Source organism: Salmo salar, chromosome ssa16 (genome assembly GCF_905237065.1).
Source record: "Salmo salar chromosome ssa16, Ssal_v3.1, whole genome shotgun sequence".
Classification (NCBI taxonomy): domain Eukaryota; kingdom Metazoa; phylum Chordata; class Actinopteri; order Salmoniformes; family Salmonidae; genus Salmo; species Salmo salar.
In genome coordinates, this window is record NC_059457.1 from 12239186 (window position 1) to 12485177 (window position 245992).

The 245992-nt window shown below is 42.4% G+C and overlaps 3 protein-coding genes and 1 pseudogene across 18 annotated transcripts in view; 3 read left to right on the forward strand and 1 right to left on the reverse strand.

Annotated features, from left to right (window-relative positions):
• The first annotated feature begins 14886 nt into the window (after positions 1–14886).
• On the forward strand, positions 14887–64752 carry LOC106573278 (synaptotagmin-9). Its single transcript, XM_014148186.2, has 7 exons — positions 14887–15390; positions 45591–45954; positions 46054–46594; positions 56626–56746; positions 58714–58885; positions 62595–62724; positions 64251–64752. The coding sequence occupies exons 1-7, from the start codon at positions 15243–15245 to the stop codon at positions 64323–64325; spliced, it is 1551 nt and encodes a 516-aa protein (XP_014003661.1). The 5' UTR covers positions 14887–15242; the 3' UTR covers positions 64326–64752.
• A 39814-nt stretch (positions 64753–104566) lies between these two features.
• LOC106573224 (liprin-beta-2) lies at positions 104567–233277 on the forward strand. Of its 16 annotated transcripts, XR_006759670.1 has the most exons (30): positions 104568–104744; positions 143729–143830; positions 151980–152203; positions 179115–179201; positions 182395–182508; positions 193780–193920; positions 205837–206034; positions 206920–207012; positions 214289–214400; positions 215921–215982; positions 216065–216140; positions 216357–216463; positions 216712–216779; positions 217108–217191; positions 217533–217593; positions 219853–219891; positions 220262–220400; positions 221493–221628; positions 221805–221933; positions 222079–222229; positions 222805–222916; positions 223033–223121; positions 223519–223641; positions 223734–223859; positions 226384–226572; positions 227107–227304; positions 229494–229611; positions 230387–230452; positions 232758–232817; positions 233033–233277. XR_006759670.1 is itself a non-coding variant. In XM_045696948.1 (29 exons), exons 2-29 carry the CDS (start codon positions 143767–143769, stop codon positions 231048–231050), a joined length of 3087 nt encoding a protein of 1028 aa, XP_045552904.1. In that variant the 5' UTR covers positions 104567–104744; positions 143729–143766; the 3' UTR covers positions 231051–231519. The 16 variants fall into 16 exon arrangements, 15 of the variants coding, with proteins under 15 accessions (XP_045552904.1, XP_045552902.1, XP_045552901.1 ...); XM_045696948.1 differs by lacking the exons at positions 229494–229611; positions 232758–232817; positions 233033–233277 and adding exons at positions 230608–230702; positions 231041–231519 and having other exon boundaries at positions 104567–104744; positions 226384–226566; XM_045696946.1 differs by lacking the exons at positions 232758–232817; positions 233033–233277 and adding an exon at positions 231041–231519.
• On the forward strand, positions 233072–234457 carry LOC123727788 (rab15 effector protein-like; annotated as a pseudogene).
• Positions 234458–242763: 8306 nt separating this feature from the next.
• The window catches only part of cyb5r2 (cytochrome b5 reductase 2), a 6984-nt gene continuing 3755 nt past the window's right edge, over positions 242764–245992 (reverse strand). The window contains exon 9 of the mRNA XM_014148058.2: positions 242764–243177. Coding sequence (XP_014003533.1) covers positions 243005–243177 — 173 coding nt within the window. The 3' untranslated portion in view covers positions 242764–243004. The remainder of the gene's footprint in view (positions 243178–245992) is intronic.

The following is a 245992-nucleotide window of genomic DNA, read 5'->3' on the forward strand; positions in this document are numbered from 1 at the left end:
AACAAGGACTTGAAAATTAGATTGTGATCTCGGCAAACAGCGTTTCCAGTCCGAGAATGAGAATGGTAAATGACTGTAATTAATACATTCGTTCCATACATTGGAATACAAAATAAACTATTATGAGTCGGAGCTGAGAGGATCACCAAAACTAAAGGTATTTTGGTTTCAGTGCATTTTCAAAAAATATATATATATTTTACGTATCAATGTGTATACTGTGTAATAAAATCGATAATTGTGTACTAAAAACGTGAATGTGTTTTTGCAGACTATACAACCATGCCAACAACCAGCCGTGGAGATTAGTGGACAAAGGGCTGGACAACGGACCGCACCTAAAAAACGCATGTTTCCACAGAATACCAACTGGAATGGATCCCGAGGCAAATGTGGCTTCTTCATCAACATCTTTATGCTTTCATTAATAAAATAATGATACAAATACTCTCGCCAGCTTTGATCCATGCTTGGCCCTGCAGGATGCAAAATTCTTTGTTTGTGAGACAAATCATTGGGTCGAAACTACAGAACAGTACAAAACAAGAGAACACATATGGTTAATGTTCATATTGGTCATGGCTCCCAAGTGGCACAGCGGTCTAAGGCAATGCATCTCAGTGCAAGAGGCATTACTACAGTCCCTGGTTTGAATCTAGGCGGTTTCACATCCAGCCTTGATTGGGAGTCCTATAAACCGGTGCACAATTGGCCCAGCATCATCTGGGTTTTGCCAGGGTCATTGTAAATAAGAATTTGTTCTTAACTGACTTGCCTAGTTAAGTAAAGGTTAAATCGTTTCTTTAGTTTCAATTTTGTAATGTGTTTTATTTGGTAAATTGTTTTTTAAATATTAATTCACATTTGTGGTGGAACTAAATAAACAATTAAAAAATACACTTATTTTTTTGTTTCTACTTGATCAGAACAAGCTGTAACTAACTAGCACATGACTTACTAAAACTGTTGTTATACTAAGGTTTTGATTCTGTAGAAACGAAAATGACCTAGATGCCATGTACAGTATTATAGTCTCTAAAAGGAAAAATATTACCCCCGTCTGTCGTGCATGTCATTTTCCTTTCATAATGCATCCTTATTTACAAAGCGATTATTATTATTATTATTAGATATTCTCACAGCGCATATTTGTAAATCCAAAACTCTAAAAGTAATTGGAAAGGTAGATACAAATTATTTGTGACATTGTGGTTACAATAAAGAATGTAAACTAGATGTAAACAAGAGGCAGTTTTTTTATTTAAGGTAGTGATGGACAGCTGAAAGCATTTTGATAACAGGTTTTCACAAGTGTACTGCACTGTAGCAGGTGTAGCCCATCATGCAAACAATGTTTTCTATTGGCAGGACAATAGACTCTTCATAGCCCGGCTACAGTAGGTGTGAAAATCTCCCAATTTGCAATATATCCGATGCTTAAGTACTCTAAAGTGTTACATTTCTAACTCAAGACCTCATGCAACCGCAAAATGTCAGAGAGCCATATAGATTGAAAAATATTTGGGAAGAGATTCCATGGCACATTGTTTTTGAATTGACACGCACCTCTTCATTGCCCAGCTGCTGTAGGTGTGAAAATCCCCCAATTTGGCCCTAACAGTTCTTCATCAAAATATTTATGCTTTCATTAATAAAATAATGAGAAAAAATAAATAAAAAATGCAGATGTTAATTTAAACTACATTTTAGTTGCACTTTCCCCCAACTCCACGGCCACGGGTAAAACCTTGCTGAGATGATCAATGTATTTGTTGCAATGTTGTATCATCAATTTCTCAAGCCAAAACATCTTGTTTTCCTTTACCAGTTCATTTTTGCTTGCAGGCTTGGCAGAGTTACGGACTAATGTTTTCAGTTGATGCCTAACAAGTTCGATTGGGTTTAAATCAGGAGACCTATACATGTAGAGATAAAAAAATGTAGATATACTGTAGGTCTACCGTAGGTGTTGTAGGTCTTTTATTTATTGATATTTATTTTACCACATAAAGGTCTACTTACTCTGCTGGTGTGTTGTCATTTGCAATGCAACCCGGGCAGCAGTGTGTTTTGGGTCATTGTCTGCATTTGGAGAAGAAGAAAAAAACATTTAGCCTAACAGCCAACATTAGGTACAACATTAGAAATATACTAGAAATGTAAATAGATAGGCCTAAACAAAACAAAATATTGCTATAATCCTACCTTGAAAGAAACAATGTAGTCCCAGAAACACCTCTCTGACATAGGGTCCAGCAAATCTCTTGATGATTGTTTCCTCAAAGACATCTCGAGCCATGATACCTGAAAAAGGAGGCAACAGTGAATTATTGTGGAACACATAGCAGGCCGTGAGGTGTAGGCTACAATATTGTATGTACCTTTTGCTTTGTAAAGCAAATAGCTAAATTTAGCATCAAAAATCAAATATGGGCCTGGTCCCTGGCGAGAAATTACCCCCCACACATTGAGTTTGAGGGGATGCTTGGGACTCGGCTTGCTTGATCTTCTTCCTTTTTTTCTGTAGCAAAAAGGTTTTAATTTCTCTAGTACAGCCAATATTGAAGACTATCAAATGCTTCTCAAAGATGCCCTCTGGTGGTCAAACTAGCACTAACTAGCATTAATGGCAACAATGGCTGACAATTAAATAACGTGCCACAGAATTTTGCGGCAGCCCGCAAGGTGTCCGGGAGTATGCTGCAACTTTTACGGGGAGAACCACTGAAGAGTAGCTTGGTGATAGCTGCAGCTGGTTATCCTATCTAGCTGATATTTCTTATGGCAAGATAGAAAGTTTTATAAGACACTTGTTCTACAACACTTCGCCTCGAAAGTAGCTTGCAACTTAGTTTCAATGTTTCATCATGTCATGTAAATACATACTAACTGCGAGTTGAATGCCTGGTCTTGAGTCAGCTCAGGGGTCCTACAACACAATATTCTATAACTGGCTAGTTTTGTCTCATCTTATCTCTCCTTATGTCCAAAGCAGAGCTTTCACAATGGACAAATCCCAGAACTACTAATATTCATACTGGTGGACATTGATCCATTTATCACAAAAAACATTTTTTATCAGTGTGTTTGTGTTATAAAGACCAAAAAATGTTATGCTAGAAAATATCATATTAATGTGCTTATAAAGACAGTATGCCTACACTTACCTAGGAAATAAAAAATAAGTTGTGTGAAGAGTACAACTTCAGCTGTCCAAACAGAACTAGAATGGCGTTCTATTTGTCTGTTTGGCCAAATCTAAGGATGTGGCTGTCTAACCACACACGGGACATACACAGCTCTCTGGGTGAGGTTATGTCTTCAAGTCTCCAACGAGTGATGAAGTCCCTTCCATCTATGTAATGCATTACAGGTTATGCAAAGGTGCAGTTATGTTGCAGGAAGGATGAAGTGCATACCGGACAAAACAGAGACGCTAGTCCTAGGTCCCAAGAAACAAAGGCATCTGCTGTTGGATCTGACAATGAATCTCGATGGTTGTACAGTCAGTCATCTCAAATAAAACTGTGAAGGACCCTGATCTCTCTTTTGACAAATATATCAAAAATATTTCAAGAGCAGCATTTTTCCATCTTCGTAACGTTTCAAAATTCTGAAACTTTTTGTACAACAATTATGCAGAATAACTAATCCATGCTTTTGTCACTTCATGATTAGACTACTGCAATGCTCTACTCTCTGGCTACCAGGATAAGGCACTAAATAAACTTCAGCTAGTGGTAAATACAGCTGCTAGAATCTTGAATTGAACCAAAAAATGTTGACCATATTACTCCCGTGCTAGCCATTCTATTTGATTTCAAGGTTTTACTGCTAACCTGCAAAGCATTATGTGGACTTGCTCCTACCTATCTCTCCGATTTTGTCCTGTCGTACATACCTTAACGTACAGTACACTACAGTCATAAGATGCAGGTCTCCTTATTGTTCATAGAATTTCTAAGCAAACAGCTGGAGGCAGGGCTTTCTCCTATAGAGCTATGTTTTTATGGAATGGTCTGCCGATCCATGTGAGAGAAATAGACTTGGTTTTAACCTCTGCATAGTAAGTCTTTACTGAAGAATCATCTCTTCAGTAGGTCCTATGATTGAGTGTAGTCTGGCCCAGGGGTGTGAAGGTGAGCGGCAAGGCACTGGAATGACGAACCACCCTTGCTGTCTCTGCCTGGCCGGCTACTCTCTCTACTGGGATTCTCTGCCTCTCATCCTATTACGGGGAGTCACTGGCTTGCTCACAGTCTCCCATCCTTCCTGTCCTTGGGCTCGTGTTGTGGGGGAGATCTTCGTGAGGTATACTCAGCCTTATCTCAGCGTATTAATTTAGTGGTCTGTTGATATCCATTTGGTGGTGTGGGGGCTGTGTTTTGGCAAAATGGGTGGGGTTATATCCTGCCTGGTTGGCCCTGTCTGGGGGTAATTTTTGACAATGTCCCTCCAGTATCTATGCTGCAATAGTCTGTGTGCCAGGGGTCAAGGGTCAGTCTGTCATATCTGGTGTAATTCTCCTGTATTGTCTGGTGTCCTCTGTGACCTTAGATATGCTCCCTCTAATTCTCTAATCTCTCCCCCCAATTGCGCATCTACTTGTCCAGTCTGTGTTTCTTTTACAACTGCTACAGAAGAGAGAAGAATGTGGGATCTTAAGTTGATATAGAGAAAGGAAAGGAAAAGGGGATACTAGTCAGTTGAGAGCAGTGGTTGCTTCACAAGGTATCTCTCCCTGAATATACATGATCTAAGTGATTGATAGGTGGTATTCAGCAGTCATAAAGGTATGCCTTATTTACTTTGATTTTGTCAGACAGCATAGGCAGCAGCTCTATAGAGATGATGACTTGGAATAAATAATAAAGTCATCAAATAAAACAAATGTAATATACACAAAAACTGAAATATTTTTTCAAAGTAAAGTAATGTGAATGAATGATGGTTAATAAGTGATAAGCAGTACTGGGCAGTCACTACCATCATGGGACTTTTATTAATGGTTTTATTCTGTGTTGTTAAAGCATTCAACCCACATAATGCATAGTGCATTTAATGTCAAACAACATCCGTGCCAGTATATCCTCCAAACACCGGCTTCTCAGGCATTATCACTTAATTACAGTCCCTCTATTAGCATATAAATTACTTCCAAAATAGAAAAACTTATTTTTCTCGCTATATGTTATTGAGTGATGATATTTTATTTCATTCAAATGTTATGTACAAAACCTGGTGGATTTGTTGTCCATAGTGCTGATTCAAAAATGATTGACATATTTTCATTAACATACTGGCTGGCAACGTTATTATCCCTTGCTTGGTAGCTAGCCAACTACTACTAACCCACAGTCACGTCAAAAAGTGCAGCCAGAATAACAGAGAAGTAGCTGCATTTGCATTTTTAAGCTGTTTTCTAGCTACATTTATTTGGATACACTCATAACAATGAGCTAATGAGGCATGATTTTGCCTGGCATAGAAAATGTGCTTCCTCATCAGGACACTGTTGTTCAGAGGAGCTAGTCAACAACACAGCCAACACAAGCACTTCAAACTGAAGTTGGAAAGACTGCAAACTAGCTGCACTTCATTTCGTTTGACTTTTTTTCAATTGACATTTCTTGTATATATATTCATAAAAATGATGCCAGCTGATTCATGATTTCAACAGGTTGAGAAATGCTGCCTGTCTGTCTATCTAGTCCCGACTCATGACACGTTCATTACTATGGGGCAGCTGGAGATTGACTTTGAATATTTAAACAATGTTGCAAATGTCGGAGAGACAGACGCAATGTTTATACAAATCTTAGTCTAAAAGAAATGTGAGATAATGTCTAGTTGCTTTTTATAGTGGAGATGAAGTTTATAAATTGCTTGGCTGGGCTGATGAAACAGTGGATTGTGCAGTCAGATGGAACAGAGTTAATAGGCATTTTAACATCATAGATTTAGCCGGTGGAACTTGCGGAATAGACACCGGCTGGATTGCGCTTTTAACCAATCAGCATTCAGGATTAGACCCACCCGTTGTATAACTACAGAATAGATTCAGGCCGATGATGGTGACACCGTTACTATGCAACCAGCTGTGAACGTTGCTGAGTGCTTGCTGATACGTTTTGCTATTTGCTGCCAGAGCCATAGCTATATTTGTAGTAGACAAGTACAATTTATTTTTGCCCTAGAAAATAAACGAGCCACCTAACTTACAAATCCGGGTTATTCATCATATCTTTGTCCGAGCCGAGTTGAAATGAGTTGGCTAGCTAGCTAACGTTAGCTAACCAGTTTGAGTTGAAAAATTATTGAAAGCAAGCTGGCTACATCCTAACAAGCTAGTATCCAAGTACCTGCCCTCTATTGACTCTAAATGCCAAAGATCTAGTCACAACTGAATGCATTCAACCAAGATGTGTCTTCCACATTTGACCCAACCCCTTTGAATCAGAGAGGTGTGGGGTGCTGCCTTAATTGACATCAGGGGAGGAGTTGTTGTAGGGGGTTAACTGCCTTCCTCAAGGGCAGAATGGCTAAATTTTCCACCTTTCCGGCTCATGGATTTGAACCAGCAACCTTTTGGTTACTGGCCCAATGCTCTTAACCACTAGGCTAACTACTGCCCACATTTAGCTGTTGTTAGCAAGGTAGCTAGCTAACGTGAGCTATGCACATCTTCCTCTGACATGCTACATCACATTACACATCAGATTGATGTATTTAGCTAGCTACAGTATCGTTCCCCTTTCTTATGTGGTATCATCGTTAAATTGTCTCACTAGAATTATCAAATAATGTTTTATAACCAAAAGTAGCTACTAGCTAGCTAGTACCCGCTATCTACTTAGCTAACGTACTCTCCAACACTAGGGGTTTGACGGTTGACAGGCAGCAGAAGTGACTTTGTCGGATGTAATCCATTCCTGGCCTTCTGGAAATATTGTTGAAATGCATTGGTACCAACTTTATGAAAGTCCATTTTCATTCCTATTTGCCGAGCGAAATGTGTATGCGTTGCACCCATATGCAGACAAATATCAACAAATATCCACATGGCAGATGGGGGCGGACCACAACGTGTTTTCTCTGGGCAATTGGGCATCATTGGCGAAAGTGAGTATGTAAGTAATCCATAACCAACCCTCCAGTAAATTTCGACAAACTCACTTTATGACCAAATTTATGATAAAAAGGATCCTATCTACAGTCAGTTTGACACTAGAATGAGTGTTTCTGACTCATATTGATGCCACATAGGCCGTTTAAAACCATAGAAGTTGGTTCTAAAGGGTAGGTGACCTTTAATTGAAGGCCTTGTCAAGGGGCTTCAAACACAGCTCAAATTACCAACATATTTTGCATACGACATACTGGGGTCAAAAGAAGAAACTATTGAAAAAAGCAACAATCATAGAAAAATATAAACTTAGTCAGTAGCTTGAGGGTTAAAGAAAATATAATAATTATTTATACTCCAAGCTAGCACATTTGGTTCCTTGGAAGTTGTTTTTGGTTTCACATTGTTTGTGGGAACGAAGCCATATGTTTCCTTAACGGTAAAACGGAACGTTTTTTAAACATTCTGAGAACAGACACTGGGCGAAAAGGGTCAATATCAGGGGATATCTTTAACTATATATTTCCTGATATCTGATATTTTATTGGATATAAAGAGTAGACATGCTCCAGATATACATGTCCTTAATCTCATATACGAGCTAGGATATTCTCTGTAATGGAAGAGTTTCTACATGCATCTAATCCGGACCTCAGAAATCTCCCTGCTACCATATGAGTCCAGTGAAATATCTGTGGTGAGACACGTTCAACAACAAAAGCACCTGATGCACCTGCACCCGTTTACATATTTCTAGAATATTAACCCCAGAAAGGTTGTGTCAACATGCTGACATATATAAGCCTTTAAACGAATCCACATATTTTCAGAAATGTATGATAGTCATTACCTGCCTGTATTTTTTTTAAATGCATAATTTTAATAGATATCCTTGATATGTAATAGTCATCCTCATATGTCTCATCTAAAACAAGCTAAATCTGACTCATGAAATGTCCAGCGCCCCAAATTATTTAAGTGTTCAGGCACCGAAAATGATTGTGCTCCTTCACATATCTGAGCACACATTTGCACCATATACTTAGTAGTAGGCTATACAAGGAACGGAAAGGCAAACATTGTCATATTTAATCCCAGTTGCTATTTCCAAAAGCACATCTATTTATTTTTAAAGAATGCAGCATAGCAAATCCAGAGTGCCAATCACAACACGTTTGCTGTAAAGATGCAAACGTAGGCCAAAAAATGTATTTTATTTATTTAACAGAAAATAAAAATTGCCCACCCTCAATACCCCTGCCTGCCCTGTTTGTTATGAATGCCATGGGTGCAGATTGGGTCATCAGCGGTCGTCCCTCATAGTCCAGACCAAAGGTGGTGGTAGTGTTGGTCTGTGGTCCACTCCAAACTGTCAATGTTTAAATCATGAATCAAAATTGTGTTGACATTTCAAGAAAATATTGTTATTTCACATAGCCATACCACAAGGTAGCTACTCTATCTACTTCATTCATGATGAGAAAGCTAACTGGAACAAGCTATCTAGCTAGCCAACTTGCTAGTAAGCTAGCTGGCTAAGTTAGTTAGCTAGCTAGATTATATTAACCAGTATTACAAAATACACCTAAACATTTTAAAAAGTTAGCTGTCACCTTGAGTCTTGACAGGGGTAAAAAGGCAATTTCGTTATTTGTTAGCTAGTTAGGCTACCAGTTAGCTTTTACTGCCCTATCAAGTCTAGCTAGCTAGCCTTACTGGCTGCTGACTAAACTAGCTAAAACATCACACTTCTTTGTTTCTCCAGTTGTCAGTTCGACCACACACAGTTAACACACTTATTTGTGGTGCCCAAATTCTAAAAGGACAGTTGGAATCCCACAGCAGAAAATATGTCACGTCCTGACCAGCAGAGGGTGTAGTTGTGTAGTATTTTGGTCAGGACGTGGCAGAAGATGTTGGTGTATGTTTGTTCTTGGTGTTGTGTTTCTATGTTGGTCTGTGTGGCTCCCGATCAGGGACAGCTGGTTATTGTTGTTCCTGATTGGGAGTCATATATACTGCTCAAAAAAATTAAGGGAACACTTAAACAACACATCCTAGATCTGAATGAAAGAAATAATCTTATTAAATACTTTTTTCTTTACATAGTGGAATGTGCTGACAACAAAATCACACAAAAAGAATCAATGGAAATCCAATTTATCAACCCATGGAGGTCTGGATTTGGAGTCACACTCAAAATTAAAGTGGAAAACCACACTACAGGCTGATCCAACTTTGATGTAATGTCCTTAAAACAAGTCAAAATGAGGCTCAGTAGTGTGTGTGGCCTCCACGTGCCTGTATGACCTCCCTACAACGCCTGGGCATGCTCCTGATGAGGTGGCGGATGGTCTCCTGAGGGATCCCCTCCCAGACCTGGACTAAAGCATCTGCCAACTCCTGGACAGTCTGTGGTGCAACGTGGCATTGGTGGATGGAGCGAGACATGATGTCCCAGATGTGCTCAATTGGATTCAGGTCTGGGGAACGGGCGGGCCAGTCCATAGCATCAATGCCTTCCTCTTGCAGGAACTGCTGACACACTCCAGCCACATGAGGTCTAGCATTGTCTTGCATTAGGAGGAACCCAGGGCCAACCGCACCAGCATATGGTCTCACAAGGGGTCTGAGGATCTCATCTCGGTACCTAATGGCAGTCAGGCTACCTCTGGCGAGCACATGGAGGGCTGTGTGGCCCCCCAAAGAAATGCCACCCCACACCATGACTGACCCACCGCCAAACCGGTCATGCTGGAGGATGTTGCAGGCAGCAGAACGTTCTCCACGGCGTCTCCAGGCTCTGTCACGTCTGTCACATGCTCAGTGTGAACCTGCTTTCATCTGTGAAGAGCACAGGGCGCCAGTGGCGAATTTGCCAATCTTGGTGTTCTCTGGCAAATGCCAAACGTCCTGCACGGTGTTGGGCTGTAAGCACAACCCCCACCTGTGGACGTCGGGCCCTCATACCACCCTCATGGAGTCTGTTTCTGACCGTTTGAGCAGACACATGCACATTTGTGGCCTGCTGGAGGTCATTTTGCAGGGCTCTGGCAGTGCTCCTCCTGCTCCTCCTTAAACAAAGGCGGAGGTAGCGGTCCTGCTGCTGGGTTGTTGCCCTCCTACGGCCTCCTCCACATCTCCTGATGTACTGGCCTGTCTCCTGGTAGCGCCTCCATGCTCTGGACACTACGCTGACAAACACAGCAAACCTTCTTGCCACAGCTCGCATTGATGTGCCATCCTGGATGAGCTGCACTACCTGAGTCACTTGTGTGGGTTGTAGACTCCGTCTCATGCTACCACTAGAGTGAAAGCACCGCCAGCATTCAAAAGTGACCAAAATATCAGCCAGGAAGCATAGGAACTGAGAAGTGGTCTGTGGTCCCCACCTGCAGAACCACTCCTTTATTGGGGGTGTCTTGCTAATTGCCTATAATTTCCACCTGTTGTCTATTCCATTTGCACAACAGCATGTGGAATTTATTGTCAATCAGTGTTGCTTCCTAAGTGGAAAGTTTGATTTCACAGAAGTGTGATTGACTTGGAGTTACATTGTGTTGTTTAAGTGTTCCCTTTATTTTTTGAGCAGTGTATTTAGGAGTATGTTTGTCACTTTGGTTTGTGGGTGGTTGTGTTAACACTGCTATGATTTTGTAAGTAGCCTGTTAGCCTGTCTGGAGTCGTTCGTGGTTATTGTTTTCTATGTATACTTTGCTCTAAAATATTAAAAAGATGAGTATCCACATTCCTGCTGCGTTTTGGTCAATTCAACACGGCAACAATTATGACAGAACCACCCACCTAAACAAGACCAAGCAGCGGAAAAAGGAGAGTAACACTGAGTATATGGACTATGGTGAAGAATGGACTTGGGAAGAGATTCTGGATGGGGCTGGACCTTGGCACCAGGCTGGGGAATACCATCGCCCACGGGAGGAGTTGGAAGAAGCCAAGGCAGAGAGGCGGTGATATGAGGCCAGGAACGCGCTGGCGAAGAAGCCGGAGAGGCACCCCCAAGACATTTTTTGGGGGGGGCATACGGGTAGTTTGGCTAGGCCTAAGAAGAGCCATAAGCCAGCTACCCATGAGTATATGGAGGAGCGTATGAGGTGGAGGGCGCCGTGTTTCGCTGAGGTGCGCACTATCTCGCCCATACGCACGCACAGTCCGGTGCGCGCCATTCCAGCCCCTCGCAGATGCTGTGCTATAGTGGGCATCCAGCCTGGTAGGAGGATGCCTGCGCAGCGCGTCTGGTCACCGGTACGCCTCCTAGGACCAGGCTTCCCTACTCCCGCTCTATGCACGGCAACCATCAGGCCCCTGCACAGCCCAGTTCGCCCTGTACCAGCACCCCGCTCGTACAGGGCTGCTAGTTCCATCCAGCCAGGACGGGTTGTGCAGGCGGTGCGGTAAAGGCCACCTGTACCTCCTGGGCCATGGAGGCCACCTGTGCCTCCTGGGCCATGGAGGCCACCTGTGCCTCCATGGCCCAGTTTTTCCGGTTCCCGCCTCTCGTGCTAACCCAGAAGTGAGGACCTCCAGTCTGGCATGACCAGTACCAGCAACCCGGACCAAGCTTCCCATTAGTCAGCCTAGTCCTATTCAGCCTGTTCCCGCTCCTCGCACTAGTCCTGGGGTGCATGTATCCAGCCTGGTACCTCCTCTACCAGCCCCACGCATCAGGCATTCAGTGCGTCAGCCCAGCCTCAAGAGCTCGGCACCAGTGTGCAGTCCAGAGTATCCGGCACCAGTGTGCAGTCCAGAGTATCCGGCACCAGTGTGCAGTCCAGAGTATCCGGCACCAGTGTCTAGTCCGGTACCGAGGGAGTCTGCCTGCGACCCGGTACCGAGGGAGTCTGCCTGCGACCCGGTACCGAGGGAGTCTGCCTGCGACCCGGAACCAAGGGAGTCTGCCTGCGACCCGGTACCAAGTGAGTCTGTCTATGACCCGGAACTGAATAAGTGGATAATTAACTATGAATTAACTGAGTCTGCCTACAGTATGGAACTGAAGGAATCTGCCCACGATCCACAACGGAGTGAGTCGGTCTATGACCCGGACCCCAATGAGTCTGCATACAACCTGGAGGGCAGGAGGCCGGAACCAGAGCCACCTCCAGGATAGGTGGGTTGGGGGGGGGTGTAGCACAGTGCCGTCGTTGACGGCAGCCACCCTCCCTTCCCTCCCTTATTGTTTAGGGGGTATTTGATTTTGTTTTGTTGTGGTTTTTGGGGATTTTTGTGGTTTCTTTTTTAGGTGCTTCGGGGTATGCCCCTTTAGGGGGGGGTACTGTCACGTCCTGACCAGCAGAGGGTGTAGTTGTGTAGTATTTTGGTCAGGACGTGGCAGAAGATGTTGGTGTATGTTTGTTCTGGGTGTTGTGTTTCTATGTTGGTCTGTGTGGCTCCCGATCAGGGACAGCTGGTTATCGTTGTTCCTGATTGGGAGTCATATATTTAGGAGTATGTTTGTCACTTGGGTTTGTGGGTGGTTGTGTTAACACTGCTATGATGTTGTAAGTAGCCTGTCTGGAGTCGTTCGTGGTTATTGTTTACTATGTATACTTTGCTCTAAAATATTAAAAAGATGAGTATCCACATTCCTGCTGCGTTTTGGTCAATTCAACACGGCAACAATTATGTGATTGAGTGCTTTTAGCTTGCGGTTTGCAAGCCTTTATCCAGAGCGAATACCAAAATTATAGCTAGTGTCTGATTGAATTAAATGGATTTCATATTTGCCAAATTATTGAGCATGTCCTCAACTCAAATAAGCATTAGAAATTGTCCTTACTTATCATATAAAAATGCATATCAAGATCCTGATACGGACCTCAGTCAAGAGCATATGCATTGTATGTGCTGAGAAAATATACTATGTAGGTCTACTGTCAGTTTTTGTCACCATATAGAGAAAATAAGATCTCCACATAGGCCTGTCTTAGGATATCTAAGGAGTCAATACCAAGTGTGATATCCAAAAAATGATTTCTTCATTGATGAAAAATATGTATTTCATATTTGTCAAATTATTAAGCTTGTAAACTCAGAAAACATCTTTATTTTCAGCATATCAAGATTCATATATGGACCTCAGCCAAGAGAAGCATGAATCAATATAGCTTCATATCTTGAATGTGCTGAGAAAACACAGATACTGTATGTGATGTATACAGTCAGTATTTGTCAACATGAAGAGAGAAAATAGGGTGTCACATACATTTTCTCAGGATATTGAATGAGTCCATATCCAGCCATAGGAAATGTCCATGTAGATTTTTTGAGTAATCCCAATAGCATATATGTCTAAAAGAGACATGAATTCAGAATTTGTCATGATATGGTGCATATTCAAAAGTCAAAATATACATTGGAAATGGTCTGTGTTCTGTAGAATATCAAAAACATGTCATGTAAAGATATCCCCTTATATGAACCATTTTCGTCCAGTGAGAAGTTAACGTTTTGCTTGTTCTGGGAATGTTTATTTTTAGGTTGCAGGGAGGTTCTGGGAACGTTTTACTCTGGTTCCTTGAAAGTCTTCCTGGGAGGTTTTAGTAACGCTATGAGAACAGAAATTATAGGTTATTTTGAAGTTTTGAGTAACTTCCTTAAAAATGTCACTTAATGTTTCAGTAAACCTTGTAAGCACTGCTATCTTATTTGGGATTAGCATTTTTTAACTCCAAGCACAGATAGAACACACAATGCAGTTCCTTAGGCATTAATCATGCAAACACACTTATTTTTTTATTCTGCGAAGGAATCAGTGAGATTTGAACCTATTATCTCTTGTTCAACCAGGATGGAGCTAGCATGCCATATCTATTTTACACATACAAAGCTGTTCATTTTAGTCTATTCAACCCCCCCCCTTTTTTTAAGTATACAAGCACTCATTAAGATCAGGTGTGGCCAATTATTGTGCACAGCCAACACACCTGAACACACTGAACAATTTTGAGGATAGAGAGTGTTTTGTTGATGCTGAGAATGGAATGTATATGTTTTTAAATAACATTCTTAGAACGTGCTCTGAAAGTTACTAAAGTCTTCCTGTCATTTTTATTGAACGTTTTTATAATGTTCTCAGAACAATTTGAGAACATGACTTTAAATAGAACTTTGAGGAAAACTGTAGGAAATGTTATATTGAAGTACTGAAACTCCCACAGAAGAACGTTGTTTCTCTAACGTTCTCTGAACTATTTGAGAACATTCTCAATGTCAAACCAGTTGGAGAACGTTCCTAGAACATTACCACATTTCTTATTAAATGCAACCATGTTTAAATGTTTAGGAAACATGCTGTTAAAGTAATGAAATATCAAGAAAAGTATGTTTTTCATCATGTGCTGAGAATGTTCCACCCAAGCAACTATCCTACATCATTCCCAGAAAGTTGTGGGAAGGTTGTATGCAAAACAACCATAGGACAACCATGCTCTCACTAAGCTCTAAGAAACATATGGTTCCCAGAACGGTACGTGTCAGGTTGATCAAAGGTCTAGTCAATTGTTAAATATGGAAAGTAGCCTTCTGTCACAATAAAAATCCACAATTCATCAATTAATAACAAACCTTGAAAGATTGATTCACCACAATGTCTGTGTTTTTATTGCCCGTCCCATCCCTGGCTCTGCTGGGAACGATAGTGCAGGGTATGGTGGGTAGGCAGAACGGAGATTCCTGTGAGTGCATTGTAAAATAATTGCACGCAGTCAAAGCCATTCATTCAAGACCTTGAGGAGCACAGCTCAGTAATTCAGCACCACAGTCTAGTGGACACCGCACAACACACAACGCAACGGAGGACAGCAAATTCCAGTGGATGGATTCAACCAGTGGTACAATTCTAATACTTAAAATATATTCAAGATAGAATATAAAGTTTTGACATAGGCTTAACTAAAGTCATCTTTCAGAGGAAAACTTCGTTGGATAAAGAGTTTAGCCACTCTTCGCTTGCGTAATGCTGGTGTAGGCAAAAGTGCTATTTGGGATGACTGAATGCGCCCGGCGCCTGGAATCGGGGTCTAGATACTGTAGGCGTTAGGAGTGTTGTGGAGCTGCCGGAGAGCCCCTTCATTATTAAGAAGGATGCTGGTGGGAAATGCCTGGAGACAGAGAGGACGAGATTTTTCGAAAGGCTCTGGAACTGCTGTCGGATCTCTGTTCTAGGGGCGAAGTGCAAAACGACAACTGTGTGGATTTTATATACTATTTTCGAGATCTTGCCAGACCAAGATACTCAGACTCAGGTATGTTGTGGAATGCTGTAACTAATATAAAAATCATGAGATGCATTTAAATAGATTTTCTTTTGCATTGTGAGATTTGAAACTTATACCAACTCAATTTCAGAAGTTAATGTAAACTATATCTTGGAAAATAGACAGAAAATTGCAACGATTTCAGTGTTTTTTAAAACTGTTTTTAAGACACTTTTCCATTGATTAGGAGCTTTAGGAACTTGTTGCATATGCTTTATATCAATTAAAACGGGATAACAGTGCATTGTGTATTTCAATTTAAACGACCTACATGAGCTTGCTTGTGGAGGGGATATGAGCCCCACCCATTCTCCATAGCCCAGATAACATAATGCTTTGAAGATTGCATGACACAATATTCCAGTGGCAGTATCATTCTAAATTATTCTAAATGTTTTGTATTCTAAATGTTCATTTGGCTGTTTATTTATGATTTATATTGCTGTATATTGACTTTGATAACAAAACTACCTTTAAAGAGCAACTGCCCCTAAGAACTAACTAATCCCTTTGAAAAGGGCCTATGTGGTATTAACCTGGATTCAGGGGTAGATGTAACATATATACATAAATCCGGAACACACCAATTAGTTTGATATGTTATATGTTTATTTATGTATTCATTTATATTAACATTCACCTAATACCTTTTTTGCACAATTGGTTAGAGCCTTTAAGTAAGCATTTCACTCTAAGGTCTACACAGGTTGTATTTTTATTTTATTTTATTTATTTCACCTTTATTTAACCAGGTAGGCAAGTTGAGAACAAGTTCTCATTTACAATTGCGACCTGGCCAAGATAAAGCAAAGCAGTTCGACAACATACAAAAACACAGAGTTACACATGGAGTAAAACAACATACAATCAATGATGCAGTAGAAAAAAAAAAAAGAAAAAAAAATATTATATACAATGTGAGCAAATTATGTGAGATAAGGGAGGTAAAGGCAAAAAAATGCCATGGTGGCAAAGTAAATAAAGTATAGCAAGAAAAACACTGGAATGGTAGATTTGTAGTTTGAAGAAAGTTCAGAGATAAAATATAAATAATATGGTGCAAAGGAGCAAAATAAATAAAATAAATAAATACAGTAGGGGAAGAGGTAGTAGTTTGGGCTAAATTATAGATGGGCTATGTACAGGTGCAGTGATCTGTGAGCTGCTCTGACAGCTGGTGCTTAAAGCTAGTGAGGGAGATAAGTGTTTCCAGTTTCAGAGATTTTTGTAGTTCGTTCCAGTCATTGGCAGCAGAGAACTGGAAGGAGAGACGACCAAAGGAGGAGTTGGCTTTAGGGGTGACCAGAGAGATATACCTGCTGGAGCGCGTGCTACAGGTGGGTGCTGCTATGGTGACCAGTGAGCGGAGATAAGGGGGGACTTTACCTAGCAGGGTCTTGTAGATGACCTGGAGCCAATGTGTTTGGCGACGATTATGAAGCGAAGGCCAGCCAACGAGAGCGTACAGGTCGCAGTGGTGGGTAGTATATGGGGCTTTGGTGACAAAACGGATGGCACTGTGATAGACTGCATCCAGCTTGTTGAGTAGGGTATTGGAAGCTATTTTGTAAATGACATCGCCGAAGTCGAGGATTGGTAGGATGGTCAGTTTTACGAGGGTATGTTTGGCAGCATGAGTGAAGGATGCTTTGTTGCGAAATAGGAAGCCAGTTCGAGATTTCACTTTGGATTGGAGATGATTGATGTGAGTCTGGAAGGAGAGTTTACAGTCTAACCAGACACCTAGGTATTTGTAGTTGTCCACAAATTGTAAGTTAGAACCGTCCAGAGAAGTGATGCTGGACAGGCGGGCAGGTGCAGGCAGCGATCGGTTGAAGAGCATGCATTTAGTTTTACTTGTGTTTAGGAGCAGTTGGAGACCACGGAAGGAGAGTTGATGGCATTGAAGCTCGTCTGGAGGGTTGTTAACACAGTGTCCAAAGAAGGGCCAGAATTGTACAGAATGGTGTCGTCTGCGTAGAGGTGGATCAGAGATTCACCAGCAGCAAGAGCGACATCATTTATGTATACAGAGAAAAGAGTTGGCCCAAGAATTGAACCCTGTGGTACCCCCATAGAGACTGCCAGAGGTCCAGACAGTAGGCCCTCCGATTTGACACACTGAACTCTGTCAGAGAAGTAGTTGGTGAACCAGGCGACGCAATCGTTTGAGAAACCAAGGCTACTGAGTCTGCCGATGAGGATGTGGTGATTAACAGAGTCAAAAGCTTTGGCCAGGTCAATGAATACGGCAGCACAGTATTGTTTCTTATCGATGGCGGTTACGATGTCGTTTAGGACCTTGAGCGTGGCTGAGGTGCACCCATGACCAGCTCTGAAACCAGATTGCATAGCGGAGAGGGTGCGGTGGGATTCGAAAATGGTCGGTAATCTGTTTGTTAACTTGGCTTTCGAAGACCTTAGAAAGGCAGGGTAGGATGGATATAGGTCTGTAGCAATTTGGGTCAAGAGTGTCACCTCCTTTGAAGAGGGGGATGACAGCAGCTGCTTTCCAATCTATGGGAATCTCAGACGACACAAAAGAGAGGTTGAACAGGCTAGTAATAGGGGTTGCAATAATTTCGGCAGATAATTTTAGAAAGAAAGGGTCCAGATTGTCAAGCCCAGCTGATTTGTAGGGGTCCAGATTTTGCAGCTCTTTCAGAACATCAGCTGAATGGATTTGGGAGAAGGAGAAATGGGGGAGGCTTGGGCGAGTAGCTGTGGGGGGTGCAGTGCTGTTGAATGCAGTAGGGGTAGTTAGGTGGAAAGCATGGCCAGCCGTAGAAAAATGCTTGTTGAAATTCTCAATTATAGTGGGCTTATCGGTGGTGACAGAGTTTCCTATCCTCAGTGCAGTGGGCAGTTGGGAGGAGGTGTTCTTATTCTCCATGGACTTTACAATGTCCCAGAACTTTTTAGAGTTGGAGTTGCACGAAGCGAATTTCTGTTTGAAAAAGCTAGCCTTGGCGTTTCTAACTGCCTGTGTGTATTGGTTTCTAACTTCCCTAAAAAGTTGCATATCGCGGGGGCAGTTCGATGCTAATGCAGAACGCCACAGGATATTTTTGTGTTGGTTAAGGGCAGTCAGGTCTGGGGAGAACCAAGGGCTATATCTGTTCCTGGTTCTAAATTTCTTGAAAGGGGCATGCTTATTTAAGATGGAGAGGAAGGCATTTTTTAAAAATAACCAGGCATCCTCTACTGACGGGATGAGGTCAATATCCTTCCAGGATACCAGGGCCAGGTCGATTAGAAAGGCTTGCTCGTTGAAATGTTTCAGGGAGCGTTTGACAGTGATGAGTGGAGGTCGTTTGACCGCTGACCCATTACGGGTGCAGGCAATGAGGCAGTGATCGCTGAGATCTTGGTTGAAAACAGCAGAGGTGTATTTAGAGGGCACGTTGGTTAGGATGATATCTATGAGGGTGCCAGTGTTTGCGGCTTTGGGGTTGTACCTGGTGGGTTCATTAATAATTTGTGTGAGATTGAGGGCATCAAGCTTGGATTGTAGGATGGCTGGGGTGTTAAGCATGTCCCAGTTTAGGTCACCTAGTAGCACGAGCTCTGAAGATAGATGGGGGGCAATCAGTTCACATATGGTGTCCAGAGCACAACTAGGGGCCGAGGGGGGTCTATAGCAGGCGGCAACGGTGAGAGACTTGTTTTTGGAGAGGTGGATTTTTAAAAGTAGAAGTTCAAATTGTTTGGGTACAGACCTGGATAGCAGGACAGAACTCTGCAGGCTATCTCTGCAGTAGATTGCAACACCGCCCCCTTTGGTCGTTCTATCTTGTCTGAAAACGTTGTAGTTAGGGATGAAGATTTCAGAGTTTTTGGTGGACTTTACTAAGCCAAGATTCAGACACAGCTAGGACATCCGGGTTGGCAGAGTGTGCTAAAGCAGTGAATAAAACAAACTTAGGGAGGAGGCTTCTAATGTTAACATGCATGAAACCAAGGTTATTACGGTTACAGAAGTCATCAAAAGAGAGCGCCTGGGGAGTAGGAATGGAGCCAGGCACTGCAGGGCCTGGATTCACCTCTACATCCCCAGAGGAGCAGAGAAGAATAAGTATGAGGGTACGGCTAAAAGCTATAAGAATTGGTCGTCTGTGACGTCCAGAATAGAGAGAAAAAGGAGCAGGTTTCTGGGGGCGATAAAATAGCTTCAAGGTATAATGTACAGACAAAGGTATGGAGGGATGTGAGTACAGAGGAGGTAAACCTAGGCATTTAGTGATTATGAGAGAGATATTGTCTCTAGAACCATCATTGAAACCAGAAGATGTCATAGCATGTGTGTGTGGAGGAACTGAGAGGTTGAATAAGGTATAATGAGTAGGGCTAGAGGCTCTACAGTGAAATAAGCCAATAAACACTAACCAGAACAGCAATGGAGAAGGCATATTGACATTAAGGAGAGGCATGCTTAGCCGAGTGATCAAAGGGTCCAGTGAGATTCAGACAGCTAGCCGGGCCATAGGTAGCAAGCTGGTGGAAGATGGGAGGGAGGTCTGTTTTTAGCCACCTCGTGCGTTTCCGTCTGTGGGTTAGTGGGGTTCCGTGTGGAAGGGGGGACCAGTCCAAGTTGGCAAAATAGTTAGTTATAGTGGCCCAAGAAAAGTGTCCGATAGACCTATTCAGATCGCAGCCGAAAAGACAGCTAACGATTAGCGGGCCGCAGATGGGCGATCAGGTTACGTCGCGACGGAGGGGCCAGTTGGATAACTCCCTCGGGCAGATAACGTCGGTGGTCCAGTCGTGAAGACCCGATGGGGCTCCGCATCGGCAGTAAAACGGGTCAGGATAGGTGAGTTGTAGCCCAGGAGACACTTCAGCTGGCTAGCTCAGGAATAGCCCAGGAGTGGCTGACGGAACTCTTCAGCTGGCTAGCTCCGTAATAATGTGTGTTAATTCCGTGACCGACGTTGCCAATAGTCACTCAGGTAGCAGCTAGTTAGCTGCAAGATCCAGGTGTAAATGTATTCGGCGCACGTGACAAATAACTTTGATTTGATTTGAATTTGTGGATGTCCATCATCCATTTTGTATGATATGTTATGAATTACAAGTTATGTTACACATTTCAATTGGTACAGCATGCTACGAATTGCAATTCATACAATATGTTATGAATTTGCAAAATGTATGATATGTTACGAATTCTAATTCCTAGCTAGGTGGCTAGGTAGCTAACGTTAGCTAGGCTAAGGGTTAGGTGTTAAGGTTAGGGTTAGGAGTTAGCTGACATGCTAAGTAGGCTAGTTGCAAAGTAACAACAACAAAAAAATAAGCAGTTGCAAAGTTGCTAATTATCTAAAATGCTAAAGTTGTCCGTGATAAGATTCGAAACACCCGTGCTAGACGTTTGCATTATACGCCGACCCATCCACCCAGACCAACCACCCTACTTTCGTTTTTGGCTTAAGTAACTTTCTGTCTTACAGTGCATTCAGAAACTATTCACACCACTTTACTTTTTCCACATTTTGCTTTGTTGCAGCCTGAATGTAAAATGTATTCAAATTAGATTTGTTTGTCACTGGCCTAAACACAATACCCCATAACGTCAAAGTGGAATTACATTTTTATTAATGTATTAAAAATAAAAAAAAACTGAAATGTCTTGAGTCAATAAGCATTCAACCCATTTGTTATGGCAAGTCTAAATAAGTAAAATATTTGCTTAACAAGTCCTATAAGTTGCATGGACTAGTGTGCATTAATAGTGTTTAACATTATTTTTGAATGACTACTTAATTTCTGTACACCACACATACAGATTCAACCACAAAGACCAGGGAGGTTTTCCAATGCCTCGCAAAGAAGGGCACCTATTGATAGATGTGTTAAAAAAAAGAAAAAAAAGCTGACATTGAATATCCCTTTGAGCATGGTAAAGTTATTAATTACACTTTGGATGGTGTTACACTTTGGATCAATACACCCAGTCACTACAAAGATACAGGCGTCCTTCCTAACTTGCAGGAGAGGAAGGAAACCAGTCAGGGATTTCACCATGAGGCCACTGGTGACTTTAAAACAGTTTATTGTCTGTGGTAGGAGAAAACTGAGGATGGATCAACAACATTGTAGTTACTCCACAATACTAACCTAGTTGACAGGGTGAAAAGAAGGAAGCCTGTACAGAATCAAAATATTCCATAATATGCATCCTGTTTGCAACATGCACTAGAGTAATACTGCAAAAAAATTGGCAAAGCAACTTTTCGTCCTGAATACAAAGTGTTATGTTTGGGGCAAATCCAATAGAACACTTTACTGAGTACCACTCTCCATATTTTGAAGCATAGTTGTGGCTGCCTCATGTTATGGGTATGATTTTAATCGTTAAGGACTGGGAAGTTTTTCAGGATAAAAAATAAGTGGAATGTAGCTAAGCACAGGCAAAATCCTAGAGGAAAACCTGATTCAGTCTGCTTTCCACCAGACACTGGGTGAAAAATTCACCTTCAAGCAGGACAATAACCTAAAACACAAGGCCAAATCTACACTGGAGTTTCTTACCAAGAAGACAGTGAATGTGCCTGAGTGGCCCAGTTACAGTTTTGACTTAAATCTGCTTGAAAATCTATGGCAAGATTTGAAAATGGTTGTCTAGCAATGATCAGTAATCAATTGGACAGAGCTTGAAGAATTTTTAAAAGAATAATGGGCAAATATTGTACAATCCATGTCTGAAAGCTCTTAGAGACATACCCAGAAAGACTGTAATCGCTGCCAAAGGTGATTCTAACATGTATTGGGATGTGAATACTTATGTAAATTAGATATTTCTGCATTTAATTTTCATTAAATTGGCTAACATTTCGAAAAACATGTTTTCACTTAGTCATTATCGTGTTTTGTTCGTAACCTTTTGTCATGATTGTGATGTTGCCAGATTGTCTTTAGATACAGGATAACTTTAGCCATCTAACTAAGATTGAGGGGACCACTATATTTTAGCTAGCTAACATTAGCATTGCAAGATATTTTTGACGAACTTGGCTAGTAACAATATTGGCAACATTGCCATCTCTCTAAAGTAAATTTGACAACATCATAATATGGAAGAGTTGTTTCCTACTAATTATTTGCCTGCTTAAATTAACATCATCGTATTTCCATGCCACTCTTAGTATAATTTAGACGAAACAGTCACATTAGCCTCCGAGGTGCAACCCATGTCTAGGGCACGAATATATAATGGTTGCAGTTATGGTGGTAATGGAAAACTCATGTCTGACTATAACAGTATACTAACTAGCAGGAACAAACTCAAAATAACCCAGGGCCATAGCAAAACATGTCACAGTTGGTTGCATACTGTAACGGTGTCACCGCTCTTTAGACATTTTTTCCTATATCTGTTACCCGTCGCAATGATTATTTTTGCCGCATTGCTATTTTCGAAAATACCTGGGTCTATAGCAATCTGCCAAATGACAAACTCATTCTAATTAGATCAGATAGGTGTGTTGTAACTGTTGCCTTATAATGACATTAACATACAGTACCAGTCAAAAGTTTGGACACACCTACTCATTCAAGGGCTTTTCATTATCTTTACTATTTTCTACATTGTAAAAACTATGAAATAACACATATGGAATCATCTAGTAAGAAAATGTTAAACAAATCAAAATATATTTTTGATTTTAGATTCTTCAAAGTAGCCACCGTTTGCCTTGACAGCTTTATACCTTCTTGGCATTCTCTCAATCAACTTCATGAGGAATGCTTTTCCAACGATCTTGAAGGAGTTCCCAAATATTCTGAGCACTTGTTGGATGCTTTTCCTTCACTCTGCGGTCCAACTCATCCCAAACCATCTCAATTGGGTTGAGGTCGGGTAATTGTGGAGGCCAGGTCATCTGATGCAGCACTCCATCACTCTCCTCGGTCAAATATTCCTTACACAGCCTGGAGGTGTGTTTTGGGTCATTGTCCTGTTGAAAAACAAATGATAGTCCCACTAAGCGCGAACCAGATGGGGTGGATAATCACTGCAGAATGCTGTGGTAGCCATGCTGGTTAAGTGTGCCTTTGAATTCTAAATAAATCACCAACAGTGTCACCAGCAAAGCACCCCCACACCTCCTCCTCCATGCTTCACGGAGGGAACCACACATGCGGAGATCATCCATTCACTTACTCTGCGTCTCACAAAGACACAGCGGTTGGAACCAAAAATCTCAAATTTGGACTCATCAGACCAAAGGACAGATTTCCAACGGTCTAATGTAACTTTTTTGTGTTTCTTGGCCCAAGCAAGTCTCTTCTTATTATTGGTGTCCTTTAATAGTAATGGTTTCTTTGCAGCAATTCGATTCTGAAGGCCTGATTCATGCAGTCTCCTCTGTGAGTTGATGTTGAGATGTGTCTTTGACTTGAACTCTGTGAAGCATTTATTTGGGCTGCAATTTCTGAGGCTGGTAACTCTAAAGAACTCTAATTATCCTCTTCAGTAGAGGTAACTCTGGGTCTTCCTTTCCTGTGGCAGTCCTCATGAAAGCTAGTTTCATCATAGCACTTGATGGTTTTTGCAACTGCACTTGAATACATTTTAAAAGTTCTAGACATTTTCCTGATTGACCGACCTTCATGTCTTAAAGTAATGATGGACTGTCGTTTCTCATTGCTTATTTGAGATGTTCTTGCCATAATATGGACTTGGTCTTTTATCAAATAGGGCTATCTTCTGTATACCCCCCTACCTTGTCACAACACAACTGATTGGCTCAAACGCATTAAGAAGGAAAGAAATTCCACAAATTAACTTTTATCAAGGCCCACCTGTTAATTGAAATGCATTCCAGGTGATTACATCGTGAAGCTGGTTGAGAGAATGCCAAGAGTGTGCAAAGCTGTCATCAAGGCAAATGGTGGCTTCTTTGAAGAATCTGAAATATAAAATATATTTTGATTTGTTTAAAACTTTTTTGGTTACTACATGATAGTTTTGATGTCTTCACTACTTTTCTAAAATGTAAAATCTTTAAAAAAAATAAAGAAAAACCCTTGAATGAGTAGGTGTTTCCAAACCTTTGACTGGTACTGTATATTGCTAAGAATTTGAGAGGGTGACCAGCACCAATGTCAAACACCATAACCACTGTCCCAATAAGGGATTTCTCTAGGGCATACGCTTATTGGGCCAGTATAGTTAGGCCCTGTCCTGAAGAAACCCTAATCCCTATATAAGTGCCAAGAACAAGGTACTTATTTAACTAGAAAGTCAGTTTAGAAGAAATTTGTATTTACTATGACAGAGTACACCAGCCAAATCTGGACGATGCTGGGCCAATTGTGCACCACCCTATGGGACTCCCAATCACAGACAGTTATGATACAGCCTGGAATCAAACCAGGGTGGCTGTAGTGACATTGAGATGCAGTGCCTTAGACCACTGCACCACTCAGGAGCCCAAATCACAGAGAGATTTTACATTTTCACATTTACATTTTAGTCATTTAGCATACGCTCTTATCCAGAGCGACTTACAGTAGTGAGTGCATACATTTCATTTCATGCATTTTTTAAATTTATTTATTTATTTTTTATTTTATTTTATTTTAGTTCATTTCTTTGGGAGCTAAAGCACAGAGAGATCCTGGCCGCACATTTTAATTCATGGCAATAAAAATTAAACACCAGGTAAAAAACGTAGGTGTTATTTAAGATTCTGAACTCAATTTCTAATCAGTCATTAGGAATGTGACAAAAATAGCTTTTTACCAACTGAAGAACATTGCCAAGGTGAGGCTGTTTCTCTCTCAGGCTGATGCAGAGAGACTCATCCATGTTTTTATAACAAGCAGGCTTGACTACTTTAATACTCTCCTGTCTGGTCTACCCAAGAAAGCCATTGGTCAACTGCAAAACATACAGAATGCTACAGCAAGGGTACTTAGCAAGACCAGACAGAGAGCACACATTACACCAATTTCAAGGTCTCTGCACTGGCTGCCTGTGAGTTTTAGAAATCATTTTAAGATTATTCTGTTGGCTTTTAAATCAATCCATGATTGTGCACCCAAATGCATGTCAGACATGCTTTTGAGTTATGTACCCAGTAGGTCTCTCAGGTCCTCTGGCACTAGCCTTTTAACTATCCCATAGCCTAGGACCAAGAGGCATGGAGAGGCAGCCTTTAGTCATTATTCCCCCAGCCTCTGGAATAGCCTGCCAGAAAAACCTGAGGTTGGCCGAAACTGTAGACATTTAAAAGAGATCTTAAAACACACCTTTTTAGATTTGCTTTTCCTTAGGTGGCTTTTTAGTCATTCAGATTTTGTTATTCTTTTGTTTTTTTATCCTGTTATGTTTGTTGTGTAGTAAATATTTCAGTTTTAATTTGAATTGTTTTTAGTTTTTTTGTGAAGCACATTCCATGTCTGAAATGTAATGTACTGAACAAAAATATAAACGCAATACGTAACAATTTAAAAGACTTTTCTGAGTTACAGTTCATAGAAGGAAATCAGTCAATTGAAATACATTCATTAGGCCCTAATCTATGGATTTCACGACTGGGCAGGGGCGCACCGATGGGTGGGCATAAGCCCACCCACTTGGGAGCCAGATAGTCACCTGGAATGTATTTCAATTAACAGGTGTGCCATCAGTTAATTTGTGGAATGTCTTTCCTTCTTAAAGCGTTTGAACCAATCAGTTGTGTTGTGACAAGGTAGGGGTGGTATACAGAAGATAGCCCTATTTGGTAAAAGACCAAGTCCATATTATGGCAATAACATCTCAAATAAGAAAAGAGAAATGACAATCCATCATTACTTAAAAACCTCTCAGGCTAGTGGGGCGCCTAGTGGACACCTTGTGGAAGCCATAGGAATTGCAATCTGGGAGCTGCCCCTATGCTTTTCATTGTAAGAGCATGGGCTCTCTTTTTTCCTACCATATCTATTGTGTTATAGTCTCATACATTATTTTAACATTTCTACAAACGTCAAAGTGTTTTCTATCCAATGGTACCAATTATATGCATATCCTGGCTTCTGGGCCTGAGTAACAACATTACTTTGGGCATGTCAGTCAGGCGGAAATTCAGAAAAAAGGACCCTAGCCTGAAGAAGTTTAGATATGAAGTTCAGTCAATACGGAACATTTCAAGAACTTTTAAAGTTTCTTCAAGTGCAGTCGCAAAAACTGTCAAGCGCTATGATGGAACTGGCTCTCATGATGACCGCTACAGGAATGGAAAATCTAGAGTTACCTCTGCTGCAGAAGATACGTTCATTACGGGTACATACAAGTGTCTTAGTACATACAACGGGTACCTACAAGTGGGGTAGCAGGTAGCCTAGTGGTTAGAGCATTGGATTTGGAACTGGAAGGTTGCAAGATCAAATTCCTGAGCTGACAAGGTAAAAATCTGTTGTTCTGCCCCAAGACAGTTAACCCACAGTCATTGAAAATAAGAAAGTGTTCTTAACTGACTTGCCTAGTTAAATACAGATAAAATAAATTGCAGCCATAAATGCTTCATGGACTACAAATTCTTAATTACAATGAAGTGTGTGTGTGTGATGACAAGAGAGACCTAAGGCAACAACATGGTAGCGGTACAAACATTATTGGGCAAGAAGGTAGAGACAACAATACATCATGCAAAGTAGCCACAATTGACAGTAAGAGTGTCCATCATTGAATGAAGAGATTGAGATAAAACTGTCCAGTTTGACTGTTTGTTGCTGCAGTGAACTGAAAAGACGAGCGACCCAGGGATCTATGTGCTTTGGGGACCTTTAGCAGAATGGGTGGTGCATGAGGGCTGCAGTAGATATCTCAGATAGGGGGGAGTGAGGTTTAAGAGGGTTTTATAAATAAGCATCAACCAGTGGGTCTTGTGATGGTTATACAGAGATGTCCAGTTTACAGAGGAGTGCAGTGATGTGTCCTATAAGGAGTAGTGGTGGCAAATCTGAATGGTAAAGAACACCTAGCCGCTCGAGAGCACCGTTACCTGCCGATCTATAAATGACATCTCCGTAATCTAGCATGGGTAGGATGGTCATCTGAATCAGGGTTAGTTTGGCAGCAGCGGTGAAAGAGGAGTGATTACGATAGAGGAAACCAAGTCTAGATTTAACTTTAGCCTGTAGCTTTGATATGTGCTGAGAGAAGGACAGTCTCGCCATACTCCCAAGTACTTGTATGAGGTGACTACCTCAAGTTCTAAACCCTCAAAGGTAGTAATAACACCTGTGGGGAGAGGAGCATTCTTCTTACCAAACCACATGACCTTTGTTTTGGAGGTGTTCAGAACAAGGTTAAGGGTAGAGAAAGCTTGTTGGACACTAAGAAAGCTTTGTTGTAGAGCGTTTAACACAAAATCCGGGGAGGGGCCAGCTGAGTGTAAGACTGTATCATCTGCATATAAATGGACGAGAGAGCTTCCTACTTCCTGTGCTATGTTGTTGATGTGAATTGAGAAGAGCGTGGGGACGAATTGCTGCAAAGAAACCACCACTAAAGGACATCAATAATAAGAAGAGACTTGCTTGGGCCAAGAAACATAAGCAATGGACATTAGACCTGTGGAAATTTGTCCTTTGGTCTGATGAGTCCAAATTGAAGACTTTTGGTTCCTACCGCCATGTCTTTGTGAGACGCGGTGTAGGTGAACGGATGATCTCCGCATGTGTATTTCCCATCGTAAAGCATGGAAGAGGAGGTGCTATGGTGTGGGGGTGCTTTGCTGGTGACACTGTCAGCCTACATGCAATATGCTTTGTGGACTTTACCACATCGGAGGCTGCTGAGGGGAGGATGGTTGATAATAATGGCTGGACCGGAGTAAATGGAATGGCATCAAACACATGGAAACCATGTGTTTGATATATTTGATACCATTCGACAGATTCCGCACCAGCCATTACCATGAGCCTGTCCTCCCCAATTAAGGTGCCACCAGCCTCCTTCACCGGACAGATGTTACTCTCCGGTTTTTGATGAAACACCGGTGTGGTTGAATTTATTCTGCCACTGTGTCGTCTTATTTTCTCTGCCTTTGGCCTATATACATCCCAGTGGCAAGGCATTTGAACAAGCAGGTTATAGAGCAAACAACGCAATCATCACAACACATAGGTTGTAATATGGCAAGTTTTTCCTGGCTCGGCTTCCCCGGTGATTTTACCCACACACAGCTACTGTCCAAATCCCAGGTTAGGACATGTTGAATAATAATTACAGTACAGCTGAACATGCACAATGTAGTCATCTATGTTAAAGTGTGTCAAATATTTAAGTATGTATGTTAAAAGCATTATCTGTGTGTACGTCATATCCCTAACATTGCCAACAGACAAAGAGCTATGAATGGGTCAGTGGTTCACAGTTCACCAATCAAGGTGTGATGTGTAATGTAACTTTCTTTTGGAGAACGTTTCTTTGGGACCATCAGGCGACATTCTGACAACTGATACACAGAAATGTTCCTGCAACGTTACCATGAAACGTGTCTACAACAATTGTATCTTATATTCTGAGAGCATGGCAACCCTGTTCTGTGTATGTTTCGTGGGACGTTGATGGAATATTCTCCTAACCCTCAGAAACCTGGGCACATGAATGTTCTTGCAACGTTCCCATGAGATGTGTCTAGAACATTAATATCTTAAATTCTGAGAACATCGTAACCACGTTCTGGGTAAGGTCTATTTCACATTAAGGGAATGGTCTTTGGAAACATTCCTTGCACATCACGGGAACATTCCTATGAAAACTTTATTTAATGACCTAATGAGACTCTTAAGGGAACGTTCTCTAAAGTTGTGGGAACATTTGTTGTTAGCTGGGTAGTTGCTACATACATTTTTTTGAGTGGTTAAAACTATCATTTTGATATAATGGATGGCCAGTCCTTGCATCCATAGCTCTGTCTATGGATTTGAGAGTGGTTACATTTCTCTAGTCCCAGCTTTTTACCTAAACAGAAATGGGGTGTCCGCTTTGTAATTGTTTCAGTTAAGGATACTAGCTGTAAGTGACAAATAGTGATTATTGAGCAAATGGAAATTGAGCTGGTACCCCAGTCTAACCACCATATACTATCAAGTCACAGACCAGAGTCGTTTGAGTCATTTTGTTACAGTAGGCTCGATATTAGATGCTGGGCTTGACTGATGCGTTTAAACATGTTACAAATTCCATTAAACATGCATGATCCTACGGAACTTCTGCTAACAGATATTTTCCTGAAAGACTCTGTGAACTATTTATTGCACATTGCTCCACATAAGCAAGGTTCTATAGATGCAAAATGATAAGAACACCACGGGAAGTGTGGAAACTATTTTTGACCCTCCCATACTGCCATCCATGTCTGAATAATAGAGGACCACAATGAAACTTGATGCCTTGGTTTTGGTCATGCCCACTCTGGTCTGGACAGTCACAAATGGAATTTCTAGTAGGAAACTAACTGGCCATAAAGCTACATAAACTGCTGGCATTAAATGCCAAAGGGCAATGGGCTTACTTACAAGAATATACAAACAGCAGTTGTAATAATTGGACAGTTGAGAAAAGTCTATATCATGTCCTCTGATTATGCAATAAAGGTTGCTTGGCAAAGTAGCTAGAATCAAACGACAGAGATTGTCGCTTTCCAGATGAAGAGGTTAAGAAAACCTTTTTGTCCGTGTTGTTCACACAATTTTCTCTTGCTAAACAAAGCCTCTGGGCCAGTTGGTCCACTGCAACAGCATCCAGTGGAGCAAGTATTGTCAGTTACAAGTAGTTTTCTTCGTGGATCAAAAAGTCTGTTATCATAGCCCTTCTAGGGGAGCAATACATCTATTCTAAAGATCCATCAGAGGTGCCTGGGTGTTAACTCCAGTCTCTCAATCCCCCATATTAAAATGACCTCTCACCTTTGCAATTGTCCCTTATTGACATATTGTTGGCTGTGCTGCTGTTTGTCACAACCTGGCTTGCCCTCTCTATGGATGAGTAGCAGACCAATATAAACAACACAATGGGTATAATGGAAGGGCCTATATGACTCAGGCTTGTATATTAGGAGTCTTCTGTAATTCGCCAAATAATTTCACCTTCATGAAAATATAAACTTTTGTAGATCTAAACCTACTGAGGGTTGTGGATGTGTATGGATCTGTGAAGACGATTAATATATGATCAAACATTATAGAACTATGGGGATTTCCCTCATCTCATCAGAATGAGGCACTTGAAGGAGCTTCTTTCTCCCAAATCAAGGTCACCCCCAGCAGGCAGAGTGTAGCCCCTGGTGGATAGGCCAGGAGCCAGCAGCCCAGTGTAGGAGAAAACACAGGTCAGACCGGAGGGGCTCCTTGAGAAATTATAACATATTCATTGCTTTCCACTCAAGCTGGGAAAAATGTGGCCGGTCGAACTGTGCTGTTGCCCTCTGGTTCGATGAGTTCTTCCCTTTGTTAATCTACTAACCTTCTAGTGCTCTTATATTCCCTGTGGTTGATATCGCTCTTTTCAGCATTCAAATAATCAATTCAAATCACATTTTATTTGTCACATGCTTCGTAAACAACAGCTGTAGACTAACAGTGAAATGCTTACGGGCCCTTCCCAACAATGCAGAGAGAAAACATTTGAAAAATAGAAAAATAACAACACAAAGAGTAAATGCACAATGTGTATCAATAACTTGGCTATATACACGGGATACTGGTAGAGTCGATGTGCAGGGGTACGAGGTAATTGAGGTAGATATGTACATATACTGTAGGTAGGGGTAAAGTGACTTGGCAACAGGATAGATAATAAACAGTAACAGCAGTATACTGTAGGTAGGGGTAAAGTGACTAGACAACAAGATAGATAGACAGTAACAGCAGCATACGTGATAAAAATAATTGTTAGTGCAAAAAGGGTCAATGCAGATAGTCCGGGTAGCTATTGGTGAACTATTTAGCCATCTTATGGCTTGGGGGTAAAAGCTGTTCAGGGTCCTGTTGGTTCCAGACTTGGTGCATCGGTACCGCTTGCCGTGCGGTAGCAGAGAGAACAGTCTGTGACTTGGGTGGCTGGAGTCTTTGACCATTTTTGGGGCCTGAATGGCAGGGAGCTCGGCCACAGTGATGTACTGAACCTTACGCACTACCCTCTGCAGTGCCTTGCGGTCAGATGCCAAACAGTTACCATACCAAGCGGTGATGCAGCCAGTGAAGATGCTCTCAATGGTGCAGCTGTATAACGTTTTGAGGATCTGAGGGCCCATGCCGAATCCTTTAAGACTCATGATGGGGGAGAGGCATTGTCGCGCCTTCTTCACAGCTGTGTTGGTGTACGTGGACCATGATAATTCTTTAGTGATGTGGACACCGAGGAACTTGAATCTCTCAACCCGCTCCACTACTGCCCTGTCGATGTGTTGTATGTGGAGGATGAGTGTTGCAGTAGGTAGCTCAGATAGGGGGGAGTGAGGCCTAAGAGGGTTTTTTAAATAAGCATCAACCAGTGGGTCTTGCGCTGGGTATACAGAGATGGCCAGTTTACAGAGGAGTATAGAGTGCAGGGATGTGTCCTATAAGGAGCATTGGTGGAAAATCTGATGGTCAAATGGTAAAGAACGTCTAGCCACTCGAGAGCACCCTTTTCCTGCCGATCTATAAATTACATCTCTGTAGGATTACATCTCTGGGTAGGATGGTCATCTGAATCAGGGTTAGTTTGGCAGCTGGGGTGAAAGTGGAGCGATTACAATTGAGGAAATCACGTCTAGATTTAACCTTAGCCTGCAGCTTGGATACTGTATGTGCTGAAAGAAGGACAGTGTACTCTCTAGCCATACTCCCAAGTACCTCAAGCTCCACATCCTCAGAGGTTGTAATAACACTGGTGAGTTCAAAAGAAGGTTAAGGGCATAGAAACCTTATTGCACACTAAGAAAGCGTTGTTGTAGAGCATTTAACACAACATCCGGGGAGGGGGAGCTGAGTATAAAACGGTATAATCTGCATATAAATGGATGAGAGAGCTTCCTACTGCCTGAGCTATGTTATTGATGTGAATTGAGAAGAGCTTGGGGCCTATGATTGAGCCTTGGGTACTCCCTTGGTAGCTGAGACATCATATGTTCTGACTTTACACATTCAAGTCTACCGTATCAAAGCTTTGGCTTTAAAAAGTAAATAAAAATAGCAAAACAACATTGCTTAGAATCAAGGGCAGTGGTGACATAATTTAGAACATGTAAGGTTACAGTATTTTTACTGTCGCTGTAAAAATAAAATAAACTCAAACTCAAGTTACACATCTGTAACCTGAGTGGAATTCAGATTGCATTCCAGTGAGAATACTATAGACATCAAGTCAGCCAGTGTCACGTCCTGACCAGTAATAGGGGTTATTTGTTATTGTAGTTTGGTCAGGACGTGGCAGAGGGTATTTGTTTTATGTGGTTCGGGGTGGTGGTTTGTTTAGAAGGGTGTTTGATTTATTATTTCCGGGTTTTGGGTTATGTTCTATGTTTTTGTATTTCTATGTTCTTTTTAGTTTAGTATTTCTATGTTTAGGTATTGGGTGTTGGACTCTCAATTGGAGGCAGGTGTTTTCTAGTTGCCTCTGATTGAGAGTCCTATAATTAGGTATGTGTTTGTGTTTGGAGTTTGTGGGAGATTGTTCTGTGTATAGCCTTGTGCCTTACCAGACTGTTATTCGGCATTGTGTTTTGTGTACGTGTTTATTTTGGTTTCCCTTCTTTTCCGTAATAAAGAAGATGAGTACATACGATCTCGCTGCGTATTGGTCCGACAATGATTTCTCTTTATCTTCTGACGAAGAAGAATGTGACAGCCAGTCAGTTGAATATTGGCAAGTTTTTCCAACACTTTTGATAAATAGGGCAAGACTTTGGCCTATAACAATTAGGATCAGCTTGATCTCCCATTTAAATAAAGGACTTAGCGTGGCTTCCTTCCAATCAATGGGAACCTCCCCAGAGAGGAGAGACAGGCTAACAAGGTGAGTGATGATGATAGGGGTGATAGGGGCTGCTCAGTGATGATAGGGGCTGCAACCTTAAAAGAAGAAAGGATCTAAACCATCTCACCCAGATGTTTTTTTGGGGGTCAAGTTTAAGGAGCTCCTTTAGCACCTCAGACTCAGTGACCGCTGCCTGCAGGGAGAAGCTGTGTAGCAGGGCAGTGAAAAAAGAGGGAGGAGCATTATAAAGGCTGGGAGATGAGGAAGTGTTGGACAGGCAAGGAGTGATGGCTGAGTCAGATAGGAATCCTGACTTAATGAAGTGGTGATTAAAGAGCTCAGCCATACGCTCCTTGTTAGTAACAACCACATCATCAACCTTAAGGGACATGGGCAGCTGTGAACAGGGTTTATTCTCCAGGTCTATCATCGTTTTCCAGAACTTCTTGGTGTTAGACCCACAGAGAGAGAACTGCTCCTGAAAGTAACTAATGCTGGCCTTCGGGATAGCCTGAGTGCACTTACTTCTCATTTGTCTGAACGACAGCCAGTCAGCCTGAGTATTTTGTGCCGAGCATTTTGCCAAATGGTGTTATTGAGGTGGAGTAACTCCACCAGATCACCGTCAAATCAGGTACTGAAACTATTTTTAATTTACATTTTCTTTATGAGAGCGTGCTTGTTAACAATACCACTGAAAATATTTTAAAAAGAAGCCCCAAGCATCTTCAACAGAGGGGATCAAACTGAATCTATCCCAATTTACAGAGGCCAGGTGATGAAGGAAGGCTTGCTCATTAAAGTTTTTCAGCAAAGCGCTTTATGACAAATCAGGACAGGTCGTTTCACTGAGCAGCCATTACGAACACAGGACGTAAAACATTGATCACTAAGAGCATTACAGAAAACACCAGACTGATACCTTTCAGGATTATTTGTGAGGATAACATCAAGGAGAGTAGCCTTTCCTGGGTATTTGCAGTCATATCTTGTGGAATTGATAATAATCTGAGAGAGATTTAGGAAGTCCCATTGTTTTAAGACTTGGTCGGGTGGTTTAAACATGTCACAGTTTAGTTCACATAGCAGGATAAATTCAGATTTAGTATAAGGGGAGAGAGCTTAGGACTGGTAGGGTACAGGCCAGTGCTGATGGAGTTTGATAACACCCAGCAACAGTCAACAAAGAGCTATTTGAAAGCTTAATGCTTAAAACCAGCAAATCAAATAGTTTTGGGACAGACTTGATGGAGACAACCGAGCACTGAAGGTGTTCATTGGTAAAGATTGCCACTCCACCACCTTAGGAAGATCTGTCTTGCAGTCAAAGGTTATAACCAGAAAGGTTAACATCAGTGTTCAGAACAGTCTTTCTTAACCATGTCTCAGTAATGACAAAACACATCTGGATTGGAGCTGTGAACCCACACTTTCAATTGCTACATTTTAGATAATAATCTTCTAGTGTTAACGGCTTTTACGAGAGAAGAAATCAGTGAAGCAGAAATCATCCGAGCGCAAGACAGAATTGGGGCTTGCAACAGTAGACGGGCCAAGGTGTACATTTCCAGATATCATCAGCAGTAATACAATCAGGGCACGGCAGAGGACAAGGAGAGCTTTGCGATGTTGATTATTTATGACATTAGAATGTGCATCAGATGGCAACAAGATCAAATTGTACAGCACTTTCATCAGTTAACATGAATGCAAATCCAGCTAGAGGGGGTTAAAATAGTATGGGTGGTCAAGAGACCGTGTAACAGATAGATAGTCTGAGTCGCAAGTGTGGGAACAAACATTGTCTGTCCCACGGTTGGGTAAACGAGAAAGTTTATAGTCACCAAAGCGTGCAGGAGTCATGGAGCAAATAGCACAAAGCACAAGAAAAAAAACAACTTGGGGCTAGGCATTGTAAGTTCAAAGAGTCACTCGCCCCACAACATAAGAGAGTAGCTCTCAATGAGTCCAGTAGACTATAAAAGTCTGAGATAAAATAAACAAATACTAGGTCTATGCTAGTTAATTAAAGTGTTTCTGAGTGAGCTCACATATTAAGCTTCACAAGTTAATTAGCCTACATAAAATTCAGATCAGTGCAAAGTCTGCGGTGTGTGAATGTATGTGCGTGTGTGCTGGAGGCGAGCAAAGGCTAGGGAGAGAGGGGAGTGTGCCGGAGGTACCTGCACCAGACGTGGGGAGCAGATCGCTGTGTGGGACTTATTTTTTACTTGTTCAATAGCTAAAAATACTTGGCCAAAACTGAAAATTCTGTTGTAGGAAAAAAAATATTATTGACAGATGCGATTTGATCATTATTGTTATTTTAATAACAGTGGACATTTTCTGACACTCCAACAATATGGAAACTATAACAAACTGAATCTGCATACAATAAAGTGCATCAGTTAATCAGTGAATTAATTTACATTTTCCCTTGAGGGGTAGAATTGATTAATTACCATATATGACAACCTATGGCAGGCTAATTAAAGCTGCTTGATGTCTGTTAACCTCACAATAGCAACATACATAGATAAAGAGATGCATCTATAAAACGCAGAGATCAAAATGTCACAGAACACAATGACTCACACAATGAAGTTCAAGTCCACATGTTGATGAATAACACACAAATACCCACCAAGTAAAATTGTATTAAATATACTTTACTCGTGAATTATGTATGACTATACAGTATGTACTGTATGTACAGTACTTATAAGACTTACTAAGGAAGTCAGACATGGTATATACCTACTTACTGCTTTAAATGAGGATCACTTTCCTGTATATCATCCTAGCAGGCAGGCAGACATAGACGGAGTTACATAGACACGTGTGGGTGTGTGTGATCAGTCCTCCTCCAGCTCATCTCCTTCTTCACTCTCCTCTAACTCGTCTCCCCTCCTTCGCTGTTGTCTGGACAACCAGGGGTTGAACCCTGGTCTATGTTTTCTCAGACTTGAAGACCACCATCTTTGGGAAGCTGTAAAATCTTCCATAGGAGGACCCTCCACCACAGGAACATGAGCCTTTGCAGTTGTGGGGAATTCAGACTGGATGGCTAATCTGTTTTGATCCTCTTCATTGTTGAGAAACCACGTTCACACTGTCGTGACTTTACTTTAATTAATTTGATGACTGTTATTTATATAATCCACTAACTATGTTTAATTGTTACTCGATTAAATTAATCATGTCAGAATTAACTCATTAGGATTAGGGGCACCATGAAATAAGTTCTTTAACGAGTTACCATCTCCCAAATTAAACTCTGGAAGATATACACTACTGTTCAAAAGTTTGGGGTCACTAAGAAATGTCCTTGTTTTTGAAAGAAAAGCAATTTTTTTGTCCATTAAAATAACATCAAATTGATCAGAAATACAGTGTAGACATTGATAATGTTGAAAATTACTATTGTAACATGAAACGTCATATTTTTTTATGCAATATCTACATAGGCGTAAAGAGGCCCATTATCAGCAACCATCAGCCATGTGTTCCAATGGCACGTTGTGTTAGCTAATCCAAGTTTAGCATTTTAAAGGCAAATTTATCATTAGAAAACCGTTTTGCAATTATGTTAGCACAGCTGAAAACTGTTGTTCTGATTAAAGAAGCAATACAACTGGCCTTCTTTAGACTAGTTGAGTATCTGGAGCATTAGCATTTGTGAGTTCTAGCCATTTTAAGCCTGTAATCGAACCCACAAATGCTGATGCTCCAGATACTCAACTAGTCTAAAGAATGTTATTGCTCCTTTAATCAGGACAACAGTTTTTAGCTGTGCTAACATACCTTAATTGCAAAAGGGTTTTTGTAATGATCAATTAGCCTTTTAAACTTGGAATAGCTAACACAACGTGCCATTGGAAAACAGGAGTGATGGTTGCTGATAATAGGCCTCTGTACGCCTATGTAGATATTCCATAAAAAATCTGCCGTTTCCAGCTACAATAGTCATTTACAACATTAACAATGTCTACACTGTATTTCTGATCAATTTGACGTTACTTTAATGGACAAAAAATGTGCTTTTCTTTCAAAAACAAGGAAATGTCTAAGTGACCCCAAACTTTTGAACGGTACTGTATAAGTTATTTATCAACTAACAGTAACTTATTAATCATTACTCCATATCAGTCTCATAACTTAACGGTCGCAACCTTCTTGGATCTGCAAAAACCACAGCCTTGAGCATTATTCAGTACTACACAAATTGGTTTAATTATTTATTTACTAGCTAACTAAATAATAACACAGAATACACATACACACTTACATGAGACAAAGGTCCCTAGTGGACTGACAAGATATGACGGCTTGTTACACAGGGATAGAGAAGCGGGTGGGGAAAAGAGTCCTTAAAACTTGTTTTTCAACAACTCCACAAATTTCTTGTTAACAAACTATTGTTTTGGCAAGTCGGTTAGGACATTACTTTGTGCATGACACAAGTCATTTTTCCAACATTTGTTTACAGACAGATTATTTCACTTATAATTCACTGTATCACAATTCCAATGAGTCAGAAGCTTACATACACTAAGTTGACTGTTCCTTTAAACAGCTTGGAAAATTCCAGAAAATGATGTCATGGCTTTAGAAGCTTCTGACAGGCTAATTGACATCATTTGAGGTAATTGGATGTGTACCTGTGGATGTATTTCAAGGCCTACCTTCAAACTCAGTACCTCTTTCTTGACATCTTGGGAAAATCAAAAGAAATCAGCCAAGACCTCAGAAGAAAAATGGTGGGCTTCCACAAGTCTGGTTCATCCTTGGGAGCAATTTCCAAATGCCTGAAGGTACCACGTTCATCTGTACAAACAATAGTACGCAAGTATAAACACCATGGGACCACGCTGCCGTCATACCGCTCAGGAAGGAGAAGCGTTCTGTCTCCTAGAGATGACCGTACTTTGGTGCGAAAAGTGCAAATTAATCCCAGAACAACAGCAAAAGTATCTATATCCACAGTAAAACGCGTCCTATATCGACATAACCTGAAAGGCCGCTTGGCAAGGAAGAAGCCACTGCTCCAAAGCCGCCATAAAAAAGCCAGACTATGGTTTGCAACTGCACATGGTTGATGAAACAAAAATATAACTGGCCATAATGACCATCGTTATGTTTGGAGGAAAAAGGGGGAGGCTTGCAAGCCAAAGAACACCATCCCAACCGTGAAGCACGGGGGTGGCAGCATCATGTTATGGGGGTGCTTTGCTGCAGGAGGGACTGGTGCACTTCACAAAATAGATGGCATCATGAGGGGGAAAATTATGTGGATATATTGAAGCAACATCTCAAGACATCAGTCAGGAAGTTAAAGCTTGGTCGCAAATGGGTCTTCCAAATGGACAATGACCCCAAGCATACTTCCAAAGTTGTGGCAAAATGTCTTAAAGACAACAAAGTCAAGATATTGGAGTGGCCGTCACAAAGCCCTGACCTCAGTCCTGTCGACAATTTGTGGGCAGAACTGAAAAAGTGTGTGCGAGCAAGGAGGCCTACAAACCTGACTCAGTTACACCAGCTCTGTCAGGAGGAATGGGCAAAAATTCACCCAACTTATTGTGAGAAGCTTGTGGAAGACCCACTGGGAATGTAATGAAAGAAATAGAAGCTGAAATAAATCATTCTCTCCACTATTATTCTGACATTTCACAGTCTTAAAATAAAGTGGTGATCCTAACTGACCTAAGACAGGGAGTTTTTACTTTGATTAAATGTCAGTAATTGTGAAAAACTGAGTTTAAATGTGTTTGGATAAGGTGTATGTAAACTTCCGACTTCAACTGTATATATACAGTGTATCGGTCATGGCTCCCGAGTCGTTCTGCGGTCTAAGGCACTGCATCTCGGTGCAAGCAGCTTCACTACAGTCCCTGGTTTGAATTCAGGCTGTTTCACATCCGACCGTGATTGGGAGTGCCATAGGGCGGCACACAATTGGCCCAGCATCATCCGGGTTTGGCCGGGGTAGGCCGTCGTTGTAAATAAGAATTTGTTAAACAAATTTGTTATGCAAGTGTTGCACACCAACAGATGGAGAAAACCTACACCAGTCGAGCAATTCATTTCAACAGTAATCTTAATTTTAATTTGACTTTACAAACAACAGGAGGTCTTTATTGGAGTCTATTTCTTCGAAGCCTAAACCTATAAAAAATAATTTAACTGGCTGAGGTAGGATATGAGGCTTAACAGCCTAATAGAAGTAGGATTTTCTTTATTAGGCCTACTTACAATTGCAACTGGTCAAAAATGTAACATCCTACATAAAACAATCATTTAAAGAAAAAAAGTCTGCACGTTAAACCTAAAACAATGTAGCTAATAATGAAAAGCGCACATTTGTAAATCCCAAACTCTTAAAGTAATTGGAAAGGTAGATACAAATTATGTGTGACATTGTGATTACAAGAAAGAATGTAAAAAAGATGTTCTGTAAGCAAGATGCTGTGTCTTCACAACTGTAGCAGGTGTAGCCCATCATGCAAAAGTGTCCTATTAGCAGGACAATAGACTTTTTATAGCCCGGCTACTGTCGTGAAAATCCCTCAACTTGCAATGTATTCGATGCTTAAATACTTTATTATCCAAATGTAAAAGTATATACTGTACAGTACTGTATTTCTTCATCAGCCTCTTTATTCTTTCCTTAATTAAATAATAATAAAGAAAACTCTTTCAAAATGCAGATGTTGATTTAGTTATGGATCCATAACGAATTACTATGGGAATAAATATCACTGATTTACAGACATTTTGGTGAAGATTGGAGGATTCTAAATTGTTTGCCTTCATTAGACAACATTGTTCCAAAATTTCTGTAAATATTTTTCTGTTCCAATATTTCTGTAGCCTACGTCACATTGTACAGCGACATATTTTCCATTCCATCCTAACAGAAACCCTTCTGTTTCGTTCTTCGTTTTTCTCGGAATAGAAACACCATAATATTAATCAAATTCATTAAGACAAATTTCTTAAAATCAATCCCATATACTATGTTATTACAAAAAAGGTTTTAAATTCTCTGGTAATGACAATACGGAAGACTTTCAAATGCTTCTCAAAGATGCCCTCTGGTGGTCAAACTAGCAATAACTTGCATTAACAGAAAAAATAAATAACGTGCCACAGAATGCTGCAGCAGCCCGCAAGGTGTGCCGCAGTATGACACAACTTTTAAAGGAGGAACCACTGTACCTGTAGTGTAAATACATTTCAAGTTACAGTATTCCCTTTATAACCTTACTAATGACATTACAAAATGAAAACAATATGACATGATTATTCTTTAGGTCCCAACTGACCATTTCCCACATTCTGATGTTAGGAATATTGTTCCAGTGTTCACTTTTTGGACGTTAGATTCTTTGGGCGGCAAAAGTCTTCTGGAGACTAAGACATTCCTTTGGTTGATACAGAGAGTTCTCTGCTGCATAAAAAACGTACGACCGGGTGTGAGGTGTCAAAAAGCATCCTTAGGACACTTTGATCCAATGGATCGGATTAATTGTTAGGAAGTAATATTTTTGGGTCATTTTTTTTGTTGCTTGTCCAATCAGACAAGCTTAGTCTATATTATCCTTTTGTCCAACAATTTATTTTCCTTGTCCTGGGAAAAGCGCTAATGTGGGCGGTTTATTTTGTCGCTGACGTAGTCTCGTCAGGGAGTTTACAAATCTTCATCCATATCGAGGTTCATGATCGCTGTTCTGGTGTCATAGGAAATGTTGGCAAAAATATGGTGTACAAAAAAAGTTAAATCCCACAAAAAAACTAAAAAAAACACAAAATAGAAGAGTTGCTCAGGAGCCCGTAAAACGGCAGCTATCCACTGCAACGCCATCGTCTACGCCACAAAACAGAACATCACAATACAGTGTACACAAAATACATAAGAGCACATCTGCTTTAGTACTGTATGTCCCACGTGAACCTGCACATTGGTTTTCACTCTACTTCATGTCCATAGCGTCTATCCAACATATCCTTAACAAAATTTCAAGATTAAATCAGAGGTTTGCCAGCTTGATTGCTCCTTTGGTAACCACTGAATACAATAGGTGAATGGGTTTGATTCAGCATGCATGTGAAGGGGCAAACACCAAATCATTTTGCAATCAGCAGCAGCACGTATGCTACAGGTCACAATTATGTGTATTCCCCACACTGAGTGGTGTCCTGCTGTGGAGACACGTCTGAGATCCATTTGGTTTCGCAGGAGGCCACCTCAACACACAGACACACACACACACACACACCGTCAATAAGTCGTCATACATCATGCATGCATTTGGAACACGGTTGTGTTCGTGCCTGACAGGAGAAATCATTATGAAAGAAAGGATGAAGATGACACCTGTTTGATATGTCAGTACTGTATGTGACTGTATTATCATGCGTATCACATCTTTAGATTTAAAGATGGAATCCGCAGTACTAGCCGCCCCACCACCTTTGTTATTGTTTTTGCCGCCGAGCTGATCAGAGGAGCGTCGCACAGCATGGTAAAAAAAAAATGCAGTAGCTATTGTGCTCTTCTACCGCGTGTGCAACTGCACATAGCTTTTAAGTGAGCTAGACAGCTCTTCCGATGCCTTTTCATCTTTAATCCATCCTTCATCTTTTTGCTCTCTTTTTGAAGATCAACACCAATCGTTCCTGTGAAATATTTGTTTGATCTAGGGATGTGACAAATGTAAAAATGTTCTAAACGTTTAAACAGCAATTTTTTGTCGTTTAAACTATAAGAAAAAAATCATAAAATGACATGGGAATTCACAATGCACATATGGTCCTGCATATGACCGCTAGGGGGTGATGCAGTTCAATCTACCGCAGTCCTGGCTACCATACCGCGCTCACCTTACTGCTGTCCCCCACCCACTCAGCAATGATGGTAGTTAATGCCATTTTTAGGTTCTCTGCTGTGTGCCTCTCCTCCATGTTCTCAGTTGTCAGTACATGGGACTTCATGTCCCACTTCTCGTCAATGTGATGGCTCGTTGCAGTGATGTATGACAGCGTGTTCATAGACGTCAAACAATCTGTTGTTAACTTCACGTATGGGGTGTTTGAGAGCTCGTGCTTTGTACTTGCAGAGCAATCATTGTACAATTTTTCCATTCGGCCATATCAGTTTTTAGACCTGGCATCTTGTAGTCTGGTTCTAGATATGCCATTAAGGCATTGAAGCCAACATCCTTTACCATTGACAATGGCTGCATATCAACTGCAATAACTTCTGTAATCAGTGCTTTGATTTTCTCACTCCCTTATCGCACTTCTTTCGTGTGAACTACAGTATCTGCATTGACCCTTTTTGCACAAACTATTTTGACTGATCACTTACACTCCTGCTACTGTTTATTATCTATCCTGTTGCCTAGTCACTATACCCCTAACTATATGTACATACAGTATCTACCTCAATTACCTCGTACCCCTGCACATTGACTCGGTACTGGTACCCCGTGTATATAGCCAAGTTATCGTTGCTCATTGTGTTATTATTTTTCTATTATTTTATTTTGTTTCTCTGCATTGTTGGGAAGGGCCCGTAAGCATTGCACTGTTAGTCTACACCTGTTGTTTAGGAAGCATGTGGCATATACATTTTATTTGAAGAGCCTGTCTAATATCTGTTGTTGGGGGCCTGTGCTGCTGCCAGCAACGGGTTTGGGTCTCATGGTGCCGCCCTTTCAGATTGTTAAGCATTGCACCTGTACTGTCATTTGAGCTCAATTCGACCTCGCAAAGTTTGCATTTCACTACCTACTCATTTAATTTCTCAAAGTTTTGCCATACAAGACTTCGCTGCTCTCGCTTCCCTGTCTCACTCTCTGCCATTTTTCCAACTGTTAACGACAATGATGTGCAGAGCATTTTATATCCGTGGCAAATAATTTGAAAGATACATACAGTATCTCCACCTACTTACGTTACATCACTGTTGCATTAGGTTAAATACATTTTTTCCCTTGATGATGATGATGATGATGATGATGATGATCCGGACCTGTTGGTGGGAGTTGTGTGATAACTGCACTGTGATTTAAATGTTGTATGGGGAAAACAAACAGAACAATTTTTGGGAGGTTAGAGGTTTTTTCTAAACGTTAACGATCCCAATTTAATTAAATGTTTAAGCTTTCAGACCCCTAGCTTGATCATCAGACAACTTTGACCAACAGCAACCTTCATTTGTCATGTTTCGTACAATTGATTCATTAAAGAGAGAGTTAGGCACAGTCAAATTAAATTGAGCAGTTTGGTTCACTTCAAAAGTGACATAACATCCTTGCTAAGAGATCTATTTAAACATTTGCATTGTTAAAAAAACATATGCTATGCTGCTGTTATTTCCCAAGACAGTTGGCGCCTTTACATTTGACTGTGTTTTCTGCACACATAATTTATAAAATATTGTATTGTATTGGAACATGTGTGATTCCATAAAAAGTCTAAAACTATTTAGATAGTTTAGCAGCTACAGTACAACAAATTTATTTTTCATGCATGCTTGGACAGCCTTTTTTGTTTTGTGACCTACCAACTTGAGGTGTGTTTTGAGTCGCGACCCAACATAACGGTTAAAAAAACATACACATACCAAAGAATAACAAAAAAATATATATGTTTTTAAAGGTGGGGACCTGTGTGATTGAAATAAATATCACCCCATTTCCAAACTCTGTTGCCTTTCAAAAATCCAAGAATCCTTGGTAGATTCAGTACTTAACTTAGATCCTTTTCAACTATACACCAGTTTGGTTCCAGACCAGGTCATAACACCATCTCTGCTACCTCTTTGGTTTTAATGATCTTCTTAATTTTTTGAATAAGAAGAAACACTGTGCGGCCCTTTTTATTGACCTGTCTAAAGCCTTCGATAATGTGGATCATTCATTACTTATTCAGAGGCTTGCATCAATTGGCCTGGACCAGGCTGTGTGTAGCTAGTTTGAAAATGATGCCAATGTCATCCTTGCGACCTACCTGGATCCCTGCCAAGACCCACAAGTGGGTCCCGACCCACAATTGATGGGTCAGACAGTGTGGCTTTGAGAAAGTTGAAACTTTAGACATCTGTCCTGTTAGTAATTGATTGAGCTGCAGAATCAATTAAAGTGAGTGGTGTTTAGAGCTCATTGTGTTGATGGCACTTTGTCAGTTTTAGGATAGGAAGTGCAGTTGTCCCAGCAGGGCTGGGAGTTTGGTGGGACAACACACATAGTCACAATGTTTATCATTCCATGCATTCAATGAACATGGGCAAGAGATATTCTGCTTCCAAACTCATATAGTGTCTTTGATATTTTATCTTGAATTTATTTTTGCTTTTTAGAACAGCCACATTGAGAAGTACCAACGGTTGTCAAAATAGCAGATAACTAGATGAGTGAATCCTCAAAAAATGTGTCACCACTAAAATGAAGTGCCACAATGTCTGGGCATGCCATTTATCTCTGTGGCTTAATGCAAAAGACCCAGCTGGTTTCCAGTGCAGTATGTGGGCCAGCCCAATGAGCCTGTGGATCCCACATCTTCTCATGGGTAAAGCCCAACCAGGATGGATTGGTGGGAGGAATAACTCAACATCACATGAGGCTCCATTTCCCTCCACTGGTCTAGATAATGACAGGGAAGTACGGTCGAGAGGACACATGGTCCAGGTACAGAAAATGTAGACAGTAGATCTGATGGGAAGCTAGTGGCAGGACACTCTGACAAGGGCTTATTCACTGTGGACTAAAAGCCCTCTCTGTGTCTGCATGGCCTGATTCGTAATGACTGGGGATTGGAGAGGAGACATGGAGACAGAGCGAGCTCATTCATCAGATAGTGAGATGCTCTTTCTGAGAAACATAACATATTCCGGTGGAACACACCAGGCTATTCCAGACACCAACCACTTCCCTTTTACTATCTGTGAGTGGATATTTGAGATGAGAGCACTTACTGATGAGTTCATGTTGATTGAACTGAACAACGCTACCTATCTGATGAGTTTCTCTTCCTTTGCTAATGGAAACAATTGTCACGTCTGTCATACTAGTACTAATGTTTGTACAATATCAATTTCAGCAGCACATTGGGAGAGATTGAAAGAAAAGTTGATAGCATATTATATTATCTTGCTATCAATACAAAATATATCGTCCCACAGTTCCCTGCTAACTTGTTTCTCTCCCTGGGTCTGTCTATGCAGATGTGTCGGTGAGCCTGCTGTCTCTGGTGGTGACCACCTGTGGCCTAGCCCTTTTCGGGGTCTCACTTTTCGTCTCGTGGAAGCTGTGCTGGGTGCCATGGCGCGACCGTGGCCTCCCCGACAGCCTGAAGGATGGCCAGGGGGACCAGCAGCCAGTCATGATGGAGGTGGATGGGGTGGAGAATGAGTACAGTGAAGACTGTGTCAAGGAGCCTTCAGGCCTGTTAGTCCCCGAGGCAATCATGAAGATCAGCCACACATCCCCAGACATCCCCCTGGAGGCCCAATCCAAGCTCAAGGAGAACCATGTCCGCCACATCACCCGCGTGCAGCGCCAGATCACTGAGCCCACCTCCTCTGTCCGGTCAGTCCCACAACACAGAAAAAATTAACAAGTCAATTCAACTAACCATGTTGCATTGTGTCTATAGCTAATGATAACTGGTTTCTCTACCCTCTGTAGGCACAACTCCATCCGCCGCCAAATGAACCTATCCAACCCAGACTTCAACATTGGCCAGTTCCAGAGACAGGAGTCCCTGGCCACTCTGGGCCGGATCAAACCCGAGCTCTATAAGCAACGCTCTGTGGACACGGACGACGGCAGGAAGACGGACAGCTGCGGCCGCATACATTTCATCCTCAAGTTCGACTGTGACCTGGAGCAGCTCATCATCAAGATCCACAAGGCCCAGGATTTACCGGCCAAGGATTTCTCAGGAACCTCTGACCCTTACGTCAAAATCTACCTGCTCCCCGACCGTAAGACCAAGCACCAGACCAAGGTGCACCGCAAGACCCTCAACCCCGTGTTCGATGAGGTCTTCCTGTTCCCTGTGGCCTACACTGACCTGCCCACACGTAAACTGCACTTCAGCGTCTACGACTTTGACCGCTTCTCCCGCCACGACATCATTGGCCAGGTGCAGGTGGATAACTTCCTGGACCTTGCAGACTTCCCCAGAGAGACTAAACTCTGTAGGGACATCCAGTACGTCACCTCGGTGAGCTAACCTCTATATCAGTCTTATTACAGTATCATAATATCTGCTTGGGTATGTGGACATGCAACAATAAATGCAACATTGTGACTTCAAATGAGGTAGTGAATAAGGGTACATTATCTGAGAGAGTCACTTCAGTTCTGGTCCCTGATCATTCAACTATGTCAGTTTAGGAGTGGGACTGGAAAGAGTTCAACACTTAGAAGCATATCGGAACCAGCTCTGCCCTCCACTCAGGGCTACCAAAAACTGTCCAAACAATAAAAAAAATGTGTAAAGGCCATGTAACAGCAAGGCAGGGAGGAAAATACCAAAGTTTAAGTATGTCTGTCCCCACAGAACCCCCCCACCCTGGTTTAATAAAAAAAGAAGACTAACATAAAATGATACTTAGATGGAATGAATAATACATGACCACACCAGGAAACACATGGGGTGGAGATGTACATCTGAGTTGGCAGCAGTGGCTGCTTTGACATGAGGATACAAAGTTAGAGCTCCTCTCTCCATTATTCACATGGATCCCATTAATCACTGTGAGGTATGACATACTGAAGGTTTCACCTGTCTGATTGAATCTCACTGGACTCTCACTGGTGTCAGAAAGGCTCTGAAGTCTCAATTGGTCAAAGTGCGGTCTCAATAGAAGTCAGTCTCATTGGAGTCTCACTGTGGAAATAAGGACTTATGGTGTCATTGAAGGAGTGTAGGTTGTCTGCAGTCTGAAGGGAGGACTGTAGTCTGAGTGATGTCTCAGTGATATATCTCTATACTGTCTCTCTTGAGGGCCACTCCTTTTTTAGACGGGTTCATTTTCACTTCCCGTCAACATGTAGGGTTTGAGTTCATCAAACGTGTGTGATTAGCCTAGTGGTTAGCGCGTCGGGCCAGTAACTCAAAGGTTGCTGGATCAAATCCTCGAGATGACAAGGTAAAAATATGTTGTTCTGCCCCTGAGCAAGGCAGTTAACCCACTGTTCCCCAGGTGCCAAAGACATGGATGTTTTTTTAAGGCAGCCCCCGCACCTCTCTGATTCAGTGAGGTTGGGTTAAATGTGGAAGACACATTTCAGTTGAAGGTATTCAGTTGTACAACTGACTAGCTATCCCCCCTTTCCCTGATTATGTCATGCCTGCTCCCCCTGAGGGTGCCATGCTCCTGTCATCATACGCACCTGTTACCATCATTATGCGCAGCTGCGCTCATTGGACTCACCTGGACTCCCTCACTTTGTTGATTGCCCCTGCATATATGTCTGCTCCGCTATGTTGTTCCCTGTAGTAGCATTGTTTGTCGTGTTTATGTCCAGACGCTGTTCTTGTTCCGTTACATGTCCGTCTATATTAAATGGTTCACTCCCTGTACCTGCTTCTCATCTCTTGTGTTGGGCATTACAGATTAGGCTCAGACAATGAATAGGTCTGAAGCTAGTATTTTGTATCAAGGCTGTCAAACTTGACGACTTCATAGGTCAGGCTTTCCAAACTCGGTCCTGGGGCCCACCCAGGTACGAGTTTTAGTTTTTGCCCTAGCACTCCACGGCTGAAACAAATAATCAAAGCTTGATGATGAGTTGGTTGTTTGAATCAGCTGTGTAGTGTTAGGGCAAAAACTTGCGCCCAAGGGGGAGGGGCTTGGACAGAGTCCTAGATCTACCTGTGTGACATGGGTGAGCTAACTGGGAAGCTTCAAAGTATCTGGGGATGCAACCCAGAGCATCTAGGAAACACAAGCATCACATGCACACACAGACACACTCACACATAGCCACACACACACACACACGCCACACTCCATCCCAGAACTGGGCCAGCCCTTCTGGGACACAGAGCATGTGACATCACAAGTCCAACCACTAGTCCATGCATAAATCATACCTCAGCGCTAAGTTGGGTTTCAAACATCCCATATGTAACATACAAACTGTAAACCGGCATCAAGTCTGACATTGAAGTGCTACATCTCCATAACTGAACTGTAGGACCATATGAACGGGCTCAAGAATAACCCACCATCTACTTCTTAGATAACATCAATTACAAGTCATGTAGCGTGTTTATTACATGTTGTTATCATATCTCTAAAATACCGGACACCTTCCAGGGACAGAGAGGTATACAAATACCCATACAAGTGACCAGCTCTAAATCTTTTACATGATCTATGTAAGCTTCTACAAGCAGGTCTCAAATCCACCTCTATGAGGGTTGAATAAAACTGTTAGACAACAGAATCACTGGTGGTTTTGGCCAGCGGCATACCACCCTGCATCCCACTGCTGGCTTGCCATTGAAGCTACACAGGGTTGGCCCTGGTTGGTCTCTGGCTGGAAGACCAGATCCTGCTGGAAGTGGAGTTGGAGGGCCAGTAGGAAGCATTCTTTCGTCTTGTCTAAAAAAAAGATCCCAATGCCCCAGGGCAGTGATTGGGATCATTACCCTGTGTCATTAAACAGGTGTCCTGACTCTCTGTGGTCACAAAAAATACTATGGCACTTATCGTAAGAGTAGGGTGTTAACCCCAGTGTCCTGGCTAAATTCCCAATCTGGCCCTCATACCATCATGGCCACCTAGTCATCCTCAGCTTCCAATTGGCTCATTCCTCTCCCCGGTAACTACTCCCCAGGCCATTGCTGTAAATGAGTCAACTTACCTGGTAAAATAAGGGTTCTGTCACGACTTCAGCCGAAGTCGGTTCCTCTCCTTGTTCGGGCGGCGCTCGGCGGCTGGCGTCGCCGGTCTACTAGCCATCGCCGATCCACTTTTCATTTTCCATTTGTTTTGTCTTTGTTTCTACACACCTGTTTTTCATTCCCCTAATTATTGTTCAGGTATTTAACCCTCTGCTTCCCCCATGGAGTTGTGCGGGATTGTTTTGTGTCATGTTCGGTAATGTTGGTGACTGGTTATTTCGACGGGTGATGTTTTTTGCCCATGCGTAAAAGTTGATGTTCGTGTGTTTGTGTTTGGACAAGTGTAGTGTTTTACCTTGCACCTTTAATTTACGAAGTAAAGTTACGTTGCTCCCAATTCTCTGCTCTCCTGCGCCTGTCTGCATACACCAGCTACACCCACCATTATGACAGATTCAATCAAATATCCTGTCAGGGAGATAAAGGACCTGTATGGATGGATTACCTGTTCCTGTGGTATACTTTCTTTAATTAGACACAGCTTAAGTTATCTATTCTAGAACTCAATAGAAGACCAATAGCCTCTTCAGGTTCACATTAATTGTCAGGCTGTTAAAACAAAGATTTCAAGAGCACTGTAATCTGTGTCCCTGCAACGGCAGTTGATAGTATTAATGTGAGCCAACTTGGGCGACAGGTAGCCTAGCGGTTAAAAACATTGGGCCAGTAACTGAAAAGTGCTGGTTTGAATCCCTGAGCTGACTAGGTGTATAATCTGTTGATGTGCCCTTGAGCAAGGCACTTAGCCATAATTGCTTGTGTAAGGAGCTCTGGATAAGAGCTCCTGCTAAATGACTAAAAAGTACATGTAAAAAAAAGAATTAGGTCTTTGATTAATGGGATGAGTGTGTGGCTTGATCCAATGCAGCAGGTTTACTACCTAGCTCCACAACAACCACCACTGCAGCATCATTTCATTTATTTAACCTTTATTTAACTAGGCAAGTCAGTTAAGAACAAATTGTTATTTACAATGATGGCCAAACCCTCCCCTAACCTGGACGACACTGGGCCAATTGTGCGTCGCCCTATGGGACTCCTGATCACGGCCGGTTGGGATACAGCCCGGGATCGCACCAGGGTCTGTAGTGATGCCTCTAGCACTGTGATGCAGTGCCTTAGACCACTGCACCACTCGGGAGCCTCCAGTGGTGCAGCGGTCTAAGTGATGAGCACATCACATCTCCTTACGTTATGTCTTATTGATCTGCATTGTGGAAACAGACATGGGCTGAAAATAAAACTTGAGGAATGACTGATGAAGAAGGGAGGAAAGTTAAAATGGGTTTACAACAATATGCCTTAACAACGGGCCAACTGCTGAGAGGGGAGCTATCAAGTTTTGGTTGAAATGTCCATTGAGTCTTAAGAATATTTTATTTTTCAAGATGACAACAGAATCATTCCACAGTCCATTATTATTACATGAGTACTACATTTATGAGTGATTGAAATGTGTTAGTTTACCCTGATTGTGTCTGTGTTCATTTAGAAGCCCAGTGAAACACATCTAAAGTGCTGAAACATGTCGTTCCACAGCTGCTGACTTACTGTCTGCTGACGTAATAGGATGACATGCCAAGACATGGTCTTACACGTGCTGGCTATTGCAAAACCATTTTCACCTCCCTCTCTATCTCCCTCCCTCTTTGTCTCCCTCTGTTTCTCTCTACAAACATGGTAGTAACACACCCTGTATGTTAAGAGGCCCTTAAAAGAGAGAGCGATCCTAGGGGGGAATGTGCAAGATGGATAATTACACAAGATAGACTGTCAGCCTTCTCTCTCAGCCATATTGGGGGCCTTTAGAGCTCCAGTTTAATTTCATTGAAAGAGCACAAGTGACGATAATTCCACCACTGACTTGATTTAAGTACTTCAATGAATGGAGGAGACTGTTATCCTATAGTCTGCAAATGGAAGTGGGTAATTGGATTATTTAGCCTGAGAGGGATGGGCTGCATGGTCCACCCCTAATCTCTTTGTGAGTATGTGTGGGGAGGTTACGTGTGTGTGTACGCACATGCTCGTGTGTGTGCGTGTGTGTGTGTGTGTCTGTGTGCATGCGTGCGTGATTTGTACCACTTTACGACGGAGACCTCCTGCCGCGCCTTCTGAGTGACCAGGTCAGTGTAGCAAAGTGCGGACCGATGATGATGTACTGTAGGTTAGAGGTCACTGTGGTGTCTTGCCCTATGTTGACAGCCTTGATAAATCAACTCCTTTGTTTGATTACATTTACAGTGATTTTGGACACAGGCCAGAGAGCAGTGATAGATCGCATTAGATCTGTCATTTCAATCATCCACATAGAGGACTTATTGATGCTTGAATGGATGTGCTAATTCTACATTTTCCACTATTACACTCCCAATCAATGTCGTTGTCTAAAAAACAAATATCCAACATTCCTTGCAGGACATGACATGAATTATAATGCACAAAGAATAGCAGAACAAGTAGCACCCATTATTCAAGTCTTTAGCAACCATGTCCACTGATCTCTGTTGGATATGATGTGAAGTGTTTTACACAGACGCTTTTAAATGGAATATCAATGTAATTAGCTAACTGTGTGAATTGAGCCATTTATAGTAACCAGCATTTTCATGTACAAAACATCAGAACAATGACAGCATGTGTTGTTATTCTTAAACGTTGGTATTAACTTTGGAGTCTATTTGGGCTCTAGTCATACAGAAAAAACATTTTCCAATTCAGGTTCATGGTCGTTGAGAGTGAGCAGTGAGCACAAATGTAGCTGTGATTGCATTTCAATATACACTGCCTTCGGAAAGTATTCAGACCCCTTGACTTTATCCACATTTTGTTAGGTTATAGCCTTATTCTAAAATGGATTTAAAAAAATTATCTCATCAATCTATACACGATACACCATCATGTCAAAGCGAAAACAGGTTTAGAAATATTTGCAAATGTCTGAAGAAAAACCCCCAGTAATATCACATTTACATAAGCATTCAGACCCTTTTTTCAGTACTTTGGTGAAGTACCTTTGCCAGCAATTACAGCCTCGAGTCTTCTTGGGTATGATGCTACAAGCTAGGCAGATATTTATTTGGGGAGTTTCTCCCATTCTTCTCTGCAGATCCTCTCAAGCTCTGTCAGGTTGGATGGGGACTGATGCTGCACAGCTATTTTCAGGTCTCTCCAGAGATGTTCGGTCGGGTCCAAGTCCGGGCTCTGGTTCGGCCACTTAACCTCTATGGGCTAGGTGGGACGTGACTGTCCCACTCTATTCAACAGCCAGTGGAACAGCGTGGCGCGAAATACAAAAACCTCAAAAATGCAATCATTAAAATTTTTCAAACATACGACTATTTTACACCATTTTAAAGATAAGACTCTCGTTAATCTAACCACATTGTCCGATTTCAAAAAGGCTTTACAGCGAAAGCAAAACATTAGATTATGTTAGGAGAGTACATAGCCAAAAATAATCACACAGCCATTTTCCAAGCAAACATATATGTCACAAAAACCCAAAACACAGCTAAATGAAGCACTAACCTTTGATGATCTTCATCAGATGACACTCCTAGGACATTATGTTATACAATACATGCATGTTTTGTTCAATCAAGTTCATATTTATATCAAAAAACAGCTTTTTACATTGGCGTGTCATGTTCAGAAAATGTATTCCCACCGAAAACTGCCAGTGAATTTACTAAATTACTCATCATAAACGTTGACAAAATACATAACAATTATTTTAAGAATTATAGATACAGAACTCCTTTATGCAATCGCTATGTCAGATTTTAAAATAGCTTTTCGGCGAAAGCACATTTTGCAATATTCTGAGTACACAGCTCAGCCATCACGGTGAGCTATTCAGACACCCGCCAAGTTCGTGGCACACTAAACTCAGAATTAGTATTAGAAAAATTGTATTACCTTTGCTGATCTTCGTCAGAATGCACTCCCAGGACTGCTACTTCCACAATAAATTTTGTTTTTGTTCGAAATAATCCATAGTTATGTCCAAATACCTCCGTTTTGTTAGTGCGTTCAGGTCACTATCCAAAGGGTAATGCGGGAGCGCATTTCGAGACAAAAAAATTCAAAATGTTCCATTACCATACTTGGAAGCATGTCAAACGCTGTTTAAAATCAATTTTTATGGTATTTTTCTTGTACAAAATAGCGATAATATTCCAACCGGACAATAGTGTATTCATTCAAAGAGGAAAAGAAAAAACTGTGTGGTCGTGTGAATGCGCATATCCAATCTCTTTGTCACCAGGCAGACCACTGAGAAACTGAGCTACTATACTCTGTCCAGAGACAGGAGACGCCTCAATCCGCTTTCTGAAGGCTTTAGAGAGCCAATGGAAGTCTTAGAAAGTGCTACGTAACCCCACAGATACTGTAGTTTCGATAGAGAATCAAAAGAAGAACTACAAATTCTCAGACAGGCCACTTCCTGCTTGGAATTTTCTCAGGTTTTTGCCTGCCATATGAGTTCTGTTATACTCACAGACACCATTCAAACAGTTTTAGAAACTTCAGAGTGTTTTCTATCCAAATCTACTATAATATGCATATTCTCGTTTCTGGGCAAGAGTAGTAACCAGTTTAAATCGGGTAAATGTTTTATCCGGCCGTGAAAATACTGCCCCCTAGCCCAGACAGGTTAAAGACATTCAGAGAATTGTCCCGAAGCCACTCCTGCATTGTCTTGGCTGTGTGCTTAGGGTCGTTGTCCTGTTGGAAGGAAAACGTTTGCCCCAGTCTGAGGTCCTGAGCGCTCTGGAGTAGGTTTTCATCAAGGATCTCTCTGCCATTAAAAAACACCCTCAACAACATGTTGCTGCCACCACCATACTTAACTGAATGGATGGTGACAGGTTTCTTCCAGATGTGAGGCTTGGCATTCAGGTCAAATAGTTGCATCTTGGTTTCACCAGACCTGAGAATCTTGTTTCTCACGGTCTGAGAGTCTTTAGGTGCCTTTTGGCAAACTCCAAACGGGCTGTCGTGTCTTTTAGTGAGGAGTGGATTCTGTCTGGCCACTCTACCATAAAGGCCTGATTGGTGGAGTGCTGCCAAGTTTGTTGCCCTTCTGGAAGGTTCTCCCATCTCCACAGAGAAACTCTAGAGCTCTGTCAGTGTGACCATCGGGTTCTTGGTCACCTCCCTGACCAAGGCCCTTTTCCCCTGATTGCTCAGTTTAGCCGCGCGGCCAGCTCTAGGAAGAGTCTTAGTGCTTCCAAACTTCTTCCATTTAAGAATGATGGAGGCCACTGTGTTCTTGTGGACCTTCAATGCTGCAGCAATTTGTTGGTACCCTTCCCGAGTTCTGAGCCTCGACACAATCCTGTCTCGGAGCTCCACGGAAAATTCCTTCGACCTCATGGCTTGGTTTTGCTCTGACATGCACTGTCAACTGTGGGACCTTATATAAACAGGTGTGTGCTTTTCCAAATCATGTCCAATCAATTGAATTTACCTCAGGTGGACTCCAATCAAGTTGTAGAATGGAAACAGGATGCACCTGAGCACCCATTTTATACATTTGCAAACATTTCTCAAAACCTGTTTTCGCTTTGTCATTATGGGGTATTGTGTGTAGATTGGTGAGGATTTGTATTTATTTAATCAATTTAGAATAAGGCTGTAACGAAGCAAAATGTGAATAAAGTCAAGGGATCTGAATACTTTACGAAGGCACTGTATTCAATCTTCATTAATAACTTCATCATTGAACATATCCCCCTAGTAAAACCCAACCCACAGAGAGCACAGTCACTGTGGGGCCCCCAACCCAGGATATGAACACGTCATAAGCTGGGGGGGGACAACTCTGGTACACCTCTGCTATTTGGAGAACTAAAACCTGTTGCCACTATTGACAATGGGCTTGTCAAACCCATGGCAGCTAGGCAGAACCTGATAGCCCTGGCAAACAAGCTTCAGCAGGGTGTGAGCTAGATAGCTTTTCGGGGAGGCTGTGTCTGTGTGAGACTGGGACTGACCACTGACCAGGCTGGTGACCAAGCCAGACCTGATAATGAGTGATTCTCTGTGGAGAGCTGGACTGACCTTTCCTGCTGATGCAGAATACTGGGGCTTCCCACTGAGCCCAGGGGCCTGCCAATGGGAACTTTCACACAGGGAGAATGATCTGTTATAACAGGCCCGTACAGCTCAGGGCTGAGGATCACACACACGGGCATGCACACGCACACAAAGACTAATTCAGATGTCAGGCTAGTGTCAGCCAAGCCTGGAGATGCTGCTTATTTACAGTAGGCTCCCTGTTTCTAAAACCAGGGGCTCTGACCAAGTTTATGGTCCAGTAGTCTGCATCTTAACTATGTTGGGTGTTTCCCGCTCCTACCTCAAGCTGAGAGAAACTTACAGGGGTAACAGGTTTGTCAGGGTTACATTACAACGTGAGATGCATGCCTCAACTGGAGGTGAGACTCGTGGCCTTCATAGTCCATGCCGGTAACTAACCTTGTGAGTGATGCTTGTGTCTAACGAACACCACTCTCTCACAGACATGCTATTTTCAGAGGTGATAATTGGAGCGCTTCTCTTCCTGTTCACTTACATACGCAGGGCTGTAGCCAGCAAAAACCAGCGACAATTACCCCAGTGATTATCACATTGGTTGCTGTAACTTCAATTTCCTCAGTCGATCTACAAACACACAGCCTATTAAAGTAGTTATATAATTAGCCGCTACACATTTACTCACATAAACTTAGCATCGGGATTAAAAACTATAATTTAATAAGTACAGAGGGATCTGTTAGCAGAAAAAAATATTTTTATTAACAAAAGGTAAACAAATCTGTTGGCTTTACAGAACTGTTATTTTTGTTGTTGCAATTTTACAGCTAATTCCCTGAAATTCTACACATTTTGCCATGTCTTATGCCATGTTAATATGATATCTGAATGAGAGAAACTAATAAAATCAATCGGGGCCCCTTGGAGGTCAGGGCCTCTGGTCACGTGCGCTGCGTGCCCGGTCAGTAATTCAGCAAGTTCAGATAGCTGGCTAGTCTAAGTACACTAAGCAGTCCCAATACATTTTTTTTTTTTTTACTGACATGGGTAAATTGAGTGATTGTCAATGAGTGACATATAACAAGATGAAAACTGCTGATGCACAACCAACCTTAGAAATTGCACGTTGTGCATTCTATTATTCTACCTCTCAACAGTAAGTTGAGACCCCGACTGTTCACATAGTCCACTGTAAACCAGCGGAATCTCTAACAGCGAAGCCAGAGCAACAAGGTGACATCATGAGACATTCAGTTACAAAACATTTCACTGATGTTTTCGTTGCTTTGTAGGACAATGTGGACTTGGGGGATCTCATGTTCTCCCTGTGTTACCTACCAACGGCTGGAAGGCTGACCATCACAATGATCAAGGCTAGGAACCTCAAAGCCATGGACATCACTGGAGCCTCAGGTAGGGGGTCCTTCCTGTGGGGACTGGGATACAAATGTGATGTGGATTCTGCTTAGTCATCACTGGATGGATAAATTATATGAAAGACTAGTATATCGAATGGAATGGTCATTTCTGTCTCCCAGTCTTTTAATAATATGGCCCAGTGAGTAGAAGCCATGACGAAACATATCAATGGAGCATAACTATTGAGGAGGCCATGTGTGCATCCGAAATGGCACCCTATTCCCTATACAGTTGAAGTCGGAAGTTTATATACACTTAGGTTGGAGTCATGAAAACTCATTTTTCAACCACTCCACAATTTTCTTGTTAACATACTATAGTTTTGGCATGTCGGTTAGGACATCTACTTTGTGCATGACACGAGTACATTTTCCAACAATTGTTAACAAACAGATTATTTCACTTATTATTTCACTGTATCACAATTCCAGTGGGTCAGAAGTTTACAAACACTAACTTGATTGTGCCTTTAAACAGCTTGGAAAATTCCAGAAAATGATGTCATGGCTTTAGAAACTTCTGATAGGGTAATTGACATCATTTGAGTCAAGTGAAGGTGTAACTGTGGATGTATTTCAAGGCCTACCTACACATTCAGTGCCTCTTTGCTTGACATCATGGGAAAATCAAAAGAAATCAGCCAAGACCTCAGAAAAATTATTGTAGACCTCCACAAGTCTGGTTCATCCTTGGGAGCAATTTCCAAACGACTGAAGATACCACGTTCATGTGTACAAACAATAGTACGCAAGTATAAACACCATGGGACCACACAGCCGTCATACCGCTCAGGAAGGAGACTCGTTCTGTCTCCTAGAGATGAACGTACTTTGGTGCGAAAAGTGCAAATCAATCCCAGAACAACAGCAAATGACCTTGTGAAGATGCTGGAGGAAACAGGTACAAAAGCATCTATATCCACAGTAAAACGAGTCCTATATCGACATAACTTGAAAGGCTGCTCAGCAAGGAAGAAGCCACTGCTCCAAAACCACCATAAAAAAGCCAGACTACGGTTTGCAACTGCACATGGGGACAAAGATCGTACTTTTTGGAGAAATGTCCTCTGGTCTGATGAAACAAAAATAGAACTGTTTGGCCATAATGACCATCGTTATGTTTGGAGGAAAAAGGGGGAGGCTTGCAAGCCGAAGAACACCATCCCAACCGTGAAGCACGGGGGTGGCAGCATCATGTTGTGAGGGTGCTTTCCTGCAGGAGGGACTGGTGCACTTCACAAAATAGATGGCATCACGAGGATGGAAAAATATGTGGATATATTGAAGCAACATCTCAAGACATCAGTCAGGAAGTTGAAGCTTGGTTGCAAATGGTTCTTCCAAATGGACAATGACCCCAAGCATACTTCCAAAGTTGTGTTAAAATGGCTTAAGGACAACAAAGTCAAGGTGTCGGAGTCGCCATCACAAAGCCCTGACCTCAATCCCATAGAACATTTGTGGGCAGAACTGAAGAAGCGTGTGCGAGCAATGAGGCCTTCAAACCTGACCCAGTTACACTATCTCTAGCAGGAGGAATGGGCCGCAATTCACCCATCTTATTGTGGGAACCTTGTGGAAGGCTACCCGAAACGTTTGACCCAAGTTAAACAATTTAAAGGCAATGCTACCAAATACTAATTGAGTGTATGTAATCTTCTGACCCACTGAGAATGTGATGAAAGAAATAAAAGCTGAAATAAATAATTCTCTCTACAATTATTCTGACATTTCACATTCTCAAAATAGTGGTGATCCTAACTGACCTAAGACAGGGAATTTTTACTAGGATTAAATGTCAGGAATTGTGAAAAACTGAGTTTAAATGTATTTGGCTAAGGTGCGTCTAAACTTCCGACTTCAACTGTATACTGCTCTACTTTTGACCAGAGGCCTGTGTGGATGCATCCCATGTGTTACTCCGTGGGTTTACCCTTTCCACTGTGTCCCAACTCTCTCTAGATCCCTATGTGAAGGTGTCTTTGATGTGTGAGGGACGGAGATTGAAGAAGAGGAAAACATCCACCAAGCGAAACACTCTGAATCCAGTCTACAACGAAGCCATAGTATTTGATGTCCCTCCTGAGAACATTGATCAGATCAGTCTCCTAATAGCAGTGATGGACTACGATCGGTAAATACATTTTGTTTTGCAACGCTTTTTATGAACTGAACTTCCTATCATTATGACAGCAGTTTAGGTTTTTTATTCTGCAAATAGCCTGCAAGGTTGTGGTGACTATGATGCACTGAAAAGGACTCCGAAACTACGCTTTTGAGTGGACAGTATCTTTGCTGTATACAAATCAAATAACATATTATTTGTCACATACGCGTGTTTAGCAGATGTTATTGCGGGTGTAGCGAAATGCTTGTGTTTCCAGCTCTAACAGTGCAGTAATATCTAACAGTGCAGTAGTATCTAACAATTTCACAACAATACACACAAATCTAAAGTAAAGGAATGGAATTAAGAATAAATATTTGGGCAAGCGATGTCAGAGTGGCATAGACTAGATACAGTAAAATAGGATAGAATACAGTATATACATATGAGATGAGTAATGCAAAATATGTAAACATTATTAAAGTGAATAGTGTTCCACTATTAAAGTGGCCAGTGATTCCAAGTCTATAGGGCAGGAGCCTCTAATGTGCAAGGATGGCTATTTAACAGAATTTAACAGTATGATGGCCTTCAGATTTTACATTTTAGTCATTTAGCAGACGCTCTCATCCAGAACGATTTACAGCAGTGAATGCATATATTTCATACATTTTTTTCCCGTACTGGTCCCCCGTGGGAATCGAACCCACAACCCTGCCGTTGCAAACACCACACTCTACCAACTGAGCCACACGGGACCAGAAGCTTTTTTTCAGTCTCTCGGTCCCAGCTTTGATGCACCTGTACTGACCTCGCCTTATGGATGATAGCAGGGTGAACAGGCAGTGGCTCGGGTGGTTGTTGTCCTTGATAATATTTTTGGCATTCCTGTGACATTCGGTGCTGTAGGTGTCCTGGAGGGCAGGTAGTTTGCCCCCGGTGATGTGTTGGGCAGACCCTCTGGAGAGACCTGCGTTTGCAGGAGGTGCAGTTGCCGTATTAGGCAGTGATACAGCCCGACAGGATGCTCTCAATTGTGCATCTGTAAAAGTTTGTGAGGGATTTAGGTGCCAAGACAAATTTCTTCAGCCTCCTGAGGTTGAAGATGCGCTGTTGCACCTTCTTCACAACACTGTCTGTGTGGGTGGACCATTTCAGTTTGTAAGTGATATGTACGCCAAGGAACTTGAAGCTTTCCACCTTCGTCCCATCGATGTGGATAGGGGGATGCTCCCTCTGCTGTTTCCTGAAGTCCACAATTAGCTCCTTTGTTTTGTTGACATTGGTTGAGAGGTTATTTTCCTTGCACCACACTCCCAGGGCCCTCACCTCCTCCTTGTCTCATCATTGTTGATAATCAGGCCTACTAGTGTTGTGTCGTCTGCGAACTTGATGATTGAGTTGGAGGCATGCGTGGCCATTCAGTCATGGGTGAACAGGGAGTACAGGAGGGGGCTGAGCACGCATCCTTGTGGGGCCCCAGTGTTGAGTATCAGCGAAGTGGAGGTGTTTTTTCCTACCTTCACCACCTGTGGGTGGCCCGTCAGAAAGTCCAGGACCCAGTTGCAAAGGGTGGGGTTCAGACCGAGCCTCAAGATAATGATGAGCTTGGAGGGTACTATGGTGTTGAATGCTGAGCTGTGGTCAATGAACAGCATTCTTACATAGGTATTCCTCTTGTCCAGATGGGATAGGGCAGTGTGCAGTGCGATGGCATTTGCATCATCTGTGGATCTATTGGGGCGGTAAGCAAATTGAAGTGTGTCTAGGGTGTCAGGTAAGATAGAGATGATATGATCCTTGACTAGTCTCTCAAAGCACTTCATGATGACAGAAGTGAGTGCTATGGGGCGATAGTCATTTAGTTCAGTTACCTTTGCTTTCTTGGGTACATGAACAATGGTGGACATCTTGAAGCATGTGGGGACAGTAGACTGGGATAGGAAGAGATTGAATATGTCCGTAAACACTCCAGCCAGCTGGTCTGCGCATGCTCTGAGGACGCGGCTAGGGATGCCATCTGGCCGGCAGCCTTGCGAGGGTTAACATGCTTAAACGTCTTACTCACATCGGCCACAGAGAAGGTGAGCTCCCAGTCCTTGGTAGCAGGCCGCTTTGGTGGCACTGTGTTATCCTCAAAGCGGGCGAAGAAGGTATTTAGCTTGTCTGGAAGAAACACGTCGGTGTCCGCGACTTGGCAGGTTTTCCCTTTGTAGTCCGTGATTGTCTGTAGACCCTGCCACATAGGTCTCGTGTCTGAGCTGTTGAATTGCGACTCCACCTTTTCTCTATGCTGACGTTTTGCCTGTTTGATTGCCTTATGGAGGGAATAACTACACTGTTTGTATTCGGCTGTATTCCCAGTCACCTTGCTATGGTTAAATGCGATGGTTCCCGCTTTCAGTTTTGCGTGAATGCTGCTATCTATCCACGGTTTCTGGTTAGGGTAGGTTTTAATAGTCACAGTGGGTACAACATCTCCTATACACTTCCTGATAAACTCAGTCACCGTATCAGTGTATACGTCGATGATATTCTCGGAGGCTACCCGGAACATATCCCAGTCCGCGTGATCAAAACAATCTTGAAGTGTGGATTCCGATTGGTCAGACCAGCTTTGAATAGTCCTTAGCACAGGTACTTCCTGTTTGAGTTTCTGCCTTTAGGAAGGAAGGAGCAAAATGGAGTCATGATCAGATCTGCTGAAAGGAGGGCGGGGGAGGGCCTTGTAGGCATCCAGGAAGTAGGAGTAGCAGTGGTCGAGTGTTTTAGCAACGTGAGTATTACAGTCAATGTGTTGATAGAACTTCGGCAGCCTTTTCCTCAAATTTGCTTTCCTAAAATCCTCAGCTACAATAAATGTGGCCTCAGGATATGTGGTTTCCAGTTTGCATAAAGTCCAGTTAAGTTCTTTGAGGGCCATCGTGGTATCGGCTTGAGGGGGGATATACACGGCTGTGACTATAACCGAAGAGCATTCTCTTGGGAGATAATACGGTCGGCATTTGATTGTGAGGTATTCTAGGTCGGCTGAACAAAAAGACTTGAGTTCCTGTATGTTATCACAATCACACCAACAGTCGTTAATGATGAAACATACACCACCACCCTTCTTCCCGGAGAGATATTTATTCCTTTCTGTGCGATGAACTGAGAACACAACTGGCTGGATGGATTCAAACAGTATATCCCGAGAGAGCCATGTTTCCGTGAAACAGAGTATGTTACAATTCCTGATGTCTCTCTGGAAATAAATCCTTGCCCTGAGCTCGTCACCTTTATTATCCTGTTTCCTCCCCTATACAAGCACATAGCTGAGACTCCCTAAGTGTAACATGTTTTAGTTGATCATTGGCCTGGAAAGCAGCTGGCATTCAAGAGAGGAGGAAACAACATTACAAAACAAAAATACTGACGAACAAGCACAGAGTACAGAGTACAGACTCTTTTCCTCCTTATGCTGTTCAGAGTAAATATTTGAGGAGTTAAATATTGTCTGCCGAACATCAGTATCATAATTACACGAAGGAACACGATGTTGGACAGAAAATACACTAGGATATGCACAACTACAGGGCTTCTAAATCTATCTGTAAGACAAATGGACTACCTATTAAATGAAAACGTGTAGAGGTGCACAAATCAACATGGTTTTAAATCAAAAACATGACTGGGAGTGCATTTATGGCAACAAAAGCTTTTAAAATGACGATATGTTTGTTCCCCCCTCTCACAGTGTAGGTCACAATGAGGTCATTGGAGTGTGTAGGGTGGGCAATGAGGCGGAGAGCCTGGGCCGAGACCACTGGAACGAGATGCTGTCATACCCCCGCAAGCCCATTGCCCACTGGCACCCCCTGGTAGAGGTATGTGTGTGTGTGTGTATGTGTGTGTGTGTGCCGTCCATCCATCCATTCATCCATCCGTCTGTGTGTCCCTCCCTCCCTCCGTCTTTCTATGTGAGTCAACACATAAAGTGATGGAAGAAGAAAGACTGTCAAAGGTTTATCCTTGACGTTATGACCACACATCTCAAGTGTAAGTAGACAGCAAGGTGTAAGTAGACAGCAAGCGGTAGAGCGCCACTTCTCTAGCTTGAATAGGGACAATAAAACATCATCAGAACAATCCATTCCTGCAGTGGGAGAGGAGGGGAGAAGGCGGCTTCATTGCTATTTAAAAACACTACTCCTCGACCGTCATTAATGGACCCCAGAAATAGATCAACATTTATTTGGAGTTGTTGACACAAAATCCTTTCATATTCATCTGAGAGGTTAAAAGCAGAAATTGGAACAGTAATGTTGCCTACACAATGACATAACTGAAGTGCTTGTCATTGGATATCATTGTAGCTGCACAGTCATGAGCCCTGGGGTGTATTCACTTGGAACCAAACAGAGCCAAACAAAAGCAAACAGAATCAAACAAAATGATATGGGGAGGGACCTTCCTGAATTTGTCCAATATAAACTTTTTGGGAGTAAACGGTTGCCATTGCAAAATGTTTTGCAACTGTTTGCCACGGTCTTCGTCTAATGAATACTACCCTGTTCCTCCTATTAAGCTGAAGAAGACATAGGAGAGGACTCCAACTCGGGATTATAGCTTATTTGTGTTCAAGAATGGAAAGATGCTCTTTGAATATAAGGCTTAATAACCCATAAACCACACACACACACACACACACACATACACACACTCGGACAAAAATAAGCACCCACCTAATTATTATAATTACACACACACACTTGACTTTTCATTATTTTCGCTCGCATCTTTTCATGGATTGGTGTTTTGAAATCTTAGTGCAAGACTCGCTGACCCTCAAGGCCACAGACAGTTCTCATCAATAATTCACATCCCAGGCCACTTGAGCCAAGGTTGTGCTCCCTCTACACAGAGCTGCTAAAACAGCCATTTAAACTGTGCTTACATCTCTCTTTCGCTCTCTCTCTTCCCCTGGGCTGCTTTTTTGGGCTGTTAAATTCCATCTAGGAGGAAAAGAAAAAAGGGCAAAAAATAAAAATGTTTGCTATTTGCTACTGATTTTGTGTTTCTTGAAAGTAAGACAATTTATTTAGAGTATGTTTCCAATTAAACGGAGAAGGAATTTCAGAGACACAGTTCGGTGACAATTGATTTTCAGACAGAGGCACGACAGAACCCACAGGGGGTCTACACACACCGAGGCCATTTTTTTTGTAAAATGAATTAAAACTACAGAGTGCATTGTGACTTCAGCCTCACAGTCTCTATTTACCGAAATTAGATTTCACCTCCGACTCTTTCCCTCTTTGTGCAATTCAGCTGTCAAATTGTATTCCCTTTCCTGATATAACCTGGTTATGCTCATCTCTCTGACTGTGTTTCCTCTCGGTGTGTTCTCTAGTGGATGGGTCAGGGGACTGCAGGTGAAAGCCAGGGCGGTTCCACCAACTCTCTGAAGACTCCTCCCTCACCATAAGGAGAACACAGGGTGGTGAAGGAGAGGAACAGCAGAGACCCCAAGCATCAAGAGAGGAGGAGATCAGTATGCTAGTAATGGTAGATGTTACACTTGGTTTCCCCGACATAGATTAAGCTTAGTGCTGAACTAAAAAGCATGCTCAATAGAATCTCAATTTGAAAGTGCTTACTGATCCAGGACAGGCTTAAAACTTCTTCAGGATTGGTGGGTCCCCTGCGGGACAGTTGCACTAACGTAGGCTAATGTGATTAGCATGAGGTTGTAAGTAACAAGAACATTTCCCAGGACATAGACATATCTGATATTGGCAGAAAGCTTAAATTCTTGTTAATCTAACTGCACTGTCCAATTTACAGTAGCTATTACAGTGAAAGAATACCATGCTATTGTTTGAGGAGAGTGCACAGTTTTGAACATGAAAAGTTATTAATAAACAATTAGGCACATTTGGGCAGTCTGGTACAACATTTTGAACAGAAATGCAATGGTTCATTGGATCAGTCTGAAACTTTGCACATACACTGCTGCCATCTAGTGGCCAAAATTGAAATTGCACCTGGGCTGGAATAATACATTATGGCCTTTCTCTTGCATTTCAAAGATGATAGTACAAAACAATTCTAAAAAACATTAGTTTTTTTCTTTGTATTATGTTTTACCAGATCTAATGTGTTATATTCTCCTACATTCCTTTCACATTTCCACAAAAAGTGTTTCCTTTCAAATGGTACCAAGAATATATGTTTAGTCAACTGCATGTCCAGTGGCCATTCATTAGTACTATTTGTTTAAAAAACTACAGAAATCTAAAAAGTGTTAAAGTTTCAGTTGGGAGGTAATAGTATAGTCTTGTTTATGTCTTGTTTACTAACACATTGTTACAATTAATTGATCTTTGATATTTGGGTACAGTGCATGGTTCTTTGTGCGTAATATTGCTCTTTGGTTGATTACTTTGTGAGATACTAACATACTGTAAACATAAAATGTACCATGAAACTAAGACCTAGTATGTAAATTGTCCATTCAGATGTTACTAAATAAATATTTATATTATACATTTACCACACAAAGACAGATGGGTGATTTTATGATCTCAAGAGTGAATTTCTGTGTCAGGAAGAAGAGACAGGCCTTAGAGCCTGTCTTCGACACCTTTCTCCACAAAGACGCTCTCTTCACACCTGCAGTGACAAGTCCCCAACAGGCCACAGACCCACGACAGATGCCGAGCCCTGCGCCAAACCAGTTGACGGCCAAACAAACAGCAACGAGGTTGCATCAGGGTGATAAAATATCAAAACTTATGAGATGTGATTGACAGACAGTGGGGAGTGCTCCAGTCAGAGTGCGTCTGAGCTGCACACAGGGCTGCTGATGGTAACACAACACAGGAACAGAGACAGATCCATCTGCAGTGTTGGAGCCAAGTTTAGAATCAGTCCCCTCCCACAGTGAAATCACACCCAGCACTGTGCAGTCTGCAGGTAGTCAACAGGTGACTTCCGATGACGAAGATGGGGCCCCACCAGCAGCCACATGGAGATCTCAATTAATGACATTAATGACAAGACCACAAGACCACTGATTACTACTACGCAGGGTCAGATAAAAAAAAGTAAAAAAATACCTCAAACACACATCTCAACATCAATCACAGAATTAAACACACGTCAATATTAATGTTGACATGAAATCCAAACGGCGTCAATAGAGGCAAATGGCAATATATTTCTGTACTTAAACATACGACGGAAGGCACTTGTTTTTTTCTGTCTGTCTTTGTTTTATACATAACTGGAATTGCTTTTCGCGATGAAGACCAACAGTTAGACAGCAGAAAACATGAGGTAGTCAGAATGCAGCTTAGACAACTGATTTTGTGAGCATTCTCGACTCATTGCAAAGGGCCCCATTTGGGACATTTTCCACTGACACTTCTGGCATGTTCTTCCGGTAAATAGAGTCAGTGAACAAGCATGTTATGACGGTAGTAGTAATACTACTACAGGAGAGGGAGGCCCAGGAGCATCTGGTTGAGGTGCTGTGTACTACTGTAATCAGGACAAAGGGATGGGATAGATGGTAGGGCCGACGGGGGTTGGGTTCCGTGGTGCGCATGCGCTCTCACTAATCACGTATTTCAGCATCCAAGCCCCTCTGTTCCAGTAATTACTGTTTGGAAAATAAATAATTTAACAGCAGGATCTCTCTGAAGTGCAAAGCAGTGCCAAACTGGGTGTTCTCTTCATGACTACTTCTTAACAACACAGCCACCATTAGAGAGCAGAGGTGACCGACCCACTCTTTGAAAAGGAACTTGGGGGTAAAGCGGGAATATGGACAAAGTAATTTATCCTTGTTTGAATTCATATCTTCATTCCACTCTTTACCCTTCAGTCTAATCTTACTTTAATGAAACCTCTTGTTTAATGAAAATTTAATTGAATCTATCCGCTGGTCTTCAGTCGTGGTTTGCCTAATGGTGTGTGTCAGAGGAACAGAGAGAGTGTGAATAAGAATCCCCCGGCAGACAGGCAGAGCCATGTGATATGTTGGGAGACCTGAGATGCTCCCAGGCTGCAGTTTGCTCAAAGTCAGGTGCTAATTGAAAACATGTGGCCTGTCAGGGGACAAAATGCCCCAAGTAGATCTCCCAGGAAAACAATTGATGAACAAGATAGGAAGATCACATAAGGTTCCTACGACAAACAAGCATGTATAAAAAGCCATCCATAATGAGGATTTGACAGATGAGACCTTACTGCAATAACACAATGAGTAGAAAATGTTGGTTTTCAGTTTCAACAGAACAGAAGCTCACACTCAACAGACACACTAGAGTATTACCACCAGTATTACCATACAGCCCAGTCCATGTCCAAGGCAAATTACTCTTTACAGCTGAAAACTGAAAATCTGGTATCCTTAGTGACAGTGTGTGGGAGTCTATTCAACATTTTCCTCCTCCTACACACCTATATAAGTACAATATAAAAATACAATTGACCTTAACAAATTCTGCGCTTTTTATTCTGTGCTCAAAGACAGCATCTGCAAGACATCTGACTTGTGTGTTACCTTTTGAACACCCGTAAATTGTATCGTGCTCACGACTAATGTGACCTCTTACTTCACCCTTGACATTCTAACCCAGCCTCTTCACACACAGTCAGGTCCAACATTTTTGGCACCCGTGATAAAGATGAGCAGAAAACACTGTATAAAATGTATAACACAAATACTGACATATATTGTATGCAAAAAAGGGAAAGTTATATTTGTTTATACGAATGCAGTTGCTCAGAGAACAAGTAAAACAAAAAATCTTTCAAAAAGATAGGGGTCAAAATGATTGGCACCCCTGTATCTATATTGTTCAATACCTTGCGAGGATAACGGCACTGAGCCTTTTTCTAACTGTTTTATGAGGAGAACACATTGGGAGGGATGTTAGACCATTCCTCCATGCAGAATCCTTCCAGATCCTTGATATTCTTCGTTTGCTCTTATGGACTGCCCTCTTCAATTCAAACCACAGGTTTTCAATGGGGTTCAAGTCCTGGAGACTGATTTTGTGGTCAATGAACCATCTCTTTGTTGATTTTGATGTGTGCTTGGCGTTATTGTCTTGCTGGTAGATCCACTTGCGGCCCAGTTTCAGCCTCCTGGAAGAAGCATCCAGGTTTTTGGCTAAAATGGCCCAGTACAGGGTAAAGTTCATGATACCGTTGTCCTTAACAAGGGCCCCAGGACCAGTGTAAGCAAAATAGCCCCATAACATCAAAGACCAACCAAATAGCTCTATTTTAATGTAATCCAACAAATGTAAATACCTGGAGTTTGCTAAACAGCATTGTCACTTGGATTGAAACCGGTGCAATGGTCAGATGACATGAAAATAGAGTTCTTTGTCCACGCACACCAGTGGTAGGTTTTGCATCAAAAAGAACCCCATATTAATTGTTAAATAAAATCTCTTTGTCTGAGCAATTGTATTAATATAAAATAATATACTTTTGCAAACAATATATCTCAGTATTTGTAGTATTTATTTTATATTGTCTATATCAAGGGAGCCCTTAATTATGGACCTGGCCAAAATCAAGGAAACACCAACGTAAAGTGTCTTAGTAGGGCGTTGGGCCACCACGAGCCACCAGAACACCTTCAATGCACCTTGGCATGGATTCTTCAGGTGTCTGGAACTCTATTGGAGGGATGCGACACCATTCATCCATGAGAAATTCCATCATTTGGTGTTTTGTTGATGGTGGTGGAAAACGCTGTCTCAGGCGCCGCTCCAGAATCTCCCATAAGTGTTCAATTGGGTTGAGATATGTTGACTGAAACAGCCTTGGCATATGGTTTATATAGTTTTCATGCTAATCAAACCATTCAGTGACCACTCATGCTCTGTGGATGGGGGCATTATCATCCTATGGGGCCATAGTCGTGGTAGCCAAAATAATGGCCTACCCAGCATTTATATACACTACCATGAGCATGAAGGGATGTTAATTGCTTAACGAACCACACCTGTGTGAGAACCACCTGCTTTCAATAAACATTGTATCCCTCATTTACTCAAGTGTTTCCATTATTTTGGCAGTTACCCGTATACGCACACACACACACACACACACAAGTACGCACACAGAGCCACACCTAAGCATGCACACACACATTCACACACACATGAATGCATCTCACACATTGCACAGGTGAGCTGCTGCCCACCGTACTGTATGTTCAGATGTGGTCATCTGATGTGCGTCACATACGCCATCCCCTTGGTAGAGCCTGACCTAAATGACTACTTCCATTTCCGACACCGCTAAATCTATAGTCTATTTCAAAACATTCCCCATGCATATCTGTGCACGTGCTTCTTAGCTGGGTCCTTTCAAACAGGAGGCTGCACCTAGTTGACCTCCACTACTTTTCCTCTGCGTATGTCAGTGGTACTTCAACTACTAACACACTACACGTGTGTCTCTTTACAGAGAAACTGTTACCTATTGGTAGAGAAACTGTTGCAATTGATAGCTACTTGGCTACAAAGGTTCAATTTCAAAAGAACGATGGACTCAATTATCAAACTCAAGCCCCTTCCTTGGACTAAAATGTAATTATCTAGGGTCCCCAGACGTGCAGACTCATAATGTTCCGGTAGACTAGTCTAGACTCCCAGGGTGTTCTCGTTAATTACTTCCATTTTTCTCCCCTTCTGCCCTCAAATTAAATGAAACCCTGACACGATAGGGCTGTTTAACAAGGGCCTTTTCCTTTTAGAGACTCAGGAATCACACTGTTTTCTGTGATTTCTCTCACTTCATTCAATTTGTAAGATAACCATAACAACTGGCTCCACACACCAGGACTGTGGGGGAAACCCATTTCAGATTGGAAAGGATGAATTGTGTTACAGACTCTTTCATGAAATACACTATATATACTAAAGTATGTGGACACCCCTTCAAATTTGTGGATTCGGCTATTTCAGCCACACCCATTGCTGACAGGTATATAAAATCGAGCGCACAGCCATGCAATCTCCATAGACAAGCAATGGCAGTAGAATGGGCTTACTGAAGAGCTCAGTGACTTTCAACGTGGTACTGTCATGGGATGCCACCTTTCCAACAAGTCAGCCACGAAGTGAAGACAGAACGGGACCACCGACTGCCGAATCACGTAGCACGTAAAAATCGTCTGTCCTTGGTTGCAAAACTCACTACCAAGTTCCAAACTGTCTCTGGAAGCAACATCAGCACAATAAGTGTTCATCGGGAGCTTCATGAAATGGGTTTCCATGGTTGAGCAGACGCACACAAGTCTAAGATCACCATGCGCAATGCCAAGCGCCGGCTGGAATGGTGTAAAGCTCGCCGCCATTGGACTCCAGAGCAGTGGAAACGCATTCTCGGGAGTGATGAATCACGCTTCACCATCTGGCAGTCGGACGGACGAATCTGGCTTTGGCGGATGCCAGGAGAACGATACCTTCCCAAATGCATAGTGCCAACTGTAAAGTTTTGGTGGAGGAGGAATAATGGTCTGGGGCTGTTTTTCATTGGTCGGGCTAGGCCCCTTACTTCCAGTGAAGGGAAATCTTAACACTACCGAATACAATTACATTCTAGACGATTCTGTGCTTCCAACTTTGTGGCAACATTTTGGGGAAAGCCCTTTCCTGTTTCAGCATGACAATGCCCCCGTGCACAAAGCGAGGTCCATACAGAAATGGTTTGTCGAGATTGGTGTGGAAGAACTTGACTGGCCTGCACAGAGCCCTGACCTCAACCCCATCGAACAGCTTTGGGATGAATTAGAACGATGACTGCGAGCAAGGCCTAATCACCTAACATCAGTGCCCGACCTCACTAATGCTCTTGTGCTGAATAGAAGTAAGTCCCCGCAGCAATGTTCCAACATCTAGTGGAAAGCCTTCCCAGAAGAGTGGAGGCTGTTATAGCAGCAAAGGGGGGACCAACTCCATATTAATGCCCATGATTTTTTAATGTTCGACAAGCAGGTGTCTACATACTTTTGGACATGTAGTGCAAGTTGGCCACTATTTGCTTGAATAACTTATAACTTCAGAATATTACATAAAGTAAATTTAGATAAACTGATTATTGAAATAATAAATAAATTACTTAAATTGCAGACAGCGCTTTCACCTCTATACACAAACGCATGCATGCACGCATGCACGCATGCACGTACACATTGCATTCTCCAGTAGTAAACATGCCCATTAGGCTTGCTTTACTCAATGGCATGCTCTGATCATAATGGTTCCTCATCAGCCAGTTTGACTCTCAGCTCATTACGGCAGGAAGGAAAGTGTGGCCCACTTTCATGCTCTCATCTAAATGGACGGCAATCAGAGGAGTGGCCGTATGAAGCTCCTGCTATCTACAGCACTGTAAATTACAGCCAGCCTGGATCAGGGGTAGAATTTAGATTATTCCACCAGCGAGCAGCACTTAATTGAAAGAGCAGCAAAGAGGTCACTTAGCCTGCAAACACTACGATATCATCAAGAGATTGCACACATTGACTATTAGCAGATAATTGTCCTGCCTATTTCACAGCACAAGAATGGCTTGCTATCGTCTGACCCGTTGCTCATAGAATTATAGGTGATCTACTGGGGTTGAGAACGAAAACAAAAACATTGATAGGTTGAGATAGATTGCCCACCAAGAAATTTGAATGAGGCAAAGAGGTTGATCACGCTAAAGAGCAAAAAGGAGTGTATTTTTCTGATAAATGTCATAATAGGTGTTCAAATGGGGCGTCCACTAAAATGTGTTAGGTAAATGAGTCGAGGTGAAGTAGTTGCATTATTCATATTATTCAGGGATCAGAGCGCTGGATCCTCAGTGAGGCACTTGGAGGGCCTCAGAGCTACTCCGGAGTCCAGGGACTGACAGAGAGCTCGGTGCAGTGGGCGAGGACAGCTACAGAAACACTGGCCTTCCCCTGGGACCCCTGTTCACTACACCATGAATACCACTCTGGGATGCATAGGGCACACTGGTACCACTGTGGTACTCAGCTAACATTCAGGGAGATGAGGCTGGTTGAAGCTGGTTCTTAGCATTGCTGATAAAAACAATGTTTTTCTAAATGCCAATAGAAATGAATTTATCCTTCATTCATGTCGAGAAGCTGCAACATGGCTATTGTTCTTCTTGGTGACAGAAACTCTTTCATCAATTTATCAAACAGTGCTTAAAAACTTTTGATCTTAGAGTAGGTTCTCTATTGGTAAATAGAACCAGCTACACATGCTGTGAGTATGGTCTCCTCTACAGGCGTCAGTCTATAAGAGTCAAGAGTTAATTCTGAAACTGGTCTTGATGCATCATCGACATACAGCCCAGATCTTGACCAGACAGACTATGGAATCAGATACAAACAGGATTATCCAGCCATGTGCTTTGACCAAGACGACTGTGGGGGCTGACAAACAGGGAACAGACAGCAGCATCCCAATAAGAAACGGATAGCACTTTAAAGTCAGTCTGCCAGTGTTTACCCCATCCATCTCTATTAAAGGGACACACCCACGCTAAGCTCAGCTCACAGGATGGCTCTCTTCTCTTTATTTTGGATCACAAAACGACTTATCACTCCCTGCAGTTAATCTCTCCTTTTTTAGTCACTAGATATCAAACAGAAGAAATGTGATTCGAAAAAAACAAAACAATATGAACAAATAGAGACATCTCATTTAAGTATAATCATAATACTTTTTCCAGCAAAGAGATACCATAGCCTTTCAAGGCAATTTCCCCACATAAAAGCAACCTGGTCTCAGAAACATTTTGTTTTATTATGTACGTAATTCCCTAACACTACATTTAGTGTGATATGTTACGTTTCGTATGGTATGTATTAATTTGTGGATGTCCATCACCCTTTCGTATGATATGTTACGAATTACTATTCTTTGGATCACTAGATGTTCGGGTTATATGCCCACCCAATCACCCTACGTTCATTTTTGCCCTAAGTAAACATCTGTCTTATGTACCATATGAAACATAGCATATCAAACTAAATGGAGTATTTCGGATTTATGTATATTATTGAGGAGGTCCAATTGACCTGTTTCAATCTCTTGATCCCCTGAAGGTGTCCCTCTGAAAGACAAAAATGCACTGCTATGAGTCCTTTTCCTGGCCCAATGTGCTCAATAACAAGAAGAGAGCCTTTTATCAACCTGGTCTCAGAGCATTTCAGATGTTTATGTACGTAAACCAAAATTCAAAAGCCAATCGCACATCTGAGCTATCTTTTTTGCAGGTGCATGGTAACAGTTGAACAAGATGAATGAAAAAGGAAACCGCACACTGCTCTTGATAGTATCACTGATCTTTAATAAGCTCAGGCCTTCATCAGGCCTGAGCTTATTAGGCCGATACGTAACCCAAGGAGGATTATATTTATTTGTATTTACTTAAATCATACTTCATTAATATATTTGTATATATTTAAGTATATCTGTGATAAACACACTTAAATATTATATGCATTTAATATCAATTCTATTTATATTTTATTAACATTTAAGCATAATAAATACATTTAAAGAGATCTAAATTTGTACTTTTTTTGTACTTAAGTATATTCTTTGTATGTTAGATAAAGAGCAAAACAAATATACTTTGAATTCACTTTAAGTATATTTTATATATATTTATCATAAATTAGAAATATACTCAAATGGAATTTGAATGAGAATTCCTGTATTTTCTTTACAATAAAGTGTATTTATAATGTGTTTCAACTATACTTTTACAAATACACTCTACTCATTAATGACATTAGCTGTTGTAATTAGCCATGTAAGGGTTACCTTGATTGATCAAGGCATCTTCTCAGCCAATGTTAGTTACAGTAACATGATATTTACAAAGCAGTTGTGGCTGGACCAGCAATTTATAAGTAATGCTTTTGATAACTGTGCACCAGTGGCATTTCACACTTTAGTTGTTCACATTACAGGGATAAATGAACATTTAAATAAAATGTGTAATATGTAATGTGTAATTAAAAGTACAACATTATTAAGTTTGAAAATGAACATCAAAACATTTGAATAAGCTAAATATGAGGAACAATATCTAATTATAAATCAAAAAGGATGATAGATAATATACAAAAATGATTTTGTGGACATTTAAGTTAAATATACGTTTTTGAAAGTATACTTAAGCATATTTTCTTGATATAAGAAAAAGTATACTCTAAGGAAGCATGTTCATCGGCTGTGCATGTTTCCTTATGTGGAATAAACAATCATTATCATTGTCAACCTTCTCTGCACTCTTCTGAACAGGAATTCAGAAAGTACTTAAAAATGAATTATTGGCACTTAAACTATTTGCCTTGCAAATGTGTTCATACCCCTTGGATTTCTACACATTTTATTGTTACAAAGTGGGATTAAAATGGATTAAAAAATAAATAAATGTCAACAAAAGTATGTGTAGATTATAATGTCAAAGTGCAAGAAAATTATATATTTTTACGATTGATAGAAATGAAATAACTAAAATATAGTTATCGCATAAGTATTCAGTTCTCTGAGTCAATACATGTTAGAAACACCTTTTGCAGCGATTACGGCGGTGAGTTTTCTTGGGTAAGTCTCTCAGATCTTTACACACCTGGATTGTGCAATATTAGCCCTTTATTATTTTTATAATTCTTCAAGAGCTGTCAAGAAGTTGGAGATCATGGCTTGACAGCAATTTTCAAGTCTTGCCATAGCTTTTCACGCAGATTTAAGTCAAAACTGTAACTTCGCCACTCAGGAACATTCACTGTCTTCTTGGTAAGCAACTCCAGCATAGATTTGGCCTTGTGTTGTAGGTTATTGTCCTGCTGAAAGGTGAATTCCTCTCCCAGTGTCTGTTGTAAAGCAGACTGAAGCAGGTTATCCTCTAGGATTTTGACTGTGCTTAGCTCCATCCTGTTTCTTTTTATCCTGAAAATCTCTCCATTATTTGTCGATTTTGATTCGTTTAACACTTTTTTGGTTACTACATGATTCCATATGTGTTATTTCATAGTTTTGATGTCTTCACTATTATTCTACAATGTAGAAAATAGTCAAAATAAAGAAAAACCCTGGAATAAGTAGGTGTTCTAAAACTTTTGACCGGTAGCGTATATTTTTTTCATTTTGCTTGGTAAGCGCAGAAAAGCGCACATGACAGTAGGCTACGCGCAAATCTTCCAGAATGCAATTAGTAGGAACACAGTTCTAAAAAGGGCACAGCACATGCAAGTGGTTTTATGTGACAGAAATGAAAATATCCTTAGAAATTTAGAAGGGAGTTCTAAAGATGCAACAACTAGCATGGGTTGCTCATATGACTAGGACTGTGTCTTTGGCTACTGGACAATGACAGAAAGTTAATTTAAAAAACAACAGAACATTAGAGAAATGCTGGTTTTAAAACGCATAGGAAGTGTTTATAAAATAATTAAATCAACATTTCTATGGGCTGATTTTGGCTAGGCTACTTTGAAACAAGGTAAGACATGGATCAGAAAATGACATAAAACCTCCAGGTTTAAAAAATTAAGTTTATGGTTAAATAGTTAAAAAATGCTGACTGCCTCCACTCAGAATGAAAGGTGGGTGATATCCAGTGGGCAATAGGCACTGGCCTTTCTCTCTGCTCTTGTGACCATTTGATCTGAACAAACCCTACCTGTCACACCCTGATCTGTTTCACCTGTCCTTGTGCTTGTCTCCACCCCCTCCAGGTGTCACCCATCTTCCCCATTATCCCGTGGGTATTTAAACCTGCGTTTTCTGTCTGTCTGTGTTAGTTCGTCCTGTATGTTCCAAGTCAACCAGCATGGTTTTCCCGTGCGCCTGCCTTTTCTATTCTTGTTTGCTAGTCCTCCCGGTTTTGACCCTTGCCTGTTTTCTGGACTCTGTACCCACCTACCTGACCATTCTACCTGCCCTGACCTCAAGCCTGCCTGCCACACAGTACCTCCTGGGCTCTGAACTGGTTTTGACCTTTAGCCTGTCCACGACCATTCTCTTGCCTACCCCTTTTGGATTATTAATAATTATCAAAGACTCAATCCATCTGCCTCCCGTGTCTGCATCTGGGTCTCGCCTTGTGCCTTTATAGTACCTTGAGTATGACAACAGAATCAAGCCTTTAGATTTTAATGTTAATTATCATACATTATATTTGTCAAACATGACGGGCGTTTGTTCTATATTCATGTAATTGAAGTTTTATTAAAGTGTGTCTACATTTTCTTGCACATTCCTCATTTCAGAATCGGTATAGACATACTGTATTACCTTGGCTACACTTTGAGATGTGCTAATTATTTATGTACAAGTAACTGCCAAAATACTGGAAACACCAACATAAAGTGTATTAATAGGGCATTGGGCCGACAGAACAGCTTCAATGCGCCTAGGCATAGATTCTGCAAGTGTCCAGAACTCTATTGGAGGGATGTGATACCATTCTTACTTAAGAAATTACATAATTTGGTGTTTTGTTGATGGTGGTGGAAAATGTCTCAGGCGCCACTCCACAATCTCCCATACTGAGACTCCAGAAAGTATTCATACCACTTGACTTATTCCACATTTTGTTGTGTTACAGTCTGAATTCAAAATGGATTAAATATTAATCTACACACAATACCCCATAATGACAAAGTGAAAACATGTTTTTATAAATGTTTGCTGATTTATTGAAAATTAAATACAGATAATATCTAATGTATATAAGCATTCACACCCCTGAGTCAATACTTTGTAGAAGCACCTTTGGCGGGCAATTACAGCTGTGAGTCTTTTTGGGTAAGTCTCTAAGAGCATTGCACACCTGGATTGTACAATATTTGTCCATTATTCTTTTTTAAATTCTTCAAGCTATGTCAAGTTGATTGTTGATCATTGCTAGAGAGACTTTTTCAAATCATACCATAGATTTTTCCTCTAGGATTTTGCCTGTGCTTATACCGTAGCTCTATTCCGTTTCTTTTTATACCCCCAAAAAAGCATATCCATAACATGATACAGCCACCACCATGCTTGAAAATATGAAGAGTGGTACTCAGTGATGTGCTGTATTAGATTGGCCCCAAACATGTAAAATCAAATCAAATTTTATTTGTCACATGCGCCGAATACAACAGGTGTAGACTTTAGTGAAATGCTTACTACAAGCCCTTAACCAACAATGCTTTAAGAAGTTTCAAGAAAAATTTGTGTTAAGTAAAAAATAGAAAATAAAAGCAGCAGTAAAATGACAATAGCGAGGCTATATACAGAGGGCACCAGTACAGAGTCAATGTGCGGGGGCCCCGGTTAGTCGATGTAATTCATGTATTCAGGACAGATTCTTTGTTGTTGTAGTATTACTTCAGTGCCTTGTTGCAAACAGGATGTATGTTTTGGAATATATATACATTTTTTCTTCTTTTCACTCTGTCATTTAGGCTAGTATTGTTGTGTAACTACAATGTTGTTTATCCATCCTCAGTTTTCTTCCTTGACAGCCAATAAACTCTGTAACTGTTTTAAAATCACCATTGGCCTCATGGTGAAATGCCTGAGCAGTTTCCTTCCTCTCTGGCAACTGATTTAGTAAGGACGACTGTATCTTTGTAGTGACTGAGTGTATTGATACACCATCCAAAGCCTAATTAATAACTTCACCATGCTCAAAGGGATATTCAGTGTCTACTTTTTAAAATGTTTTACACATCTATCAATTGCTGCTCTTCTTTGCAAGGCATTGAAAAACCTCCCTGGTCTTTGTAGTTGAATCTGTGCTTGAAATTCAGTACTCGATTGAGGGGCATTACAGATAATTGAATGTGTGGGGTACAGAGGGGGGTAGTCATTGAAAAATAATGCTAACTACTATTATTAAGCACATTTTTACTCCTGGACTTATTTAGAATTTCAATAACCAAGGGGTTGAATACTTATTGAACTCAAGACAGTTCAGATTTTAATTGAATTTAATAATATCTACAAACATAATTCCACTTTGACATTATTCTATTGGGTTGAGATCTGATGACTGAGACACACACGCACGCACGCACACCCCCACACACACACAAACCCTTTAAACCCCCTATGCTCCTTTGAGACCCCTCTTTCAAAGACACTGAGATCTCTTCTTCTAGCCATGGTAGCCAAAATAATGTGCAACTGGGAATTTTTATACATGCATTATGGGATGTTAATTGCTTAATTAACTCAGGAACCATATCTGTGCAGAAGCACCTGCTTTCAATAAACGTTGTATCCCTCATTTACTCAAGTGTTTAATTTATTTTGTCAGCTACCTGTACATTTATGTAAAATAGATTTTAACATTATTCCAATGTTGGCCTTTTTAGAGGCACATTTTTGGCTCAGTTGACAGCCCCACTTATCTATTTCAGTAATAGGCCTAGTCTTATTATTTATTTTATTTTAACTAGGCAAGTCAGTTGAGAACAAATTCTTATTTACAATGACGGCCTACACTGACCACCCTATGGGACTCCCAATCACGGCCAGTTGTGATACAGCCTGGATTTGAACCAGGGTGTCTGTAGTGATGCCTCTTGCACTGAGATGCAGTACCTTAGACTGCTGTGCCACTTGGGAGCCCCAAGTAGCCTTTTAAATCACAGTGAATGACCTAGGTCCTAAAGTAGACCCATGTTGGCAAAACATAAAAATAAACACATTATTTTAATTAGGGACAATTGAAATTGCACTTCGGGACGATAGTCTCAAGCCCTGGGTAGCTATGTTCACGAGCGGTGCAATGTATAAATGTTCTGAAAGTTTAAAATGAGTAAAAGTTCATGAACATTTCACTACTGTAATCTTATGTTGTTGTGTAACTAGCGAACTATTAGTGATGAGATAATATTGTGTAAAAATTGTTCTATACAGAGTGATGCAATGCTAGGTTGGCTATTTTAGCTAGGCTAATGTTAGCTAGCTAGATAGCTAGCTAAGCTAGCACCAAAACTAGCACAATATCTGGATCTTCCCCTTTTCCAACTGCAGTTTCAGATGAGCAGCACACAGTGAGTCAGTGTTCACCCTAGTGAAAAGTAGCAAGTGCCCTAATGGTGCGAATGCCAAAGAGGAGAAGAGTGCAGTACATGAGATTTTGGGGGGGGGAGTACAGAGGGCTGTAAGTAAATGAATAAATGGATACTTAGCCAGCAAGCTAAGTACACTGTACCATTCATAATAGACTGGTACTATCTATTCAGCTAGCTAGCAATACCTATTGCCAGACAGTAAATAAATAATTTATCTAATAAAAAGCAGAATCTAATTCATGTTAATAAGCTAACCCCATCATTGTTAAGGCCAGCCATTTTTGTCATATGTTAATGCTATTTGGTCATATGATTTTGCCAGGGTTCAAAGATGGGCAATAGAGAGAGAGAGAGAGAGAACACGGCCCATGTTGAGACAGCGAGAGGAAGAACAGGTCATCAGATGAGAATTTGAGTTATAAGGCAATATCAGTTAAACTCCTCATCTTTGCTGACTGTAGCCCAAGTGCTATAACAATATAGTTGTTCCCATACAAAAAAAGATTGCAGTCAGAGTGCAGTTTAACTGCAGTAAAATGCAGTATAACTGCAGTTAAAGTGCAGTCTATCTGCAGTATGCTGCAAATACTGCATACAAAATAACACTGTTTTTTTTCCTACAGTAATTTTGCAGTGTAACTACAGTTACAGTGTAATATAACTGCAGTTCAACTGCAGTACACTGCAGTTATTCTGCAATTACTGCATCCAAAATTCCACAGTCGACTGCAGTTACTGCACCTTCACTGCAGTTTCAAAACTGCCATCTTTTTTTGTAAGAGATTGCCTGTATTCTGATTTAATTTGGCTGTCATGGCAGGGGTCAGAGACAGTCAGTAGAGACAAGAAGAGCGCCGCCCATGTAGAGGCACAGGGACAGATCACCAGGTGAGAATTTCAAATTTGAGTCATAAAGTAGTCTAGTAAAGCCCGTTGCACAGCAATTTACATCGCACACCGATTGGAACAATAAGTTAAACTCCTCCTCTTTGCTGACTGTCGCCCAAGTCATATAATAAATGTTGATCCCTGCATTCTGATTTAATTCTGTTGTCATGGAGGTTGAAGACAAATCAAATCAAAATGTATTTGTCACATGCTTCGTAAACAACAGGTGAAGACCTGGCTGCGTTCAACAATGACACAAAGCAGATTGAACCATGTTGCCGTCTGTCATATCCACCAGGAAAAGCTGTACACAATAGATTGGAAAACAATATGCCTGAACATTATTTCTGACAGTGATGGGCGTAAATATGATTTTGGTGCATCTAAGTGAATTGAGAATGAATATCTGACCCCTCTCTGTACCACTATATGCCTACCTTTATATAAGGTTGCAGCCGGTTATTGACTGCTATTGAATGTGTACCTTTTTTATTTGATGGTGAATGACACTAAGTTGTTGCTATGTATTTTTGAAGTCTATTGCTTGAGCATGACATCATACTGATTGGTTTATTTTGTAGTCTATTGCTTGATCCATATTGTAGAGTTCTATTTTGACTGTCACTTCATCATTTTATGAATTAATACCGCAATTAAATTGTGTAACTAAGTAAGACGTTTCTGGACTCAGATCGCCTCGACTACTTTCAAGTTAATTGGGTATAAGAAATTAGATAATCAAGCCCATGTACTAGCCAAGCGTGGTGAAGGGGTACACATATAGAATAATGTTTTTTGACATTTACAGTGCATTCAGAAAGTATTCAGACCTCTTGACTTTGTTCACATTTTGTTACGTTACAGCCTTATTCTAAAATGGATTCAATTGTTGTTTTTTCCCCTCATCAATCTACACACGATACTCCATAACGACAAAGCAAAAACAGGTATTTATTAATGTTGGCAAATGCATAAATTATAAAAAACTGAAATATGACATTTACATAAACGTTCTAACCCTTTACTCAGTACTTTGTTGAAGCACCTTTGGCAGCAATTACAGCCTTGATTCTTCTTGGGTATTACACTACAAGCTTGGCACACCCGTATTTGGGGAGTTTCTCTCATTCTTCTCTACAGATCCCCTCAAGCTCTGTCAGGTTGGATGGGGAGTGTCGCTGTACAGCTATTTTCAGGTCTCTCCAGAGATGTTCGATCGGGTTCAAGCCTGGGCTCTGGCTGGCCCACTCAAGGACATTCAGAGATTTGTCTTGAAGCCCCTTCTGCGTTATCTTGACTGTGTGCTTAGGATTGTTGTCCTGTTGGAAGGTGAACCTTCGCCCCAGTCTGAGGTTCTGAGCACTCTGGAGCAGGTTTTTATCAAGGATCTTTTTTACTTTGCTCAATTCATCTTTCCCTCAACCCTGACTAGTCTCCCAGTCCCTGCCGCTTAAAATCACCCCACAACATGATGCTACCACCACCATGCTTCAACATAGGGATGGTGCCAGGTTTTCTCCAGACGTGACACTTGGCATTTAATAATAATAATATGATTCCAAGATGGCGTAGCAGTTCAGACGTCCTTTACCCTCCTCTTGTCGTGTCCCGTGTATATATATATTTACATATTTTTCTTCGCATTATCTTTTTACATTTTTTCTTCTAAAACTCAACCTCAAAGCACTCTCCTGCAACCCGCCTCACCAATTTAAAAAATAAAGTATTATTTACCTCAAATCCGAAATCCACAACAGAAGCTAGCCAGAGGTTAGCCATTTTCACTGGCTAACGTTGGAGTTCAGCTAGCCACGGTTAGCTGTCCTCAGCTATCCGTTAGCTCGAAAAGCTATCGCCAGTTTTTGTACAGCGCGACTCAGACCAGAGCACACCGGACCTATTCTCTCTCCTTTCCACGATTTCTACCGCAGGCTCTGGACATTTACACCTGGATCTTGCAGCTAACGAGCTGCTACCTGAGTGACTAGCTGCTACCGTCGGTCCCGGAATTAACACACATTATTCCGGAGCTAGCCGGCTGAAGAGTTCCATCAGCCACTCGTGGGCTTTTCCTGAGCTAGCCAGCTGAAGTGTCTCCTGGGCTACAATCACCTATCCTGACCCGTTTTACTGCCGATGCGGAGCCCCATCAGGCCTTCACGACTGGACCACCGACGTTATCTGCCCGAAGGAGTTATCCAACTGGCCCCTCCATCGCGACGTAACCTGATCGCCCATCTGCGGCCCACTAATCGTTAATCGTTAGCTGTCTTATCGGCTGCGATCTGAATAGGTCTATCGGACACTTTTCTTGGGCCACTATAACCAACTATTTTGCCAACTTGGACTTGTCCCCCCTTCCACACGGAACCCCACTAACCCACAGACGGAAACGCACGAGGTGGCTAAAAACAGACCTCCCTCCATCTTCCACCAGCTTGCTACCTATGGCCCGGCTAGCTGTCTGAATCTCACTGGACCCTTTGATGACTCGGCTAAGCATGCCTCTCCTCAATGTCAATATGCAATGTCCATTGCTGTTCTGGTTAGTGTTTATTGGCTTATTTCACTGTAGAGCCTCTAGCCCTGCTCATTCTATCTTATCCAACCTCTCAGTTCCTCCACCCACACATGCTATGACATCTTCTGGTTTCAATGATGTTTCTAGAGACAATATCTCTCTCATCATCACTAAATGCCTAGGTTTACCTCCTCTGTATTCACATCCCACCATACCTTTGTCTGTACATTATACCTTGAAGCTATTTTATCGCCCCCAGAAACCTGCTCCTTTTTCTCTCTATTCTGGACGTCACAGACGACCAATTCTTATAGCTTTTAGCCGTACCCTCATACTCATTCTTCTCTGCTCCTCTGGGGATGTAGAGGTGAATCCTGGCCCTGCAGTGCCTGGCTCCACTCCTACTCCCCAGGCGCTCTCTTTTGATGACTTCTGTAACCGTAATAACCTTGGTTTCATGCATGTTAACATTAGAAGCCTCCTCCCTAAGTTTGTTTTATTCACTGCTTTAGCACACTCTGCCAACCCGGATGTCCTAGCTGTGTCTGAATCTTGGCTTAGGAAGTCCACCAAAAACTCTGAAATCTTCATCCCTAACTACAACGTTTTCAGACAAGATAGAACGACCAAAGGGGGCGGTGTTGCAATCTACTGCAGAGATAGCCTGCAGAGCTCTGTCCTGCTATCCAGGTCTGTACCCAAACAATTTGAACTTCTACTTTTAAAAATCCACCTCTCCAAAAACAAGTCACCGTCACCACCTGCTATAGACACCCCTCGGCCCCTAGCTGTGCTCTGGACACCATATGTGAACTGATTGCCCCCCATCTATCTTCAGAGCTAGTGCTACTAGGTGACCTAAACTGGGACATGCTTAACACCCCAGCCATCCTACAATCTAAGCTTGATGCCCTCAATCTCACACAAATTATTAATGAACCCACCAGGTACAACCCCAAAGCCGCAAACACTGGCACCCTCATAGATATCATCCTAACCAACGTGCCCTCTAAATACACCTCTGCTGTTTTCAACCAAGATCTCAGCGATCACTGCCTCATTGCCTGCACCCGTAATGGTTCAGCGGTCAAACGACCTCCACTCATTACTGTCAAACGCTCCCTGAAACATTTCAACGAGCAAGCCTTTCTAATCGACCTGGCCCTGGTATCCTGGAAGGATATTGACCTCATCCCGTCAGTAGAGGATGCCTGGTTATTTTTTTAAATGCCTTCCTCACCATCTTAAATAAGCATGCCCCTTTCAAGAAATGTAGAACCAGGAACAGATATAGCCCTTGGTTCTCCCCAGACCTGACTGCCCTTAACCAACACAAAAATATCCTGTGGCGTTCTGCATTAGCATCGAACTGCCCCCGCGATATGCAACTTTTCAGAGAAGTTAGAAACCAATACATACAGGCAATTAGAAACGCCAAGGCTAGCTTTTTCAAACAGAAATTTGCTTCCTGCAACTCAAACTCTAAAAAGTTTTGGGACACTGTAAAGTCCATGGAGAATAAGAACACCTCCTCCCAACTGCCCACTGCACTGAGGATAGGAAACTCTGTCACCACCGATAAGCCCACTATAATTGAGAATTTCAATAAGCATTTTTCTACGGCTGGCCATGCTTTCCACCTAACTACCCTACTGCATTCAACAGCACTGCACCCCCCACAGCTACTCGCCCAAGCCTCCCCCATTTCTCCTTCTCCCAAATCCATTCAGCTGATGTTCTGAAAGAGCTGCAAAATCTGGACCCCTACAAATCAGCTGGGCTTGACAATCTGGACCCTTTCTTTCTAAAATGATCTGCCGAAATTATTGCAACCCCTATTACTAGCCTGTTCAACCTCTCTTTCGTGTCATCTGAGATTCCCATAGATTGGAAAGCAGCTGCTGTCATCCCCCTCTTCAAAGGAGGTGACACTCTTGACCCAAATTGCTACAGACCTATATCCATCCTACCCTGCCTTTCTAAGGTCTTCGAAAGCCAAGTCAACAAACAGATTACCTACCATTTCGAATCCCACCGCACCCTCTCCGCTATGCAATCTGGTTTCAGAGCTGGTCATGGGTGCACCTCAGCCACGCTCAAGGTCCTAAACGACATCGTAACCGCCATCGATAAGAAACAATACTGTGCTGCCGTATTCATTGACCTGGCCAAAGCTTTTGACTCTGTTAATCACCACATCCTCATCGGCAGACTCAGTAGCCTTGGTTTCTCAAACGATTGCGTCGCCTGGTTCACCAACTACTTCTCTGATAGAGTTCAGTGTGTCAAATCAGAGGGCCTGCTGTCCGGACCTCTGGCAGTCTCTATGGGGGTACCACGGGGTTCAATTCTTGGGCCAACTCTTTTCTCTGTATACATCAATGATGTCGCTCTTGCTGCTGGTGAATCTCTGATCCACCTCTACGCAGACGACACCATTCTGTATACTTCTGGCCCTTCTTTGGACACTGTGTTAACAACCCTCCAGACGAGCTTCAATGCCATACAACTCTCCTTCCGTGGTCTCCAACTGCTCCTAAATACAAGTAAAACTAAATGCATGCTCTTCAACCGATCGCTGCCTGCACCTGCCCGCCTGTCCAGCATCACTTCTCTGGACGGTTCTGACTTAGAATTTGTGGACAACTACAAATACCTAGGTGTCTGGTTAGACTGTAAACTCTCCTTCCAGACTCACATCAATCATCTCCAATCCAAAGTTAAATCTAGAATTGGCTTCCTATTTCGCAACAAAGCATCCTTCACTCATGCTGCCAAACATACCCTCGTAAAACTGATCATCCTACCGATCCTCGACTTCGGCGATGTCATTTACAAAATAGCCTCCAATACCCTACTCAACAAGCTGGATGCAGTCTATCACAGTGCCATCCGTTTTGTCACCAAAGCCCCATATACTACCCACCACTGCGACCTGTACGCTCTCGTTGGCTGGCCTTCGCTTCATAATCGTCGCCAAACACATTGGCTCCAGGTCATCTACAAGACCCTGCTAGGTAAAGTCCCCCCTTATCTCCGCTCACTGGTCAGCATAGCAGCACCCACCTGTAGCACGTGCTCCAGCAGGTATATCTCTCTGGTCACCCCTAAAGCCAACTCCTCCTTTGGTCGTCTCTCCTTCCAGTTCTCTGCTGCCAATGACTGGAACGAACTACAAAAATCCCTGAAACTGGAAACACTTATCTCCCTCACTAGCTTTAAGCACCAGCTATCAGAGCAGCTCCCAGATCACTGCACCTGTACATAGCCCATCTATAATTTAGCCCAAACTACTACCCCTACTGTATTTATTTATTTTATTTATTATTTTGCTCCTTTGCACCATATTATTTATATTTTAACATTGAATTTTCTTCAAATTATAAATCTACCATTCCTGTGTTTTACATGCTATACTTTATTTACTTTGCCACCATGGCCTTTTTTGCCTTTACCTCCCTTATCTCACATCATTTGCTCACATTGTATATAGTCTTATTTTTGTCTACTGTATCATTGATTGTATGTTGTTTTACTCCATGTGTAACTCTGTGTTTTTGTATGTTGTCGAACTGCTTTGCTTTATCTTGGCCAGGTCGCAATTGTAAATGAGAACTTGTTCTCAACTTGCCTACCTGGTTAAATAAAGGTGAAATAAAAAATAAATAAAATAAAATATTTAGGCCAAACAGTTCTTGGTTTCATCAGAATAGAGAAACGTGTCATGTGCCTTTTACTGAGGAGTGGAACTATAAGGAGTGGCTTCTGTCTGGCCACTCTACAATAAAGGCCTGATTGGTGGAGTGCTGCAGAGATGGGTGTCCTTCTGGAAGGTTCTCCCATCTCGACAGAGGAACTCTGGAGCTCTGTCAGAGTGATCGGGTTCAATGGTCACCTCCCGGACCAAGGCCCTTCTCCCCCGATTGCTCAGTTTAGCCGGGCGGTCAGCTCTAGGAAGAGTCTTGGTAGTTCCAAACTTCTATTTAAGAATGATGGAGGCCACTGTGTTCTTGGGGACCTTTAATGCTGCAGATATTTTATGGGTAACCTTCCCCAGATGTGAGCCTCGACACAATCCTGTATCGGAGCTCTTCCTTCGACCGCATGGCTTGGATTTTGCTCTGACATGCACGGTCAACTGTGGGACCTTATATAGACAGGTGTATGCCTTTCCAAATCATTTCCAATCAATTGAATTTACCACAGGTGGATTCCAATCAAGTTGTAGAAACAGCTCAAGGATGATCAATAGAAAGAAGATGCACCTGAGCTCAATTTCGAGAGTCATAGCAAAGGGTCTGAATACTTGTGTAAATAAGGTATTTCTGTTTTTTATTTTTAATGCATGTGCAAAAACCTGTTTTGGCTTTGTCATTATGGGGTATTGTGTGTAGATTGATGAGGAACAAATCTGATTTAATCTACTTTAGAATAAGGCTATAACGTAATAAAATGTCGAAAAACTCATAAGGTCTGACTACTTTCCGAATGCACTGTATTTACACCTGTTGTGACATATATTGTGTTATTTTATGGCTTGTTATGACACCTACAGTACATAAGTGTCAAACCCCACATTTATTCAAATTCTTTTTTTCCCAGCCAAGAAGTTTCCTTTTGTTTGAAGGTTTTTTTCTGAAATCCTTGGTTGTTGTTGTAATTCATTCTTTACAGTTATGTTTTTTTCATCAAATTTTAAATAACTTGTAGAAAATACAATTTATGACACTGTCATGAAGCATTATGACCCTCCTGTGTCACTTTACTTGGACTATGAAAATACAATTTGACACTGTCAAGAAGAATTATGACCATCCTGTGTCACTTTACTTGGACTAAGAAAATACACATTATGACACTGTCAAGAAGCGTTATGACCTTTATAATCATATAAGCCAGATAGACCTATTACGTGTATGCCCTTATGTCAGCCATCAGTCATAAAGAGGGTATCCTGTCCTGCTCCTGAAATCTGCTCCTGCATTCATCAGCAACAGAGCATTGGGGTAGGAGCTGATTTTCTTTTTGGAGGGGGGGGCTGTGCTACAGACGGTTATATCGGTCTGCTAATACAGGACTAGTAAAGGCCCAGTGTACTACTTTTGTGAATATATTTTTGTATTCATATATTTTTTTATGATTTTTCAGGGGGTGCTGCAGCACCCTCAGCACCACTACTTCCCACAGCTATGTACAGTATAAGCCCAGACATTTCTATATGCAATCTCATGTGAAAGCAGTTGATGGTTGCCACTAAAAAGAGGAGTATCCCAGCTGCTTCTATATTTACTTCTCAGCTGCTAATATTAAGCAAATGCTCCGCCATAAAACCGGAGAAATTAAGCAACATGTTTGAAAATCTAACTGAGGGAAAGCGGCCTCCGTTTGCTATTCGAATGCATACGGAGGACATGTATTTTTCCCCTGCCCCTGTTCCTGCCCATTTGATAATGGGCCATTCTAAATCTAAATTAATTTTACATAATAGCAAAAACTAAATTAAGTTGAGTATGATCACTTGATGAGAGAAGAGTGTGTGTGTCACATCCTGACCATAGAAAGCTGTTATTTTCTATGGTAGAGTAGGTCAGGGCATGACAGGGTGGTTTTCTAGTCTAGTTTTTCTATGTTGTTATGTTCTAGTTTTGTATTTCTATGTTGGGTTTTGTTTGGGATGATCTCCAATTAGAGACAGCTGGTCATCGTTGTCTCTAATTGGAGATCATACTTAAGTAGGTGTTTTTCCCACCTGGGTTTGTGGGAGACTGTTTTTGAGTTAGTGTATGTTTCACCGCTGCGTCACGGTTTGTTGTTTTTGTGCTTTCGTTTATTTGTATGTATTGCATAGTTTCACAGTTTAATAATAAAATATGTGGAACGATAATCACGCTGCACTTTGGTCCGCTTCATCCTATGACAACCGTGACAGTGTGCAGCCTGAGGCAAGGAACAGAGCGGAAGCTTTTTTGCAACTTTTTCAAATAGTCAATGGCCTATAGTCACATCATGCTAAGACATTCTAAGGTTTGTATCATTCACAACAAAATTTGCCAAATAACTCTAAATCTAGCGCATAGGGCCAGTTTCAAATGATCACTTTTAGATTCAACATAGCCACTCCATATGCGCACTTGTCATTTCTATTTTATTCAGTTAAGTTTAATTATATATCATTTTATAGTAAGATGAATAATCTAAAATATTGGCACAGGACTATTAAGCATATATTGTCTGCGAAATGAACAAGCCTACAGCCTATGGCATGGTTCATAGCCAGATAACATACAGTAGGCCGACTCATATTTGGTTATTCCGAAATACATTTTCTTTATATCATAATGTTTCTTTAAACCTGCTTGTAAAAAAAAACATGATTTATTGCGATGCTGTATGTTAAATAGATTTAGACTTTTTAAAATGTAGGGGCCTAGATGTTTCAAAGGCGTGCACCAGCGGCTTGTAGCGTGGAGGCCTGGAGATGCAAAACATGTTTATGTTAATTTGTGGTAAATTACCATGAGACCAGCAATCATTTGCAAGACATTAACAGGCACAATGGGGTCAGCCTGTTCAGGGGTATGTAGAGGACATGTTGAGTACATGTAGAGTATAGGGTGGCAGGTAGGCTAGTGGTTAGTGTTGGACTAGTAACCAAAAGGATGCAAGATCGAATCCCTGAGCTCACAAAGTAAAAAGGCTTTCATTGAAAATAAGAATTTGTTCTTAACTGACTTGCCTAGTTAAATAAAGAAAATAAAACAGGTAGCCTACATAATTTAGGACTGCAGAAATACATCAGATAACACTGCATCAAATTAACTAATCACATTTTTCAGAGTTCTAATTGAGTTGCCATGTTCTATTGTAGATTGTGTATATAGACAAATGGGAGAATATAGGCTGCATATGCAGGTGTATTTCTTTAGGCACAAGCACTGTCCATGACAAACTATTCACACCCCTCTTGTTGGTGGAGAGAAAATTCTATAGTTTTAAAACGTATTTCCTGCAATACACAGGAAATATATATATATATACACACACACACACACACTGTGTCCTCTCACTATCCACGCTGTTACATGCCCGACTCTCCCACTCAAAGTTTGTCTAACAAAGTACTGAGCAAAGGGGCATCTCTCCATAGGGAATTTGGGATAATGTCCTTTAAAGTTCCAGAAAATGTCATAATTTTGTATTTCAATCCACACTGATGGGAGATAGTGGTGGAAGTGTGAAAAACAAAGATGTGAGGGAATTATGGAAATGGAGAGAGGGTTGTGCTGGTTCAGAGGACTTAGTGGGGAATTGCTAGTGCCTTCACTTGGTAGCGGAAGGACACCTTGCTCGCTCGCCGTCACTGTTGCAGCCAATTTCACAACACTTGAGGGCGATTTGTCCCTCTGCTGTTTAACTACCTACACGATCACATGATCAACAGTGTAACAGCAAAAGAGTCACTAGAGTATATCTATAAATAACAATGGAACAGACAGGTCAATGCAATCTATAGTTGGATACATCATGGTCAATTAGGTAACAACAAGCTTTGAAAAGGACCCGGTAAGACTTCTAATATCTAAGCCTACAGTAAATCCAATGTGGGAAAGCTGAACATGACTTCTTGAGAAATGACATGTCAGTACAAGGCTAAACATTACCAAGCAGCACTGTCTTTGATTAAGGTTTAATATTATGTATTGACTGTAACCTTTACCAATGGTGGAAAAAGTACCCGATTGTCATACTTGAGTAAATGTAAAGATACCTGAATAGAAAATGACTCAAGTAAAAGTCACTCAGTAAAATAATCAATTTATAACATTTTTGACATGCGTTTTTCTGGATTTTTTTGTTGTTATTCTGTCTCTCACTGTTCAAATAAACCTACCATTAAAATTATAGACTGATCATTTCTTTGTCAGTGGGCAAACGTACAAAATCAGCAGGGGATCAAATACTTTTCCCCCTCACTGTATTACCTGTTAGATACTGCTCTACTGTCAGATCTAGAAGCATTTCCCTACACTCGGGTGTTGTTAGGCCCGAGACAAAGTTGAGTGCTGCCAAACCGTGGCAATAAATCATCCAAACTCCAGCTTCGAGGGCATTATCACTTTTATACAATGGGTTATCAACATATTCCTATAATGATTTACATATTTTCATTAAACTTTATTTTTATGAATTTATTCATCCTATTTCATCCTTCCACAAGATATTGTCCCGACACAAATCTAGGATTGCTACACAAGCCCGCTGATCATTCATTCTATAGGTTCGGTTGCCAAAGACGCGACCCGGTTGTTCAGTCTTTTTTTTCTGTATCTATGGACGCGACTCAGTCGTTCAGTCTAAATGTTCCATTGCCATACTTGCTGGCAACGTTCTTATCCCTTGCTTGTTAGTTAGCCAACTCCGGCTAACTTAGTCACATCAAAAAGTGCAGCCAGAATAACAGCGAAGTAGCTGCATTAGCATTTGTTTAAGCTGTTTTCTAATGACATTTATTTGTATGCATCCTTAGCGATTTAACCTGGCATAGAAAATGTGCTCTCTCGTCAGGACACTGTTGTTCAGAGGAGTTAGCCATCAACACAGCTAACACAATCACTTCAAACGGAAGCTGTAAAGACTGCAAATTAGCTGCACTTTACATTAATTTGTTTAAATTCATAAAAATGATGCCAGCTGATTCATGATTTCGACTGGCTGAGAAACGCATCCTGTCTGTCTGTCTCGTCCCGACACGTTCATTACTATGGAGCAGCTGGAGATCGACTTTTAATATTGAAACAATGTTGCAAGTGTCATAGAGACAGACTGCAAGGTTTATACAAATCTCCATTGTTGAAAACAAAATGTTAGTCTGAAAGAAATGTGAGATAATGTCTAGATGCTTTTTGTAGTGGAGATCAAGTTTATAAAGTGGCTGGCTGGGCTGATGAGACAGTGGATTGTGCAGACAGATGGAACAGAGTAAATAGGCATTTATGTCATAGATTTAGCCGGTGGTAAATGATGGAATAGACACGGGCTGGAACGCGGTTTTAACCAATCAGCATTCAGGATTAGACCTACCAGTTGTATAACACCTCACAAAACAAGTCCTATGCAATTCAGCTTTTGAGGGGTTGTTTACCATATCACACACAGACAAACAGATGATACCGTTTCTCATTCACAACAGACAGACAGGCACAGGGGCAAACACACATTCAAACAGATGCAACCTGATCTCCACTCCAGACATAAAGTGCTTCCGCCTTACATGGAGGTTAATGTAGAAACCATGTCTAGTTATTACTATTCACGTTAAAACCCACATCTGACCAATTACATTATACAACAGCATACATAATTGATCATTAGGATTTGAAATGCAATTATGCCTTTTGCATTCATAATGCACACTGTATCACTACATTAACTGATAAGTGGGACTGATCAGCGGTGCGATGAAAAATGTACCAGGATGAAGATTTTGCTAACAATTGTAGCCTATATCAAATTCTCAATAACAAACTATTAAAGTGGCAAAAAAAATGGCAATGATACATATCATATTACAGGAAGTGGTGATTGCAGAAAGTACACAAACTCTATCGATCTAACAAAATCACATGGATTTACTGGACTGGATACAGCTAGAATGCAGGTCCTCAGGAGGAAATGTAAACATCAGTCTTCTCCGGATAATGTGGCACCACCTGCTGGTAGGAACAAGGTCACTATCTGTTGGAATCACTGAAGTCAACCCTATTGGAAGAGGTCTAGCTTCATGGGGCCAAAAGGGATATTCTAAAACTATAAATAAAGATGAAGAAATCTATTCCGAGCCTGTGCCTTTTCATCAGTTACCTGACTAACGCTTCAAGATCTATAACAATGAAATAACAGCCAAAACCTACATTAATGTCACAACTTCCGCCGAAGTTGGTGCCTCTCCTTGTTTGGGCGGCGTTCGGCGGTCGACGTCACCGGCTTTCTAGCCGCTACCAATCTACATTTCTTTGTCCATTTATTTTGTCTTGATTGTACACACCTGGTTTCCATTACGTTATAATTTATTCCCTATTTAACCCTCTGGTTCCCACATGGTTTTGTGTGTGTTTGTTCTTTGTTAAGTGGTTGCTCTTTTGTGCTGGATTGTTTTCCCTGTATGGAATTAGTTTGTGATTTATTCGAGTAAAGTACGTTTTTACTCAGTTCTGGGTCCTGCGCCTGACTCCGTCCTACCCGGCACACTGACACTTGACAATTATTTAATGAATACATTATATTATTACAATATCCAAAATAGACAGCAGGCCTTTACATTTTGGGAAATCTTTATATCATGGGAAAAAAACTATACTACAGAATATAATAGATCAATGCCTGCATGAGTGCACTATAAAACTCATTAGACTTTTTGATCATGCATAGGTGTATCTTTTTTGCAGGACTGGGGATGTGTCAAAGGCCCATCTGTATAATACTAGAACTAAAGTCACAGCAGCCTGAGCGAAACTCTCTCTCAGAAGAAGGACCCAGAGCCTATTTCATCCAGAACCTCCTAGAACCATCTCTTACAGAACAACAAACACACAGCCAGATGCCTCTGGAACTCAAGTTCCACTCACAATCAATCAGGGAGAATTAAGTTAATCATTAGAACCTTCGTAGGAGCAGTGGTGGAAAAAGTACTCAACAGTCATACTTGAGTAAAAGTAAAGATACCTTTATAGAAAATGACTCAAGTAAAGGTGAAAGTCATCCAGTAAAATACTTAAAGTCTAAAAGTATTTGGTTTTAAATGTACTTAAGTACAGTGGTGGAAAAAGTACTCAATTGTTATACTTGAGTAAAAGTAAATGCTATACATCAAATTCCTTATGTATTTTTTCCCCCGACCGACAGGGGCACATTCCAATACATTCCAACACAAATGCAGTATTTGTGTTTAGTGAGTTTGCCAGATCATAGGCAGTAGGGATGACAACTTGTTATATTGATAGATGTGTGAATTGGACCATATTGCTGTCTTGCCGGAGCATTCGAAATGTAATAAGTACTTTTGGGTGCCAGGGAAAATGTATGGGAATAAAAAAATCTATATTTTCTTAGGGAATCCAGTGGCGTAAAAGCAAAAGTTGTCCAAAATATAAATAATAAAGTAAAGTATAGATACCCCAAAAGACTAGTTTCAGTCGTACTTCATAAACACTACATAAATGTGCCACAAATCATCTAGAACTATGTCATGCTCCGTAAAGGGTTGATAAATGTTGCATAACTGTGTGACATAACCACCACTATTAAATATGACATAACCCACTATGTCAAATATGACATAAACCTGTGCATAATAAAGGGTGGCATGAGCACTGCTTAATAAAGGCTTTATAAATCATATTAAATTGAGGCTTCACAAAGCATTTAGAACCTTGTCATGCATCTAGGTAGAGCATTGCAATGCCAGGATAGTGGGTTCTATTGCCGGGACTACCCATACGTAAAATGTAAATGGATGAAAGTGTCTGCTAAATTGTATATATTGTATTATATTACTATAAAACATTTCTAGGATTGCCCAACCTCTTTCCCTATTGGGTGCATAGCCAATATTGGACCGAACCTTAACTTTCCCCAAAATGCTGTGCTGCAGGATGACACACACTCAATTATTTTTATCTGGTTCCTTTTTGCCAGGTTTTTTATTTTTTATTTCTTCTGTATTTTCTGTGTTCACAACAATGCTTAAACCACATCAGGGGATGACTTTTGAGCTCTGGGAAAATAAACTTCGATTTTTGAGTGTAATTGCCCTTTAATTCTGTGTGCATGCACTGCACTGTTGTTTGGATAGTGATGTTTCTGTAGTCCAATAAGTGCATATGTGATGAGTTCGCAGATCAAATGCTCTCTTGTGGTGCCGGTGGACAGCAAAAAAACAGTAAGTTAACCTTCATTTATTGTAATTTAAATTACATTTGTAGTAGTTAAGTGTTGAGTTATATCACATAGCTACCTCAATCGTTATTTCAAATAAGTTTGGTGACTTCACAGCAATTGCTAGCTAGCTAATGAAATGTAGCTAGCTAACAGGGTCAGCTAAATAATAATCCCCCTAGATACAGCCATGTTTCATAGTCACGTCATGAGATTTGTAAACGAAAGAGGAATAGAATAATATGAATAGAATTCCTCATCTCCCCATTTAGAGTATTTCTGGCACAGCACAGAAATTCCCTTTTCCAGAGGGTGTAAAAATTGCATTTTCTAACTGACCAGCTAACTTTCTTTGCTGTTACTTTTAAGGTTGGAACCAGCATGCAGTACCACCTGCAGGCAGAGAGGCAAGAACCATTCGTCTGCCAGCTCAAGGACAAGCTACACTATTCACAGCCCTGTGTAATGTTCAATGTAATTAATTGCATGGTAAGTATGGTAAGTACAGCGTCATACAGTGCATTCGGAAAGTATTCAGACCATTTGACTTTTTCCAGATTTTGTTACATTACAGTCTTATTCTAAAATGGATTAAATTGTTTGTTTTTTCCTCATCAATCTACACACAATACCCCATAATGACAATGCAAAACAGGTTTTTTAATATTTTAGAAAATTTCTTAAAAATACAAAACTGATCTATCACACTTAGATAATTATTCAGACCCTTTACTCAGTACTTTGTTGAACCACCTTTGACAGCAATTACAGCCTCAAGTCTTGCGTATGACGCTACAAGCTTGGCACACCTGTATTTTGGGAGTTTCTCCCATTCTTCTCTGCAGATCCTCTCAAGCTCTGTCAGGTTGGATGGGGAGTGTCGCTGCACAGCTATTTTCAGGTCTCTCCAGAGATGTTCGATCAGGTCCAGGCTCTGGCTGGGCCACTCAAGGACATTCAGAGACTTGTCCTGAAGCCACTCCTGCATTGTCTTGGCTGTGTGTTTAGGGTCGTTGTCCTGTTGGAAGGTGAACCTTCGCCCAAGTCTGACGTCCAGAGTGCTCTGGAGCAGATTTTCATCAAGGATCGATAAAGGCCTGATTGGGGGAGTGCTGCAGAGATGGTTGCCCTTCTGGAAGGTTCTCCCATCTCCACAGAGGAACTCTGGTGTTCTGTCAGAGTGACCATCAGGTTCTTGGACACCTCCCTGACCAAGACCCTTCTCCCCAGATTGCTCAATTTGGCTGGGCAGCCAGCACTAGGAAGAGTCCTGGTGGATCCAAACTTCTTCCATTTAAGAATGATGGAGTCCACTGTGTTCTTGGGGACCTTCAATGCTGTAGAAATGTTTTGGTATCCTTCCCCAGATCTGTGCTTCGACACAATCCTGTCTCGGGGCGCTACGGACAATTCCTTCGACCTCATGGCTTGGTTTCTGCTCTGACATGCACTGTCAACTGTGGGACCTTATATAGACACGTGTGTGCCTTTCCAAATCAATTGAATTTACCACAGGTGGTTTAAAAAAAAATGGTCAGTCATAGAACCACAGGTCTATTCAATTAAAAAGATAACAACTTATAAATGTGCATAATCTGTTATCATAATAAAAAAGTATAGCCAACAATATATCCATTTAAATTGAGGTAACACTTAAAGTTTGCTGCAGGCACATATGTGTGACTTTCTGTAAGATTATCATAAACTGCAATTTAAAAAGTTGTCTTTCTGAGAGCAATGTAGTCAGATGCTTCCTGGAGGTACTGGAAAAACCTTTTGCCAACATGGCACTGTAAGTTGGACTGAACGAGGTGAGAGGGTGGCACACACTCTCTTTCAAAACAGTAGCTTTTAGCATAGCAATGAACATGTTTATGGAACAACCTTTATGATGACCCTAATGAAAAACATACATCAGAGCTCTGTAAAGATAAAATGTGCCTGTAAACTAATGGCAAACTAAATCTGATATTTCTACAAGCGTATGGCACTTTAGTTTATAAACAGACAAACCTTATATAGTCCTATTCATGTTCCTATAATAATGTTCATTTGAGAAAATATGAGCTTCTGGTTTTGTGGTAACTTTTCATTTTTTTACCTTTATTGAACGAGGCAAGTAAGTTAAGAACAAATTCTTATTTACAATGACTGCCTACCCCAGCCAAACGGTGCCGGGCCAATTGCGTGTCGCCCTATGGGACTCCCAATTACAGCCTAATGTGATTCAGCCTGGATTCAAACCAGGGACTGTAGTGTCACGTCTTGCAGTGAGATGCAGTGCCTTAGACTGCGCCACTCAGGAGCCCTTTGATAGGCAGCACGTGACATGTTATTATATATGATAGCTAGTAACCTCCTCACCAGGCTAATTGCGCATGGGCAGAAGTGTCGGTGAAAGGGATTAGGAAGACACTAGCCCTTAATGTAACCCAATATACACTGCTCAAAAAAATAAAGGGAACACTTAAACAACACATTATAGATCTGAATGAAAGAAATAATCTTATTAAATACTTTTTTCTTTACATAGTTGAATGTGCTGACAACAAAATCACACAAAAATAATCAATGGAAATCCAATTTATCAACCCATGGAGGTCTGGATTTGGAGTCACACTCAAAATTAAAGTGGAAAACCACACTACAGGCTGATCCAACTTTCATGTAATGTCATTAAAACAAGTCAAAATGAGGCTCAGTAGTGTGTGTGGCCTTCACGTGCCTGTATGACCTCCCTACAACACCTGGGCATGCTCCTGATGAGGTGGCGGATGGTCTCCTGAGGGATCTCCTCCCAGACCTGGACTAAAGCATCCGCCAACTGCTAGACAGTCTGTGGTGCAACGTGGCATTGGTGGATGGAGCGAGACATGATGTCCCAGATGTGCTCAATTGGATTCAGGTCTGGGGAACGGGTGGGCCAGTCCATAGCATCAATGCCTTCCTCTTGCAGGAACTGCTGACACACTCCAGCCACATGAGGTCTAGCATTGTCTTGCATTAGGAGGAACCCAGGGCCAACCGCACCAGCATATGGTCTCACAAGGGGTCTGAGGATCTCATCTCGGTACCTAATGGCAGTCAGGCTACCTCTGGCGAGCACATAGAGGGCTGTGCGGCCCCCCAAAGAAATGCCACCCCACACCATGACTGACCCACCGCCAAACCGGTCATGCTGGAGGATGTTGCAGGCAGCAGAACGTTCTCCACGGCGTCTCCAGACTCTGTCACGTGCTCAGTGTGAACCTGCTTTCATCTGTGAAGAGCACAGGGCGCCAGTGGCGAATTTGCCAATCTTGGTGTTCTCTGGCAAATGCCAAATGTCCTGCACGGTGTTGGGCTGTAAGCACAACCCCCACCTGTGGACATCGGGCCCTCATACCACCCTCATGGAGTCTGTTTCTGACCGTTTGAGCAGACACATGCACATTTGTGGCCTGCTGGAGGTCATTTTGCAGGGCTCTGGCAGTGTTCCTCCTGCTCCTCCTTGCACAAAGGCGGAGGTAGCCGTCCTGCTCCTGGGTTGTTGCCCTCCTACGGCCTCCTCCACGTCTCCTGATGTACTGGCCTGTCTCCTGGTAGCGCCTCCATGCTCTGGACACTACGCTGACAGACACAGCAAACCTTCTTGCCCCAGCTCGCATTGATGTGCCATCCTGGATGAGCTGCCCTACCTGAGCCACTTGTGTGGGTTGGAGACTCCGTCTCATGCTACCACTAGAGTGAAAGCACCGCCAGCATTCAAAAGTTACCAAAACATCAGCCAGGAAGCATAGGTACTGAGAAGTGGTCTGTGGTCTCCACCTGCAGAACCACTCCTTTATTGGAGGTGTCTTGCTTATTGCCTATAATTTCCACCTGTTGTCTATTCCATTTGCACAACAGCATGTGAAATTTATTGTCAATCAGTGTTGCTTCCTAAGTGGACAGTTTGATTTCACAGAAGTGTGATTGACTTGGAGTTACATTGTGTTGTTTAAGTGTTCCCTTTATTTTTTTGAGCAGTATATTTTTGATGAGTTTCTGATGTAACTATGCTTGTCTCACTAATAACCACCAGATGACACTGTTGTCAAGAACTTCAGCGGATAGAGCCTGCTGCTGGCTTTTCACTCCGCCCCCTCCATAGCCCCTGGTTTAATACACTGTGATAAGACTGTACATGGGATACATATTGACTTGTACAAACAGAACTTTTCTACCTGTCTCAGCTAAAGTGTGGTGGAAAATAATCATTAGAGTCTCCACTTACCAAATATGGTTAGTTTTGGAGGGGTCTGTGTTGTACATACCCAGCAGGACTTTGTTCTTTGTTATCCACCCCCTCCAAAGCCTCCAATGCAATACATTGTAACAGACCGTACGTGGGTAGCATACTGGCTTGTAGAGAGAAAACTGTTCTACTTCTCAGCTAAAGTGGGATGGTAAATACTCAGTAGGGTCTCTACCAACCAAATATGTTTCGTTTTGAAGGGGCACTGTGTTATAGACATATGCATTTAGTCCTGCGTGTTATATTAATTCCAAAACAATAAATGCATGTACTGTTGTGTTAAATATTAGTTGTAAAGACCAAACACTTTAACACTTTCTTACCCTGTTTGCTTCCAGTGTGAAATAAAATGTAAATAAAGACAAACACACAATGTAAACAATGATTGACTGACATACCTGTTAACAACCTAGATTTACCTAATGATGATGGTAATGGCTGCACCTTTACACATTTAATTCAGCTCAAAAATACTTGGTCTGACAAATAAAATATTTTTGAGGTAGTATCCTAGTAAAATCATGTTGCTATAGGTTTATGTCACCCCAACGATTGTCTTAAACCCACATTGGATTTTATGGATCATAGCCCAGCTGTCTAAATTGTAATTTGTGAGAAAATGCAAGTGATTATTACTTGGCCTTTGTCTTATTAGAAACATCAATGTTTAGCATTCCACTTCCAAACATAAAAGGTGTGCTTGACATTCTTTTCAAGCTAATATTTACAAAGGGAGAAGCAACGCGCACATGCATTAAATGTGCAGCAGTACTCACTAGAGAAACAATTTGGAAACGCACTCATGATATTCTTGTACTTTATGTTTTTTGTCTAAGGTCAAAAGTCACCACTGTAATGTGAAACCCTGTATCCCCATCTCACTTTATTGATCTTCCATCAGTTGGCAATGGGAGGTTGACCTACATGTTGAGCTCATTAATCTGTCATTCAGGGAAAAATGCCAAATAGGGCTCTACTGGGCAAAGTTTATATTTGACTCGTTTCAATATTAAGATGTTCTGTATAGAGATTACTTAAAGCAAACAGAATGAGTCCAAATCAACAATTCAGCAAAGTCATTTCACGGTTGGATGGAGTGAAAACAGGATAGACTACATAACCATTGCTTCAACAGAGGCTACAAAACAGCGATATGTGTGACATTATAGAATCTTTTGTGTAGGAAATGCTACCTGCACATTTCTTAGCCAATGATCTCCTCCACATTCACAGTTGATGCTCTCAAAATTGCAGTCAGTGCAAAAGCCATGTGTAGCCAGGATTAAAAAAAAGAAAAGCTGAAGCAAGTCATATTTCAGAAAGAGGCATTTAAGAATTCCTGTCACTTCAAGCATCCCAAGAAAACAAGATCTGATAAAACGTGTAATACTGCTAACAACTTTCAGCGGTCAAACTTTAAAGTAATCTATGCTCCAAAGACATTACTAATGAAGGTAGAAAGGCCAGAAAAGAGCTGGTTACCCAAGAGCTTGAATATATCCTGCATATTCAACAGTATAACATACACCTCTTTGAATTATCTATTATTTACCCATTTGTGAAATCGTACACACTCCATGGCAAGCTCTGGTATATTGACTGCACTTAAGTATCAAAATCAAGTGCGGTCTTTACCTTAGAACAGGTACAAGAATTCATGAAGCAAGCTGTGTTCTATCTGGTATCATACAAAAAGAAGCACACAACGTTTTCTTCAGAAATACAAAAGTCATCTGTGCTCTGACAAATGCACAAAGAATGACTCGTCTGTGTCTAAACATCTAATTCCAAAGACAACCAAAACTCTTCCATCTCCAGTTACTGAAGATGATTATAAAATATTAAGCAATGACAAGTGGTTCAATTACCAAATAATTGACGGGTACAATTGTCTTTTGAAGTCACATCTGAAGGAATTACAGAGTGTTTTGTGACAGCAAAGAGGTTTTGTCAAATGTGCCTGGAACGGTGCACAACTGGTGGCGTTTTGAGCATGTCATTGTGCCTGTGAACTTAAAGTCACATTGGACAGTTATAGCCATATATACGCAACATATATACTGAACAAAAATATAAACGTAACATGCAACAATTTCAAAGATTTTACTGAGTTACAGTTCATGTAAGGAAATCAGTCAATTTAAATAAACTCATTAGGCCCTAATCTATGGATTTCACACAGCCTGGGCTGGGCAGGGGCGCAGCCATGGCCATGGGTGGGCCTAGGAGGGCATAGAGGCCCACCCACTGGGAAGCTAGGCCCAGCCAGCCGGAATGGGTTTTTCCCCACAAAAGGGCTTTATTACAGACAGAAATACTCCTCAGCACCCCCCCCCCCCCTCCCCCTCTTCAGATGATCCTGCAGGTGAAGAAGCCAGATGTGGAGGTCCTGGCTGGCATGGTTACACGTGGTCTGCGGTTGTAAAGGCTGGTTGGATGTACGGCCAAAATCTCTAAAACGACATTGGAGGTCGACTTATGGTAGAGGAAAGAACATTCAAGTCTCTGGCAACAGCTCTGTTGGACATTCCTACAGTCAGCATGTTAATTGCACGCTCCCTAAAAACTTGAGACATCTGTGGCATTGTGTTGTGTGACAAAACTGCACATTTTAGAGTGGCCTTTTATTGTCCACAGCACAAGGTGCACCTATGTAATGATCATGCTGTTTAATCAATTGAAACAATGTTGCAAATGTTGTAGAGACAGACACCAAAGTTTATGCAAATCTCCGCTTTTGAAAATGAAACGTTAGTCCAAAAGAGTGAGATAATGTCTAGATGCTTTTTATAGGGGAGATCAAGTTCATAAATTGCTTGGCTGGACCGATAACACAGTGGATTGCGCAGTCAGATGGAACAGAGTAAATAGGCATTTTAACGTACTAGATTTAGCCTGTGGTAATTTGTAGAACAGACACCGGATGGAATGTGGTTTTAACCAAACAACATTCAGGATTAGACCCACCTGTTGTATAATTAAGCAATAAGGCCAGAGGAGGTGTGGTATATTGGCTAATATACCACAGCCAAGGGCTGTTCTTAGCACGATGCAACGCGGAGTGCCTGGACACAGCCCTTAGCCGTGGTATATTGGCCATATACCACAAACCCCCGAGGTGCCTTATTTCTATTATTAACTGGTTATCAACAAAATTAAATCAGTAAAAATAAATGTTTTGTCATACCCATGGTATACGGTCTGTCAGCCAATCAGCATTCAGGGCTCGAACCACCCAGTTCATAATACATTTTAAACTCTACAGAAAATGCCTTTCATTATAATCAACATGTGTCTGTATTATGTATTACTTTTTAATCTCGTCTCTGTTATTGGTTTTGAAAACGGATTAAAAGGACTTTACAGCATACTGCTAACCTTGGAAGATAAGAAGAGGCCTATAACTTGTAAATAATGTTCTCCATTGTTGTTCTGAAAGCTTGATTACACTGTGTACTGCTAGCCTTGTAGCCTCGTTGTCTCTTGTAATACATCTTAAACTCTACAAAAAGTGCCTTTGCTGACCTTGATCGATAATCATGACAATATAGCTTGTAAATAATCTTGTCTCTGTTATTATATATTTTTTTAAACTAGGTAATGGGCCTTTACTGGGCCTTTTACTGCCTTTTACTGCAAACCTTTGTAGATAAGAAGCACATATCGTCCTACAACATCAAAATCATTTCCTCTGTTGCTGTTCAGAAAGTGTGATTAAACTGTGTCCTTATAGCCTGGTTAATATTCCTTACATTTATCTTGTAAATAAATTTGATTTCTTTTTGATAAAAAAAAAGCTTTTGTGTTTATTTTTTGTTGTTGTTAAGTGTGTATTGATTTCAGGGTCGTGGATAGTTCCGGGCCATTTAAAGTTTTGTTGCTGGATATGTACAACACAGTCCCCCACCAAAACTACACATATTTGGTTAGTAGAGAACCTACTGAGTATTTTTCCACCCCCTTTTAGTGGAGACAGGTAGAACATTTTTTTCTCTACAAGTCAATATGTATCCCATGTACAGTCTATTACAGTGTATTGCATTGGGCGTTATAGAGGGGGCGGAGTAAGAAGCCAGCAGCAGGCCGTGCAACACAGTTCCCCTCCAAAACGAACCATATTTGGTTAGTAGACATGTAGAAAAGTTCTCTCTACAATCCCAAAATTGTGTGTGAAATGCTTGATAGTGTATGTGATGTAAACAGAGAGGTCTACTTTCTTGGGGACCAGAACATTGACTGGTTTTCATCAAGCTGTCCGCTTAAGAGAAAGCTCTTCACTGTAACCATTGCCTGTATTCTGGTTCAGGTTATTAATCAACCTATGAGGGTGCTTAAAAACACTACAGGAACAAGATTATCCACATATATTGATCAAATTTTTACTAATACTGTAGAACTTTGTTCTAAAGCTGTATCCATACCCATAGGATGCCATGATCACAATATAGTAGCTATATCCAGGAAAGCCAAAGTTCCAAAATCTGGGCCTAAAATAATGTAAAAGAGATCATACAAAAGATTTAGCTGTGACTTCTGTGGCTGATGTTAAAAATATTTGTTTGTCTGATGTGATTAATAAGGATCATCCAGACACTGCACTTGATGACTTTATGAAATTGCTTCTTACAAATATTTATGAACATGTACCTTTTAAGAAACGGACTGTTAAGGCTCCTTGGATTGATGAGGAATTGGAAAACTGTATGGTTGAAAAAAGATGGTGCAAAAGGAGTGGCTAATAAGTCTGGCTGCACATCTGACTGGCTTACTTACTGCAAATTGAGAAAGTATGTGACTAAACTCATCAAAAAGAAGAAGAAACTGTATTATACATCCACTTTAAATGGAGTACTTTAAACAGAATTAAGGGCAGAAAGACAAATTCAACTCAATCTTTCATCGAATCAGATGGCTTATACATCACAAAACCATTTCATGTTGCCAATTATTTTAATGATTACTTAATTGACAAAGTGGGCAAATTTAGGCAAACTTAGGCCAACAACAAACAGTGAGCCATCGTATTCATGCATATTAAAAACAAATAATGATAGAAAAGCACTGTAAGTTTGAATTTTGTCAAGTTAGTGTGGTAGAGGTGGAAAAATGATTGTTATCGATCAGTAAGGACAAACCTTGCATTGACAACTTAAATGGAAAGCTACTGAGGATGGTAGCTGACTCTCTGTCAATGAGTATCCCATATACTGTGTATTGCACTGCAGTGAATGGAGTGGGTGGAGTAAGGAATCACCAATATTCTGTATTAAACCCACTGCCCAGCGCAAGAGACCCATTTAAGTTTTGCAGACTCTATTGAGTAATTCCAAACACATATTTGTATTTTTTCAAATATAGTCTACCTAAACCATAGCTTTCAACATACCAGTATTTGTGTAAACTTTCAAACGAAATGCTGGTATAAATTATACAATATAAAAAATAAAATAGGTCATATTATCGATATATTTTTCCAAATGTGGTTGCAATACTGTGAAAAACTGTTTTACTGCACTGGAGTGCAAAAATAATCGATATTCACAAAGTTTAACATGTCTTTGCAGTGGGACTCTTATTTTATTTAAATTATCGCGATTGTGCTACCTATTCTGCTACTAGGAGAACGGAAATCCTGAAGCCACAGCACTTCTCGCAGGCTCTATGTATGTGGGAGCGTTGCGAACCGATGGTCTGGATTTCTGACCTGGTTACATGCACATTGGACAACGCAGCAGCTTTTCGGCATGATTTGTTATTTCTGTAAAACAACAAAATCGGCAACGAAGTTGGCTCTTACAATTGGTTGCAATATGAACGAATGTTGATCCCCCCCCCCCAATTTTAGTGTATGGTCAAGGGTATTTCCTTATTATTACATGATAATCGACTCGGAGTAAACCTTAGGCTAGAGCACGTGGACTGTGTGGTTTGACGGGATGGCACGCCCCTGGAATACCATGACAGATGATTGGTGGAGCGGCTTTACGATGAACGCACTAATGGCACCCGGAGCGCTCCGTCGGGCAAGGCGCGGAGCATCCTATCCGAAAGGATACCACTGTCCGTGTCAAGGACATTTTTAATCCAAAGTGGTTCAAATAGTATTTTCAAAGGGTGCAGGGGAAGAATTCGCGTTGGAGAGCAAGTCTCCGAAGTCCAGCATATAGTAAGTAATGCCAGAGAAACACTTGTTTTCATATCGTTTAAAATGTCTGTCCCATTCGCAGGTAGTCATAAACAGAAGTAGATCGATTCAAAGTCTACATATTGCCTAATGTACGTCGACTTTGCCAATAAACCCTATTTTGCCAGTTCTATACAGATTTTTTTCAGTATATGTTCAATATACCGATTTACATACGGAACATACCTGTGGATGTCCACCTGTGGATGAGCGCTGGGAAGGTCACACAGACTAGAGAATAAAACCTGTCTGAACATGACAAGTACTGTCCTGTAGGTTTCACCACTATTTCTCAGCATTCCATAGGCTACTGTAGCATCGAATAGCACTTTCATGTACTGTAGCGTTATTCAAATAAATAAGTAGTTATATTTTCCTCACTTTGTTTAAAATGGTAATCTGCTGTTGCTACATATATTGTTGGACTTATACATTAATGATATGTACCCAATGATTATTTAAGAATATAACTTAGAAATGCCCCATGAGCTTAGTTCAACTGTTATACCCTATCAGAACCCAAAATATAAGCTTGTTTTACTCCAATGTTTGTAAACAAAGTAAATGTAACAAGCACTATATAGCCTCAAAACATGCTTAAAACTATAACGTTAATATCATGGAGGGTCAGTCCTTGCATCCATAGCTCTGTCTCTGCATTTGAGAGTGGTTACATGTCTTCAACCCCATTGCTCAGCGTTTTACCAGAACAGAAGCAGGGAGCACACTTTGTTATTGTTTCAACCCGTGATTTCCACTTTAAGTTGCTGTTGCTTTTTAATGTTTAAGGTGTAAGAATTATGAGGAGCAAATACGTTTGATCCACACAAAAGCAATTCCTCCATTTACATTGGTTTGTTTGGTGTGGCTTCTGTTGATGAAATGCAATTTTGTTGTTTTCAGTATGCTATAGAAGCCTATGTTGTGTTAAATGATATTGCAGCCCCACTCACCAGAGTTTAAATGCAGACTATCCATGATGGACTACATGACAAGCAGCTAAATATTTCTTGCTGTGAATGATATGGTCATTTCTGAATATCAAGGCTGCATTACACCCAGCTGTGTGTGTTTGTCATCAAACAACAAAGATGATTCATAGACCAGAAAATACTTGATTGTCTTGAATATGGACAAAGAGTTGGAGGGGTCTTGCACCCAGGATACAATGTATTTTGTTGCCATGCTCATCTGAAGTGGCACAGGTCGCATGAATTTGACTAGAATTCCCCAAAACACCAGTGGTCCTTTGGCCTCCAAAATAATTCACAATGCTGTTGTTATCACAGAGATTGCCTGTTACATTCTGTTGAAGATACCCTTGATTGATCAAGAACTAATTTGATGCATGGTGAAACCATGGTCTGTCTCGGATTGTATTATCAATTTGGAATGAAATTTCAAATGAAGAAAAACAAATTCTTCCCTCATACGAACAGTGTGCAAAAGAGAGTTCGCATGTGCAGTATAAGCTTATGTCCTGCACTAAGTCATAGAATGAGGAAGATGATACCTAAGGGAAATTCCATGGTGAACAGAGTGACACTGAGACAGTTTAAAATGTATGTCAAACAAAAAACAATGATTGCAAAGTTAAACAAATGATACAACTCTATGCACAAGACTTCTTTTAATCATTTACACTGAAAACCTTTTAAAAAAAAACATGTTTGCTTGAAGAATAGTGCAGATGCAAAGCTTAGTAACAAAATGATGCTGTTTGTGCCGTCATTCTCTTACCAAACTTTGCATCTGCACTGTTCTTCAAATAAATGTGTTTTTTGTTCAGTTATTGTGGAATTGCCCATAACCATAGCAGCAGATCAGGGCATTATATTCTGATGATCAAAGAGTGTTTAATACGAATGGGAGTAGTCCTCCTTCCAACCTTAGGTTTGGATAATTATTATGTCAACTCACACAGCTATGGCTATGTCAGTCGTCTATAGGAGATAATCTTCAGTCAGATACTGGATGTCAGAGAGAGGAGAGAGCTTACTACTCCAGGAGGACTTGACAAATCCGAGGGAATGACATTTCTTTACTTCTTTCGTGTTGATTTAGCACCACATAATCAAGTTATTATATATTATTTTCATACTTCTAGCAGAGAAAAGCGGTTATTGCTGCTCTGTTTATGTCTCCTTTAAAGGTTCAACCAAGACTTTTTTTCAAATGTCAATATCAAATTATTTCTGTTTAACGATTAAGTACCTTACAGCGATTGTTGTCAATTAAAGAAACAAAAATAGGTTCTTAGCAAAGGGACATTTCTCAGGCATGAATTCTGCTAGGACTGTCTGGGAGTGGTCTGAGTGGGGAGGGGAAAACTGAAAATTAGCCATTATTGGCAGAGCGGTTTGTAAGTATTTTTTATTATTGAATATTTAAAACATACAATATACTTGCAGTGAAGCCACTCAACAACTACATCACATTAGTCATCTAACCGACTCCCATCCGGAGTGACACACAGAAGGAACCAGGGTCAACGCCCTGCTCAAGGGCACGTCGACAGATCTCTCACAAGGTCAAAAAAACGGGGACCCGAACCAGCGATCCATCATCCACCGGCTCAAGCTCCCAACCGCCAGGCCACTAGCCCTCCAAGATCCCCCCCCCCCCACAGTTCCCCAAGAGCTGCCCTTCAACCATCTAAGACCCCCCCACCCCTAAGACCCCCCTCAAGCCCCCGTCCCCAATGCACCAACAACCAACAAAATGAACAAAGAGAAAAAAAATAGAAGGACAAAGTAAAAACAGAAAACAACAATGCAAAAAAAACACAAGACATCAAGGACAACAAAAATCATAACAGCAAGGCCAACTGAAAATGTTTGAGTGCATGTATGGCACTATTTACATGTGTGTGTGTGTGTCCATGTACAGTATCTGCACATGTGTGCATTTGAATGAGAGTGTGTGTATATGCATGTGTACAAACACCTGCACGACATCAACCTCAGGCAAACAGGCATTAGCTGTAACTTTTTGTTATGTTTTATATTGACTTTATTTTTGTAATTTTTTAAAACTTTTATCTTTGACCGTCATTCTATCCCCCGCCCAGCAACTCCACTCCCGCTTGTCTCCAATTCCACATTCCAACTCTCAGCTTCCCTCAGCCCATACCACCTATCTCTGCTCTCCACCCTCTTCGGATTTCTACGCACCATCTATCTTTCAACTGTGCCGTGATGTTTAACATACAATTTGAATCTATCTAATCGAATAGAATCCACAGATTGCGAGTTGAAGATAAATACTTTTACTAAGAGTATTAGTGTACTGGTAATTGACTTATCCGGTCTCTCCAGATCTCCCAACAGTACTATTTCTAGGGTACATTTTAGATCAATGTTATGCATTTTCAGCCATTCCTGAACCTGAGACCAGAAACAGGCTACCTGAGGGCAATACCAAAATAAATGGTCAATTGCTTCTGCATCGACACAACAAAATCTGCAGAGCTGCGATGATTGTATGCCCCAAATATTCCACATTTTGTTGGTGGCAAGAATTCTATATAATAATTTTAGCTGAAAAGCACAAAGTCTTGAATCTTGCGTTGTTTTATATATCAACTCATACACCCTGTACCAACTATTTTGCAATCTGTATGGCACAGCTGTCAACATCCTGGTCCTCAAATGAAACTGGTATACTTTATTTACTGGTACACCTATTTATGCTATTTTTATTCCTCTGACAGTTTTGATCCTTTATATTGGGCAGACAGACCTGCCTCCTCCATGTTTGGGGTAATGCTGTAATCAATTGGTTGTAATCATGGATTGAGCAGACCTTCCCATACAATTCTGATAACTTCATGAAAGACATAACTCTACCATTCCAATTTACAATATCATTTAAAAACAAAATACCCTTTTCAAACATCTTTCCCTTAAATACAGGTCTTTTATCAACCAGCACATTTGAGTTCAGCCATAATATTTGTTCTATCTTTTCAGGGGGGTGAAATTGAAAAGAAAAGCCTGTGATGGGGATCTGCTGTGTTATTACATATAAATAAAACTCACTTATCTCATCTAAACTCATATATCTGGAAAAAGTCAAGACAACACATTAGTGATCCCACAGCTCCAGGGTGTAAATTTCCCTCGGTAATGAGTGTGTTGGGCGGCAGACAGCGGGGTTGTGCTCCGAGGATCATGTGCTCTGACAAAATGGATACAGCACATTATTTGTCCTCAGCTCTGCTTTGTCCCGCTCCCCAGCCCATAGGAAACAGTATGCGATTGTATGCCTTTGAGATGACATTCTATCCCAGGACGCAGGCCAAATGCAACAGATATTGCGATTGTTTAGCAACTTCCCCCACAGGATGACTGGATTATTATTATTATTTTTTTTAAATAAGCAGGATTTTATGTTTGCATGGTATTTGGACTGCTATACCTGTATATGTTCTGTATAGGAAACAATTGAACATCCATGCTTTGTTGAAATGACTCATTTTGTAAATTAAAAAAACATATTACTTAAGTTATTGATCCTGGGTTCCACCAGTGACATTCTTCAACCTGTGTGCTACCCCTTTAACTGTAATGATAATTCAGGAGACATAGGTGAGCCACCTCCACCAGGCCATTAACTCTTTACCTGCTTGACAAAAGGTTTATAGCTCCATGGGTCATTTTCATGTAACAGGATGCCTAGCTACCCATCCACATCGCTCTGGCAAAACTGACGTTTCTTCTCCATGATGAGTCTACGATTTCTAGAATGCCAACATTGATTGGTTAGACTTGTTAGAGATGATCCAATCGCTGATTAGGAGGCAGATTAAGACTGAATGTATATACCGATCGAGAGAGCAGAGAGTTTCTATTGGTGTTGCATACTCTTTGAAAAATATACAAAACTATGGAAAGTAAAATGGGTCATTTCCATCTAAAAGGACCCATGAGCACCAACATGTGAAGCTCATAGGGGCATGTCAAATCTGGTTTCAAATGAAAGTTAGAGTGTATATTTTGGAGAAATTAAGGCATATATACATTTTTTACCATTTTCTATACTGAAGATAAGGAATAAGCAAAGGATTTAATTTCTGGTCAAAGATATGGAGAAGGGGTCTTAGAAAACATCTACCAGAAAAAGTCTTAAAAGGAATGAAAAATATATCAAAACACAATATTGTTGGACTAAAGACCCCTGCCAACTAATATCAATACTTATTATTATGATTTGCATTGTGTAAGTTTAAGAAACATTGCCCTGTGCCTTTAAATTCCATTACCAAAAACCCACATACAGTGCATTCGGAAAGTATTCAGACCCCTTGACTTTTTCCACATTTTGTTAAGTTACAGCCTTATTCTAAAATGTATTACATTAGATTTTTTTTCTCATCAATCTACACAAATACCCCATAATGAAAAACAAAAACAGCTTTTTTTGATAAAATGTATAAAAAAACAAACATATTACATTTACATAAGTATTCAGACCCTTTACTCAGTACTTTGTTGAAGCACCTTTGGCTGCTATTATGGTCTTGAGTCTTCTTGGGTATGACGCTACAAGCTTGGCACACCTGTATTTGGGTAGTTTCTCCCATTCTTCTCTGCAGATGCTCTCAAGCTCTGTCAGGTTGGATGGGGAGCGTCACTGCTCAGCTATTTTCAGGTCTCTCCAGAGATGTTTGATCGTGTTCAAGTCCGGGCTCTGTTTGGGCCACTCAAGGACATTCAGAGACTTGTCCCGAAACCACTCCACTCCTGGAAGGTTCTCCCATCTCCACAGAGGAACTCTGGAGCTCTGTCAGAGTAACCTCCCAGACCACGACCCTACGGACAATTCCTTCGACCTCATGGCTTGGTTTTTGCTGTCAACATGCACTGTCAACTGTGGGACCTTATACTGTAAACAGGTGTGTGCCTTTCCAAATCATGTGCAATCAATTGCATTTACCACAGTTGGACTCCAATGACGTTGTAAAAACATCTCAAGGTTGATCAATGGAAACAGGATGCACTTGAGCTCAATTTCAAGCCTCATAGCAAAGGGTCTGAATACTTATGTAAATAAAGAATTTCTATTTTATGTTTTATAAATTTGCTAGCATCGCTAAAAACCTGTTTTTTTTCGCTTCGTCATTATGGGCTATTGTGTGTAGATTGAGGGAAAAATGTAATACAATCCATTTTAGAATACTGCTCTATAGTAACAAAATTTGGAAAAAGTTAAGGGGTCTGAATACTTTCCAAATGCACTGTATCTTTAAGATATTTTAACATTTCTCTCCCTCATGAGGAGGGAGAATAATGAAAGATCACAGAAGTAGCATGTAAAAATATCTATTTTGTTTATGAATTATTAAGTGATTAAAACTCAAAATTCTGTTATGTAATTGGTAACAGGATTTCAGAAAAATGTGTAACGGAATTACTGCAATTGAAATTTGGTCAGTCCGCCCTGTCCTTGATTTCACTGTCCACAGACGTCGTTTTGGTCCGGTCTGGACCAGCTGTGATTTGTCCAACAGAGATTTCCATGACGTCTATCACAAGTGTAGAGAGCACAGGTGAATTACACAGGTGAACCTTGTGCTAGGGAGAATAAAAGGCCACTAAAATGTGCAGTTTTGTCACAACACAAAGCTACAGATGTCTCACGTTGAGGGACTATAGGAGGGACTACAGTACAGTAAAGTTAAAAAAAGTTGAGCTGAGTATAGTTCAGGGCAGTACATTCCTGTACTTTACTGTACAGTAGAGTAGAATAGAGTAGAGTACAGTTCAGTACAGTACACAGTAGAGCACACTAGGGTTGAGTACACTACAATGTACTGTGTTATACTGTACTGAACTGTACTCTACTGTACTGTACTGAACTATGCTTTACTGTATTGTACTGCACTATTGTCACAGTTGTAGCCGTGTTGTGTGGACCAAACTGCAAGCGGGATGTGGATACTCATCTTTTCAATGTAAAGAATGAAGCAAACACGGAAAAATAATAAACAATAACGACTCACGACAGGCTAACAGGCTATACATACAAAATAATAGCAGTGCTAGCTCAACCACCCACAAAACCAAGTGACAAACATACTCCTAATTATATGACTCCCAATCAGGAACAACGATCACCAGCTGTCCCTGATCGGGAGCCACACAGACCCACATAGAAATACAACACCCAGAACACACATACAGACATACTCTGCCACGTCCTGACCAAAACTACACAACAACACCCTCTGCTAGTCAGGACGTGACAACTATACTGTACTGTACTGAACTCTACTGTCCTGTGCTGTACTGTACTGTACTCTACTGAGCTCTACTGTGCTGTACTGTAATGTCCAAACTCGTGAAACATAGACGTCTGATTGTTTCAGATTTGGTCTGGTCCGGACCAACCATATTATTCTACACACTTGTGTGTGTCGAATAATACCCACATATGCCGAGGATATTGCATATTTCCACCTTTGTGTACTATTTAGGATACATCATCATGTAGAGAATGACATTCTTATCCATAATCATGCATTTATGTGTAGTACAGATCAGGGACCCACGATGAAATTCCGTTACAAGAATTCTGTTACTGAGTGGTAATCCACGTCACTTACTGTAGTTTAATCACCCAATTTTTTTTTCAAGATGTCATGTCATAGCTGACACCCCACTCTTTCTGCAGACATTGTTGAATTTTAGTTAAGAGTTTTTAGAAAACGTGGTCACATAAAAAAATGAAGGGAGATTTTACCGAAATTCTGGTATCAAACTTTGCTTCTGCACAGTTCTTCCAGTAAATGTGTTTTTTTGTCAAATGTTATCTGTAAATTGTTAAAATTAGTCATTGTGCATAGAGTTGTATGGTTTGTTAAACTTTGATTTCAGTGTTTTTTTCTTTAAGCATACATTTTTAAGTAGAAAATTCTGAGTCCGTTACCGTATAATTGCTCCATGGTAAAGAGGCAGCCCAGAGTCAGCCGGAAGCCAAATGGAGAGGTTGAAGTGAGCATTGTTTTAATCTGACAGAGTTATATGACCAGTGCCTGTCAAGGCCAATCAAGCCAAAGCCTTCAGCAGAGCAGGGAAGAGTTGAGTGGGGAGTTATTGGGGGAGGGAAAGGCTGTGGGACAGTTTGATGGGTTTTTTTTCATGCAGGTTGGTTGTTTTCCAGTTACATTACATTTTTTTACATTTTAGTCATTTAGCAGACGCTCTTATCCAGAGCGACTTACAAATTGGTGCATTCACCTATAATATCCAGTGGAACAACCACTTTACAATAGTGCATCTAAATCTTTTAAGGGGGGGGTTAGAAGGATTACCTTATCCTAACCCAGGTATTCCTTGAAGAGGTGGGGTTTCAGGTGTCTCCGGAAGGTGGTGATTGACTCCGCTGTCCTGGCGTCGTGAGGGAGCTTGTTCCACCATTGGGGTGCCAGAGCAGCGAACAGTTTTGACTGGGCTGAGCGGGAACTGTGCTTCCTCAGAGGTAGGGAGGCGAGCAGGCCAGAGGTGGATGAACGGAGTGCCCTTGTTTGGGTGTAGGGCCTGATCAGAGCCTGAAGGTACGGAGGTGCCGTTCCCCTAACAGCTCCGTAGGCAAGCACCATGGTCTTGTAGCGGATGCGAGCTTCGACTGGAAGCCAGTGGAGAGAGCGGAGGAGCGGGGTGACGTGAGAGAACTTGGGAAGGTTGAACACCAGACGGGCTGCGGCGTTCTGGATGAGTTGTAGGGGTTTAATGGCACAGGCAGGGAGCCCAGCCAACAGCGAGTTGCAGTAATCCAGACGGGAGATGACAAGTGCCTGGATTAGGACCTGCGCCGCTTCCTGTGTGAGGCAGGGTCGTACTCTGCGAATGTTGTAGAGCATGAACCTACAGGATCGGGTCACCGCCTTGATGTTGGTGGAGAACGACAGGGTGTTGTCCAGGGTCACGCCAAGGCTCTTAGCACTCTGGGAGGAGGACACAATGGAGTTGTCAACCGTGATGGCGAGATCATGGAACGGGCAGTCCTTCCCCGGGAGGAAGAGCAGCTCCGTCTTGCCGAGGTTCAGCTTGAGGTGGTGATCCGTCAACAGTTTGAGTTCCTGAGCTAATCAGGTATCCCGGTGTTCTCCACGAATACGATCCCTAAAGCAACCACTGCTCCACTCCCAGCCTAGATCTTAGTAATCTATGGTATCCTGCCTGACGGATGATCTCTAACAAAATGTGGATTTGAAAACACTGCACTAAGTTCTGTGTTTGACTTGGCCCATTTATCTATGTCAAGAATTTCGAGTCTCTCTCACTATCTGATTATTTAACAGAAATTAAAGGATGCCACTAAACTGTAACTACGCTCTTTCTACAGCCTGAACCATTGTGAAATATTTCCTTTGTGTTTCAGCACGATGACAGACACTACTGTGTTGTAATATGTAAACCTACAGAACCTGGTTATAGGATTGGTTGATTTTTAAAGAACAAAGTATGATCGATATGGAGAGCCAACTGAGAAAAGAGAGAGGAAGGTCATGTTGTGGCCTGTGATGTGAGTCTGGCTAGACTTTCCAGAGTTGAGTTGAGTTGCCTCCTAGCCTTTTGTCTGATGTTTTCGGCACACTAGATTGCACCTGCTTGTGGTTGACATTTCTCCTCTCCTTCAACCTGCACTTCCCCGCATCACAGCTGCCAGGTGAGCAGAACGATGAGTGGTCCAGTGAGCTGGCAAAAAGTCAACCCGGTCCAGGTCACCTGTCCTCACCCAACTCCAGAGCCCCGGTCAGGAAGGCTCAGTGAGGATGAGTAATAACAGCCTGCAGCTACTGTCATGACTTCATACTTGTCTTTCATGATATACTTTTGGTATAGACTTTTGTTTTGTGTTTTGATTTCCCCATCCATACAGTTTGCATGCCATGCACATGCAGTATGAATTTGAAAGCAAAGTATCTCACTCCAACAATGGCCCCACATTGGATATGCTGATTTCATCTGAGCCCATGTTGCTCACTGGTTATAAGACGCACTTTGCACAGTGTGTAATATTATCCTGTCTTTTGAACTGGGTTTGTCCTGGTTGAGCTGACTTGTAGGTTAAGATCTTGAATCCATGTAACTTTACTGTGTTCTGTGCATCAGGAGTTCATGTACTGTATATAGGAGTCTTGTCTATCAGCCATTTTGAATGAGCTGCTGTCGATTTTTTTGTTGTTGTTCCAAAAAGATTCAATGCTATGTGTTGGGCCCTCTGCCAGCACTGTAACAATGACGCCTTGTCTATGATGCAAGAGATCACGCAGGTGCTCAGTGCCACATACAAGAGTCGATTCCCACTACTGATTTGTTGACTACCTCTCAAGCTCCCAGCTGAAATGGAAGGCTGTTTAAACTAAAGGCCTGCAGGCAGCTAGCCCCCCTCCGACGTGTCATCTTGTCAACTACACATAAACACATGTAAGTGGCAGAATGAGGCCCTGATAGGATGTTGGAGCTGTCAGCGGGCCTCTGGCTGTTATGATCGTTGTTTGAATGAGTGGACCAAGGTGCAGCGTGGTAGGCGTACATCTTACTTTATTAAATGAACACCGAAAAAAAAAAATACAAACGAAACGTAACATATAGTAGGGCTAAACAGCACAGTACCAAAACAAGATCCCACAAACTACAGGTGGGAAAAAGCTGCCTAAGTATGATCCCCAACCAGAGACAACGATAGACAGCTGCCTCTGATTGGGAACCATACCTAGCCAACAAAGAAATAGAAAACATAGATTGCCCACCCTAGTCACACCCTGACCTAACCAAATAGAGAATAAAAAGGATCTCTAAGGTCAGGGCTTTGTTGCTTATATATTAAGCTGTGTTGGCAGAAGGTTGACGAGAGAGATTTGAAACGCGCAAAGTTTTAAACGCATGATAAATATTTTGTGTTTGGAAATAGAGAATGTTTAGTGTGATCATATTATTTTTTTATGGTGTCAACTTTTTCCGCAGGCAATCAGGCGTCATTTTATTGGTTCGAAAATGACTTGACAGAGAGGACACAATGTGTTTTTTCTGATGGTGTTAATTCAGGTTTCCTTGATATTATGAAAGGTGTCCAACAAGGAACAATTTTAGGGCCTGTACTTTTTGCTGTCTTTATAAACAATGTTCGTCTATCTGCAAAAATTGCGACATACACCTGTATGCAGATGACACTGCTGTGTATACTATTGCCCCCACGGTTGACCAGGCTTTTTCGGAGCTTCAATCTGCCTTCATTGCTTTGCAGAAAGCCTTTGTTGAACTGAAATTGGTACTTAAATCCAGGTAAAACCAAGTATGCGCCTAAGTTCGGGTATGTTCAAAAACCTTTTTTCTGTTGTTGTTTTTTTCACGTTTGAGGCATAGGATGTTAATTTACTGTACATCCCACCCACTCTTTTGCTAGTTTAATCCCTCCAGTCGTTTCTAGACCCAAACTCCCTACCTTTTTGCATGTTGTACAGCCCAACCAATAATTTTCATTATAAGCAAGTCAAAGAAGTGGTAGATCTGTTCTTTGTGCGCTATTTCTATGCTTCCTGTTCTTAAGTTTTGTTTTTGGGTCTTTTACATTTTTTTGTACACCAGCTTCAAACAGCTTAAAATACAATATTTCTGGTTATGGAAAATATATTTCACAGCGGTTTAGATGGTACAATGATTCTCTACACTATACTTGTTTGTTTTGTCACATAAACTGAACTTAGGCAATCCATTAGAACGGCAGAACCAGGAAGATGGTGAAGCGATTTCTGCATAGTGCATCTTTAAATATATATTTTTAAACTATTGTACTATGCAAACCATGTGATTAAAATTTTTTCCTACTTTCCTGAGCTAGTAAAACCTGAAAAACCTGGTCCACACATACTCTCCCGGGTTCTCTTACATGTATGGTACCAATGAGGTAGTGTTTATGGCTACTGAGTTTTCTTGACTTTATTTTATAGTGTTGGAGGTAGCTTTATCTGCCACTGAAAGGAGCAATGCAGTTGTGAGGTGGCTGAGATCTCATGTTTGCTTGACATCCTCTGTCATGATTGTGCTTGATTGCTGATATGAGTATGACAGGGCCACGTAACATCCACTGCCAGGACGATTACACTCGGGCCGCCTGATGTTGACATTTTAGAGAGCTAATGAAGCTTCGTCGGCGAGGGGAGAGATGGAGGGGCTAAATATAAGGCTGACTGAGTAAAGAAAACCCAAGGTTACAGCAGGGTTTCCCACGTTTTGAAAACATATCAGTTAACCGAGAGCTTAGTTATTTAGTTGGTTAGTTATTAGTTAATGAATGTTTCAATCATCACCTATAGGGAGAGTTTCTGTAGGATGCTGTTAGAGATTTGATCATTGAATATTCATGCCTTCTGGTTTGTAATACATCTGCTGAGGATGCATGCTTCTGTACCACATAGGACTCTTTTCTGTCTTCTTAAGAGCTGTGATGTGTGAATTGTAGGCATTGCCAAATGTGTGAGGACATTTCTTTTTCCATGTAATTGACTGTAAACTAATATTCTAGATTTGATATTTACACATTTTAAAGGGTGAAGATGACCTACTTTTCTGTGAGCATGATTTAGCATGTGAAGAAATGTTGGTAAAGGTCAGACAAGGGAAAATCCTCAAACAAAAAGGTGTAATGGGCTCGTACTCCAAAAAATGTTGCATAAAGCTTACTTCATTATTCCATTTTTTCCCAAAATTATTTTCACTGCATCAGGGATAGCGTACACAAACGTTTCGGCTTTAAAGCCTTCTTCATTGTGTAGCTACAATTTTATTTGAATTCAAAACAGCAATTGTAAAGAACAACGGATATGCAAAATCTGACATGGACAGTGTTTTTGTATAACAGTCTAAATGTGGCTTATAGGAAGGAGGTGAAATCTAAATCTTCGTTTAAACCATGTGGAGATACAGAATTAAATGTATATATCCACATGGCTTCTCTGTGGAGTAATTTGTTGTCGTAATCACCTCCTCTACGTGGTGGATGATCTTTTTCAATCCCGATGCGACACAATTCATTAATATAATTATTTTGTTCTATGAAGTGTCTCGCAACTGGCGAGAGGATATCTTGACGTCCAATAGTGGATTTAATGTTCTCCAAGGCATACCTTTAAGGAGCGGGATGTTTTTCCAATATAAATCTTATTTCAAGAACACTGTAACATATATAATGAATCCCCATCCATAAAATTTGGCAGTGCGGTCTACTTATGTTCATCTCTTCTGCCTTTGTGGTCTAAATTCTTCCTGCTTCTTCCTGTTTCCTGCTCAGCCTCTTATATTTGTGTTTGTGACAGCCAGGCCTCCAGGGTTTTCTCTCTTTCTCTCTCTGCTTCAGCAGCAGCTGGCTCTATTAATCCAAACCAGCCAGAGTCAATGAGGGAAAACAGTAAAATCAATATTCAACCGACTTCACAAAAGTGCAGGTTGCTCAGACATTTCTGCTCACATTTCCCACCAGACTAATTGTTCAAAGCAGAAGGACCACTTCTTATGCCCAGCCATTAGTGTCATAAGATCTGAGCGTTCCTCCTACAGATAAAGGTGCAATGTTTTATTCCTGTGGTAACTAGTGATAAAGACAAGGGGCTGGCGTGAAGCCAGCGCAATTGTCAAATGCACGCTTTTTTGCAATTTCGACCTGTTAAAGCCGGCGCTCTTCCGTTTTCAAACCCAAACACCAGGATTGGCAATTTACTCACTTGCGCTGAGGTGAGAGGGGTGGCAATATCTGAGGTGTGTCCTTAAAAATGTGCGCCAAAGTGCCAATTTCAGGCAGAGCTGGTGGGGATGTTTAAGACCAACTAAAAGCTGGTTTTAGCGGTAACACGGTTGGTTGTGGCATGGATTTTGACAACGGAAGCGCAGCCTATCCAGCCGTGACGTACAGTGCCAAATGCACATGGAAGGAGAGATGTGCTTTTTGTGCCTATAAACATCGTATTTAGAAACATAAAAAAAGTTACATTAAATTTCATTTGATTTGATTTAAAACCAAGCATAGCAATACCTCCTCTCAATGAAGGCTGTTTTTTTGTTTTGTCCTGCCCAATGCATTCACCAGGTAGTCAAATCTATCATAAAGGATTTGGTTCATGACACTTCTTTGAAATAAATCCTAATAATATTTGGGAGCATCCCCTTTTTAGGTAGGCTATTGTACATTATTTTAACCAGCTCAAGTTATTATTTTGGGTGTGCATAAAAACCCTACCATGTAGGCTATATGCCCATCATGGAACGAGAGATAAGATGGTCTGGTGACACTCGTATTTAGAAACATTGAAGTTATTTTCCTTTAACAATTTCTTGTTTTCCAGTTTCGTTTGATTAAAAACAAGCCCTTATACAGTGCCTTCAGAAGTTTTTCATACGCCTTGACTTATTCCACATTTTGTTGTGTTATAGCCTGAATTCAAAATGGATTAAATATATATTTTTCTCACGCATCTACACAAAATACCCCATAATTAAAAAGTGAAAAATGTTTTTAGACATTTTTGCACATTTATTGAAAATTAAATACAGAAATATCTAATTTACATAAGTAGTTCCACCCTTGAGTCAATACATTGTAGAAACACATTTTTTTGCCCATTATTCTTCAATTCTTCAAGCTCTGTCAAGTTGATTGTTCATCATTGCTAGACAGCCATTTTTAGGTCTTGCCATAGATTTGCAAGCCGATTAAAATATACTCTGGACGGGGCAACAGTGCCCCGTCCAGAGTGTCCGGAAACAGTGCCCGTCCAGAGTGTCCGGCAACAGTGCCCCGTCCAGAGTGTCCGGCAACAGTGTCCCGTCCAGAGCTTCTGGCGATAGTGCCCCGTCTAGAGATGGCCCACAGTTCGGAGCCTGCAGAGACGGCCCACAGTCCGGAGCCGGCAGAGACGGCCCACAGTCCGGAGCCGGCAGAGACGGCCCACAGTCCGGAGCCGGCAGAGACGGCCCACAGTCCGGAGCCGGCAGAGACGGCCCACAGTCCGGAGCCGACAGAGACGGCCCACAGTCCGAGCCGACAGAGACGGCCCACAGTCCGAGCCGACAGAGACGGCCCACAGTCCGGAGCCGACAGAGACGGCCCACAGTCCGGAGCCGACAGAGACGGCCCACAGTCCGGAACCGACAGAGACGGCCCACAGTCCGGAGCCGACAGAGACGGCCCACAGTCCGGAACCGACAGAGACGGCCCACAGTCCGGAGCCGACAGAGACGGCCCACAGTCCGGAACCGACAGAGACGGCCCACAGTCCGGAACCGACAGAGACGGCCCACAGTCCGGAACCGACAGAGACGGCCCACAGTCCGGAACCGGCGCAGCCGGAGTCGCCCTACAGTCCGGAACCGGCGCAGCCGGAGTCGCCCTACAGTCCGGAGCTCCCAGAGTCGCCCTACAGTCCGGAGCTCCCAGAGTCGCCCTCCAGTCCGGAGCTCCCAGAGTCTCGCCCTCCAGTCCGGAGCTCCCAGAGTCGCCCTCCAGTCCGGAGCTCCCAGAGTCGCCCTCCAGTCCGGAGCTCCCAGAGTCGCTCTCCAGCGACGCACATCAGCCCGAGGTCTCCAGCGACACGCATCAGCCCGAGGTCTCCAGCGACGCGCATCAGCCCAAGGTCTTCAGCGATGCGCCATAGCCCAGAGACTTCGGGAGGGGTAAAATATACTAAGCATTTAGCAGGGGTGGACAGGTTAGGTTGGGGAGTAAGGCCGGAGCATGAGCCACCTCCATAGTAGGAGGTTGGGGAGGGTGAGGTGTAGCACAAGAACAGTCGGTGACGGTGGCCACCCTCCCTCCCCTCCCTTTAGTCAGGATTATTTTTTGTTTTGGGGTTTATTTTTTTTTGTGTTTATTTTTTTGTGAGGTGCCTCCGGGGTCTGCACCTTTGGGGGGGGGGGGGGGGACTGTCACGTCCTGACCAGTATAAGGGGTTATTTGTTATTGTAGTTTGGTCAGGGCGTGGCAGGGGTGTGTTTGTTTTGTGTTGTCGGGGTTTTTGGGTAGTGTTCTATGTTTTGTATTTATATGTTCTATTTTCTATTTTTTCTATTTCTATGTCTAGTTTATTGTTTTGGCCTTCAATTGGAGGCAGCTGTTCCTCGTTGTCTCTAATTGAAGGTCCTATTTAGTAGGGGTGTTTTTCATGGGGTTTTTGTGGGTAGTTGTTTCCTGTTTCGTGTTTGTTGCACCTGACAGGACTGTTTCTCGTCGATGTTTGTTGTTTTGTTAAGTGTTTACGTTTTCCTTCATTAAAGAAGATGAGTATTCACATTCCCGCTGAGTTTTGGTCCAATTCATACCACGCCCGTGACAAGAAAGTTCATGTACATTTTTTTTTTGGGGGGGGGCAATATCACTTTAGTGCCTTGTTGCGAACAGGACTCTAAACATACTCACAAGACTACAGTATTTCTTGGCCAGCGTGAAGAACCGCCTCAGGACAACACTTTAATTACAACAGCAAACCGTACCAGGCAGGGGACAGAGAGAGGGCCATGAGGATCTGAACAGCATTAAACCCTACTTTCTTTTTTCAAACTGGGAGCTCAAATATGCTGCTTTTTATAGTGCTTCGATAGGACTGGAGGGAATATCAACAGAAAATAATCTGACCATTTTTTATTTCTTTGTATTAGGCAAAGTCATGGAAAATGCAAAGAACTACTTAGAGGTTCAGCCCTTCTCCATTGTAGGAATGTTGATTTTTACCCCTTAGAGGAAAGTTTTCAGCTTTTTTAAGCATGTCCCATACAGTGCTTATCAGAGTTCTCCAAATGGATGATGTGCAGAAACCAGATACAGATTTGGATGTCTGTAATGTACTTAGGACACTGTTCAGCATGTGATGTTTTCTGATGTCACTACTAATTTTACTGATAGCAGCAGAAGCACTCAGCTGCTTGGTGACTCTCCAAACTGTGGGTGGCTCAGAAATGCACTTATGCAAGTCACTGACCGAGCAGCAGGACAGAATAAACCTAGGAGAAACAGCAGTTGGGGCTGTACGGACTATGCACAGGTGTAATGGATTTGTATATTTGTTCGTCCATGCCAAGAACCTCTTAAGATATATTTTAGGAAGTTATAGTGTTACAGTTCACACATTTTTGAAAACAGCGGCAAGAGATGATACAATCTTTATATCGTATTCTTGATAAGTGTTTTTTGTTTAGCCCAGATGTAATAATTTTCAACAGCATACAACCGATTAGGCTACAGATGTAACTTGACCTCAGAGAAGTTACAAGGGGTTGTGTATGGTAGGATAATGGTATGTTTATCCAAACCAGCTCTGATTCAGTTTGTTTAGGGGGATGATGCGCTTCAGGATAGGGGAGGTTTGTCGTTTTAACCTTCAGAGTTTTTGTGCACACCACAAAAATGCACCAGCAGCTCAGTTTGGCTCAGCACGGAACCTCAAGGTTATGCAGCGTTTGATGTGTTCTTTGGAGTAGTTGAAAGTCCTTTATACCTTCCCCAGACAGCTAAACATTGTTCTGAACCTGCTCTTTTCTGCATTTTGAAATTTAGCCACTGCTGAAATGTTTGATTTTTTACATAAATGTGCTTTGATGGCACTGGGCTGGATCTCACTCTTTGTCGAGTCAATGGCTTATCCAGTGAGCAGCATGTGCAGGTGTTTGAATGGAGAATACACCTCGTGGCAGAGAACGGTGCTGACCCATGGAACAATATGAGAGACTGCAAGGCTGCACTGTCCGAAACTGCTGGCTAATGTTATCCTCTTCAAACAGTCTCAGCGTACTCCTCTTCTCTGTGGGAAGAATGCCTGTGATAGCCGACTGGTGAGACGGGCTAAATAGAAGGCTTTGGGTCTAGGTGCTCTCAGGTTATTGATAGGTCTTATTGCTGTGTTATACACTCAGTGGCCAGTTTATTAGTTACACCATGCAGTTCACGAAAAGGGTTAGATCCTACAGATAGTGAGTCATGTGGTCGTGGCTTGTTATATAAAGCAGGGTGACAGGCATCGAGGCATTCCGTTACTGTTTGATTGAATGTTAGAATGGGCGAAACGAGTGACCTACTGTATGTTCGTCGGTGTAAGGCGAGCTGGTTGCAGTATCTTAGAAATGGCTGTTCTCCTGGGGTTTCCACACACGACAGTGTCTAGGGTTTACCGATAATGGTGTGACAAACAAATAACCTCCAGTCAGCGGCAGTCTTGTTGGCGAAAACAGCTCGTTGATGAGAGGTCAAAGGAGAATGGCAAGAATCGTGCAAACTAACATGCAGGTCACAAATAGGCAAATAATGGAAAAGTACAACAGTGGTTTCACGGATGGGCTATTGCAGCAGACGACCACACCGGGTTTCACTCCTATCAGCTAAAAACAAGAAGAAGCGGCTCTAGTGGGCACGCGATCACCAACACTGGACAATTGAGGAGTGGAAAAACATTGCATGGTCTGACGAATCCCAGTTCCTGTTGAGTCATGCTGATGGCAGAGTCAGGTTTTGAAATAAGCAGCATGAGTCCATGGCCCCATCCTGCCAGGTGTCAACGGTACCGGCTGGTGGTGGTGGTGTTATGGTGTGGGGAATGTTTTCCTGGCACATGTTAGGTCCCTTGATACCAATTGAGTAGCAATTCCATGCCCCGAATAATTCAGGCTGTTCTGGAGGCAAAGGGGGCTCCGACCTGGTACTAGATAGGTGTACCTAATAAACTGTGTGTATGTTAGTGTATATTAGTAATTTGAGTGTATATTAGTAATATTTGTGAGTGTATATTACTAATATTTGTTTCTGGTAAGTACAACCTCAATGCTTTTCACAGCAAGAAATAATTGTAAAACCTGGCAGAAAATGTAATTCTTATAAATAACTGGTGTCATGACAGGGCGTAATAGGAGGAAACAAACTGTTGTCAAACTTGTTTTGCTGGCAGTTTCTACATAAAATATGAGTAGACTAATGTTGAGAAATAAGTAGTAGATAGTTTTACTATGATTCTGAATACCAGGAAATTGTAGGTTTATTATTACAGACGTTTGGGGGTGTGTCAGAAATATTTTTGCTATTTTCACAACCGGAATTATTGGCGCAGTAGCTGGTGGTGGTGCGAAGGGGCTGGGTTTAACAGTACATGTACTCGGTTCTGTCCACACTGTGAACCCAAATTAATACAGAAACATTTTATATTTACAAAATAAAAACACTAGACCTATAGACTATATAGACTATGTTATACGCTGTGTTATATGCCTCTTGAGTAAATCTGAGCTGAAAAAACATTTCAGGCCTTTCCGTAAAAGAAACTAGATGAGCACATTGTAAATAAAATTCTAATCTTAATTGGCACATTTCAAACTGTCCTTTTGTACAATGGTGAGTAGTGGGGTCGATAAACCAGAATTGGAGGATCCTGCATCATCATTTAAATCTCCAGTATAATACAACACCAATGGACAGAGAGTTGTGAATAAAACGTTAACAATAAGTTTCCACGCTCAATGAGAATAGCCTATGCAGCTGCCAACACCTAAAATATGTCGACACATTTACACCGATATCACCCCAGTATACCGGAGAAAGACAGAAACACAAACAACAACACAACATTGTCTCTCCTCTGCATTCAAGCAGCCCTTGACTGGGCCAAGGAAATTACAAGAGCGAAAGGTAGGAGAACGCTACTTGCCCGAATGCATAGTGCCAACTGTAACGTTTGGTGGAGGAGGAATAATGGTCTGAGGCTGTTTTTCATGGTTCGGGCTCGGCCTCTTAGTTCCAGTGAACTCTACAGCATACAATGGCATTCTAGACGATTCTGTGCTTCCAACTTTGTGGCAACATTTTGGGAAAGGCCCTTTCCTGTGTCAGCATGACAATGCCCCCATGCACAAAGCGAGGTCCATACAGAAATGGTTTGTCGTGTATCTTATATAAATGCATCCTCTGTATATACATATAGATTGCATTTGGATTACTCTTATAGTGCTATTTGGTTTCTTAATTGTATTTCTTCCGACATTTCATGATCTTTTTGTTGATTATTTGTGTACTGCACGTGTCAAATGTGCAGGGCGAGTGTCTGCGGGTTTTTGCTCCTCCTGTCACGTCTACTCCTGCTCCTCCCCTCCGACGGTTGACGTCGCCGGTATACTAACCAACGTTCCTGGGATCCATCATTACGCACACCTGGCATCATTACGTGCACCTGCACGTCATCATGAGGCACACCTGGACTCCATTACCTCACTTATTACCTCCCCTATATCTGGCTCTCCCTTAGGTTCTTTTCCCAGTGAGTATTGTTCTGGTGTTTATGCGTAGACGCTATGTTGTCTCGTTCCATGTTTGTTGTTTTATTAAACGTTGCACTTGCTTCTTGACTCTCAGCGTCTCTGTTACAGAATACTGACTCCAACAATGGAAGCAGCAGGAAAACAGAAAATCTCGGTCGACGAGCAGGGATACCTTCTACGTCAACACCATGACCAGCTGGCACAACTGGAGACGGCTATGGAAGAGGTTCTTTGCAGTGTGCAACGTCTCGAACATACCCAGGAGGTGTTGCCGTCAACTAGCGGAGGATACTCTACAACCAGTCGACCCAGCGAGCCAGCACAACCGCACATTCAGCAACCTGCTCAGGTCAGTGATGCCCGTTTGTCCCTCCCGGATAAATATGATGGCACCCCATCTAAATGCCGTGGATTCCTACTTCAGTGCTCCCTCTACTTTATGTGCACCAGATGGGCGCTCCCACCACCGAGAGGTCAAAGGTTGACACGGTTATTTCTCTGCTGACTGGGCGAGCGTTGAAATGTGCCACGGCTGTCTGGGAAAGAGGAGAGGAGGAGCTAGATACATATGAGGGGTTCATGGCTCTGTTCAAATGCCTCTTTGATTATCCCCTGGATTGCAGAGACGGGGGTGAGCGCCTACTCCAATTACAGTAGGGGGACCAGACGGCTGCCAAGTAAGCACTCACCTTCCGGACAGTAGCAGCATTCAGCAGATGGAACAAGTCGGTGCTTCGTACACTATTCAGAAGAGGTCTGCACGAGTAGGTCCAGACGGAACTGGCTTGTCGAGATGACAGCCTCTCCTTGGAAGCACTCATTGCGATGGCTATCCGTCTGGATAACATACTTCGGGAGCGTTGGTACTCTCATCGCTTTTCTCCCTCCCTCAGTGAACACTCTGGATCAGAGCCTGAGGGGCAGGGGTCACACGCCTCCCCGCGGCAGAGCGACACAGATGGAGACAGCTGGGGCTCTGTCTGTATTGTGGTCAAGGAGGGCACCAGCTCCAGCGGTGTCCGGAACTTCCTAATCCGGGATCCAAAAGAGCAGAGGGACGGTCACGTGATCTTCCACCTCCTGGGACAGGAGTGAGTATTCCATCTTCACTTTCTGCAAAACTCTTTTTGGTGTCCATCACACTAGTTGACTGTCCCTCATGTACTGTGTCTACAGCGTTAGTGGATTCCGGTGCTGTGGGGAACTTTATTAACCAGACCCTTGCCTCCTCTCTTAACCTGTTAGGGCTAGGGGGCAGTATTTACATGGCCGGATAAAAAAAGTACCCGATTTAATCTGGTTATTACTACTGCCCAGAAACTAGAATATGCATATAATTATTGGCTTTGGATAGAAAACACCCTAAAGTTTCTAAAACTGTTTGAATGGTGTCTGTGAGTATAAAGAACTCATATGGCAGGCAAAAACCTGAGAAGATTCTGTACAGGAAGTACCCTCTCTGACCATTCCTTGGGCTTCTTGGCTCTGTTTATTGAAAATTTAGGATCTTTGCTGTAACGTGACACTTCCTACGGCTCCCATAGGCTCTCAGAACCCGGGAAAAAGCTGAATGATGTAATTCCAGCCGCTGGCTGAAAAACTTTAGCGCCTTTGGTAAGTGGTCTATCAGAGGACCATCAGACTGAGGCGCGTGCACGGGGCGACTATGGATTATTTTGAACCAAACCAACATTTGTTATTGAAGTAGAAGTCCTGGGAGTGCATTCTGACGAAGAACAGCAAAGGTAATACAATTTTTCTTATAGTAAATCTGACTTTGGTGAGGGCTAAACTTGCTGGGTGTCTAAATAGCTAGCCCTGTGATGCCGGGCTATCTACTTAGAATATTGCAAAATGTGCTTTCACCGAAAAGCTATTTTAAAATCGGACATAGCGAGTGCATAGAGGAGTTCTGTATCTATAATTCTTAAAATAATTGTTATGTTTTTTGTGAACGTTTATCGTGAGTAATTTAGTAAATTCACCGGAAGTTTGCGGGGGGTATGCTAGTTCTGAACGTCACATGCTAATGTAAAAAGCTGGTTTTTGATATAAATATGAATTTGATTGAACAAAACATGCATGTATTGTATAACATAATGTCCTAAGATTGTCATCTGATGAAGATCATCAAAGGTTAGTGCTGCATTTAGCTGTGATTTGGGTTTATGTGCCATTATATGCTAGCTTGAAAAATGGGTGTCTGATTATTTCTGGCTGGGTACTCTGCTGACATAATCTAATGTTTTGCTTTCGTTGTAAAGCCTTTTTGAAATCGGACAGTGTGGTTAGATTAACGAGAGTCTTGTCTTTAAAATGGTGTAAAATAGTCATATGTTTGAGAAATTGAAGTAATAGCATTTCTAAGGTATTTGAATAACGCGCCACGGGATTCCACTGGCTGTTACGTAGGTGGGACGAAATCGTCCCACTGGCCCTAGAGAAGTTAACATCATCTCATACCCGCTCTCCTTTCCTTTCCCGGTTCAAGCCCTCGATAATCGGGCACTAGGATCCTTAACCATCACACGCATCACCCAACCACTCACAGTGGAGTCCATTCATCAGGAGAACATCCCCTTCTTCACCAGTTCACAAGATCATCCTTGGCCTCCCTTGGCTCCAACGCCATAACCCCACCATCTCATGGTCGAGGATGAGATTCAGACTGGTCACCCAAATGCCGGAGGACCTGCTTCCCATCCCCTGTGGTTCCACGTCGGTTGAGTCCTGTGGTTGCCCTTCAGCCCAACATCCCGGAGGTATACCAAGACCTGCGGGAGGAATTCTCCAAGACCCGCACCACCTGTCTTCCACCTCATCACCCCTGGGACTGTGCCATCGACCCTCTGTCGGTGGCTGAGACCCAGGCCATGGAGGATTACATCCAAGAGGCGCTCCAATATTTCATCTGCACGGAATCCGCTAACGGAGTACATACGGACAGCGAGGAGGCTGAATCCGCGGCAAGCAAGGTGGGCCCCTTTCTTTGCAAGGTTCGACTTCACGCTAACCTATCGCCCAGGTTAAAAAACGCCAAGGCCGATGCCCCATCTCTACGATTAGGGAGATGGTCCTGTCCAGAATGCACCTATAATCCAATCCTCCCGAGTCGTATCTTCTGTGGTCTGGGACGTAGATGTGGACATTCGCCAGGCTCTGGAGAGGGAGCCTGCACCCACTTACTGTCCTCTACGTTCCCACAGGGATAAGGGATCGGCTGCTGACATGGGCACACACAGCTGTCGTTGCTGAACATCCAGGTATTTCTCACACTACCCAAGCCATCTTTGAGAGGTACTGGTGGCCCACCTTGGCGCAGGACGTCACTCGCTACGTCAACTCCTGTTCCGTATGTGCCCAAACCAAATCACCCCAGAAACCCTCCAGCAGGGAAACTCCTTTTCCTTCCCGTGCCTCAGCGTCCCTGGTCCCATCTATCCATTGATTTTGTTACTGATCTCCCCTCTGCCGGGTTTCACCACCATTTTGGTGGTTGTGGTTAGATTTTCAAAATCCTGTCATTTTAATCCTTCTTTCTGGTCTCCCTACTGCTCTCCAGGTCGCTGAGGCAATATTCCAGCAGGTCTTTCAGCAGGCATTATGGCCTTCCAGAGGACATCGTCTCTGACCGTGGCCCCCAATTCACATCATGGGTATGGAGAGCCTTTATGGAGAAGCTCGGGGTCACGGTCAGCCTCACTTTTTTGGTATAGGCCTCAGTCCAATGGGCAGGTGGAGAGAATGAACAAGGAGCTGGGGAGGTTTCTGAGAAGTTACTGTCAGGACTGGCAGGGAGAGTGGGCTCGATTCCTATCATGGACAGACTGAGCACAGAACTCGGACTCCATTACCTCCCCTATATCTGGCACTCCCTTAGGTTCTTTCCCCTGTCAGTATTGTTCCTGTGTTTATGCGTAGGTGCTACTGTTATGTTGTCTTGTTCCATGTTTGTTTAATAAAACATTTCACCTGCACCTGCTTCTCGACACTCAGCGTCTCCGTTACACCTCCCTTGTGCTTGAATAAGGTTACTAATTAGTGAGCAGCCACACCTGGTTGTTTAGGTCTTAATTGAAAGGAAAAACCATCAGACACTAGGCCCTCCATGGAATGAGTTTGACACCCCTAGTGTACTACATTGTTAGCAGCTAGTAACGTAAGCATTTCACTACATCCGCTATAACATTGCTAAACTTTGTACACGACCAATAAACTTTGATTTGATTTGTTGGCCACTTTACTGTTAATTTGTTACAGTAAGTTCTAATGGACTTGATACACTTCAACAATGGTATCCTAATGTAGGGCAATAGCTTGGGCCCTCAGATCCTCAAAGTTATACAGCTGCACCATTGAGAGCATCTTGACTGGCTGCATCACCACTTGATATGGCAACTGCAAGGCACCCGACCGCATGGTGCTAGTACATCACTGTGGCCAAGCTCCCTGCCAATCAGGGCCTCTATACCAGGCGGTGTCAGAGGAAGGCCCCAAAAATTATCAGATTCCAGCCACCCAAACCATAGACCAGGGTTCCCCAACTGGCGGCCCGCAGGATGAATTTGGACCGCGGGTGGTTTTATTTTGCCCCCCAAGCTTTCTGAGCAATTTTGTTTTGAATGTATAATTATTTTACATTTCATTGTTGGACGTAAGACTGCAAAAAAATCAGCTCTAAGTGATTTTAATAAAAAAGATCTGTTCCCAAGTATTCCCACGCATAATAGAGAGGCGTGATCATATACATATGTAAGCAAGATTAGAAATTATTGTTTTAGCCAAACATACAGTGGCAAGAAAAAGTAGGTGAACCCTTTGGAATTACCTGGATTTCTTCATAAGATGTGATCTGATCTTCATCTAAGTCACAACAATAGACAAACACTAATGACACACAAATTATTGTATTTGACTATATTGAATACATCATTTAAACTTTCCCAGTGTAGGTTGGAAAAAGTATGTGAACCCCTAGGCTAATGACTTCTCCAAAAGCTAATTGGAGTCAGGAGTCAGCTAACCTTGAGTCCAATCAATGAGACGAGATTAAGAATGTCGGTTAGAGCTGCCCTGTCCTATAAAAAACACTCACAAAATTTTGAGTTTGCTATTCACAAGAATCATTGCCTGATGTGAACCATGTCTTGAACAAAAGAGATCTTAAAATACCTAAGATTAAGAATTGTTTACTTGCATAAAGCTGGAAATATTTACAAAAGTACCTCTAAAAGCTTTGATGTTCATCAGTCCACAGTAAGACAAATTGTCTATAAATGGAGAAAGTTCAGCACTGTTGCTACTCTTGCTAGGAGTGGCCGTTCTGCAAAGATGACTGCAAGAGAACAGCGCAGAATGCTCAATGAGGTTAAGAAGAATCCTAGAGTGTCAGCTAAAGACTTACAGAAATCTCTGGAACATGCTAACATCTCTGTTAACAAGTCTACGATACGTAAAACACTAAACAAGAATGGTGTTCATGGGAGGACACCACTGAAGAAGCCACTGCTGTCCAAAAAAAACATTGCTGCACGTCTGAGGTTCACAAAAGAGCACCTGGATGTTCCAAAGCGCAACTGGCAAAATATTCTATGGACAGATGAAACTAAAGTTGAGTTGTATGGAAGGAACACACAACACTATGCGTGGAGAAAAAAAGGTACAGCATACTAACATCAAAACCTCATCCCCACTGTAAAGTATGGTGGAGGGAGCATCATGGTTTGGGGCAGCTTTGCTGCCTCAGGGCCTGTAAAGCTTGCTATCATCGCCGAAAAAATTAATTCCCAAGTTTATCAAGACATTTTGCAGGAGAATGTAAGGCTATCTGTCCGCCAATTGAAGCTCAACAGAAGTTAGGTGATGCAACAAGACAACGACAAAAAACACAGAAGTAAATCAACAACAAAATGGCTTCAACAGAAGAAAATACGCCTTCTGGAGTGGCCCAGTCAGAGTCCTGACCTCAACCTGATTGAGATGCTGTGGCATGACCTCAAGAGCGGTTCACACCAGACATCCCAAGAATATTGCTGAACTGATACAGTTTTGTAAAGAGGAATGGTCCAAAATTCCTCCTGATCGTTGTGCAGGTCTGATCCGTAACCACAGAAAATGTTTGGTTGAGGTTATTGCTGCAAAAAACAGGGTCAACCAGTCATTAAATCCAAGGGTTCACATACTTTTCCCACCCTGCACTGTGAATGTTTACACAGTGTGTTCAACAAAGACATGAAAAAGTATAATTGTTTGTGTGTTATTAGTTTAAGCAGACTGTGCTTGTCTATTGTTGTGACTTAGATGAAGATCAGATCAAATTTTATGACTAATTTATGCAGAAATACTGTGGCTCAGTTGGTAGAGCTTGGTGTTTGCAATGCCAGCATGGTGTGTGCAACACCAGGGTTGTGGGTTTGATTCCCACGGGGGGCCAGTACAAAAAAAAATGCATGAAATGAAATGTATGCATTCACTACTGTAAGTTGCTCTGGATAAGAGCGTCTGCTAAATGACTAAAATGTAAAAATGTAATTCGAAAGGGTTCACATACTTTTTCTTGCCACTGTATCTGTTTGGGCTTATTGCTGTCAATTTGTAATGTACAAATTATTTGTAATTATGTTCTGGCCCCCCGACCATCCACTCAAGAAAGAATTGGCCCGCGGCTGAATCTAGTTGACGATCCCTGCCAAAGACTGTTCTCTCTGCTACCTCACGGCAAGCAGTACCAGTGCGCCAAGTCTGGAACCAACAGGACCCCGAACAGCTTCTACCCCCAAGCCATAAAGCTGCTGAACAAGACGGCTCAATAGCTAATCATATGGCTACCCAGACTACCTGCATTGTCCCTGTTTTGCACTAACTCTCAAGGACTGACTCTATCCACACACCCTGGACTCTACCCACACACTCACATACTTACACTGACACCCCAACACACACATACACACGCACACACTAAATACACCCACACACACATAGGTGCACACATGCATACTGACTCCACACACACACACACACACACACACACACACACACACACACACACACACACACACACACACACACACACACACACACACACACACACACACACACACACACACTTTCAGACTCACCACATATGCTGCTGCTACTGTATATTATCTATCCTGTTGCTTAGTCACTTCACCCCTACCTACAGTTGAAATCAGAAGTTTACATACACCTTAGCCAAATACATTTAAACTGTTTTTCACAATTCCTGACATTTAATCCTAGTAAAAATTCCCAGTCTTAGGTCAGTTAGTTAAGATCACTACTTTATTTTAAGAATGTGAAATGTCAGAATAATAGTAGAGAGAATGATTTATTTCAGCTTTTATTTCTTTCATCACATTTCCAGTGGGTCAGAAGTTTACATACACTCAATTAGTATTTGGTAGAATTGCCTATAAATTGTTCAACTTGGGTCAAACATTTTGGTAGCCTTCCACAAGCTTCCCACAATAAGTTGGGTGAATTTTGGCCCATTCCTCCTGACAGAGCTGGTGTAACTGAGTCAGGTTTGTCGGACTCCTTGCTCGCACACGCTTTTTTAGTTCTGCTCACAAATTTTCTATGGGATTGAGGTCAGGGCTTTTTGATGGCCACTCCAATACCTTGACTCTGTTGTCCTTAAGCCAATTTGCCACAACTTTGGAAGTATGCTTGGGGTCATTGTCCATTTGGAGACCCATTTGCATCCAAGCTTTAACCTCCTGACTGATGTCTTGAGATGTTGCGTCAATATATCCACATCATTTTCCTTCCTCATGATGCCATCTATTTTGTGAAGTGCACCAGTCCCTCCTGCAGCAAAGCACCCCCACAACATGATGCTGCCACCCCTGTGCTTCACGGTTGGGATGGTGTTCTTCGGCTTGCAAGCGTCCCCCTTTTTCCTCCAAACATAACGATGGTCATTATGGCCAAACAGTTCTATTTTTGTTTAATTAGACCAGAGGACATTTCTCCAAAAACTAAGATCTTTGTCCCCATGTGCAGTTGCAAACAGTAGTCTGGCTTTTTTATGGCGGTTTTGGAGCAGTGGCTTCTTCCTTGCTGAGCGGCCTTTCAGGTTATGTCGATATAGGACTCGTTTTACTATGGCTATAGATACTTTTGTACCTGTTTCCTCCAGTATCTTCACAAGGTCTTTTGCTGTTGTTCTGGGATTGATTTGCACTTTTCACACCAAAGTACATTCTTCTCTAGGAGATAGAACGCGTCTCCTTCCTGAGCGGTATGACGGCTGCGTGGTCCCATGGTGTTTATACTTGTGTACTATTGTTTGTACAGATGAACGTGGTACCTTCAGGCGTTTGGAAATTGCTCCCAATGATGAACTAGACTTGTGGAGGTCTCCAATTTTTTTCTGAGGTCTTGGCTGATTTCTTTTGATTTTCCCATGATGTCAAGCAAAGAGGCACTGAGTTTGAAGGTAGACCTTTGAAATACATCCACAGGTACACCTCCAATTGACTCAAATTATGTCAATTAGCCTATCAGAAGCATCTAAAGCCATGACATCATTTTCTGGAATTTTCAAGCTGTTTAAAGGCACAGTCAACTTAGTGTATGTAAACTTCTTACCCACTGAAATTGACATACTTTGAATTATAAGTGAAATAATCTGTCTGTAAATAGTTGTTGGAAAAATTACTTGTCATGCACGAAGTAGATGTCCTAACCGACTTGCCAAAACTATAGTTTGTTAACAAGATATTTGTGGAGTGGTTGAAAAATGAGTTTTAATGACTCCAACCTCAGTGTATGAAAACTTCCGACTTCAACTGTATATAGCTACCTAAATGACCTTGTTCCCCTGCATATCGACTCCAGTGGCGGTCGTGCCATTTTAAGATGAGGGAGGACAATTTTATTTTCTCCATAAGCATGGAATTATTTCATTTACAGCATATTGGATGACTCATTCATATTCCATTCACCCAGTTCAATGTCACAGCGAGTGGTTTAGGCAACCTCATGATACTCTAATTTTCCCTATACCCATCATGAGGTTGCTACAACATAACCTATGAATTCAAGTTTACAACGTAGGTACACACAGGTTGAGAGAATAATTTGAGGTGACAGATAGTGACACATTCAATACCGCCTTGCACACTCTTGTCTGCATCTTTCTTATCTAGGGTGTAATCATTAGTCCAATATTTGCAAATGATAGTTTCTGTTGGACAAATTCAGGAATGTTTATCCCCGTTTCGTTCCGTTTGCTTCCGTTTAGAAACGATTTTATCCAAAATCAGCATCATGAATACACCCCTGATCACGCGTAAACACAGTTAACTTTCATGGCAGCCACGTTGTATTCCTTCTTGCATCTATGCGCTCTCCTCTTACCTTTTCCCTTCGCTTGTGAACTTCAATGCACAACACATCAGGATTATGTGATCAGGCAAAAAAGCCTTTCTAAGCCAAACTACATCATAACCGCTACACACAGCCTACATCGTTCTCACCATATTAGCTAAAGTAACGTCATAGTCAACATAGAATCTAACACATTAGTAAACCCGCTACAATCATGCAGTAATGTTACATTGTACAGGCAGTAAGCAGTTTTGCACATAAATTAGTAAAACCAAAAGCTTACCTTGACTTGGAAGAGTTCTAGTGTTTTGTTGGATAGTCATAGCCAGCTAGTTAACATAGCATCCCTCTGTTTGAGCAGGGTGTTTGAGTAGGCTAAACTAGCTAGCGGCATTTGCTAGCTAAGCAAGTGAATTTGAAAGTGAAAGAAAATGTAGAAATTTCTCTCTATTGCTCTCTTTCTTCTCCTTCATTTTGGAATAAATGAATTTGTTCAAAACTGTTCAGCTATTGTCTTTCTCTCTCTTTGAGTCAACTACTCACCACATTTTACGCACTGCAGTGTTAGCTAGCTGTAGCTTATATTTTCACTACTAGATTCATTCTCGGATCGTTTGATTGGAGGGACAACATGTTAGTTAATGCTGCAAGAGCTGTGTATTTCAATAAATTATTTGGTGACGTGAATATATTTAGTATAGTTTTATCCCAAAATTATCTTTTTAAATGTTTTACAATTAAAAAAATAATAATATTCACTGAGGAGGATGGTCCTCCCCTCCCTCCTCTGAGGAGCTTCCACTGATCGACTTGGTACTGGTACTTGTAATAATTATTTCTGACTTGTTATTATTATTTGGAGCGCTATGGCACTTACACCATTTAAGCTAGAATTGAATTGAAACATTGACATATGTTTTATTTACCTTTATTTAACTAGGCGAGTCAGTTAAGAATACATTCTTATTTTCAATGACGGCCTAGGAACAGTGGGTTAACTGCCTTGTTCAGGGGCAGAATGACAGATTTTTACCTTGTCAGCTCGGGGATTCCATCTTGCAACCTTTCGGTTACTAGTATAACACTCTAACCACTAGGCTACTTGCTGCCCCATATGTAGAATGATCTGGATTAGGTGGTTTGCATACAACATTTTGATTTGTTTTATACTTTTAAACTTTTTGTCCTTTTTTTTGTCCTCCATCCACTTTCATGGGATTTCCTCAGCATTCTATTCACTGTAGAAACAGAGGTAGCTATTCAAAATGGTCTAGCTTCTTGGCCAATTAAGCTACAAGACCAATTTAAAACCTTCATGCTATCCTAACTTCAATAATCTATAAATATAAGCATTTGCATAGATTAGCATAATAAAAACACCACCAATAACTCTTGAACTGTTCAAACTAGAGACACCAAACGTGATGTCATATGTTTACGTTATCCTAACTTCAAAGCTTTCAGACACCTTGACGTTTTCCACATTTTGTTAGGTTACAGCCTTGTTCTAAAATTGAATAAATCATTTTCCCCCTCAAAAATCTATACACAATACCCCATAACAACAAAGCAAAAACAGGTTTTTAGACATTTTTGCAAATTTATAATAATTATTCAGACGCTTTACTCAGTACTTTGTTGAAGCACCTTTGGCAGCGATTATAGCCTCAAGTCTTCTTGGGTACAAGCTTGTCACAACTGTATTTGGGGAGTTTCTCCCATTCTTCTCTGCAGATTCTCTCAAGCTCTGTCAGGTTGGATTGGGAGCGTTGCTGCACAGCTATTTTCAGGTCTCTCCAGAGATGTTCGATCGGGTTCAAGTCCGGGCTCTGGCTGAGCCACTCAAGGACATTCAGAGACTTGTCCCGAAGCCACTCCTGCGTTGTCTTGGCTGTGTGCTTATGGTCGATGTCCTGTTGGAAGGTGAACCTTCGCCCCCAGTCGGAGGTTCTGAGCGCTCTGGAGCAGGTTTTTATCAAGGATCTCTCTGTACTTTGCGCCGTTCATATTTCCCTTGACCCTGACCAGTCTCCCAGTCCCTGCCGCTGAAAACCATCCCCACAGCATGATGATGCCACCACCATGCTTCACCGTAGGGATGGTGCCAGGTTTCCTCCAGTCGAGACGCTTGTCATTCAGGCCAAAGAGTTTAATCTTGGTTTCATCAGATCTTGTTACTCATGGTCTGAGAGTATTTAGGTGCCTTTTGGCAAACTCCAAGCAGGCTGTCATGTACCTTTTACTGAGGAGTGGCTTCCGACTGGCCACTCTACCATAAAGGCTTGATTGGTGGAGTGCTACAGAGATGGTTGTCCTTCTGGAAGGTTCTCCCATATCCACCCTTATGTAGACCTAGAGGGTGCTAATTTAAAAAACTCACAAAAGCTCTGACGAAGGCTGTGTATTCTATTTCCAGCAAGTACACGCTTGTTCGCTCGTTCGCGTTTCGTTTGTCTTGGCCTTTAATCTACACCTGTTGTTTATGAAGCATGTGACAAATAAAATGCAATTTGATTTAATTTAAGCTCTACCAAGGCCATGTCTTCAAGACATACATTAGATTGTACAGTAGCAGACAGTAGACCGGGGGTACTCAAGTACTTTTTGAGAAAGTTCGGTAACACAAATTTCCTAGGTGGCAGAGGTCCGATGGATAATGTTTTTTATCGGCGTAGTAACAAACCCCCAACTCGCAACCCATGCAACCCCAAACTGTTCACACCCCTCTTGTTGGCGGAGAGAACATTTTGCAGTTTTACAACTTTTGCATGGGGCAGAGTTTTTTCTTGCTATTTTAAAGCTCATTTTCTGCAATTCTATGCATTTTTCCATGTCTTATGCACGTTTATACAATACCAGGGGTCAAAGCCCGACTGAGCAAAAACAACAGGCCATGATTACTTTAAGACATGAAGGTCAGTCAATCCGGACAATTTCTAGAATTTTGATAGTTTCTTCAAGTGCAGTCACAAAAACCATCAAGCGCTATGATGAAACTGGCTCTCATGAGGACCGCCGCAGGAAAGCAAGACCCAGAGTTGCCTCTGCTGCAGAGTATAAGTGCATTAGAGTTACCAGCCTCAGAAATCGGCAATTAACTGCACCTCAGATTGCACCTCACAGAGCTCAAGTAACAGACACATCTCAACATCAACTGTTCAGAGGAGACTGTGTGAATCAGGCCTGCATGGTGAAATTGCTGAAAGGAAACCACTACTAAAGGACAGAAATAAGAAGAAGAGACTTGCTTGGGCCAAAAAACACGAACAATGGACATTAGACCGGTGGAAATCTGTTATTTTGGTTTCTTTGTGAGATGCAGAGTAGGTGAACGGATTATCTCTGAATGTGTGGTTTCCAACGGTGAAGCATGGAGAAGGGGGTGTGGTGGTGTGGGGGTGCTTTTCTGGTGACACTGTCTGTGATTTATTTAGAATTCAAGGCATACTTAACCAGCATGGCTACCACAGCATTCTGCAGCGATACGCCATTCCATCTGGTGTTCGCTTAGTGGGACTATGACTTGTTTTTCAACAGAACAATGACCCAACACACCTCCAGGCTGTGTAAGGGCTATTTGACCAAGAAGGAGAGTGATGGAGTGCTGCATCAGATGACCTAGCCTCCACAATTACCCGACCTCAACCCAATTGAGATGGTTTTGGGATGAGTTGGACCGCAGATTGATGGTAAAGCAGCCAACAAGTACTCAGCATATGTGGGAACTTCTTCAAGACTGTTGGAAAAGCATTCCAGGTGAAGCTGGTTGAGAGAATGCCAAGAGTGTCATCAAGGCAAAGGGTGGCTACTTTGAAGTATCTAAAATATATTTAGATTTTTTTAACACTTTTTTGGTTACTACATGATTCCATATGTGTTATTTCATAGTTTTGATGTCTTCACTATTTTCTACAATGTAGAAAATAGTAAAAAAATAAAGAAAACCCTTGAATGAGTAGGTGTGTCCAAACTTTTGACTGATACTGTGTGTGTATTTCAAATAAACATATATATGTTTATTTGAAAAAAGGTTTCGGGACCCGCGGACCCAATTGACCCTGTGTCTGCTGCCCACTGTGCCAGTTGAATATAGGGGCAGTAGACTGCATTATTCTCTCTGGCCTGTCCATTAGTGGTTTGCAGTACCAGGGAGCCCTGATGTCCTCATGGCCTTTAACTGCAGGCTTTAATTGGGTTTGTATAATCAGGCCAGTTATTAGAATACTACTGTCTGCTGCCCACTGTGCTGCTGTTACACAGAGGAGCTGTCACTACAGAGGCTCTGAATAAATGGAGCCATCACCCTCAGCCGTGTCCAGCTAAATCTGAACAGCCACATAATTAACACTGTTGACGCCTGGCTCCTTTCAACGAGCTGCCTGCTTCTCCCTGCCTGCCTGTCCGACGTCTACAGTTGCCTTTTGTCTCAGAGGCCTATGCCTGTGTTTCGCCAACGCCTCACAGTCAATGGTCACATCTATCATTTTTCCAGAGAAGATTACTTGAATAATAATAGATATGTTTCCATTCTGTCATATGATAGTATGGAGATAGTTTGTGGGAATGAAATACTTAAGTATTTAAAGCCCTGTTCAAGATATTTCTATTGACTTTGATAATTGGAACTCATCATAGGTTGATGTGTGAGACAGATGTATTTCTTGGCACAACAATCAAATTATCAGTCACGCTTTACTCGGATCCCTTTTGAACTGTATTGAAAACAAACCTGGTACTCTTCAGCAGTGGAGGCAAGGGTGGGGGTGGAGGGGTTGCATTGCTAACAGAGTTAGCGCAATGATATGCTAGCTGTTCCCATAGACTTCCAGTCATTGAGCCAACGATTATTCATTTAAAAACGTGTCTCGGTAGAAATTCTCAAAGACCCCAGCCACCCCAGTCATAGACTGTTCTCTCTACTACCGCATGGCAAGCGGTACCGGAGTGCCAAGTCTAGGACAAAAAGGCTTCTCAACAGTTTTTACCCCCAAGCCATAAGACTCCTGAACAGGTAATCAAATGGCAACCCGGACTATTTGCATTGTGCCCCCCCAACCCCTCTTTTTATGCTGCCGCTACTCTCTGTTTATCATACACTGCTCAAAAAAATAAAGGGAACACTTAAACAACACAATGTAACTCCAAGTCAATCACACTTCTGTGAAATCAAACTGTCCACTTAGGAAGCAACACTGATTGACAATAAATGTCACATGCTGTTGTGCAAATGGAATAGACAACAGGTGGAAATTATAGGCAATTAGCAAGACACCCCCAATAAAGGAGTGGTTCTGCAGGTGGTGACCACAGACCACTTCTCAGTTCCTATGCTTCCTGGCTGATGTTTTGGTCACTTTTGAATGCTGGCGGTGCTTTCACTCTAGTGGTAGCATGAGACGGAGTCTACAACCCACACAAGTGGCTCAGGTAGTGCAGCTCATCCAGGATGGCACATCAATGCGAGCTGTGGCAAGAAGGTTTGCTGTGTCTGTCAGCGTAGTGTCCAGAGCATGGAGGCGCTACCAGGAGACAGGCCAGTACATCAGGAGATGTGGAGGAGGCCGTAGGAGGGCAACAACCCAGCAGCAGGACTGCTACCTCCACCTTTTTGCAAGGAGGAGCAGGAGGAGCACTGCCAGAGCCCTGCAAAATGACCTCCAGCAGGCCACAAATGTGCATGTGTCTGCTCAAACGGTCAGAAACAGACTCCATGAGGGTGGTATGAGGGCCCGACGTCCACAGGTGGGGGTTGTGCTTACAGCCCAACACCGTGCAGGACGTTTGGCATTTGCCAGAGAACACCAAGATTGGCAAATTCGCCACTGGCGCCCTGTGCTCTTCACAGATGAAAGCAGGTTCACACTGAGCACATGTGACAGACGTGACAGAGTCTGGAGACGCCGTGGAGAACGTTCTGCTGCCTGCAAAATCCTCCAGCATGACCGGTTTGGCGGTGGGTCAGTCATGGTGTGGGGTGGCATTTCTTTGGGGGGCCGCACAGCCCTCCATGTGCTCGCCAGAGGTAGCCTGACTGCAATTGGGTACCGAGATGAGATCCTCAGAACCCTTGTGAGACCATATGCTGGTGCGGTTGGCCCTGGGTTCCTCCTAATGCAAGACAATGCTAAACCTCATGTGGCTGGAGTGTGTCAGCAGTTCCTGCAAGAGGAAGGCATTGATGCTATGGACCGGCCCGCCCGTTCCCCAGACCTGAATCCAATTGGCGTTGTAGGGAGGTCATACAGGCACGTGGAGGCCACACACACTACTGAGCCTTTGACTTGTTTTAAGGATATTACATCAAAGTTGGATCAGCCTGTAGTGTGGTTTTCCACTTTAATTTTGAGTGTGACTCCAAATCCAGACCTCCATGGGTTGATAAATTGGATTTCCATTGATTATTTTTGTGTCATTTTGTTGTCAGCACATTCAACTATGTAAAGAGTATTTTAGTGTTCCCTTTATTTTTTTGAGCAGTGTATATGCATTGTCATTTTAACTATACATTGATGTACATACTACCTCAATTGGGCCGACCAACCAGTGCTCCCGCACATTGGCTAACCGGGCTATCTGCATTGTGTCCCACCCACCACCCGCCAACCCCTCTTTTACGCTACTGGTACTCTCTGTTCATCATATATGCTAAGTCACTTTAACCATATCTTCATGTACATACTACCTCAATCACCCTGACTAACTGGTGTCTGTATGTAGCCTCCGTACTCTTATAGCCTCGCTACTGTGAAAGCCTGTCTTTTTACTGTTGTTTTATTTCTTTACCTTTATTGTTCACCCAACTTTTTTGCACTATTGGTTAGAGCCTGTAAGTAAGCATTTCACTGTAAGGTCTACACCTGTTGTATTCGATGCACATGACAAATAAACTACGATTTTATTTGATTTTCCAACAATTGTTTGCTGACAGATTATTTCACTTATCATTCACTATATCACAATTCCAGTGGGTAAGAAGTTTACATACACTAAATTGACTGTGCCTTTAAACAGCTTGGAAAGTTACAGAAAATGATGTCATGGCTTTAGAAGCTTCTGATAGGTTAATTGACATCATTTGAGTACATTTTAGGTGTACATGTGGATATATTTCAAGGCCTACCTTCAAACTCAGTGCCTCTTTGCTTGACATCATGGGAAAATCAAAAGAAATTAACCAGGAACTCAGAATTTTTTTTAGACCTCCACAAGTCTGGTTCATCCTTGGGAGCAATTTCCAAACGCCTGAAGATACCACGTTCATCTGTACAAACAATAGTACGCAAGTATAAACACCATGGGATTATGCAGCCGTCATACCGCTCAGGAAGGAGATGTGTTCTGTCTCCTAGAGATGAACATACTTTGGTGCGAAAAGTTCATATCAATCCCAGAACAACAGCAAAGGACCTTGTGAAGATACTGGAGGAAACAGGTACAAAAGTATCTATATCCACAGTAAAACAAGTCCTATATTGACATAACCTGAAAGGCCGCTCAGGAGTGAAGAAGCCACTGCTCCAAAACCGCCATAAAAAAGCCAGTCTACGGTTTGCAACTGCACATGGGGACAAAGATCTTACTTTTTGGAGAAATGTCCTCTGGTTTGATTAAACAAAAATAACTGTTTGGCCATAATGACCATCGTTATGTTTGGAGGAAAAAGGGGGAGGCTTACTAGCCGAAGAACACCATCCCAACCGTGAAGCACGGGGGTGGCAGCATCATGTTGTGGGGGTGCTTTGCTGCAGGAGGGACTGGTGCACTTCACAAAATAGATGGCATCACGAGGAAGGAAAATGATGTGGATATATTGAAGCAACATCTCAAGACATCAGTCAGGAAGTTAAAGCTTGGTTGCAAATGGGTCTTCCAAATGCACAATGACCACAAGCATACTTCCAAAGTTGTGGCAAAATGGCTTAAGGACAACAGAGTCAAGGTATTGGAGCGGCCATCACAAAGCCCTGACCTCAATCCTATCGAAAATTTGTGGGCAGAACTGAAAAAGCGTGTGCGAGCAAGGAGGCCCACAAACCCAACTCAGCTACACCAGCTCTGTCAGGAGGAATGGGCCAAAATTCACACAATTTATTGTGGGAATCTTGTCGAAGGCTACCTGAAACGTTTGACCCAAGTTAAACAATTTGAATGCAATGCTACCAAATACTAATTGAGTGTATGTAAACTTCTGACCTACTGGGAATGTGACGAAATAAATAAAAGCTGAAATCAATCATTCTCTCTACTATTATTCTGACATTTCACATTCTTAAAATAAAGTGGTGATCCTAACTGACCTAAGACAGGGATTTTTTACTCAGATTAAATGTCAGGAATTGTGAAAAACTGAGTTTAAATGTATTTGGCTAAGGTGTATGTAAACCTACAACTTCAACTGTAAATATATATTTTTTTATATCAGAAATATCAGATTGTTTGCAGCAGTGGCAAGACTTTATCTGCGAAATTAGTATAGGGGAAGTTTTGCCCCAAGCTCACCAACCATCAGCTCTGTCAACAGCTGAAAGAACGAAGACATTCACAGTGTGTTTAAATCCCGTAACCTGGGGGGTTACTCAGGGGACGTGCTGTTCTCTCTGTTTAAGAGGGTAGATGCTGACGGCTGTAAAGCAGAATGACAGAGGGTGGAGATCCTGCTGGGTGGCTCGGAGGCCTCATTAGAACAGGGGTCCTGTGCTGTACAGTCATCAGAGGGGTGGGGGGGAACCAGCCCCTAAGCCATGCCCTGTCTTACTGACGGTGATGATCCAGGGAAAATACCAGTACTCACTATACCAGGCCAAGCCAATGGTATCACACTGAAATGTATGCCTAGGAAGAAGACATACAATATCTGAAAACATTTCAATGGAGAATATATCACAGCAGTACAATTGATCCTCAGTACACCGTTTAGGTATGTCAATGTGGGTAATCATACCATATGACATTTCTTAAAGCTGCAATATGTAACTTTTTGGGCAACCCAACCAAATTCACATAGAAATATGAGTTATAGATCTGTCTTTGTCATTGAAAGCAAGTCTAAGAAGCGGTAGATCGGTTCTATGTGTGCTGTTAAGTTTTGTTTTTGCGTCTTTTACTTTCAGTTTTGTACACCAGCTTCAAACAGCTGAAAATACAATATTTGGGGTTATGGAAAATATATTTCACAGCGCATCTTTAACCTCTTTTTTTTTACCCTTTTTTTCTATGTTGTTTACTGTTCAATGTGTACAAAGCTAACAAAGCTAGCATATATTAGATTTTAACTCATCTAGAATTCCTAATTCTTAGAATTTAACAATGGTCTTTCTTTCCTAGGACATCAAGCATAGAGGCCGATGCAGTAGTCTGCCGCCATGGCCTCAGATGCAAGTCACATGTTGGAGGCGGCCTTGGAGCAAATGGATGACATCATTGCAGGTAAGAGTGATTGAACTCATTATCATATTCCAGTATTTTGGCACTTAATTCTTTCCCTAATACATATAATCCACTCGCCACAGTTCTTATTATGTTTTTTGATTCACCATTGAAAAGATTTGTAAATTTAAACAAAGCTGAGAGATAAATTTGGAATACACAACAAACAGGATCAACTCGTTAATTTATTTTGAAAATAGCTCATTACAGCATTATACCTTCTTTGTACACAGTTACTGTCCAGCTAGTACATTTAGTTTCTTGGAAGTTGTGGGAATGTATGTTTTTAGTTTCTTATTGGTTCTGGTACTGAAGCCATACGTTTACTGACTGGTAAAACAGAACAATTTTTTAAACGTTCTGAGAACAAATTGAACATTTTGCCTGTTCTGGGAATGTTCGTTTTTAGGTTGCAGGCAGGTTCTGAGAATGTTTTATAACACTCTGAGAACGGAAATGATAGTTTAAGGTATTATATAACGTTCTGAGAACATTCTCTAAATGTTGTGTATGTTTTGAACGAAATGTAAAGGTTTTTGAGGTTTTTGAATTACTTCCTTAAAACTTTCACTGAATGTTTCAAGAGGACTTTTAATAACTCTTCTATTATGCTAGCTTAATTTGGGTTAACTGTTTTGAACTCCAAGCACAGATGGGACACATGTAAATTAATTTCCTTAGGCATTAACCATGCAAACACAAATGTTTTCTTGTGGATCGGCATCAGTGAGATTCAGATGTACAGTCAGGTTCATAAGTATTTGGACAGTGACACAATTTGCCAAATTTTGTCTCTGTACACCACTACAATGGATTTGAAAGGAAACAATCAAGATGTGCTTTAAGTGCAGACTTTCATCTTTAATTTAAGAGTTTTGTCAAAATTATTGTATGAACCTTGTAGGAATTACAACCATTTAGCCCCCCAATTTTAGGGGCTCAAAAGTAATTGGACAAACAAACATAATCATAAATTAAATTGTGAGTTTTAATACTTGGTTGCAAATCCTTTGCAGTCAATGACTGCCTGAAGTCTAGAACCCATAGACATCACCAGATACTGTGTTTCTTCCCTGGTGATGCTCTGCCAGGCCTTTACTGCAGCGGTCTTCAGTTCCTGCTTGTTCTTGGGGCGTTTTACCTTCAGTTTTGCCTTCAGCAAGTGAAATGCATGCTCAATTGGATTCAGGTCAGGTGATTGACTTGGCCATTGCGTAACATTCCACTTCTTTGACTTAAAAAAGTATTGGGTTGCTTTCGCAGTATGCTTCGGGCCATTGTCCATCTACACTGTGAAGCGCCGTCCAATGAGTTTTTAAACATTTTGCTGAATCTGAGCAGATAATATAGCCCTAAACACTTCAGAATTCATCCTGCTGCTTTTGTCAGCAGTCACGTCATCAATAAATACAAGGGAACCAGTTCCATTGGCAGCCATACATGCCCACGCCATAACACTACTTCCACAGATGAGGTGGTATGCTTCGGATCATGAGCAGTTCCTTCCCTTCTCCATACTCTTCTCTTCCCATCATTCTGGTACAAGTTGATCTTTGTCTCATCTGTCCATAGGATGCTGTTCCAGAACTGTACATGCTTTTTTAGATGTTGTTTGGCTAACTCTAATCTGGTCTTCCTGTTTTTTAGGCTTACCGACAGTTTACATCTTGTTGTAAACCCTCTGTATTTACTCTGGTGAAGTCTTCTCTTGACTGTTGACTTTGACACAGATATGACTACCTCCTGTTCTTGATCTGGCTAACTGTTGTGAAGGGGTTTTTCTTCACCAGGGAAAGAATTCTTCTGTCATCCACCACAGTTTTTTTCCGTGGTCTTCTGGGCCTTTTGGTGTTCCTGAGCTCACCAGTGCATTCTTTCTTTTTAAGAATGTACCAAATAGTTGATTTGACCACACTTAATGTTTTCTCTCTGATGGGTTTGCTTTGATTTTTCAGCCTACTGATGGCTTGCTTCAATAGCAGTGACAGCTCTTTGGACTTCATATTGAGGGTTAAAAGCAACAGATTCCAAATGCAAACGCTACACTTGAAATCCACTCTAGACCTTTTATCTGCTTACTTGTAAATTAACTAATGAGGGAATAACACAAACCTGGCCATGGAACTACTGAGAAGCCAATTGTCCAATTACTTTTGGTCCCTTAAAAAGGGGGGGGGGGGGGGCACATATAAAAAGTTCTGTAATTCCTACACCGTTCACTCGATTTGGATGTTAATACCCTCAAATTGAAGCTGAAAGTCTGCACTTTCAGCTCATATTCATGACTTAATTTCAACTCCAATATGCTGTGGTAGACAGCTAAAATATTAATAACTTGGTCAATGTCCAAATATTTATGGACCTGACAGTATGATCTTCTGTTCTTTATCCATGCAATTAGTACACTGCGCCATTCATATGCCATGTTTTATGTTTTTATAACTCATACAAAGCTACTCATTTTAGTCTATTCAAACAGACCCCATTTCAAAGGAAACAAGCACTCATTAACAAGATAGAGGATAACATTTTGTTGACGCTGAGAACGGAATGTACTACACTGAACAGAAATATAACACAACATGTAAAGCGTTGGTCCCGTGTTTCATGAGCTGTAATAAAAGATCTTCCTACATACAAAAAGCTTATTTCTCTCAAATGTTGTGCACAAATTTGTTTACATCCCTGTTAATGAAGATTTCTCCTATGCCAAGATAATCCATCCACCTGACAGGTGTGGCATATCAAGAAGCATATTCAACAGCATGATCCTTACACATGTGCACCTTGTGCTGGGGACAATAAAAGGCCACTCTAAAATGTGCAGTTTTATCACACAACAAAATGCAACAGATGTCTCAAGTTTTTAGGGAATGTGCAATTGGCATGCTGGCTGCAGGAATGTCCACCAGAGCTGTTGCCAGAGAATTTAATGTTAATGTCACTATCATAAGCTGCCTCCAACGTTGTTTTCGAGAATTTGGAAGTACGTCTAACCGGCCTCACAACAGCAAAGAACCACGTGGAACCACGCCAGCCCAGGACCTCCACATCCGGCTTCTTCACCTGCGGGATCGTCTGAGAGGGCAGAGTGGGGTTGCTGAGGAGTATTTCTGTCTGTAATAAAGCCCTTTTGTGGGGAAAAACTCATTCTTATTGGCTGCGCCTGGCTCCCCAGTGGGTGGGGCCGGCTTCCAAGTGGGTTGGCCTTTCTTAACATTCTCTGAACGTTCTGAGAATATTACTTTAAATAGAACCATGAGTAAACCTGCAGAAAACGTTATGTTGAAGTACTGAAATTCCCACAGAAGAACGTTGTTTCTTAAAATTCTTGGAACAATTTGAGAATATTACTTTAAATAGAACCATTAGAAAACCTGTAGGAAACATAATGCGGAAGTACTGAAATTCCCACAGAAGAATGTTAACGTTCTCTGAACTATTTGAGAACATTCTCAATGTTAAACCGGTTGGAGAATGTTCCTAGAATGTTACCACATGTTTTATTAAATGTAACCATGTTTGAATGTTTAGGAACATTCTGTTAAAGTAATGAAATACCAAGAAAATAATGTTTTTTTGTGAAGTTCCTTAAATGTGCTGAGAATGTTCCAAAGCCAAGCAACTATCTTGCAACATTCCCAGAAAGTTATGTGAAGGTTCTATGCAAAATAACCATAGGAAAACCACGCTCTCACCAGGTTCTCAGAACGTTATGTGCTAGCTGGGTGTAACGCCCTGGCCATAGAAAGGTTTTTTTTGGTCGTTATTTTGGTTAGGCCAGGGTGTTACATTGGTGGGCGTTCTATGTTCTTTTTTCTAGGTTGGTTTGTTTCGTTGATTTTGGCCGTGTGGCTTCCAATCAGGCACAGCTGTAGTTTGTTGTTGCTGATTGGGAGTCACATGGCCTGTTTTTCCTTTGGGTTTTTGTGGGTGATTGTTTCTGTCTAGTGCTTTCTGTGTAGTTTTTGTACCTTGCAGAACTGTAGGCTGTCGTTCTTTTTTCGTGTTTGTTTATAGTGTTTCTATTAATTAAATATTTAATATGAATACACATCCTCCGCTGCACCTTGGTCTCCTACTTTCACCGACGACGGCCCTTACACTGGGTATTTTCTGTGGGATAACAAAAGCAATTATATATTCAAAAGTCCCAATGAACAGAATACTAACCCACAGGAGTATTTTCTGGTCAAGTCGCAGGGTCTGAAAAAACGTTGACATGATACATACCGTGATACTATAATAGTAATATAACAATACATGCCATTTAGTAGGTGCTTTTCTCCAAAGCGACTCAGTCATGCGTGCATACATTTTCGTATAGGTGGTCCCAGTGGGAATCGAATCTACAATTGTGTAGTTCAAGTGCCGTGCTCTACCAACTGAGCCAGAGAGGACCATGATGTGTTTATATAATCTTTGACGCCATAACTCATGTTTAGAGACATGGAGGACAGGGCCTGTCTACTCATGCTGAAGATGCCCAGCAGGCAGTGATGGCCTGAATGACATATAAAAACAGTATTCATAGTGTGGATGGAAATCTCCAGCTAATGCATTTCATTCCAACACGCTGAAAACACAGAGGCAGCTCTGTAGCTACTAGCTGGCACAGCCACAATGTAAGATTTTAAACCTAACCCTAACTGTAACCCCACTGCTGCCCTAACCTTAAATTAAGACCAAAAGACACATTTTTGTTTTCATGAATTTTTACAATATATAGCCAATTTTGACTTTGCAGTTAGCCAATCTAGTGCAAATCGCTCAGCTCTGTCTCCTGGACAAGATTCATCCCAGTAAACATCAACCTGCCAAATACAGCTGATGTTGCAAAGATGAAGATGAATGAAAGAGATAGCATTCAAATGAAGAACCCACACTGGCTTACAGTATGTCAGACCTTAATGTTATTTCAGAGGGCTTTGTTGGAGATCCTCCAGGATAAGGAAGGAGCATGATTGGATGTTTAGCTCGTTTACAGTGGAAATCAGATAAGTCTGTTCTGCTATGATGTGCTCCCAAGATAGGAGTGTGTTTTAATGGCATCGTACTTTTTCTTGCATGTACAGTATGAATCCTGTTTAAAGGGTCTATGCAGTAACAGTTTGTGTGTGTTTGTGTGCGTGTGTGTGTGTGCAGTGTTTCCTGTAAGTACATGGAATAAGCAGCCAGATATAAAAAGTAGCCAGCCATGGAATTCCGGGTTGGGGGGTTCCGGGACTAGCTCTATTTTGGTGGCTTCTGGTACATTCTATTGCCTTGCTTCCAACTGAAATAAACAGTTAAATTATTGAATACTTAAATGACTTTACCTCCCAAATTGGTAAAATGAGTTGTGGTATTGAGTAGAAAGACATGATTACTGAAAATATGGGAATTGTATGAATTCAGTGTGTTGTTAGTTGTTTTGGATATTGTCTAGGCATCTCTCAGCCCCATGACAAAATGTGTAGTATTGCAGGAAACAAATGATGTCTCTGTTACCAAGAGAAGGGCCTCAAAATGCTTAGCTCAATTTATAACATTTTTGACATGCATTTTTCTGGATATTTTTGTTGTTATTCTGTCTCTCACTGTTCAAATAAACCTACCATTAAAATTATAGACGGATCCTTTCTTTGTCAGTGGGCAAACGTACAAAATCAGCAGGGGATCAAATACTTTTTCCCCCACTGTATATATAGACTTTTCTGACTAGCGAATGTAAACTTTGAAATAAAAAGAAGTCTGGTTAATATATGAAGTAGAAAAAGTAGCCGGCTTAAAATGAGTCTGTTATCGGCTACTTAACCGACTGCCAAGCTTTGGAAAGCCACTGCCTGTGTACCCGTGTGTGTGTGTGTGTGTGTGTGTGTGTGTGTGTGTGTGTGTGTGTGTGTGTGTGTGTGTGTGTGTGTGTGTGTGTGTGTGTGTGTGTGTGTGTGTGTGTGTGTGTGTGTGTGTGTGTGTGTGTGTGTGTGTGTGTGTGTGTGTGAGTGTCTGTGTGTGTCTGTGTGTGTGCGTGTGTGTGCGTGGCTGTTAAATTAGGGACAATACTTTGTAGGGAGTGTGGCTCGGGGTCACATTCCCTGCAGCAAGCTCAGCTATTGCCAACATGATTTAACTAATAGAGGATAAATGTTTAATGCAGTCAGTCAACAAATTAGAGTGTGGAGATCAACATGCCAGTTTGTTGCCGAAAGGATCAGCAAGACAACTCGCTACAATCAGACTCTGTGGAGAGAGAAAAGCATGCAACACTGACAACCACAGGATTCATCATGGAGTCACTTACTGTGTGTTCGGGAATATCACAGCAGTGTGTGTTATTGTGTAAATCTAAATACATCTTGTCTAATATTTGAGTATCATGCCACTGGTCCTCCCCTTTCCTCTCAATCCACCATGACAAGAAATCAGGTTCAACAGTCAAGTGAATATGCTTGACTGACCAAGTTGTCAAGGTGAAAACAATACGTTCACAAACTACGCATTGCAATTACCACAGTAAGATATGGTCAATTAGAAGTAAAGTGTATTACTTTACTATACAGCCTTGGTGTGTCACGAACTACAAATAGAATATAATCAAAATGTAATCATATTTTGAGATACTGGTCTGATTATATTTCAGTATTAGAACATACTTAGGAAATACTTTTCGTTTACAGTATACGTGGGAAACATCTCTGAAAGGCACTTGACATTAAGGTATAATATTCAGGTAGTGAGTTGCTGCAGTGGTGGTGGGCTTGAAAATATGCCTCCTACTGGTTATTGATGGGACATCTGAATGAGATGAGCGATACAGTAATATTATCATCTTGAGTTGAATAATTTGTTTCTTGATGTTTTTTCACTTATTGTCAGTCGATACTAGGATGATATGAATTAGTTATTTGAATAGTATTTGGAAACCTCAACCAACTTCAAACTATGCTCAGACAAAGAGAAGAACGTACTAAACTGCAACTACTGTTTAACTGAGCTGGCTTGTTAACTTGTTTAAGGCGTTTTATTGCACCAACTGTTTTGTAACAGGCTTGTGATCTGAATAAAGCTGAGTATACTAGATATGAGTTGAACAATAAACAGGGCTATTTGGCTGTAGATACCCGTAGTTATGATATTTGTAAAAGATGTAAAAGAATCCGTTCCTCTCTGTTTGTATCCCCACTGACCCTCAAGCAGGCACAGGCATATTTACGGGAAATCTAGGGTTTTCTTTTCTACATCGTCCTCAAACGTCAAGCCAACCAAAGCATGCACTCAATGTACCATAGTTTCGCTGTATGTTTTTTCATCAGCGAAAGTACGGCTGTTTGTACACATAGATATGGACTAGTCCCAGATCTGTTTGTGCTACATGTCATGACATTGACCATAGGAGTGGGCAAGACAACAATAACAGATCTGGGATCAGGTTAGTACTGCCAAGGCCACGAGATTTTTTGAATGTTTATTTTTTTTTTACTTTACTTCACTTTTCTGCTAACATAACAATAGGAAGAAACATCATTATGATATCATGATACGTCAGCCAGTTGAGTGTGAAGGCATTAGAGGGACAGCAACATGTGACAACTCTATCCACAGGCCCATGTGACCTCATGGCCCACCCCAGTATCATAGGAGGGGTGAGGCCATTTTCGTATTGTTTTAGATACCCACAGACCTCTAGGGCACATAGGCATTCCCTGGTCTTAACCAGCTGTAGTGCTTCACCGTGGCCTTACCAATGTAAATGTAAAATGTCCTCTGTCCTGACCTGTCCTGTAGGTCACATCATCTCTAGTTCCATAATGGCAAAACAAAGGAAATGCATTTGCATGTTCTGCCTCGATCTGATGCTAGTGTAAAGTAGGCTAATAGGGAAAAAGGAAGCGTATTGGAGCATTAAGATGTCATGATAATACACTGCTGCTCTGATCCTCTCTCCGTAATCTGGGATTAGCTACCAAACGTAAAATCTCTTCTTTCAGGCTCCACACTGTACACTTGTTGCTCTTACCTAGGGCTCTCAGACCCTGTTCCTGGAGAGCTACCCTCCTGTAGGTTGGACGTGTTGTAGGGAGCTAAGTAGGTCTGATACTGCGATATGTATATGTGCTGATATGTACTAACTTGTCCACTATAATGACTCTTTGTCCTTTGTCCCTGGCAGGCTCCAAGGCTGCAGCCGAGTACACCAACGGCCTGTTTGAGCTGGGCTCCCCGGGCAGCGCGGGACCCCTGCAGGTGCTGCAGCTGGTTGAGGACCTGAGGCTGGCCCTGGAGCTGCAGCCCAGAGAGGAGGAGAGGGACACCCTGAGGGCCCAGGTCCCCAGCAGCACCGCTCACATGCTCATGGACTGGCTGGACATGGACAGGTGCTCAGAAAGGGTCTCGGTGAGTGGCAGGAAGTACACCTGGGTCTATGGAAATGCTGTATTTTGCCATTAATTTTGCCAACCATCTCAAGTAGTCGTTATTTATGCCAACCATATAAAACAACCATTACCGTCGCCAACCATCTTTAGCAACCATCGTCATCTTCCTTTGTCTAACAACATATATTTATATACTGCTCAAAAAAATAAAGGGAACACTTAAACAACACAATGTAACTCCAAGTCAATCACACTTCTGTGAAATCAAACTGTCTACTTAGGAAGCAACACTGATTGACAATACATTTCACATGCTGTTGTGCAAATGGAATAGACAACAGGTGGAAATTATAGGCAATCAGCAAGAGTGGTTCTGCAGGTGGTGACCACAGACCACTTCTCAGTTCCTATGCTTCCTGGCTGATGTTTTGGTCACTTTTGAATGCTGGCGGTGCTTTCACTCTAGTGGTAGCATGAGATGAAGTCTACAACCCACACAAGTGGCTCAGGTAGTGCAGCTCATCCAGGATGGCACATCAATGCGAGCTGTGGCAAGAAGGTTTGCTGTGTCTGTCAGCGTAGTGTCCAGAGCATGGAGGCGCTACCAGGAGACAGGCCAGTACATCAGGAGACGTGGAGGAGGCCGTAGGAGGGCAACAACCCAGCAGCAGGACCACTACCTCCGCCTTTGTGCAAGGGGGAGCAGGAGGAGCACTGCCAGAGCCCTGCAAAATGACCTCCAGCAGGCCACAAATGTGCATGTGTCTGCTCAAACGGTCAGAAACAGACTCCATGAGGGTGGTATGAGGGCCCGACGTCCACAGGTGGGGGTTGTGCTTACAGCCCAACACCGTGCAGGACGTTTGGCATTTTGCCAGAGAACACCAAGATTGGCAAATTCGCCACTGGCGCCCTGTGCTCTTCACAGATGAAAGCAGGTTCACACTGAGCACATGTGACAGACGTGACAGAGTCTGGAGAAGCCATGGAGAACGTTCTGCTGCCTGCAACATCCTCCAGCATGACCGGTTTGGCGGTGGGTCAGTAAAGGGTGTGGGGTGGCATTACTTTGGGGGGCCGCACAGCCCTCCATGTGCTCGCCAGAGGTAGCCTGACTGCCATTAGGTACCGAGATGAGATCCTCAGACCCCTTGTGAGACCATATGCTGGTGCGGTTGGCCCTGGGTTCCTCCTAATGCAAGACAATGCTAGACCTCATATGGCTGGAGTGTGTCAGCAGTTCCTGCAAGAGGAAGGCATTGATGCTATGGCCCGCCCGTTCCCCAGACCTGAATCCAATTGAGCACATCTGGGACATCATGTCTCGCTCCATCCACCAACGCCACGTTGCACCACAGACTGTCCAGGAGTTGGCGGATGCTTTAGTCCAGGTCTGGGAGGAGATCCCTCAGGAGACCATCCGCCACCTCATCAGGAGCATGCCCAGGCGTTGTAGGGAGGTCATACAGGCACGTGGAGGCCACACACACTACTGAGCCTCATTTTGACTTGTTTTAAGGACATTACATCAAAGTTGGATCAGCCTGTAGTGTGGTTTTCCACTTTAATTTTGAGTGTGACTCCAAATCCAGACCTCCATGGGTTGATAAATTGGATTTCCATTGATTATTTTTGTGTGATTTTTGCGAGCGGACCAAGTCATTTGGTGTCACTCTAAAGTGGAAAGGTGGAATAAACGAGTCCAGAGTAGGTTTTCTTGATTCAACACAGTTCTCTATTGAGGGATTTCTGACACTACAAACACTCCAACACAGTCAATGAGAATCTCCAAAGGAACAACATACGTCTTCTTTAGATGACACAGGATCACATTACGGTTATCTTCAAATTATAACAACAATCACATATTCGTCACCGTCTTAATGAATCTTCTTGGATAGCACCTCTCTCTCCGTAGCCATTCTCCCTTTTTGCTGGTTCCATCCTCTCTCTTGTAGGGGAAAGAGAATATCTCATTAGTACCGTCAGCTGTGCTTAATTGACTCTGGTTACCTTGTCTCACATGCCTTGTTGGGCTACTATCTATGAGCCCAGCCTGCCCTCTGGTGGTCCTTCCACATACCTCCCCCCTCAGGACCGGACCGGAGGGTCGGGACGCCAGACGCACCGTCTTGGTCGCGTCGGGACAGCGCGTCTGCATTCCCGTTCCTCGATCCGGCCCTGTGGATGACATGGAAAGAGAACGGTTGTAAAGCAAGAAACCATCTGGCTATTCGGTTGTTATTGTTTCTCTTACCAGCCATCCACGTGAGGGGCGCATGGTCCGTAACTAATGCAAACCTCCGACCCAGTAGGTAGTACCGGAGATAATCGAGGGCCCACTTAATGGCTAGGGCCTCTTTCTCTACGGTAGCATATCTCTGTTCCCGATCGCTGAGCTTTCTACTTATAAAGAGAATCGGCCTCTCTGCTTCGCCTTCACCCTGAGCTAGTACGGCCCCGAGCCCCGTATCCGAGGCGTCTACCTGTACAATGAACTCTTGTGAGAAGTCCGGAGCCTGTAGGACGGGATCAGAACACAGGCCCTCTTTTAGCAATTGAAAGGCCTCCTCCGCCTCATCTTTCCACTCTACCCGGTTTGGCAAGTTTTTCTTGATGAGGTTTGTGAGGGGTTGGCAATGGTTGCATATCCAGGGATAAAACGGCGATAATATCCCGTTATCCCTAAGAAGGCCCGAACGTCCCGCTTGGTCTGGGGTCGAGGCCAGTCCCGAATTGCCCTGGTCTTCTCTGCCTGTGGGCGTATTTTCCCATTCCCCACGGTGTACCCCAGGTATTCCGCTTCGGACAGACCCAGGCAGCATTTTTTTGGATTGGCCGTCAACCCTGTGGCTTCCAGACTCATGAGCACCGCCCGTAGTCGTAGGAGGTGACTATCCCAGTCCTCGCTGTGGATGACCACATCGTCTATGTACGCCGCTGCGTACTCTTGATGGGGCCGTAGAATGGCATCCATGAGGCGTTGGAAAGTTGCAGCAGCACCATGCAGTCCGAAGGGCATCCTCACATACTGAAAAAGCCCCTCCGGTGTGGCGAAGGCGGTCTTTGGGCGGTCCTCTGGAGCCACCGGCACTTGCCAATATCCCTTCGTCAAATCCAGGGTGGTGATGAACTTGGCCTTTCCTAAGCGCTCCAAGAGTTCATCCACGCGGGGCATGGGATATGCGTCGAATGTAGAGATTGCATTCACGCTCCTAAAGTCGTTGCAGAGTCTCATACTACCATCGGGTTTGGGGACCAGGACTATGGGACTGGACCACTCACTCGTCGATGGCTCGATCACACCCATCCTCAGCATCTCCCTTACCTCGTTCTTGGCGATGACTCGGCGGGCCTCAGGAATCCTGTAAGGACGGATATGCACCTTCTTGCCGGGTTCAGTGTGGATATGGTGGAACAAGACATCTGTTTGTCCTGGGAACGGAGAGAATACCCGGCCGAAGTGAATAATCAGCTTGTCTAGCTGTCTCGACTGTTCCGGCAAGAGAGTTTGGCCATGGCGCACCTGTGGTAGAACCTCCTCTTTTCCTTGGCCCTCCATGGCCATCAAAGCCACCTCCTCCTCTCTTCCATGGTACTTCTTCAACAGGTTTATGTGATAGAGTTGGACCTTCTTCCTCCTGTCAGGTTGTTTGATGAGGTAATTGACCGGTGAGACCCTTTTCATTACCTCGTAGGGCCCCCTCCACTGTGCCAGCAAGCGGTGTTCAACTGTGGGCACGAGCACCATCACTTTCTCTCCCACGGAGAACTCACGGGATGTCGCGGACTTATCGTAGGCCCAGCCTTGGGTCCTTTGCGCCTTCTCCATATGCTCCTTTACTATGGGCCACACTGCCGACAGGCGGTCTCTCATCAGGGTAACATGTTCTATTGTGGATCGGAAGGGACATGGTTGGGTCTCCCAGGTCTCCTTGGCTAAGTCGAGGATCCCTCGACAGGGTCTGCCGTGAGAGCAATTCAAACGGGGAGAATCCAGTGGACGCCTGGGGTACTTCTCGCAGGGCAAACATTAAGTGTGGGAGAAGCATGTCCCAGTTTTTCCCGTCTCTGGACACCACTCTTCTCAACATGCTTTTAATCGTTTTGTTCAAGCGTTCGCACAACCCATCTGTTTGAGGGTGGAATATGCTTGTACGTATCTGTTGAACCTGATATAACCGACACAAGTCCTTCATCAACCGGGACATGAACGGGGTTCCCTGATCGGTTAGGATCGTCTTGGGAAGGCCTACCCGAGAGAACATCATGAACAATTCCTTGGCAATTCCCTTGGACGACATGTTACGCAGGGGTATGGCCTCTGGGAACTTGGTAGCGTAATCTACGACCACTAGGATGTACTCGTGTCCTCTGGCAGATTTTGGGAGGGGTCCCACGAGGTCCATAGCTATGCGTTCAAAGGGAGTCTCTATGATGGGGAGAGGAATCAAAGGGTTACGTAGGTGTGGCCGTGGAGCTGTACGCTGACATTGATCACACGTCCTACAATACCTGGCCACATCACGGGTGACACAGGGCCAATAGAATCTCTGCATGATTCTGTCGATAGTCTTGTCCCGTGCCAGGTGTCCTCCTAGGACGTGGGAATGGGCTAACTGTAGGACTGTATCCCTGTATGGTCTAGGCACCATTAGTAATTCCTGGATTTCCCCCTTCGTTGCACGACCAATATAAGAGACCCCGCCTGATTGCATAGTAAGGAAGAGGGGGCTCACCTGATCCGTCGACGTTCCTCCCGTCGATCACCTTCACCTTCCTCATGGCCTCCCTTAGGTCTGGGTCTCTATGCTGCGAGGTGCCGAACTGTCCCTTTAATTCCTGGGGCAGGTCAACCTCGGTAGAGGGGTGTGGAGGTTGTTCCCCATCCCCTCCAGGGGTGACCGAGGAGAATCCCTTCCAGGTTCCCTCCTCGGATGGGGCTTCAAATATATCTCTTAGCGCCTGGTTGCTCCTTCCTTCCTGCGTCGTGTATAACCCTTCGCAGGTGTCTTCATCGGTGGTTTCCTGGAATATCTGTCGTAAACGTTGGGTCTCTATTTCTTCCTCTGCTCCAGAGGACAAGGACGAGGCTACGTCTCCTTGTAGGACTACTACCTCGGGCTTGGATTTTATTTATTTTTTCTTTCCTGTCCCCCTTCTTCCCATGCATAACGTCATCTGCCGCAGCTCTTTATATAGAGGACAGTCTCTCCCTATCAATAATGGCACCTTCAGCTGGGGTACTTTTCCTGCCCTGACTGTACACCTTCCTTTCGGAGTGAGAATAGACAGATTCACGGTGGGGTAATAGTGGGTGTCTCCATGGATACAGGACACGGCTACTTTGTCTGGTAGCAGTGTTGCTGAGGTCACCATCTGCTCCTCTACTAACGTAACCATACTTCCCGAGTCGAGAATGGCAACCACATCTTGTCCTTCTACTCGAACCGGAATCTCTGGGGCTGGGGCTATTTCTGTTAACCAACAGTGTTGATCATGCCCTCTCGAACCGGGATGCGTGGGGATGGGCATCGATGACTCCGTGACCATGGACTCGTCCTTGCTAGGACATTGTGAGGCATAATGATCTGGAGACTGACATTTAAAACACCGACCCTGCTGTGTGGGGGATGACTTCTCCCACCTCCGGAGGGGGTTTGGAGGTTTCGGTGGCGGACGTGCCGGGGCGAGTCGTGGTACGGGATTTGCAGAATCCTTCCGTTCCTTCTTGTCCCCTTTTAACAACTCCCCTGTAGATCGGTATGTTTCCACCGCCTGGGCTATGTCGTCGGCTGACAACGGGTTGGTTTGACCCACAACCCTTTTTAAGTCACTGGGTAATTCCCTCAATATCTTGTCCACAACGAGGGTCTCAATTACATGTCCTACTCCCTTTCCGGGTTCCAGCCACTGTTTCATCAGTCGTATTAGAGCGAAGATCTGGGCACGGACGGGTTGGTCAGTCATATAGGTCCACTGATGGAACTTTACAGCTCTATCTCTGGCAGTCAGCTGGTACCGGGACAGGATCTCGGTTTTTAGTCGCCCATAGTCCGCAGCTTCGTGGGAATCCAGGTCAAAATAGGCTTCCTGGGCCACCCTGGTCAAAAGAGGTGCTAATGCGCTCGCCCATTCTGTGGGCGGCCACTCTTCCAAGGTGGCCGTCCTTTCGAAGGTCATGAGGAAGGCCTCGATATCATCGTCCTTGGAGAGACGAGGTAAGATGGCGTGAGCAGCCGCTCTTGGCTTCACTCTAGGTTCTTCTCGCCCACTCAGCTGTCGTTGCAGGAGTTCTATGGTTGTCTGCTGTGCCGTGATCAACTGTTGTAGTAGAGCGTTGTCCATCGTTCTTGAATGGTTCCTCTGTCTACTGGAAGAATCTTGATTTACTCACTTATCCTTGTGTCACTTGTCCACCTAGTTGCCCACATTCTCCACCAATGCGAGCGGACCAAGTCATTTGGTGTCACTCTAAAGTGGAAAGGTGGAATAAACGAGTCCAGAGTAGGTTTTCTTGATTCAACACAGTTCTCTATTGAGGGATTTCTGACACTACAAACACTCCAACACAGTCAATGAGAATCTCCAAAGGAACAACATACGTCTTCTTTAGATGACACAGGATCACATTACGGTTATCTTCAAATTATAACAACAATCACATATTCGTCACCGTCTTAATGAATCTTCTTGGATAGCACCTCTCTCTCCGTAGCCATTCTCCCTTTTTGCTGGTTCCATCCTCTCTCTTGTAGGGGAAAGAGAATATCTCATTAGTACCGTCAGCTGTGCTTAATTGACTCTGGTTACCTTGTCTCACATGCCTTGTTGGGCTACTATCTATGAGCCCAGCCTGCCCTCTGGTGGTCCTTCCACATTTTGTTGTCAGCACATTCAACTATGTAAAGAAAAAAGTATTTAATAACATTATTTCATTCATTCAGATCTAGGAAGTGTTATTTTAGTGTTCCCTTTATTTTTTTGAGCAGTATATATAGGCTATAAACAGATAATATAGATGAGCGTCATTCATTATTTGCTCAGAATGTTATCACAGATGTTTACAGGCCATCTTGGGTCAGTAGGATGAATAATATTATGTGGAACATTTCAACTTCTTATTTACTTCCAATTGAGGCAGGTTCTCAATTCAATTTTTTTTCTCTCTCTTTGTATAACATTGAAGGAGAGAGGGTTGATTCATTGCAGCAGCAGCTGCTGTGTATGAGTTTTAGACAGACCTACAACTATTCCTGGGTGCTGTTAGGTCTTAGCATGGCTGTGTCTGGGACTAAGGCTGACCATGTTTAAAAGACAACGTGTTCCTCAGAGACTCCTAATAGGGCTGAACTCAACTTCCTGCCTTGTCCCCTCTTTCTGCATTACTCACAACTTCTCCACTCTCCCTCTTTCTAATCACCCCTCTCTTATTTTCCTCCTACTCTCCACACTAACTTTTTCCCTCTCTCTACACACTCCACTTTCCCTGTGTTAGCTCTGTATGTTGTCTGTCTGGTCACCTCAAGCACAGCTGAAGTACTCTGGGGTGTTGGGGGTAAGTCTGAATCAATTCTTCATGTGTTCACTGTTCAGCTGGAGCAGCACATCGAGCTCTTAGCCTATAGATTTTTCTGTGAATGTCACGCTTGTTTCTTCGTTTTTGTTTTTATTGTTGGCTGTCTGTGAATATCATGACCAGGTTTACGAGGGTATGCAGGCACTTTACATATTTGGATCATATTTAGGAAATGACAAGCACATGATGATACTGCTACTGTGAGCCAAGGCTTTGTTCATTGTGGCCGAATGTTGACGTGAACGTTTGACGTTGTTATGGAATACAATGTCTTGTCATTGGCCGAGGCTGCAGTAAACAACCTGTTGGCGGGGCTAAGGGGCCAATGAAAGGCTCTTTTTTTTCCCTCTCTCGGAGTCGGAGAGGCTAATGCTCTTTCTATTCAGCAGGGGTCTCATGCTATACAGTCTCTCTACTGAGACCCCCCCTCTACTGGCCCAGAGCAGGATTAAAACACACACACTCCTCAATTAAACCCCACTCACTGCTCTCTGAGGAACTGAGCTCCTCCACAGAGGAAATAGGATAAAGCTCCCTCCGTATGTTATTGGCAGGAAGAAGAGAGACCTTATGATGCTCGCTATCGCTGACCTGAAACTATTGACTGTCGATCGGAGAATGTCAGACAGTAAGACAGGGGTCAAGTCTGGCGCAGAAGAAGCACGAGGCTGGAGATTTTGCCTTAAAGGGAAAGTTGTTGCCTTGATTTATACAAGGAGGGATTGTTTGAAAGAGAGATGGAGGGGGAGAGGGAGGGAGAGAGAAAGAAAGAAAGAGAGTTATCCTGGTGATTGTCCAACTCAGCAGTCAACATAGCCAGGTGCAGGACAGAGTGCACAGTCAGCCCCCTTCAAGCCCTGAAAGCAGTGAGTGTAGCTCTGTAGCAATGGAGTCACTGGAGCGCTCTGCTTTCTTGTTCCAGTTCCTAAGCAGGGCTGGGAATATGATCAGAGCACATGCACTCAAGATGGATTACCAAATCTGTTTTCTTGTTGAGCCTGACGACGTTTGCATGATTTGCATCCCTCATGATATGTATGCATTCTTGTGCTCCTGGGTGGCGCAGAGGTCAAAAGAACTGCACTGCAGTGCTGAGGCACCACTACAGTCTAGGGTTCGATCCCAAGCTGTGTCACATCTGGCCGTGACAGCGAGTTCCATAGGACAGTGCACAATTGGCCGTCTGGGGTAGGGGAGGGTTAGGCCGGTGGGGCTTTCCTTGGCTCATCGTGCTCCAGTGACTCCTTGCAACTGAGCCGGGAGCCTGCAAGCTGACTCCGGTCGTTAGTCGAACAGTGTTTCCTCTGACACATTGGTGCGGCTGACATCCGGGTTAAGCGAGCAGTGTGATAAGACGTAGGCGGCCAGGCGGGTCATGTTTCGGAGGACGCGTGACTCGACCTTTGCCTCTCCCGAGCCAATTGAGGAGTTGCAGAGATGAGCCATACCACCCTGAACACGCCACTTCAAGGTCGGGCCTGGTTAGTACCGGGACGATAGACCGCCTGGGAATACCAGGTGCCGTAAGCTCCAAAAAATATCAAAAATATCAAAAATATATATATGCATTGGCTGTCTTTGAGCCATACCTGTGGTTCAGGAGAGGACATATCATGTGGGTCATTCCACGAAATGAGTGCCTTTTGCGTCCCTTTGATATTTAAAAGGCCCAGTACAATCAAAAACATGATTTTCCTGTGTTTTATATATAATTCCAAAATATGAGGTTGAAATAATACTGTGAAATTGTGAAAATTATGATAATGCTCTTTTAATGTGAAACTTGAAACTTCAGCCTGTTTTGGTGGGATGGAGTTTTGGCCTGCCTGGTGACATCGCTAGGTGGTAAATTAGTGAATAGACCAATAAGAAAGACCGTTCCAAACCTCTGCCAATAACAGCTAGTTTTACGTTTTCCCCACTCAGACCACTCCCAGACAGTCCAAGCAAAATTCTTGCTTGAGAAATTGCTCTTGCTAAGAAGCTTTTTCTGTTTCTTTTTGACCATTTTGATTGAAAACAATCATATTAAATTGTTACACAGAATGATTTGACATTGAGATAAAAAAAACTGCTGCAAGTAGAAATTGGGCACAAATATTGAATTGTATAAGCATATTATAGTAAATGAAATGCCTTTTAATATAGACCACATAGAAACGACTACTCCGGTGGTAAAGTGGTGCCATGAACTCAGTATTGAGAGAAATAAATGATATACTCCCAGAAAGCTGTGACTCTCCTCTCTGTAACTAGAACAACAGTAGTTTTTTTTAAATCTGTATTTTTCCCGCAATTGTATTTTGAGCAACGGTCATTTGGTTGTGCTTATTAGAATGCCCACTCCTCCATGCGCACAGTAGGGCGAGAGAGTGGCTTGCTCACACAGCAGCCGACAGTGAAACAGGGACAGACAGATACTTTCATATGGTACATTTTTGGTCAATTGCACAATACAATTTGAATAAATCATAAATCAAAATTGCACTGCCAAGTCAAAGGGTCGCAAATGTGAGTGTTTTGGTCACAGTTTTGATCCCTGTTGTAAAGCCCTAGTTATTTTGTAGCTTTGACAAAGTCATTTCTGAAGGTAAGTATTTATTTCCTGTGATTAGTGATTCATTTTTAAGGTAAAAAAACAAACAACCTGTTCCTCATTTTAAGGTCAACCCTGTTACGGTAACTGAACTCTTGTTTTAATAGGGTGAAGCCTTCCTTTTTTTCATATATATATATTTTTTTAAGAAACATTGAACATCTAATAGTCAAATCATAGTGTAAAAACAGGTGAGCTGGTTCTACTCATATGGGCCATTTTCTGTTGTTTTGTGGTGGGAAACTGAGCGGATCGAGCATAACACGTCGATCTTTTCAACCATCTATAGATGAACTAGAAAAGTTCTAAAGAGCCAGTGCAGTCAATGTGATTTTCCTGTATTTTATATATACACTGAGTGTACAAAACATTAGGAACACCTTCCTAATATTGAGTTGCATGTAGGGCTGACCATATTACCGCTTCACCGGCAGTCATGAGTCACGGTAATCTCCTGTTATGCGCTCTGGACATGCTTTGGTAGTTGTAACGCCTGTCGTCGGAAGAAGACCAAGGTGCAGCGGAGTTAGTGTTCATAATTTAATTCAGAAAGAACACTATATAACTACAAAACAAGAAACAACCGACAGCTAAACAGTACTGACAGCTAACACACTGAACAGAAACAATTACCCACAAAACCCCAACGGAAAGACATGCACTTATGTGTGACTCCCAATCAACAGCAACGAACATCAGCTGTGCCTGATTTGGGAGCCACACACGGCCCAAAACAAAGAAATACAAACACATAGACACAGAACATAGAACGCCCACCCAATGTAACACCCTGGCCTAACCAAAATAAAGAACAAAAAACCCCTCTCTATGGCCAGGGCGTTACAGTAGTACCCAACTTGCTAACGATCATCAGGCCGCTAATGGTCTGTTACTCAGGGCTCTATCGTCCCTCTAACCACTCTGACATCAATGCAAATTCAATAGAAAATCACATTTAATACTTATCATCAGAATAGTATGGTCCTTTAAAAACTCACCTCACATTGATGATCAATTTGAAGAAAGAAGTTCAAGAGCAGGTTGAAACTGAGCCCAAGACCGAACCCCCGATTTAAAATTCTGATTGTGCAGTTATCCAAAACATAGGCTACTGCATATTACCCATAGCAGAAAAACATAAAACAAAACTGATTTAAAATGTCTTCGGTGCATCATCCAAAATTAAACACATTTTAGTAATCGCCTTTGAGTGTGGACTGTATTATTATGTATACTGGGTGGACTGGTTACCTTATGCAAAATGTCTATCCCTGATTCGGGGAGAGTCCTAGGCGATGCTGATGGTTCATTGATTGTGCAGGCCGGCTTACAGGTAGCCGATAAATATAGTGAATTTGTATTAGATTTTGAGTAGCCTAGTAATAGGGATTTTTTTAAATATATTTTCATAATTAATTGGGTGGCACATTACCTTTAGCTATACAGAATTTCTCACCACCATATTTCCATCTCTCTCCCCTTTATTCCTTTCTCGAGAGTGCAGAAGGGCTGTCAACTGTTTAGTGAAATGTATTTTGTTACGGAAACAAGTTACTAACGATGTTCCCGAACAGATTTCACTTGGTTTCCCAAATTAAGCACTGGGTAGCTCCAGGGTTAGGGTTGGAGAGGCCATGGTATACAGAGTTTGGGTGGAATATCACCTGTCGCACAGCGAGCGCAATCTCCTCAAACAGTGGTTGATGCATGGAGTGAAATAAGTGTTCTTATATTTATTTAGACGCTGCTCGTATTAAGCACAGCTCAGCTATAAAATCGAAGTAGCCTTTCGGGCATCATGGACCGGCCTCCATTCGCTATTTGAGTGCATACAGATTACATGTATTTTTCCCCTGCTCCTGTTCCTGCCCACTGTTCCTGCCCATTGATAATGGGCCATTCTAAATCCAAACTAATTTGACATATTAGTAAAGATTCAATTGAGAATAGTGTGATGGGTGAAGATATGATCACTTGATGAGAGAACAGCTGTGCAGCCTGAGGCAAGGAAAAGAGCACAAGCTTTTTTTGCAACTTTTTCAAATCATCAATAGCCAATAGTTGCATCATGCAGCTCATACTTGTTTTGATTTCTAAGAAATTGGAAGGTTTGTATCATTCACAACTAAAGTTGGCAAATAACTCTAAATCTAGCGCATAGGATCTGCTTCAAAATCACTTTTACGCTCAACATAGCTACTTCGTATGCAGGGGCGAAAATCTGATATCAACTTTGGAGGGGACAATTACATGACATTTTCTCAAGAGCAATTCCTGAGGGGGACACCAAAAGTAGTGCTGTAACACATAGCCTACATTGTAATATGGTAAATGTATATTGAGGAATCAAAGAAATAAGGTGTTTGCCGTACTCCTAACTACCGGTACCCAAAACTACACAACTAATCACAACAGCAATACCATTGCCTTTAACAAATCTTAGTTCAGTCACCAGTTTAAGTTGAGAGTGGGGGTATCCATGGCATTTTCCAATTATGTTCCTATTTTACAAGTCAAAAAATGGAGAACCTTTCATAATGTTGCCAAACAAAGACTCAACAAACTTACCTGAGACTCCCTGTCTCTGCCAGTCTGTCCCTGCATATCTGTCCCCAACTATGCTGTCTGGGTGCCATCTGTTGCCTGCTCTGCCTAATGACATCATTGTGAAACATTTCCAGTAGTCATTGCAAATGTTAGGCACATCGATCTGCTGGTTGAACATGGTGAGATTGTAGACTCCTAAATTGATAGTGCAGTTTGTTTAGGCGATTTTACAACTAATTAGCTGCTTTACATGCTGATATTGTCTTTGTTATTGTGTGTAGCTACGTTTGCTAGCTAGCTGGCCAGCCAGCCCATAGTGAGAACATTGCATTGTGGATTTTTGTTGACTTGAGCTGCAACAGATTTCCACAACAATTTCCATGTTGCTACCAACCATAAATATATCCATAAAATGTTTGTTTTTTCATAAAAAATATTGTTCTCACATATTAGTGCTATTTAACACTGTAAATTAAAGGAATGATTGGTTTTTTCTTTAAGCACATTTTTACTCGTGAAATTATTTAGGCTTGCCATAACAAAGGGGCTGAATACTTATTGACTCAAGACATTTTAGCTTTTCATTTTCAATTAATTTGTAAACATTTCTGAAAACATAATTCTGCTTTGACATTATGGGGTATTGTGTTTAGGCCAATGACAAACAAATCTCAATTTTATCAATTTTAAATCCCGTCTGTAACACAATGAAATGTGGAAAAAGTCAAGGGGTGTGAATACTTTCTGAAGGCACTGTATGGGTTATGCATATTTATAATGAAATTGCAATTTTTGTTCCCGCTAATAAAACTACTACTACTCTACAAGGGAGCAGGGCAGCTTCAAAGGATACCACACAAGGTAGTACTTATCTGACTCCATTAGTATTGTTTTACAGAGCCAATTGAAGAATGTAGCTGCATAAGCACAATTGAGTATAACAACATACATGAAAGTAGTATCTCATGTGTCCGCAATTATAAAGTAAAACACACAGAATACATTATGCTCCATACATACTGTACATAGTGTGCTACAGTAGAAACAACATAACACAATATACAGAAACTATAACAATAACGTAATAAGCCACTTACAGTACCAGTCAAAAGTTTGGACACACCTACTCATTCAAGGGTTTTTCTTTATTTGTACTATTTTCTACATTGTAGAATAATAGTGAAGACATGTAAACTATGAAATAACACATGGAATCATGTACAGCAGTTGTTCCTTTAAAAGTTTTGAGCTTATTTTGCGGCCGTTAGTGGTAGATGGTGGCATTCTGTCATTGCACCACACTATCACAAGGGGGAGTTAGAACGCTGATCTATCGGTAGTCTAAACTGTGGCACAAATTGACTATCTTTTAGTAAATGAATGGAGGTGTTTTCAGTCTGAGCCTCTCTTCTCTGGCACTAGAGTCCTACATCAAGCAACAACAAAAAAAAACTGTTGGTGGTCCTGGAGTTAAGTGAGAACTTGGGTAAATACGATGGGGGAATTACACTTCACATATGGACTGACGATTTTCCAAAAATAGGCACGGTGTGCTTTTAATTTCTCAGCCTCTAAAAACAGAAATAAATAATTCTAAATAACAAACTGGCTTTATTTACAAATTAGTAAGAATGTCTCACCCCATATTCAAGAATTGTCGTAATTTTTGCCGTGTTGAATTGACCAAACTGCAGCAGGAATGTGGATACTCATCTTTTTAATATTTTAGAGCAAAGTATACACAGAAAACAATAAACACGAACGACTCCAGACAGGCTAACAGGCTACTTACAAAATCATAGCAGTGTTAACACAACTACCCACAAACAACAAGACCAAACATACCCTAATATATAGGACTCCCAATCAAAGGCTACTAGAAAACACCTGCCTTCAATTGAGAGTCCATACCCCAATTAACTAACATAGAAACAGAACAGATAGAAAACTCATAGAAACACAAACATAGAAAAGAAACCCAAAACACCGGAATACATAAACTAACTACCCTCTGCCACGTCCTGACCAAACTACAATAACAAATAATCCTCTATACTGGTCAGGACGTGACAGTACCCCCCCCCCCCCCACCACAAAGGTGCAGACCCCGGATGCACCTTACACAAAACCCAGTAATCCCCCAAAACAAACAGAAAATCCCCCTAAACTAAAGGGAGGGAAGGGAGGGTGGCTGCCGTCAACGACGGCACCTGTGCTACACCCCCCCTCCCCAACCCATCTATATTGGAGGCGGCTCAGGTGCGGGACGTGGACTCCGCTCCACCCTCGGCGTCGCCCACTTAGGTGGCGCCCCTGGCCGCGTCGGAGGACTGGTAGGCGACCCTGACTGCGCCCGGCTGGCGGGCGACCCTGGCTGCTCCAGACTGGCGGGCGGCTCTGGCGGCTCCAGACTGGCGCGCGGCTCTGGCGGCTCCAGACTGGCCGGCGGCTCCAGACTGGCGGGTGGCTCCAGACTGGCGGGCGGCTCTGGCGGCTCCAGACTGGCGGGCGGCTCTGGCGGCTCCAGACTGGCGGGCGGCTCCGGCGGCTCCAGACTGGCGGGCGGCTCTGGCGGCTTCAGACTGGCGGGCGGCTCTGGCGGCTCCAGACTGGTGGGCTGCTCTGGCGGCTCCAGACTGGCGGGCGGCTCCAGACTGGCAGGCGGCTCTGGCGGCTCCAGACTGGCGGGCGGCTCTGGCAGCTCCAGACTGGCGAGGCTGGGCTACGCACTAGAAGCCTGATGTGTGGGGCTTGTACTGGACATGCTAGCCTGGAGACACGCACCTCAAGGCTAGTGCGTGTAGCGGGAAACACTGGACCGTAGAGGCGCACTGGCGGTCTCGAGCGCAGGACTGGCATCACCCCTACTGGCTGGATGCCCACTTTCCCCTGGCACATGCGGGGCGCTGGTACTGCGCGTACCGGCCTGAAAATACCCGGCCTCACCACAGCACCCATCACCCCAAAGCACGGGACCTGTCCAGTAGGTCTCTGCCCAAAAAGGGTACGGGAGCTGGCCTGGGGCTCCATCCTCGCCCAGCCAAACTACCCTTGTGCCCACCCCAAAAAGAAAATATTGGGACTGCCTCTCGGGCTCCCTTACCAGCCGTGTTCCCCGGTCCTCACCAGATTTCTGCCGCTGCTTGGTCCTTTTAAGGTGGGTAGTTCTGTCACGATCCTCTTCGTCAGAAGATATGTTGAGAAACCAAATAGCTACAGTCATCTCATAGGTCTCCCAGTCGAGGCTGGCACGGGTATCAAACCAGCATCTGTAGCAACACAGTTTGCAGTGTCTTAGACCGTTGCACCGCTCAGGTGCTGTACAACGTGACTGGTCGGAAGTTGGCTACAGTACTACAGGATATCCAAGGGGCTTTTCAATAATTCTAAATTAATAATAATAATAATCGCTTTGTTTAACCTCTATGGGCTAGGTGGGACGCTAGCGTGCCACCCGTGGTGCACTCCATCAACAGCAGGTGCATTTCAAGAGCGGCAAATTTGAATCCAAATAAATGTCAAAATTCAAATTTTTCAAAAATACAACTATTTTACACCATTTGAAAGATAAACATCTCCTTAATCTAACCACGTTTTACGATTTCAAAAAGGTTTTACGGCGAAAGCATAAATTTAGAGTATGTTAGGACAGTACATTTACAAGAGTTGTGTGTAATGTTTTGTCAAGTCAAAGACAGGGTCACCAAAACCATAAAACCAGCTAAAATGATGCACTAACCTTTTACAATCTCCATCAGATGACACTCCTAGGACATTATGTTAGACAATGCATGCATTTTTAGTTCTATCAAGTTCATATTTATATCCAAAAACAGCGTTTTACTATGGCATTGATGTTGAGGAAATCGTTTCCCTCCAATAACCGGCAGTCAAGTCAGCGTCACAAATTAAATAATTAAAATTAGAAAACATTGGTAAAATATTATATTGTCATTTAAAGAATTATAGATTTACATCTCTTGAACGCAATCAACTTGCCAGATTTAAAAATAACCTTACTGGGAAATCACACTTTGCAATAATCTGAGCACTGCGCCCAGAAAAATACGCGTTGCGATACAGACTAGACGTCATGTTGGGGAGATCTAAAATCGAAAATACTATGTAAATAATCCATTACCTTTGATTCTCTTCATCAGATGTCACTTCCAGGTATCACAGGTCCATAACGAATGTAGTTTTGTTCAAAAAAGCTCATCATTTATGTCCAAAAATCTCCGTCTTGTTAGCACATGATCTAAGCCAGCCGGACTTCTCGTCATGAACGAGGGGAAAAAATATATTTACGTTCGTTCAAACATGTCAAACGTTGTATAGCATAAATCATTAGGGCCTTTTTAACCAGAACATGAATAATATTCAAGGTGGACGAATGCATACTCTTTTATAACGTATTGGAACGAGGGTACCCAACATGAACTCGTGCGCCAGGTGTCTAATGGGACATCATCGTTCCATGGCTCTTGTTCGGTCAGATCTCCCTCCAGAAGACTCAAAACACTTTGTAAAGGCTGGTGACATCTAGTGGAAGCAATAGGAAGTGCCAAAATATTCCTCAGCCCCTGTGTTTTTCAATGGGATAGGTTTAAAGTCAATACAACACATCAGGTATCCACTTCCTGTCAGAAAATGTCTCAGGGTTTTGCCTGCCAAATGAGTTCTGTTATACTCACAGACACCATTCAAACAGTTTTAGAAACTTTAGAGTGTTTTCTATCCATATATAATAAGTATATGCATATTCTAGTTACTGGGTAGGATTAGTAACCAGATTAAATCGGGTACATTTTTTTTATCCAGACGTGCAAATGCTGCCCCCTAGCCCTAACAGGTTAAAAAAATAACAATATTTTGGATATCTCACAGATATATTATCAACCCTGTTATTAGCAAGACAATATATATTGGTCATATTGGTCATGGCTCCCGAGTGGCGCACAATGGGATTACCTCGCAGTTCTCCAGCTGTATCCACTGAAAGAGCGCAAGGTTCAAGGCACAAGGGCAGGGGGCACGGGATGGGCCGCACAGAAGACGGACCTAGCCCATGGGGGACGGGGGGTGGACCCCCACCCTGCCACACGGGGTAGCACAGAGCATCACTTTAAGGGGCATTGCACTAATAATGTCACTGACTAGGGAAACGTTCCCGCTGTTCTTAGTGCCAGTCTGCACGTTCAAATTAAAACAATGTTACTAATAATGGCATCTTTATGCTTTCGTTAATAAAATTATGATAAAAAGACTCTTTCAAAATGCTGATGTTTATTTAGTTATGGATCCATAACGAATTACTATGGGAATAAAAATCACTGAATTACAGAAATATTGGAACAAAGTTGTCTAATGAAGGTAAACAAAATGTTGCTTACTGGAAAAGACTCTTTCAAACACACACGGTCATGTTGTACAGCGCCATTATAGCTATTAGCAGGTAGCTGGACAGTTGACTTGCCTAGAAGGAGGGTAGGGGGAGAATTCTATCGTCAAATATATTTCTAAGTTAGGTTGGCTGTATCACAACGGTCCGTGATTGGTTGCAATTTCAGTTTAATCCACCAGAAAAGACAAAACAAATAATACCACAAAAAGTATTATTTTCTATCACATCCGACCGTGATTGGGAGTTCCATAGGGCGGCGCACAATTGGCCCAGCATTTCTCTCCCTCTAAAAACAGAAATAAATGTTTTGGACTTTACAAATATTATTTTGACCTATATTCAGATTACAATCGCTCACTTTTTTAATGAAATAACCTCCAAAATATTGTTATATATAATCAAGTTGATGGCACAGTCATATAGCCTGCACCTACATAAAGCTGAGTGACTCACTCATTCATGGATTTGGATCAAAATAAATAAGTACCAACATTCTTTCTGATAGTCTTTAATAAAGAAATGTTTTGGTTATCCTGACCTGGACACTATGTACAGTATTATAATAGCCCATTATGGGCTATTAGCAGGACAATATACCTTTACCAACACCTCTCTGTATTTTGATACTTTGTGGATGGGGCCTCCTCAGTGGCGCAGCTGTCTAAGTCACCGCATCACAATGCAAAATGCGTTGCTACAGATACCCATGCCGGCCGCCACCAGGAGACCCATGAGGCGGCTTTTGGTTTTAATTTAGAATCCTCCATTTCTCTATATGTAATTATTGGCGGAGAGTCACATCATAGTTTTTGATATACTGTAGGCCTACCATAGGCGACATGAGTCTCACTAGTGTTGAGTAATGTGCTGTTAAAAGTGGTGTAGATCTTGTTTATTTAAAGAGCATGTTGAAGTTAGAAGCAATAGGATTTGAAGCAATAAACTACAACTTTTTTAGCACCATTTTGCGCTGCTCTGAGACAAGCATGTAAAATCAATGAGATTTTAATTTTGACTGAATCTCCGTTTGGGTATTGGTTAGACTACAATTATGGTGTAGAAATATTATGCTCTTAGTGTAATCTTTATTTGACTAGGCAAGTCAGTTAAGAACAAATTCTTATTTACAAGGACAGGCTGCTCCTTCCTCCCCGTCGGGGAATTGAACCCCGGTCTCCCGCATGCCCGTACAACACGGGGATTCTTTAGATAAATAGCCAAGTACTGTAACCTACTGCCGACCGTCACATTGTACAGTGCCATATTTTCAGTTAGCAAAATGTATTAAAATCAGTCCCCATATACTATGCTCTTACAAAAAAAGGTTTTCAATTCTCTAGTACAGCCACTATTGAAGGCTATCAAATACTTCTCAAAGATGCCCTTTGGTGGTCAAACTAGCATTACTGGTACCAGTGGCTCACACTTAAATAACGTGCCATAGAATTCTGCGGCACCATTTATGCTGCGCATAAGTACGCTGCAACTTTTAAAGGATGAACCACTGTAGGCCTTTATGCCAATAAGTAAGTTATGCTAAAACAGCTACAGTAACAGATGCATTTTCGTTTTCTTGGAATAGAAACACGTTGTACAGTGCCATATCTTCCTAACGGAAACCCTTAGGCCTATAGTACATCGGCTACAGTAAGAAATGCATTTTCGTTTTTGGAATAGAAAAATCAAAATATTCCACCGGTCTAATGTCCATTGCTCGTGTTTCTTGGCCCAGGCAAGTCTTTTCTTCTTATTGGTGTACTTTAGTAGTGGTTTCTTTGCGGCAATTCGACCATGAAGGCCTGATTCACGCAGTTACCTCTGAACAGTTGATGTTGAGATGTGTGTGTTACTTGAACTCTGTGAAGCATTTATTTGGGCTGCAATTTCGGAGGCTGGGAACTATTGAACTTATCCTCTGCAGCAGAGGTAACTCTGGATCCTGTGGTGGTCCTCATGAGAGCCAGTTTCATCATAGCGCTTGATGGTTTTGTGACTGCACTTGAAGAAACTTTCAAATTTTCCGTATTGACTGTCTTAAAGTAATGCTAGACTGTAATGCTAGACTGTCGTTTCTATTTGCTTATTTGAGCTGTTCTTGCCATAATATGGACTTGGTCTTTTACCAAATAGTGCTATCTTCTGTATACCACCCCTACCTTGTCACAACACAACTGATTGGCTCAAACGCGTAAGAAATTGCACAAATTAACTTTTAACAAGGCACACCTGTTAATTGAAATGCATTACAGGTGACTACCTCATATTTTGATTTTTGACACTTTTTTGGTCACTTCATGATGCCATGTGTGTTATTTCATAGTTTTGATGTCTTCACTATTATTTTACAATGTAGAAAATAGTAAACATTTTGAAAAACCCTTGAATGAGTAGGTGTGTCCAAACTTTTGACTGGTACTGTACTTTGATAGTAACAAACACATGTCCAAAGTAATAATTAGTAAGGAAAACAACAATGAAGGCAATGCAAATGCCAGCTGGAAAATGCACCAGGGGAAAACGTTTGGGCAGGTTCGGTTCTGACTGGAGATGCGCAAATGTCTCGATTCTTAAACTGGGGAAACACTGGGAGAGTGCTTGGACTTTCATCGAAGAGAGTAGTTTGTCCGGCTCGTCTAGCTGATCCTCACCTCATATTAGCCTAGCATGCCTAGCCTGACAAGCACAACTGGTGCTTCAACAAATGAGGCCTAATTAGACAAAATAAAAAATGTGTCGTTTGAACAAGATAATTAGGGATGTGCATCTTTCCCTTTCAAGACGATTCATTGCGTACAGTATCTAGATACATGGGCTCTGACACAATACAGGTACGATACATTTTAGTTTGAAAAGCTTGCAATGTAGCCTATGATTTTTGATCCCCCACTTTGGTTCTAAAATCACCATCACCCACTGAATTCCCACTGTAATTTTTGCACTGTAATTTTTGCAGAGGATGTGTTTGAGCTTGTAATATATCAATATTTATCATTTACAAATGAGATATGACATAGCCAATGAATACATAGCACAACTTTGGATTTTACCCCCATCTCAAAAGTCAAATGGTTTTTACCGTTAAGAAGTTTTTACGAAGTGATCTTCTCCTCTCCCTACGGCCATGCAGTTTACTTCGCAAAAGTGATTCCTGTCCTCGTTAAGACATTATCAACTTTACCCTGTGTATCTAACAATTACCATATACTGTACACTGATTGTTTAAAGCAAAACTACCAAAACTATTGCTGATGCTGAACCATGAAAAATCTAAATAAAATATATTGTAAGCCCCGTTCAGCAGCTATAGCCAGATGAGAGTTCTGTCTATGGTAGCTTAATTTTATTCCCGTAAAACACCATTTTCAACAGCGCATAGATAACAATAATCTAGCAAATGACATATGTTGTCACTCAACTAATAAAGCCTAATATTACGCAAGCCATTTTAGCATTTGAATGCTAAAGGTGCCAGATGTGCAAGATCAGGAACAGGCTGCCTACCTCGCGTTGGTCAGCGCACGAAGCTGAGCACAGTGCGCAAAGCTGGCCGCAATGTGCAGTTTGACTAGGCTACTGATATTGCCTGGGGTTGTTCGGCATGCAAAATGACTTGTAGATCGATGACTGTCAACACAGTTATATGCAGTTCAATGAAGCAGAGGACGCATCAGTTGTCACAAAAGATTAGGTATTTTCGGAAAGTAGAAATAATGTAATATGAGCAAAACATTTTTGTGAACTGGCGATTCGTAACGTTTGAATAGATTTTTTGGACCTACTACAATTGGATTGGTTTGGGGTCCATGGCCCAATGCACTTGTATCTTTAACATTTGAATCGGGGACTGATGCGTATCGGTGAATTGTTACATCCCTAATAATGAGCTGTTCAAAAGACTTAGTATCCTGTTTGAATGAGTTAGTATCTCGTTTGAACGACTAAGTAAACGTTTTTTTTTTATTATAGTATAAATGTTTTCTTTTTTTACTAAGTTGCTCAAATGAGACAGTAAGTCATTCGTAAAAGATCATTCCAACAATCTACTTTTTATTTATTTTTTGCCTTGGGCTTTAGGGCTTCCATAGACAGAATATCAAAATAAGATTAAATAAAAAGTTGCACTATTCAAAAGGCACCTACATAGTGGAATGACCCATGTGCAAATGTCTCTGATGCCCCATCCATCCCTGTGACTAAGGGAGAAAAGAGAGGAGAGAAGGAGTGATCTGGACAATGGTAATGAAACTGTAGGGTGTTAAGACATATCACAATCACACTGTGCTCTAAGTCTAATTCACTTCTGTACTTACTTTACTCAGTCAAGCTCTGCAAGGAGCACCATCTGTCTGACACTGAGTTTACAAACAGTCTGAGTCTGAGCCTGGGTGTAACCCATGATTAACTACGCTCTGCGAAGAAGAGACAAGTTGCAGCATTCCCTACATACATGTCCCCCCCCTGTGTTTTTCTGTCTCTGACTGTGCTCTTTGAAGTGTGTACATGAAAACTGTCAGAGGCAGCCAAATGGTTCAGTGAGGAGGGGGATGAGTTTGTTTTAGAGAAGGATCCCATACACAGGAAATGGGGGGGGGGGTCCAGATAATGAGTTCCAGTCGGACGTAAGGCTAATGGTAGGAGGGCTGTTGCTGCATTGATTAGTCTAAAGAAATAAGGAGAGAGAAGAGAAAGAGAGAGAGAGATAGAGGTGTGTATGTCTTTAATGGTGCTCCCTCTCATCTTAAGCCACAGTCTTGTTCAGTTCAGGCTTGCGTTGTGACTTTAAGTTAATAAGAGAGAAAAAGGGAGGGAGTGACCGTTTAGGAGAGACCATCGAGGAAAGAGCGAGCAAGAGAGGAAAAGAGAGAAAGGGCGATACCGTTGAGGAGAGCAAGGGAATAAGAGAGCGAGGGGAAAATAGAGAGAAAGAGAGTTGAGAGTTGGCATGGTCTGTGTCTCGGCTGACAGAGCCTGTTGCTCTCTTTGGGCTGTCTGGGTCCTCAGTCTCAGTCACAGCAGATGCTGAGGTGACTGGCTGCTGAAGCAGACATCTCTCTCCCGCTCTCTCTCTTTCTCACTCTCTATTTCTATTTCTCTCTCGCTCTCTCTCGGCGGGAAGATTTGGACGGTTGTCTCACCACGTCAAGGAGGGGAGTGAGGAGGGGAGCTGTGAGGCTGCAGTCTGCAGCCTGACTCAGGAAGCTGGATCTGGGTAATAAAACCTATCACAACGCAGCGGAGCACCGAGCAGCACATAGAGGGCCAGCTAGAGCCTCTCCTCTCCAGGCTGCAGCTCTCTAGAGCACCACAGCACTAGTCACTCCAGTGCCAGGATAAGCCACTCAAGAACCCAAAAGAATCTCAGGCAGCAATGGGCCAACAACATGGAAAGTGATATTGACTTTTATAAGCATTTCACTTGGCTTAAAAAGGTGAGTGCATGTGCCTCGTATGTTGGCTGTTTTTCTCTGACTTGAGAGGTATGTTTCTTGAGAAGGTTTTCTCAGTGCCTAGGTTTTTGCAAACTGTAAGAATGAACTGCCCCTAACATGAGAATGGACCATATCCTCATGAGATCAGTATTTCCATGAGATGTTGCTGTCCTGTCTGGTAATAGTTTTTCCTGATGCATTTCTACTAGTTTGAATGTGAGTCTAGTTGCGTATCCTGGTGAGCTCATGTGTTGTGTTCGCTGGAAACGTGTTATCAGATGAGAGGCATTACAGCACAAACCAGCTGATGTGTGTTTTGCAAACAGAGCCTTGGCACTGTTGTTCCTCTGTCTCCATGATGCTATCTTGTGATTATATGATATCACAGCACTCTGCTGTGTAATCAAAAATGCCATGAAATTGCCATTGACGTAAGACTTGAGAAGGTGGGTTTTGTTAGGTGGGTTTTCCCCAAGTAGACATACCAGGGTTTGAAATTAAATGTAAAGGTAGGATATGTTTTCGCAGGCTTGGTGTGACAGTCAACAGGAGAGTTCATTTAGTGGCTTGTACAAGACAGGTCATGGTTGTTGTGAGTTATTAGGTAGTGGAATGGTGACTAGGAGTTGTGTCAAGAATGCAGAGCACGTCAAGAGGTGGAACCACTTGACCGCAGCCTAAGTGGGCATCATGCAGCCAAAATAAACCACTCATAACATTATTTTATAGAAAGAAAGGAGTAGTACCTACAATAACTGTGCTGACTGTCCACCGTAAAACTCAAGTGCAACAGAAAGATTTGTTAAGGCCATTAAAAGCAGGCGGGGCCCCTCTTGCTAATTGTACTGTACACAGTCGTCATGCATTCTCAGACAGTGGGATAATATTTTGCTCACTTTGGATTTGTCCTTCACTCTTCCGCCTACAATATGTCTTCAAGAGGCATCAAACAGCCATGTAGCTCATGGCATAAGAGAGGGGTTAAGGGAAATTCCATTGTGGCTTGGCCTAGCCTGAGAAAGATGCCTCTATAGTTTCCATAGCAAATGTTTTGAGCTCGCTCTCTGTATAATGCACTACAGCTCTAGGTGCTCTGTTTAAAGAGAGCTGGGTTATATTCATCAGTGCACATTGTAGTAAAAGGCTTTCCAACAAAACGCAAAAATGAGTGTTTCTTATTGGACAAGTTCAAGTAGCCCCTCCCTGTTTCAGTTTATTTTCTTTTGTTTGGTGCCTACCCACTGGGCACACACTGGTTGAACCAACATGGAATAGACATTGAATTGACGCCTGTGCCCAGTGGGTATTGTACACAACCCTTTTCTCTGTAACATGCGTCACATTCCCTAAGAGGAGAGGAAGTGGTCATTTGTCTGTGTAGCAGACAACGGGCTGGCTCTCCTCTGCTTTGGCTTGTGTTTACAGTCAGTATCATGACTAATCACTGCTTAAGAACTCCATATGGACTTTGTCAGGATTCAGGAAGTGATGTAACCAAGCCCTTTGATCTCGTGGACATCTAGCAGCACAGCAGGAACCTGGGTATAGCTTTTGCTTTGGTGCATTGTTTTATGTAACCATGTTCAACATCAATCATGGGGTACCTGACAAAGTAAGTATTAAGTTAAGATGTAAAGAAATATTAAGTATTAAGAAGCATTAAGTTAAGTGCACTCACATACACACACCTCTCCTCTCAATCAAATTCAATCAATCAATCATATTTATTTTATAAAGCCCTTTTTAACACCCAAAGAGCAAGCAATGCAGATGTAGAAGCACAGTGGCTAGGAAATCTCCATAGAAAGACAGGAACATAGGAAGAAACCTAGAGAGGAATCAGGCTTCGAGGGGTGGCCAGTCCTCTTCTGGCTGTGGTGGGTGGATATTATAAGAGTACGGCCATTTAGACCAGGTTGTTCTTCAAGATGTTCATAGATGACCAGCAGGCTCAAATAATAACCACAGTGGTTATAGAGGGTGCAACACCCACTAGCTCCTAAGTGGTGCAGCGGTCTAAGGCACTGCATCTCAGTGCTGGAGGCGTCATTACAGACCCTGGTTCGATTCCAGGCTGTATCACAACCGGCCGTGATTGGGAGTCCCATAGGGTGGCGCACAATTGGCCCAACGTCGTCCGGGTTAGGGTTAGGCCGGGGTAGGCCGTCATTGTAAATAAGAATTTGTTCTAAACTGTCTACATTTGAGTCTCAGAGAGGTCATGTGATAATGGACAGTGAGTGAGTATGGAAACACTGTACCTCCTAGAAAGTCAGTTGTGAAACTGCCTTCTGAGTGGACTGCCCTTTCAGATGACCTCGGAGAAACTGCTCCATATATATGTGTGCTGTCAGTGCGATCTGAAGCAGTGGCCCCTATACCAGCTATTTAAGACAGGATTATCTGAAGCCGTGCAGTGAGACAAAACCCAGCTCAGCGCTGCTCACAAGTCACAGCATGTTACTTTTTCCCGCTGTGACAGACCTTATGACAGGTCCCCAAGATGATCACATGGTGCTGTGGGTTTTCAGAGAGAGAGAGAGAGAGAGAGAGAGAGAGAGAGAAGCTCAGCTCGCAGGCTTAAGTCAAGAGCATGATGTTAGCCCTAGTATGAAGTCAAGGGTCTTTGCGCCCGATGTAGTGGTTGGTTGACAAAGCGTCCTAATGCTCCACGTCAGCTGACTGAGGCCAGGGAGAGAGGAAAAACTGCATTCCTCTGTAGAGGGGGATCTCACTGGTCTTAAAGGTCTGAGGTTTCACGCAACACACAATATCTAGTTAGTATAAATTAGGTGTCTTCTTTTATGCAAATCAGTGAAAACACTATTATTATATCCTTGTTTCTGATGTTAGGGTCAACGGGTGTGTTTTTGTATGTTAATGCCACATGGTCACATTTCAACATTGTTGTGATGTTGAACGTGTTAAGATTCTCAGCCGAGCTTAAATTTGGCTGTCAACACAGGTCTCCTATTCTTTTCTTCAACCAGCTAGCTCATATCAGAAACTTTGTTTGAAATGGAGCAGTCCTCCAGCGTGCTGTTGGCCAGGCCTTTGGCTGCAGCCTTCAATACTGTATCTGACACTGAATGCAGATTAGACAACAGTGCAGTAGGAACAGTATGTACCCATACCGGGAGTCGAACCTGGGACGCCTGAGTGAAAACCAGGAATCCTAACCGCTAGACCATATGGGAAGATGTTGCTAAACACAATACTTGTCTTATTTCTTCTCCTTTATTGGGTCAGTGCGGATGAATCATTGAATGGTTGATAGTAAATTGTTTAGCCTGTTCAGTGACAGTCTTCAACCTTTCTCCTCCTCTCCTTCCCCCTCTCCACCTCTCTGACTCCTCTTTGCCATGTGTGTTGCAGGTTAACCTCTGCTCCCCGGTGAACAATGAGAGCTATCAGGAGCGGCTGGTTCGCTTAGAGGGGGACAAAGAGTCTCTGGTGCTCCAGGTAAGGTGCTCCTGTCATCTGTCGCCCCACCATCATCCTTGCAGGATTATAGTTGAGCTTTTAGAGAGATAGAATGAAGGGGGAGCACAGAGCAAAACAGAGAGAGAGAGAGAGAGAGAGGCCCTGACAGTAAATCTCAGTGAGACAAAAATAATGGTGTTCCAACTAAGTTCCAGTTTCCAGGACCACAAATATGAATTCCATCTAGACACCGTTGCCCTAGAGCACACAAAAAACTATACCTACCTCGGCTTAAACATCAGCGCCACAGGTAAATTTCACAAAGCTGTGATCGATCTGAGAGACCAGGCAAGAAGCGCCTTCTACACCATCAAAAGGAACATATAATTCGACATCCCAATTAGGATCTGGTTAAAAATACTTGAATCTGTTATAGAACCCATTGCCCTTCATGGTTGTAAGGTCTGGGGTCCGCTCACCAACTAAGAATTCACAAAATGGGACAAACACGAAATTGAGACTCTGCATGCAGAATTCTGCAAAAACATCCTCCTTGTACAACGTAAAATCAAATCAAATCAAATGTATTTATATAGCCCTTCTTACATCAGCTAATATCTCAAAGTGCTGTACAGAAACCCAGCCTAAAACCCCAAACAGCAAGCAATGCAGGTGTAGAAGCACGGTGGCTAGGAAAAACTCCCTAGAAAGGCCAAAACCTAGGAAGAAACCTAGAGAGGAACCAGGCTATGAGGGGTGGCCAGTCCTCTTCTGGCTGTGCCGGGTGGAGATTATAACAGCACATGGCCTAGATGTTCAAATGTTCATAAATGACCAGCATTGTCAAATAATAATAATCATAGTAGTTGTCGAGGGTGCAACAAGTCAGTAACACAAGAGTAAGTGTCAGTTGGCTTTTTCATAGCCGATCTTTGAGAGTATCTCTACCGCTCCTGCTGTCTCTAGAGAGTTGAAAACAGCAGGTCTGGGACAGGTAGCACGTCCGGTGAATAGGTCAGGGTTCCAGCAGGTCTGGGACAGGTAGCACGTCCGGTGAACAGGTCAGGGTTCCATAGCTGCAGGCAGAACAGTTGGAACTGGAGCAGCAGCACGGCCAGGTGAACTGGGGACAGCAAGGAGTCATCAAGCCAGGTAGTCCTGAGGCATGGTTCTAGGGCTCAGGTCCTCCGAGAGAGAGAAAGAAAGAGAAAGAGAGAATTAGAGAGAGCATATTTAAATTCACACAGGACACCGGAAAAGACAAGAGAAATATTCCAGATGTGACAGACTGACCCTAGCCCCCCGACACATAAACTACTGCAGCATAAATACTGGAGGCTGAGACAGGAGGGGTCAGGAGACACTGTGGCCCCATCCGATGAAACCCCCGGACAGGGCCAAACAGGTAGGATATTACCCCACCCACTTTACCAAAGCACAGCCTCCACACCACTGGAGGGATATCTCCAACCACCAACATACCATCCCGGGACAAGGCCGAGTGTAGCCCACAAAGATCTCCGCCACGGCACAGCCCAAGGTGGGGCACCAACCCAGACACCAAATAATGCATGCATATCAGAATTCGGCCGATACCCGCTAATGGTCAAAATCCAGAAAAGAGACGTTAAATTCTACAACCCCATAAAAGGAAGCGATTTCCAAACCTTCAATGACAAAGCCAACAGCTACAGATAGATTAACCTAGAGAAGAGTCCCCTAAGCAAGCTGTTCCTGGGGCTCTGTTCACAAACACAACCAAACCCCACAGAGCCCCAGGACAGCAACAGGAACATAATTAGACCCAACCAAATCACGAGAAAACAAAAATATAATTATTTGACACATTGAAAAGAATTAACCAAAAAAAACAGAGCAAACTGGATGCTATTTGGCCCTAAACAGAGAGTACACAGTGGCAGAATACCTGACCACTGTGACTGACCCAAAATGAAGGAAAGCTTTGACTATGTACAGACTCAGTGAGCATAGCCTTGCTATTGAGAGAGGCCGCCATAAGCAGACCTGGTTAACACACTGCCCACTAAATTAGGTGGAAGCTGAGCTGCACTTCCTAACCTCCTGCCAAATGTATGTCCATATTAGAGACACAGTGAAGAACAAAAAATAATTTAAATACAACCTATATTTATGTTTATTTATTTTCCCTTTTGTACTTTAACTATTTGCACGTTGTTATAACACTGTACATAGCCATACTATGATTTTTGAAATGTCTCTATTCCTTTGAAACTTTTGTGAGAGTAATGTTTACAATACATTTTTTTATTGTTTATTTCACTTTTGTTTATTATCTATTTCACTTGCTTTGGCAATGTATACATATGTTTCCCATGCCAATAAAGCCCTTTGAATTTAATTTAATTTAATTGAGAGAGCCCCTCCTCAGGGGTCACCAGGGTCACATCAGGTGAGTGTAAAGGCATTAGGGGGACAGAGACATGTGACACCTCTGTCCACAGGCCCAAGTGACCTCACGGCTTTGCTGTTAAATTGAGAGAGGAATGGCAGTATATCACAGAGATGTTAGAATGTCCAGGGCAGGCTAGCGGGGCTGGGGGCTGGTTGTGTGTAGCAGAGAAGCTCAGTCTCAAGTGATTTGTCAGGACGCTCCATGCTTTTTTACATCTGTGTAATTGGCAGTTTATACATCTGTAATCAAGTCTACACATTGCATATTTATATTTTCCCCTCTTCCTCCTCTTCCTCCTCGGCCTCTGTCATGTCTTATCTAGCTCAACGTGTGCTGCTTAAAACTAGCTTTATCTCAGCCTTGTGCCACAGTAGCACTTTCTTTCGCACATGCCAGCACATTCCTCAAGCCCCTCTGACAAACGCTGCTGATTGGCCAACGGGCTTGTGCCTGTTGACTGGAAACATTATTGGGTGGAGCAGGTAAAAGGGAGGTGCTTGCTTTCCCTTTCACCTGCTTCATTGTGGGCTGGCCAGAGTTGTGGGCTCAGTTTACTCAGCTTCGTTTTTGCAGTTCAGTGAACCATGGCAAGCGTTGGTTACCTTTTATGATATTTCACATTGGCTGTTGACGTAGAGTTCCAATGAGGAATGAAGTGAATCTACCTGTGTGTTGTCAGAGGAATTAACAGCATTAGCATAGGGGTTGCTCCAGTCCTGACCAGGAGAGAGGAGGTATTTGTCAACGTGCGTGACTGAGTAAGGTGTCCTGTGTGTGGGTTGGCTTTGTGTGCTATAGGTGAGCGTGCTCACAGACCAAGTGGAGGCCCAGGGAGAGAAGATCCGAGACCTGGAGAGCTCTCTGGAGGAGCACTACCACAAACTCAACTCCACTGAGGAAATGCTACAGCAGGTAAGAGACATACTACATTATCACTACTCTATCACTGCTCAGCTTAGAGAGCTAACTGCTGTTGTTAACCTCAACTTGTTTTCTACATAAATATAGTCTTGTTTTAGTCCTAGATCAATTGACTGTATTTTGTAAATGTGCAAGGTTAAAGATTACAAGGTTGCTCAGTAACAAATAGAATGAACAGCCTGTTCTTTTTCTGTTTCTTTTAGTGAGAAGTAAGTGTGTGGTAAATTAGTAACAGGAAATGTGGTTTTCATTCATAAACATCCTACTAACATAAAATACTGTTGCTTGTGAGTGACCAGGGCTGGGTCTAAGGGGTGGCAAAGCCAGGCATGGACACCCCAGATAGAATTTGTGCCCCCACCAAATTGTATATGAATTACCCTGCCAGGTTTTGCTAATATTGAACTGCCAGTTGCGCTGACTTGGACAGAGGCTATTTGCAGTGTTAACTCTTTATCTGATGGGGGTGAGTGAGGGGGGATGTAATATTTTATACTTAAAATCCAAAAATGCATTCTGATTGAGCACCTAGCCATGCAATATCATAAGGTACCACCTTCCTTAAATTGTTTAGGAAGCTCACAGACAGGGATTTTTTTCTCTCACTTTTGCAGACAGCTACAGTTAATAATAGACTAGCTAGTAGCTAGTAGCTTTGTTATGTTTTGGTAGCAGCGCACTGAATAATTGTAGCTAGTTGGCTAAGCTTTGATCAGCATGGATATCCGAAACTGTCTGGGCACTGCCAAGAGCAAAATAATTGAGGACCACCATGTAGAAAGCCATGCCAAGCTCAACGAACAGCCTGCAGGACCGACCACCGAGGTTGAGGAGCCTAGCAGCAAATTTAATACACGCCCATCCCCCACACCACCTGCTGACCAACAAGATCGAGAAGAGCCAGGGCCTAGCGCCAGCAGCAAGAGGGCAACATCACAACAAGCACCTGCACCTCCGTTACCCCAGCCACTAGACCTGACGACCTGTTGAATGTAACCGAAACTGTCACGTTCTGAATCTTCAAATTCCCTGTCATAAAGGAGCCAAGGCACAGCGTGCCGGTAATTCCACATCTTTATTGAGGGAAACCGAAACCAAAAACAATGAACAGGTACGCAGCAAGAAACGTAACGCACTGTGCCGTACACACACAGAAATAACAATAACCCACAAAAACAGGTGGGGAACAGGCTGCCTAAGTATGATTCCTAATCAGAGACAACGATAGACAGCTGCCTCTGATTAGGAACCATACTTGGCCCAACAAAGAAATACAAAAACAACATAGACATACAACACATAGAATGCCCACCCCATGTCACACCCTGACCTAACCAAACAGAGAAAAATTACTCTCTCAGGTCAGGGCGTGACAGTACCCCCCCCCCCAAAGGTGCGGACTCCAGGGCCGCAAACCTGAACCTATAGGGGAGGGTCTTGGTGGGCATCTACTCATGGTGGCGGCTCTGTTTCGGGGTGTAGCCCCACCGCCCGCTGATCCCCCCGCTTCTGTGTCGCCGGAGGAACCAGACCGTGGATCAGCGCCGGAGGCTCTGAACTGCAGGCCGCCGCTGAAGACTCTGGGCTGCAGGCCGCCGCTGAAGACTCTGGGCTGCAGACCGCCGCTGAAGACTCTGGGCTGCAGGCCGCCGCTGAAGACTCTGGGCTGCAGACCGTCGCTGAAGACTCGGGGCTATGGACCGTCGCTGAAGACTCGTGGCTGCGGACCGTCGCTGAAGACTCGGGGCTGCGGACCGTCGCTGAAGACTCGGGGCTGCGGACCGTCACTGAAGACTCCGGCTGAGGAGCGTCGCTGGAGGCTCCGGGCTGAGGGGCGTCGCTGGAGGCTCCGGTCTGAGGGGCGTCGCTGGAGGCTCCTGGCTGAGGGGCGTTGCTGGAAGCTCCGGGCTGAGGGGCATCGCTGGAGTCTCCGGGCTGAGGGGCATCACTGGAGGCTCCGGACTGAGGAGCGTCGCTGGAGGCTCCGGACTGGGGAGCGTCGCTGGAGGCTCCGGACTGGGGAGCGTCTCTGTAGGTTCCGAACTGGGGACCTTCGCTGCAGGCTCCGTGCCATGGATCATCACTACTGGTTCCGCGCCATGGATCATCACTGGAGGCTTTGTGCCATGGATCATCACTGGAGGCTCCGGGCCATGGATTATCACTGGAGGCTTTGTGCCATGGATCACACAGAAAATATTGCGCACCTGGAGAAGTGGTGGCTTAGTTATGCTCATTGCATAGTGTCACACATTCGACAGCATTGTAGCCTATAGTTATAATTATTGAAGTTTAAGCTATGAATCTTTGATAGCCTAGTGGTGCTCATCCTGTCGAACTGGCATGTTCGTGTTGGTATGTGCAAAGCATGTGTAGGCCTATGGCAGCGACGGCTGCATTTCCGATACACTTGTATGGCTCATATCTTTGTGCTATTATATAAGATGGTTGTTGATGTGCACAGGTACATTTCAGATAAATGTTTGTACATTTAAACAGTAGTAGGACCAATCTTGTTTTAAAACATTACTACTCGTGAGACCCATGGATTTAAAATGCACCTTCAAGCATGTAATCCTGGAGTAACTCACCTCGATTGCACCAAGTTTGTCACTCAGAAGATGGAGGGAAACAAAGTTCACTTCCTTTCGGTCTTACAAGGTGACTTCCTATGGCTTACTGACTCCATTGTGTTATAAGAGCAGAGATATTTCTGGGAGTGGGCTCTACTAAAAACAGACAGCGTAGTCTTTCTGAATTTAAAACAGCACATAAAAATGTTGGGAAAAAATGTAGCTCTGAAAATGTCCGCTCAAAAGAAATCAGCCAAGACCTCAGAAAAAAATTATAGACCTCCACAAGTCTGGTTCATCCTTGGGAGCAATTTCCAAATGCCTGAAGGTAACATGTTCATCTGTACAAACAATAGTACACAAGTATAAACACCATGGGACCACACAGCCGTCATATAGCTCAGGAAGGAGACGCGTTCTGTCTCCTAGAGATGAACGTATTTTGGTGTGAAAAGTGCAAATCAATCCCAGAACAACAGCAAAGGACCTTGTGAAGATGCTGGAGGAAACAGGTACAAAAGTATCTATATCGACAGTAAAACGAGCCCTATATTGACATAACCTGAAAGGCCGCTCAGCAAGGAAGAAGCCACTGCTCTAAAACCGCCATAAAAAAGCCAGACTACGGTTTGCAACTGCACATGGGGACAAAGATCGTACTTTTTGGAGAAATGTCCTCTGGTCTGATGAAACAAAAATAGAACTGTTTGGCCATAATGACCATCGTTATGTTTGGAGGAAAAAGGGGGAGGCTTGCAAGCCGAAGAACAACATCCCAACCGTGAAGCACGGGGGGTAGCATCATCATGTTGTGGGGGTGCTTTGCTGCAGGAGGGACTGGTGCACTTCACAAAATAGATGGCATCATGAGGTAGGAAAATTATGTGGCTATATTGAAGCAACATCTCAAGACATTAGTCAGGAGGTTAAAGCTTTGTCGCAAATGGGTCTTCCAAATGGACAATGACCCCAAGCATACTTCCAAAGTTGTGGCAAAATGGCTTAACGACAACAAAGTCAAGGTATTAGAGTGGCCATCACAAAGCCCTGACCTCAATCCTATAGAAAATGTGTGGGTAGAACTGAAAAAACATGTGCTAGCAAGGAGGCCTACAAACCTGACTCTGTCAGGAGGAATGGGCCAAAATTCACCCAACTTATTGTGGGAAGCTTGTGGAAGTCTACCCAAAACGTTTGACCCAAGTTAAACAATTTAAAGGCAATGCTACCAAATACTAATTGAGTGTATGTAAACTTCTGACCTACTGTGAATGTGATGAAAGAAATAAAAGCTGAAAGATATAATTCTCTCTACTATTATTCTGACATTTGACATTCTTAAAATAAAGTGGTGATCCTAACTGACCTAAGACAGGGAACTTTTACTCGGATTAAATGTCAGGAATTGTGAAAAACTGAGTTTAAATGTATTTGGCTAAGGTGTATGTAAACTTCCGACTTCAACTGTAGCTGTGTGTACCAGGACACAGTGCCAAACAGGCTTTGGATTGTCAAAAGTGGAGAGGTCTTGTCGCTGCCTTATGTGCCAGTAGGACGTAAATAAGTAAGCCATGTTTGTTGTGGAGGTAGGGAGGGGGACAGGGTGAGAGTTGTCCAGTTTGTGTTCTTACTGTCAGAGACAGGGGTGAGGGGGTGTGAGCGGAGAGGAGCCATTGAGCAGTGTCTGCTGATGCCTCTTATTAGGCTGTGTGTGCATGCCAAACATTGCCACACAAAGCTACCCAATTTAGGAATCAAAAAGCCCTCTGTTTGGGCTTTTCAACTGCTCCTTTGTCTAATCTGTGATTTTGTCTCATCCAGCCGGTTTGCTCCCCATAAATGGCAATGGTAAAAAGTGCATTTGTTGTTTATCAGTTTAATTGACCTCAAATGCCAAGCAGATTTTTTATTTTTTTATTTGTTTGCCTTTGTACATAAGCACAGGTCTAGGGGAAAACCTTTTTTTCCCCCTCACGTGGTCATACAGAATATACAATAAATGCTTATTTCTGTTTATATAGCAGCCACTGGTGTCTACTGTCTACAGTGCTCTGTGGTGTGACTGGTATCTCTTAGCAGGTCCCTTGTGTTTGACCTCTATTGATAACCAGACACTGTCTATCTTCACAGTGTTTGGCTCCATTGAAGTTTTTAATGAGATCTGTTTAAACAATGTGTGTGGTGTGATTAGGGAAGGTCAATGGCAAGGTTGATCTTTGTCACTGCTGTTCTGAGCCTGAAATGGAGATAGCTCTTTTCTGAGTCTCAAGAGAATGCTTATCAGTATCTGCTGCCAGTTCCAGTAAAAGGTAATGGATGAGTGTGTTGGGCAGATTATTTCATCAATAGACTCATCAGACCTATACTTACTCAGAGCGAGTGTGCGAAGCTGTCATCAAGGCGAAGGGTGGCTACTTTGAAGAATCTCAACTATAACATATAGTTTGATTTGTTTAACACTTGTTTGGTTACTACATGATTCCATATGTGTTATTTCATCGTTTTGATGTCTTCACTATTATTCTACATTAGAAAATAGTCCAAATAAAGAAATGAGTAGGTGTGTCCAAACTTTTGACTGGTAATGAATGTTAATGTGGTATTTCAGTTTTAAAATAAAAAAATATGATTTTGCTTTGTCATTATTGGGTATTGTGTGTCGATTGATTAGGGGGAAAAACGATTTAATACATTTTAGAATAAGGCTGTAACCTAACAAAATGTGGAAAAAGTCAAGGGGTTTGAATACTTTCCGACGCCACTGTATTAAAGCAAAAATGCCAGAGAACCTGGAATTATCGTGTGACAACTCCCGACAAGGCCCAGCATACAGCCCTTGGAGGGAGTTGTCACACGATAACTCCAGGATTGGGTTTGAGGGCATTATTGCTTCTCTAAAACAGTTGCCAACATATTTATACAAATTTGAATGCATTTTTTTTGTAAAACATTATTTTAACTACGGATGCACAATATCGAACATATCGGAATCGGCTGATATTAGCTAAAAATGGCAACATCGGTATCGGCCCGATGTCTAGTTTAACGCCGATGTGCAAAACCGATGTCAAAGCTGACGTGCATACCTATATAACGTGGGTACATGACGTAATGACGCCAAGTAAAATTTTGCGCTGGGAAAATGAAGTGTATAGGCTTTTTTCCCAAGGGAGATGAAGTTGAGTTTCCTGCCTGGGCTGCGTGAGAGTGGATTATGACATTACCATGCCATTGTATTTTGCTGGAGTTGTTGTCCCACAACTCCCACATAAACAACTCCCGCATATCAACCAATTAGCATCCAGGGTCCAAACAACCCCTTTTATAATGCTATGTGTTCTATTTAATTCTGTGATTCCAACAACCAGAATGTCATAGTGACATCGTCATTCTGAGAAAGGAATTATTCAAAGCAACCATGACAACAAACACACACACACTAAAGGCTGGTTAGTTTCTAGCTTGTTATCTGGCAAGCCACTTCAAGTAATGACCATATCATAGCTGACAATGTCTTAACTTTAGAAATGTTTTATTAATTATTACAGGAAAATAAACTCACAACAAGATTCCTTATTAACAAGTTAATGGCAAGCTAATTACAGTGAATATAATTTTAGAAAGTACACTCTCATCGCTGTCTCAGTCAGGTAACCATGACAATGGATGCAGTGACAGGGTCAAAGTTGAACTTTTTTCATCAGTCTGCGACAAGGAAACCGACAGTCCCAGTGACGGTCTAAAGACATTGTAATTATCTACAGACATGTTGATAGACAAAGTATTAACCAGCCTAGCCTACCCCTTTCCTGCAGTCAAATAACAAAGTGGCCTCATGGGTGGAATTAATCAACATTATTTTATTTTTTTTACGTCGAAAGTCCGGTGTTCCTATGTCAAACGTTTTTTAGATGCTTCAGTCTTCTGATGTATATAAAGTGCAATATTGGGATGCAAACAAAAAATGAAACACATTTCAACTCTATATCTGAGATGTCACAGGTGTCTTCTTTTTTTAAGCCCATAACTAAGTGTGTGAGGTGTATACTTTTGTTTCAAAGTAGATTTGTTTAAGACTACCAAGAAATACCCTGTGAGACCCTGTTTTAGCCCACTGCAGTAAAAGGCTAAGAAGGAATATTTGCTGTTAGAGGGCCAGTCCAGTCCAGGATTGCAGGTTTGATGGCACCTTAGCCGGTCTAGTGGTTCCAGATCTGTTTTGGCTGTTTAGCCAACTATGGGTGTTGTATGCCAAACATACAGTATGTCTTAGGAGTTGGTTATACAGCACCAACAGATCTGCGACCAGGCTAGTGGCACCTTGGGTCTCCTGAGAGGTCTGACAGACTGACACACCTCTGGCTCTGGTCCCTGGCCCAGGGAAAGGAAGAGGTCCTGTTTCAGAGGGACAAAGAGGAGCTTGGCCCCTGACTCTGATCACTGTCTCTGAATATCGTCATTGGTCTGATCACTGTGTCTGACTCTGAAAGCCTGAGTGGCATGTTGACCTAGTCAGGCTAGTCAGCCACATAGCAGTTCAACACAGTCCAATCAAGCCTAGATAAACGGATAGTTGGATATCAGAACGCCACAGCCTGCAGAGCTAGTTAGGAAGGGCTGATAATCCTGCATGTGTTTCACTTCTTAGTTCAAAGGAAGGATTTCATCAGGCTTAGCCAGCTAGCTACAGTGTCAGCTGTTGGGCTTTTTCAGAAAATACCTTCAAATTGCTTCTAAATGCTCAGCTGATCCCGCTCAAAGTAATGCCGGTGTTGGGTTGCAAATGTCACAGGGTGCCACAACTTATTTAACAGATTTTATTTTCAATGTATTTCCCTTGAGCTGTGGTGATTACAGGGGTTTACAGTCCGTCTACACAGACTGCATAGGGTTCTTCGGCTGTCCCCATAGGAGAACCCTTTGAATAACCCTTTTTGGTTCCAGCTAGAACCCTTTTGGGTTCCAAGTAGAACCCTTTCTACAGAGGGTTCTACATAGAACCCAAAATGATTCTACCTGGAACCCAAATGTAACGGGCGTCGTAAGGATTGGACCAAGGTGCAGCGGGAACGTGTATACTCATCTTCTTTATTAAATCAAAAGAAGGAAAAACAAACAAATCACGTATACAAAACAACGAACGACACTAAACAGTCCTGTCAGGTGCACAGACACAAAACAGGAAACAACTACCCACAAACCCCCATAGCACAAACACCCCTATACATAGGACCTTCAATCAGAGGCAACGAGGAACAGCTGCCTCCAATTGAAGGTCAATCAACAAACCCTAAACATAGAAGTAGAAAACTAGACTGAACATAGAAAAACACTAACCTAGAACATAGACCAAAAACCCCGGAACACTCTAAACAAACACCCCTCTTACATAAGTACATAGCCCAACAAACCCCGAACCACATAAAACAAACACCCCCTGCCACGTCCTGACCAAACTACAATAACAAATAACCCCTTTACTGGTCAGGACGTGACAGTACCCCCCCAAATGCACCCAGATGCACCTAAAACAACAAAACAAAACTTAATCCAAAAACTCTAAACACAAACAAAAAATAATCCCCAACTAAAGGGAGGGAAGGGAGGGTGGCCACCGTCACCGACGGTTCTTGTGCTTCACCCCCCCTCCCCCTACTACGGAGGTGGCTCAGGCTCCGGCCTTACTCCCCAACCTACCCTGTCCACCCCCGCTAAATACTCATTAAACTTTACCCCTCCCGAAGTCTCTGGGCTATGGCGCATCGCTGAAGACCTCGGGCTGATGTGCGTTGCTGGAGACCTCGGGCTGATGCGCGTCGCTGGAGACCTCGGGCTGAAGGGCAACTCTGGCTGCTGTAGGGCAACTCTGACTGCTCCGATTCCGGACTGTAGGGCGACTCTCGCTGCGCCGATTCCGGACTGTAGGGCGACTCTCTCGGTTCCAGACTGTGGGCCGTCTCTCTCGGCTCCGGACTGTAGGCCGTCTCTCTCGGTTCCAGACTGTGGGCCGTCTCTCTCGGCTCCGGACTGTGGGCCGTCTTTCTCGGTTCTGGACTGTGGGCCGTCTCTCTACGGGGCACTGTCGCCAGAAGCTCTGGACGGGGCACTGTCGCCGGACACTCTGGATGGGGCACTGTCGCCGGACACTCTGGACGAGGCACTGTCGCCGGACACTCTGGACGAGGCAATGTCGCCGGACACTCTGGACGAGGCACTGTCGCCGGACACTTTGGACGAGGCACTGTCGCCAGACACTCTGGACGAGACACTGTTGCCGGAAGCTCTGGATGGGGACCGCGCACTGAAGACCTGATGCGTGGAGCTGGCTTAGGACGTGCCAGACTAAGGACACGCACCACAGGGCTAGTGCGAGGAGCAGGAGTAGGACGAGCTGGACTGGGCTGACGCACTGGAGGCCTGGTGCATGGGGCTGGTAGTGGAGGTACCAGACTGGAGACACGCACCCCAAGGCTAGTGCGAGGAGCGGGAAGAGGACATCCTGGACTGGGCTGACGTACTGGAGGCCTGGTGCGTGGTACTGGCTTTGGAGACGCCAGACTGGAGACACGCACCTCAGGGCTAGTGCGGAGAGCGGGAACAGGATACACTGGGCCGTGAAGGCGCACTGGTGGTCTCGAGCGCAGGATTGGCACCACCCTTACTGGCAGGGTGCCCGCTTCCCACCGGCAAATGCAGGACGCTGGCACCGAGTATACTGGCCTGTGGATGCTTGGCCTCGACGCTGTGCGCATCACCCCGTAGCACGGGGCCTGACTAGTACCACGCTGCCTCTAGTAAGCACGGGGAGTTGGCTTAGGGCTCAACACTGGCCCAGCCAAACTACCCGTGTGCCCCCCCCCCAAACATTTTTTGGGGGGGCTGCCTCTCAGGTTTCCATGCCAACCGTGTTCAGCAAAACACTCACGATCCTCTCCAGCCTTCCTCCATGGTCGCTCTCCGGCTAAGATCTACTCCCAGGTCCACGACTCCCGATAGCTCCTCTCCAGCTCCTTACCCCGCTGCTTGGTCCGTTGGTGGTGGGTAGTTCTGTAATGGGCGTCGTAAGGATTGGACCAAGGTGCAGCGGGAACGTGTATACTCATCTTCTTTATTAAATCAAAAGAAGGAAAAACAAACAAATCACGTATACAAAACAACGAACGACACTAAACAGTCCTGTCAGGTGCACAGACACAAAACAGGAACAACTACCCACAAACCCCCATAGCACAAACACCCCTATACATATGACCTTCAATCAGAGGCAACGAGGAACATAGAAGTAGAAAACTAGACTGAACATAGAAAAACACTAACCTAGAACATAGACCAAAAACCCCGGAACACTCTAAACAAACACCCCTCTTACATAAGTACATAGCCCAACAAACCCCGAACCACATAAAACAAACACCCCCTGCCACGTCCTGATCAAACTACAATAACAAATAACCCCTTTACTGGTCAGGACGTGACACCAAAAGGGTTCTATCTGGAATGAGAAAAGGTTATTCTATGGGGACAGCTGATAAATGAATGAAAAATGACAGCTGATAAATGAAAATGGCGCCGGAAGAAATGGCAGCCGTTTTACGGGCGCCCAACCAATTGTGCTGCTACTGTTATTTTTCACTGTCTTTTTACTGTTGTTTTTATTTCTTATCTTACTTATTGTACACCTAATACCTTTTTTGCGCTATTGGGTAGAGCCTGTAAGTAAGCATTTCACTGTAAGGTCTAAACCGGTTGTATTCGGTGCACGTGACAAATAAACTTTGATTTGATTTGAAGAACCTTTTTGGAACCCTTTTTTCTAAGAGTGTATGTGTCTGCCTGTTGGTAGGGAGTTGTTATTTTTCATGTGATGTTACTAAGTGGCTCGTAGTAAAGTTGCGCTATCTCTGAACAATTTAGCTACAAAAGGGTATTGGTCTGGGTATTTAGGATAGCTTATTGCAGATCATGCATTTAGGCCGAGGTCTATGTATTGCTGTCTTGGTAAGGGACACCTAATTCAAAAGTATGACGGCAAGTTATTTTAAGGAGAGAGTAGTATTCTCTGGAACAGGAACCGAAATCAGCCTCCAGTGATGAGGGGTGTTGGGAAATTCATAGGGCGTAAGGGAAGTGTGTTTACTGTGTGTGAAACCTAGAGTCAAAGCTCACACACCCACCTGCTCTATATACACACACACACACACACACACACACATACACACACACACACACACACACAATATATATACACACACACACACACACACACACACACTGCTCCTGTCCCAGGTCTTTTGAACATTTTAGAGTCTGTCTCTAACTTAGTGTTCTGTCTCTAACTTAGTGTTCTCTCTTTCTCTCTCTCTCTCTTCTTTCTTTCTTTCTTTCTTTCTTTCTGTCTTTCTCTCCCTCGCTCCCTCTCTCCCTCTCCCTCTCTCTATTTCTCTCTCACATGTCTGAGTCAGACAGAGGAAGTAAAAATAGAGCCACATTGCATTGTGTATATATAGCAGAGCAGGGCCCGGGCTCCCAGGCTGAACTGTTGGTTTGGGGGAGCTTTATGCCCAGTAGAGCGGCACACTGACTTTATACTTCACGCTGGTCGCCCTGGTCAGTGGATAGAGTTCTGGTGTGTGTGTGTGTTTAGGGGAGTGTTAATGTGTGTGTCTCTGCGGCTATGTGTGCGGTATAGGAGCTGCTGAGCCGGACCTCATTGGAGACCCAGAAACTGGATCTGATGGATGAGGTTTCCTACCTGAAACTGAAGCTGGTCAACATGGACGAGGAACAGAACCACAACGACAGCAGCGAGGATCAGCAGAACAAAGCTGAGGTACGGTACTGTAGTACAGGCTGGGAGGAGGGGAGAGGATGGGTGTGTAAGAATCTCAGACTCTGGGCTGGTTTACCATATAACTTGACTTAAACTCAGCCTGTTCTGAAAATGAATAGCACTGTTTTCTCCACTCAGGGCTTTGTATGGTGGCACCATTTACCCTCAGCTGTTAGTAAGATTCCCACAAAGCCCTATGAAGTAAGCCAACTTTGTGTATTTGCTCGTTAGAGCAGGATGGAATGCCAAGTGAAAAACATCATTCCATCACTAAGGAGTTTTGTCTCAGTGAGGTCTCTCTGTGCCTTTACCACTCTAGCACCAAAGTGTAGTAACAAACGGTAACACTATACTTAACACCCAGCATCATAACAGCTGACATAACTTGTCATAACCTGTCATAATATGGTCATAACCCTGTCATGACCCTATATTTACACCTGTAGTGACATACACCACATGACCAAAAGTATGTGGAGACCTGCTCGTTGGACATCTCATTCCAAAATCATGGCCATTAATATGGAGTTGGTCCCCCCTTTGCTGCTTTAACAGCCACGACTCTTGGCTTTCCACCTGATGTTGTAACATTGCTGCGAGGACTTGCTTCCATTCAGCCACAACAGCATTAGTGAAGTCGGGCTCTGATGTTGGGCGATTAGGCCTGGCTCGCAGTCGGCATTCCAATTCATCCCAAAGGTGTTCGATGGGGTTGAGGTCAGGGCTCTGTGCAGGCCTGTCATGATCTTCCATACCGATTTCGACAAACCATTTGTGTATGTACTTCGCTTTGTGCACAGGGGCATTGTCATGCTGAAACAGGAATGGGCCTTCCCCAAACTGTTGCCACAAAGTTGGAAGCACAGAATTGTCTAGAATATCATTGTATGCTGTAGCGTTAAGATTCCCCTTCACTGGAACTAAGGGGCCTATCCCAAACCATAAAAAACAGCCTAGAACATTATTCCTCCTCCACCAAACTTTACAGTTGGCACTATGCATTGGGGCAGGAAGTGTTCTCCTGGCATCCGCCAAAACCAGATTCGTCCATTGGATTGCCAGATGGTGAAGTGATTCATCACTCCAGAGAACGCGTTTCCACTGCTCTAGAGTCCAATGGTGGCGAGCTTTACACCACTCCAGCCGACGCTTGGCATTGCACATTGTGATCTTAGGCTTGTGTTAGGCTGCTCGGCCATGGAAACCCATTTCATAAAGCTCTCGACGAACAGTTTTTGTGCTGACGTTGGTTCAAGAGGCAGTTGGGAACTTGGTTTGCGAGTGTTGCAACTGAGCACAGATGATTTTTACGCGCTTCAGCACTCTGTGGTCACGTTCTGTGAGCTTGTGTGGCCTATCACTTCATGGCAGAGCCGTTGTTGCTCCTAGACGTTTCCACTTCACAATAACAGCACTTACAGTTGACCCGACGCAGCTCTAGCAGGGCAGAAATTTGACGAACTGACTTGTTGGCTTGGTGGCATCCTATGCCGATGCCACGTTGAAAGTCACTGAGCTCTTCAGTAAGGCCATTCTACTGCCAATGTTTGTCTATGGAGATTGCATGGCGGTGTGCTCGATTTTATACACACATTTTAAGGGGTGTCCACATACTTTTGTATATATAGTGTATATTACATTATTTTATGGCTGGTTATGACACCTACATACGATTTAATTCAATGTATTTTTTCCCTGCCATGAAGTTTCCTTTCGTTTGAAAGTTTGTTTCTTCGGTCCTTTGTTGTTGTAATTAATTCTTCACAGTCATGTTTTTTTTCTCATCATATTTTCAACAACTTGCTGAAAATACACTTTATAACACTGTCATGAAGCACTTTGACCATCCGGTGTGACTTTACTTGGACTAAGAAAATGCACTTTATGACACTGTCAAGAAGCATTATGACCATCAGACTCATATAAGCCAGATAGGCCTATCACGTACATGCCCGTATGTCAGTCATCAGTCAAAAGGAGGGTGTCTTGTCCTGCTCCTGAAACCTTCTCCTGCCTTTGTCCCAGTCATCAGCAACAGAGCATTGGGGTAGTAGGTGCATGTCCGGCATTAATTTGTGCGCAATTACAATTATAATTTAATATTATCAATTTCAATTTTTTTTATATAACATACTGTTGACAAATAGGCTATGGTGTAATGGAATGCTTCACCTTCTTTTTTTATTTAACCTTTAACTATGCAAGTCAGTTAACAACAAATTCTTATTTACAATGACGGCCTACCGGGGAACAGTGGGTTCAGAGGCAGAACCACAGATTTGTACCTTGTCAGCTCGGGGATTTGATCCAGCAACCTTTCAGTTACTGGCCCAACTCTCTAACCACTAGGCTACCTGCCGCCCCTTGTGTGGTAGGTTTTGTGGGTTTTAACCCTCTTATGTAGGTGTCATAACCAGCCATAAAATAACTAGCATGGTAGGTTAGGGTGTTTTGACACTCTTATGTAAGTGTCATAACCAGCCATAAAATAACTAGCATGGTAGGTTAAGGTGTTTTGACACTCTTATGTAAGTGTCATAACCAGCCATAAAATAATGCTAAATATGTCACAACAGGTCTAAATGTATGTGTCATGACGGTGGTATGACCATATTTTGACAGGTTATGACAAGTTAGGTCAGCTGTTATGGCATATTATGACATGGTTATGGGTGTCAAGTAAAGTGTTACCCATCAAACTATTTAGCTAGCCTAGTGTTTGATATGCAATGTGATCTCCTCGTAATGAACAGTGTCGACTGTCCTGACGAGAAGGCAAACTTTTCTAGCGATACCAGGGAAAATCGGGCATCATCAGCTCATTGTTATGGATGTACCAAAATGAATGTCAATAGAAAACAGCTTAAACAAACGCAAATGCATCTACTTTGCTGTTATTCTGGCTGCAGAGGTTGTGACTGTGTTAGCCATAGCTAGTTGGCTAGCTAGCAAGCAAGGGACAAGAACATTGCCATTGAGCATGGCAACGGAACATATAGAACGAACAACTGAGTTGCGTCCATAAATATCAAACTAATCGAAACAAACGACTGGATCGCGTCTCTTGCAACCAAAAGATCAGAAAGTATAAATTCTCTTATAAAAATGAAAATATAAAAAAATAATGTATTTCTACCGGTAAATGTGTGCGTTAGGATTGTTTTCTTTGGCAACTATGGTAAAAGTAAGAGATAAACGCTGACGTTCTGTACATTACCTTGGAAAAATGACCAGACCACCAGAGTCTCTTTTTGCTCCAGTGTAATGGGCTAAGTCTTCCAATTACTATGAACACAGTTACGATTGTCCTTCTAAGAGCTTATACGGCTGTTAGATTGCTGATATTAGTTTAAATTAGTTCCTCCGACTGTATCCGGAGCTAAGTCAGACCCCGCCTGACTCAGTGGATTTCCCCTCGTTACGTATTTACCCTGTTGCATCCCTCTGGGGAAGAGAAAGACTCGGCCACAGTCAGCTCAACACCAGCAGCCTGACAAACAAATCCAAAAAAAGACCCCGGTCCATTTCAACTGCAACAGCACTTCCGCCTCGCCTCCTTGATGAGCCATTAGTGCTGCTTTGTTCAGTGTATCACAGATGCTCTCAAATGGCACTGCAGCATGTGAGTGTGAGACCTTGGAGAAGAGGGGATTTGAGGAGGAAAGAGGTCAACTTTTCATGTGGCGTTGGCTGTGTGGGAATCATCAGAGCCTCAGCCCTGTCACAACCCCCAGTCTGTCTGTGTGGGAATCATCAGAGCCTCAGCCATGTCACAACCCCCAGTCTGTCTGTGTGGGAATCATCAGAGCCTCAGCCCTGTCACAACCCCAGTCTGTCTGTGTGGGAATCATCAGAGCCTCAGCCCTGTCACAACCCCCAGTCTGTCTGTGTGGGTATCACCAGAGCCTTAGCCCTGTCACAACCCCCAGTCTGTCTGTGTGGGAATCATCAGAGCCTCAGCACTGTCACAACCCCCAGTCTGTCTGTGTGGGAATCATCAGAGCCTCAGCCCTGTCACAACCCCCAGTCTGTCTGTGTGGGAATCATCAGAGCCTCAGCCCTGTCACAACCCCCAGTCTGTCTGTGTCATAGAGGATCTGGCCTTGTGTTAAATAAACATGATTTAGTGTTGTGGACAAACACTGAGGTCCAGGGCACCCAAACGCCCTCGCTGCCCCAAAAGGCAATATAGAGACTGATAAACAGGGACGGAAATTGGCTGAGACGTGAAAACACGACGGGGCCTAAACAAGATCTTCTGACAGACAAGCGGGCAGATGAGAAATGGCACGGAGCAGAAACGCCGGCTGTATTCAAGAAATTCTGATGAGCAATCATCAACTGAGCATAACGCTAAAGACATTTGCACAGCAGATCGGATACAATAGTGACATCTGTGGGAAGTCAAATCTCGGTTGTATTTCTAATGAAGCATTGCAATAACCGAGAGCAATCTGACTGTGACATTATGCAGAGATGTCTTGGGGACAGAGTAAGTTATACTGACTGAGGGGGGAACATGTAATGTACACAGCCTGTCAGGTCACGCCTCTCTGCCCCCGTCCCATAAATCAATGATATCCGGGCAGAGCTGGACTCAACGCAGGTTGTGTTGCCGTGGTAACATGAAACCAGCGTGCATTTGTTTCATCCACAAACACTTGTCCCTGGAAGTGACAGCTGCTGGGCCCCATGCACTAAGGGGGAATGGCAGAAATTCACTTGGAACATTCCACAAGTGCAAACACTTTCACCGCGGAGACCTCCCCTCGACCACCAAGCTCAGAGCGTACAGCTATATATAGAGAGGGAGCGTGTGTCTTATCAGCCGTACTGTAAGTGTAACATCATCTGGCACTATCAAATGAAACTTCCTCTGTCCACAGGCCTGGCATTTCTGTCAGTGTATCCAAGATTAGGACATTAAACACCGCCCCTGACTACTATTCAGGATATGGAGTTGTGCACTACTACTCAGCACGTTAGTGCAGTGGTATTTCAACTTTTTCAGCTGGGACCCCATTTCTGGAAAAATCCTTCTTTTTACCGGTCTCCTACCGTTCATCTACACCAGGGGTGTCAAACTCAATCAGGTGAGGAAAGCTCCCCTGTGGCTCAGTTGGTAGAGCATGGTGTTTGCAACGCCAGCATGGTGTGTGCAACGCCAGGGTTGTGGGTTTGATTCCCACGGGGGCCCAGTACAAAAATAAAAAATATTAAAAAATGCATGAAATGAAATGTATGTATTCACTACTGTAAGTCGCTCTGGATAAGAGCGTCTGCTAAATGACTAAAATCTAAATGTAAAGCACTTTTAAAGAATAACCAGGCATCCTCTACTGACGGAATGAGGTCAATATCCTTCCAGGATACCCGGGCCAGGTCGATTAGAAAGGACTTCTCAATGAAGTGTTTTAGGGAGTGTTTGACAGTTTGACAGTGATGAGGGGTCGTCGTTTGACCGCAGGCAATGAGGCAGTGATCGCTGAGATCCTGGTTGAAGACAGCAGAGGTGTATTTAGAGGGCAGGTTAGTCAGGATGATATCTATGAGGGTGCCCATGTTTATGGATTTAGGGTTGTACCTGGTAGGTTCCATAATAATTTGTGTGAGATTGAGGGCATTTAGCTTAGATTGTAGGACGGCCGGGGTGTTAAGCATATCCCAGTTTAGGTCACCTAACAGTACAAACTCTGAAGATAAATGGGGGACAATAAATTCACATATGGTGTCCAGGGCACAGCTGGGGGCTGAGGGGGTCTATAACAAGTGGCAACAGTGAGAGACTTATTTCTGTAAAGGTGGCTTTTTAAAAGTAGAAGCTCGAACTGTTTGGGCACAGACCTGGACAGCATGACAGAACTCTGCAGGCTATCTCTGCAGTAGATTGCAACTCCACCCCTTTTGGCAGTTCTATCTTGGCGGAAAATGTTGTAGTTGGGGATGGAAATCTCTGAATTTTTGGTGTCCTTCCGAAACCAGGATTCAGACAAGGCTAGGACATCAGGGTTGGTGGAGTGTGCTAAAGCAGTGAATAAAACAAACTTAGGGAGGAGGCTTCTGATGTGAATATGCATGAAACCAAGGCTTTTACGGTTAGAGAAGTCAACAAATGATAGCTCCTGAGGAATAGGAGTGGAACTGGGGGCTACAGGGCCTGGGTTAACCTCTACATCACTAGAGGAACAGAGGAGGAGTAGGATGAGGGTACGGCTAAAGGCTATAAGAACTGGTCGTCTAGTGCGTTGGGGATAGAGAATAAAAGGAGCAGATTTCTGGGCATGGTAGAATAGATTCAAGGCATAATGTACTGACAAGGGTATGGCAGGATGTGAGTACAGTGGAGGTAAACCTAGGCGTGGAGTAACGATGAGAGAGGTTTCGTCTCTGGCGGCACAAGTTAAGCCAGGTGAGGTCTTTGCATGTGTGTAGGGTGCGACGAAAGAACTATCTAATGCATTTTGAGCGGGACTGAAGGCTCTACAGTGAAATAAAACAGTAAGAACTAGCCAAGACAGCAGTAGACAAGGCATATTGACATTAGAGAGAGGCATAAAGCAGGTGCATAATATGCTGTGACCCTAATCAAAAAGTATTTAATAACTCCAAATAACAACAACTTAGCTGTAGGTTATTGTAACATTTTAACTTAACTTCATTTTTTTGCACTGCATGGATCACCAGTGCAGTTGTTTGCAGCATTGCTGTATGGTGCACTCAGAATGTCTTGTAGTTGAGTAGCCAGGCTTCTGCTCAAATGTTGCTGTAATAGGCCTACATGTTTCTCCTTTGCATGGTGTTTTGTTGCAGGTTTTGCTTTTTGGTTATTGATTGTCAAGCTTTAAAAACTGAAGCCAGACTGCAACCCTTTAGCAGCCGAGCTACTTTCCCTCCCCTGTGAGCTGTAAACGGGACACACAAAAGCTGTTGTCACATTTATACTCGCTTGTGTGTCCTATTGTCCTTTAGTAGTAATTTAAACCCGTGTGTAAATCCTTTATCTTATAACTTTTTGATAACCAAGATGGCATTTTCTGTTGGCTACAGCAAGGACCCTTTGGAACAGAAACATGGCATGGACATTTAGCCTACAACACATTTAAACTTTTGGTCTGGTAGAATATTCCGTCAGTGCCGTTAGTGATGAAATGATACAGTGCACTGGCTAGCTCGTGTGTAGGTAGGTGTATGTGTGGGTCAGGGACACTGGTGATTTTAGCATGTAAATCTTGGTGGGGCAAACAAAATAAAAACACAAAACTACACAACACTAAATAATTAATTAATTGCACTATAATGGGGACAAACGGTGCCCACAAACTGTTTGGGGGGCATACCTAAAGCTGTCCAAACAGCAGTCCCAACATCTTATCACTGCTACTTGGCTCAGCTGAGCCTTGTCTGTCAGCCGAACAGTTTATTCAGCCTTATTTACTGCCTTGTAAATAAAACATAGCTGATATGGCTGACTTGCTTAAACAAATGTGGTTTCTACTGACAATTGAGATGTACAAACTATGGCATAAGGGGATGACAAGCGGATAAGAGGCAATCCGTAATTTCGATTAAGATGTTAATGAGCGAGCTAGGATGGACATAGTTGATATAACTATTTGTTCAGCACTTTTGAAATGTACGACAGAATTCAGAACATGGGCTGTTCTTACAATATTCTCCCTGTACACCAAGTCAGAACTGTAGGATAAATAAAGAGGGCATATAAGCAGACAATGAATTCTCTTACAATATTCAATGATTACATTTCTCTAAAACAGGCTATACATATCTCCATGGCATATTACATAATTTATGCAGCAGCATACAAGACATTTTTGGACTCAACTTGTTGTGCTGTGCTCACTTGAACAGGAAGGTGGCGCGGTGGTCCTTTGTCATCAAAGTCTGGCATTCTCTGGAGTTATGGTCCTTTCAAGACAAGTGGGAACTTGGAAAAAAACAAGATTGAATCATGACGTCAGTGATCTTCAGGTCTGAGCTCTAGAAAGAGGCCCGAGTTCCCGACTTGAAATTCCGAGTTGGATGACCGTTCAAAACGTATTTTCCCAGTCAGAGCTAATTTTTTCAGAGTTCACAGTTGTCTTGAACTCACAGAAGTCAGATTTCTCAGGTCTGAGTTTCCAGTTGTTTTGAACTCACTGAAGTCATATTTCTCAGTTCTGAGTTTCCAGTTGTTTTGAGCGTGGAAGAAGTCATGCTGGATTGACAGCATGGCCAATGTTGAATGTTTATCATTTTAAGCTTGGAAAAGAGACCCTTAAACCCAGACTTGGAATCACAAACCCACTCCACTGAATAGCAGGCTAGTGATTGCTTTTCAATGCTTGCAGTTAGCCACTAATTCCTTCCAAACCACTCATTGTTGAATTTGCGATTTCCAACTTGTTGTGTAATGTTTATGTCCAATGGCAGATTAGCACCGATACATTTTATCTATAATTTCTCTTCATTATTTTTCTTCAAATGACAAGGATTAAAAACCATTTGCCAGTAGATTGTCAACTTGATTCACGATGATGACTGCTAGCTTGCTAGATAAGAATTTTAATGTATGATGTTGACATGATCAGTCCAATCAAAGCTACTGTAGATATAACGTGATTTGACATAATTTTATATGTCGCCAATGGCCTTGAGCCTTCTTGGATGGGCACTTCAAATGTAACTCTATGGCAGCACCAAAGGGGCTTGAATTTTTGAGCTTTTCCCTTAGATTTGGCAGCGACATAGTGTCCCCATGAGTGACAGAACACTGAGACAATCACAGTGCAACAAGTGAACATTACCCAATCATGGCGCAACTAGAGAACATTACCAACATCTACGCTCCGTATTTTTCGCTGGCTGCCCCACCACCACAGAAAGCACTGAGCTAGGTAGAAACACCTGCATTTTGGAGCTGCCATACTCAAGAAAGCAAAAAGACCGAGTTTGTATGAAGCTTTATTAACTGATTTGTAGATTATTTTTTACATTGTATGCAAACTGATATGTGACACGTATTAATGTCAAAATAACATGCAAAACAGACAACCCCCCCCAAAAAAAACACTTAACCTTTTAACCTTTTCACCAATATCCAATGGTAGAGCGTGGCGCGAAATACAAATACCTAAAAAATGCTATAACTTCAATTTCTCAAACATATGACTATTTTACACCATTTTAAAGACAAGACTCTCGTTAATCTAACCACACTGTCCGATTTCAAAAAGGCTTTACAGCGAAAGCAAAACATTAGATTATGTCAGGAGAGTACCCTGCCAAAAATAATCACACAGCCATTTTCAAAGCAAGTATATATGTCACAAAAACCCAAACCACAGCTAAATGCAGCACTAACCTTTGATGATCTTCATCAGATGACACTCCTAGACATTATGTTATACAATACATGCATGTTTTGTTCAATCAAGTTCATATTTATATAAAAAAACAGCTTTTTACATTAGCATGTGATGTTCAGAACTAGCATACCCACCGCAAACTTCTGGTGGATTTATTAATTACTCATGATAAACGTTCACAAAAAACATAACAATTATTTTAAGAATTATAGATACAGAACTCCTCTATGCAATCGCGGTGTCAGATTTTAAAATAGCTTTTCGGCGAAAGCACATTTTGCAATATTCTGAGTAGATAGCTCGGCCATCACAGGCTAGCTAATTCGACACCCACCAAGTTTGGTGCTCACTAAACTCAGAATTACTATAAGATAAATTGGATTACCTTTGATGTTCTTCGTCAGAATGCACTCCCAGGACTTCTACTTCAACAACAAATGTTGTTTTGGTTCCAAATAATCCATATATATATTGAAATGGCTCCAGTTTGTTCGTGCGTCGAGGTCACTATCCGAAGGGTGACGCGCGAGCGCATTTCGTGACAAAGAAATTCAAAATATTCAATTACCGTACTTCGAAGCATGTCAAACGCTGTTTAAAATCAATTTTTATGCTATTTTTCTCGTAAAATAGTGATAATATTCCAACCGGGCGACGTTGTATTCATTCAAAGGCTGAAAGAACAAAATGGAGTAGTCTCGTGGACGCGCATCTCCAGTGTCACTGTTCCCAGCCTGACCACTAACAAATACTCCTGCTGTTCTTCGCCCAGAGACTGCAGACACCCCATTACACTTTCTGGCGCCTTCTGAGAGCCAATGGAAGCCTTAGAAAATGTCACTTTACAGCACAGATGCTGTATTTTCGATAGAGATGCTACAGAAGGACAATAAATTGTCAGACAGGGCACTTCCTGTATGGAATCTTCTCAGGTTTTGGCCTGCCATATGAGTTCTGTTATACTCACAGACACCATTCAAACAGTTTTAGAAACTTTCGAGTGTTTTCTATCCAAATCTACTAATTATATGCATATTCTAGTTTCTGGGCAGGAGTACTAACCAGATTAAATCGGGTACGTTTTTTATCCGGCTGTGAAAATACTGCCCCCTATCCCAAACAGGTTAAACAAGGAGGCAAACAATGACATGCTACATTTAAATAAATTATTTATCATTGTATGTAGCCTACACTGAATTATTATCTTCAGTGTCACTATGACAATGAACGCACCCTGAAAGAGCTGAATGTGTTACCATTTTATTAATAGGCCTACAGCTTGCACTAGGATGTATTGATTAGTTGATTGACAGGTGTACTGTAAAATGATAAACTTTCTTCTAGTGTGCCTGCTCACCAACGTGGGTTTGAGTTCGGACTCAAGATAAACTTGTTAAAATAACAGTTACTGCAAAACTGCAATCTGTTGGTGTTTGTTCACATCCATCTAAGTCAACATTTGTAATTGGCTGATGAAGAATTTGTTGCAGGATATAATCACTGCCACCTGGTGAAGTTAGCATCGGGCTAACTTCATGTTATCTGATGGGACCAGCTACAATTTAGCATTCTGTCACGTGTAAGTAAATCAACAATTTTTGTTGGCTGTTAAGCATTTTGAGTCGGATAAATTGTTTAAGTTTAAATCTGTGCTTAATAATTAAGTTCGCAAGTATGCCCCCAAGGTAACTATCCACACATAGACATGGGCAGCAAACCTTCTCCGGTAACACAGGTTTGAGCAATGGGGGCTGGAATTAGGTACAGCAGGAGACATTGCTTGCAAACTGATATGTGACACGTATTAATGTCAAAATAACATGCAAAACAGGTGGGGCTCATAACAGCCCTGAATGACGACTCGCCACTACTCTGGGAGGAGCGGTGTGTGTGTGGCAATGCACTGTCGTTTGGCGTGCAGCACGTTGGCAGTGCTTGCTGTGACTTTTAGTGCAGCGCATGGCGGGCGGTATGGAAGCGGGCCAAAACTAATTGACAAACCAAATCATTGCGCAGGCCGGATAGAAATGTGTCATATTTTAAAATGTTGGCGACCCCACTGCAGTTCCCCCGTGACCCCACTATGAGTCGTGACCCCCACTTTGAATACCACTGTGTTAGTGAGACATCCCGTTTCACATGCCCTTAGGTTTAATCATAGTTGGCCAAACTGCTAAGAATTTAGTTAGGAATCAACTTTCTGTCCAAAATCTTTGGTGCTTTCCAATTCCCATGGGAAGTAAAGCAAAACGTTTGCCCTTGAGTCAGACAAGCCGTTCCTCCCATTTGCACTTTGAGAACTTGCAAAGTAGGTCAGGAACTTTTCTTATGCTGTCTGGCAGCATGTGACCGTTTAAATGTGTAAAATATGATCTGCATTGAAGCTCAGAGGTCCCTTTATTCTCCTCCTAGTAATAACCACTTCTGTTACGTGTCACATATAAAAAAAAAAACATAAAAACATTTAACCCGCAACAGTGCATATTATTTTGAAACGTTTTTATTATTATTTCTCAGTTTTCTGTTTTGTATTTTCTTCTCCCTCTCACAGTGTGTGGTAAATCTGATTAGCGAGCTCCAGGAGCAGATGTGTAGGTTTCAGGAGGAGATCCATACCCGGATCATGGAGAAACGGGCCATGGAGGCCCATGGGGAGAGTGGTGCCCGCAAGGCCTACGACCAGTGCCCCGACGTGGGCTTGGGTGGCTCTGACGTGGAGGAGTTTTGCTGTCGCTGTGGAGGACAGAATGTAGGCAGACTCTCTGAACCAAATGGACGCACTCCCCCGTCTCTCTTAACCCCAGTCCTCCTTACCCCTCTGGAATCCTCTACAGGCTTTAACACTAACCGCTTCTCCTACAGTGTCCACGTCTCTACCTCTACTACTACATTGTGTGGGAATCCTGTGGTTTTCATGTGTGCTGTTTGCTTCCATGTCCAGGTGTTATCTCAATCTGCGTTACTCATTGTAAGTGGTGTGGTGTGTTTGCATATCCGTGGGTCACCTTATTAATGCAGCCAAGGTTTGCTGGTCACTGTCTCCAAGTACTAGGCTACTAACTACCCTGTCTCTAAACATGAGATTCATTGTTAACATGTTTTTTATGACTTTATGACATTTTCAAAGAACTGTTGCCAGTTTGTTACAATATTCAGTCTAGACACAACTTTTTAAAATGTGCCTAATTGATGCTATAACAAACTGGCAACCAGACTAGCTAACTGACAGGTAATGGCCATAAACATTGGTCATTTTAAATAGTCTGAGCCATACATACTGAGTACAGTATAGGGGACTGATTGACTGGTCACATATTAAAAGGGTCACCTACTGTGTTTCCTGGGAAGTGGAGGTTTAACTTTTTGTCTTAACTGCACTGTGTTTTCGGCTGTTAAGGGAACAAACTACTTGGGATTTTGAAAACCTTCCCTTCTACTTTTTGGTGTAACATGTTCATTTATAAACTGAGAGAACAATGTCTATATCCTAACACTGGTTTTTGACTGTGGAGAAATTGGCGTTTTTGTGTGAAAGGCACAGTGAAGAGCATGGTGTTTTTAGTTTGGAGATTTTACATCAAAGAGGCAGTTATTTTCAACTAAAACATTACAATATGTTCTGTGTTATTCACAGGGCTTCCTGCAAGAACTCCGGTTTCTCAAGAGTAAAGTGGATGAGCTGGAGGGGGAGAAATCGCAGTATGAGAAAAAACTAAAGGCCACAAAGGTAAAAATCATTTCTGTAACCTTTATTCTTTATAGTTCACTAATTATCTGTCAGTTTAGTTTATTCACATGGCACTTTGTGACACCCACTTTAGTTATTTAGTTATTTTTGCTTATTAATATTCCAATTTCCTTTGAACACATACAATACAGTCGGAAAGTATTCAGACCCCTTGACTTTTCCCACATTTTGTTACGTTACAGCCTTATTCTAAAATGTATGATTTTCCTCATCAATCTACACACAATACACCATAATGACAAAGTGAAAATAGTTTTTTATAAATTGTTGCTAATTTATAAAAAATAAATTAACAGAAATACCTTATTTACATAAGTATTCAGACTCTTTGCTTTGATCTCGAAATTGAGGTCAGGTGGATCCTGTTTCCATTGCATCCATGAGATGTTTCTACAACTTGATTGGAGTCCACCTGTCGTAAATTCAATTGATTGGACATGATTTTGAAAGGCCCACACCTGTCTATATAAGGTCCCACAGTTGACAGTGCATGTCAGAGAAAAAACCAAGCCATGAGGTCGAAAGAAATGTCCGTAGAGCTCCGAGACAGGATTGTGTCGAGGCACAGCTCTGGGGAAAGGTACTGAAAAATGTCTGCAGCATTGAAGGTCCCCAAGAACACAGTGACCTCCATCATTTTTAAATGGCAGAAGTGGGAGGTGACCAAGAACCTGATGTTCACTCTGACAAAGCTCCAGAGTTCCTCTGTGGAGATGGGAGAACCTTCCAGAAGGCCAACCATCTCTGCAGCTCTCTACCAATCAGGCCTTTATGGCAGAGTGGCCATATGGAAGCCACTCCTCAGTAAAAGGCACATGACAGCCTGCTTGGAGTTTGCCAAAAGGAACCTAAAGACTCTCAGACCATGAGAAACAAGATTCTCTGGTTTGATGAAACCAAGATTGAACTCTTTGGCCTGAATGCCAAGTGTCTGGAGGAAATCTGGCACCATCCCTACGGTGAAGCATTGTGGGGGCAGCATCATGCTGCGGGGATATTTTTCAGAGGCTGGTACTGGGAGACTAGTCAGGATTGAGGCAAAGATGAATGGAGAAAAGTACAGAGAGATCCTTGATGAAAACCTGCTCCAGAGCCCTCAGGACCTCAGACTGGGGCGAAGGTTCACCTTTCCCAGGACAACGACCCTAAGCACACAGCCAAGATAACGCAGAAGTGGCTTCGGGACAAGCCTCTGAATGTTCTTGAGTTGCCCAGCCAGAGCCCAGACTTGAACAAAATCGAACATCTCTGGAGAGACCTGAAAAGAGCTGTGCAGCAACGCTCCCCATCCAACCTGACAGAGCTTGAGAGGATCTGCAGAGAAGAATGTGAGAAACTCCCCAAAAACATTTTTTTTATTTACCTTTATTTAACTAGGCAAGTCAGTTAAGAACAAATTCTTATTTTCAATGACGGCCTAGGAACAGTGGGTTAACTGCCTTGCAACCTTTCGGTTACTAGTCCAACGCTCTAACCACTAGGCTACCTGCCAAATACAGATGTGCCAAGCTTGTAGCGTCATACCCAAGAAGAATCGAGGGTGTAATCACTACCAAAGGTGCTTCAACAAAGTACTGAGTAAAGCGTCTGAATACTTATGTAAATGTGATATTTCAGTCTTTTATATTTAGTAAATGTGCAAAACTTTATAAAAAACAGTTTTTGCTTTGTCATTATGGGGTATTGTGTGTAGATTGATGAAAAACAAAACCATTTAATCCATTTTAGAATAAGGCTGTAATGTAACAAAATATGGAAAAAGTAAAGGGGTCTGAATACTTTTTGAATGCAGTGTAATTGCCTCTTTATTTACTTTGTTGCTCTTGGCAACCCCAATTTTGGAGATAAACTTTGTTCCTATCTTCAAGCTTACTGTCCACCCCTTCTGGCTTTCTCTCCCTCTAGCTGTCTATCTCTTACTCTCTCCATGTGTGTTACCAGTCGCTCTTGTCCAAGCTCTCTAGCCTGAAGCTCACTGTAGAGCACACTCAGGTAGAGAAGCAGCACTGGGAGGAGCGATGGCTGACCGCTCAGGTGCCTCTTCTTCTTCCTCACCCCTAAACCGCCTCTCGTGCTGACTCCTCCTTCTCCTCCCCCTCTGCTCTTGTTGTGCTCCACCTCCTCCTTCGTCTGCACCTGTCCCTCTTCCTCCTCCTCCTCCTCCTCCTCTTCCTCTCCTCCTCTTGTTAACCCCCATGGTTGTGGAATCTCATTCACCCAATCCCATACAGGTTCAGGTGGTTCTACTGAGATCCTCTGGGTAGAGTTTACTAGGAGTGTTGTCCCCTGTATGACTATTAAATGTACGGAATCCATATGAGGAACACCTCTGACGTACCCGTTTTAAGTCACTTTAGATTAGAGCTCAGATGTTATTTCCTTATACATTTAGTTAAATAATGTGGAACGATATGAAAGATTCCTCCAAAATAAGGACATGTACTTTGTGTTATATATATATATATATGTTGGGAGAATGAGAGAAATTCAAAACATAACAAATTAAGAGAAATGTATGAAAGAGAAAAACAAACAAATAGAGAAAAGGGAGGAGAGATACTGAGCGAGTGATGCTTTTGATATTGACTCGGTCCGACAGCTCACTATTACTCCCCCGTCCTCCCTTACCAAGAACTAATAATACAGGAAACTCGGCATGCTCCAATGGCATTCTGTTATTCAATGTACGTGTTTTGCAAGAGCGAGCGGAAGGGGGTAGAGGGGGCGATACGTACGTCTCAGGCTGCAGACAGGTTGTCCATGTGCACAGGATATATCTACAGTCATGGCCAAAAGTTTTGAGAATGACACAAATATTTATTTCCACAAAGTTTGCTGCTTCAGTGTCTTTAGATATTTTTGTCAGATGTTACTATGGAATACTGAAGTATAATTACAAGCATTTCATGAGTGTCAAAGGCTTTTATTGACAATTACATGAAGTTGATGCAAAGTTGATGCAAAGAGTCAATATTTGCCATGTATGAAATTGTATGAAATGTATGCATTCACTACTGTAAGTCGCTCTGGATAAGAGCGTCTGCTAAATGACAAAAATGTAAATGTAATGTAAAAATGTGTTGACCCTTCTTTTTCAAGACCTCTGCAATCCGCCCTGGCATGCTGTCAATTAACTTCTGGGCCACATCCTGACTGATGGCAGCCCATTCTTGCATAATCAATGCTTGGAGTTTGTCAGAATTTGTGGGTTTTTGTTTGTCCAGCCGCCTCTTGAGGATTGACCACAAGTTCTCAATGGGATTAAGGTCTGGGGAGTTTCCTGGCCATGGACCCAAAATATCAATGTTTTGTTCCCCGAGCCACTTAGTTATTACTTTTGCCTTATGGCAAGGTGCTCCATCATGCTGGAAAAGGCATGACCAAACTGTTCCTGGATGGTTGGGAGAAGTTGCTCTCGTGGGATGTGTTGGTACCATTCTTTATTCATGGCTGTGTTCTTAGGCACAATTGTGAGTGAGCCCACTCCCTTGGCTGAGAAGCAACCTCCCCTCATTAATGGTCTCAGGATGCTTTACTGTTGGCATGACTCAGGACTGATGGTAGCGCTCACCTTGTCTTCTCCGGACAAGCTTTTTTCCAGATGCCCCAAACAATCGGAAAGGGGATTCATCAGAGAAAATTACTTTACCCCAGTCCTCAGCAGTCCAATCCCTGTACCTTTTGCAGAATATCAGTCTGTCCCTGATGTTTTTCCTGGAGAGAAGTGGCTTCTTTGCTGCCCTTCTTGACACCAGGCCATCCTCCAAAAGTCTTCGCTTCACTGTGCGTGCAGATGCAGTGCCTGCTGCCATTCCTGAGCAAGCTCTGTACTGGTGGTGCCCTGATCCCGCAGCTGAATCAACTTTAGGAGACGGTCCTGGCGCTTGCTGGACTTTCTTGGGCGCCCTGAAGCCTTCTTCACAACAATTGAACCGCTCTCCTTGAAGTTCTTGATGATCCGATAAATGGTTTATTTAGGTGCAATCTTACTGGCAGCAATATCCTTGCCTGTGAAGCCCTTCTTGTGCAAAGCAATGATGACGGCATGTGTTTCCTTGCAGGTAACCATGATTGACAGAGGAAGAACAATGATTCCATGCACCATCCTCCTTTTGAAGCTTCCAGTCTGTTATTAGAACTCAATCAGCATGACAGAGTGATCTCCAGCCCTGTCCTTGTCAACACTCACACCTGTGTTAATGAGAGAATCACTGATATGATGTCAGCTGGTCCTTTTGTGGCAGAGCTGTAATGCAGTGGAAATGTTTTTGGGGGATTCAGTTAATTTGCATGGCAAAGAGGGACTTTGCAATTAATTGCAATTCATCTGATAACTCTTCATAACATTCTGGAGTATATGCAAATTGCCATCATACAAACGGAGGTGGCATACTTCGTGAAAATTCATATTTGTGTCATACCTCAAAACGTTTGGCCACGACTGTACACTGTGCTCATCCAGCAGAGACGAGTCAAGTTTGTGTGTGTGGTCATGAACGGTAGACAGAAGTTCACTCTAGGACTCCTGTTTAGTTCACTGACCAAGTTCATGACCTCCTAAAGGTGTCTCTGTAGTTATTGACTAGTGACTACTTCCACACAGGCTCCAGTCAGTTCGGACTGGCAGATAATCATCATGCTCACCTCCAAGCTGCCACTCAGGCTGCCCTATAGGCTATATTGGCTTAGTGAGATTCCCTGTTTAATGTGCATGTGGTCTATTGGGTTTGTACTGCAGTGGTGAAGTGTACTGTTGTGCTTTTATCCGGCCTCATTCTCCAGTTCTATGTCTTCTACTGTACCTAGTTCCAGCCCCCATTGCTCAAACCTGTGTTACCGGAGAAGGTTTGCTGCCCCGGTCTATGTGTGGATAGTTACCTTGGGGGCATACTTGCGAACTTAAGCACAGATTTAAACTTAAACAATTTATCCGACTCAAAATGCTTAACAGCCAACAAAAATTGTTGATTTACTTACACGTGACAGAATGCTAAATTGTAGCTGGTCCCATCAGATAACATGAAGTTAGCCCGATGCTAACTTCACCAGGTGGCAGTGATTAAATCCTGCAACAAATTCTTCATCAGCCTAAGATCTTAGACTTTATATCCATCAACCAATGTCATTTCTTAAAATCGTTCAATACCCATTTTGAAACTGTTTACATTAAAATGGTTGATCGCAAATATGGCCCCCTTGTGTTTAAAGTGCTTTGTACGACTAGAATAGATGTCTTTGAAACACAGAGCTTTTTATTGACTTGAATTGATCAGTATTTGTTTGTCCTCCCTACCCCACTAAGGACTTAAAGCGATGCTCCAAAACTTTTGTATAATTTCAGCCAGTAGTTTTGAAAGTGGTGCTCACGAGCCAAAACGGTTCCCCGTTTTTGTTGTTCTACGTCATCCAATTTGTATGATACAGTATGTTACGAATCCAATTTGCACAATATGTTACACATTTTAATGTCTTTAAGATTGTGGACTGTGTCTTTTATCAGGAATTATGCACCACACCTAGGGCTGTTGCGGTGACCGTATTACCGCCACACTGTCGGTCACGAGTCATCAAGACAGTCAAATTCCACATGACCGTTTTGTCACGTAATTAGGCTTCTCCAAGCTCTGATGCTGCTGCTGATCATTAGTAGCCTTCCAAACTTGCTAACTGCCTGGTACTCAGCACGATTGTCCCTTTACACAATCTGGCATCAATGCAAATGTAATCGAAAATCGAATCTAATGCTTCATGAGAGCCCATGAGCTCATGTTGCACAACATTTCTATAGGCTATGCAATTGCGTGAGAAAACAGAGTGATGGCCTCTACTAAAAAGAGGAGTTTCCCTTCTTATTTCTATAGGCTAGGCCTGCTATATTTATTTCTAAACTTTCCTAATATTAAGCACATTGCTTATATTTACAACAGGAGTATAGCCTACCTGGCTGGCATGAACTAAAGTGGCCAAATAACTTTTTAAAATTAAGCACATTAATATGGGATCTATTGCATCCCACAACTGTCCCAGACTATGTTTGGAATATTTATTTCTTGCACAGAATAGAATAGGTCGACTTTTGTACTATGGCGGATAGTAGATTGACATGGGCTAGTGATTTTGCTGCTCGTTAGGCCTACTCATCTTGTTGGCTGACGAAAAGTAAATGTGAACAGTTCAGTTGCATCCCCGATGTGTCTGTCTTCACTTGTAGTATATGAGAAAGACCCAATCCCGTGATGGAGAGCCATGTGAGTGAGAGGTGATTTGGAACGCGCAGCACTCAGGACGAAGGGCACAATGGCCACTGGCCGGCCGCAAAAGGCATGGATTTTTTTAGGGTGCATTACGACCACACAAAGGGAATGCCGCCGTGAAATTCTTGGCATTATCAAGTGCTTGTCAGATTGTGAATGCATGACTGATGTAGTGTGTACAGAACAAAGCAGAGCTCATGACTTTCAAGCAACTGTTTTTAAAATTGTCATTAGAGCCTCATCATGCAGCCTTACAATGTATTAAAAATGAAAACATATAGCCCAACATTTGTAGAACAACTAAAGTTACATTAATAACTCTAAATTAAGCATATAGGAGTACATGTTTCTTTGTTAATCGCTCCACACAGAATAGCGACATGTGCGCACTCCCTCAAATCATTTGGAGAAAATATCCTTTGTATTTTATTCAACTTTGTTCAATTGTATTCTTCCTACTATAAAATAATGCCACGGAATTCTAAGCAAATCTTCTGCTAAATGAACTAGTGTAGCCCACAGCCATTGGCATAGCCAGATCAGGACCTAACATAAGGACAACTCAGAGTATGATATTCTCTTCTTCTGAAATAGACTACATTTTATAAATATCATACTTCTTTAGACCTGTCTAAAATAAATAATGTGTTTATTGTGAAGGTGTAGGCTATATTACATGGATTTATTAGACTTTTTCAAATGTAGATGTTCCAAAGGTCTGCATCAGTGGCTTGTGGGGAAGCCAGGAGATTCTAAATGTGTTTATGTTAATTAACTGTCAATTACCGTGAGACTGACTGTTATTTTCTTGACATTCACCTGCTGACGAAATTCCGTGACTGCCACAGCCCTAACCACACCCCTCTCATGCTTTTCCTCCTTGAGGAAGACATAATTGTCTTGCCACCTTGTACCTATATCTGTATGAGACCTAATGTCATAATATGGCTGTAAACATGCAGTATTAACTTGTATCACTCCATTAACCGTGACCCTCTCAGGCAGAGATAGCAGACCTACAGCAGATGCTGGCTTCCAAAGACTCTGCGATTGAGGGCCTACAGAGCCAGCTGGTCTCCAGAGGCCCAATGACCAATGAGAACCCAGAGAGAGGTAACTTTACCTGTCAAACATACATCATCAGTAATACCAGGGACTGGCTATTTTAACGCATACTGTCATTATTTCAGGTGTCCACCTCAATCTAAATACCATTCACTAATGCTTATTCTACTGTCAGGGCAGGGGGAAACTTTGAACGTTGACATTTGATAATACGAACTAATGATACATATTTAGAGGTTGAATTATACCAAGCTAATTTGATCCAGCTAGTCATCTGCATGTGGTGCCTCATTCAGATAATACAATACCTATCAAATGCCCTCTCTCTGCCCCCTCCACTGCTGTCTTTTTACTCTATGCTGCCCCCTGCAGTAGAGGAGGTGTATAGGAGACAGCTGACAGACAAATGTAAGTCTGTAGTCTCTAAGCTCCTGCAGTTGTGGCCCTGGTACAATGCTGCTCCGCCATCACTGCCTCTCTATTGTGCTGTCTAACCCACACTGGCATGCTGTCATGTCTGTCACACCCATTCCATCAGTCCCGGCAGCTGCAGAGGGGGGGAATGGGGAAGGAAGCTCTGACACATCCTCACACCCACGCCCATGAGAACATTGGAGATGAAATGGCCTAATAGAGAAGCATGTCTGTTCTACGAAATGTATTCCCAAATATTGTATTTTCTCTGTTACGCTGTGTGCACTGAGCTAACATACATGATTGTTGCTGACACTCAAAAAGCCTACTGTAGCTGCTGGCAAAGTAATTCAAAGCCTATACTTTATCAATCAGGATGTAACTTTCCAGTGCTACTATTTTTGCCATGTAATGTTGCTATTAAAACAAAATCAGACCACCTCATAGTAGAGTAGTTGACCTATTTACCTAGTCGGCTTGATGTACTGTGTTCTATGCAAGATAAATGTTCCTCTGAAGGCACATTCAAGTTGCGAGAGCCATAGGGAGAGAAACGTACTCTGACAAGCAGTCAATGCAGAACAATTCTTAATGCAATCACGGGAAAAAAATACTTTTGAAAGCAGTATTGGCCTTTGTTAAAAAAAAGAGGGGGATACCAGCTTTCCATTGCTACCACGTTTATTTCTCTACTCCTAAAATTGCACGCGGCATAAATAAAAAAACAATGCTATATCCATGGTCCAATATGTAAAAATAATTTTCACGTAATTTCTATCTATGTTATTTCGCTCATTTCTGGAGGTGGAAAATATATTGTAGATGGTATCAGCATCCTCATTTTTTAACATTTATTTTGGAGTAGAATGTCCTTTCCCGGGGAGTACCCCGGAACCCCTAACAAATGGGACTGGAGTTGGTCAAACTCGCAGTTTAAAACATGTACAAAATGATCCGCTTTCCCTAAAAGCATGATGGTCATTACTGATTTACATAAAAGGTTAACTTGGCCCCGCAGACAATCGATCTGAGATCGACTTCAGTTTCAGTCATGGGATTTGTTTTTGCTTTAACCCCGGGAGTTATGAACAGTTGATATTTAAACATAATTACTCTCATGAGTCACAAAAATACATTTTCTTTTCTATTTTCAGACCAAGAATTGCAAAGGTTGAAAATGGGGATGGAGTCTTTGGTAGCAACTAACTATGAGAAAGTAAGTAAATGTGTCATATTCTAATTTCTTGAAGTTGTACAAAGTGAAGGTATGTTATTAAAGTCCTTTCTATTTGTGTCAGGACCGTCACATAGAGGAGCTGACTGTCCTCCTGGGCAAGTACAGGAAGATGAAGGAGGTGATGGCCCTCACTCAAGGTAATACACTCACTGCTTATAAACACTCCCTTCCAGAGATAATCCACACTCACTGCTTTTATACACACTTACTCAAAGGTGATACGCACTCACTGCTTTCATATACTCAAGCTGAGAGCTTGAAATTCTTCAAATAAATAATTCCAAGAATGTTGAAGAGGCGTTGAATAAATTCTGAATGTGTGTGTGTGTGTGTGTGTGTGTGTGTGTATTTAGTGTCCAGTGAGAAGCTCCTGGTTGGGAGCAGTGAGGAGGAACTGAGTGGGAGTCTGAAGATGAGGGCTCTCACCCATAAAGCTCATTCAGACATCATCCGGTCAGAGGTAAGAGAGCTCTGTCTGCTCCTCCTCTGTGGACCACACAACACAGTACAACTACAACCTTGCATTTCTCAAGTACTCACCCACTCATCATATTTTCATTGAATAGTACTAACACTCTGACTAGTAATATACTCCATGCCTCTGCTCTCATATACCATGCCGGTGTATTAGCAGACTATTTAGTGTGCATACTCAAAGTGTTTAAACTCTTGCTCTAAAGTGTGTCTGTGTGATATCGCCCTACCCAGATGTCTTCTAGAGGCTCCTCTCCCCTGTTAGTGTCTCCCTCATCCTTCCAGAAAGAGCTGGACTCCAGGTAAATAAGCAAGCCAGCTGACAACCACTGATTGCACACACATGGAGGAAGAAGTCCCCAACGGGCTTGTATTGTTGTTGAAATTAGATGTCCTTGGGAGAGGTTGACCGAACGTGAATAAAAGGCACTTGTGCCCCTGTACACCCACACACGTGCAAGCCCACTCGCTCTCACACACACACACACACACACACACACACACACACACACACACACACACACACACACACACACACACACACACACACACACACACACACACCCCTTGTGCCCCAGCCGTGCTCCCTCAGGTTGACCGTGTTATATTGGACCTGTCCCTGTGTCCTAGCTGCCGCAGTATACAGACCTCCCTGGAGACGTCGATGGTGATGGTCTCTCAGAGTGATGCTGGCTTCTTCTACAACGGAGAATGGCAAGTAGAGCTGAGGCTGTGTGGGTGTGACAGCCAGGCCCGCTCGTTGTTTTGGTTGTCTTTAATTAGGGGCCCACTAAAGTGGCTGTGAGTGACCCTGTCACTGTGATGTCCCCGCCTGGCACAAACAGCCCCCACAGCCCCCCTCTCCTGTAGAGCCCAGCCTGTCACATCACATTACCCACAATCCCCTCCGAGAGGTAGGGCATCCCAAAGACCAGAGGCTGCTGCCACCCACTGCCAACTCAGAAATCTACTGTGGAGAGGCCAGCCCTTAACCCAACTTGAAATACTATAGTGTTGTATTGCTAGTTTGGTTTCAATGTTGTTTTTCTCAATAGGTCCCAACCACGGATGCTTTCAAGTAGCCTGGAGGAGTTAAAAAGCGGATCGTTACCAAAGGTTTCATGATTTTGCTGTGTTTATTTGATTTTTTTTTTGACCAAGTTTTTATTTGTTTTGTCATTTTTTGTTCAGGGGGTACATTATTTAAATTACAGGTACATTATTTAAATGTATTACTTTATAAAACATAAACCCGTAGACTGCCACTCAAAAGAAAAACAACAGTAAGAAATACATAACAGTTTAAGTAATAATACATTCAGTATAAGCATATAAACAGGAGAAGAAAAAACAAAAAAGTGGGATCCCCGTGTATATGCTAATTTATATTTATATACAGTACCAGTCAAAATTTCACACACCTACTCATTCAAGGGTTTTTCTTAATTTTTACTATTTTCAAGATTGTAGAATAATAGTAAAGACATCAAACCTATGAAATAACATATATGGAATCATGTAGTAACCAAAAAAGTGTTAAACAAATCAAAATATATTTAATATTTTAGATTCTTCAAAGTAGCCACCCTTTGCCTTGATAACAGCTTTGAACACTGCCTTCAGAAAGTATTCATACCCCTTGACTTATTCCACATTTTGTTGTGTTACAGCCGGAATTCAAAATGCATGAAATAGATTTGTTTTGTTAACCATCTACACACAATAGCCCATAATGACAGTGAAAACATGTTTTTAGGAGTTTTGGCAAAGGTATTGAAAATGAAATACATAAATATCTAATTTACATAAGAATTCACACCCCTGAGTCAATACATGTTAGAATCACCTTTGGCAGCGATTACAGCTGTGAGTCTTTCTGGGTAAGTCTCTAAGAGCTTTATACACCTGGATTGTACAATATTTGCACATCATTCTTTTTAAATTCTTCAACTAGGCCCCAGGACCATTCAATGTTGTCTTGGTAAGCATCTCCAGTGTATATTTGGCCTTGTGTTTTAGATTATTGTCCTGCTGAAAGGTGAATTTATCTCCCAGTGTCTGTTGGAAAACAGACTGAACCAGGTTGTCCTCTAGGATTTTGCCTGTGCTGTTCCAGTTAAAGGGTTGTTCAGATTCAATTAGATCAGGGGACCATCCTTTTAAATGGCTAGCTTGTAATATGCGCTTTCCAAAAGTAGATTTTTCTGTATTTTGATTTAACTTTACGATTACAATATATCCATCTTAGACATGCAGCATGTGCTTCATTTGTAATTGACCAAACACATTAGAAACGTTATGCGTGCACTAACAAAAATACATAACCATTTAGCTTCTGATGACTGTTATCCTAGCAAAAACAGCTAAACACGTACACTACCGTTCAAAAGTTTGGGGTCACTTAGAAATGTCATTGTTTTTTATAGAAAATCACATTTATTGTCCATTATAATAACATCAAATTGATCAGAAATATTCCATGCGAGATTGCCAAGAAACTAAAGATCTCGTACAACGCTGTGTACTACTCCCTTCACAGAACAGTGCAAACTGGTTCTAACCAGAATAGAAAGAGGAGTGGGAGGCCCCGGTGCACAACTGAGCAAGAGGACAAGTACATTAGAGTGTCTAGTTTGAGCTTCATTAAATAGAACCCACAAAACACCAGTCTCAACGTCAACAGTGAAGAGGCGACTTCGGGATGCTGGCCTTCTAGGCCTTCTGTTCTGTGAAGGGAGTAGTACACAGCATTGTACGAGATCTTCAGTTTCTTGGCAATTTCTCACATGGAATACACTTCATTTCTCAGAACAAGAATAAACCGACGAGTTTCAGAAGACTTTGGTTCTGGCCATTTTGAGCCTGTAATTGAACCCACAAATGCTGATGCTCCAGATAATCAACTAGTCTAAAGAAGGCCAGTTTTATTGCTTCTTTAATGAGCACAGCAGTTTTCAGCTGTGCTAACATATTTGCGAAAAGGTTTTCTAATGATCAATTAGCCTTTTAAAATGATAAACTTGGATTAGCTAACAAAACGTGCCATTGGAACACAGGAGTGATGGTTGCCGATAATGGGCCTATGTACGCCTACGTAGATATTCCATAAAAAATCCGCCGTTTCAAGCTACAATAGTCATTTACAACATTAACAATGTCTACACTGTATTTCTGATCAATTTGACGTTACTTTAATGGGCAAAAATGTTTTGCTTTTCTTTCCAAAACGAGGACATTTCTAAGTGACTCCAAACTTTTGAACGGTAGTGTGCATGTATTCTAAGACTGTTGTTGTTGAGTTGATGATGTCGATACATTACTATACTAACAGTGTGTGTGTTCTCTTCGTTACATGCACGTTCCCCCCTCCTGTAGCATGTAGTGGTGGGTCAACCAGTTGAACCGGTTTCAGAGGTATTTCCTACTGCATGATCTCACCACCACTAACCCTTAATCTCTCACAAGCTAACTTTATCCTATCTGACCGGAACAGAGCCAAGGGTTCAGCCGAAACTGTCAAATGTATTAGCGATCATACTCTAGATGCCCCTAAGGCTTTTGAAATTGGCCTTTTGTCTGTTGTCTCCTGAACACTTGTGACTCCAATGGCAGTCCAATCGAATTAACAATGATATAGTCATGGACAAAATATAAATCTGATTCTCAAATTCTGTTCTGTAATTTAGCAGCATTTCAACTGAAATCTAATGTTAACAGATGCCATTTAATTCCATTTGAATAGACTCGTGACTTGCCTGTAACCATGCCCCCCCCTTCCCCACAGAATCAGCACATGGAAATGAACAAATATCAGACCCTACCAGGGAAGCTGTCTCGATCTGACATGAATGGGGATCGAGAGCAGTATTCTACACCAGACCAGCTGTCCCCTGACGATAGCGAGGACAGTGAGTTTCACCTAAGTAAGTCACATCTTAAAACACTGCTGCTTGTCATTTTTATCAAACAGCCTTCTGAGAATGTTTCAAACAACAAATAACAACAAAACCTTCCGTGGATGCATATTATAAATTGAATAAAGACACTTCTATGGTTTGTTTTAACAACTGCACTGTTCCACTCTTCTCTCACAATGTGGTTGTTTTGCATGGGGTGGCTATCCTCTGCATTCTCGCTCACTCTGTACTAATCTTCCACTTGCTGTTGTACTGTTTCTGCTGTCCTGTTTTTTGCTCTGCGTGGCTTTCTGCTTGTATTATGGCTGAAGACCGCTGCAGGAGTGCCAGTGTTCCAGCTTTAGGTACCGTACTACTACTCACAGACAGAAGCCTCATGCATGTCAAAGCACCAGGCCCCTGTTTTCACTATGGATTAAAGTTGTGACTAAAAGTTGATAACTCCAGCCTGTGTTGGAGGGAGTAAGACCCTCAGTGAGTCAGAGAGAGGCATCTCCGATTATGCCTGGCTCTTTTTTCTCGCATCAGTGAGTGGTGCTGCAGTGCACAAAGCTTACATTAACCTCCACAGCAGGGCTACTTAGGCGTCGTCACGTGAGGTGAGGGTTGTGTGCACAGATGTAGACCATGGCTGATCTGGCTTAACCATACACTGTAAACAAATATAGATGCAACTTGACATCCCATTCGCCTCAGACGCTCATTTCATTTCAGTGTATTAAACATGTTTGTTAAATATGCGAAAAACGAATTTGTCTTCAAAGATTTTAATTGGCATCAATTAAGATAACATTTACATTTTGTGTGTAATTTAGCTGAAAATGCTGGAGCGCACTAACAATGTTAATGCTTTCCTGTTTCACTTATCGCTTGGCTAACCTTTGGCACAGCAGGATCTTGTGGAAAGCATGATCTGTTTGATATGGGTGGGTCCTGCATGGATAATACCTCAACTTTAGGCCCTAAAGAATTGAAGAAATACAGTGTCCTTGAAGCGTTGCATGACTTACTTTAATTAATAGAACAATGGCTTAAATGATGAAGACAGTTTTAAATAGATTACAGTACTTCCTAAAACTCCATATGCTGCTCTCACAGGAAAGTCGGAGAGACTGGATGAGTCCACGCTGTCAGACTTGTCTCCCCTGTCGTCTGGAGTGGACTCAGGACAGCAGTCCCCTGTCTCTCCAGAGAACAAGAAGAACCACCGGGGCATCAAGAAGCTCTGGGGAAAGTGAGTACCTGTACAGCCGACACACACACACACGAAGGGCACACTGCTGAAGATCTTTTTAGAGATATTTATTCAGAGACTAGTTGTACAAATGGAAGACGATCTGATATTTGTCATCCTGGGTAGAGGTGGTGGCCTAGCAAAGGTACTGATGTGTTCTATCTCCTCTACCCAAGGATAAGGAAGACCCAGTCTGGCAGCCTGCAGGGAGAGGACCTTGAGCCTGGAGAGTTTAAGAGGGGGGGACTGAGAGCCACCGCCGGCCCTTGCCTGGCCCGGGCCGGAGAGACATTGACCTCTGTGCGGTATGGGACGGACACTATCATAAAATACATTAAATACAGTGTATTATCTTAAACATGCATGTGACCAAGAATATACCAAAAATGCCAATGTATTAATTAGATTCCAGTCTTGATGATCCAATCAATTGTCTGTCCTCTCCTGCAGGGATCTGAAGACGCCCTTCTCCAAGTGGACTCCGGAGCAGGTGTGTTGCTGGCTGGAAGAGTATGGGCTGGGACAGTATGTGATTCTGGCCCGACACTGGGCCGACAGCGGGCAAACTCTCCTCTCTGCCTCACCACAGGATTTAGAGAAGGTACTCACTGTACAGTCACACAAATTACTCTGCTAACTTATTTTGGTTCCCAGAACGCTGTTGGAAAGTTATTTGTCAAATAAGGCAAGGACATCCTTCCGGGAACGTTCTGTGTTAGCTGAGTGTTCCTCTAACAACACACTGTATAATCTCCATCAGTATGGCTGTCAAAGCAATGTTTAGCTCGTCCCCTCCAGTCATTCTACCTGTCCAGTCATTGCAGCATTCTCATCGCCATTTAGTTCTACCTGTCTAGTTCTCAAGACGTCATTTCGTTCCGTCTTTCACATCATGTTGCTCAACCTTTGTTGTTGTTTTGAGCTAGTTTGGTTGCTATGTTTCAGCTATGTTTTTTTTTTTTTGCATTTGACAGGTTCCTGTACCAAACGTCATATCAATATATGTAGGCTGTTCTCAAACTAGCAGGGCAAACTAATTTGTTTGAATCTTGATCACAATTGTGAAATAGTGTGCCAAGTGACTCCAAATCCAGTTACTAAAACTGTCATTTGCAGCGCTCACTTTGGAGTAAATAGTGTGCTCATAACCTGGATTCATTTTAATCTTGATATCAGGAGATGGGGATTAAGAATCCACTGCACAGAAAGAAGCTGCAGCTGGCCCTGAAGTCGTTCAGCACCAAACTGACAGAGAAATCCTCTGAACTGGACCACATCTGGGTCACACGTATGTAGGACACAGTAGAGGCCATCAACATATTCACTCAACATTCAGCAAACCTGGTGCTATACTCTGTGTAATCGATCCAGTATAATTGGTTGTTATGTGGTTTATCCTCGAAGGTTGGCTTGATGACATTGGTTTACCTCAGTACAAGGATCAGTTTCACCAGGGAAGGGTAGACGGCAGAATGCTTCAGTACTTGACAGTGGTAAGGACATCCATCGGTTTTCATCGTAGTCTTAGTCGTTTTTGTCTCACTGTTGTGTCTCAGCTACTGTATATAATCAATAAGGCTTTCAGGTCTCCCTCGAAAAAGAGATCTCAAGGGACTTCCTACACTCTTAGAAAAAAGGGTTCCAAAAGGGTTCTTCAGCTGTCCCCATAAGAGAACCCTTTTTGGTTCCAGGTAGAACTCATTTTGAGTTCCATGTAGAACCCTCTGGAGAAAAGGTTCAACATGGAACCCAATCGGGTTCTACCTGGAACCTTAAAGGGTTCTTCAAAGGGTTCTCCTATGGAGCACCTTTTTTCCTAGGAGTGTAGTTAAATCCAGTACAAAAAAAAAGACAAAAACTTGCACAACATATTTGATTAACTTCCTTCAGAACAACCTCTTGTTCCTGAAAGTGACCAGTCAGCTCCATCACCTCAGTGTGAAGTGTGCTATCCACGTCCTTCACGTCAACAAGTTCAACCCCAACTGCCTGAAGAGAAGGCCTGGGGATGAGGTGAGACACGTGCATGTGCATGTTTGTAGGAGTTTTTCCATTTACACACGTATGTAGTTGTGTTTGCTAGGACATGTGTTATTTCCTACTAGAACAAGACGTCTCCCTCGGAGGTGGTTCAGTGGTCTAACCACAGGGTGATGGAGTGGCTTCGCTCGGTGGACCTGGCGGAGTACGCTCCCAACCTGAGGGGCAGCGGGGTGCACGGGGGCCTTATCGTAAGTACAAGGGCCCAATGACTGAATCAGCCCCTTCTTATACCTTTCTACTGCATTTCAGCTCAGCTCAGGCCGTTATAGTGACAAATATGTCCATAATGGGACATGTATGGTTACATACAATTCCTAAGAGACTAAAGAAACTTTTATTTTTAATTTAATAATTTCCACTAATTGGTCTTTTGACCAATCACATCAGATATTTTCACATCAGCTCTTTTTAAGAGCTGATCTGATTGTTCAAAAGAACAATTAGTGGGAAAAAAGATCAGAATTGGGCTGCCAGTGTAGACACTGCCTATTTTTCCAATTCATTCCATCCTAACATTCTGTGTAATTACCTGTATGTAGGCAGGTTAGCATTTTTACTAATCATTTCTTGTTCTGGAGGCAGCACTGCAGTGGTCACTACCTGGCACAGCCATAAAGTCATCAAATCTGATTTTAAACCTAAACCTAACCATAACCCTAACCTTAACCACACTGCTAACCCTAATGCCTAACCCTAACCTTAAAGCTGCAATATGTAACATTTTGGGCAACCTGACCAAATTCAGATAGAAATGTGAGTTATAGAACTGTCATTCTCATCAATAGCAAGTCTAAGTGGTAGATCAGTTCTATATCCTCTATTTCTATGCTTCCTGTGCTTAAGTTATATTTTTGTGTATCAGCCATAATACAGATGTCAAACTCATTCCACTGAGGGCCGAGTGTCTGCGGGTTATCGCTTCTCCCTTGTCCTTGATTGATGAATTAAGGTCACTAATTAGTAAGGAACGCCACACACCTGGTTTTCTCTGACTTAATTGAAAGGAAAAAACAAAAAGCTGCGGACACCAGGCCCTCCATGGAATGAGTTTGACACCCCTGCTCTACACTATACAGTGCATTCGGAAAGTATTCAGGCCCCTTTAATCCTTCTAAAATGCATTAAATAAATACAAATCCTCATCAATCTACACACAATACCCCATAATGACAAAAGTTGTTAGACATTTTTGCAAATGTATGAAAAATAAAAAACAGAAATAACTTATTTACTTAAGTATTCAGACCCTTTGCTATGAGACTCGAAATTGAGCTCAGGTGCATCCTGTTTCCATTGATCAACCTTGAGATGTTTCTACATCTTGATTGGAGTCCACCTGTGATCAATTCAAATGATTGGACATGATGTGGAAAGGCACACACCTGTCTACGTATATAAAGTCCCACAGTGCATGTCCGAGCAAAAACCAAGTCATGAGGTTGAAGGAATTGTCCATAGAGCATCGAGACAGGATTGTGTCAAGGCACAATCTACAGCATTGAAGGTTCCCAAGAACACAGTGGCCGCCATCATTCTTAAATGGAAGAATTTTGGAAACAACAAGACTCTTCCAAGAGCTAGCCGCCCAACCAAACTGAGCAATCGGGGGAGAAGGGCCTTGGTCAGGGAGGTGACCAAGAACCCGATGGTCACTCTGACAGAGCTCTGGAGTTCCGCTGTTGAGATGTGAGAACCTTCCAGAAGGACAACCATCTCTGCAGCATTCCACCAATCAGGCCTTTATGATAGAGTGGCCAGACGGAAACCACTCATCAGTAAAAGGCACATGACAGCTAGCTTGGAGTTTGCCAAAAGGCACCTAAAGACTCACAGACCATGAGAAGCAAGATTCTCTGGTCTGATGAAACCAAGATTGAACTCTTTGGCCTGAATGCCAAGCATCACATCTGCAGGAAACCTGGCACTATCCCTACAGGGAAGCATGGTGGTGGCAGCATCATGCTGTGAGGATGTTTTTCAGCGGCAGGGACTGGGAGACTAGTCAGGATCAAGGCAAAGATGAACGGAGCAAAGTACAGAGAGATCCTTGATGAAAACCTGCTCCACAGCGCTCAGGACCTCAGACTGGGGCAAAGGTTCACCTTCCAACAGGACAACGACCCTAAGCACACAGCCAAGACAATGCAGGAGTGGCTTCGGGACAAGTCTCTGAATGTCGTTGAGTGGCCCAGCCAGAGCCCAGACTTGAACCCGATCAAACATCTCTGGAAAGACCTGAAAATAGCTGTGCAGCAATGCTCCCCATCCAACCTGACAGAGCTTGAGAGGATCTGCAGAGAGGAATGGAAGAAACTCTCAAAATACAGGTGTGCCAAGTTTGTAGCGTCGCCCCCAAGAAGACTCGAGGCTGTAATCACTGCCAAAGGTGCTTCAACAAAGTACTGAGTAAAGGGTCTGAATACTTGTGTAAAAATAGGTTTTTCCTTTGTCATTATGGAGTATCGGGTGTATATTGATGAGGGAAAAAACCTATTTAATCAATTTTAGAATAAGGCTGTAACCTAACAAAATGCAGAAAAAGTCAAAGGGTTTGAATACTTTCCCGAAGGCATTGTACTTGATTGTTTTGTCACATAAACTGACGTTAGGCAAACTATTAAAATCGCTCAGTTCTGCTCCAGGGCAAGATTCATGAAAATAAACGTCAACCAGCTTGTATCTTCCTCTGAATCTTCTCTAATGACCCCCCAGATTCTGGAGCCTCGTTTTAACTCAGACACCCTGGCCATGCTGCTGAACATCCCCCCTCAGAAGACCCTGCTGCGACGCCACCTGGCCACCAACTTCAACATGCTGGTGGGCTCCCAGGCTCAGCAGGAGAAGAGGGAGTTCATGGAGTCATCTGGCTACACTCCCCTCAGCACCACAGCCAAAGTCAGGGTAATAGATGACAGTACTGTACTGTAGTACGCCAAGGGCTGAACCACCACCCTGTTAGGAGCCCTCGTTTTTGTTGTTTCTCTCTCCCTCCTCTCTCCCTCTCCTTTTCTTGCTCTCTCATCCGCCTCTCTCACTCTCTCCTCTTTCTCTCTTCCTCTCCCTATCCCCCTCCCTTTCCCCCATCTCTTTCAGGAGATAGGCACCTTAATCCTTAGTGCGACACCTCAGACCTGGCTAAACTCTAAGACCAGGGCTGCTCCAAGCAGCTTTTCGGGCAGCAGGCTTTTGTAGCGCCACGTATCGCTAACACCCACCATTTTTTTTAAGGCTAGCAGAAAATGTGCGGAGGTAAAATGTAGCGATAGCATAATGTACTTAGTCAGCACAATTAGGCTTATAGGAACTATTTTTAAACAGCACTGTCCATTTGTACACTGTTTAGAAATCTTTTCACTGATTATGGTTAAAGGGATAGAATAGAAATTATACACAGCTTTATCTCAGTCTGTTCATAAAGCATGTCCTCCCATTCAGCCAAAGAAGTTGGGCTTCTCAAACTTCGGCCACCTGAGGAAGAAGAGATGTGATGACTCGACTGACTACATCTGCCCCCTGGAGGCGGCCCAGGCCCAGGCTCAGCTCCAAGCGGTGGTGAACGGGGCCCACCGGCCCTACTCCGGCTTCAGGGGCCTCAGCCCAATCCTGGACAGAGACCCAGACAGACGAGAGCAGGTGGGGCCATACAGCTGATGATGTCACACTACTGTATCTACCTACCCATCACTACTCAGCTTGCAGCCAATAACCCCACCTCTTCCTGCTATGCCCATCCAACGCTACCCAAAACCCACCCCAGCACACCCACCTCCACACCCGTCACGTGCCATCATCTAACACCCAACAACTAAACCTAGCGTTGGGCATGAGCTGCTTCTAGATACTTAGGTTGTTTTTACACAGGAAGCCCAATTCTGATCTTTCTTCCACTAATTGGTCTTTTGACCAATCACAACAGATATTTTTCAGAGCTGGGTTTATTGGTCAAAATACCTATTAGTGAAAACCCCTCCTATGTTCTCTGTGGATCTACAAGCCTTGTGTTCAGCTGTGATATATTAGCCAGGGGTGTCATGTACCATTATTTTAGAGACGGCACAAAGTATGTAAAGATGTACGGGTGGTGGCCCCCTGGAAGTTGGAGAATTTTGCAATTTTCAAACACCTGAAACAGCTTTTTCCTGCCATCTAGAGCCATAATCATTATGCCGAATTCAATGTTAAAAGAAAAAGACAGTTTTTCTGCATCGGTTATCTAAGCATACCTCTTTACCTGTTCAATTGTAATTTGAATGAAGGTGTCATTCTGACTGTTGTAAATCCCACATCTCAATATATTGCACTAACATGCCTAGGATGTTACTTCCAAATTACAACACAGCACGTGGGATCATAACACACATCATCAATACAGGCACATATCATGGCATCCTAATTACTACACAAATATCATGATATTATCATAAGGTGCCAGATTACATTTAAACCAAGTCTTTTTCTGCATATCTAAGCATACCTCATGAGCTGTCAGTATCCTACTGACTGGCGATTCTTTTTTTAAAAGAAATTAAATATGCTTCTCTGCATAAATCTGGGTAAAAGACTGAAAGAATGTGAGTCTTATTCAGTACATTTAGTAATTGCTTGCATTTCCAAAATTTGGCAACCTTGCCAGCAGGCATGCCATCTACGATAGTTGGACAAGCTACTCTAACTTGATTGACAGCCCGAAATGGCTTGATAGCTTGTTATGAGGTTGGGAGACCGGGAACCAACTTCATAAAATTGTAAGGTGGCTAGTAATACAGAGAAACAACAAAACATTTTTGTTTTATTTATTCATTATTAAGAAGGAATCAATTGGCTACGTAGCTTGATCAAATTCATTTACAAACCTACTTCCTGCCAGTCCTGCCCATCACCGACATCTAAAATCAAAATCAAACGCTATGTGTGTCCTAGCATATCTTTGCTCTCCAGGGTGCACCTTGGAAGTAACCACTTACTTGGGGGGGGGGTACTCTTTGCCTGGTCCAGTCAGTGTGCCCCCTCTGCAAAATACTGCTAAGAGATCTTTTTATAAATAATTACGATGAAATGTGTCCTTAAAAATGAAGTTTAGTAATTCCTTTTACATGTGCCCTTGTGCCCCATATGAGCATGACGCTTTCTGATATTATCACATCAGCCCTTTAACGCACTAAGATTATGCCACTGATGTAAACAACATTGTGCATCATTTTATTGATCATTTTAACACAAATATATTTGAGATTCACCTAATGGTATTGATCCATTGTTTTAAAATGTTTTTCTAACCAGTAGAAAGCAATGTTGCTTGTTTGTCAGACAGTTGTGGAATGAAGTTGTGCAATATTTGCATATGGAGGTATATATTTATGTTGGTAAATTGAAAGAAGTACAATGGAAAGTACAATGAGATTGTATAGCTGTGTACATTTTGACGGAATCCAGATTGTGATTATCATGCACTGTTCTTTTCAAATGTGACTGTTATAATATTTGTTATAGTTAAAGATTACGCTTCAATCAAGGAAGCCCTCTTGTTGTCATTAATTGTAAATAGTACTATCCAAATCCGTCAATAAAAATCATAAGTGTGATAAAGGAGTGGAATTCTTCCTGATAACCTATTTAATATATGCAATCTTTGTACAAAGCTTGCATCTCGTATTAGAGAAGAAAGTAGTCTTGTCTCGGTTTTATGTTGAAATCATCTCTGCCCATTATCAATATTTACAGTTTTAAGAACTTGAATCAAAGATGCACTGTAATGAATTGCGTTGCACGGTACAGGGACATCAGAATGCATAATTGATTAACCAGTATCATTCACTAACTAGCCCTCATCAATGCTTCTGATCATCATGATTGGCCCATTGTATGCAAGATGGAGGAGTGCATGTTGGAACAGGACTATCCCATCATGCACCCTGGGGGGAGGGGCTCAACCATCTGCAGGTACATCTTTATCATAAATCCATAATGACCATGTTCCAGGCTGACTTCACTGCAGACACCTGCCATAACTCATTGGTTTATGCAATGCAACGACTGCAATGTAGTCGGCCTGGAACGTGACCTATGACTTGAACAGTGGTGCTTGCTCAGCACCTACAGTAGATCCTTCTACCCTGCCATCCATCATGCATGGAAGTAACAAAGTGTTACAGGTAGCTGCCAAAATAAAGGAAACACCAACATAAAGTGTCTTAATACGGCATTGGACCACCACGAGCCAGAACAGCACCTTGTCAATGCACCTTGTGATAGATTATATAAGTGTCTGGAACTCTATTGGAGGGATATAACATCATTCTTCCATGAGAAATTCCATAATTTGGTGTTTGGTTGATGGTGGTGTAAAATGGTGTCTCAGGCGCCGCTCCAGAATCTCCCATAAGTGTTCAATTGGGTTGACTGAGACTGCCATGGCATATGGCTTACATCGTTTTCATGCTCATCAAACTATTTAGTGACCACTCGTGCCCTATGGATTGGGGCATTGTCATCCTATGGGGGCATAGCTATGGTAGACACAATACTTTTAATACATGACCCTAAGCATGATGGATTGTTAATTGCTTAATTAACTCAGGAACCACAGCTGTGTGGAAGCACCTGCTTTCAATATACTTTGTATCCATTATTATGGCAGTTACCTGTATGTCATTGATGTCCTGGCCTGTCAGTAGTACATTAGCCCCAGAACTAGGTGTTGTGTTTGACTTTGCAGATGGCGGTGACAGAGGGGACCGTACTGCAGATAGAAGCTCTTTCTGAGGGAATAAACCAACTCACAGTAAGTAGTTCCTCAATCCGTCTCATTCAACAAGCTTTTTGACAATACTGTAAATAATTAATAAACTAACCAGTTAACAAAGTATTTTCTGTTACGCTGTTAACACTGGTGTAGGATTTTATTTATTTTTATTTATTTCACCTTTATTTAACCAGGTAGGCAAGTTGAGAACAAGTTCTCATTTACAATTGCATGCACCCCTGCAGGATGCACCCCTGCAGCGCCCACAAGCTCTGGGATCCCCCTGGAGGTATTGCAAATATTTCTCCCTGCCCCGTGGTTGAATTTCAGGAAGTTAGCTGTCCCCCACCCCCCTATTTTTAGGGGGGAGGGGTACCTGGCTCAGACCTTGCGGGTGGGGCCTTGCAAAACTGCGCTACGCCACTGGCTGTTATGTTTTGTATTTCTCCTCAATCCTACAGTGCTATGTTGTTCTTATATTTCCTGACAGTGAAGGTTTCAACTGAATAAACAGGCTTCGACAAGTAGATTTTAAAGTTAGGGACATTACTCTAAAGCCTTTAACTGACAAACATTGCAGAATAATGCTTCCTGCTAACCCCAGCCCCTGGCCCTTCTTGCTTTCAGTATTTGCTAAGCCGAGACGAAGTTCTGAAGGAGATGAGACGGGCTCAAACAGCACTAGTCTGAGAGGACGCTACGCTGGCCACACTAATTAACGCAGCCAATCAACCAAGGGAAACCTCTATCTGCCTCATACCTCAACCTAACCTCAATGCAGGAGGCTTTACCAACAATCTCAACTGGCCATACCCCTTACCTCATCATAATACAGGACTATAATGAATACTACTTCTGTATTAGTGACAGGAACACAATGAACGGTGAAGGAATTCTATTTTACATGCGTCATTGGTGTGTAGCTCTTCCCCAAACTAGAGTAAATAGCATGTATTTTGTATTTTTGGTGAAAGGTATAGGCCTATAACATGCCACTTGAGCTTTTAGGACATGCTTTTTTCCCCTATGCAATCTAGCCTGTAAGATTGCACATACTGTATTATTTTGTACTATTTCACAACTTTTTTGATGAGTTTTTGTATGTTTTTTTTAGATTAGGGTTGTTCCACTAAATTAGTCCCTTTTGGGTAGTTTAATTTGGTAAAAAAAAATATATATATATATTTAACCTAATTTTAACATTCTGTCATGACATGTTCAACTTGATAAAAAAACATGTTTTCCTATCTCAAGAGGTTAAATGAAAAACAAAAGACAATAGCAATTGCCTATTAAGTGCCAAATAAAGTAACCGGGTTAACTGTAACAGGGTTGACGATTTCATCTTAAAATCAGCCATAAATCCTCTTGTGAGAGGGGGAATGGAAGCTTGTTTTGTGCAAATGAATGCAAGCTTTAAAAAAAGGAAATTGTTAAAACATTTCTATCCTGTCTATCTATGGGTGACAGGGTTGACGTGTCATGCTCAACCTACAAGAATAGAACCAGCTCGCCTGCTTTTACACTAGGATTTGACTATAAGATGTTTTTTTATGTTCCAAAAGGAATAGTTTCACCATATTACAACGAGAGTTCAGTTCACGTAACAGGGTTGACCTTAAAATGAGGGACATTTTTCTTTTTTCTTTTTACCTTAAAATAAACGACACATCTCATGAATTAAATAATAATATTCAGAAATTACTTTGACAAATCAACAAAATAACTAGGGCTTTCAATGAAGGTGAAAAATGGGAGAAATGTTGGGGTTAAGTGGGTTAAAATCACAGAGGGACATGTCAAAATGCAGAATTTTGGCACTTTAGCAAGTCTATAGGCGTATTTAAAACCAGATGCATTGAATTATCAATTTGGTCTATATTAAAGGGCACTTCATTTAATATAACAGTCTTTTAAACTTCCATATTTATGCACAATTTCTTCTTAAAATATCAAAAGGATGCAAAAGGGACTCATTTCGTGGAACAACCCATTACCTGGACACATCCATGATGCAAACAAGGCACTAAGACATACTGCAAACAAACACACCAACACTTAACACAGCTAATTTGTATATGACCAATAAGAAACTGTTTTTTCTATGCTTCAACACATAATTCGCATATAATTGCATAGGCAGATGTAGTCCTTTAAGTAAGTCCCTTTAACAGTCACCGGAATGGAGGATCGCTTCTTTAAGAGAGGAAATACTAAGGGAAGCCTGCTCCCTGGGAGTTAGGTAGCCCAGTGAAGTGTACAAGCCCAGGTATAATCTGTACAGTATGAGGATCCTATTGCAGGTTAATCTGCATCAACCCAGCACATTACAATATCTCACTAGGGTTTCAGAGAGGAGAGAGGGGCTGTAGCTGTTCCAAACATCAAAGGCAGACCCATACTGGTGAGCTTTAATTGACTTATTTTTGTAATTCTTTCACCATTCTAGAGAAAACATAGTACAATTAAAGTATTTTTAGGGTTGAGGGTTCCATTAGGGTTGAATACCCTTCTGTACCCTCAATCCATGTTATTACACAAGTATAACCTATGTAACTTTTTTCATGTAAATTATCATTTCTACAACAATAAACTATACTGTTGTTATCATATGTTCAGGTCATAAGGGAAACCACCCTCTGACCTAATCCTGTAGACATGGGGAAGATAGAGAGCAAACAACCAGCCCTGGACATTCCCAAGATAATCTCAACCTGGTGGGAGAAGCCACCAGCCTCGATCACGACCATTCCCAACATGAACTTCAATTTCTCAACCCTGTGGGGGACGAGAGAGAGCAAGCCACTAGCCCCAGACATACCCAGAGTATTTTCCACCCTGTGGAGAATCCTCAACAAGCCCAACAATTTTGTCCCTCTATCCAAATACTGTGTGGGGATAGCTGCCGCCAGGACCCAGGAGTACCTCCTGTTTCCCTGGACCCAGAGGACATGTTCCAGCCCCACAGCCCTCAACGAGATCTTCCTAATTACCTACATTACCCAGAGCAGCCACCTCCACATGACTGACTCCTCCAACAGCACCGCCATGACAAAGCAGCAGCGCATCTTTCTGGGTGCTGACTGGGTGTGGGCTGTGCTGGATAGGCCCACCAAGAACCCCTGCATCTTGATCGCCGTGCAGATCCTGCACCTGACTGAGAGGGGGGAGGGACGGCAGAGGACTTCCCCCCCGGAGGTATATACTGAATCCATGCAAGATGGCCAAGACGGAGTCTGCTAATAGGAACAAGTCAGAGAGGATGCTGGATTTTTGCGTCTCCATCGGTAATGACTGCTACTCCCTCTTTCTCCTATTTGGCCGCAAGGGCGACTCCGGCAACATCTATGGGGTGCTGAGCAACAAATGTCACAATGCTATAGGAAGACCAAGAACAACCGGGCACTCATTGAGAATTTCTTTAAAAGGGTCCAGGTTCTTACATACGCCCCCAGGAACGCTACAGGCTTTCGTCACCAAGAGAGACGGTGACCCTTTAACTCTGCTCATCAAGTTTACCTGACCAGTATGATCGATGACCGTGCAACCATTTGTTACATTTCTCTGTGTCTACTGTAGTGTTTCAAATGGGGGGGGGGGACTGTTGTGCTTGGTGGGTTTATGCTTGCCTGGGACTCGGGGACCCAGTGTGCTGAAATTGGCCTGTGTCCATGTCTCATGTGTAAACTACTGACCCATGCCTGCTGACAGCTGCTCACACCCCTTGTGTTTAGTATTTATTTTAATGGGCTTAACACTTCACTGGCATCGCACCAGAGTGGAAATTGGCTTATCACTACCAAATGACATTAAAATCTTTCTACAGCTTACAATACAGCAAATATGATTTGCCATAAAATATTTTTGTATTTTTTATGATGGATTTAATGACTGATCACATTGTGGTATCTTCACCCATAACATGATTCTAAGTCAATGACTGTTCATTTGATTAAGGTGGATTATTTTTTGTTAAAAGTAGTAAAAACCAAAATGAAAAAAAGAGGATGGAGTTGGAAAATAAATAAAATATGTATTTCTGGATGTCTTGAGTTATCTTGTCTAGAAAAGGAATATGTATGTTGAGTAGAGGTCAACCAATTATGATTTTTCAATGCCGATACCGATTATTGGAGGACCAAAAAAAAACTGATACCGATATTTATATATATATTTGTAATAAATTACAATTACAACAATACTGAATGAATAATGAAAACTTTTATTTTAACTTAATATAATACATAAATAAAATCTATTTAGTCTCAAATAAATAACATGTTCAATTTGGTTTAAATAATGCAAAAACAGTGTTGGAGAAGAAAGTAAAAGTGCAGTATGTGCCATGTAAAAAAGCTAACGTTTAAGTTCCTTGCTCAGAACATGAGAACATATGAAAGCTGGTGGTTCCTTTTAACATGAGTCTTCAATATTCCCAGTTAAGAAGTTTTAGGTTGTAGTTATTATAGGAATTATAGGACTATTTCTCTCTATACCATTTGTATTTCATATACCTTTTACTATTGGATGTTCTTATAGGCACTTTCGTATTGCCAGCCTAATCTCGGGAGTTGATTGGCTTGAAGTCATAAACAGCGCTGTGCATCCCAACATTGCTAAGAGCTGCTGTTTGAATGAATGCTTACGAGCCTGCTGCTGCCTACCACCGCTCAGTCAGACTGCTCTATCAAATAACAAATCATATACTTAATTATAATATAATAAACACACAGAAATACCAGCCTTTGGTCATTAATATGATCAAATCCGGAAACTATAATTTCGAAAACAAAACGTTTATTCTTTCAGTGAAATACGGAACCGTTCCGTATTTTATCGAACGGGTGGCAACCCTAAGTCTAAATATTACTGTCACATTGCACAACCTTAAATGTTATGTCATAATTATGTAAAATTCTGGCAAATGAATTACGGTCTTTGTTTGGAATAAATGGCCTTTCAACAGTTCGCAACGAGCCAGGCGGCCCAAACTGCTGCATATACCCTGACTTTGCTTGCACTGAACGCAAGAGAAGTGATACAATTTCCCTAGTTAATATTGCCTGCTAACATGAATTTATTTTAACTACATATGCAGGTTTAAAAAAATATACTTGTGTATTGATTTTAAGAAAGGCATTGATGTTTATGGTTAGGTACATTATTGCAATGATTGTGGGTTTTTTCACGAATGCGCTTTTGTTAAATCATCAAGTTGAAGTAGGCTGTGATTCGATGATAAATTAACAGGCACCGCATTGATTATATGCAACGCAGAACAAGCTAGTTAAGCTAGTAATATCATCACACATGTGTAGTTAACTAGTGATTATGTGAAGATTGATAGTTTTTTTTATAAGATAAGTTTAATGCTAGCTAGCAACTTACCTTGGCTCCTTGCAGCCACAAGGTCCTTTTGATGCTGCACTCACGTAACAGGTGGTCAGCCTGCCACGCAGTCTCCTCATCGATTGCAATGTAATCGGCCATAATTGGCGTCCAAAAAGGCCGACTACCGATTGTTATGAAAACTTGAAATCGGCCCTAATTAATCGGCCAAGCCGATTAATCGGTTGACCTCTAATGTTGAGGATTATGCTCAGTGGTAAGTAGCATACAGTAAATAAACGATTTGTGTTTAAATATGCAGGTTTGCTATAGCCTCATGTCATATACAGTCATCTCCCAAATTAAATATATTATTTTATACTAATAGAAAGGCTCAGAGAAAGATTTTGTTTAACAACCCTCCATAAGTGTCTTGCTGACATCAAATGTTGGATGGCTAAAATGTTATTCCAACTCAATGATAAGAAATCTAAGGTTGTTTTATTTGGCCCCCACCCTGCTAGAACCCAGATTTGTCCATCAATGTAAAGCCTACGGCCAGAAACCATTGTGTCTTCTTTGACTTTAACCCATTACCAAAATTATTGGGACAAATTCTCTTATGTGTAATAAAGTAGGCAATATTTTTGTATTTGGTCCCCTATTCCTAGCACACAATGATTACATCAAGCTTGTGACTACAAACTTGTTGGATGCATTTGCAGTTTATTTTGGTTGTATTTCAGATTATTTTGTGCCCAATAGAAATGAATGGTAAATAATGCATTGTGTCATTTTGGAGTCCCTTTTATTGTAAACAATTATAGAATATGTTTCTAAACACTTCTACATTAATGTGGATGCTACTGTACCATGATTACAGATAATCCTGAATGAATCTTGAATAATGATGAGTGAAAAAGTTAGACAAATATTATACCCCCCCCTCCAAAATGCTAACCTCCCCTGTTATTGTAATAGGGAGAGATTAGCATGTCTTGGGGGGGTATGATATTTGTGTGTCTGTAACTTTCTCACTCATGGTAGCATCCACATTAATGTAGAAGTGTTTAGAACCAATAGAGGACCAAATACAGTATATGTGTATTAAAGCAGTAAAAAGTAAGTGAATTTGTCCCAATACGTTTGGTCCCCTAAAATGGGTGGACAGCGCTTCACATCGTAAAATAATACAATTAAATAAATACTGAATGTCAGCTTTAATTTTAGGGTATTTTCATCCATATTGGGTTAACCGTTTAAAAATTACAGCAGTTTTTGCTGTAATTTTTAAACGGTTAACCCAATATGGATGAAAATACCCTAAAATTAAAGCTGACATTCAGTATTTATTTAATTGTATTATTTTACGATGTGAAGCGCTGTGTTACTTGTATTGAAAAGCGCTATACAAATAAAGTTTAATGTGGCTCACATAATTGTAAATTATGTGATTTGTGTTTAAAAATGCACATTTCCTACAGCCTCAAGTTAGTCATCTCCAAAGTGATAGTGCCCTCAAAGCTCATCACTAAGCTAATGACCCTGGGACTAAACACCTCCCTCGACAACTGGATCCTGGACTTCCTGACAGGCTGCCCCCAGGTGGTAAGGGTAGGTAACAACACATCTGCCACGCTGATCCTCAACACAGGGGCCCCTCAGGGATGCGTGCTCAGTCCCCTTCTGTACTCCCTGTTCACTCATTACTGCATGGCTAAGCACGACTCCAACACCATCAAGTTTGCCGATGACACAACAGTTGTAGGCCTGATCCGATAACGACGACACAGCCTATAGGGAGGAGGTCAGAGACCTGGCCGTGTGGTGCCAGGACAACAACCTCTCCCTCAATGTGATCAAGACAAAGGAGATGATTGTGGACTACAGGAAAAGGAGGACCTGAGCACTCCCCCATTCTCATCGACGGGGCTGTAGCGGAGCAGGTTGAGCGCTTCAAGTTCCTTGGTGTCCACATCACCAACAAACTAACAGGGTCCAAGCACACCAAGACAGTCGTGAAGAGGGCACGACAAAACCTATTCCCCCTCAGGAGACTGAAAATGTTTGGCATGGGTCCTCAGATCATCAAAAGGTTCTACGGCTGCACCATCGAGAGCATCCTGATTGGTTGCATCACTGCCTGGTATGGCAACTGCTCGGCCTCCGACCACAAGGCACTACAGAGGGTAGTGCGTACGGCCCAGTACATCACCAGAGCAAAGCTTCCTGCCATCCAGGTCCACTATACCAGGCGGTGTCAGAGGAAGGCCCTAAAAAGCTCCACTATACCAGGCGGTGTCAGAGGAAGGCCCTAAAAATTGTCAAAGACTCCAGCTACCCTAGTCATAGACTGTTCTCTCTGCTACCGCACAGCAAGCGAGACCAGAGCACCAAGTAAGCATTTCACTGTAAGGTCTACACCTGTTGTATTCTGCGCATGTGACTAATTCAATTTGATTTGATACCCTTGATAAAAATTTGCCACACTTTAAATATTGTACTACTTATTCTGACTTAGTTATTATTATTATTCTTTACAGCGCCATTACTCATACACCGTTTAAGCTAGAAACACCATTCAAACTTTAAAACGTGCAGGCTGGTCTGGAATAGTGTGCTTGTATACAACTTGTTGATACTATTTATACTTTTAAAACTTCATCCACTTTCATGGGATTTCTTCAACATTCTAAAGCTTCTATTGTGACATCATGACTTCCAACATTCCATTCACTGTAAATACAACAATGCAACTTTTCACAGAAACCAGCTACTCTGACCACTTTCCCAACTACTTAGACTAAAAGTTAGACAGTATGACATCTTGGCCTACTGCCCTGCTATTCAAATCCTAAAGCAGAACAGAATGATCTGGTACCGATAAAACGTTACAGCTGTTTAAGTAACCGCATCAACACAATTTTCTGTAACTTTTTATGAACAACAGAAATGTCCCTCTTTCCCAACAAGTCACACAAAAAGTTATAAGGTATGACATCTTTGTCTACTTCTCTGCTATTCAAATCTGGAATCAGAAAATAATTATCTGCTACCAATCAAAAGTTACAGCTGTGTTTTCAGAGTTTCGAGTGACAAAAAGTAGCTAGCTAATGCCAGCTAACAGCTCTCTTGTCACGCCATTGATCAGCCCAAACGGAACCGTTGCTATGGATACTCACACACGCAGAGGAGCAGATGGTGCAGCGCAGGCAAAAATAATGAGGGTGAAGAGGGTGATTGAATTTAGAACAACAATATTGTAATAATGATGGAGAGTTTTCAAGAAGGTAGCCGAGGCAACAGTGCATCATCTTCCTTCTCAGTATCGTGCCTGTGTACTAAATAACTACATTTACATTTAAGTCATTTAGCAGACGCTCTTATCCAGAGCGACTTACAAATTGGTGCATTCACCTTATGATATCCAGTGGAACAACCACTTTACAATAGTGCATCTAAATCTTTTAGGGGGGGGGGTTAGAAGGATTACTTTATCCTATCCTAGGTATTCCTTAAAGAGGTGGGGTTTCAGGTGTCTCCGGAAGGTGGTGATTGACTCCGCTGTCCTGGCGTCGTGAGGGAGCTTGTTCCACCATTGGGGTGCCAGAGCAGCGAACAGTTTTGACTGGGTTGAGCGGGAACTGTGCTTCCTCAGAGGTAGGGGGGCCAGCAGGCCAGAGGTGGATGAACGCAGTGCCCTTGTTTGGGTGTAGGGCCTGATCAGAGCCTGAAGGTATGGAGGTGCCGTTCCCTCCACTGGAAGCCAGTGGAGAGAGCGGAGGAGCGGGGTGACGTGAGAGAACTTGGGAAGGTTGAACACCAGACGGGCTGCGGCGTTCTGGATGAGTTGTAGGGGTTTAATGGCACAGGCAGGGAGCCCAGCCAACAGCGTTCGCTAACTACATTCGCTAGTTTGCATGTCTTAAAAGAGAAGGGCGGGCTGTACATTGATCCTGCTGCTCTGATTGGATAGAGTGAAGCTGTCTCCGTTCACTTGTTTCTTATTTCACCCAATCACTTCTGATTGCATATTTTGGTCTGATAATATAAAATAACTCAACAATAATAACTCTTCAACCATTCAAGCTAGAGACAGCAAACAAAGTTCAGGCATGTTCAGGCTATCCTAACTTCAGGGTATTTGCATTTCGAAATGCTCCTAATTTCAAAATGCTCCTAATTAACCATATATGGTTCCCTTTAAAGCCTATGGGGAATATACAACACCGTACAATGAAATGCAATGGGCGAAAACAAAGAAAAAACGACGACAAAAAGTAACTTTTCCGAGACTGACCAAAAGTTTTTATTTGGCTCACTCGGTTGGGGCTTGACCAGTAAAAATAAAAACATAGTTACAAAGAGAGGACCATTAGGACAAATTAATTCAGTTGCATTCGAGATGGCAAATGTACTTAAAATGAGTATGCAACACTCACCAGTAAGCCATCCATCCTCAACAACTCCCCCCTGTAGGCATTTAGACCAACATTGCTGTTCTGCAGAATTAACGAGTCGTGCATTCCACCTGGCCTGGCCACCTTGCCACCACATTCAGCAGCGTCTTTTGCCTTTTACGTGACATAGCTGAACTAGTTTTTGGATGGTGCCTATATGGCGATGTGGGAGCCGTCTATTGATCCGTTCGTATTCAGGAACCCATTGATGGCATCATGGCAAAGAGGCCCCTCTTAACTTCAACCTGTTGTGCGATGGTGTATGGAAATTGTATGTGTTACTGTTCGTTTTGCTGATGACGTGCCTCTTATTTGCCAATTACTGTACTTTATATGGATTATTATTGTACCAAATGCACTGATGTGGTCAAATTATATGATATAACCTGTCAAAATATATTGCATGAATTCACAATGGACATACAATGAAATTGAAAAAAGGATTCAATTATTACTCTCACAATTTCACAGATGTTCGTTCATATATTTCCCCCTTTCTATGCTTGACAAGCAGTTCCCTTATTCCATCACTTGGTACTGTGTGTACACACGGCTGTGCGTAAATTGAAGCACACTCAAGAAAACGTTCATATTGATAAATCTCACACTTTGTGTGGAAATGATCCCACGCATGGTTTACGCACAGATTTGTGCCTAAGCATGATTGATAAATGAGGCCCAGGCATTTACATGTGTTGGTTGCGCAATAAATACTTTTTTTCTGGCAACCCTTCCAAATAGCTTATTGGCATGGAACCAACTTCCAGTGGCTTTAATCTTCTTAAAGATGTTTGAACTTTTACTGTTGAAAAGCGAAGTACACACAAAAAGATGTTTTGAGCAAAATTGTGTATTTTAGACAACTGCAAACTTCAAGGAGTTGAGCATCCAATAGAGGAGAAATTGAGAAAAAAAGAGAAAAGGCCCACCCCCTACCTGTACTATAATATGACATACCTGGACCACATATTGAGAGGTGTGTAAATCAGGTGTTAAATTAGGTGAAAGGGAGACTGGAGTGCCACTTGAATTATTACCCTAATAGTGGTAAGTGGTATATTTATAGTTTTTGCAATTTGTTTGTACCCATTGCCTGATTTATGGAGTTCAAAAACCATTTGTCTCTTTTCGTCTGTGAGTTATTTGCCTTTCCCCATGGTTCTGGATGATAAATTGATTTGACCACATTTTTATACCCCTTTGAAACAGGAAGTTTTGAAGGCCACAATGCAGTTCCTTAAGCTAAGATTAACAAAAAAAAGTACAACGTTAATGCGGTTTTAATTTTGTTTGATTTTATTTAAAAGAATCTTAAGGGGTGCCAGTCATTTTGACACCCACCTTTTTGAGAAATGTTTTTATTACTACTCTTTCTCTGATCAATTGTATTAGTATAAAAATATATCATTTCCCCATTGTTTTGAACATACAGTATAGTTCAGTATTTGTATTATTTATATTATAGAGTATTTTTTGCTCATCTTTATCAAGGTTGCCAATCATTTTGTAGGTGACTGTTTACAGTATAAGTAGGTGCAAAGAATAATATTACTATTTTTACCCAATACAACAAAGACAGACTATGTTTAGAGATGGATTTAATGATTAACCCTCCTGTTGTGTTCGTTTCTTGTTAATTAATTCTGTGTTCCCGGTCCAAAATGACCACCTCATGATAGCTGATTATAAATCCATAATAACACATATTATCACCTAATGTTATGTTAGATCTTTTTATCAACTTAAGTTCTTGTGAACATTACAAGTTTTGAACCTCTATTTGCTATTTATGGCCTGTAGGCCTCATTGACCTGAGCTCATACAACTCATTTTTGAGTAATAAAAGCATAATGTATGGATTATTTTGACTATAACAAATACTCAGATGAAACGTATTGTGCTATTTATCACAGACTACTTTGTGTCAAAGTTTAACAAGGACTCTCTCCTCATCACCAGTGTCATGATCAAATATATGATCAAGAGCCTCACATACAGCATATTGTTAGGTCATTGTGCTGCCACAGAATGAATTGTGAGCAAGGCCTGTGAGAAAAGAGCTGTGAGAAAAGTTCTATATATTATTGAAACAATGTTGCGATTGTTTGAGAGAATGCCAACAGGTGTGGTTCCCGTGGGGGAAAGATTCTATTGAGGAAAGGTTCCCGTGGGGGTTGCCATGGAAGCCAAGAAGGGGAGTGAGAGGTGTGTGTGTGTGCGCTCAAACACACATGCATGTGGGGGTCTGGGAGAGGAAGTGTGTCCATCTGATGAATGGGCATGTGCCTGAACTCAATTTTATACACTAATTGTAGTCTCACCCATTCATTTCTAATGACCGGTCACTTTTGACCGGGAACACCACTGGTGTACAAAAGTTAAATAAAACACCCAAAATGTAATGAAAATCATCAACATGTATTTTGTGTGTTCAGATGCCCTGTGTGGACAAAGTGATGGAACCTTATGACAATCAGATTAAATGAACTACATTTTTCAGAGAGAAAACATCCAATTCAACCGGAACACAGCAGGAGAGTTAAAAATAACACGTCCAAAAGCTTTAGATCTAGACAAATTATTACTGGAACAGTTCAAACATTCCAAAACCCAACCAACCATATTACAGTATTTCTCACACAAAACAGTTCAAACTGTTCTTTGAATGTTAAACATGCAAATATTACATTTTTTTATTTTATGTTCTACACACATAATTCAATATAACAAATGGTCTCAAATGCCCTGGTGTAGTTTAATGTATATATGGGGTTCTATGCCTAGTTGAAGGGCCTGGGAGTTACTAGTATGTGAATGTGTTCTCTGTCTTGTAGCCCAGAGTGGAAAGGTTGGGGAGGCATGCATGCTGGATCATGGGGGGTGGGCCACACATGACAATAAGCACATCGTTGGATGCCGGGGGAAGGTGCTCTTTCATCATATTAGCGTTCACAAACCCAGAGCTGTACTTCCAGTCTGCAATCAGAGGAAAAGACACAAGCTGAATTTCAACGCTTTTAATCAACAGATAAGGATCAGCTATGCAGGCCAATTCAATTATAACACCTTGTTAACGAAGACATGTTCGCTTTCAAATACTTCTTTCGACGTATAACTATGGGTTGAGCCCATTCCCCTTTATAAGGCGCCACTCGCCCGTCCTCTGGTTATTCTCGCCGCTCTTCCTTGCTAAGATCACTACGCTCCGGAAGCTCTCTTCAGCACGACTTGATCCCGGTCTTCCAGCCTTTGTGGTTAACGCCGCCGAAAGTAGGACCTTAGCTCTCATCTTTTGTGTTGAACAAACCGATCGAAAGGAATGTTTTTGCTTCGTGTAAAATAAGCTCTTTTGCATTTTTCTACTCACTAAGTCTCCTGTGGTAGCTAGCGTCACACGGCTAGCTACTGAGACTTGGCTAGTTCTCGCTGAAAGGCTTAGCTATGCTGGCTAGCTCACCACAAGGCCGGCTATACCACCAAACTAGCTTTTCTACCTGGAAAGGTAGAATTTCTAGCTCACCTCTCTCGTTTAGTTCAATCCACGTTCCCTTGTGCCGTGTTGGCTAGACTGACCGTCCTGGGTTTACAGCTCGACGGTTGAGAGAAACACTTTGTTTGTCGAAAGATTAAAACTGAGTCCTGCGCGCACTGTAGGGAATTTCCTACTACTGACCTCAGCCTTCGAGCGAGGAGGCTACCCCCACAAACCCAACCCACCTGGGCCGAGGTAACGGATACCCAGAGGACCTCCACCAGCTGTTTCAAGATATAGCAATGGGGGAAGGAGACGGGGACCTCGTTATCGACGAGGGAAATGACGATGGCATGGCTAATCTCCGTCCTCAGCGGAGCATTGTTGCCTGATGATACATTTGGGCTTATCGATGTCTGCAAACAGGCAGAGGCCAGGTTCCATACTGAGTGGCCCACAAACGGAAGCTAGACAACTGCAGATAAGCCTTTGTCCAGGAGGGTCCAAACTAGGCACTTTGCTAACATGGACGTTAAGGACATGGAGGAGCTGGGCTTTGGCAAACCTCTGGTAGTCTTCCCAAGGAGAGTAGTGTCGGTCAGTTACGAGGCACTGGGATTGAGGTGGTTGGCCAGTGACGGCTCAACTACCAGACATTTGACAAAACCCGGCTCTTCCATGTCCTTAATGGTCTACATGTCTGCGGCACATTCAGTATGGGCATTGAACGTAACGTCGCTACTGTTGGCTTACCAGGATGATTTGCTGCTAGAGATGGGCATGTGTCCAGCCTCCGGACAAAGAAAATGCAGATTTCCTTGATGCTCCTATCGAGATGAAGGAACTGTTTGGGCCGGTTGTCACCGCCATGTGGCAAAAGTGCGAACTTTGCAAGAAGGAAGGTGAAGCCTTCAACTTCTGCCTTCCCCGCAGACCTGGGTACCATGGCAACCCATTCTACAGCTCCACGAGCCAAGGCTTCGCAGCAGGGAGAGGGCAACACACTGGAACCAGGGTTTTCCATCACGCAAAATGCAGCAAACCCACAGTTCGGGTCTCCCAACAGAGGCCGACAGTGGGGGGAAGAAGGAGCATCCGACCTAGGAGTACGTCCCTGGTGGCAGAGAGGAGCAGCAAACACCTGGCCTGTCCACTTTTGGGTGGAGCACAGATCCCCCCCCCTCCTAAAAACCTACCCCTTGGGCAGCGCCTCATTCCTATGCGTCCACTCACAGGAAAGATGGAAGGGGTACTTCCTGGTTTCCAAAAAAGTGTGTGGGGGGAGGGATGCGCCGCATTCTGAACCTAAGGGTCCTCAAGAGCTATCTGAGGAAGTTCACGTTCCGTATGCTTACACTCAATGCGCTGTCTCGCTCTATTCGTCAAGGTGACTGGTTCTCTGCAGTCGACCTACAGGTCGCTTCTTTTCACATAAGTATTCTGTCAGCACACAGGAGGCTTCGGGACACATCCAACGAATACCTTGCTGTCCCTTTCGGGCTAACACCCCTGAGAACCAAGGGACTATGTCTCGGCATACATAGACGATTACCTGCTTTTCTCCCCAACACAGAAGCAAGCAGTGCGAGATACGTCTTTCCATGTAACACACCTCACCGAGTTAGGGTTCAAGATCAACCAGAAAAAGAGCCGATAGAAACATAGGAAAATTCTCTCTCTTATCAGGCTACACTATTGGACGACTGCATCACGTCGTTCCGACAGTGCCACTCCCTGTTCCACAGTGGGTGCTCGGTCACACTCAGAATGTGTCTCAGAGTGCTTGGGTTAATGGCGTCCACCATCTCAGTTGTACCACTGGGACTACTGAGAATGAGAGACTTCCAGCGTTGGGTATCTTCCCAATGTCTGTGTATACGACGTCACATCAATCGAGAGATATCATTGATCTCAGAATGTCTCTTGGCTCTCGGTCACTGGAAGAGCCCCTCGATCTTAATTTCTGTCATATAGGCTTCGACAATAACACAGTAGGGAAACATCCTCTGTTGTTTTATGAAGGGAGCGCATCAATTATGCCCAGTCTCCAAGCCTTTAACCCGTCTTGGGACCTGTGTATTTTGCTTGAGGCCATCTCACAGCAGCCCTTTCAGCTGCTGGAAAGCGTGGAGAGGAAATAGCTCTCCTTTAAAACCGCATTACTGATTGACCTTATGTCTACAAAGCGAGTGAGTGAGCTGCACGCTCTGTCAATTCACCATTCGAAACCTACAGCTTGCCCCGGGATTATCCAAGGTAACCTTTTTGCCTAACCACGCCTTTATGCCTAAGGTCAGTGATAAATATAAGTGTCTCGCC

Bases quoted from the DNA above. Each gene is read 5' to 3' on its own strand.
- LOC106573278 (XM_014148186.2), top strand. From the start codon at position 15,243: ATGCCTGGAGACAGAGAGGACGAGATTTTTCGAAAGGCTCTGGAACTG. The intron at 56,747-58,713 runs GTAGGGGGTCCT...AACTCTCTCTAG, and splicing joins GGACATCACTGGAGCCTCAG to ATCCCTATGTGAAGGTGTCT. The intron at 62,725-64,250 runs GTATGTGTGTGT...TGTGTTCTCTAG, and splicing joins ACTGGCACCCCCTGGTAGAG to TGGATGGGTCAGGGGACTGC.
- LOC106573224 (XM_045696945.1), top strand. From the start codon at position 143,767: ATGGCCTCAGATGCAAGTCACATGTTGGAGGCGGCCTTGGAGCAAATG. The intron at 219,892-220,261 runs GTATTTCCTACT...CCTTCCCCACAG, and splicing joins CAGTTGAACCGGTTTCAGAG to AATCAGCACATGGAAATGAA. The intron at 223,122-223,518 runs GTAAGGACATCC...AACTTCCTTCAG, and splicing joins TGCTTCAGTACTTGACAGTG to AACAACCTCTTGTTCCTGAA.